The 250380-nt window shown below is 35.9% G+C and overlaps 9 protein-coding genes across 19 annotated transcripts; 5 read left to right on the forward strand and 4 right to left on the reverse strand.

Annotated features, from left to right (window-relative positions):
- The first annotated feature begins 970 nt into the window (after nt 1-970).
- pkp1b (plakophilin 1b) lies at nt 971-15120 on the forward strand. Its single transcript, XM_051897834.1, has 13 exons — nt 971-1281; nt 2503-2600; nt 4747-5183; nt 5256-5397; nt 6280-6484; nt 6572-6740; nt 8466-8583; nt 9744-9920; nt 10060-10230; nt 10853-11006; nt 11681-11876; nt 12159-12243; nt 14533-15120. Exons 1-13 carry the CDS (start codon nt 1098-1100, stop codon nt 14605-14607), a joined length of 2211 nt encoding a protein of 736 aa, XP_051753794.1. The 5' UTR covers nt 971-1097; the 3' UTR covers nt 14608-15120.
- Nucleotides 14782-32031, reverse strand: tnnt2b (troponin T type 2b (cardiac)). The gene is made up of 14 exons (XM_051898139.1): nt 32003-32031; nt 31838-31848; nt 27297-27347; nt 26598-26645; nt 26208-26234; nt 26032-26050; nt 24765-24825; nt 24234-24350; nt 22672-22749; nt 21652-21759; nt 21463-21575; nt 21237-21327; nt 20944-20984; nt 14782-15931 (listed from the first exon to the last, which is right to left on the reverse strand). The coding sequence occupies exons 1-14, from the start codon at nt 32029-32031 to the stop codon at nt 15892-15894; spliced, it is 834 nt and encodes a 277-aa protein (XP_051754099.1). The 3' UTR covers nt 14782-15891.
- A 4823-nt stretch (nt 32032-36854) lies between these two features.
- tnni1b (troponin I type 1b (skeletal, slow)) lies at nt 36855-41798 on the reverse strand. Of its 2 annotated transcripts, none has more exons than XM_051898185.1 (6): nt 41631-41798; nt 41219-41350; nt 40874-40963; nt 37446-37622; nt 37217-37336; nt 36855-37090 (listed from the first exon to the last, which is right to left on the reverse strand). In XM_051898185.1, exons 1-5 carry the CDS (start codon nt 41637-41639, stop codon nt 37244-37246), a joined length of 501 nt encoding a protein of 166 aa, XP_051754145.1. In that variant the 5' UTR covers nt 41640-41798; the 3' UTR covers nt 36855-37090; nt 37217-37243. The 2 variants fall into 2 exon arrangements, with proteins under 2 accessions (XP_051754145.1, XP_051754144.1); XM_051898184.1 differs by having other exon boundaries at nt 37209-37336.
- Nucleotides 41799-47949: 6151 nt separating this feature from the next.
- Nucleotides 47950-54837, reverse strand: csrp1b (cysteine and glycine-rich protein 1b). Its single transcript, XM_051898202.1, has 6 exons — nt 54685-54837; nt 53985-54094; nt 50441-50609; nt 50230-50359; nt 49725-49818; nt 47950-48255 (listed from the first exon to the last, which is right to left on the reverse strand). The coding sequence occupies exons 2-6, from the start codon at nt 54091-54093 to the stop codon at nt 48179-48181; spliced, it is 579 nt and encodes a 192-aa protein (XP_051754162.1). The 5' UTR covers nt 54094; nt 54685-54837; the 3' UTR covers nt 47950-48178.
- A 2432-nt stretch (nt 54838-57269) lies between these two features.
- On the forward strand, nt 57270-152406 carry nav1b (neuron navigator 1b). Of its 6 annotated transcripts, none has more exons than XM_051897420.1 (31): nt 57270-57391; nt 73848-74551; nt 76352-76440; nt 88464-88566; nt 92457-92819; nt 117665-117803; nt 120890-121193; nt 126145-126892; nt 127867-128271; nt 129475-129516; nt 129599-129753; nt 129846-130022; nt 130451-130500; nt 131462-131485; nt 132633-132710; nt 137010-137093; nt 138117-138231; nt 138332-138453; nt 140026-140186; nt 140291-140453; nt 140663-140837; nt 140921-141012; nt 141615-141710; nt 141814-141982; nt 144236-144471; nt 144586-144740; nt 144818-144889; nt 145359-145555; nt 145684-145802; nt 145905-146102; nt 147445-152406. In XM_051897420.1, the coding sequence occupies exons 2-31, from the start codon at nt 73875-73877 to the stop codon at nt 147529-147531; spliced, it is 5595 nt and encodes a 1864-aa protein (XP_051753380.1). In that variant the 5' UTR covers nt 57270-57391; nt 73848-73874; the 3' UTR covers nt 147532-152406. The 6 variants fall into 6 exon arrangements, with proteins under 6 accessions (XP_051753380.1, XP_051753379.1, XP_051753381.1 ...); XM_051897419.1 differs by lacking the exon at nt 57270-57391 and adding an exon at nt 71047-71227; XM_051897421.1 differs by lacking the exons at nt 57270-57391; nt 131462-131485 and adding an exon at nt 71047-71227.
- Nucleotides 152407-154506: 2100 nt separating this feature from the next.
- mybphb (myosin binding protein Hb) lies at nt 154507-172666 on the forward strand. Its single transcript, XM_051898208.1, is given in 13 exon segments — nt 154507-154741; nt 154743-154846; nt 158137-158271; nt 159331-159498; nt 162036-162124; nt 163048-163243; nt 163338-163477; nt 163665-163824; nt 166237-166373; nt 168651-168837; nt 169969-170023; nt 171084-171125; nt 172370-172666. Coding segments are annotated over 11 exon segments (1488 nt in total). The 5' UTR covers nt 154507-154601; the 3' UTR covers nt 170001-170023; nt 171084-171125; nt 172370-172666.
- Nucleotides 172667-183226: 10560 nt separating this feature from the next.
- Nucleotides 183227-228359, forward strand: LOC127514676 (synaptotagmin-2). Of its 4 annotated transcripts, none has more exons than XM_051897759.1 (10): nt 183227-183432; nt 183625-183725; nt 214210-214450; nt 215484-215644; nt 219677-219808; nt 223425-223592; nt 224975-225142; nt 225287-225404; nt 225492-225625; nt 226539-228359. In XM_051897759.1, exons 3-10 carry the CDS (start codon nt 214237-214239, stop codon nt 226752-226754), a joined length of 1311 nt encoding a protein of 436 aa, XP_051753719.1. In that variant the 5' UTR covers nt 183227-183432; nt 183625-183725; nt 214210-214236; the 3' UTR covers nt 226755-228359. The 4 variants fall into 4 exon arrangements, with proteins under 4 accessions (XP_051753719.1, XP_051753720.1, XP_051753722.1 ...); XM_051897760.1 differs by having other exon boundaries at nt 183227-183416; XM_051897762.1 differs by having other exon boundaries at nt 183423-183725; nt 219686-219808.
- Nucleotides 228360-232138: 3779 nt separating this feature from the next.
- Nucleotides 232139-234975, forward strand: manbal (mannosidase beta like). 2 transcript variants are annotated; one of them, XM_051897768.1, is made up of 3 exons: nt 232139-232304; nt 232520-232687; nt 234578-234975. In XM_051897768.1, the coding sequence occupies exons 2-3, from the start codon at nt 232538-232540 to the stop codon at nt 234689-234691; spliced, it is 264 nt and encodes an 87-aa protein (XP_051753728.1). In that variant the 5' UTR covers nt 232139-232304; nt 232520-232537; the 3' UTR covers nt 234692-234975. The 2 variants fall into 2 exon arrangements, with proteins under 2 accessions (XP_051753728.1, XP_051753729.1); XM_051897769.1 differs by having other exon boundaries at nt 232149-232304; nt 232523-232687.
- A 303-nt stretch (nt 234976-235278) lies between these two features.
- On the reverse strand, nt 235279-249316 carry LOC127514671 (nuclear factor of activated T-cells, cytoplasmic 2). Its single transcript, XM_051897748.1, has 10 exons — nt 248661-249316; nt 247223-248102; nt 246008-246176; nt 245146-245348; nt 244125-244297; nt 243533-243673; nt 241320-241375; nt 240385-240517; nt 239746-240300; nt 235279-235923 (listed from the first exon to the last, which is right to left on the reverse strand). The coding sequence occupies exons 1-10, from the start codon at nt 248761-248763 to the stop codon at nt 235877-235879; spliced, it is 2460 nt and encodes an 819-aa protein (XP_051753708.1). The 5' UTR covers nt 248764-249316; the 3' UTR covers nt 235279-235876.
- Between the last annotated feature and the right edge of the window lie 1064 nt (nt 249317-250380).

A 250380-nucleotide genomic window follows, 5' to 3' on the forward strand; every position in this document is an offset into this window, starting at 1 on the left:
GAGTGTTACATGATATATAGTACAACTGTTTTTCTAACTGTTTTTTTATTTTAAAAAGTGTGACATAAAATAAAAATAAAATACTTTTTATATATATATATATAAAGGGGCCCCCACACACTGTCTTTGCGTAGGGCCCAGGAATCGGTGCTACACCCCTGGGCTTCAGCACAGAGAAAAATGTGAGAAATTATATCAATTTAATTTGCAGCATAGTATGATAACCTATAGTATAATTGTTGTTGCACATGCTTTTTATGGTATTATTTACTGCACAATACATGCATATAAATAAATGTAATTCCCTTGCTTTGGCTTGTGCAAATATGTGCAGCCTTTAATAAATAAATATCTATATATATATATATATATATATGTGTGTGTGTGTGTGTGTGTGTGGCATCATATATATAGAGAGAGAGAGACGGAGACGATTTTAAAGGGCATCATTTTGGCTTTTTGTCTCTCCTCTAGAGACAGATGAGATATATATATATATATATATATATATATCCTGGATGTTTAACCCTAACCCTACTGTATATCATTTTGCAGCACCCAGTCGTTCTGTTGTTTACATAGGGACTATATTTTCTAGCGGATGGGTGTCACTTAATGAATTTGCGTATAAAAAATGCTTTTAATTGGAAATTGTGTCCTCCGATATTTTTATGTGGTATTTAAATGTAATTATGTAGTGTATAAAAGCAAAAAACAATTTAAAAAAGCAATAAGAAAATGCTGTTTTTGTGAGTAAATAGGCCTACACCCTGCGCGCCGTGCCTTACAACGCCCTTTACACAATATAGCTAACATTAAAAATCAAACACTTTTATAGCATTATCCTTATTAAAAGTGACACTTTGTTCTATCATTAACGAGCTTTCTTCGTGTAATCAAGAGTGAGAGGAGCAGAACAGGTGTTGAATGGGGGTTTCACTCGTTGGGCGTCATATGGGCGTGAACGAGGGCAGGTCCAGGTGAGTCTCTCTGTGAGTCAATCCCTGAATCAAACACACTGCAGCCAGACGGAGCAGATAGTTGGAGCTTTACGAATTGGACCTCACCTGTCTCTAGAGGAGAGACAAAAAGCCAAAATGATGCCTGAACCTTTAAAATCCGCTCTGTCATTAGGAGATGTGGAGGACACGTCTCTCGCGCTCCCGTCCGACCGCGACCTGAGATCCGCGCAGCAGCGAGTTCTGGAGCAGGTTCACACCATCAAGAGGAGCAAGTCCAAATACAGCAGCAAAAGTGTGTCCGGACTCGCTTCCCCCACCAGTGAGTACATTTTGACATTACATTTAATATCAGACGGATTTTACAAGGAGTCAACCTTTTTAAATTTGCTAGAAAGTTCCATGGGCTTGCCATTTTTTTTCCTGTAATATTTTATGCTAGTTTTTACATCAAAACTCACAAAAAACATGGTAGCGCCATTGTATTCTTAGAAGAAAGGTGTTTTTTTGTTTTGTTTTAGACATGGTACCATAGTAATATCGTGGTTTTCCATTTCTAAAACGTCTGAAGTAATATTTTCGAGTGTTTTCAAGACAGTCAGTGAAGTAAAATATGCCCTATTTTTGTGTTTTCTAAACTCTGTTCCCCGCCATAAATACCCTCTAGTTAAACAGAATTTATTTACTGGTAGTAAAGTTGCACACTAGAGTTTAAAATCAGGTCTCTTGAATGATCTTTGTCCCTGGCCTGGAGAACATGACGCAAATTAAATCAAAATAGTCCATTGATTTCTATTATAAGCTCTATTATTAATGGATTAATATGCTAACACTTTAGTTTAGGGTCTAATTCTACTTATTAGCATACATATTACTAGGATATTGTCTGTTTATTAGTACTTATAAAGCACATATTAATGCCTTATTCTGCATGACTATATTTTACATCCCTTAATCATATCCAATACCTTAACTTAACAACTACCTTATTAACTATAAGGTAGTTACTTGCTTTTGGCTTGTGCAAATACGTGCAGCCTTTAATAAATATATATATATATATATATATATGTGTGTGTGTGTGTGTGTGTATCTATATATATGTGTGTGTGTGTGGCATCATATATAGAGAGAGTTACTGCTTATATTAATAAGCAGTAATTAGGAGTTTATTGAGGCAAAAGTCATAGGTAATAGTGAGAATTGGATGCAGTACAATACTGTACAACTGCAATTATCTAAAAAAAAAATCACTTTCATTGTAATCCAATGTTTCATTCAGGCATATTAAATAATTTCTTTAAAAAGAAAAAAAAATATTTAGTAATACTTTTTACAGTAAAACCAGTGAAGACTTTGATCTCTCATGTTGTTATAGAGAATAAAGCTCTGTAAAATATGTAACTTTATATAATACATTAGTTTTGGGTTTCATATGTATATTTTGATACTGCGAATATTCAAAACGCCCCATAATACATATTTTATTTTTGTTAAGAATTATCAGACCTTGTTAACCTAAAAACTGTTTCTTTAATCGCAGGCCCCGAAAGTGACAGTGTGTTTTACGACTTCAAGTTTTCTCCCAGCACGTCTCTCAGCGGACCCTCGTTCAACAGAGGAGGAACCATGACAAATGGGGTAAAATCATCAAATGTTTATTCATTTGTGTTGTATATCTTTGTATTTTATTAATGCAGAACTTCAGGTGTGTATAAATTGTTTTGCATGTAATTTTCCCACAGTTGGGTGGGTAAAACACAAGTTTCTTTAGTCACCTGGTTGAACACTTCTCTTTGAGTCATCTATTCAGGATAACAATAGAAACACTTGAGATGTCAAACGGTCTTTAGCTTGTAACTAATAACCTGGTTACACATATATTTTCCTGAATTTGAAATGCTGTTCTTACAAAAACAACAATAGTTAAAAGGAACGGGGAAAAAATCCATCAATGTGTCTGTAACACATTCACTTCTCTATTATATTTGCATTAAAAATTTAAGTTCATTTTTTCTAGTTAGAGTTATGCAAGAAAAAAAAAAAAAGAAAAAAGGCTAAATGAAACCACTCCTCTCCTTCACTTTCTATGACTCATCCCAGTGTTGTATTCTGCCAAGACTTCCTTACATTTGGGTGTTTCCGCAGGAATAATGCCGTCGGGGTTTTAAAAGGCTTGTTTGGCTTTAATGGAGCATGTAATCTAGCCGTGTTGTGCCACCTAATTTATCATGTTGTTTTTGAAAATCAAGTCACCTTTATTTCTATAGCGCTTAATACAATACAGATTGTTTCAAAGCAACTTTACTGTAATAAGAAGGAAAGTAATGATCAATGATGCAAACAGAGTTTAATTCTGCTGAATATGCAAGACAACAGTGTCATTGTTCGGCTGAAGTCACTTCAGTGTTGGTTCAGTTTGGTTCAGTAACTGTGTAAAGTTCATCAGTTATGAAATGAGTTCAATCCAGCTGTAAAGCAGCTCAGTTCTCATCCAGTAGTGTCAGTACAGTCAAATCAATAATATTGTTGAATATTAAGTGGACTAGGCAAGCTAAGCAAGCCAAAGGCGACAGTGGCAAAAGATGTAAAACAGTGTTGTGTTTTGAATTATGCACGGACATACTCATATACAAATTAATCAGTTATTTTCTCGTAAACTGCACACTGTTGCTTCATAGAAGTAGAAATACTTTGGTTGCATTTTAATCCATAGTAATACTTTCAGCCAACACTCTTGTTCAGACAAAACTGTGGAATGGATTAAATTAAAATGCTGGTTTCAGAGTTGTTTTCAGTGTATAATTATAGGATTAGGACTTTCAAGCATGCAGTCTGATAGCACTAGTTCAAATGCTCTACTTTGCATTTTTTTTTTTCCATGTAATTTCTTTGCATTCTTTTTTATTTACATTAAATTTCTAATTATAAATTATGATATCACCTTAATAATTTGAGTGAAGAATTGTCTTTAGAACGTATAGTAAAGCATACTTTTAAGCATGCACTGTTTGATAGCATGCACTGTTTGATAGCAAATGCTCTATTTTGAGCATAACATTTTTTTTCATGTAATTTCTTTGCATAATTTTTTTTTTCATTATTTATTTTTGCATTTAATTTTTTGCATTTAAATTTTTAATGAGAAAATATATCACCCTGACAATGTGAGTGAATAACTTACTTTAAACCCATTGTTTCTAAAATGATAAGATTAGGACTTGAGTATACTTTTAAGCAAGCAGTCTGATTGCACTACTTAAAATGCTTTTGCATTTAATTATAAATTAAAATTAGCATTTTTTTTTTGCATGTAATTTCTTTGCATTCAAATTTTTTTTTTTTTTTGCATTTTAATTTTTAATTATAAATTATGATATCACTTTGATAATTTGAGTGAAAAAAAATCACTTTTAATTCACTTTTAAAATGTGCATGTTTTTTTTGCATGTAATGTCTTTGCATGAATATTTTTTTTTCAATATTTATTTTTGCATTTGAATTTTTAATGAGAAATGATATAACCTTGACAATTTGAGTGAAGAATTGGCTTTAAAATGTATAATAAAGTATACTTTTAAGCTTTTCAGTTTGATAGCATTAGTTAAAATGCTCTGCTTTGCATTTAATTAAAAATTACAATTTGCATGTCTTTTTTTTTTGTGTGCATGTAGTTTCTTTGCATTTAATTTGTTTTTGCATTTAAATTTTTAATGTGAAATAATGATATCATCTTGACAATGTGAGTGAAGAACTGACTTTAAACCCATTTTTTTTCTATGTCCAGAATATGCAAAGGCAAAACACTGTTCGCAAGTCCACCAACTCCCGCAGCTCCAGCGGTCAACGGGTGGCCAGTAGCTCCAGCAGGTTAGATCGGTCCTTGTACTCCCCTACCGGCACCTTCCCTGCCCAGCCGCGGACCAGTAACCAACTGTACAGCTATAAAGCCACCCGTAGTGCTCCGGACCTGGGCTTCCAAGCCACCACGAACGGCAGCGCCAGCACTACTCAACGCAGCCAAAGCGGCCGACAGACCTTTCGGATGGAGAAGACCTACATTCAGCCTAACCAGCCTCTCGGTAACGGTACACTCGGCAGAATGACTAACAGCAATCAGGTCGGCACTTTTCGGACCGTCAACAGACGCCCGTCTTCCCTGCAGTCCAATGGAGAGTCCAGGTTGTCTGTGATCAGGACTGGACAAGCCAAGGATATTTCTGGGTGAGTTTTGTAGTGTTTTGATGATGATGTGGTGATTTATGACTGGTCTCACACTCATTGGTGTGTCGGCAGGATGAACACAGAGAAGCTTATGGCCGATATGACGATGCGAGAGGCGGTCGACTATCTGTTCAGCCCGGAAGAAACCTACCAGCAGTATGGCGCTGCTTACATCCAGCACAGCACCTTCACCGATGACAAGGCCAAGCAAGAGGTTTGGATCATAAAGTACCATGGTTTTACCATGTTTTTTAGATGTATACAATAGAAATAATATGATTTCAGGACAATTAACATGGTATTACCATGGTATTCCTTTAAATATATTAGAGTACTATATAATATACTATATAATTATATACCACACTAAATTAATGATCTCATAACATAATTTTTCCATAGAATATTTTTATAATACCATGGTAAAATGTCTATGACAAAAAAGTACCATGGTATTATAAAAACACCAAAAGATATCATAGAAATACAATGTTTTTAGACATGCGCCATAGAAATAATGCTTTTTGGACATTTACCGTGGTATTAATATTGTATTACTTTAAATATATTAGAGTACCATGTCAGTACCATAGTATTTTAATTATATACCATAGTACTGAATGAAAAAAAAAAACAAAGTACCGTCTGATAACATCATGGTAGTTTCCATGTCAATACCATAGTATTGAAATATTTGTTCTGAATGAATGTACAATCATATTACTGTCTAATGGTATTACCATCATGTTACCATCCATAGTATATTTTTATGATAATACCATGGTAAACTTCTTTGTAAGTGTGTTACCATGGTAATATCATGTTATGTTATGTTTAGTAGCTACTTAAACATGTTTCAGGTAATGGCCAAGGCAACATTTCTAATTTAAGTAATTTTTTTAAGTTTAAGTTTTTCATTGAATATTTATATTTTATTTTGTTTCAGCTTTATTTGAAGGGCCGAAAATTAGTTTTTAATAGTTTTAGGCTCAGTTTTATTTACCAATGACAGCACTGCATCGGAAGCCATCACAGTACTATGGTATTTTAGCAGGGGTTTGACCGTCTGTTTATTTGCATCTGTCCTGCATCACAGGTGCTGACCCTGAAGGGCATTCCTCCGCTGCTCAGCCTGTTGAGCAGCCCCAACATTCAGGTCCAGGAGACGGCGGCCGCTGCCCTGCGAAACGTGGTCTTCAAAAACCAGGCCAATAAAGAGGAAGTGCAGCGCTGCGGAGGAATCGTACCGGTTGTGCAGGTGCTCAGCGACACAAACCCTGAGACACAGAAACACCTGACAGGTACACACACACAGAATATGTCACACGCACAGACAGGACTATGTCCGCCCTCTACTTAAAATATTCATGGTTTGTTCTGTGCTGTAGGTCTCCTGTGGAACCTCTCCTCCGCGGACAACCTTAAGCCCGATCTGCTCCGCACCGCTCTGCCCGCGCTCACCGAGAAAGTCATAGAGCCGTTTTCAGCCAGCACAGATGACAACGCCAACACAAGCCTGGCACCAGAGGTCTTCTACAATGCCACGGCATGCCTACGGTAACATCACACGTACTGGGTTCTGTTCTGACTGCTGTATGTGCTGCAAACAAGAGAAACGTCAGTACTGGCTCCACTCATAATAGTGCTATTGTTGTTGGAGCCAGTGTCTGACGCTTCTTATTACTCAGGTTATATTTTCAGCAGTAAGCTGTTCAAATATTTTATCTGGGTTTATATTGACCTTGGCACACCCACAGACCACCTAGTGTTTGATTCCTGTTGGAAACAAAATTGTAAATCACTTTCTGGATTTGGCCAGCTCTAAACTGATCGCCTGACTTTATGTAGCTTTCAGTTGCGTGTTTTTGTTTTTTTGTCAGTCCATTATGAGCGGAAACGTTAAAACTACGAGCACTTTTGAAAATGATAAAGTTTGCCAGGTTACTGATATTAAGGCAAGACACTACAGTTAAAATCATTGTTTTGTCATGCACTACTTGAATAAACCATAACATGTCTACTTTCAGAATGATGGAGAGAAAACATCCAAAAAACACATTAGTTTATTTTAGTACACTTTATCTACACTTTACCATCTGTAGATTTCAATTACAATACATTATTATCCAAAAACCTTTAACTCTATGTCAACAAAATGAAAAAATAATTTTGAATCTGACCTAATCCAGTGTTCAGCTTTCTCTTCTGAAAATGTATGCAAATTAGTGCATAATTGTTTATATAATGCCTCATTAGCATATTTAAGCATATGTAATACCATGCACCTGATTTATATGACATTTTATTCCTAAAAACATGGTAAAAAAATTTTTTTTTCTGGCTGTTGACAGTATTTTCTGATTTATAGTGATAAAAATATATCCAAAAACCTTTAACTGTAATATGTCAACAAAATGAAAAAATAATTTTGAACCTGACTTCATCCAATGTTCAGCTTTCTCTTCTGAAAATGTATGCAAATTAGTGCATATTTAATTAGATAATGTCTCATTTGCATATTTAAGCATATGTAATATCATGCGCCTGATTTATATGACATTTTATTCCTAAAAACATGGTAAAAATATTTTTTTCTGGCTGTTGACAGTATTTTCTGATTTATGGAGTGATAAAAATATATCCAAAACCTTTAACTCTAAAATTAAACAATAATTTTGAATCTGACTTCATCCAATGTTTAGCTTTCTCTTCTGAAAATGTATGCAAATAAGTGCATATTCAATTATATAATGAATCATTTGCATATTTAAGCATATGTAATACAATTCGTTTGTCTTAATGTACTGAGATTAATAAACTGATGAAGTATGGTGATATCCATTAGTTCAAATTTTACTATATTCACCTGTGGTAAATCTTGTCTTTGAACTGTTTTGTTCATGACACTTAATTAAACTAGATATTCACAAGCAAATACTCTTTTTACTCTGTAAAGTTTTGTCTTTTGGTGACTTTTGGACCATCAGAAATTCTGTATAACCACTGTATAACCTTAAACTGCACATAAACCAAAACAGACTGCTATTGGCCACTTCACCTGTCAATCATAAGTCTCATCTTGTGTAAGTGGGCGGTTCTTGGCTAGAATGAGCTGCAGTGTTGATCAGCTGCGCAATATTGACATACTGTGTATTTGCATTGCATGTCTGTGCCATAAAGGTGGCAGTAAAGTAGTTGAAAGTGTAGCCTAAGATTGTTTGTTGCTTTTGTGAAGTCCAATGCTAAAAACACAATGTGACTGTTTCTTCTGTTTGTCAACAGCAACCTAAGCGCCTCCAAACTGGCAAACCGACAAGCCATGCGCAACTGCAAAGGCCTTATCGACTCGCTCATGCGCTACACAGAGAACTGCGTTAATGCAGGGACTCCAGATAACCAGGTAAACGTTTGTTGATTTGTTTGATTTATGTCATGGAAAACCTGGAAATATCAGGAACTTGTGTTTTATAGGCCTTGGAAAGTCACGGACATTACAAGCCCGATCTGTGAGCAAATTGATCAGTTAATTTCTCAAACTTCAGCTTTCTGGTGTGAATTATTCTGTTTAGTGTCAGTCTGAATCTAAATATCTTTTGCAACGTGTGATTAAAATTGGAGAAGTCATTAGTCAAAAAGTGTGGGAACTGTTTTCTCTGTAAAGAGTTTTAAGATGGCATGAGTTGGTTTGTCTAACTAAACATCTTCATGGCCTGGGTGGAGAATGTTGGTGTGGCATTGATGATTTAATGGTGTTTTTATTACGTTATTATGCAGTAGTGCCGAATCGTTAAAACTCCCCAAAGGAAAGCATGTACGAACACAAGGAGTTTTCAACAGATAAAATCATGCAGTCCAACTCCATTGTTGTGGCGAGAAAAAACTCACTCATAATTGACAGCCAGATTTGATCAGAACCTCGCAAGCATGTTTCAACATCTACTTTCTCTTTAAGTGCATGTCAATTTTCTAAACACACATTGTCACAGTCACTTCATTGTCTTTCATGTGAACAAGTTTGCATATACATAAAAATCTGACTGTTCATAAAACGTTTATGTAATAGCATGCCAGCTATGTAAAACTATGTTTTAGGTCAAAATGTAAATATAAATTTATATATTTATATAAATATTTATTTATTTATGAACACATTTGGCATAAATGTAAACTATATTATTAGCATAACGATAAGATTAATTCAGTTAAACTGTATTTGGCAGGTTCTCTTTTGCTTTAATATATATTTATTTTAGGTGCTGTGACTGGTCGATATTTCTTTTAAATATTTGCACAATTTTAATAACCTTTTATCTTTTGTGTTGTTTACTTAAATAGTCCTAAAAATAGTTACTTAATATGAGCCCACAAAAATTGCATGCATAACAATTATACAATAAAATTATTAAAATTGTATATGGATTATAAGCGTCACATGGATTAAGTATATATTATATGGATTATAGCGTGTCACAGCTATGTCATAGTGAGCTATCCCTTTATGTGTTATTTAATTATGAAAATGATGCTATAATATTCTTCATTGTGTTCTTGTTTTTGCAGTCTTTGGAGAACTGCGTGTGTATTTTGCACAACCTCACCTACCAGCTGGAGACCGAGATGCCGTCTCTCTTCACTAAAATAAACACACTGGCCAGTTACGCTCGCAACCGCTCCAGTTCATCAGACGCTGGTCCGATCGGCTGCTTCAGCTCCCAGAGCCAAAAACTGCAGCAGGAGGTTTGTAACTTCACACCTCATTACAGCTTAATATACCATGTTATTTCAGTGTTACGGTAAATGTGCAAAAAACATGGCATTGTGGATGTTTGTTTTTATTAAGTGGCGTCTTTAATGGGCTTGTGTTGTTGTGTTGCAGAGCGGCTTTGACTATCCTGTGATGGAGGACAACAATCCTAAAGGTGCCGGCTGGCTCTTCCACTCTAAAGCCCTGCAGATGTACCTCAGTCTGCTGAGCTCCAGCGAAAGAGACGCCACACTTGAGGCCAGCTGTGGAGCGCTGCAGAACCTCACGGCCAATGACGGCATTGTAAGACTATGACTAATCTCTCTGTTTTAGTGTGCACCTGTTCATGGGTTGGATTCAGATAAAAAGGGATTTTATTATATTTTATATATTTTATTTTATATTAAGCCTTTATTATTATTTTTTTTTTATTTTTATTGCACCTGTTAATGGGTTGGACCCAAAGTAAATCAGGGAATGTATTATATTTTATTATGACAATTATTGTGATTAAATAATGTTTTTATATTAAGCATAATTAAATTTAATTTATTTTTTGCATGCTGCTGTTCATGGGTTGGACTCAAAGAAAATCAATTATCTTATTTTATTGTGATATATTTAAAAGATTTTAATTAAGCATTAATTTAATTTAATTTGCACCTGTTAATGGGTTGGACCCAAAGTAAATCAGGGATTTTATTTTATTATGACAATTATTATGATTAAATAATGTTTTTATATTAAGCATAATTAAATTACATTTAATGTATTTATTTATTTATTTTGCATGCTGCTGTCCATGGGTTGGACTCAAGGATTTTATTTTATTGTATTATGATAACTGTTATGATTAAATAATATTTCAAATGTTTTTTGTCTTTAATTTCAAATAAATTAATTTGCCCCATGTATTATTTTTTAGGTATCAAATGTGTTGAGTCACACAATCGTTCAGAAGCTTAACGGTCTTAAGTACATCAGTCCATTGTTGCAGTCATCCAATACTGCGCTACAGAACAGCGCAGTCGCTCTCCTCGGGAATCTGTCCAGATCTACACGTACAAACAAAGTCATGGGTAAGCTAATATGTGCCGTCATTCTACTACAAGGCAGCTTATCATTGTGATGGTATTGTTTTTATGAGTTGCATCATGGTTGTAGGTCTGTGATATTCTCTGTTTTGGTTAGTTGTTATTGCATCACTTCTGATTGCATTGGATTAATGCTGCAGTTTTGTGTTTTGCAAAATGAACTGTTTTTGTGCCATGCCTGTGTGTTTCTAGTATTAACTATAGTAGCAAATACTGAGGTTAGATGTTATTATAACTTAAAGTACTGATGTCAATATCTTACGTAAGGGTTTCCTTGAGATTGTGATAGAAATGCCAATGGCAAATTAAATAAAAATATATAATGTTAAAAAATGTTTTTTTTTACATGAACAAAAACTTGAACCAGAACACTTACTTTATCTTATAAAAATGATTAAATTAGTTCTTTGAATTATTTGTGATACCAAAATATTAAAATGTAGCATGTATTATATTTCTTGAAAGCATTGCTAAAAATCTCATGCATTGATTTAAACCATTTTGATCATAAGATGTTTTTGTCTCATTTTATATTGTGTAAGCCGGTCGTATTGTTCTGTGTGGTAAATGTATGATGTTCTTGGCATTGTTTTTGACAGTTTAAGATCAACATGTTTCTGTTTTGTGGTTGTTCTGATGAATGTTTTTTGTTTGTGAAGCCCGCCAGACTCTACCGCAGCTAGTCGGTTTCCTGAACTCAGGGCTCACGAAGGGCGATTCCTCGCCCGAATACGACAGCACCATGGCAACAGCTCTTCACAGCGCACACGCCCTGCTGAAGGCCGATCCTGAGATCGGCAAGAGTCTGCTGAACAACAGCTTGATCAACTCCCTCAACAACATGAGTCTCAATCTGTGAGTGCACACTTTTTAGTTAGCAAACTCTTGATATATGAATTAGAATTAAGCAAAAAAAAGGGAAAAAAAGTAAATCACATTTTTTGTTATTATTATTTAGCACTCTTTTACAATTTACATTGTTCCACAGTAGCTGCAGAAAATAAAGAAAGAAAAAAGAAAAGAAAAAAATTATTTAAAATAAATTTTAATAATTTATAATGACATTAATATGAGCAATATTTTTATCTATTTTTCTATGTATTTTTCAAATATTTATCATTTATTGTAATACAACAGGAATCTGCCAAAGTCCAGCACTGCGGCAGGAGTTCTTCTTCACAGCCTGTGGTCGGAAAAGAATATTCAGAGTTTTCTTAAAAAGGTAAGACTGCAAACATAAGCCATATTTGCCAAATATCTGCTTGAAAATATTTGTTAATACAAATAAAAGTACTTACAATGGTTCTTTGCAGCTGAGAATCAAGGTTTCTTGAGCTGCTTTATGGTTCTTTGGAGATGTAAACAGCTCTTGATGCTTCATTATAGGCTCTTCAGATTAGTATTTTAGTTTATTAAATCACCTGCACATAGATGTTTTTAAAGAATTATAGAGCTTAAAATGGTTCTCCATTGGCATCAGGCTGTAAACACCTCTCATGTGCCTTTATTTTTTTTAGGTGTGGTTATATAAGAAAAGTAATGTTACATGTTGTAGTTGGTGATTTAACATGAACGAAGTCAGTGTAATTATCTGAGCGCATGGAATCAGATGCAGTGTTGCCAACTTAGCAATTTTGTTGCTAGCAACTTTTCAGACTACCCTAGCAACTTTTTTCTTTTAGCAACTTTTCAAAAGTGCCTTAAACAATAAAAAGGCACATATTTTCATCTACATTACACAAAAAGAGGAAACCATTGAACAGCTATCCAGCCAAACAGCACATCATCCTGCAGAGAGCTGAAGAAAGATCCCTAACAGTACAGCATATGGGAATTAAGTTGCTAGTTGCAATTGTTCAATAATAATTTATGATACATCATGTTATTAGCTTGTTCCTATAATTGTTGTTCAGTTAGGTACACTGTAAGAAAAAATATGTAGAAAAATGGTACTGGTTATTTTCTGCCAGGACATTATAAGTTGTAGTTAATAAGAAAATACATAAAATGTAATTGTTTAAAAATGTTCAACTCTTCAATAATTCAATGTTGTATTTAAAGGTAAAAATATCTGATCATAAAGAATGTTGTTTATATTACTTTTACAAATAAAATGTTAATATTTTTTAAGAACAAATCTAAATTAACATTTCAAATCATATTTTTCACTAATCTCATTGTGTATTTACACAATATACACTTTTTGCGGCATGGTTACGCAATGACATCACAATGTCACTTAGCAACTTTTAGCAACAAATCAACCTGCCTTTAGCAACTTCCCCTCAAAATTAGTTGGCAACACTAATCAGATATGTCATTCCTGAGGCTGGTTGTGGGATATTATCCATCTGTGTGTGTTTAGTGTGTAGTTAAGTATCTGTGTCGGGGCGGTTGAGGATTTGAGGATGGGTGTGGTACAGAGAACTAGACCTGAGGTGTGTGAGAGAATGCTTACGGGTGAAAGCCAACCACACCTCACCACACCAGCCATGCAGTCTCAGCGGATAACATCGGCTTTGTTTGTGTGTACAGTTCGAGTGTTTGTGTGTGTCTAGATGACCTGAAGAATCTAGCCTTGCTGGTTTCAAAATACTCAGATAATGTCGTGTTAGCCGTAAAGTCTGTCTTCATACAAATATATATATAGGTAAATACTGGCGTTAGGTCATGTTTGCTTATATTTAAAGGGGCTATATGTAAGGATTTTCATGTATTAATCGCTTTTTTTATTGCCAATGTGTGAAAAGCTTGTAACAAAACTTAAAAAACGAGACCTTCCCTGACTTCCTAGGTTGTCTATGAACGCCTGTAGACTGTTTTTTATGTGAAGGAATCGGGACGTTTTTGCCGGGAAAATCAATAGCATGTGATTGTGACGTTTACTCGCGCTCCTCTCTTTGGAAGTTTATACAGTGTTTAGGATGTCAAAATAGCCATTATATACTGTAATGTCGATGTATCACGAAAAGAAAAGGGATTATAGTCTACTATAGTCTCACATAGCCAGATCTATATAGACTATAGTCTCAAATATACTTTATAATCAAACTATCATGACAGTGTAATTTGACTTACCTCATCTGTCGACATACCGGTGAATTGTAGAGCTGCTGCAAACATATCCACATCGCTATGATCACCGCTGTTATTTTTTTTTGTTTTGTTATTGAGAGGAAAGCGCAGCACATATGTACATATTCATTTGAATATCACTGCATATTGCTGCAAAGGTATTTCCAACTTCTATTAATTCTAAGCGAAGAACGGAAAAAAAACTTCACCTGATATCGGGGCATTGAATCACGTTCAGTCACTTGGACGTTACGTGTGCACGAGTGCAAAACACAAGCAATAATTTGCTGGCTGCAGTTCACTTAACGGCCGCCAGCGTCACTAAAAACAAGGGTTTCTGAATTCTACGTATAGCTCCTTTGATATTGATTTGTGTTAATGTTTAATAATATTCACAGTAATATAGCTAACCATCTCTTGTGTGTTTATCTTGCAGCAAGGCATGAATAAGAAGTCTTTTGTGAATGACATAACGTCGGCAGCTTTCAAATCTCTTCAGGTGGTTGACTGAGAGGCACTTTACAAACAAACTGCATTTTAATTGCATTGCATTTTAATTTTGGTTAAGTATTGCAGAAGAAGTGGTAAGAATGAGCTTTTATTTCTTTTGGGGCAGTAGATGCTTTTTGTTAAGAACAATGCATGACAAATGCAATGACAAAAACATGATTTGTATGTCTCAGACTAGTATTTTTTTTTTTTTTTTGTTCATTTAAGCAGATTTTAAATATTCCATTGTTTGTCTTTAAAATGTTCTAAAATGATTTTGAAAGACATTTTATTAGTGTTACAGGTTGTGCAAGTTCAAGATATTATATGTTATATATTATATTATATTTTATACATCAAGTTATATATATATATATCTGACAATATAAATATATCTCGGGACGTTTCTTAGGCTCATTTTAACGTCTGTTCATCATTTAAAAATATTGTGGTTGTTACGTTATGGGTGTGGATAAATTTGTCATGTTTCAGCTCAGTGACTTCATGCAAAGTTTCAATAAAGTTTTCAACAGTACTATGTCTCTGTGTCACGCTTGACTTTTAAATATTTATCTTTTACAAAATCACACTTTTATCCAAGCACAAAGAAAGACAAACACTGGGACATCCTAAAGCATACGCTGTTTTATTCTAACATATTTACGTCCCGATAATGTTTTATTAACCATTTATGGTTAATGCTCTGAAATAAAGCTGAAAGGGTTGCATGCATTTTCAACTATATCTTTACGTTCACATTATGTATATGATTCATTAACATTAAATCAACAAAAAGATAATAACATCATAAATGATAGCACATCATGGCACTTTGCATATAATTATCATTTAAAAGAGTCATTAATAGCAAATTACCATATTAATATGACAAATGTGGAGCGTTATTTATTAGTCACTTAATTAGCTTCACTTGGTTCATCATTCTTTTCAGATAGTTGATTTTATTCTTTGTAACTCTCACAAAAAAAAAAAAAAAAAAAAGATTAAAGGTGCAGTAAGCAATTTCTGAGAAAAACTGTTGAAAGTGGATCGCCCAAAGCACCAAAACACACTTGTAGCCAATCAGCAGTAAGGGGCGTATACACCAATTAGGGGGGGAGGTGCCTGCATAGCGTGTTTGTGAATTTGGGAGTGGAGCTATCAAGACAGGGGTGTGATCCTTTTGGTGATTTTAAATATCAACAGTGTTTCTCAGAAATCGCTTACTGCACCTTTAAGAGAATTTTATATAATTATATTTAAACATATGCAAATGATATTGTTGGTGAGTCTCTGCGAAGCTGCATCATTTTCTTAGTCCCCTCTTAGTCCTGGATCCTTTGGTACTAAGGGAAAAAAAAACAACAAATGCATTATTTTACTATTATTATTATTATTTAAATGCATTTGTAATTATGCAAATTATCAATGCCGAATTATATGGTTGCATTTTATTATTTGCATCTAGCATTGTCTTTTAGATACAAAACTGTGACCTATTTTTGGGTCGTGACATACGAAGAATAAAACATAAAAAGGTTCTTCAAATGCTTCAGCCTTTTAGATCCGCGTATATCTTTATTTTTAAGAATGTAGCATGACCTAAAATATACGCCAGTACATTAGGTGTTAACAAAATCCATGTTTCTTTATTTATACCGGCATTAGATTAGTCTTATTTGGCAGCAGCTGTATATCTCTGGCAGTAGCAGGGTCAGACCGGAGCAAATCTCCCATTCTTCTAGCGCTTACAACAGGATCTCCCAGGAGCCCTGGGTCTGTCTGACCCCCTACAACTTCCCCTTTAACTCTTGAACAGCTGCCGGATTTAACTTGTGCTGCTCCCTGTGTGCCCTTGCTCATGCCAGTTGGGTAATTAAACGTGCTGGCAATGACTATGCGGAACCCCTCAGGAAAGCACTTAGATAAAATATCTTGGAACAGAATTTACAGTATCATTAGTGGAGACTAGAGAGACATAAACTTGCTGTTGTCTACAAAAATCCTTTGTTAGACACCTCATATTCCCACAGTTGAGCCTGGTAGAACATCCCAGCAGTATTAAAGCTGAGCTCAGTTCAGTACCGGTCAGATTAGCCATAACAGCTCGGCAAGTCTGTACAGATTTTGTATGAGTCAGGCAGGAGTCATGGGTTTGGCGTGAGATATATCACCTATCCGACACACACGAGAACTCTGGGTTTGACTAGGGCTTAGTTAAGTCCGCTAAATAACGGGATGGACTGCTGGTTTCAGACACTGTGTTTGGAACAGCAGCTTTGTTGTTTGTTATTTTATGCTGATAGTCGTCTATATTTAAACTACCTGACTCGCACACGGTTTAGTGTTGAGCAGCTGTCCACATGCTTGCAAAAAGTGACATATTTATACATATATTTTAGTTTCAAAGCAGTTTGATATACTACAGTACAATGAGTAAAATTGTGTATTAAATTCACATTTTTTTGCATGTCATCAGATTGATTAAATAATATTAAATTATAGCCTATATTAGTTACCCAACAAAACTTTTTGTGTATTTTTGTTATATTTTGCACAATAATATATTATATAAAAACATGGTAATAACATGTTTTGGACACTAGCATGATGGTAAAACCACAGTATTCTTTAAAGTACCTTACAATGCCATTTAAATACCATATGATATATAAATATGATCATTCAGTGCAATTGTTTGTACCTGATTATGTTCCTGAGTATGTTATTACATTTTTTTTTTTTTTTTGCATTAAGATTGATTCAGTAATATTAAATTATATTTTTTTTACTTGAATTAAACAAGTTGTTTTAGATGAATATATTTTTTAAGTTGCCTGACAAAACATTTTTACAATGGATATTTTTATATTTTGCATAAAAATATATAAAAATATGGTAATACCATGTTTTAGACACTACCATGATGGCAATGCCATGGTATTCTGTAAAGTACCTTTTGTGCAATTTAAATACCATATGGTATAAAAATATGATCATTCAGTGTATTTTTTTGTATCTCATTATTTTCCTAACTTATTTTTGCATTAATTTAATTTCAACGGATTGATTCAGTAATATTAAATTATATTTTATATATATATATATATATATATATATACAGTGCACAGCATAAATGAGTACACCCCCTCTTAATCTTCTGAAAGTCAGCAATTACACAGTTCTTTAGAGATATAATGTTCCAACAAGTCTGCTTAATCAATTACCAAAGAAGCATGTCAAAATTATTCAGTAAAATAAGATTTTCTTATCAAGGTGATAAAATGTTGTGTAGCAAAAATGAGTACACCCTCCTAAAAGTTACTAAATAAAACAAAAAAAAAATTTCTGGTGTAAGTTTAAGGCAATGTTTGATCAACAGGTAAGTATGTTGAACCAAAACATTTAAAGAGAAGTAAATTCTTGACAAGTGTTATATAGCCCACTGAATCATTCTCAGACTTAATGCTGACAACAATGGAAGCACTTGGGAGAGAACTGTCAGGAGACTTAGTTCTTATCACAAAAGAGGACAGTGGTACAAGAGGATTACCAAATCATTGTTTTAAGTGTGAAAATATAGCAAAAGTACTGGGACTTATGACAAGCCCCCTGAAATAACCAGGCCTTCATTTTAAGCTTTTATTTAGTGATGAGGGATTTTTTTTGCTAGACAAAGAGCAGGAGAAATACCAAGCGAGTGTCTCAGAGCCAGCAAAAGCTATGAAAAGAGTGACTGTTTATCTCACAGAGTAAGACGCAGCCTGCAGAAATGACATGCATGGTTGTTGTTCTCACTGGAACTACCTACTGTAGTCAAAGCACAGTTAGTCAGTTAGCCATTTCCAAAGCCCATATTTACAAAATATAGATTCTGGGAATCAATACTCTGGTCTCATGAGACCAAATCAATCATTTTTGATCTAACAGCATCCAAAATGTTCTGGTGTTGCTAGAGGAGGAGTACAGTGAGAAGTGCCTTGTTCCCACAGTAAAGTTCAGTGGTAGTAAAGCTCTTATATAGGGATGTATGAGTGCTGAAGGTGTGAGGGAGTTGTGCTTTATCAATGCTTTCATGAATTCCCACACCACTGTGTAATTTAATACACAAACTTGAAACAGAAGATGTGACCCTTTCCTCATTCCCTGCATTGTTGGGCATGTTTTCAACATGACAGTGAGGATATGCATTCTCCCAAGGTGAAAACCCTTCTGTGGACATGTATTGCACTTAGTCTTAACACTCTTGAGCGCCTGTGGGGGATTCTGTAGAGACGAGTTGAGCAACACTCCCCATTAAAGATCAGGGCATTTCAGGGCTCATCATCCAGGAGTTAAACAGGACAGATGTGACAATTTGTCATGAACTTGTACACTCCGTGCCAAGAAGGGTCAGAGCAGTATATTCAAAATTATGGAGGGCATACTAAGTACTGGAATATTATACATTTGTTGAATTAAATCTAGGGTGTACTCATTCCTGCAATCCTTAATTTAAACAAAATTGGCTAATTTACTTATTTTATGGCTATTAATGACATATATTTCTCAGTTTTTATTATGTATATGTTTAATACATTTTAGTTTTGCCATCTTTCCATGAATTGTATTAGTGATCATAAAGAAAATACACCTTTTGTATTTGTTCAGAGGGGGTGTACTCATTTATGCTGTGCACTGTATATATATATATATATATATATTTAAGTTGACAAAAATGGTGTATATTTTGCATAAAAATATATATAGAAACATGGTAATACTATATAAGCTTGTTTCCTCCATGAAATGAAAAAAATTAAAAGGTAATTGTTACTTTTATCTCACAATTCAGATTTTTGACACACTTCTCAATGAAAAAGACAGAATTGTGAGTTATAAACTTGAAATTGTGAAATAAAAAGTTGCGATTACCTTTTTTTTATTTTTCTAAGCTCCCATATAACACTATGATTTTAGACAATAGCATGATGGTAATACCCAGGTAATAACATGGTATTCTTACAATGCCATATGGTATATAAGTATGATCATTCAGCAAAAAGGCATATCAAAATACCAGGGTATTAACATCTGATCCTGTCACACATGGTACTTTTGTGTACGTCGCATGCACTCAATGCAGCATCTGTCTGTTTTTTGCATTTCCTTTTGCATTGCTTTAGGATGACAGTCTGGTTGATGGTCGTGCTACAACAAAACAGCAACTGTTATTTCACACAGAAAGTTCTAGAAACATGATGCTATGTTAGATCAGCCTAGCGGCATTACGCATCTTAGCTGGGTCTTTACCGAGGCATTTATTTGAAGACACTGAGGTCAATATGTTATTTTAGGACTATTGCTCATCACTATTAATATCTGAGCTGAAGGTAACATGTTTTCTTGTTCGACAGTTGCTTGATATTTAATAGGGCTTGACAGGTTTTTGGATAAGTTTGTGCAGCTGAATGTGATATACTGACAAAAATCAGTTGAGTTCAATTTGAGCCACCTTCATACATGTCAGGTTTTGTTTTTTGTTTTGCAACAATCTAACTGAACATTCATCATAATGGAATGCTTGATTTACTTCTGGGGTGAATCATAAAATAATGCATGAATTGCACCATATGAGGTACTGCACACAAACAGTATTTTTAAAAATACAAGTGTAAACTACTATTCAAAAAATTGGGGTCAGTAAGAGTTTTGTAAAAGAAATGAATAGTTTTATTCATCAAGGATGCATTAAATTGATCAAAAGTGACAGTAATGTATATAATGTTACAAAAGATTTCTATTTCAAATAAAAGCTGTACTTTTGATATTTCTGGTCATCAAAGAATCCTGGAAAAAAATGCATGATGGTTTCAACAAAAATATGAAGCAGCACAACTGTTTTCAACATTGACAATAACCATCATCAAGCAAATCATCATATTAGAATGATTTCTGAAGGATCATGTGACACTGAAGACTGGAGTAATGATGCTGAAAATTCAGCTTTGCATCGCATTAATAAATTACATTTTAAAATATATTAAAATGGAAAACAGTTATTTAAAATTGTAATAATATTTCACAATTTTTAGTGCATTTTTGATCAAATAAATGCAGCCTTGGTGAGCATACGAAACTCTTTAAAAAACATTTAAAAAAAATCGTACTGACCCCAAACTTTCAAACTAGTCTACTAACTTTAGGCCTAATTACAAAAATATGATTATTATTGTCTGATACGGGCCGTATTTAATAGGTCATGTGAACAACCTCACCAAAATAAAGTAGAAAATCTAAACTGGCCATTTTGGTTTGTGGTGTGAATGTAGCTTTTGATAATGCATGGATAAATCAGCTCCATTTCACAGCCACTTACTTTTTCTGATGATCGCTGACTCGATTCCTGAGGACAGTGATCTATAAGAAAATCACACGTATGAATCAATCTCGGTGAATCATTGCCGTACTGTTTTGCCTCCTTCTCATGTCAATCAAACTGTATCTCTGGGAACCTGCCCGCATGAATTCTGCCAAGTCTGTGCTGGGTGTGACTGAATGTAATTGATAGCTGTATGACACGTCATAAACGTCCTGTCCCAATGTTATTGTTTTCCCCTCTAACATCCTCATCTGGTGAAGCTATAAAACAGCACTTTGTGGAAGCCTCACCTCATATTTCTGGCACATGTATCTGTATTGCAGCTCAAACTTCTCGGCTTCAAGCTGGCGCATCCACTTCCAGAGTTCGTTTGCGGTTTCTCTGCATGAAAACCCACATGAGAACATGATGAACCAGTCCATGAATGTGAAGCAACAGCCTGTGGCTTCATGTCACAGTGCATGTAAACATACTTCACTATATTTTCATGTTGAGGTTTTTGACGTGTTTTTTTACCTCAGCTTGTCTGCGCCGAGGTTTTCGATGTTCAGTTCCTTACGGCGTTCACTCAGGATCGTTTTTTTCTTCTCTCTCTCGGTTTGCTTCTTAGGCCCGCCCCTTTTGTCTGTCTGTCAATCAAAAACAAACTAGTAGTGAGCATTTGTGACGTGTGCTATGTGACCTTTGACCTCTGAGTGGCTTTACCCTTTGCATGTATCCGGTGTACTGAAAGCTTGCGAGAACCTTTTTCTTCTTAGCGTCATCGTCAGCCTTCCTCTTGGCCTCTTCCTCCTCTTTTCGTGCTTTTTCTTCCTGAAAGAAATAGAAATGAATTACTATAAGCGAATGTTTCTTCCTATCCACCTTATTCCTGACTAGCCAACTGCGTTTCGAATTATGGGTTCCACTTCCGGTTTGGGGAACTTCCATTTAAAAAGACTGAAAGAATCGTTTCAAATCATAAGGTTGCTCTACAAATAAAGCTTATCCATCAGTTTGACTGAATGAGCTGTCAATTTTTCTCTCATGTTTTATTTTCAGACATCACGAGAATAACGTAACGCTTGGTATTTTAACGTAACATGTTATAACAAGAACATCTATGGAAAGAGCTCTTTTCAGTCGCTGCTTTCTATCCCCGTGATTATTTTCTTTTGTCCCTTTGCATACCGCTGTAATAGTATGAAAAGGACAACATATACTGCACATTTCTGTTCTCCCAAGATAATTTACCCCATTTATAATTCACTCGAATGCACAAAGAGTCTCTCGTTTTTCTCCTCAAAGCCTCACGTCTCTTTCCAGGTTTGTTTTCACAGGTAAATACAATTTATTATCTGTAAAAATGATGGAAATCACTTTGAAATAGTATCACGCAATGCTGAAGTTCATGAACATTTTTTATTAAGGCAATGTATATTACATAATACAGATATATATATTTAACCCGTCTGTTATTGCTGTGGAAAGAATCACGCTTTTGAAAGTACCTTGTTGATGCTTTTACATATTTAAATGTCCTTTTAATGTTCGTTGGTTGAAGGGTGAGTATAATGTCATCTCATTGTACCCAGTTTTAAAAACGTATTATTGCGTTCATAGAGCGAGCCTTTCACTGACTGTTCACAACTTAATGGAAGTTACACCCATAATTCGCGCAAAGTGTCATGGGGCGTAGGAATAAGGTGGATAGGATCTCCATGATGTCCACTTGAAGAGACTTACGGCTAGTTTGTTTTGCCGCTCTCTCTCTCGCTCTGTGCGGATCCGGAGCTGCTCCGCTCGCTCTGACCTGCGGTTCTCCTGATGGTCACAACACACACAACACTTAATATTCAACAATATTATTTGTACTGACTGTACTGATGCTGTTGTGTGAGAACTGAACAGAGCTGGACGATGACATCACTGTTTTCTGCTTATATGAAATGAACTAATTTAATAATTGATGATGTTCACAACTGAATTGAATCAACACTGAACTGACAACAGCTGAAATGCATTATTTTCCTTTTATTACAGCAGAGCTGCTTTGAACCAGTCTCTATTGTATAAAGCGCCATATAAATAAAGGTGAATTGACTTGAATAAAGGTGACAACAGGTACATTTATCCCACTTTTGATGATGAACTAATTATTAGTATGACTTCAAAAACAGAGAGAGAGAGATAGAGAGTATGTCTAAAATATCTGAAAGATACCCAGAGTTTAGTTTGAGACTATATTAATATTTTTTAAATTTAATTTAAAGTCTCTTCTGCTCACCAAGGCTGTATTTATTTTATCAAAATACAGTAAAAAAACAGTAAAATTGTGAAATATTATTGCAATTTAAAATAACTGTTTTCTATTTGAATATATTGTAAAATGTAATTTATTCCTGTGATTCAAAGCTGAATTTTCAGCATCATTACTCCAGTCTTCAGTGTCACATGATCCTTCAGAAATCATTCTAATATGCTGATTTTTCTGATTATTATCAATCTTGAAAACAGTTGTGCTGCTTCATATTTTTGTATATTATTCTTTGATGAATATAAGGTTCAAAAGAACAGACTTTATTTGAATTAGAAATACTTTGTAATGTTATATCTTTATTGTCACTTTTGACTAATTTCATAGGTCTGTGCTAAATAAAAATATTAATATTATTTACCCCATGCCAGTAAGTTTGGTAAAATTGAATGGTAGTGTGATTCTTTTTTTTTTTGCACATACACTCACATGAATGAAAAAATCTTTCTTACTAGCAAAATAATGTTATTTACATATTTACTCACGTGTAATTTGATGTAGTTTTCTCACGCTGTGTTAAGACACTCATTCATAATTGACATAATTACAAATTGTAGTATATTTGGCTTTGTTTTTTTGAGCTTGGTAAAATAGTTATTACTTTTGGACGTACAAGAATTCTGATCAATAAACACATTTTCTATTTTTGATTGTTTTCTATAATGAAGTTCATGGAATCGTGCCTTTATTTGAATGTATTTATTTATTTTGAAGTTTTCTTTTTAGGTTGTAGTCAACAGTCTGGCTCTGTGGGACTAGTCACAGTCCGACCGGAAAGAGCACGGAAATTTCCATGCTGGTTAAGAGCTGGTTTGTTGCTAGTCCAGCTAGTGGACCAGTGTAGCATGACTGTTTACCAACAAACCTAGCTGGTCAACTAGCATGTTTGTCCTTTCAGCAGGGTCATTTCAACATCAAGTTCACTTGTCTTATTATGGTTGCAGTGTTAGGGTATATATATATATATATATTCATTTATAAAATGTCTTACAATCCGCTGGGTGAGGCTGATTAGCTCTTCTTCTTCTTTCTTTCTGCCCTCGAAGTGCGCTTCAATGAGAGTCTGTAGCTCTGTCAGGTCTTTCTCCATACGTTTACGGTGAATATCCTGAGGATATATTTTTAAAGGTAATTAAGTTATAGTGGAAATGTACAGTACAGTAAAAAATACATATGTCACATGTTTATTGGCAGTGCAATAAAAATCTACAGGTCACATAACATTGTTTAGTTTATTAACTGAAAGTTCAGAGTGATTTATTGGTATGACAGTAAACGAATATTTGTATTGCGAAAGAATTTGCTGCTTATGGCTGCTAACGAAGACAACCGTGCAAACAAAAGAACGCAATGTAAATGAAGTAGACATATACTTAAATTAATGGTGTAATATAATGCACAAAACATTAAAAAAAAATTAAAATAAAATAAATTAAAATAAAAAATAAATAAAATAAAAAATAAGAGAATACAACAAAAATTAAAAAAATTAAATAAAATAAAATAAAAGCAATGTACTCACATCAAAATCAACTTTCTCTCCATCGGGAATTTTGGGAGGCACCAAAGCTGGCAAAAAGGGTCTTAAAAATCAACAACAATGCATTAGATTTTTCTTGTAAAATGGTCATATATTTGGGAATTTTTGGTCATGTATTACAGTTATGTATCACACTGAGTGGTAAGCAACATGCACAAACAGGAAAATACTAGTCTATCACTCAGGAACACAGGAAATCACTAAAGATGCAAAACTAAGGAACGTGTGCAGAAGAATTAATACACCACACATAAAGCCACGAACTAACAAGGGACAAATTAAACTCAGGGCTTAGGGCTGTCAAACCATTAATCGCATACAAAATAAAAGTTTGAGTTTGCCTAATATATGTGGGTGTAATTGTGTAATATATATGGGTGTAATATATGCTGTGTGTAATTATTATGTATATATAAATACAAACACATTCATGTATATATTTGAGAAATATTTACAAGTATATGTATTTATTTACATTTTTATATAATTTATATTATATATAAATAAAAATATTTTGTACATAAATAACATATTTCTCTTAAATATATACATGAATTTGTGTGTATTTATATATACATATTAATTACACACAGTATTCACACATATATTATAGCAAACTCAAACTTTTATTTTGTATGCGATTAATCGCGATCGTTCAACAGCCCTAATTATATATATATATATATATATATATATATGGGACAAACAAAGGCAACTAAACTACACACAGGTGCAAATCATAGGTAACCATGGACACAATCAGTAACCTAGGAGACAGATAAGCGGGAACAAAGGAAACAGGAACAGAACACAGGGAAACTGTGTTACAAACTAAGGGGCCGTTTACACAACATTGTTTTCAACTAAAAACCGAAAACTTTTTATGTGTTTTGGTCGTTCATTTACACGACAATGCATTTTGGGGGCCTGAAAATGCAAACTTTTGAAAATGCGATTCAAAGTGCACATTTTTGTCTCCTTGTAAACTACAAAAACACAAATTTCTGAAAAGGTGACGTCATGCGCACATGTATTACGTGTCCAGTCTACAGGCGCGTAGTGTTTCTTTACAAGTGACATCGCCAACTACTGGCCTGGCAGCAGAATACAGCGTTTTTAGTCGTTTTCGCAGATCTGTGTGAACGGATAGTACCTTGTTGTCGTGTAAACATACCCTAAAAGTCCATGAAAACCTGACATTATATATCCTTCTATTTTATATTATTTATATTTGAAAAATTCCACTCACTTATGCTTTGGTTTTGTTTCTTGTGTACCATTCATTTGGCAGGAGGGGAAGGGAAAAATACAGATGTATGAAAACACTTGCATACTAGCAATGCTGATGATTTAGTTCAAAGATTATCTGGGCTCAGTTTCAAGTTTAAAACCAGTTTTGAATGAGTCTGATGTTATCATGTTCACCTTCTTCACCAGCTTCCTCAGCAACATCTAAATAAGAAAAGACAGCCATGTCATATGACAGCAATGTTAAAATCCACACAGAAAGCCCCGAAGACATGTCCCTTATCACAAAAGGGAATCTTCACTAAAAGGTATTTTGTGTAAGCCTTTTCAAGAAAATCCGGGTGGTCACCTTTGTATACAGAGTATTTCAGGTTAAGACAGTCTGGAAGTGCTTGAAACTTCTTACATATGATGGATGTAGTCCATTAAGCTGACAATAGCTGGCATTGTTCGAAACTTCATCCCAAATGTGTCACACTTCGTTTAATCAGAGACTTTGTGAAAGTAATTATTGGGTGTTGTTTATTGTATTAGAAGCACTTGCTGAATAATCCGGTATTTTTTTACCTGCATGATGTGGATTGGGTGTTCGCTTCTCACCGGCCTCTACAAGCCCTAAAAATGAACACACAAACAGAAGGATTTATCTTGAAGTCTTTTGTGTCTTTCTTTTGAATCATTATATGTGATTTGTGTACATTAACTTTAAGTAATTATAATTCTAGTACTTACATACTGAAAAAAAATTGTGTAGGTTTTACTTTGAAACAATTTTCACTCAGAAATTGCTCATAAATTTCACAAATAATTACAAAGAAATGGCAAGTAACACATTGAATAAAAACAGTGTTTTCTTGTAAAATGTATTCCAATAATCTTTCTTTTATTTATGACTTTGAAAAACAGTGAGTCTATAAGTAACAGTTGTTTATAATGATATTTATATTAACATGCATTATCCATTTTTTTAAAGCACACAAATAAAGCTAACACTGATTTTCACTTCATGCTCAAAAGAAATAACTAAATTATATTTTGCATGAAAAAATGGCCTATGGTGTAAAAATTAAGCATTATTTTCACTATTTTACATAATTGTTTATGCAAAACATAATTTATCGATTTTTAATTCAGGATATGTTCTTGACACAATTCATGAGATTCACCCGACAACATCATCTGTTGATTTATTCCGAGTCCATTATGGCAAAACTCATTCATTATTAGGTGTAGCTTTAGCAGCAGCATTAGCACAAGCTGCACTACCTTCCTCCTGCTCCTCTACCTCCTCAAGCACCTCCTCATCCTGCACCTCCTCTGTGCAAAGCAGATGCAGACAGCATTATGAGAAAATAATCATGCATATGGTTACAATTGAGCAATGCATGCATGCAAAATACACACACTCACTCTGAACAAGGATATATAGACTTTTCTTTAAAAATCTTGCTATTTTTTTAAAGATCTATTATGCTTTCTTTAGTGTGTAATGTTGCATGAAAAAGCTCTGCAAAGTTTTAAAGTCCCTCCAGCGGGAGTTATTCTCTATATCAGTGCGCACTGTTTCTGAATTCCCTGAAACGCCTCCATTGTAGTCTTGAATTCTGGCAACGTACACGACACAATATTACTCATTCCTCATCCCGCCCAAGGCATACGCAAAAAAAATGGGGTGAGGCCTGGTTGAGTTAGTAGTGTGTTGTCGCTATGTCCAAGAGATGCAGTTTTTTCCACCCCGGTTTTAACGCGGTTATGGTAAGGAGTGTGACATTTACAAAACATGCTTGAATGACCAATCACAACACACTAATCCAGCCGACCAATCAGAGCTCATTGTGCTTTTCGGAAGGAGGGTCTTCATAGAGACTGGAACTAACATTGCAAGTTCCGTCATTACTAACATTGTTCAACAATTTGGTGTTTTCCAAAACCATAGTTCAAAAGACCAAACATTCACAAACTGCATCGCAAACTTGTGTAGTTAGAACGACAACTCTCGAGCTGTGGTTAGAAGCATGGTTTCTTCTTTTTATGACATGTGGACTTAATAAATCTTTATCTTGAGCAAAATAAGCAAACTGACATGAAGTACAATGTATATAATGTAATTTACATATTTTAGTTTGTCAAAGAGATTTTAAGCACCAAAGAGAGCGCTTGTGCGTACGCGCTCTGTTATGTAAGAACGAGCCTATGATTGAATCTGGAAATAAAGCAAAATAACTGAGAAAAATGAGAATTAGTCCTCAGATGCCATGTCCATAATTTATAGCAAAATATCTAGCAATAATTCAATCTCAAACGGATTCATTTAAAGAAGTTATTACTCCACCACCTGCGTGACATCATTCACCAACGTGGCTGAAGGACAGGTTTGCGACAATACGGTTTCCGGAAACAGTCGTGACTAGCTAGTCGATTTGTTCAACGATGCATCATACTATGGTAGTGAAGCAGCAAGTTATGTCGTTGTACGGGAAACGCACCCAAGAGCGTTACCAAAGTCCCTTTAAGACAAGTCATTTCACTCGGCGGCCATCTTTGATACACCTCTCGGGCATGTAAGAGCAGCTCCTATCTCTTTGAACGGGGAAACATCAAATTCTCCAAAGCTGCTTGCCAAGCTTTCGAATAAATTTCATATTTGAAATCACCAATGAAATCTGGCAACAACTGTCTCATAAATTTAGTTTCTAAAAGCTCGAATCATGACAAAAAATGGCATTTTTCAGGCTGGATCAAGCTACTGCGCATGCGCCTGCGTCTGAGTGTTTCTATAGGAACAATATAAATCACAACGGAATTTTCAGGCGCTAAAAATACTACCAATTTTAAGTCTGTTGAACCAATGGGATCATAAAAAAGGCGTACAGGAGACCCGATTTCTGGGGGGACTCGATTTCTCACCACAGCGGAGCTTCTAACGGCCGCTGCAGTGACGCAATGACTTTAGCAATCGGCGATTGGCTCTTATTTAGAAGGCGTGACTTATTCCGCCATGTTGCGCGTTGCACTTCCTCCCATTCATAATAATACGAGTGCACCGTCTTTCTATATATTAAAGTCTTTGGCTTTGGCACAGACTGGGAACTGAGGAGCTTCAACAACAGAGAATATGTGGAAAATAATCAAGATTTTGTAAAAGGGCATAAAAGTTCCTATCAAAATCACTTTGTCGGCTGTCTCCAAAATGAGATTTTGTCATATTTGCTACTATGGACAGTTTTGTCACCAAAGTATAGCAATAATCTCATTTAACTAGGCTATTCAAATGGATACAAGCCATTTCAGGGCAGAGGAAGGAAATTGTGCTCCATTTAAACAATGAAGGATTAGACTCGTGAATGATGTCACTCAATGTCATTACATAATGTACTTTGGGAAAACTGCTAGTCCTGATTCTCCACCCTCCAACTGATCCGGCCACACATGAACACTCCTTTCACCAGCTTCTCTCATATCAACTTCAGCTGCCAAAGAACATGATATCCATCCACCCTTATTTTCCTGTTCTTTACTGGACGTAGGGCAGGTTTAAACAAAAAACAGCCAAATGTCCTCCCAGAACAAAATATAGCTGGCACTTTTCATGAATACGGTTCGAAACAGGACCTAAAACTCTTAAAATGTTGTTGTTTTTCATTTTCAACAATTGAAAATTGCTTAACAATCTGATTTATTTTTAAATTAAGAGGTTGAGTTAAATATATGTTAGCTGTTTTATTTATTTATCTATTTATTTAACACATTTAATATGAGGTTTGACATTTGCACTATTTTAGGATGGGTTCTGATTTTTTTAAAAACTCATTTTATATGAGCAATTATTGCAATTATTACTATGTCAGAAAGGATAATATGTTTCCAAGTAAGTTGGATATTTGTATTAAACATAACGGCCAATCAGTAGGTAGTTTGGGACCAAATGTTCCTTTAATTAATGATAAACTTATGCATTTTTACAAATTAAAAGAATTTAAATAGAAATACATATGATGAAAATGTTAATATGAAACTATTCCTAAAATTACATATGTATTTTTTAAAAACTTTGGTTATTGAGATTATTTGTCTATTCAGAATCACTGTTTTATGGTGGAGATATTTGTAATAAATGTATTTCAAACTAGTTACTTTGCAATACTATATGTAACATCTATTTGTCTTGCTTCAAAAAAAGCCATATATACACCAAAAAGTGTCCTGTTGGAAATTGCCAGATAAATTCTTCTCCCTGAGCCCTTATTTGTTTCCTCAGGTCTATTTTCAGTGGGCTAAACATAAATTCCTGTCAAAAGAAGGGAAGGTTTGTTTTGTTTGCTAATCTCTTTGTTCCATGCAACCTCGTTCACGGTGAATCTCACCTAACTCTCTCCGCCGCTGGTAAATAAAGGTAACATTTAACTCAGGTATCAGGGTAAAAGCCCAGGAGCCGATGTACAAACCGGATCATCTACGGAGAGGAAACCTGACTCTCATTTGGGCTGCCAAGAGAGGGACAGACTGAGATTGCCATTGTGCTTCAAACAACAGTCCCTCTCAACAGCCTCGAACACATAAACCTTTCTCTGCTTGAGAACTCCAACTGGAATGTTTTAACTGAAGTAACTTTAAGACAATGCGGAAAACACATTCTCTTCATACTTTTTAGTCATTATGAATGATCAGAACTGTAATTTATTAAGTGCATCTAAAAAAGTTTGTTTATATCAACCTGTATTTTTAGTCTGGGTCATGCAAGAACAGATCATGTTTCATAAAAGATCACTACAATGCATTTATTTTATCCCACAATAACATAGATTTAATTTTTCAACCATAATTATTGGCATCCAGGAAAGTAATCAGTAAATTTGCCCTAATCAGTGTGAAAAGATATGAAATAAAAATGCTTTGGTAAATCATACTGACATACTAAATTCACAAAAAGTCAAAAGAATGAGAAAAGTCAGAATTATGAGGAAAAAAGTTGAAATTATTACATAAAAAGTCAATAATTACATAAAAATGACTTTTTTGTCCAAATGACTTTATAATGTCAAAATTATGATTCATTTTTCCTATCTGGTGGAAATGGGTTTGCATAAAAGGTGAAATATTCTACACGAAATATCTTTTTTTTTTTTTTAAATCTTATAATTTTATAATTATGACATAATAGTCACATCTTTTTACCCCCGTGAAACTAGCTATTTCAATGTGTTAGGAAAATGCAAACATCTAAATTTACATTACTTAAGTCAATTATATTACTTATTAATAGGGTTGGGAATTAAAAATCGATTCCAATTCTGGAATTGGATACTTGTTATGAAATAAAACTTTAGAATCCGCTTATTCTCTTTCGCATCTTTTTGCACTTAAACGGACAAATACACACAAAATTATGTCAAAATATCTTTGTAAACACAGTCGGTTATGTCTTAAATGAACTTAAACAGATGAGCAAGAAAACGCATGTGTACCAGCATATTGAATCCGTGCATTCGGTCTTAAAGTCACAGCAGCCTAAAAAGAAAATCACTCACTGATTTTGACTGAATAACTTTTGTAACTTTAATAAGGATTAATCTATATTTTATTTATAAAAGGTAAACTATGCAGTTATTTTAAATTTGATTTCAATTCTTTTTACTTTGTTCAGCTGTATTTATTTTGCTATTGCGAATTTTATATGTATTTGGGGGAATTTCATATAAAGTGAATGTTAAGCTTTATGCACACTACTGTGAGTTTAAGACAGTTTAACAGTCTTGGCTCGATGTAGATTTATTATTCACAGAAGAGGAAAACAAATTCAAACTTACCCGCTTGCTCCCTGGACGGAAACAAACCACAATGTTATTTTAACTTTTGCAATCACTATAAATGTGTCAGTGACTGAACGTGAGTCTATGCAATAATTCTCAGCTTACATCATACTCAATGTATATCTATCAAAATCCTCTTTAATGAAACACAAAGACACTTACTCATTCTCAACGTCCTCTCTGTATGACATGCTTAGATTTAGATCTGTTTTATGTACAGATTACAGAAGAATTTGTCAGTTTTTACAGTCATTATAGTAGCCTGACAACATGAAAACATTCAATATATCATGCAGATATTCATCTTACCTGTCTTTAGGTTGTTGTTCGGGATGATGTTACTCACAAGTTTGTTACCGAAGGCTGTTTGCTCTTGAAGCTGAACCCCAATGATATATAAATTGCCCAAAGATCACATGACTTCATATGTGATGATTTGTCTTCATAGAGGGTGGGCTGGATTTACATGCACATACATATGCACCTATGAACACATATAGTACATGCACAAAACATTGGACACATTCTCTGCGGATGTGCATTGTGTCTATTAATAGATCGGCTGACAACTGTGTTCTCATATGATGATCATTGAGTTCTGTTTTGGAGTGATACGTTTATACATAATAAAAAACATTGACTTAAAGTACATGATATTTGCATAAATTAATTGTTTATACTTGCAAATGCATACTGTGGCAGTACTATGATACTTACTGTTACACTGAAATTCATGCACCACCATGGTTTTTCACATCTGTCAAGAGTCGCATTTGTCTAAGTCATTGTAAAAATTTAATTTTAGCTGAATTCTGCTGTAGGCAGAGCTCGCACACTTTCAGTCTGAAGTCTGAAGTTGAGTTGACCTGTGGTTCATTTCCTGTGACGTTTGAAGGGTCATGGGATGTCAACCCCGCAGGTGAGAAAATTAACACAATGACAGTCTTTTCATTCATTGAGTAACTATGTGACACGTGTGACCTGCTGTCTTCACCCGCTGCTGGAGAATCTCTGCTCTTTATCACTATGCCGGATCTTTTATTAGTTTTTGAACAGTCAGAAGCTGTTTAGTCCCATTACTTGACATGTACTGTATGTCGCCAGACTTCTGAAAATGTATTATTTTTCTTTTTTTACTAATAAGATATGGTTGTCAGTCAGTTCAATAAAACCATGTCAGCTTGATACAAAATACCCCACAGATAATTTATTATAGCTTGTCAAATTCGCCCCTATTTGGGTGTGAGCAAAAACACGCCGTTTTTGTGTGTGTCTCTTTCCAGAAGAGGGTGGAGCTTTAACAGCTCATGCTTCGGTTGCTCAACAACAACAAAGCTGGAGAATCTCACGCAGCCAAAATGAGGATTGTCAGTAACGGTGTTCAGCCTTACATTGTTCAAACCGGAGTCGACACTGATGGAGAGACTCAGGAAGAAGTTACAACTTTTAGAATGAAATTGGACATTTCTGAATGGTTAGTGGTTAGATTTCTGTAATTTCTGTGGAGTTGATTCAACTCATCGACTAGCAAGTGCTGTCATGTTAATCTTTTGTGCAAATCCAGTGTTGAACTGACCCTCGTTTGTGAAGCAGTCCGTTGTAGTCCCTACCAGCCATTTGTTGTAGTCCTTAAAAAGCGATTTCTGTAAAAGAAAATATCTCCCTTTGCATTGAACTTTGAGCATCGTAACTTTGCAGATGTTGTTTATGCTCAAACAGCAACATTACACACTAACTAAAGTTAAAAAAGTGAAATCATAATAAACCACCCCTTTAAAATTTTGAGTTAAACATTTCAGTTAATACAATGAAAATTATTAATTTATCAACAGAAACTCAAAATATTATGTCATCTGAACCACATTAATTATCTAAGTTGATTTGACAAAAGAAAAAATGTTGTGATGAGACAGGAGATGGAGAACAACAATGGAGCAGATGATGGAAAGCAGACGTTAGAGAATTGCAGGTACATGTAGCCAACAGGTGAGATCAACACAAGAGTCTGATCAATCTTAACCAACGAGGACAGACAAAGAATGTGTAGCTGCGTTCCGATTGACAGGGTCCTTATGTAGTGTTCACTGCTGCTCCCTATTCCCTGAACACCAGATATCCATTTAAGTTCACTTCACTTGACAAAATGCATTCATTTGGAAAATCCTGCAATGTCATCAAATGTAGAAGAAACAACAGTAATGCAAGTTTGAGGTATGATGACATAATATACTTTACATGTTATATACTACATCCAAGTGCAATTCTATAAATATTAAATAACCATTATTAATTTAATTCATATAAATTGTCATATTTAAAAATACTAAACTGAGTGCTAAATGTCTGTTGCAATGTTTACTATGAAAATAAATATAATTTGGTTATATTTTATGTGCATTGTAAACCCTAACACTCAAAATAATTAATTGGTTTGAGTAGGAAAAACTTAAATTAAACAAATTAGTACTGTCAAATGAACTTTTATGAGTATTTAGCACTTTCTTTTTCTTTTGAGTTCACAGAACTGACATATTTTAAGTAAACTGAACTGTTTCATTGCTTTAAGTTTTATGAACTTATTTCTTTTAATTTAGATTAACTTAAGTTTAACTGAAACTGGGCTGGGATTTGTTTCCCAGCATGCTTTGTCCATGGCACTCGAAAGGGAGAGTAAATGCTAAAATTAAGTGTTATATAATGTTTTTTTGTGCAAGATTAATGTTATGTGGGAGATTTAATATTTTTGTTACGCTAATTTAGAAGAGTTTCTTTTAACGTGGGTTTTTGGAGAGTTATATTCATGCTGACAAGTGGCGCGTGTGGCTTGGTTTGAAAGCAAGTACGTTATATGCTTTATATTTCTGCACTCATTCAGCAAGTGCTATACCATACTATTGCTAACATGTTAGCAAGTTAGTATTTTCTGTATTAGCTAGTTATAAGTTTACATTAATAAAAATGTTTATGTTGAGATTACATGATAATTTTAAATTAAATGTATGAATTAATTTACTCAAATATTTCAATTTAAGAACAATTAAATGTTTGAGTACAAAATAAAAGTTCTGCTTACTTAAACTTTGAATTTCTTAACTTAAATTTTGATGTAACCGATTGCCTCAATTTGTTTTTTAGTTTTGCCAACTTAATAATTACTTATCTTATTTAACCATAATCATGAGATTAGCATACTATGTCACGGCTCGAGCACTTTATACCTGCAAACAACTGTGTACCACACCTGGGACTAATTAACCTCAATAAAACACTGGAGCCTCAATGTTTTTTGCCATTACATTTTTATTTTTTTTTCAAAGTGCCGCTTCCTCTGAAGCAATTGTAATGATGTTCCCTTTCATTCCCTATGCCATTTGCAGTGCTCTTAAAACTGAACATGTACGCGCCCTTCGGATTGGAATCTCCCTTAAGATGGCGGAATAGGCCTAACCTGTGGAGTACACTTCCCAGGGCTCTAAATGATGGATATGGTATAGGTATAAAAGTTATGCATTTTATAAACTATCTGCAATATTAAATGTTTATTATTCAGTGTTTTTTTTATAAAAAATATTGGTATAACAAAAATAAATCAATGCAATTTCATCCTTATAAAAAGGCTATATAAATGATATACAACATAAAAATTAGATAGCATTGCTACTCTTAAGAATGAATGGTAAAGAAACTATCTTCCTGTCCTCACTTGCTCTTTCAAAAAGAAACATTCAGGTTATTTATAACAAACCAGGTTATTTGCTAAGTCGCTTGATAAAAGAAAGATGAATGAAGAGACTCAGTGCAATGAATGCAGAACTTAACTGGGATGGAAACACTATTCAGACGGTCAATCCTGCACTAGAGTAAAACTGCATTATGTTACAGTCAATACAGGGGTAATGTGAGGGACAGAAAGGCAGATCTTTCATAGTTTGGAGGTGAGTCATGTGACCAGGGATGGGCGAATATCACAAAAATGCATTTTAACTTTCTCTTGTGAAAGTGAGAGTCGGTCATTTAGGAGTGAAATGTTTCACCTTTTTACACTGTGGCCTTGTGCACGTCATATTTTAGTGAACAGTGTTTGGCCTTTAAACTGCTTTTGTTTTCTCACCATCTTGACCTTTTAGAGAACTGGCTGGTTATTAGTTTGGACATGCTTTGGATAAATGGCTTTAGCCTTCCTTTTCATGCACTTCTTTAATCTTTTAAAATTTAAAGTATGATGACATTATTTAGAACCCGTATAAAGAACACAGCCAGATATTTATTTTTCAATACTATATTAAAAATAAAGTTCTTAATGTTTCAACAGTTTTACTGTTCTATATGTAGCTGGTAAGCAGCGCCCTCTAGCTGCTGGTAAGGATATGACCATCAGTTTCTTGGTGGCATGTTGGTCAGACTGCAGCCTTTATATTTTCCATAGACTGATATTTCCTCGTACCCATTATATGATCACCTAGAAAAGACAATTTATGAAAGAAGAAATACGGGACAAAACATGATTTTGTCATAATACGTCGGTACACTAAAAATAGAGCTGAAATACAGAACTGTCCCGATTCAAACTGGACGTCTGGTCACCCTATAAACATACAAGATCAAATGAGTTTCTAAAATATGTCGCCGCCATTTTGCCTCGACGAACTTGAACGCACCTGACGTCGTGAACACAACTTCCCAACTTGTAAATACGAACTTCCCAGGAGGACTTGAACGCACCAAAATGACCAACTCTCGACTGGTAAACTGAGAAATGTGCAGGTCGCTTTGGCCTTATCATTCACATACTTTTTACCATTACAGACATTCCATACATATATAGTCATGATTACTCATAGAGACAAAGAGGTTTGTTTCATCAGGGTACTGAATTTCCAGGTTTCTTATCATTTCATTTTATTAGTCAATTTCCCCAAAACACTATCTTTAGTCCTGACTAAACATTTGACTGTAATGGAGGATATACAGTACAAATATTCACATGAAATGACGACAAATCATGATAAGTATCTGGAGATTACACAATTTATTTACAGTACAATGCTTATGACACGTTTCACATCGCAGGGCTTTTAGTTTGACACTTATTGAACACACTGACAAATGATTTTGTATTTGACAAGCATGAATGCATTCCTATATCTTAGTTTATTTCATGTGGATTTGAAGCTTTTGAAGCACGTCAAAACGAGGGATGTATTTTTAATCAGCGTTGTCACTTCCTCTACTTCATCCCACCCTGATTTCCTGTAAAAAGATAAATAAAAAAAAGTCTTTCTTGTAAGTTCTGCAACAATGGCCAATGTCACTTGTAAAAGTTAAACAGAATGTGTTTTAGGAATCTCCATATGGTTCATTTTCATACTTGCATGTTTGCAGATGTTGATTGTGATTTCTTGTTTACTGCGCTGCATCAAACATTTTCTTCCTTCCTTCCATTCCAGACATGGCCTCCACATTTTTCCTCCAGTCACTGACCTCCACTGTCTTTTCCTACAGAGAGACACACAAATGTATCACAGAATTGTGTTAAAATAAAGGTCTGAGTGACGCTAAACTCTTTCATTTCAGCCCAGATGGACGGCATGGACCCACAGCTCACCTTCTCTGTGTCTTCCTTCTTGACGGATTTGAGGTTTGCTCTCAGATCCATGGACACCTTGTGTTTGGAGCCCAGCAGAGAGCGCAGGATGGCGTCAGCTGAGACTCGGACTCTTCTCAAGGGGGGTCGCTTAAATTTGCCCCTCAGGTCCAGGACTTTGATGTTCAGATCTTTGATCTGCAAAAGGTTTGATTACAAGTTTCAGCATTCACCCGTTTCTATTGAGCAAGTTTCTGTATAAGTCTGATTGCTACATTCTTAAGCCGTGAACACACTACACAAAAATTCAAATACTAATTAGACACAGAACAAAAAAGGTTTAAAATTGTATTTTTAAGGGTACAACAGCTTGTCGCTGGGACAGTACCTTTAAAGGGACATTTTTATACCTTTTTATACTCCAAAAAAGTACTAATATCAGAGGTGTAAAGTCCAGGTTCAGAAAGTAAAAGTCCTCCTCAGTATTTTGTTCCAGTCACCTGGATTTGATAATTAGCACAGTTTTTCAACCAGGGGGTACACAGCAAAAACTCCTGGAAGTATATGTGAGACCATACTCAAGAGTAGGGCTGGGTATCGTTCAAAAATTTTTGATATCGATACTGATACCGATACCTTGACTTCGATACTGATTCCTGAACGATACCTTTTTCAATACCAATTTTATAAAATCTGTTTTTACAAGATTACATTACCTCAAAAAATCTTTGGTTTTATATTTTAAGTTTGTTGACTTTTTTTTTTTTTACAGACTCGAAGACTCATCTCCTGAGCCACTGCACAAAAAGGCTGCTTATAAATTAACATTTATTTAAAATTATAGTTCTTATTTGGCTAAATTACATTTCCTTAACAGCCTTTAAACACAGGCTTTACTCCCTTCAAACTTATATTTTGCCACTGTTTCCCTACATCATTGTTGGATATATAATTATATATAATATATAATTATATCATTTCTGTTAGTTAAGCGTGTGTATATTTTTAGTTAAAGCTGTTAAGTTATAAAGCAATATCTCATGTAGGGTTTTCCTTTGTGTTTTATATAATGACCACTAGGAGGTGATCTAGGCACATGTTTTCCTTGATTGATTTTCTCTCAAGAAAATACGTTCAGTTGAAAACGGAAGTAAAATAGTGACGCACGTTTGTTGTGTCTTGCCATGAAATGAGAGTTCCATGTCTTTATTAAAATCAACACATTAATGATTTATCACTTATCCACCCGCAATTAATTGGAATGACATTTTTTATTACTTGACCTGACCCGCAGATTATCTATCTATCTATGTATCTATATATATATATATATATATATATATATATATATATAAATATGATTTTTCAGGAGACAACCGTTTGAAGATGTCCGCTCTGAGGGTGTGGTTGATGCTTGCACACAGTGGCAGTATCAGGAGGACGCTGATACCCCTTTTCCACCAGAATTGTGCCAGAGCATGTGCTCGTGCAGGCGAACTAGAGGCCGTCATGAACCGGTCACGTGTTTCCGAGCGCTGATATAACGCTGCTGTGTGTTGTACCTGCCCATAACTAAAAAAACATTGCGCGTCCCGCTGTTTGTGCAGGCAGTGCGGCACTTCTGTTTTGCTGTTCACAGTATCTGGAGTGACTGCTCTCACCTGTCCTTTTCGGAGATAAACTGAAAGTGAAACCATTGATTCACTCGCTCCCTCGCACTCAGGGTCTCTCTCGCGCGCATAGTTTTATATATTTAGATATAAATAACAATGTAGTGCAACGTTATAACATTGCTCAACGAGACAGCGACAGCATTTCTCTACCCACTCTCCCCGGCTCCGTTCGGAGGTATCGAAATTTGGTACCGAATGACAAGACACTTTTCGATACTCGATAGTATCGAGGCAATTCGATCGGTACCTAAAAAGTATCGAATTCGATACCCAACCCTACTCAAGAGTGTTAAGGCTGGTGCACACTGTGCAATTTTGTCCACGATTAGGTCGTCTGAGACAAATTTTGCAAATCCTAAAAGCCTAAAATCTGTAGTCTTTGATCGCTAGTTTGACATGTTCACCGACAGCCGATTAATGACTGTTGCGATCAAATTTAACCTCCGACGAAATTCTGGCAGTGTCAGAAGATTTTGCGCACAGTCCTGCAGTGTGACTTCTCCTACGACAAACGTCAAATTGTCTTAGTTTTTCAAGACAAGCCATTATCAAAATTAACGGTAGAGATTTCTTTGTTAGCCACCATTTCAGCTCACTGTCACCGAATGTGTATAGGTTGATGATGTAAAACTCAAGCGCGTCTTTTTTTACGCGTCTTGACTGTCGTACAGTCTGACATAAATGACGTCTGAGACAGAGTATGGTCTCACATATACTCCCAGGAGTTTTTGCTGTGTACCTCCTGGTTGAAAAAACTGCTAATTATCAAATCCAGGTGACTGGAACAAAAAACAGAGGAGGACTTTTACTTTCTGAACCTGGACTTTACACTTCTGATATTAGTACCTTTTTGGAGTAAAAAAGGTACAAAAAAGGTCCCTTTAAAGGTACTGCCCCGCAGCGACAAGCTGTTGTACCCCTAAAGGTACAATTTTAAACCCTTTTTTTCTGTGTGTAGGAACATATCTGTTTTCTCTATAAATCAATATTTTCAAACAATGTAAGTTTATAAGAGAGTATGTAAAACTATGTGAAATATTTAAATATACTTTTAAGTATATCTTGATCAAAAGATAGAGTACAAGTATAGGTATAAGTACACCGTACTAAGTATACTTAAACTTTCTGTCAGAATAAGTCAAGTATACTTAAGTGCAATTTTAAGTATATTTCTGAGAAGTTCATAAAAAGTAGACTGAAAGTATACTTTCTTATTTTTAGATTAAAAGAAGTATACTTACAGCACACTTGAAACAACTTCTTTTTCGTAAGGCTGTGTATGAATGTATTTTGGTCCTGACGACTGATCATGCCCATATGGACCGGGTCTGATCTAGTTGGGCTCAGTCGGTTTACAGTTGGTGTTAAAAGTCGTTTATATCAATTAGTTATTGCCAGCATTTTTTTTTTTTTTTCACCAATAAAGTCATTTGCAAGGCATAGTTTATTAGCAGTTTCTGTTTTTCATATAATTTTTTTTTTATTTAATTAAATTGTGCATTGCTGTGATTCGTCTTGGAACTGTTTGGTTTGGTTCTTAGTTTGGATTTAAAAAAATAAGTAAAACATTTCTATACACTCTTGTGCTCTATTAAATCACCAAATTTTAATTTGGTGAATATGTATGCATTTTTTCACTTTTAACATGAACTGACAAATTAATGCTGGAAACTTGTTGTGTCATGTCTGGTTAGGGGACTTTTAATTTTCCTAGCATTGATTGTTGACTGAGTTACTGTTGCTTATACACAGTAAAAGGCTAAACGGTTACTTTACTTCTCTTGTGTTGTGAAGCACTTTAGCCTCGATGTCATAGCGCTCCTCGTCAACCACATCAATTTTAGCGTGTAGTTCCCGACACAGCTCCTGATAGAGAGAACAAATAGTTTTTACAGGACTGCCACTGATTTTGCTGGTTTTGAAAGTAAATCTTATAGAAGTACTATGGCATCTCAATGGCAAAAAGTATCCCAATCACCTTGAATTCACATACATACCATATTTATATACTGTATCATGATGCTTAAATAGCACTTTTGGGAATTCTATAGTATTCAAGAACATATTTTTTGGTATTTTTCTATATTAATACCAATAGAGTTTTGTGAGCTGTGGACATACCTGAAGCTCAGCGAAAGACATCCCACTGGTCTGTATCTGAGGAGCTTTCTCAGCCAGATATCTCTCCTTCTCTGCCTCTTTATCGACCAGCTCTTGCTCTAAGTCATCCTTTGCTTTAGCTACCATAAGACTCTGACAAACACATAGACATGCACTTTGAAATGTAATATATGCTAGGAGAAAATCAATAATAATAAAAGTTTGAATGCACTTTATTAATTTGTGGTGTTTGCTAAGTATTGCTCTTTTGTTTTGTTTTTTTAGCAACCACACATAAACACCTAAAAATATGGCATTTTGCACAAGCAAACTCTAGTTACATTTTTCCTCAGAAAATACAAAAATATTGCATGGAACTACAATTTATGAAGCTACAACAATTGCAGAAAATTATTTTGCAATGCAAATGTACCTTTAGCATCAGCTTGCGAGATGCAGAGATCTTGGACTTTTTCTGTCAAATTTGAAATGAGCATTGGTTATATATAGCACTCATTATATATGTTGCATATATGTTATATACTGCATATTAAATACTATCATTCATTATATCATGTGTTATTGTTACAGTAGATTAGTTTGCAGGTACATTAGTTAGATAATGTATTGAAAAAGTGGCATTCAATGATGGCTTTTCACTCTTACCTCTTGTCTGCAAAGGAATAAAAACACACAATTAGATAATAAATATCATAATTATTATTAATAAGAAAGCTTTTTTTTATAAAACATCATATAGTGATGTCCAAAAGCCTAAGACCCCAAAGAAAATGCATTATTTCATTGCAAATTATATAATAACCATAATAATTTGAGTGAAAAGTATTTGATATGTCCCTCTTATGCTTTATTGACAGCTGAAATGAACAAAACCTGCTTATTCAGTGTGAGAATGAAGAAGCTAGAAAAATTGCATCAGTGTTACTAATGTACTTCTTTAATAGTGTGACCTAGAATCTTTAAATATGCCTTCTTGATTTTATATCATAAGATTTTCAGTCTGGTCTCAGACTTTTGGACTGTATTGTATTCACACACTACTATAATCAGCCTTCATTAACATTGAGGCCTTGAGTTAAGACAACACAGCCGGTAAATCCAAGAATAGAGCACATTTGTCGAGGGTGCCGTAAGATGTCTAAGATGACGAACAACAAAAAGCAGAGACACAATATACTCACTCGGGCATCTTTACAATGGTGATTCAACCTAGGAGATAAAAATAAAGGCATTTGTTTTCAAAGGGCAGGACCATTGGGAGGCTCTTCAAGGGGCTTGAGTATCAGATTCAGACGTGATAATCAGATCATCGGCATTCATGCCATTATACCTCTATTCACTCCAGCAACAGGAATCTCATGTATTTGACTCTTATAATCATTGCCGTTATAATCATTGCACGTCATTTGTTGAGCATCTAAGTCCTGCTTTTTAAAATGAATGAAGTGACACTAATTGATTGATGTGAAATTGTACATTGGCGTCTGCTCTGCATCTGTTAACCACTTCAAAGTCCTGACAGTGGCCGCACACACAGATGAAGTGGACCCCTAGGAAAAAAGGTGTTGGCAGACGCCTATCATGGTGTGGTTATATTGGCATGGTAACTATGCCACACGGATAACAATCCCAGCTTTCTCCAGCTCATATCCACTTGCAATGCACCATAAATAGACTCGCATCAGTGCTTCAGAGGCTTTAACCCGGCCCAAGTTTCCGCTCATTGATGTTCTCATTGTTGTCAAACTGGTCTAGTGCACTTCAAAAACAAAGACATTAAATGTTGCAATAAAATGAAAGAGCATGTCTGGATTTGGAATTGGATTTATTTTGCCAAACACCAAAGGTGGTTTCCAAAGTAATGTTTTAATGATCTTTTGATTTGACTTTTGAAATTATGCATCTCAATATTGGAAAGTCAAAAGTAACCACATTTCTCGAAGCAACACGTTTAAGTCAGATTGATAAAGTGATACATTTTTAATTAAATTATCTGAGAGATAAAATGAAAGCGATTGGGTAGACATGGAAAGATTATAAATCATTGTCCATTATAAACACATTTGTAAGTAAATTATGAAAGGAAAGTTTCCCATGCAAGAGTTTGTAACCATCACCACAGACATTGACGATGGTCAATATGGGTTTTTCAATTACCAGTTCTTAAACCTTTACAATTGGTGATAGCAATCTTGATTATTTGGCTACATGTTTAAGGGCCTAAGACATTAAGGATGACACAAAAGTTGATTTTACAAGGTTTCTTTTGGTTTATTCGTCTTAGAAAGACATATATTAAAGCTAACATTCCTTAACCTGGAAGCAAAACGGAAGGAACTTACCTTGCAGTTCAGATGGGCAGAGAAATGTTCTTCAAAGTGATGCTCTAGAACAATGCCTCTCTTTTTTAAGACACCCTCTTATTGTTCATCCTCGGCCTGTTACTGGATGATATTATTAGCACACACACGCACATAAAGCTTTTATCCAGCACTTGTGGTGCGCTGTTGTTGATAGGCCGTACGCGGCGCTTATCAGCCCGTCAGACAGCTGTGGTTCCTCACGATGCTTCGGGCCTGTCTTACAACCTAATTTAGCTTGCTAAAAAGCAGTCTCATTAAAAGAAATTTCCGTCTTTTTAATGTGTCCACACTAAAATCTCAACTGTTTCTCCTGGACTGTGTTGTGAGAGCAAATGGAATGGAGACTTTTGCTTCTCAGATGTTTCTCCTGAGAAAAAGTCTGTTTATCAGTAAACTTTACTTCATGGGTGTCAGTTTTTGCCTTTCATTTATATGCACTGCAAAAAAAGACTTTCTGCCTCAGCATTTTAGTCTTGTTTCCAGTACAAATATCTACACATTTTCCAATTAAAATACATTTACTTGAGGAGCAAAATTACTGAAGACTTTAAGTCTTGCTTTCTGAACAAATGATGTTGTGCTTAAAAAATCTGCCAATAGGGTTTTTGAGTCTTCATTTTGATAATTGATTCAGAAAACAAGACTTAATAAAATTACCCCAAGATTTACTCACCCTCAAGCCATCCTAGGTGTATGACTTTCTTCTTTCAGATGAACACAATCAGAGATATATTAATAAATATCCTGACACATCCGAGCTTTATAATGGCAGTGAACGGCCATAAAGCTTGGATGCGTCAGGATATTTATTAATATAACTCTGATTGTGTTCATCAGAAAAGTAGATCTTGGGTTAATTTTCATTTTAAAGTGAACTAATCCTTTATGAATGACAAGTAATCATGCAGTGTAATCATTTTAAGCACATTAAGTCTTCTGCTTCTCAGATGTTTCTCCTGAAAAAAAGAAGCCTTTAGTAAAGTAATTGTATGGGTTTTTGGAAGAGATCTCAACAATATCCCAAACTGGCCAAAAAAAACAAACAAACAAAGTCTGCAGTCAAAAGCCAGAGATCTCAAAAATTTCTCATCAAATTCTTCTAATATTAAATGATCTGCTATCAATTATAGCTTCAAACTTACTGTATGATAACTATTGACTCATTTGTTCGTGTTTATCTGGAGGAGTTTTAGGACAAACATCTGAAAGTAAGTCAATACTTCAATTAAACAATTAAAATAAGCTTTAAAAGAGCAACTGCTGAGCATTGAAGTCTTTCTTTAGGTTTCTCAGAAGATGTACATTATCTATAATAAGTCAACAATTTGTATTAGAGATAAACTTTACTTCATGAGTATCAGTTTTTGCCTTTCGTATAATAATTTTCGCATTTATATAGACATAGGAAAGGGATGATATGTTTGTGAGATGTTAGTTTGTTCTGACAGATTGATTTGCTGTATGTTTCCTCCGTGGAACAATGCTCTGTGTTTGACCCCTACGTCTGATTAAAATATTAACTGTAGACAACATTAATCTCTGTAAGAAAATGACAGGAATGTAAAGTTGCCCATACGTTGGCTTAGCTAAACATAGAGCGGTTTAGACAGCTGATACTGCCACTCTGACCTTTGTGAGATAGCCTACTAAAAGCTATTTTCATGTCAAGAGATAAAAAAATGCGTTCAGACATTTGACAACAATGCTTTTATCTGAGCTTTTGCTAGCTTACACCAGGTGTACTATGCAGATAGTTATGTAATAGAGTTTATCGGCTTTACATGGTCATATCAGGTCTTGTTGAAGTCTTACAGCTGTACTTTCAAAATGTTATGCCACATATACTTCCATTTTAAAGTGATTAAAAGTCCATTATAATCACTGAATTTGTGTTCTTGCTTGTTTTTGTCTCTGTAACCATGTTACCAAACTCTCTCTGGTTGCAGAAATCATGCTGAAATTGTTTGTGTGGTTGTAGATGTGTATTTTGGCATTGCTTTTTCTAATCTGCATGTCAATCATCATTTCCAGAACCCGTTTTCTAAGAGAAAAATAATAGTGTAATATGACGCAGATGGTGTTGTTGCCTCTAAACGGCGTCCTATTATACGACCTGCATCATCACTCGCTGAAGAGAGCTCTAGAAGGGTCAGTCAGCGGTTAACACCTGTCCTGTTTACCGGCACAATAGTCTCTGTTGGATTTGTGTTTTGGCTGATGTGGAAACCCCGGATTATAGATGCTGCATGTCAGTCGTGTTTAGAGCCGCTGTTGATATTGAATGCTGGAAATAAATATGTGCTTGTCTCCTTTGTATCTTTGCTGGTTCTTATTTTTGCACTAGTAGGGCTAGTTTTCACTCTTTTTTTCAGAGAGGGTTTCTCCAAGTCAGTTTTTGTATAGGCACAAATATTGAAGTATTGATCATTTCACTTTAAATACCTTTTTTGAAACATGAAATACTATTTAAAGTAATACATATACAGTGTTGGGTATGTTACTCTAAAAAAGCAATTAATTGCTATCTACTAATTACATCTTCAACAGTGTAATTAGATTACTGTACTAATTACTCTCTCTAAAAAGTATTGCATTACTTATTACTAACTTCTTTCCCATTTCAACCTCGACCGGTTGAACAATACAAGAGTAGACATGAAACTGCTATTTTAATACTTTCAAATTAAAAATATAAAATTGCATAGATTATTCTTGAAATGACCAAAGTATTTAAAGGCAGAAAGTTACATACATTTTAACATTAGATGTTAAATTTTGATGTTAAATCCACTATTTGTTCTATAGTTTATATAGTATTTAATGCAATTACATTAGAAGTAACGATTAAATTTCTAAACTGTAATCCCTTACTTTATTTTTTCAAGGGAAAAGTAATTAAATTACATTAATTACATGTTTTGAAAATGATCCAATTATGCAATTATTTTTTATAAAAACATCAAAAATATTAAATATTTTTAATATATAGTATGTATAAAAAAGAAAATATATCAGTAACTGCACAAAATGATATCATATAAAACACATTTTGACAACTTGATATGAATGTGTTCCCTTATGTACTGTAACCCAACCAGCTACACAAATATATTAGTTTAAAGGATGTAATTGACAAAATATATACATTTTGAATTAAGTGTTTGGAAGCAACATGCAAAACTACTGCTGGAGAAAATAAACCTCATTTTTACTGCCATATAGATCTTCCCCATGTGACAACTAGCCCCGGTCCCCCTTCTGTAGTTTAATGTGGGTCTGTTAAAAATTCAGACCTCCAGACAGCCAATTATCACCTGCTTTTTATAAACTGTTAAGCACTTGTAAAACCACAAGCCAGACTCATGCTAGTCTTACTGTGTGTATAGAGAGTGGAAAAACTTTAATTTCTGCCCAGCTGTACTGTATCAAACAAAAAAATACATTCAATTTATCATGCCACAGAAATTGAAATTTGTTTTCACAGTATATTAGAATAAGATGTGGCGCCCTCTGGTGATAGTTTTATACTTCTTCAGTGAGCAATAGTGCTCATGTCTAATATAGTCCTTCACTCCAGTATGGGATTTACACAAGTGATGCACATTCAAAACAGTTTTGTTTAATATATCTTTCTGATGCATTATTAAACTGAACTGCCAAAAGTTGACACTTTTACAAAAAATAATATGTAAATGATAAAAAAAATTAAAACTCAACAACATAGTGAGGTTGTGTGACAAGAATGTAGCATATACTACTATTTATTATACTGCATAATGTATATTGCTTCACATACTATTTAAAAAAGTAAAAATAAATAGGCACTATACTTGTGGCAGTAAGTGTTGCACTAGTCTACCATTCCTAGCATAGCTCGTGTTTTTGCCTCTGGCAAGTATTTAATTGATGATGGTGGGAATGTCGTTTGTTTCCCCCGGCAGCTGCTTTGAGACCAGTTTTGTTTATTCGTTTCCATTGTTTAATTCTGAATTAGTCTCTAGATGAAAGCATTACAATCTCTCTGATGGTCTTATCCAGTCAGTCTGTGGTCTGTCTTTGTGGTAGCGTCTCGTTAGATCAGGCCCGCGACAGGCTCAAAGACATAAACACGCTTTGTTCCTCATCACACTTGTGTTTTTGATGTGTGTATGATGTCATGGAGAAAACAAGCGAATCATCTTAGTGCGTACTCAATGCTTTCTGTGTCCCGTGTCTGTTTACAAACTTCATGTTTGTTCAAATTATAATTGCATTCATGCATTCTTAGTTATTATATTTTTCAAATGCAAAATGCATGGCATAGCCCAGTCAGGGAATTGCATTAACTATTTATTTTGTGCAAAATAAATAAAACAAAATAAATCCCAGTAAATGGAAAAATGACCCAGTTTTATTATTGCAAAAATGTCAGTTGATAATACTGTCTTGGATTTCACATGAAACCCCGTTTATTGGATTTAGTACATACTCTGAGCACCAAAATGGGCACTTATGTGTGTGTATAACATTTATTAGACATGTTTCTCATACAGCGTGAGGTTTGAAGGTGGTTAAGTGTCTAGTTGTCCTCCTGGGTTCACCGATGTCAGCTGTATTTCTATTGAGCGTGAGCGAGAGCTCCAGCTCCCTGACCAAACCCAAAGCCCTTCGGTCCAAAGTTCTTAGCATAGCACCCTATATAAATATAAATAATATTAATAATGCTATAATAAATAATAGATCATGTTATTATAAATATCAACTATGTAAATATTTATTCACATTAAAGGCATAATATGTAATTTTAACCACTAGAGGTCGCTTATCCAAAACAAAGGCGTAGCTTGATGAGGCCTTGATTTCGCGGAATCATGGGAGATGTTGTCTTCATGTCTACAGTCATGGTAAAACATGGTACTTGTGGTAAATCAAGAAAATGAGATTTAAACAATAAAGTCCCGTTCACACCAAGAAAGATGACTATAAAGATAACTATATTTGCGTCCACACCAACAAATGATAACGGTCTGTTTATTCTAAGCTCACGCGCTGCAGTTTCAAAGTGTGTACGACATGTTTTTGCTGTTCTTGTTGCATTTACAGGCTTTAACCAGCAGATGTCCTCAGCATGCTATGTTTTGAGTGAATAGCTAGTGTAATCGATCTAATCTAAGTGAATTTAGCTGACGAAAGTCAATATAGTGGAATAAAAACAACACCTAGTCTTTTTCACAGCAACTTTAAAGGAAGCAAGACAATGTTAGCGCTGGATACCTGAGGTATTTTTATGTTACACTGTTTGCTAGCCTGGCATAACGATCTCATCGTTAATACTTCTCACCATTTATTCTGAGGGTATGACCAATTGTTTTGCATATATATCTATTTTCTTTAAAGTATCCTTGAAAAGGGGGTTTGACTTGTCAAACAGTGGTGGATTTTTCTGAACCTCGGCGATTAACTTCTCCACAATGTCGTCCGCCATTTTAAATGCGCAAGCCCTTAAATTAGAATGGAATCTGATTGGCTGTCATTGTTTTATTGTTCAACAGCTGGAAAAAAATTGTTCTGAAAGTGATCCCAACGATATCGTTTCTCTATAGTTGTGGTGTGGACAGCGCTATTGTTTTATATTTAGAATGATTTTAAGAACTATATCTTTATCGTAATCTTTATAGTTATGGTGTGACTATACCATATGGTGTGAACGGGCCTTAAGACTTACTGTGTTGAGCTATATAACATGATTAGTTTTCTGTCGATGAATGTATCCAAACAGTTGCTCACCTGTCTAATAAAACATGTAATATATTAGAGCGTCTTTGATGCTTCATTTCTACAAAATAAAAAAATCGAGGGGTAACACGGTTATGACGTCATTGATAGGCGACACACGGACACAGTTCGTGTCCTGGTTAAAATTGCTTATTTCTCTGGATTTAAACATTTTTGGAAACATTTGGGATAATGTAAGTACGCAAGCCAACAAATTTACAACATTGTGCTAGTGGGTTTTTTTTGTGGATATTTTAATCCAAAAATCTTACATTTTGTGCCTTTAATTAATAAAATGAATATGAATATACATTTAAATATTCATTGTTAAATATTCCTATTTCTGTCTATTTCTATAAACATACATATGCATGATGTTTGATACTGACCTTTACAGTAAATCTCTCCATCTTTATCTGCTACAGTGGTGGATTCCAGACTCTTCCCACACTTTGCGCATCTGAAGCAGCTCTTATGCCAAGACTAAAAGAGGACACACATAAATACATGTTCGGCCTTGCCTGCATCATGCCAGCAGCAACTGTGACAAGTGACGCCCAAAAGGTCATTTGTCAATAGTTTGGTATCTCTTTTGTTGTTTCGTGTTGGGTGGCTGTATATAAAACATCAGACATGTTCGGATTGGCAGTGATTTTGTCAGTTTGCAGCATTATTTGAGGGCAGGTTAGGACATGGTGTTGTGTTTGCATTGGATTTTTTATGGTTGTTGGTAATAAGACAACCAACCCAAAACAATCAAGACTTTTCTCCAAATTATTACAGCAATCAAAGAAATCTGACAGATGAGGTTTATGTTAACCAGTTTGATAATGCGTTAGGCCCAGGGCAAAATGACTGTCTCTCCGCAAGTCTAGTCAAGAAAAACCGACTCACATTTCCTCCTCCAACCACTTTCTCTGCCGCATACACAGCGTTTCCACAGCGAGGGCAGACATCCGAACCGCCAAGCTTCTGCGCAAACTTTGACGGGTTGGGGTTGTTGGTCGGACGATGGGATGTTTGTCTGTGTGACAGATCGGGCTACTTTAATTTCACATTGGTAAAGACACTGTTAGTATGCTTTCAATGAAACATTCTTACTAACCCATCCGGTTTGATTCCCAGAGCTTCGCCCGTGTCCATGCTGAGCGTTCCCGCTCCTCCACCAAAGCCATACCCTTTTGGGCCGTATTTCTTACCGTAGCAGGACTTACAGTAGATCTCATCCTGATGCACAGCCACTGTTGTACTGTCCAGATTCTTTTTGCACACCACTGCAGTAAACATAGAAGATACATGCATGTTCAAGACTGTTTGCTGTGTGGATAATGTTGCACTTCATAGCAAAATAGTACACAGCTCTTTCATATTTCACAGACTTGATCTTTAGACATATAAGAGGTCAGTGTACTATAAAGACATAATAAACTGTAAGTTTCAGAACTTAAAACATCCTTGTTAGTCCAAATACAGCTTTTATTTAAACCAAGCTCCCAAAACGACTAATTCGGCTGTTTATTTTCAACTATGCCGCGCAAGTCGAGTCAAGTTTATTTATATAGCTCTTTTCATAACACACATTGTTCCAAAGCAGCTTTACAGAAAATCATGTTGTTGATGTTTATAACATCTTAAGATCTTCATGCCGTATGATTGCATTTAGCAAATTGGAGCTGGGTGATAACATAGAGTAGATTTTGCGACAAGCGGTTGAGATTTCCTAAATAATATATATCAACCTATGCAAGTATACTGTATGTATGCGGATAAAGTTGGTCATAATTACATATCCAACTTCATATAAAGAGCTGGGCGATAATATAGTTACATTTTGCGACGATACAAGCAATCAAGCAGTTAAGATTTGCTCAGTAGTTTATATGTTGCCCAATACAAATATACTGTATGTATGTGGATAAAGTTGAACATACATGTATAGTCAATTTTAAATAAAGAGTTGGGTGATAATATAGTTACATTATGTGATGAAATAAAAAAAAAAATCAGGCCATTGAGATTTGCTATTATATCGCGTTACTCAGAATTAGTAACAAATCCTTCCAAAATGACCTGAAGCCTTAAAATTACACTTCTTTGTTTTTTTGTCCAGAAAGCTTATATAATTTTGTTTTGATAATATTTTTTTTATGGAATTTTTTTTTTTTTTTTGTTATTTATTATTTTATTTACCTCTAAATTACTCGATTTTTTGCCAATAATTTTAATATAAATGAGCAGATTCTTTAAAAACCATTATTTCCCATTTATACCTTATGGGGGTCAAATTGACCGACAATGAGGGATTTGTTGCTATTTTTATTACAAAAACGAAAACTCCTTGAGTTCAGTCATTTTTTTGTGTATTCCCATTTAAAATGTGAAAGTTTGAAGCAAGCTCTTAGACCACTCAGATGAACACCTGATTTTTAAAAATTTTAAATAAAATGACCCAAGGAAAGGAGTAGGGTTAAAGTCAATGTGAAATCAAAACTGACTCACAGTTAGCATATAACGACAAACAAATTCCTCGTGTGTTTGCGCACACTTGGCGAATAAAAGCTCATTCTCATTCTCTCTCATATAGTATATAAGAGCTATAAAATCGATGTGTATTGCATAGCTCAGTTTGAACATTAGATATGTAACAGAATTTGAATTTGATAAGAAATTACTAAGATATCTGACTTTTGATGCAAACATTGGCATCTTGACAAGTCTGAGCACAGTTTGAGACACAGTTGAGATCTCTTCTGATACTCTAGACAGAGCAGAGGTGTCCAGTCCTGCTCCTGGAGGGCCACTGTCCTTCAGAGTTCAGCTCCAACCCCAATCAAACACACCTGACCCAGCTAATCATACTAGAAACTTCCAGACAGGTGTGTTGAGGCTGAACTCTGCAGTGGCTCTCCAGGAACAGGTTTGGACACTCCTGCTCTAGAGGATGCAACTGAGCTCTTTTTCTCAGGAGAAACATCTGAGAAACAGGAGATGTTCATTTGCTCTCCAAAAAATCAAGCCTAAACATTTACACTCTCCCTGCGATTTGGTGACATAATACTTTCGATGCATCATCGATGTTGATGTCTCTGCGAGTGTCATCTGCACATAAACATCCATTTGTTCCACAGATCCGCAGGCGTTGTGCAACCTTAAAAGGCAGACGAATCCACCAGGATGTTCATTTGTACAACACCTAATATGGACACGCTATTTAACAGAAAAGATTTACTCGCTGCTCAGTCCCGTATCCAAAATCATGCCAGCTTTCCACTCCAAGGACTTTTGTCTTTAGTTCAGAAGCTCAAACTAATTTGAACTCTTTCCCTGCCAGTGTTTTTCAAAAAAGTTTTGAAACTGTGAAACTCTGACCATGCAGTATATCAAAAGAAAGGACATAGCCTCTAAAAAAGGTTTTATGCTAGTTTCATGCATTCTTTTTCATCAACACTTGAATGTGGGTAAGTTTCATAAAGCAATATTTTGAACAAAAAGCTGTGAAAACATAGATGGAGTAGATTGCTTCCATCACCACTCCCAAAGCTTCACAGTCAGCTCATTCTGGGTAACGTTATGCAGTTTTGATTTATAGGCTGTTTAATGTTTGATGATCATGTGCATAAGCAATGCTTTATCATTTGTTTCTGTTTCTTCTTTGCCTGTGTTTTGATTTGGAGATTCTGTAATCTTTAGCGCCCCCTACCTTATAAAGGCCCCGATATACTCACGGCGACATTCTTTTTCGTTCTTCGTTTAGGGGCAGTTTTGCCAAATCCGCGGTTTTCCCAAGGAATTGTGCTACTTTAACACTGTTGCCGTGGGTTGTTTTCCATGTCCGTGGGTTGAAACAACCACAAATAACATGATATTTTGCCCCTGGAATGCAAATTTTACCAGGGGAACCCCACCAAAAATGTGGATTTTACCCCCCGGAACGTGATTTTTAACGGGGGACCCCCCCCCCCACCCTGAAATGCAATTGGCCTAGTTTTGGGCTAGTTTGAGCAGCAATTGGGCAGGACTTTTTTTGGTCTGATTTTGTTTGAAATGACGTCACATCAATTCGTTCTTCGATTTCGTTTGGAGTATATCAGGCCTTAACAGTGAAAACATAGATTGCCGGAAAATTCCGTCAATGGCGGGGAAAGAGTTTTAATGATCTGTGTGTACAATTCAGCAAAATTTTTTACATTTTTTTTTAGGACAATGCCTTTTTGCCTTTCATAAATCAGAGCATTGGTGGAGATTTGTGCCCAAGCAGAACAATCTTTATAACAATTTTCTTTTGAGTTAGTATCACGACAGTCACATTCACAGCTCACAGTTTTGTTCAAGAATATCATATTTTCCATGATATATATGACCATCTGCATGAATAATCTTTCCATTTTCCGGTTAACACCCTCTCTACAGGACTAACCATCACCACCCATTTCCACACGGAGAATCTCACACTAACATGCACATCCTTTATGCTTAAAATACTTTATTATAGAGCACTGGAGGTGTCAGGTGAAAGTTTGTGTCAATGTGTGTCTGTCTCTAATAGATTTTCCTGCTTGAGCTTGAACATCTGCTCCCGTCTCTCACGTGAAATAACATACTGTGATGTGGATACTAAGGGATCAGTAACAGACTGATGTGTGACTTACTGCACAGAAAGCAGGACTTGTGGAAGCTTTGTCCCTCACACTGGACCTCCTCTGCGAAATACACCGTCTTCTTACAGCAGCCACACTTGTTTCCTCCTCCGAGCGGCATCCTGACAGTATCAACACACGCACACGTTAAAAGATACACAAATTAGTTAGTTGCAAAAAGTAAACTTCATCAGGCCTAAACTCATTTGCCTTGTCACAATATTTTTTTGTAATTTCTGCTCTGGAGTTTATGTGTTTTCAGAGTTTAAATTTAATTTTCTTCATAAGAAGGTAAATTGTAGCTGGATAAAGTACAATGAATCAAATTTGGTGAATTCAGATAAAGTGGAATGTTTCATATTCTTTGTCATTGCCAATGTTTTTGAAGTATAATATATACATTTCAAAATTTACTAATACACTCTTAATCAAAAGTTGAATCTGTTAACATTGTGTGTACTAACATAAGCAAACAACGAAGAATTGTATTTTTGTTAACTAACATTAACATAGATAAATAAATGCTGTAAAAATATATTGCTATTTTATAGTTCATTTTAGCTAATGCATTAATTAACATTAACAAATGAGATCTTAGTGTAAAGTGTGACCATATTCTCTGATATCAATTCTGGATAAAGGGTCAAAACACAGGTGTTCTGTCTTTCTCAAACTTTATTTTATGCAATAATAATAATAGTAAAGCTCTTACCTGCAGTAATAGTTGATTCTGCTTCACTAGAAGATCACAGAGCGATCAGCAGAGTCTGAGTCCTCATATGAGTCTAGAGAGGATGAGACTGATGAAGAGATGAGGAGCAGGAGGGAAAACAGAAAGAGAGAGAGAGAGAGAGAGAGAGAGAGAGAGATTTCTAACCTCTCTGGCTCTTCTCAAATCACTATTTGACAGTTTTCATTTTGTGTATTACTATTATATTATATATTCTCAGTTGACCATAGCAAGCCAATGCTTTACTAAAAGAGTACATGTACTGAACAACCAAATACAAATGTAGAATTATTTATAATGTACTGTATTTAGACCAGAACAATATTATATATATATTATTAGTCATTGTTAGTGCAGTCTCTTACTAATTCTATAATAGTTGAACTATCAAACAAACTTTAAGATTTAAGACTAATTTTGTATATACCATACAGTTTGTTCATAAAGATATGTCTTAATGTGTTAGTAGTTTTGTATTCAGAACAGTAATCGGGAAGACATGCAGTGCTGTAGTGACCCATGAAATGTTTGCACATGGTTTTTTACCTTAAACGGTGTTTGTTAGGAGGACTGGAATCCCTTGCCCTCCTCATACCAAACACAATGAAACAGCTGAACCTGCTGGAATGCAAAACTCACCATGAAATAAGAAGCAGAATTTAGTTAGTTAGTAGCTAGTTAGTTGGTTAACAAATAAGTCAGGTTAGTTAGCTAGTTAAGAAATAAATCAAGTTAGTTAAAGAGATAAAGCAAGTTAGATGGTGTTAGTTAACTCGCTAGTTAGTTAAGAAAAAGCAGGCAAGTTAGTTGTTAGTTAAGAAATAAAGCATATTAGTCAGTTGGTTAAGAAATAAATCAGGTTAGTTAGTTAGCTAGTTAAGAAATAAAGCATATTAGTTGGCATATTGGCTAATTTTTATTTTTTTTTAGTTGGCTATTTGTTATAAGGTTAGTTGGTTGGTCAGTTAGTTAAAGAAATAAAGCAGGTTAGTTAGTTGATGTTAGTCAGTTAGTTGTTGGTTAGTTAGCTAACTTGCTAGTTGGTTAAGAAAAAGCAGGTTAGTAAATTGTTAGTTAAGAACTAAAGCATATTAGTTGGTTAAGAAATAAATCAGGTTAGTTAGCTAGTTAAGAAATAAAGCATATTAGTTGGTTAAGAAATAAATCAGGTTAGTTATCTAGTTAAGAAATAAAGCATATTAGTTGGTTAAGAAATAAATCAGGTTAGTTAGCTAGTTAAGAAATAAAGCATATTAGTTGGTTAAGAAATAAATCAGGTTAGTTAGCTAGTTAGTTACTAAATAAATCAAGTTAGTTAAATAAAGCAAGTTAGATAGTTGATGTTAGTTAGGTGTTCTTAACCAACTTGCTAGTTGGTTAAGAAAAAGCAGGTTAGTTGTTAAGAAATAAAGCATATTAGTTGGTTAAGAAATAAATCAGGTTAGTTAGCTAGTTAGTTGCTAAATAAATCAAGTTAGTTAAAGAAATAAAGCAAGTTAGATGATGTTAGGCGTTAGTTAACTCGCTAGTTATTTGGTTGGAAAAAGCATGCAGGTTAGTTAGTTGTTAGTTAAGAAACAAAGCATATTAGTTGGTTAACAATAAATCAGGTTAGTTAGTTAAGAAATAAAGCATATTAGTTGGTTAACAAATAAATAAGGTTAGTTGGTTGGTCAGTTAGTTAAATAATACAGATTAGTTAGATAGTTGATGTTAGACAGTTAGTTAGTTAGTTAGTTAGTTAGTTAGTTGTTAGTTAGTTAAAGAAATAAAGCAGGTTAGTTAGATAGTTGATGTTAGTTAGTTAGTTAGTTAGTTAGTTAGTTAGTTAGTTAGCTAAATAAAAAAATCCAATGGCCTCTTCCAACAGTGGCTGTTTCCCTGGTTTCACAGACAAAGCTTAAGTCTAGTCCCAGACTAAAATGCATGTTTAAGCTGTTTTAACAGGAAACAACCTGTACCGACATATCTTAAAATATGTCAGTGACATTGTTTTGTCTCAAGATGCACATCAGTAATGTTTTTTCTAAGTTACTTAAATGTCCTAATTGAACTAAGGCCTAATCCTGGTTTAATCTAAGCCCTGTCTGTGAAACCAGACCTGTAAGTTTTACTCTAATTTAACTGGGGTTTCTTAACTAGGCATGTGTTGCATGTTCACAGCTGCATATGAATATTACAGCATGCATCTTCAGTCGGTGCCAAGAGCCTGTGAGCCTGCTGATGGTGCTGTTCTTCCGGCACAGATTCATCTGATCCAATGACTTCCTTCGATTGATGATGCATAGAGAGAGGGTGTTGGAAACTGATCCATAGCCTCGAGACTGGGCAAGGAATATCCTAAAGCTCTTTTTTAACTGTGTGTGTTACAGAAGCCTTTTCCACACTACCTTTTAGTCACACACACAGGGGTCTACCTCCTCTAGACATCCGCTATGACCAGCCTCTGCATCTGTGTGTGAGCATGAGTGTGTGACCAATGCATTAATCCACCACTGGAGAAACAGGAGCCGAGGACAGGAAGGTTTTCATGTAAATCTGAGCATGTGTTCGGGCCTGTGAGACAGAGGGTGACTCGTGTGCTGTGAAGTATAAGTGATGAATTAAAGAGCTGCTGCTTCGTTTCTTCAGCATTTCGGCCTGAATAATATTATCAGTGGCTCTGCAATGTGCAAGTTTGTCAGCAAATGTGAGTAAATGATTATTTTATATTCAGTGCATTAATTTCCATTTTGTTTTATTATGTTGTTGCCTTAACCTGTGAAATCATGGAATCAGTCATATAGATTCTATTAATCACAAAAAATAATTAAGTCAGATGTTAAATTTAATGTGAATTGATTTTACATAATGGTTAGATGAACTGGTAGTAATTAAACCCAAGCTGGGTTGAAAATGGGCAAACCCAGCAATTGGGTTGTTTTAACATAGCGGTTGGGTTAAATGTTTGCCCAACCTGCTGGGTAGTTTTATTTAACTCAACTATTGTTTAAAAATGACTGTATTGCTTGCTTAAAATGAATACAAAGTATGTTGGAAACTAACATTTGTTAATATGTTTAATAAATGAACATTTATTAATAAGTTTAATGAATAATAATTAAACAATAAACATTTATTAAATTTCTTATTAATAAATGTTCACCTTTTGATCAGTATTGTTTCCTCTAATAATTATTTGTCTGATTTTCAATTTCCAACATATTTTGGGTTCATTTTAAGCCATATAGTAATTTTTAAACAATAGTTGGGTTAAATAAAACTGCCCAGTACATTGGGCAAACATTTAACCCAGTAACTTGGTTAAAACAACTGGGTTTGTCCATTTTCAACCCAGCATTTTTTAGAGTGTATATATATATATATATATATATATATATATATAGTTTTGTATAGTCTCTAAGTATGATGGCCATATTGGAGCGACTTCACCCAAAAATGAAAATTCTCACCATTTACCTGCCCGTATGTTGCTTATAATTCCACATTATTAGGAATTATACTTGCACAAAATAAAATGTATTATGCATCTTCTGTCCTTGCCAAGTAACAAATGTGTATGCGCATTTTCAGGTAATGACCAGAAGAGGGCGCGCTCACTCTTCTGTACTGACTTGTAGTTCGACACACCCTTTCTTTTGCGCGCGCTCTTGTTCTTTTTTTCTCTTTCACAATCAATTGCTTTTGGCTCATAGGGTTTTGTCTAAGGATTGAATGTTCATCAACACTATCATTTTTGCTTCAAACATCTGACTGTGCTTGACTTTCTGTTTTTCTCCTTGTATATGTGCTTTAACGATTTACTTTCCCGCTACAAAATAAACAAAGCACGTGCCGAGACCCTGGATTTTGTTTGGCGCTGTTGATTTCGTGAGAGAGACTATAATTATGACTGTGGTCTTAATGGAATAAGCAGAGCATTAGTAGTAAATGCAGCCCGGTTGATGTGAAACAGAGACGTGCTGGTGTTTTAGATGGATCACTCCATCATTCTCAGATTAGATTCAGTCCAGTAAAGCCTGATAAACGAGGGGCTGCAGCTGCAGTTCTGCCTCTAATGCGGCTGAAACTTGAGCCTGTCTGCAGAGAGACCGGTCGCTGCCTCATCCTCCATATCACACTGATGGATAGACAGGACTAGAGACACACCACTTTTATCATCACCTTCATCATCATCACCACCATTATCAGCATCACATCAAGTATCATAATCATCACCTTGATGTGATGTTGATACTGATGATGGTTTTATAATGAAGGTGATGATGTTGACTATGATGTTGAGGATGAGGAAGATTATGCCTTAAATTTTGTACAAACTTCATCATCACCACTATGAACATAATCATAATAATAATAAAATTCAACATAATCACTATCATTATTTTCAACTTCATCATATATAGGCTAGTGATGCATCAGTATAACTTAGTCCATTACAAGAAAAAAACATGCTTTGATAAATCAATTATGACAAAAAGTCATAATTATGAGATAAAAAGTTGAAATTATGACTTGCTAAGATAAATGGAAATTATGATATAAAGAGTAAAAATGATGAGATACTAAGGGTATGTTTACACGACAACAATATGCTTAAAACAGAGAAGAAGTTTTCCGCGTACAGACGACGCCATTGTCAAAACGATCCCCATTCATACGAATCCATGAAATCGACTAAAAACGCTGTATTCTGCTGGCAGGCCATTAGATGGCGATGAAACACTATAGACTGAACATGTTATACGCATGTGCATGACGTCATCATTTTCACAGATTCGCGTTTTTGTTGTTTACACGGAAACCGTTTTCAAAAACGTGCACTTTGAAATCAGTTTTCAGTAGTTTGCTTTTTCAGGCCACCAAAACTCCGTTGTCGTGCAAATGAACGGCCAAAACGCATAAAAAGTTTTCCGTTTTTAGTTGAAAACGGTGTCGTGTAAACATACCCTTAGGAGTACAATGTTCATAAAACAGGTTTTTCTTTGTACAGATCCGCTAAACGACGGATCTGCGAAAACGACTAATTATTTTTGCATACCAGGTCAGTAGTTGGCGATGTTACTTTGTAAAGAAACACTATACACGCCTGCGCACACGTATTCTTTTACAGAGCACTCGCGCCAAACACGCATACCTATAGAATAAACCAACGCTATCTCACGACCAATTCGTACGTATTTTTCGAGGTGGCTAATTCGTACAACCTCACTCGTACGAATTTGTCTAAACCCCAGTGCCGGGTAGGTTTAGGGGCGGGGTTAGGGGTAGGTCATTTGTGCGAATTCATATGAATTTGGCGTCTCGTAAAATACGTACGATTTAGCAAAAAACGTCCAAATTCGTACGAGTGAGGTTGTACGAATTAGCCACCTCATACAATACATGCGAATAGCCGTGAGATCGGGTTGACGTAATATGCATGTGCATGCCATAACCGTTTTTTACAGATTTACGTTTTTGTAGTTTACACTGAGACAGATAATGGTATCGTTTTCAAAAACATGCACTTTGAAAGTTTGCGTTTTCAGGCCCCCCAAAATAACGCAGTTTTCGTGTAAATTAATACACGTTTTCCGTTTTTGGTTAAAAACAGTGTTGTGTACACGGCCCCTGAGTCAATTATGACAAAAAAGTAGGAATTGTGACAAACTAATTCATAATTATGACAAAAAGCCGAAATTATGACAAATATCAGTTATAGTTATGTCATAATTTTATTTTTTTACATTCTGATTTAACAAAGCAATTTTTTTCCTATAGCAGAGAAGAAAGTGCTTCATAGTTATTCCCTGATAGATTTCCTGCTGAAAGGAACAGCTTAGACCAGTTTGGACCAGCTTTAGTTCCAAGATGGTTTAAACTGGTTTTAGATGGATAGTGCTGGTCTGTTGCTGTCCCAAATTGGTTAAGATGGTTAATGTTTCAGGTATACTGTACCAACTTCACTAGTGTAGTAGTCATAATAGACAACCAGCCAAAAACAACATGCCAACACGTACCTTGACTACCAGTCAGTGATGGTTAAACAGGTCATCTGGCTGGTCTAAGCTGTTGGTTTTCAGCAGATTGGTGGTGTATGACAATTAACAGTGATAAAAAGGAATTGATTGATTATGGTGTAATGTTGAGGATGAGGAAGATGATGATAAAGTGGCGTGTCTTTATTAATTTAAACATTAAAAATTCAAATGCATCCTCAGTCAGAAGTGTAAGTTTGTGGTGTGATTTGACAGGATCATGCTGTACGCTTCACTTTAACACTGAGAAACTGTGTATGTGTGAGTGTGAGGAACATTTCAGACCGCATAACAGTTATGTCATTTATAACATACTTTAAAGACTTCAACATTCTGCCTGTGCATAATAATCTGAAATATGCACCATGATCCATTTAAATCCGAACCTCTGTAAGAGCTCTAGACATGGCAGGTAGGATCCATATGCACTGCTAATGGCCCTCAGTGTAGGTCTACCTCCGTTCAAGGCTTAGGGAAAAATATATCCATCCAACCTGGACATATGCCAGCTCGTCCATTTAGTTAAGAGAATATATATATATGCTTCAATGAAGACGCTGGGTAAATATATAAGAAGAGAGACCAGTTCCTTTAGAGTCAGAGTCAGGAGAAGGAGCCTCTCCTCTGGATCACTGCAAGGTTGTAATTATGACAAATGAAGGTTGAACACTTTAATTTGAATCTTGAAGTCTGTGCTGGACCTGTGAAGCTTCTCTGCATGTAAGTCAAGATTTTCCTGCATTTTATGTCATCCGTGTCTCCAGCAGTGAGTAAGTTAGTTAACAATTTAACTATTGTAGTTATAGTACTGTATGTATGTTATCTACCTATTGTTTTGGGGGGTTTTCTTGACTGAAATCTAATATGCAAGAATCATCAAGCTAAACTAACAAGCATTAGACGGATCATGTTTATGGCTGGCTGCACTTTGGGTTTTGACTGCGAGTTGAAAATGCTCAGGGCAAAAATCTCATGATCTTAACATGTGGCAGACTTTTGTGCGGCTTGTAATTTGGTGTCTTAAAAGCCAGAGGCACAGTGTTAGATGACATCACTACACTGGTATGTGATGATGTCGTGGTGTCATGATGTCACTAGGGTGCATCATACAGATATAGATACAGATGGTGCTAATAATGCAACCCTCTGGTAAGCATAAAAATACAGTATTGAATAAAATATTTCATTTTTAATTAGAATTAATTATTCTTAAAGGTACTTTACTGTTTCTGTAAATATATTTTTCTGTTAATGTATACATTTTACTTAATTTCTTTTACTCTCTGTGATATTATTTATTAATATTTTGAATAAGCTTTTAGTTCTATAGTTTCCGTTTTGATTTTAATTTTACTTTAAAATCAAAGATTTTGTAATTTTGTTATGTGCTTTTGTCATTTTTTGGTGAGTTTTGGTTTTCATTGAAATACTTCTATATTTTTTAAATTCTTTTTTATTTCAGTTTTGGTTTTAGTCATTTTATTACTTCAACTTCAATTTTATTTTTTATTTTAGTTTTAGTTTAATTTAGTTTTTTTAAGTTTTACCTCCAATATTTATATTTTATAATATTTTATTTCAGCTTTATTTCAATTACTGAAATCACTGAGTTTAGTTGCAATTAACAAAAGCAACGTTGCATCTTAGGTTTTTTTTTTTTTTGTCTGAACATGACAGTGCATTCTGGGATTGCCAGGAAAGGATGCACGCAATCCTGCCTTAACATTTGGTCAAAGCAAGGTATCTTAAAAGTCAGCATAATGTTGCTGTCTTTCACATCAGGAATGTGCCTATGATACTTTAAAATCCTGTCCATGAAGGCAGTTTACTAGGTTTTGGAATGGAACTAAATAGTCTTCCATTGTGCATGACCTCATGAACCGGTGTAATGTTATACTAGTCTATATTCTATATATTCCATCAAACAAGACAGCTGTTTAAATGTTCAGTAAGGTCACGCGTATGGGCTTTATTATCCTTGAAGTGAAGTTGGAATTGTATTTCGATTTGCAAAGCCCCTCAGGAAATGTCCTTTACAAACGAGCGCATGGCATGTTTAATGACATTTTGATATTTTAAGGCCTATTAATTACATTCCCTCTTACATTCCCTGCAACTCGCACACAAATACTGAGTTACACGCTATCTTGACACACATTTTCCACTAAAAGAATGGCAAAATATGAAATATTCACTGGTCTGCTTTCTCTCATGTGTGTGTGTGTGTGTGTGTGTGTTTATATATAAGCCATGCTTGTACATTTCACTACAGTATTCGGTAGCTGAAGGAATTTGGTGTTGATGCCCAGTTTATGATGTTTTTCTCTAGTAAAATCAGGCCATTAAAGTCTCTGGACTCTATGGGTTTCAGGACACTGGTAAAGCTACTCAAGTCTTCCAGAATATTGCCTTTTAAACCCAGAGCCCGTCCCTAGTCGTCAGATGACTCATTGAGGGGAGAAATTGAGTCATGTTGGATTATAGTATGACCTGATCACTCTAAATAAGGCTTGCATTCAAAAACTTTTAGGTTCATTTTAACTCCAACATCATGTAATTTCTAGGCTTTAAACTGCCCCATTATGCTTTTTTCGAATGTTACCTTTCATGCAGTGTGTAATAAAGTTGTTTGTGAATGCAAAAGGACTGTAAAGTTTTAAATATCAAAGTGCACGACAAATAAAGTTATTGTCTCCTTAAAGAAAAAAATCGATTTTGAACTGCCGAAACAAGTTTCAGTCTTACGTAACAATGTAACAAATTTGCATAATGCCAGGCTATGGTCTTCATTGGCTGCCCGCGAACAACGTCAACTTTAACCCACCCTCAAACAATGTAGTTGTAGCTGAGACTGGAAGAGTTTGGTTTGTGTTGTTCATATCAAGAAGTTTGCATTGCACTTTGGATACACTTCCAAAGGATCAGGACTCGCGCTGGAATTGATACGGAAAAACCGACACCATTGTTACTGTTTGTATCAGTGTTTATCAAGCGCTTAAGAAATCTCCAGAGCTGAAATTCAGATATGGTAATGGCCGTTTTGTTCCCGACATGCTTTAAGTGGTCAACCAATCACAACAGACTGGGCCATCTGACCAATCAGAGCAGAGCAGGCTCTCGGAAAGGAGGGGTTTAGAGAGATTGGATATTCAAACAAACAATTTTTTTAGATTCTTTGAGAAATTATGTGATGCTGCAATGTATATTATGAGAAAATTTAAGTGGTTTTATTTTTATTTTTTTACTCTGGATGCGTGTAAACCTAGGAGACTCCAAAACAACATTAGGAACCTTTAAAGGAGACCTATAATGCCCCTTTTACAATATGTAATATAAGTCTCTGGGGTCCCCAGAATGTGTCTGAAGTTTCAGCTCAAAATACCCCACAGATCATTTATTATATCTTGTCAAATTTACCCCTATTTGGGTGTAAGCAAAAACATGCCGTTTTTGTGTGTGTCCCTTTAAATGCAAATGAGCTGCTGCTCCCGGCCCCCTTTCCAGAAGAGGGCGGAGCTTTAACAGCTCACGCTTCGGTCGCTCAACAACAACAAAGCTGGAGAATCTCACGCAGCCAAAATGAGGATTGTCAGTAACGGTGTTCAGCCTCACATTGTTCAAACCGGAGTCGACACTAATGGAGAGACTCAGGAAGAAGTTACAACTTTTAGAATGAAACTGGACGTTTCTGAATGGTTAGTGGATAAATTTATGTAGTTGCTGTGGAGTTGATTCAACTCATCGACTAGCATGTGCCGTCATGTTAATCTTTTGTGCAAATCCAGTGTTGAATTGACCCTCGTTTGTGAAGCAGTCCGGCGTAAAATGACGGCATGGCAACAACACTCCACTACAACAACTCTTCCTCTTCTCTAAAGCAGCCCGACATGGCCTCACCCCCTTTGTTGTGTGTTCTCGGGGGCGGGGTTTATGTAAATTTTAGGGTTAGTGATGTCACTAACCCGGGAAGAAGCTTGTTGTAGTCCAGCTGTTTGGTGTAGTCCTTAAACAGAAAATTCTGTAAAAGAAAATATCTCTCTTTGCATTGAACTTTGAGCGTTGTAACTTTGCAGATGTTGTTTATGCTCAAACAGCAACATTACACACTAACTAAAGTTAAAAAAAGTGATTCCATAATCAACCACCCCTTTAAATTGGCCATCAAGGCTAGTTATTGAAATAAAAAAAGCCCTGACAAACGCTCTCAGAGAAACCGGCTCTGTTAAACTGGGTCAGTTGTGCCAGGCTATGCAGGATTTTAACATATTGTAGCTGGATCCAAAGGAGCATGTCCCTCAGGCTCAAACATCAAGCCCACTAGATTTATATGATTACTACAACGGATTTACACTAATGTTAATGCCTGCCAGTCTGCACTGCATTTGCCAGTTACTGTATATCAGCATGCAGGCTTTCACTGCTGTTCACTTGTCAGATATGAAGCCTTTCTATTATTTCCATTCCTTATAATACATTTTTCTTCTTACGGGTGTGTAAAACTATGAGTCTTGATCTTGTGGTTTTGGTCTTGTGTTTTGAGACCACATAAATTTGGACTGAAGTTTCATTACTTAATGTTATTGGTCCGAGTCTCAGTACTTCAAGTCTGGATCTGGGTCTCATATAGTCTGAGAGCCAGACCACAGTCTATTTCCTAGTAGTGTACTAAAGGTGATTATTACCTCAACCACTAGTTGGCGCAATATCTTCACCATTATGCATATAAAGTGGCTGTGTTTGAAATTTCAGTTCATTAAAATGGACAATGTGGTTCTTGGCTTGGATATGGTCTTATGCAGTTTTGCTTCTCAAGTAAATCGATCTTGTTTATTTTTTTAAATTATTACTGGAAAATGAGACAAAAATACTGATAGATGAATGTTATTTTTATGCAGCCTGGGCTGTAGGTTCAGATGGTTCATTTGAACCAGGAGAAAACTTGAGAACATGAGTTTCTAATGAAGTCATCAGGGTGGAGTGGATTAGTTTATAGGTTTTTTAATGCAGTTTAATCAATATTTGTGTCTCTGAATGTCTGCCGACAGTAGCTCAATTTATACTCTAATGTCTCCAGAACAATTAGACTATTCAACTGCATCAATAAAATTTTGATCTTTGTTATACAATTGGCTTTTATTATTGCCTTTAAATTATTAAACTAAAAGACTTTCCCTGACAAGTTTCCTTCATTATCATTCAAGTCAGCTTGTTCTATTGCTGAAATCAGTAATATCCAGCTATAATGGAGAATGTACGTAATGTCTTGTCCAGAGAAGGCCTGACCAATTAAACATCTGCTTCAGCTTGTAGTCCAGTTAAAGAGAACATTAAGCAGATGTTTAGGCTGCAAACCAGATTAGTTTAGGGCTGGACAAAGGCTAAAGATGCATTATAAGACAAAGACAGCACAAAATGGGAGGACTGATTATCCATCCATTATTTTTAAGGTTTTTGCATTTGATGAGAAAGTGTTTTAATGTTAAACATTTAAATATAGTTATTATTTGATATAAAAACCAGGTGCAGCAAGAGTTTAAATGAAATATGCCTCAAATAAAAGTACACAATGTAATATGCAAACAAAAGCTTTGTTCCAAACTAGCACTCATGTTCATTTTTGCATGCATTTGCTGATATGGTATTACAATATATCACGATAATGAACATACATGGTATTGTTATTGTGGGCACTTCAAAATACAGTGAATAATTCCTCTTTATGAATTATTTAGATTTTTAGAATGCATTTTTAGAATACTTCTCAGAATTTAAATGTTCCAAACAGCCATTTAGAATTTCACTGTTTATCACAGTTCCAAATACTTAATAGGCTTTTTATTTTTAAACATTTGTTTACACTTAAACATGCCCTAGATATTGATAGAAAATGTTCTGATTCTTTATTTTTGTTCTTTATAGTTGCACTTTAACCTGTTTGAAACATTTGTACATACTTATGTTATTAAACCTGTTAGGATGACAAAATTTAAGTTTTGTAACTTAAAGGGTTAATTCATTCCACACCCGTAAGACCTTCGTTCATCTTCGGAACACAAATTAAGATATTTTTGATAAAATCCGATGGCTCAGTGAGGCCTGCATTGCCAGCAAGACAATTAACACTTTCAAACACCCAGAAAGCTACTAAAGTTATATTTAAAACAGTTAATGTGACTACAGTGGTTCAACCTTAATGTTATGAAGTGACGAGAATACTTTTTGTGCACCAAAAACACAAAATAGCGACTTTATTCAACAATATCTAGTGATGGGCGATTTCAAACACTGCTTCATGAAGCTTCGAAGCTTTACGAATCTCTTGTTTCTAATCGGAGCTGCCAAAGTCACGCCCCCCAGTGTGAACCATTGAAATTTCGAAACACTTATGATGTAACGAAACCTCGTTACGCTCCGAACCACTGATTCGAAACAAAAGATTCGTAAAGCTTCGAAGCTTCATGAAGCAGTGTTTTGAAATCGACCATCACTAGATATTGTTGAATAAAGTCGTTATTTTGTTTTTTGGCGCATAAAAAGTATTCTTGTTGCTTCATAACATTAAGGTTGAACCACTGTAGTCACATGAACTGTTTTAAATATGTCTTTAGTAGCTTTCTGGGCATTTGAAAGTGTTAATTATCTTGGTGTCACTACAGGCCTCACTGAGCCAAAATCTTAATTTGTGTTCTGAAGATAAACGAAGGTCTTACGGGTGTGGAACGACATGATGGTGAGTAATTAATGACAAAATTTTCATTTTTGGGTGAACTAACCGTTTAATTCAATACTATTATAAAGGCTTCAGCAACAAGTATAAGAATCATCCAAGATGGTACATTAAATGGAGACCATTGCAAATTAGTCACTTATGAGATTTCATTTTGGTTAAGATGTTGCCTTAGAAGGCAGCTGCCTATGTAGACAGTAGACAGCAAGCTCAGGGTTTGGAACAGTGCTGCAGTATAAGGCTTTATTTTGTCTTTATTCAGATGGGTCAGTGTGCAGTGGAATGGACCATTAAGATTCCTGTGGGAACAGCATCAAGTGTTTAAATCGTGTTAGTTGTATGACAGACAAGGGTGTGGGCCGGAGTCAATTGGATTAGGAGTGACTGGCTCTAGGAAATGCCTGTAGATCGTCACAGCCTGGTCTCGCATGTTGGATCCTTTTTGCCCACCAGCCCCGAGTATTATCACTGTTAATGATGTCATGCTATCGTGCTGTGTTCCTGATGACATGTTCAGTTGGAAACATTTTTTATTTCCTTGCATGCGGTTGTTTTCCTTTTAAAAAGAACATGATAATTATACACACCACCTCTAGTGATTCACATTTCAAAAACATAATTATATAATTATAGTTTTCCTGTTGTATTGCTGGCAGGTTGTAAGTAATAGTGTCTGGGCTAAAGGCAAACGATGACAGGTTTAGTTTGATTTCTTACTAGCTTGGTGAATATGGATTTGAGCCCATAAAAATCACAAATGAAATCACTTCAATATCAGATGTCTCTCCTGCACAGCTTTATGAGTCTAAACTGCAGCATCATCTCAGCTGTTTCTCATTGGTAAAACATTACAGTAAACTCACAGTGTCTCAACGAGTTATACTGTATAGAGAGAGTTTGAGGTCAGTAAGATTTTTTGAAAGAAGATTATTTTGTTCATCAAGGTTACATTTACTTGATCAAATATGCAGTCAACAAGAGTAATATTATGAAATATTACAATTTAAAGTAACTGTTTTCCATTTGAATATATAGTAAAATGTAATTTATTCCTGTGATCAAAGCTCAGCACCATTACTCCAGTCTTCAGTGTCACATGATCCTTCAGAAATTATTCTAATATGCTGATTTGATGCTCAAGAAACATTTCTGATTATTATCAATGTTGAAACAGTTGTGCTGCATAATATGATTTTTTTGTGGAAACTGTGATGCAGTGTCTTTTTTCAGGATTCTCTGAATAGAAAGTACAAAAAACAAAAAAGTATACATTTTTCAAAAAATTATATTGTATATTATATAACTTTTATAAACTAAGTTTTTGCCATACCTGCCAATGGCTGGTGACTTAAAAAAAATTGCAAGTTTTTGCAAAAACAGCCAGTAATGACCAAAATTTTAGATACCAGTGAAAATTCACAATTCTCTATTCCAATTTTGAGACCACAGCTAAACTACTAGCCTAACTAATATAAATTAAAAAAATGATTAAAGACAACAGCAGTTTTCAGATAGAGACACTGAATAAAGTAATCAAATGTAAATAGTCTTTATAAATTAAACAGATTAATCCTTATTAAATTTTAAAATGTTATTAGTTCATTTTTGGGTTAGTTCACCTAAAAATGAAAATTCTGTCATTTATTACTCACCCTCATGTCGTTCGACATCCATAAGACTTTCGTTCATCTTCGGAACACAAATTAAGATATTTTTGATGAAATCAAAGAGGTTTTTTTATCCCTCATAGACAGCAAATTAACCACCACTTTCAAGGTCCAGAAAGGTACTAAAGACATTGTTAAAACAGTCGATGTGACTGCAGTGGTTCAACCTTAAAGGGGGGGTTTAATGCTATTTCATGCATTCTGACTTATTTACACTGTTAAAGAGTTGCATTCTCATGCTAAACATGGCTAAAGTTTCAAAACACGAGTTGGACGTATGACGGAGTATTTCTGTGCCAAATATACTACTTCCAGTTGTGGACATGTTTCGCTGAATTTTTTTCAAGTATGGCCCTTTATCACCTTATAAAGGGCGGAATTCCTTGTATAGGCACTTCTCCCTGATAAACGTGCATACACACACCACCCAGAGGAAGAGCACGCCCATCAACGGGCTTCGTTCGGGATACGGAAGCCGAGAGATTTTTCAACAATAGATGTGTCCCAATTCAGGAGCTGCACCCTTCGAAGGCTGCATACATCATCGAGGAAGTCTCATTTAGGAAAAATAATCATTAGATTGCAAAGTAAGAAAGAAATTACAGTATTTTACACCTCACAATGAATATAAGTCAATTTTATTACGGTTACTTTTCTTAAATATGACATCCTTGATGACATATGCAGCCTTCAAATGCGACCTCCGGAGGACGCAGCCTCTGAAATGAGACGCAGCTCCTGTCACCGAAGGAGTGTGTTTTTGGTTGTGAGGGAAAGATTACCTTTTTCAGCTTCCCAAAGAACCCAGTGTTAAGGGAACAGTGGATGAAGTTTGTTTTTCTGGGGCAGCAATGGAGTTGTGCACGTATGTTTGTTTGTTCCTGGGATTTCAGTGATGAATGCTTTGTAAACAAGAATATTTTTTGTGCGACATGAGGGTGGGTAATTAATGACAGAATTTCCATTTTTGGGTGAACTAACCCTTTAACATTAAAAAACACAGCAGCAGAAATATTAGGCTGCTGTCACTTTAAGACCAAATGTATGGATCCAGTATACTGATACTGTACACATGTGTTTTCTTTCTCGACTGTTTACTAGGATACTCGCCGAGATGGGCATTTTATCTTATTTTCTTAAATAATTTACTAATATTATTTTCTAAACAAATAGAATAAATCTGTCTCCACCACAATGTGTTTCTGTTTTCTTCTACAGGCGGTTGGATAAATCTGATCTGAAGCATCTTCTAGCTGGCTTGACCCAGCCTCTCTCTGTCCTGACGAGACTCAATCTGACATACTGAAATGGTCCTGTAGAAGTGGCAAAAAATAAATAAATTATTGAATCTGGGTCTCGGGTCTAAATTTAACAAACAAAACCAGGTCTGTTATATAAAGCCTGTCACATAAGACAGTGACTGCAAGAGGAATATTCATTCTTTTCTTTTTTTTTTTTTTTAAAGATCCAAAATCCACAGTCCACACTGATAATATAAAATATATTTTTACAACTACATATTTATATTTTATGAACAAAATGTGAGTGGTGTTTGCACATGCAAAATTGGGTGGTTGCCAAGGTGTTGCTATGCTTATTTATTTTGGGTAGTTACTAAGTGTGTTCTGGCTGGTTGCCAAGGGGTTCAGGGTGGTTGTATGGGGGTTGCTAGGGTGTTGTAAGTTTTCTTGGTGATTACCAGCAGATTTGCAGAATTGGTTGCATTATGCCAATTCAAATGAATGGTCGTCTGGTGAAAGTTTAACCTTGCATGCATGCCTTCAGAGGATACATCCTCAAGAAATTTCTTTTGGCCTGATGTCATGACAAATATAAATACGAGCCAGTGGCGTGTGCATGTTTACAAGTGAGCGTGTGTCTGGGTTTGAGGAGAGACTGTGTCAGTGTGTCTCTTGGTGAGGGGAGGGAGAGCAAAAGTCTCCTGCTCTCTGTTTGTCTTCCTCATTGGCTTGTAACGTGTCCTCGCTGCCTGTCCTGTATGTCCAGATGTCTTTAGTCTCCGCCTTCCCTTGAGATTCTAACAGACAGCATTAAAGGTTATCGCACGGATAGGGATGCTGTAGGAATTCACTGCCGCTCTACAACTTAAGGTGAGATTTAATGGCCTGTATTCAAATATTGTATACAGTCTGTATGGTTTGGGTTTTTATATGTTGTATATGTTGTAAGTATTTTAGGAGAGCTCACAGATGTTTATCTCTCTATCTCTGTGTGTGTGCAGCAGAGAGAGAATTCAATAACAGCAGCTGCTCAGTGGTTATTTTCTGGGCCACTTATCTGAAATCCACTTCCTCTGAGCTCTGGACTGCTGTGTCATGATTACTGCAGCCTCCTGCTACTGTCTACAGAGACTCTTGGCTCTGCGTTGGTATTGATTTATACTGAGACTGAAGCATATGCATGAGATAATTGAGGTTTTTTTCACTTTATTTTGCAAAGTTATGTTTGTTTTTGCAATGATGCAGTAGGTTTATCTACTGTAGGTTGCTTATAAGGGAGAATGGGGCAGGGTGTCAGAGTTTTTACGTATTTATTTTTGAAAGTTTATCTATATAGATATTTAACTTGATGGATTTGCTACACAAAAATCATTGATTTAATATAGCGGGGCATGTTGTCTCACTATACGGGTTCATCGCAGTGGGAATCTGCTGTTTAATGATACTGATTAATCTTTTTTGAAATATAAAATACTGTCTAAAGTAAAATATCTGTATTTAAAATAAATATAGAAATTGTTGTGAATTTATTTTAATGTTTAGCTTATAAAAGGTTATAATATTTTCTCATTACAAAGATGCCAGTGGCAGTGTGCCAGTTGTGTTTGATTGTTTAATAATTACAAAAATATATGGAATTTTAAAATATGATACATAAATTATGTACAAATATGATTTTGTTTTTGTATTTATAAAATTATAAATATGAAAAAGATGATATTTAATTTTAATTTGAAGGACAAAATTCACAGAAATTTAATAATTTAATTTAATTTGATTTGTATTTTATATAAAGTCAGTTGTTTATCCAATAATCATTACCAAAATATGATTAAATATGAAAATATGATGACAGATATAATAAAAATATGATTTTTGTTTGCATATAAAAATATGAAAATGAAAAAAAAAAGTATAATTTTAGATTGAAGGACAGAATTCACAACAAAATATTCAAATTTAAGATGTATTTAATATAAAGTCAATCACTATGTCATCTCCACTGATGATTATTCCATTTAAATTAATTTAATAATTTTTTTTATTTTAGTTCATTTTATTTTATTTTATTCTACTTTTTATTTTATTATTTTATTTTATTTTATTTTATAACCGCCATACAAAAGCACTGCAAAAGAAAGCATTTATAAATAATTGGACATTTGACTAGTTTCTGAGATATAGCCATGTGACAACTAGCCCCAGTAATCCCTTTTACATGTCAGCAACATTTTTTTAGTTGTTGTCTATTGTTGTAGAACTTACAACCGAGTGGTATTTATGTATGTATATACAAACACACACACACACACACACACACGTCACATGTGGCGCCGTGGTGTCTTGTTCATATTTTCAAATTTGGCACTTGTCACTGCAGATCATGAGCACTAATAGGAAGTGACATCTCTGTCAGGCCACCAGAGGCCTGGGGGTCTCATTATCAATATCTCTTTCATCAGTCCTTACAGAACTGCTGCTGATCTGGAATCAGGGCTTGTGACCTCCAAGATATTTGGCACACAAATCTGCAGAATCAGAATCAGATGTTAATATATGACCATTATTATAGATTTATGTGGCCACGAGCGATCGCTACAGTGACTTGGTGCTTCTTATGGCACAGGATGAATCAAAACACTTAATTTGAGCAGACGTGGACACCAGAAAGACTCTACAGGCACAATAGAGGTCCTATTATTGGGAAGAAGGGGACAATTTTGGTGCCAGTCACTGGAAGAGCTTGAGAGATGGCAGACAGAGCTGGCAGTGCATGCTGGGAGTGCCAAGTGGTGCCAGTCTGTCAGCAGACCTCTGATCCAACCCCTCCAGAGAAGAGCAGCCGCTCCGGCCAAGCCAACTGCAGTGTGTCACTGAGTCCTAATTATTATCAGCTATGCAAATGAGTTTGTAGGAGGGTAAAAATAAATGTTTATAAAAATTCACTGCTATATTTAAACCACATTTACTGACTTTTTTATGTAGCTAATCTTGCTGTGATCACGGCGATGTGGAACATAGAGAGTCAGTTAAATGTCAAACATACACTCTAAAAAATGCTGGGTTAAAAACAACCCAAACTGGGTTGAAAATGGACAAACCCAGCGGTTGGGTTGTTTTAACCCTGGGCAGTTTTATTTAACCCAACTATTGTTTAAAAATGACTATATAGCTGGCTAAAAATGAACCCAGAATAAATTACTTCCATTTATTATATAAATATTCTTTTATGTATTATTTATTACACAACATCCAATGATGATTTTTTATTTTATTTTATTATATTTTATTGAAAGCAAACAATCTTTGAAATGCAAATCATTATATTATTTTTTTATATGTATAATATTTATATTTCCACAGCCTCGACTGATGATTTTTGTTTTATTTTTATTGATTTGTTACTCTCCAGCCCTCTCCAGTATTTCTCTAATACGTACTCTTAGATAGAAGACAAATAATTTTATTGATCTGATCTGTGTCCTCGCAGAGCTTCATGTGGTGATTTTCCTCGACGATGAGCGCCAGCGTGAACATGAAGACGATGTCTCAGAGCAGCTCTGGTATCCCTCTGCCCCGGAGCCTGACCACCCTCTCCAAACAGGACACCAAGAGCTTGAGCGGCGGTTTACTAGGTCCAGCCGCCCACAACCATCAGGGTGGACGAACATCCGTGTTGTCTTCCTCAACCTCATCCGTATCTTCTCTTTCAGTCTCAAAGGAGTTACTCAAAGGGACAGGGTTGAGAAATCAGTCTTCACTGAGAGCTCAAGGGACATCCGGTGGCACAAGCAGGCCGCCGTTTGCTCCCCGTTCAGCCCAAAGCAGCCCACGTGTGCTTAAAAAAGAGACGATCCAATTCAAAAACACACGGGACCTCCGGAGGGGCTCGTTGCCCCAGGATGGATTCAGAGACAAGGAGAGACACTCCAACAAGAACTGGAGATCTGGGCATCATCAGTTTAGGAGTCTAGACAATGAGGTGGAATCGGGTCAAGCCCTTCGGAAGCCGACTAATGGGAACGTCATCTGGGAAACGTCAGCTGGCATTCAAAAGCAGCGGATGAAAATTCAGGCTCGTGGTGATGGCGACAGAGGGATGATTGCAGCGAAATCCCAGGTCAGTGTCACAAACACATGTCCTGCAGGCAGAGAGTCTCCACGGATGGCAGCAGTGGCACCTTTCAGATTCAGGTGAGATTTTTTACATTTATTGCTGTTTATATTGGACATATGTTGCTATTTAATTGTGCATGCTCAATTTCTCATTTGTTTTCTCATTTAAATGACTTTGCCATCATTTGATGCTCACTTGAAGTTAATCTGTGCTAATAATTTAATAACACTTTAGCATATCTCAAAATATATATTAGCGATGCATGATATATCGGTCACCACATCGGTATCAGCCGATATATGTTCATTTTTAATGTTATCGTTATCGGCCCGATAAGAAAATTTGGCCGATATATTAAAGCTGATAAATAATGGATTATTTCCTTCAGCTGAGACACTTTAGATGTGAACTGTTCACCATGATGGTTTTGAATTGCTTCAATTATAATTGAAATCACTTCAAAAAGGAAAGTACAGTTAAGTGCAACATGTGCAGCGCAAGTCTGTCATACAGTCTATATAGTATTATAATGAGAACATTATAATTGTGTGTTTGGGACATGGCTTTTTTTGGGACAGTGTCCCAAAAAAACATGGGACACTGTTTTTTTTAAATGTGAGACTTTTGGTTTTGTAATCAGGCTTTAAAAACTAACATAAAAATTTGGAGTTAGATTTATAGGCCAATATGTCGGTTATCGGCTTTCAAATATAAAGAATTATCAGTTATTGGTATCGGCCAAAATCAGTGCATCCCTAATATACAGTCAAACCAAAATTTACACCTTAAACATTTCATTCAATATTACAGTTTATTCACTAGTTTAAAAAAAATGGTAATAAAATATGACAAGATCTCAGAGTTAAACTGTGTCAGAAAAAAATTAATCTTAATTATGTCAGATAACACTTAAGCAAAACATGGTCAGGTCAAAGTGTCTGAATAATTTTTGGTTCCCAATTTTTATTAATTTTACTGGTAGTTCACTGTATAAAGAATTTTTGGCTATAATATGTCACAGTTTACTTTTTGTATTGTTATTATTATTATTATTATTATTATTTAGGGAAAAAAGTAAAGATATTTTATATGAGTAGTATTAAGCTTACTTCATAGGTTTATACTTATAATTTAATCATTTAAATAATTTGTTGGCATATTGTAGTGGTCATAATTTTAATATTGGTGCATCAAAGTAAAAAAAAAATGTCAATGTGATTTTTTTTTAACTTAAACATGATTTTCTTAAAATCAAATTCTCCTATGATCAAATGATTTTACTATTAAAATTGCAATATATATGCATGTTTGTATAGATGTGTGTGTGTGTGTGTGTGTGTGTGTGTGTCAGTCCACCTATAAATTTATAGCTGTACACTCTAACTATTATTGTTTCATTTGTATTTTGTACCTATATTTTATATATTTTTTAACTCTTTTCCCACTAGCGTTTTTTAAAGTTGCCAGCTACCGCCAGCATTTTTGATAATTTTCAAAAAATGTTCATGGCCCCCAGAATATTTAGTTGTATGAATACTGAACATGCAATAAATACAAAACAAAAATATGAGAAAATTGTGTTTTTTTTTAAAAGATTATAACGCGCATAAGCAATGCTTTTATCGCTTGTTTCTGCTCTTTTTTTGCTTGTGTTTCGATCCGGAGATTCTGTCCTCTTTCGGAAGTTGCATAATACCGTATAAAAGTGGAAACACAGAAAGCTGGGAAATTCCGTCAATGGCGGGGAAGGAGTTAAAAGAAACATCTGAGACACAATTGATGCTAAAACTAAGTCTTATCCTTTAAGTTAATATGCTATAAAAACTCCCATTTTCTTTCTTGTTCACTTTTTGTACATCCCTCTGTGTCCGCCTCAGGCTGCAGGTTCAAGACGACACTGAAGCTTCTCTTGAGGATCTGAGTGATTGTTCCTCAGACTCTATGGAAGTGTGCTGTGAGGATTTGAGTGAGTCTTTGCTAAAATACTCAAGATTCATGAACGCAATGTCTTTTTTCTGTGTCTACCTTTTTATATCGGACAGTTAACTGTAGTGAGAATGCTGTCGCTCTGAGATTATTAGTGTCTGATATCATCACGGTACTTTGTGTGTGAGGGACGCTACTGTTCAGATTGATAAGAACTATAAGCAGATGCTGGTGTTGTAAATTATCATTGGTACTCCATGTGAGGAGATTTATGGCTTTGCTGATGTATGTTTCCAATGTCTGAAGCTCTTTTCAAATGGATTTTTACCTCATATCTCAGTGAAGTACTGTATAATGCTGTAAATTCTGTAATGTTGGCCATATATATAACTTAATTTACAATTTACACCTAGCAAAATGCATGTCTGTCAGCTTGCAAGCAATGCATTATCGAACAAATACTTATTGGTTAGCCAATCATAAGCGAGCTAGTTAAGCAATAAGCTTGATAATCTAAATTGAAGCTGTGCATTATAGTGATTTTTACCATGGTTAAAGGATTTTAGGCCCTCCACTTGCTTCATTAGTGTCAGTAACCTTCTGTGACTTACTTTACACAATATATTCTCCAGCCAGAATGTGAGAAGATATGAGAATAATGTGAGTCTTTACAGACAGTGTTCACATGTTTCACATTAATATACAGCATATGTGCAATGGAGACATACTTTTATGACTTTTGAGTGCAAGATTTATTTTCTGTAATTCTTCAGTGGGGTGTAATTTTTAATGTGAGAATGATGGCACGTGAACAAACAAACAAACAGACAAGCACAGCCATATGTAGCCACATCCGCACACAAACACTGAATGAAACTCAAGCACGTCTCTTTGCAGATTTTCCCAGTCTGAGTAATATATCAGTGTGGTGTAATGGCAGCAGCTGACCAGCTACAGATGCCAGCAACCCATGGGATGTTCTCATGTCTGCAAACATCTGCACTGCTGGCCAACCACAGTCTCCGGATGGGATCCAGATGTTTGGAGAACCTTTGGCTTTCTCTAGAGAGAGGGTGGTAGTCAAAGAACCGTGTGTTACATATTTTATGAAGAGAAAACGGCAAGGTCTCTCACCTAATATGTGTCAGAATCTGGCAGTGTTTTGAGATGGATCAAAGTGATATATAATGTACAAAAGAAAGGAAGGAAAGAACAGGTCTTTTAAATAATATTTTCCTTTAGACAGCAGTGAAATTAGGTGAAATTTGGAGACTTTTGAGCTCTTTATAATATATCAGATGTTTCTCTTAGACCTGACTGAGATCAAATGGATATTTTTCAGATCTTTTTTGAAAGATGAGGTAATTAGAGATAATTAAGATTAATTAGATACTTTTCAGATCTATATATATATAGATATAGATATATCTATAAATGGGTCCTTGATTATGATTTCACTTTTTTAACTTTAGTTAGTGTGTAATGTTGCTGTTTGAGCATAAACAACATCTGCAAAGTTACGACGCTCAAAGTTCAATGCAAAGAGAGATATTTTCTTTTAAAGAAATCACTTTTTAAGGACTACAACAAACAGCTGGACTACAATCAGCTTCTTCCCGGGTTGGTGACATCACAAACCCCAAAATTTACATAAACCCCGCCCCCGAGAACACACAACAAAGGGTGTGAGGCCATGTTGGGCTGCTTTAGAGAAGAGGAAGAGTTGTTGTAGTAGAGTGTTGTTATCATGCCGTCATTTTACGCTGGACTGCTTCACAAACAGAGGGTCAATTCAATAAATCTAACTCCAATTCAGATTCTCCAGCTTTGTTAATGTTGAGCGACTGAAGCGCGAGCTGTTAAAGCTCCACCCTCTTCTGGAAAGGGGGCCGGGAGCAGCAGCTCATTTGCATTTAAAGGGACACACACAAAAACGGCGTGTTTTTGCTCACAGCCCAAATAGGGGCAAATTTGACAAGCTATAATAAATGATCTGTGGGGTATTTTGAGCTGAAACTTCATAGACACATTCTGGGGACACCAGAGACTTATATTACATCTTGTGAAAAGGGGCATAACAGGTCCCCTTTAATATCTCATTTGTTTCTTTTAGACTTGATTACATTACATAAATACTTTTCAGATCTTTGATAGTTGTAATTGTAATTGATCTTAAATTCGTAGCTAATTGATTTTAAATTGAGAGAAAATAGAGACTTTTGCTGGGATTCCAAAAACTCAAGGTCGCTTAGATTTGCCAAGAAACAGTCAGCAGGTCAGCAAATTAAATACTTCAGAAATCTTGGTATGAATTCAAACACGCCTCATTTCTCTTCTACATTTTACAGTTGCTGTATGACAACAATTGACAACAGTTTGACTATATAAGAGAAACATCTGAGGCAAAGTTTATATTAAAACAGTAAATGAAAGCTCCATTAAGTCGATGCTTTATATTGATTTAACTAAAATGACAAACTTTTCAGTCTTTTTGTGACAACTGTGCAGTCCACAGGAAGTATGTTCTTCTTTTAATGATGTCAATGGAAAAAGCCCCCGTAGAATGACACGGCCACTCGTGACCAGCTCAAACAAAAGACCTCATTCTTCTCAGCCTCAGTAACATCAGAATTACCCCAGATGCCCCAGGACTAGCATGTGTTTGGCCAAGTGTGCCGACCCCCTGCAGGAGAGCACTGAGGTTTTGATTAAGTCATTGTACCGAACTGGTCAGTTGCATCAGGCTGGTTATGGGCGATTTGTTAAAGTCAGTGCCAGGCTCCTGTCTGGCTAACAGGGCTCATTTGTGAGCCGATAAAGACAAGCAGAAAGTGGATTTGTTGCATGCTGTTAGCTTATTCACGTTGGAGATGTGCTGCTTTGTGCAGTGCAGTGTGGAGCGACACGGCCGTCTTAATGCGTGTTGTGATGTAGGTAGCAGCGTTGCTATGGTGACGGCTTCTCCAGCGAAGCATTGCGGAGAACTCCATAGAGAGATGTGTATGGAATATCATGAACGATGATGCTAGGGATCATCTAAAAACAACACGGTGGTTTTATGAAGTGTATGAGGAGGTTGAGGGAGGTGTGATGGCAAACATCTGGACTAGAAAAAGATTTATTCCTGCGCTGAAAAAAAAAAAATCATATTCTTAATTTATTGGTTTGTTTGTTCTGTTTTCCAGTACCAATATCTCTGAAGCGAGATAAATTTATTTGACAAGCAAAATTGACTTTTTAGAGAATATATCATTAATATTTGTTTATTTTGTCTTGTTCCATTGGCAGATTTTTGTTTTCACTTGAATGATAACCTCACTAAATGTATTGAATTTATTTTCTGACGGTCTTTTTTAAAGGTTTGCAGATTTAAGCAAAATTGTGACCTTGAGATTTGGTTTGAACAGTTGCACAGGTTAAGTTTGCTGATAAATATACACCCTTAAAACAAATTTATTATTGTTATATACTAGTGCTGTCAAATCGATTAATCGCATCTAACATAAAAGTTTTACATAATATGTGTGTATGTGTGTGTGTGTATATATATATATATGTGTGTGTGTGTGTGTGTGTTTGTACACATACATAATACATATAAATGTAATAATATATATACGCACATATATTATATAAACACAAATGTTTGTTTATTCACGATTAATCAATTTGACAGGACTATTATAAACATAATATTATATAAAATACCATTTAAAATGATTTAGAGAATGTATCTTGAATAAATTTTTCATCTTTTTCTATTTTTCAGTGGTTTTGTATGTTGTGTTGAATTATTTGTAGAGCTGATTAACTAATGTATTCTCAATGTTTGGGGGAAAGTATGATTATTATTGTATTATAGTACTTAATACTGTACTACCATATCTTTGCAATAAAAGAGCAAATAGATACATGGATATAAATAGAAGATATACATATTAGGACTTTTTTTTTCTTGCTTTGTGTTTGATTATTTGTAGAATTATGGAACTAATTTATTTTAGATAATATTGCTTTATTATATTATACCACTAAAGGAAATCTATTACAATAGATGGATGGAGGGATGGATGAATAGATGAATAGATGGATGGATGAATAGATAGATAGATAGATAGATAGATAGATAGATAGATAGATAGATAGATAGATAGATAGAGGGATGGGTGGATGGATAGATGGATGCATGTATTACATTTCTCCTAAAGGCACATAGTGAATATCTGTGATTTTATTCAGCACTGGATACTGGAAGGGGGAGGGGAGAAACAATGTGTGTGAAAATACTCTCTACGATGTACTGGATTCAGTTTACATTCTAGTGTTGCAATTTGTCATCTCCCCTAACACTTTCTGCTGAGGCAGAGAGACACACCGGAAAATGCAATTGAAAGAGAGAGAGAGAGAGAGAGAGAGAGAGAGAGAGAGAGAGAGAGAGAGAAAGGGGGGAGGGACTGTTGTTGCGTGCAGCACTGCTGTCATTTGGCTGCTGCACGGCTCAGCGGCAAGACGGTCTGGTGAAGGGAGGAGAGAAAACGAGTGAGTGAGAGAAAGAGGAGAGAGACAAGGAGAACCAGGGCGGCAGCTGCTGCAGCCTGACAGGAAGGCTGAGGGAGGGACGGGCATTTTCTTCCTGTGCTAGAGAGAAAGAGCTGCACATTCGATCTCTCCTCCATGGTCTTGCTCTTCTCTCATTTGGCCCTAAATGCTCTCCAGTAGCTTGGGGGTCAAATAAAAGGCAGGCAGAGCAAGGGGACGTGAAGTAAAGGTGCGGGCATGGCTGCCAAGAGGGGCAAGTCTGGCGTGCCACAAAGCGTGGCACGGAGCGAGCTGAAGGTGTACCGTGTGGGCAGCACGGAGGGACGCATCCCGGTGCCGTCCAACCTCCGCAAGCAGAGGTCCCTGACCAACTTGGCCGTGCTGACAGATGCCGAGAAGAAGATGCAACTCTATGAGCCCAAGTGGTGTGACGACATGAGCAAAGCTGCCTCGGGACACCTGAAGATGGGCAAGCCCAAACCCGCGGCCGGTGGAGGGGCGGTTGGTGCCCAACTCTCCCGCAACCTGTCCAAATCGGACCACTCCCTCTTCCAGGGCAAACCCAAGACGTTCACTCCACTTGCGGCACCTGGTGCCTTGGGTAAAGGCCAAAGTCGGATCCCTCGAGGCCCTTACGCGGAAGTAAAACCCTTGAGTAAGACATCCGATGACTGCAAGTCCGACGACGATATCCTTTCCAGCAAAGCCAAAGCGAATGGAAAGAAACCTGCAGCTGGGAGCTCTGGAGACCCGGAGGCTAAAGGTCAGAGTGAGGAAGGTGGCGATAAACCCTTCCTCAAGGTGGACCCGGAACTGGTGGTCACCGTTCTTGGTGACCTGGAGCAGTTGCTCTTCAGTCAAATGCTCGGTGAGTAAAACCTCTGCGACCAGTTTTCACGCCCACTTACTACCAGCAAGGCTAATGAATGGTGTGGATTGATTGGAAAAACTCCAACCATGCCGCTGTTTTGATGCATATTTGCCCTTGGAGATCTCTCCAATGCATGTTGCCGTGATTATTAAGGTGGTCTTGGACAGCTGGACAATGCAGGGCTTTGTTCTGGCTAGCATGTGCATTGTGCATCCGCCCTCTCTCGCACTTGTGGGATAGAAATTGTGCTCATAGATTATTCCCCTTGGCATATATCCAATTTCGTTCAATGACTGAATGACAAAATGCTCGGGGGTGACGCTCGGCACACTGATCTGCTTTTCGACGCCTGTCTGGTGCTTGTGTGTCTCTCCGTCTGTGTGTGCTGGTGTTGCCGCTCTTCTCTCATCTGTAATGAGGTAATGGCTGCTATCAGGGACACGGGTAGTACGAGGCAAGGAAAAGGCTGTGGAATACAAAAGAATTCGGTTTGTAGTTTGTCATCAACCCTTTTGACTGCGGCTTGATCTGTAGACACTGATAAATGTTGTTGTCGAACACATGAACAGAAGCATGCATGGTCACCTGTCACACTGGAGATCTATTCATAGGGATGTGGGATGAAATACAACTAGGGATAATTTGCAGTCTTTACACATAGTGTAGAATTTGATTATAACCACCTTAATCTGGCTACATGAAGTTTGCATGATATTCTATGAGATATACTGCTTGTTATGGTTAGTGAATGTCCATTAGACAATGTCAGTGGCATTATTTAGGAAGTATGTTTGTTGCGTTTAAAACAAATAAATGTGCCATCCTCTAAACACAGCATGCCCTGCATTTGTGCATCAGTCCTCGAATGGATGACCTCTATTTCAACCACTTCCAGCGCTCATCTGTTTGAACGACCAATTTGGGCCTGAATTCTTGCAATTGTTAGTTTGGAATCTCATTTTAGATCCTTGCATTGCATTGTTGAAGACTATACAATTCAGTGGTGAGTTTAAAGGCTAATACGAGTAAACGAATGACCTGGATTAAACTCCTTATTAAAATGTATCGGTCATGTCTCTGTAGCTCTTGTACAGGAATCCATACTCTAAAAAATGCTGGGTTAAAAACAACCCAAACCCAGCGGTTGGGTTAAATGTTTGCTTAACATGCTGTGCAGTTTTATTTAACTCAACTATTGATTAAAAATTACTGTATTGCTTGCTTAAAATGAACACAGATTTGTTGGAAATTAACAAATTGCTTATTAATAAATGTTCACCTTTTGATTATTATTGTTGCCTCTAGTAATTATATGTCTGATTTTTAATTTCCAACCTATTTTGGGTTAATTTTAAGCCAGACATATAGTCATTTTTAGACAATAGTTGGGTTAAATAAAACTGCACAGCACGTTAGGCAAACATTTAACCCAACCGCTGGGTTAAAACAACCCAATCGCTGGGTTTGTCCATTTTCAACTCAACTTGGGTTGTTTTTAACCCAGCATTTTTTCGAGTACATACAGGATTCTGATCGGAATTATAATTTGAAAACATTCCCAAAAGATCCAAATGGGAATTTTCTTAGAACCCAGAAACAAAAAGTAAGAACTAAAAAAAGATATCCCACTGTATTCCCATTAGTATTCTTTTTGGGAATATTCCAAATTATAGTAGAAAATCCCTGCATGCATTCTTTATAGGATTTTTAGCATGCTTTCATAGAGTATAATTACAACCAACACTAGTGTGGTTGCAGAGCTTTTCTCCTCTAAATTTAGAGAGAAAACAATGTGCTTGAGGGCAACTTTTTTATGCAGGAACATTTAATCACAAGGTCTCTAAGAATAATCTATCGGATCTCAAAATCTTGAATATCAAAGTGCTTTCTTTTTTATAATCATAATTACACATACAGTTTATGCTCATTTGTTATGCATAATAAACTGCTGCATAATAGACTTCCTTATGAGTCGTTCTGTTGGACCGTATGCGGCACACTACATCTGCATACCACTTTTGGTCACAAGACTGAAAGAGAGCTCAGAACGGAGTATTTCTATCCTCTGTGCATTCACAATTGCTATTGTACCACATAGCTGGACGAAGGTCCAAACCTCTGGGGGGGAAAGGCTTAAAATATCAATAAAAGACAATAGTTCAACTCAACAATTTGAGATGCGGAACAGTTATATGGAAACTTAAGTAATAAAGGGCTGAGGCCAAATTTGGCTTCTCTGTGATAGTCTATATGTAGAGCAAGTTATGACGGATATATGACCGTTTATGAGGTACTGTCATCATGTTTGTTTCCTTGACTGTGCTATTTGTTTTGAAATAACTCTTATTGATAGAGTAGGGTGACTGATAGCTGATGTTATACCAATATGAATATACATTTACTGTAAAGTCTTTTTTTGACTTGTTTTCGAGTGATATCTTAAAATCCTTACAAAAAGATAAGCATATCTGAGAGTGTTTTTTGTCTTTTTACTCGTTTTCAGTATAAACTGGTTAAAACAAGTGAAAAATACACAATGAATCAATTATCAAATAAAGCAAAATGACATCGAACAAAAACAGTGAAGTAGTCATTAGGTGCCATTTTCGTTACATCAGCATCTCAGAGATCTCAAAAAGATTAATTAGACGTCATTAACAACAGTCTTATATTGTTGAACCAATGTGGTGCGACCATGTAACTACGGTTTCAGGAAACAGTCGTGACTAGTTGGTTAGTTTGCATCGTAACGATGCATCGTACTATGGTAGTTAGGGGTGTAACGGTACATGTACAGTATTTGTCCCGAACTGTCAAGGTACGGACGTCATGGTTCGGTGCATACAGTCAGATGATGAATATAGTCAGTCACAGGCGATCCGCACTCCAATCCAGAAGGGGGCGCACTCAGTAATGCAATGCTGTTTGTTGACCGCCACAAGAACAGAACAGACGATCTAGCTATGTAATCTCTCAACCGTTGTTTCAATCGTGGAAGGACATCACTAAAACAGCTTGAGAATAATATCTCACGTAGCATTACATTTACCTCAGGCAAGTCATTTAGTGTCCACAGCATGTTAGTTCACTAGAGAAATGAACTCTAGAGGGAGCATTTCACTAAATAAATGCACTATATTAGCTTACATATTCATTATGTTTACTTTACCTGTTAGTAATGTCTTGATTATTTCATAAATTTGTCATGAAAACAAGTAATGACAGTAACTGTTTAAATGATTATATTTTAAAAATGAATTGGAGTAGAAAAATAAATGAAAAATAATTTTATAATTAGATTTAGAAGTTAATGCAAAACCTGCCTTATGTGCGATTTACATGTTTGTTTTTTTATTTGAGTGTTGATTATTATTATTGATTATTATATCTAAAAATAAATAGCAACTGAATTTAATAGTTTGGGCTCTGTTGTTAATTGTAACCTTTATTATTATAGTAATGTGCAAGAAAGGGCGTCCTGCATGTATATAGTTTACAGCATTAGCTGAGATATCCTTAAGAAAATGTTAATTGTAAATTAATTTATTTAAAGAGAGAGACACACAATTTATTCAATAAATCACTGTTTAATAAAAAAATAAGAAAAAATAAGCAATTTTATGTTTAGTTTTCTCCCTCCTTCAATACCGAGGTACGTACCGAACCGTCATGTTTGTGTACTGTTACACCCCTAATGGTAGTTAATCAGCGAGTTACATCATTGTACAGGAAACGCAGCCCTGGTTGTTCTGTCTATCATTAAACTGCACCAGCGCTCACATCTGCAGCAGTGATGCACCTTATAACCCACAAAATCTACACATGAAGCTGTGGTCCAGTATGCCCTTGCAGATCAAAGCATATGGGGAAAAAAGAGCATATATTAAAATTTAATCTCCCATGCAGTCGACAGCAGAGCTGGAGATTGCATTAGAGCGTTGCACAGTACTATTTGAGGTAGAAATGTAGAGTATGAGGGTGTTTGAATACATAATATGAGTAAATGTATATGCTTGATTTATATTTGACAGTAGAAAGTGATGTTAGGAGGTTTTCAAGAGATTGTGTTTACAACCGCTTGAACAGAAAACATTAGTTTCTTGACACAGAAGAAGACTTTCATCCTTTGTTCTCATGTAGGCGATGGAGTGATATGAGGCTGTCTGGTTCTCATGATCTCATTGTTGGCATTTGCCTCATTTTATGCAGCCTTAAATGTCAACTTCCTGTTTCAACAGGAAGTACACCTCAATGGGTGTCAGGACAAATCACAGGTGAAGCTCAATCTATGTGAGCACCACTGCTATACTGTTTGTGACTAGTTGGTCTATTTGCAGTGGTCACATACATACTTTGCGGTGAAAACGAGTGAAATGTGGTCATCTTGTTGCCTCATTTACTATTTCCGCCATGCAAGTCTCTCTAGTGATGTAATTAGCTAGAGTTAATTCTCTCATGGGAATAGACTTGATTGACATGAGTTATCTGCTGTACAGTAATGCTTGTAAACCAGCTCTCGTCGTCTGTGAAGCAGTCCAGTCGTTAATAATGTCAGAGCAGGCGTCGTGCCTAACTGCACCATGGGATTGATTGGACATGCTGTTGACACGCTGACTGTCCGCACATGCAGGTTTTCAAGAAATTATGTGGCAGTTTACAACTGTTTGAACAGAAGGGACAGAAGAAGACTTTCATGCCTAGTTTTAATTTTCTTAATGTAGGCGAATGAGAGATGAGGCTGTCTGGTTGTTGGTTTTTGGCTCATTTTATGCTGCCTTTGGCATTGATGTCGAAGACTGTTAGCCACCTTTAGTGGGTTTGACGTAAACTAAAGGCTGTTGGCTTTTTAAAAACAAAGGCAAGCTCTTTGAAAGGTCAACTTCCTGTTTCAATCTCAACGGGAAGCTTGTCTTTATCAAACTCTTTCATGGGTTTTAAAATTATCATTGTAATCGGGTACTTTTGCCATGAGCATCTTTGTAAAATAGAGGACGTATTGGTGTAGAAACCTAACGTTTTGAACAATACAAATTTTGTACTGATTTTAGACTATTTTATGTAAGATTTTTGGGTAACACTTTATTTCGATGGTCCACTTTAGACATTCTGCTAACTATAAGTAACTTTGCAACAACATTAGAGTATTAATATAGACTGTAGTGTTCTGTAGGTTAAGGTTAGTTATTAGACTGTCTGCTTAATATCTGCTAACACTTTATCTTGATGCTTCCCGACAGACATTATACTGACTATAAGTAACTTTGCAACTACATGTCAACTTATTCTACTAATACTCTAATGAAAGTTATTTGACGTGTAGCTGCAAAGTTACCTATAGTTAGTAGAATGTCTAAAGTGGACCATTGACCATTTTTTTATTACATTAATACACCACCGTTCAAACATTTGAGGTAGGTAAGATGTTATAAATGTTTATGCAAGAAGTCTCTTATTCTCACCAAGGCTCAAAAATATAGCAAACACAGTAACATTGTGAAATATTATTACAATTTGAAGTTAACTTTTCTATTGTAATATATTTTGTAAGACTGTCAAGCCATTAACGTTTTTAATCTAACTAATTACATGATGTGGCAATTAATCTAATTTATCGCAAACCAAATTTGGCTGAGAAATTACCCCCAAAAGATCATTTAAAGTCATTATTGTGTTCATCAAATCATCAAATAAACATTACAAAAAAGTAGCTTTAGAAAAAAAAAAAAAAATTTGATTTGATTCAACATAGAATTTATTACACATAAACCTCCAGGCTACAATGACCAAATAAATATATAAATATATAAAAATAATACTCTAAATAAGAAACTAAAACTGCCAGTAGGTGGCGGTAAATATCATTCATTCGATTTGTTCAAACGGCCGATTCATTCGGGAATGAAGTAAATGACTCTTTATGAATGAACCATTGAATCATTGGTTCACCCGATTGATTCGCTCAAAACCATGATTCATTTAGAGACGAAGCACTGCTGTGTGTTGCTCGGAGATGCACAACAGTTCTGCTCTGGCTTTACAGGTAATATTTTCGTTGGCCAAATTGAGCAAAAGCAGACAATACTGTGTCTAAAATATAACACAATATTAACTTCTTATTGAACTGTTGAATAAAATCAATATCACCTTTGCACTCGTGTTATTCAGAACAAAAACAACACTCGTGTGATATTGCTTAACTATATCATGATATAACCTTTATTTTTTATCAAATTAACGTGTTAAATTGACAACCCTGGTATGTTAAAATGTAATTTATTCCTGTGATCAAATCTGAATTTTCAGCATCATTACTCCAGTCTTCAGTGTCACATGATCCTTCAGAAATCACTCTAATATGCTGATTTGCTCCTCAAGAAACATTTCTGATTATTATCAATATTGAAAACAGTTGTGCTGCATGTATAAACCTTGCTGAATAAAAGTATTAATTTCCCTTTTTAAAAAAAAAAAAAATACTTATACTTACTCCAAACTTTTGAACTGTGTGTACAGTATATGCATGCACTTATTTGACATAAAATGACTTGATGCTTGATTTAATACTGCTCCTCCAACAACATAGAATAATTAATGCAAACATTGTTTTACATACTTACTGAACATTGTATTTTAATTGCTAATTATGTGTGCAGATCCCGAGTCTCAAAGGAAACGGACGGTTCAGAATGTTCTGGATCTCAGACAGAACCTGGAGGAAACCATGTCCAGCCTGCGAGGGGCTCAGCTCAGCCAGAGGTGAGTGAGAACCAACACATGTTTATGGCATGAAAAATCACAGCCAAACTAATTCACAAGGATGCAAACTGCTGCTTTTCAATGAATCGTAAATCTGGGAGAAAGCACCACAATGTTCTTTGGAAACACATTTGTGCCACAAAGAGCATGAATATAAACAAGGCTTCATATTATACACAAACGATTACTTTTTCCACAACCATGCAGCCTCCCACGTCTTTTGGGAGAGTTTCCACTTCAGTCATTCAAACACCTGGCTGCCACATTCACAAATACACAATGAAACAATTTCCATCAATGACCAGCAACAAACACACAGAGAAATCAGATGGTCTCCAGGCTTTGCAGACTCAGATGTATATGCAAACTGTAATACACAAATAAATTTTTATATTTTCTGAAGAAATGAATGGTGGTTCTCCATGCAAAACTTGTTGCCACATTGCTAGGGTGTTCTTATATACGGTATATATACCTGAGTATATATATGTAGATGTGGTCAAGACGATCTGCTGAAGTTCAAACTGAGCATCAGAATGGAGAACAAATGTGATTTAAGTGACTTTGAACGTGGCATGGTTGTTGGTTCCAGAAGGGCTGGTCTGAGTATTTCAGAAAATGCTGATCTACTGTGATTTTCACACACAACCATCTCTAGGGTTTACAGAGAATGGTCAGAAAAAGAGAAAATATACAGTGAGCAACAGTTCTGTGGGTGAAAACGCTCTGTTGATGCCAGAGGTCAGAGGAGAATGGCCAGACTGGTTCAGCTGATAGAAAGCAACAATAACTCAAATAAGCACTCGTTACAGCCGAGGTCTGCAGAAGCGCATCTCTGAACACACAACACGACGTCCAACCTTGAAGCAGATGATCTGCAGCAGCAGAAGACACACTGGTGACACTCCTGTCAGATAAGAACAGAAAACTGAGGCTACAATTCACACGGGTCACCAAAACTGATTGCAAAAAAACGTTGCCTGGTCTGATGAGTCTTGATTTCTGCTGTGAGATTCAGATGGTGGGGCAGAATTTGGCGTAAACAACATGAAAGCATGGATCCATCCTGTCTTGTACCAACGGTTCAGGCTGCTGCTGGTGTAATGGGTATTTTCTTGGCACACTTTGGTCCTCTTAGTACCAATTGAGGCTTGTTTAAACACCACAGCCTACCTGAGTATTGTTGCTGACCATGTCCATCCTTTTATGACCACAGTGAACCATCTTCTGATGGCTACTTCTATCAGGATAACACACATGTCACAAAGCTCAAATCATCTCAAACTGGTTTCTTGAGCATGACAATTACTTCACTATAATCAAATGGCCTCCACAGTATATATATATATATATATATATATATATATATATATATTTCATTTTCAAGTGACAGAGTAAGCTAGAGAGAAGCTACGGACAGTTCTATACTTCATCCTGATGAACATATTCTCCTTCCCTAAAGGTGTGCTATAGATGTGCTTAGCATAGCAATTGTGCTAACTTTTTTCTCAGTACCTTCCTCAGTTTTGCCCCTAGAGATCTCAGCCTGTCCTTCCTCCTTACATCAAACCTTTCCCTGCAGGCTAACCGTTCTCTATACCCTACTAAGTTTCTGAGTAGAACATTTTTTGTAGTAGATCAGCATGCTTTCTAGACCTGCAGCTAATGTACCCTCCATTTTAACAGCAGCACTTGTGTAAGACTGATGAGCTTCCAAAGACTTGATGGCGCAGGCGTAAAAATGATTCATACTAGATCAGCCACACTCAACCCACAGATTCACAGCCACGCTCATGTATGTGTGTATACAGCTCTGGCCTAATGAGCTTTTCTGTAACGTGATACTTCAGTTATCCTTCAAGTCATGGAGATTCATGGCCTAATGTGGCTCACGATGACTCAAAATAGAGGTTCGGTGTTTGATTTTTCATGTCGATTCACATTATACACCTGCTGCACTAGAGTAGCCTATATCTGGAGTCTGTTATTGTCAAGATGTGCACTTGAATGGGAAAATGTGATTAATTACTGAACCACATGGACACTTTTATGTTCTCATATGCTGTTTTTGTTTAGGAAAACAGCTTGTCATGTGTTACGCTTTTGCAAACAAGCCTTTTATCAATTCAGAATGTTTTGGTAATGACGTGCGATGAGTATTTGATCAAAACCGGCACATTTTTAGTGGTATTTTGTTTGATTATTACTCATATTTATGGTTAGTGATTTGATTGGGAGGTACTGTAGGTTATTGCTTATCTAAGTGATCAAGCTAACAGTTTTCGATAAAATTGTACAAAGACAGACCTAGTGTCCAGCACATCATAAAGACTTGTACATTCCTAGCATAGCAACATCCTAACAATTACAACCACTCACAATGCTATGGCCACTTTTACATGGACAAACACACTTTCTTCAGACAATGTAAAAGTCTAGTTTAAGCCTGCTCTTGCCCTTACAGTGCTTGTTGATTTTAGTAATGAGAAAAACTCTATAAATGTTCTTGCCACACAGTGCATGACGTGGAGAGAGCAGGAACTTTGCTTTGGCTTCAAGTAGGATGTGATGTGGCACTGAAAGAGAATGGAAAAGCAGGTCATGAGGTTTGGGAGTGGCTGGCCCGTCAGTTTGAAATGTCAAATGTAGTGAAATAAGGCTGTATGTATGTTATTTTCGTTGTTTTTGAAAGTACAGAGAAATAAAACATTTATTCTGACTAGAAACTCCCATGCAGTCCTTTATCTCCAGTCCATGTCCTCCGCTATAATGCCAGATTAAAGGTTTGAATATGGTGTAATTTAGACACAAGCATAAGTATTTTAATTTTACAAGTATATTATTATTATTTTTATTAAATTCTAATTTTTTATTTTACAGTACAATAGCATTATTACAATAATAGTATATTTATTATTTTATTTAATAATTATAATCATAATAATATTATAATATAATAATAATTATTATTTTATAGCCATATATAATTTTATTGTTTGTGCAGGCCTACAAACAAGCACAGCAAACCTGAAACTCTTTTAAAAAATGCATTTTAAATCGCAAAATCAGAAAAAAAACGCAATTCAATTTTTCCCCCCAAATTGTTCAACCCTAAAATAGTCCATCACAACAAAAACATATTATTAAAGTTGCCATGAAATAGATGTTGTCATCGTCTTTTCTTCCTTATTGTGACATATATGTGAGTGAAATGGCTTCTGGAACAAGAAAAAAATGTAGGGTGGGGCTTGATTTTGTCCATTGATTGGACAGTTGTGGTTTGCTATTGGTTGTTCTCACGTGAGTGACAGGTTGCCCCGCCCTCGTGCCGGTAAACACATCATCAGAGAAGAGATGTCACTGCAAGAAGATATTTTGATTAAAGATTATGATGTGCACAAATAAATCATTATAATAAATCTTGCAATATTCCATAAAAAACAAGAATTGTCAGTTGTGATTTCATGGTAACCTTTACAGACCTGCTGGCAATGTGACCCGCTTGCAAGAATAACAGGCCAAATTAACAACTCTAGGTAACACTATAACCGAATAACCCAAAGCCAACATGTTTGTGTGCATTTTATGCCTTGAGAGTATCAAATATTTCAAAGCACAAGTGCATTTTCTGGTATTTCGCAGCTGTCTGATGAATTATCCTGAGACAAGTGTGTAAAAATAGCTACTCAATGTTTATATGGTGGAGGAAGCTGTTATATTATTCATTTGAGCCGGTGCATCTAGTTATGCAATCTGCATCCTCAACAGATGAAGATGATCATGCATCCGTTTTTTTAGTAGGTCACGAGTTCCTGTGGCCTTCCTCAAATCCAACAACCCTATTATGTTATGTTTTGGATGTATCAGTAACCCTCTCTCTCCATCTACAGTTGTTTGGACAGCAGCGTCTGCTATGACAGCGACGAAACCAACGCTCGCAGCATCTCCAGCCTCTCCAACCGCTCTTCACCTCTCTCCTGGCGCCACGGCCAGTCCAGTCCTCGTCTGCAAGCCGGCGATGCGCCTTCCTCAACTGGCTGCAGCTATTTGTCGGGCATCAAGGCCTCGTCCCAATACACCTCTCAAACGATGCCCGCTCGCTGCTCCAGCCGTCTCAACCACACGTCACGCAGCGAGTTCATCGAAGGCCTGGACGCTGGAGATGGCGACCTCAAGTCTGGTTACCTGAGTGATTCTGATGTACTTTGCAAGAGCCTTAATGACGACGACGATGACGACAATCTGGCCAATGGGTGAGTGTTTGTTTGCTAAATATTTTCATCTGTCAACTTGAAAAAGATGACTCCACTGGGAGACTTTATGAAGATGTTCATAATGTGAAGTATTCATGATACTATAATGTCAAGAATGAGACCAGGAGACACAGTACGATTGTTAACCTGCCATGTAAGTACATTAGATTAAAAAGGCAACAGTGAGCAGTGCATCAAAGAGAGGTCATGCTAATTAGCCACATTACCAGAGAGGCCTGCAGAGATGCTGTGTATGATGAAATGCCTCCTGGTTCTGGCGTAGCTTCTATCAGTAGCTTCATAACATTAATTCAGACTTTTGTACAGGAAACTCTAAAATGCATAAAAGTTACGTAGAGCTCAGTGAGTCATATTTGCATGTTTGTCTAGGTATAAATGATTTTTTTTACACTACTGTTCAAACGTTTGGGGTTGGTATGATTTTTTAAATGTTTTTGAAAGAAGTCTCTTCTGCTCACCAAGGCTGCATTTATTTGATCAAAAATACAATAAAAACAGTAATATTGTGAAATATTATTACAATTTAAAATAACAGCTTTCTATTTTAATATAATTTATTCCTGTGGTGCAAAGCTGAATTTTCAGCATCATTACTCCAGTTGAAAGCAGTTGTGCTGCTTCATAGTTTTTGTGGAAACCGTGATACATTTTTTTTTTTATTTATTTTTTTAGGATTATTTGATGAATAGAAAGTTCAAAAGAACAATAATAGAAATCTTTTGTAACATTATAAATGTCTTTACGGTCAACTTAATGCGTCCTTGCTGAATAAAAGTATTAATTTCTTCACAAAAAAGAAAAAAATGTTACTGACCCGAAACTTTTCGCATTGAGGTGAATGTAGTTTCTAGTTATGAGCGTTTCAAAATCTGCCAATAGTGCTGGAGTTTCTGGTGAATTTAGTGTTTAAATCACATTCCTTTATATTGCTATATTTAAATTAGATTTCAAATTACGTTTAGTTGTGGCTAGATCAACAAAAATATTAAACAGACACCATATATACTCAGGACCTTGGACATGTGCTGTCACTCTAAATGAAGTGGTTGCATATTTCAGTGCTTGGCATTTAATGACATCTTATGCAACATATGCAAATGTAACAATCGATGTTTTATGTAATTTGGGATCCCATCTGCATGCTTCACAAGGGTCAATGCGAGTTAATTGTAGCCTGTAGTAACAGTGTTCATTTTGCAGGTGTAACAATAATAAACACACAGTTTGGTCAAGGTCAATATTTTGTTGTTCAGTAGTAGTTTCATAGCTAGCAGCTTTGCAGACAACAAAAAATTGCACATGCCAAAATAATAGCAAGTAATCAAGTAGGCATTTAGCAGACGCTTTTATCCAGTGATTTGCAGCTCAGTGACAATCCCTCTGGAGCTCAAGCGCACAATGATCGCTTGAACTGGCAACCTTCCACTTTCTGGCCCTTTGAATTTTATCTCCTTTGTCACACCCAGCATTATTTATTTTAGTTTTTATGATAGTTTTATTAATATTTTTAATTAGCTTTATATATATATATATATATATATAATAGATCAAAATACCATTTTGACTTTGACACCTTCGTTTCCCTCTTTTGAAGCACCTAAAATGTCGGCAAAACCAAACTTAACTTGCAGCATTTCAGTGCACCCGGTCACCATTTGTGTCTTTTTGCAAAGTCTGTGAGGTCTCAGATTATTCAGAAAACTCAACGATTTCATTATAATGTGCATGCCATCGGAGTGACCTTGTGTTCCTCTTGGACTCGGACAGCACACAGCCGCAGGGAGTTTGACAGCAGGTGTCTGATCTCAGTAGCTTCCAGATTTGAGGACTCCTTTACTGGCCTCGATTGTCTTTGTAATTCCTCTATCTGCTCTTTTTCTACAGAGAGTTTGAAATTATCAGCACAGCTCATTGCTCGGTCACACACCCCCAAATACACACATTGCACGTGTATTCAGATGATGAAATCCAGGCCAGTTCTCCTGGGCGTGAATCTGGGCTTTATCTAGGAAGCTCATGCAGAGGGATTTAGAGAGTGCCGCATGACGGTGGGGTGATCAAACCTAGCCCTCGTTCTCACTTTCTACTGACACTCCAATGCAGTGAGAAGAGAGAGAGAAACTTACATAAGGACGAACAGGCCTTAACATTATGGATGCTCAGAGTTTTCAGTTGAAGGAACTGTCACATTATTGGGCCAGTTAATCTCTTGCAAGTTTTTCTCCAATTATTTGAATTTTTCTAATTTTTGCGGCTTGTTCAGTTTACTTAATTAAAATGAGCTAACATAACACAATTGTCAAACATTTTATCACAACTTAATTTCATTTTTGTTGCATGGGTGCATTTTTCTGTTAGTGTTTTGAGGTGCAATATGTAAGAATTTTGCAGTAAAATATCCAAAAACCATTAGGCCAGTGTTATATATTTTGTTCACTTGAGTGCTTACAATATCCCAAAAAAAATATCCCATATTGCCTCATACTCATGACCGGAAAAGCGGAAGCAGTGCTGTGGCATAATAACAGTTCCACTGCTCGTGAGGCGTTTGTTGCATTCGTCTCTCATTAACAATCGCTCCAGCGGCCTCGTTCAGCTCCCACAACACTCAGTCCTGCTCTGCTTCATACTACAGTACCGTCAATAATCGCATCCATGAACATGATTTCTTCCTGAGTCCTATCCTGATTTTTTTTTTTTTTTTTTTTTCACACCGGCTGTGAGGTGAAGACCACATGTCTCAAGATTCCACGCTCAAATTTGGCATCATCAAGCTACGCCTTTGTTTTGAATAGGCCTTAGCGATCTCTAGCGGACAGAAAATCCTACATATTGTACCTTTAATGTTCGGTTATGTTGGACATTTAAAAGAGTATCTGTTGTTGAAGTGTTTGTGGTCACCATTGTGCTGAAGAGTGGGACTTGTGGTTAGGTTGTGGGATGGTTATTTGTTGACTATGGTAATTGTTGCTTCATTTAATGTACATAACTGTGTGAATGTCAGTGCTGTGGCAAACTAAACATGTATGTTAAAAATTAAGATAAATTAATTGAATGTAAATACTAGTGATAGGAAGTCTGATTATTTTCCACGAACTGGTTCTTCTGGACAGTTTGTTTCAATGAACCGGTTCAATAAAACGATTCACCAGTTCGTTAATCACGCAGTGATGTCACGTGAACGTGATTCTATTGTTAAAGCAGCCAATAATGATGTGAAACATAGATGTTTTATTTGTCTAAAGCATATAAAGTGAATAAACTCATCTCCAAACTGTCTGACTCGAGAACAATTGTAACCACTAACCGACTCTTGAACTGCTATAAGTGTGCTGCTGTTGACTCGAGAACAACTGCCATCGGTTCACTGTTATATTTCCAATATGTTTAATTTGTTATACTTTATGCTTTTCAGAAAAGACATCAGAAACATACATTTCGCCCCCTTTATGAAACCCTCAGCAGATATCTGTTCTCAGTTCAGTGTTCTGTTGGAGTAACAGAGCGCTGAATGAGTTGCAAAAACCAGCATAATAGGATCATATACTCCTAGATATTGGCTCATTGGCTCAAGTGACTGTTAGGCACGTCCGAAAGTGAGTTTTGTGAGTAACTTGTAGATCTGTGTTGAGACGGTCCACTCGATTTGATGAACTGGTTCATCCAGTTCACTAAAAAGAACCGGTTCAAAAGAATGATTTGTTCGCGAACTGGACATCGCTTGTGAATACATGCCTCACAAAAACTGAGTAAAATCAAAATTAAGTATATATTCACTTTGTTAAATTTACTTTTAACATAGTTAAGTTGATTGTACTTAATTCCATGTGTGAAATTTACTTAAAGTCTGAGTGCAAAAACTTGCAAAAGAAAAATTGAGTACATTTTCTTTATTTTTTCAGTGTGGAAGTATTAGTTGCATTATAGTTTATTTAAAAGTAAAAGAAACGTATATAATATATGTTTGGAAAAAAATAAACAACTAAAAATTGTTATTTATAATATTTTTAATTTATTTCATATTTATCGTATTAAAATATAATGTTAGCAGGGCAACTATAGGCACAATTAAGGCAACAAAAAAGAAAATCCTCATTGAGCTTGGGAAAATGGGAAAACTCTATACTCTGTATAAACTGCATAGAGTTTTTATATTTATGAAGTAAGTGTATAATTTTTACTGTACATATTGGAATTATACCTATACATGTAATCATAAACAGTATGTAGACATCCATCAAAAATGTCTCTGAAAAAGCATTGAAAAGCTTACTAATGTGTCTAATATCTCTAAAACAGCGAATCTCACTCAGTCCTCACATTCTAGTAGGTGTAAATAAATGAATTTAAGTTCAAATGACAAGACTATAGGACAAAATAATCCGCTCAAACTAATTGTTTTGTTAAAAAGGCTTAATTTAATTGCATGGAAAAGTTTTCCTGCATTTAATTAAGCATTTAGAGGGTTTTTTTATCTTTTAAGTTTGTAATACAGGCCGTTAATTGTTTTGTTTTGTTCCTTTTGACAGCTAGTGGCATAACGGTGATTTGTGCAGAAGAATTGCTCGAGTTAATTCAGGGAAGATGAGTCTGAATGTGGTAACCATGGAGATGAGCTGGTGAGGAGAGCTTAGGTTTTCCCTCGCAGATGCTTTAGTCTTCCTCCATCGATTCCATGTTCTTGAGTGATAGTGTTGCAAGTCTGCGTAGTGTACTTTTGATATATAATATGTATTAAATGATTACCATATTGATATGATGTACAAGACAATAGAAGGGCTGTGATTAGTTTTGAGATTTGTCAATAAAAGTGGGCAGAATAGCACAGCTTAGCACATATCATAAGCTGGAAGATGACAATATTAGCTTTTACAAGATAAAGTAGTTGTAACTAAGTAATGGTTTTTGATGCCAACTGCTGATGTTTGCGATTCCTGATGTTTGGGCTCAATTTACAAATATAGGCAAAAAGCTAAGTCTGAAGTTAGACAAATAATGTGTATTGACCGTGTCTGGCCTGAGGCTGTAGCACAGGCGTCTGTTTCCATGTGCTCCGCGGTGTATTACTGCGTCTCCTGAGACTCACCCGTTCTGTTCCCACTCATGGTCAAACCCATCCTGAATCTTTTATGCTAATGCAAAGTGATTTACAAATGCTGTGTTTTGATATAAGTTGTCTTTAGGACCTGCGGCATATTTTTAGCACCATTAAGATTGTGACATTACTTTCTTGACAATTAAACATGTTTTCCCCGAAAATTCTCATTACAGGTATGAAAAATAATATTATATTATAATAAATAATATTATATTACATAATGAAATATATTATAAATATTATATTATATTATGTTATATTTTATTTGTGTGTGTATATATATATATATATATATATATATATAAAATAAATAATATTTTATTATATTTTTTATTTGTGAATGTATATGTGTATATATATAAAATATAATATATAATATAAATAATAAAATATAAAATAATATAATAAATAATATTATATAATGTTATATCATATATATTATTTCTCTCTCTCTCTCTCTCTCTATATATATATATATATATATATATATTATTTTTAATGTATAATTAATTAATAAAGTAAATAATTAATGAAGTAAATAAATATAGACAGTAATATTTCTTTAATTTATGTTGAATCAGTTTAAATGGAAAATAAATAATTACATTATAAATATTTTTTTTTCTTACACTTAATGAGGTACATTTTCTTACACTTGGTGCTTAATTGCTGTAAAATTTTAATTTAATAAATCTTAATTTGCCAAAAAATAGGCTTTATTTTGTGTGCCATTTTTTTTAAAATTTTATCTCTTTTCTTTTTAATTTTAGGGTGATTTTGTTTTTTCTGACCTTCATTCTTGCACATTAGGACACTGAAAATAAAGATGATCAAGGTTACTTTAACCTTTATTTGTATGATCTCATCTTCAAGGGTCTAAGTGCCGTTCCATGTTCTGGTCTCCATATGTCCCTGTGGTACTGATGATATTACGCTCTCATATTTCACCCTAAAGCTTGACCGTTTGTATGAAAGGGTTTTCACAATGACTCAGAAATGTCTGAGATTGTGAAGTACTGAGATTCTAGTCTCCTAAAGAAACACATGGTTCGGTTACACTGTCAATTATGGTCAGTGCTCTGGGATGCTGAGAGATCACAGGGTGAGCGGTTTGGGCTTGACCTGAACACATCTGTGCTCCGCCTCCCTCCAACATTTCAAGAGACAGAGAGAACAGTCTGTTTGGCAATTTTGCTGTTTAGCTGATTGATTGACATAATAATAATTATAACACTCAAAACAACAACAGCCCATCCAGAATCCTCTATTTGTCACATTTGACACATGGAAAAGTAATGGGATAAATAGATTTTCACATTTCCTGAATAGAATGAGCAGTGTTTGCCTGAGCAGGTGGTTGCTAGGGTGTTGCTATGTGGCTGCTATGGGTGTTGCTAGGGTATTGCTCTGTGATTGCTATTGTATTCTAGGTGGCTGTAAGAGTTTTGCTAAGTGGTTGCTAGGGTGTTGCTATGGGTGTTGTATTCTAGGTGGTTGTAAGGGTGTTGCTAAGTGGTTGCTAGGGTGTTGCTCTGTGATTGCTATGGTATTCTAGGTGGTTGTAAGGGTGTTGCTATTGTGTTCTAGTAGGCTGTAAGAGTGTTGCTAAGTGGTTTCTAGGGTTTTGCTATGTTGTTGCTATGGGTGTTGTATTCTAGGTGGTTGTAAGGGTGTTGCTGAGTGGTTGCTAGGGTGTTGCTCTGTGATCGCTATGGTATTCTAGGTGGTTGTAAGGGTGTTGTTGTGTTGTTGCTAGGGTGTTGCTATGTGGTTGCTAGGGTGTTGCTATTGTATTCTAGGTGGTTGTAAGGGTGTTGCTAAGTGGTTGCTAGGGTGTTGCTGTAGGTGTTGCTCTGTGATTGCTATGGTATTCTAGGTGGTTCCAAGGGTGTTGCTATGTTGTTGCTATGGGTGTTATGTTGTTGCTATGGGTGTTGCTAGGGTGTTGCTCTGTGATTGCTATGGTATTCTAGGTGGTTGTAAGGGTGTTGCTGTGTTGTTGATAGAGTGTTGCTATGTGCTTGCTAGAGTGCTGCTATTGTATTCTAGGTTGTTGTAAGGGTGTTACTAAGTGGTTGCTAGGGTGTTGCTGTAGGTGTTGCTCTGTGATTGCTATGGTATTCTAGGTGGTTGTAAGGGTGTTGCTGTGTTGTTGATAGAGTGTTGATATGTGCTTGCTAGAGTGTTGCTATTGTATTCTAGGTTGATGTAAGGGTGTTGCTAAGTGGTTGCTAGGGTGTTGCAAGGGTGTTGCTCTGTGATTGCTATGGTATTCTAGGTTGTTGTAAGGGTGTTGCTGTGTTGTTGATAGAGTGTTGCTATGTGCCTGCTAGAGTGTTGCTATTGTATTCTAGGTTGTTGTAAGGGTGTTGCTAAGTGGTTGCTAGGGTGTTGCAAGGGTGTTGCTCTGTGATTGCTATTGTATTCTAAGTGGTTGCTAAGGTGTTCTAGGTGGTTGCTAGGTGGTTCCTCCAATGGGAGTTTTTTTTTTTTTTATCCACCGGGTAAAAATTGTAATACACTGTTTATATATATATATATATATATATATATATATATAACATATATGTTTCAAAGAAAATCATACACCAAATTTTTTTCAGTGTGGGTTTAAGTTTTTTTTTAAGATGATTACTGCACTTTATGGGGTTAAAATTATCTTTAAGCGTTAAGAAATATCTGGTGATGCACAGTAAGGTTGCAATGGTGGGTTTCATCCCAGTAATCCCACCTCCCGTCCCTCTTGTTCTTTCTCCGTGTTGCAGCGCATGGGTTGGGATGTGTTGCCATAGTAACCCCCATCAGCCTGACTCTGTGTGACCCAGTGAAACATGGTGTGTCAGTGTATTAGCGTGTGTGTGTGACTGCAGATGGAAAATGGCTGCATATTACAATGCAGGGCTGGAGTGAGAGGCTAATGAATGGCTGTGTGCCATTGATTCTGTATGTGTTAGTAATCATTTCAGCATTCGTTTTCTTCCTGTTTCTCTTCAGGCAGGGTTTTCACATATAGGATTGGGAGCACGGTGCATATTACACCAGAGTACAGTTATTTTGCACATCTGGAAAATGCATTGAGGTTGTAGTAGCATAAATGGTTATTATTAGAATGAGGACTATATAAGAAATGTGGATTTGCTAATGGTTTATTATACAACAATGCAAAAAATAAACACTGAAAATAATGTTAAAATGATAAAGTGAAACTGTGTTATCTCATCACAATTTTGTATTTCAAAAGACAGTACATGTAGGTTTAGTACAAAATATTGTAAAAATCTTTTTTTGTTGTTTTTAATTTTAGAAGTATGAATTACCACATAGGCCTACTTTATAGACATTTGTTTTATTTATATTATTAAAAAATTATATTTAACAAGTTAATGCATGTCATAAAATATTTATATTAATTATATCAACAATAGAACAATATTTCTCTTAAAGTAAAAAGTATGGATCACTTTATAATATATGAAAAATATATTTGGTTAATTGTATTATTTAAATTTATATTTAACAAGACTATTCACGTCACAGTAAAATATTAAAATATTTATAATAAATTATGAAAAAATATATTTGTTTAATTGTATTATTTAAATTTATATATTACAATACAAAACAATTCATGCAATTTTATGGTAAAATCATTGATCATGATATTATCTGAGGAAATATATATTTGAGCATTTTTGTTGTTTAGTTTAGTGTGTATTACCCTGACAGTGTTTTATCTGTGTATGTGTGTAACATTTTAGAGTATCAAACAGATTTTTGTAATTCAAACTTGGTTTATTGACAAATACCTTTTTGAGCTTAAATTATAATCAACAATATTACAAGCCATACTGCCTGAAATGTATTTTTAAAGGGATAGTTCACCCTAAAATGAAAATGAAGTCATCATTTACTAACCCCGGTGTTGTTCTAATGACCTTCTTTCTTTTATAAACCACAAAATGAAATTTTTTTTTTTTTAAAAAGTCCAGCTCATGCCCGTCCATATAATGGCAATGAATAGTGACCAGCATCAAGCTTTTTAAAAAAGACTCAGAAGTATCACAGAATGATCCCATGCGACACGTGTCGTATATATTCCCAGTGTTCTGGGGGTATATGATAGGGTTTGGTTCACTATACGTTTTCACAGGATGCAATCCATTAACCACAAGAGGAAGGCTGACCAGCCTAGACCTCTGACCATGTGGACATCAGCTGTCTTACAGACAAATAAACACACGCACATGCCATAGGAACATCTGGAGAGGTGTCTGGGGTCTTGAGGGATATTATTCTAGGACTCCCATTACATACACAAACTCTATGTGTGGTCAGGCTGAATGCTGGACACGTCAGGCACGTCATCTCTTCTGCATCGGTTTGTGCATGACAGACTTCACTGTGCTCTTCACTGAGGGTGTGACGGGGGTCCTGCTTCACATGCTATGACCCCTGCTGGAAAGATACTGTAACTGCAGAAGTCTTTAGTTTAGCATTTGTGCCATTTTCTCACTGCTGTGGGTGTTTCATGTGGGTGTCAGTGAATTATCTCTATTATTAGGTTCCTTTTGTGGCAATGCAACCATTGTTGGTTCCCCAAAGAACCTCTCAGAACCGTTTTTGTGTGTGAAGAACATTTTAATAATCTGAAGAACCTTTTTTTAACTATAAATAAGCTTTTGTGCAATAGAAATGTTCCATGAATGTTAAGGGTTCTGCCAATGAAGAACCTTTGTTTTTAAGAGTGTAAATAAATGTTTTATCTGCATGCAAAGCTCTCAAAATGCTCTCATACCCATTGGAAAGGAAAACAAAAATTAGACTTTTATGATTAATATCGCAATATTTTTATCTTTAATATGTCAAATGTTTTTCTTGACAGCAGTGAGATGAAAATGAGAGCAAATTGAGACCTTTTTGCTTAATTCTCCTGTTTTTCAAATCAAGAGTTTCAGAAGAGATGTGCTGCTCAGATTTGTTAAAATATCAAAATCAGAGACCTCAATGAAAACACAAAAGTTTCCCATCACGTTTTTCCCAGAGCAAATGATCCGATTGGCTATCTACATTCATTTTATAGCTCTATACACTTATTTTATGAAACTATTGACTTTTTTGGGGGGTATTTTCATTTCTAAAAGCACCTTAAAGTAGCATCTGAGATGAAGTTGACACCTAAATGATTCACAACCGAGAAATCTCCTGAACTATAAAAGTGCAACCTCTGAGCAATGAAGTTTTCTTCTGGGCATTTGCATGGAAAGTGTGTATAGCTTTTATTAATGTTTCAGGTTTGAGCTGCCGTATTGTGGTTTGAGAGATTCACATAATTTATTTTTAGTTCTGTGAACATAACTCATCTTACATCTTGATCTAACAGATGTAAAAGACTCTCTAAAGCACTTTGTTGTGTGAAAGTCAGTCATTTTCAAACACGTGCATGTGGAGCATTTGTTCATGCAAAAGCAGTTTGATGGGAATGAAGTCATTTGATATATAGTTTTTGACTGAAATCTTCATTTAATAATTGTGGCAGAAATGTATTCATGACACAAGGGTATAAAAGTGAATGATGTGTTGTTATTCATGCACTGCATTGGTCCAAATCCCAGAGTCCCATTATCGTGTCTTTAGGAGCTTGTTGCACTGAGTTGAGTTAATGCTTTTAGTCTGGTTGAGCAGATGTGATGTCTATGAAAAGTGGCAGATATTCATGTGTTTATCGTAATGCCAAACAACAGAGGTGTGCATGCACAATACAGTAGATTTCACCTTATTTTATACTTGTTCTGACTGCTGGTTAGCTTAAAGGGGACCTATAATGCCCCTTTTACAAGATGTGATATAAGTCTCTGGTGTCCCCAGAATGTGTCTGTGAAGTTTCAGCTCAAAATACCCCACAGATCATTTATTATAGCTTGTCAAATTCGCCCCTATTTGGGTGTGAGCCAAAACACGCCGTTTTTGTGTGTGTCCCCTTAAATGCAAATGAGCTGCTGCTCCCGCCCCCTTTCCAGAAGAGGGCGGAGCTTTAACAGCTCACGCTTCGGTTGCTTAACAACAACAAAGCTGGAGAATCTCACGCAGCCAAAATGAGGATTGTCAGTAACGGTGTTCAGCCTTACATTGTTCAAACCGGAGTCGACACTGATGGAGAGACTCAGGAAGAAGTTACAACTTTTAGAATGAAACTGGACGTTTCTGAATGGTTAGTGGATAAATTTATGTAGTTGCTGTGGAGTTGATTCAACTCATCGACTCGCATGTGTCGTAATGTTAATCTTTTGTGCAAATCCAGCGTTGAATTGACCCTCGTTTGTGAAACACAATTCTTCCTTTTCTCTAAAGCAGCCCAGCATGGCCTTACCCCCTTTGTTGCATGTTCTCGGGGGCGGGGTTTATGTAAATTTTAGGCTTAGTGATGTCACCAACCGAGGAAGAAGCTCGTTGTAGTCCCTGCCAGCTGTTTGTTGTAGTCCTTAAAAAGCGATTTCTGTAAAAGAAAATATCTCCCTTTGCATTGAACTTTCAGCGTCGTAACTTTGCAGATGTTGTTTATGCTCAAACAGCAACATTACACACTAACTAAAGTTAAAAAAGTGAAATCATAATCAGCCACCCCTTTAAATCTTGGAATGCATAAAGATGAGTTAGTCAAGTGCTTTCAGATGTTACTGCTATACTTTGAGTTATTGCATTTTGATGAAAAATTATGAACATGCATGTTTTTATAAGGTGCAAATACAGTGTGGACTTGCAATTTTTTGTATTTAAATGTCTAGTTACACTTTATTTTGATGGTCCTCTTTAGACATTCTACTAATTATAAGTAACTTTGCAACTAAATGTCAACTAACTCTCATTAGAGTATTAGTAGACTGGTTAGGGTTAGGTGTTATTGTTCAGGTTAGTAGAATAAGTAGTAAATATGTAGTTGCAAAGATACTTATAGTTAGTAGAATGTCTAAAGTGGAAAATAAAGTGTTACCAAATGTCTTATTCTGAGGTTTTATGAAACTTTGATGAAAATGTTGTACATTTATAGGCAGCCCCTTTAGGGCTGGAAAGATGTATCTATTTGCGGATACACACTGTGTACATGTTATGATTATCCATGTTTCCAGATGATGTGCGTACATAACCTCGTGGCTGAAGAAGCGCAGGCCACACACAGTGTGTTTGGGATATATATCTGTGTGTGGTTATGTGTGTGTTTGTGTATATGTATAGACATGGATCGGCACCACTGGAGCCGCATAAAAGAAATGAGATGAACACAAAGAGATTCAAGCTTCATTTCACTCAGTAACTCGCTCACAGATAATATTCCTGCATTTCTCTGTCCTTCTCATGCTCATATGGTGCTCATCGAGTCTTTCCCCCACTGGACTCTGGCGTGAAGCTCTCGACATCAAAGGTGAACAGAGACAAATGTGTGCAAATCCTCAGTGTGTATTTGTAGTGAGTTTGCTGGTGTGGAAAAGACATCAGGGGGTCTGTCATGGGAAGCTTGTGTGTTTCTGGCTTTAACTGGTTCAGACACATAGCCAGAAGTTTAACTCAGTAGATGAATGTTGTAAATCTCAGCAAAAAACATGAACACTTTCCATGAAGTTGTATACTGTATGTGTAATGCATTATTTAAAGCACTCTAGTGATGCCATGGTACAGTAATCCTATTTTTTTTTTTTTAAATCAGTGTTTTTGAATACATTTTAAAATGTAATATATTTTATAATTTCTGTGATCAGAGCTGAATTTTCAGCATCATTACTCCAGTCTTCAGTGTCACATGATCCTTCAGAAATCATTCTAATATGCTGATTTGCTGCTCAAGAGACATTTATGATTATTATGGAGTGTCTATTTACACCTCGTTGGCAGAGGCTATTTACACTAAATCCGCCCACCAATGTCTGGATGGGTCAGACAAAAGTACAAAAAACGCCAGTGACCTGTCAGCAGCAGTATAAGGCACGTTGCAGATACTTTTGAGGCGATTGGCCCGAGTTCGAATCTGCCTTTTGCTGAACTTGTTCTTTTCCCTTTTCCCATCACATATCTGATTGGAAAGGCATTTATTTTTAATAAATATAAAGAAAATATTGGAATTAAGGTGCCTAATGGTTATTTAATAATAAAGTGTTTATTGGGTAGGGTTAAGGGTAGGTGTTGGGAGTCCCAATAAGGAGGCATTTATTTAATAATTATATTAATTTACACTCAATATGTTATTATTGCATACTGTTTTATAATGTACTAAAATACTGAGGTGCAAATTGCTTCTAACTACTATTTACACTTAAAACCATTTTTTCTTTTATTGCAAAGAAAATAGGGTACTGCTTTTTTTACATAGTGTAAATAGAATCTAAAAAATGCAAGTTGGGTTGAAAATAGACAAACCCAGTGGTTGGGTTGTTTTAACTCAGCGGTTGGGTTAAATGTTTGCCTAACCTGCTGGGTAGTTTTATTTAACTCAACTATTGTTTAAAAATTACTGTATTGCTTGCTTAAAATGAACCCAAATCCCAAATTTAATTAATCAATAAACATTTAATAAATTGCATATTCATAAATGTTCACCTTTTGATTATTATTGTTGCCTCTAGTAATTATGTGTCTGATTTTTAATTTTCAACCTATTTTGGGTTCATTTTAAGCCAGACATATAGTCATTTTTAAACAATAGTTGGGTTAAATAAAATTGCACAGCACGTTGGGCAAACATTTAACCCAATCGCTGGGTTTTTCCATTTTCAACCCAACATTTTTTTTAGTGCAGAATCTATTACTATTTGCACTTAGTGCAAATAGCCGCTGCTTCATATTTATGTGGAAACTGTGATAGATTTTTGAATAGAAAGTTGAGAAGAACAGCATTTGTTTGAAATAGAAAACTTTTGTAACATTATAAATGTCTTTACTTATTTCACTCTAAAAAATGCTGGGTTAAAAATAACCCAAGTTGAGTTGAAAATGGATAAACCCAATGATTGGGTTGTTTTAACTCAGCGGTTGGGTTAAATGTTTGCCCAACCTGCTGGGTAGTTTCATTTAACTCAACTATTGTTTAAAAATTATTATATGGCTCTTTTAAAATGAACCCAAAATATGTTGGAAATTAAAAATCAGACACGTAATTACTAGAGGCAACAATAATAATCAAAAGGTGAACATTTATTAATAAACAATTTAATACATGTTCATTGTTTAATTATTATTCATTAAACTTATTAATAAATGTTCATTTCCAACATATTTTGGGTTCATTTTAAGTGAGCAATACAGTCATTTTTAAACAATAGTTGAGTTAAATAAAGCTACCCAGCACGTTGGGCAAACATTTAACCCAACCGCTGGGTTTGTCCATTTTCAACCCAACTTGGGTTGTTTTTAACCCAGTATTTTTTAGAGCGTACTGGATCCTTGCTGAATAAAAGTATTAATTTCTTTAAAACAAACCCAAATCTGACCCCAAATTTCACTGGCGAGTAACTGTACTAAACATGATCAGGTCCAGTAATGCGGCTGCATTTGTACACGCTGGACTCTGCTGTACATCTGGATACAATTACCGGCTCTCCGGGAGGTGGGGGTGTTTTACGGGGGTGTTGCCTGTGAAAGAGGGACTCCTGATCTCACTCGGATAGTTTCAATGGATGAGAGTTGGATTAAGCACGAACAAAGACAGGATGACTGTGCGTGATTTCGCGTGACTCACCACCGGCAGAGATCAGCGATGAATGAAGGATTCGCGCGCAGGGAGTTTCGCCCTCTGACGACATCTGCGTGTCTGAACACAACAATGTTCTTTTCAAAGTGAGTAAAGGGGTTTTTTTAGCGAATATGAAAGGAAAAGTCGTTTGACAGCAATATGTTTTATTTACTAATCCCTGATTTTTTTTAAGGATTATGAAAATGGACGCTGTTCTGTATTATTTATTATAGAACGGATGGATTCGGTTCCAAATTCTGATTGAATAAATTGAATTCGAAGTGAAATAGCCAAAGTAAACACACCTGTGACCACACATTAGTTGAGCTAAGCTGCACCCATAATAGCATACAGTTGCAAATGAACTATAGTAATGGTGAAAGAATTTATTATTGTTGTTATATTAAATACAGCCTTATTATAATACTGATAATAATTAATAAATCTAATAATTAACCGAACATCAGTTTCTTAATGATGTACTTTCAGTTTGAATTTTAATTTTAGTTTAAATTTCAGTCATCTTTTTAGTTTTTGTTTTTTATATTCCTTTTTTACTTTAGTTTTAGTATTTTCACTTCTTTGTAAATTACATCAACTCAAAGTTATTTCAGTTAGTTGTCAAAGCGACATTTCTCATTTTCATTTATGTTCCAAATCGAATATTTTTATTTTATTTAAGCTTTATTTCAATTACCGAAAATAGGTTTAGACAACAATAACAACACTGCTGATGTAACTGTGTACTGTGTATTACTTTATAAATCCTATAGTGCAAGCAGATGCTGTGTAATATGAGAAAAGGCTCTTTAACTTTCTCTTTAAAGAAGAAATGCGGCGGCTCCTGATAGTTAGAGACTAACCAGAAACTGCAACACCTACATGCAAAGTGCATGTTCATGTTTACAGAGGTCAAGGTTGAGTCTAATTAGGATTTTTAAAGGTCTGCAAAGGGTTTCCGTCCTTTTGAAGTAGGAGGATATTTTATTAGTCAGTTTACTGTTGGAGTAACTGTGCTTGTTTGAATCGGTCACCTGGTAAATAGCTCAAGACTCTACTACACGCTCTTGTTTTTTTTCTCCCTGTGTATTGTGATTGATTTTTTCAGCAGTAGGGGTGTAACTCAAAATATAGTCACAACTGATATGAGCGCTGAACGCTGGGAGTTGTCACAAAGCCCCAGATGCTTTTCATATAAAATAAAGTTGGGAGGAGAACATAATTGCTCAATGTTTCAAGTCCAGCAAAACCTTCCCACCCAAAGTCATTTCTCATTTTTTTTAATCACACAGAATACAAATCAACCAGCCAATTTGAACTACAGCCAAAATAAACAATGGTTTAACACTGGTACTGGTATTTTAGTGAAATTTGGTAAACTGATCTGAGTTTTCTTAAGCACAATCCTTTCTTCATAAAGACCCCAAAGGACCTGTTAAAGTTATCGGCCCCACTGCAGCCTCTATTCCTGTCAACACTTGAGATTTTTTTTTTTGTGAGAGTAAAACCTAGTTGAGAGGTAGTAGACCAAGTTATTATGACCTCAGAATTAAAATTTCCTGATAATTTACTCACCCCCATGTCATTCAAGATGTCTTTCTTTCTTCAGTCGGAAAGAAATTAAGGTTTTTGAGGAAAACATTCCAGGATTTTTCTCCATATAGTGGACTTCACTGGGGTTCAACGGGTTGAAGGTCCAAATGTCAGTTTCAGTGCAGCTTCAAAGAGCTCTACACGATCCCAGACGAGGAATAAGGGTCTTATTTAGCAAAACGATCGCCATTTTCTAAAAAAATAAAAATTATATACTTTTTAACCACAAATGCTCATCTTGCACTGCTCTGCAATGATCCACGCATTACGTAATCACTAGTGGTTCAACGGATCACAAAACTCACGGTTCGGATCATATCACGGTTATTAAGTCACGGAACGGATCATTTTTTGGATCGGCACAAAAAAAAATAAATAAATAAATTGGGGGGTGGGGGTAACTTTGCATTTATTACTTAGCCCACTAACTACTACAATACCACAGCAGAATCTACTAGCCTAACTAATACATTATTAAAGGCAAGTGAACAGACTGTAAAAAGAACAAATACTGTACACCAATTACAAGCATAGATAAATACAACATAAAGTTACAAATAAAGTATAAAGTCTAGCGGTAGTATTAATTTTCGTGAACAGAAATGTAATAATTAAATGTAAAATGACACTGTTCACTGTAGGCTATACATTTAATATAGATTAATCTTTGTTAAAGCTGTGTTTTGTTGCTTGATTTACATGACAGACAACAGCAGGTATTTATAGGTTGCTGTCACTTTAAGAGTAAGACCCCATGCACTCACACATCCGATATATACACATCCGCATTCTCACCTCGTTCAATTAAGACATAACCAAATGTGTTTACGAGAATACTTGCCGAGAGGGGTATTTTGACTGAAATAATGCTTGTATGTATCCATCCAAGTGCATTGAGGACACGAAAGAGAAATCAATTTGGAGTTTGCGAGCGATCTGAAACGCCTCTCTCTCTCTCTCTGTGCGCGCGAGCCTTGTATGTATGTGCATCTGTGCGCACTGATAACAGCGTGGCGTGCGATACCGAATTAAATCCTCTTTTGCCTCTTCTAGCGCTGGAATGGTTTTATATCTATTTAATGTGTAAACTAGCAAGACAAAACACGTGCAAATGATAACCTTTTGCTCTATTGCAGTTAAACCTGCAATTGATCTGCGAATCACATGCGTCCCGAACCGTGGGGCTTGGTCCGTACGGATCACGGATCAACAACGATCCGTTTAACCACTAATAATCACATTGGAAAGGTCACATGTGACATAGGTGTAAAGTCAAACACCCTTTACCAAAAAAAGGATAAAACAATGATGTCCGATTTTGAAGTTGGAGGAGAAAATGAGATGGAGATTTTCGCCCTACTGTGGTACTTCTGAATACGTCACACATGACCTTTCCAACATGATTACGTAATGCGTGGCGCATCGCAGAACAGTGCAAGATGAGCATTTGTGGTTAAAAAGTATATAATTTTTTTTTTTTTAGGAAATGGCTGATCGTTTCACTAGATAAGACCCTTATTCCTCGTCTGGGATCATGTAGAGCTCTTTGAAGCTGCACTGAAACTGACATTTAGACCTGCAACCCGTTGAACCCCAGTGAAGTCCACTATATGGAGAAAAATCCGGGAATGTTTTCCTCAAAAACCTTAATTTCTTTTCGATTTAAGAAAGAAAGACATAAACATCTTGGATGACATGGGGGTGAGTAAATTATCAGGAAATTTTAATTCTAAAGTGAACTAATTCTTTAATTCCACTCAAACTCCCTTTGTTCAATAGCCACAGTTCAGAGAAAAACTTTATCTTATTACATTATTTTAGTGTCATATGTGTTTACCTGATGGTGTTTTGTCTTTCCGAGTGTGCACCGTCTATATATATATATATGAGTATTGGTCTAGTATTACTAATACTTCTCTACTATATAGTATGCGAAAAACAGTACGCCAAAAGAGTAGTATGTCTGAATACATAGTATTTCAAAAAACAGTAGGTGAAAAGTACCCGGACGACCTACATCTTCTGCCGAGATTCTGTGTGCATTCGATGGACATCATGTGACATTAACAACATGGCGGATGTAGTACGTACAGATTTCATTCATACTATATAGAATGTACTTTTTTAACGGTCATGGTGGTTATGGTTATATTAGCTGTAAAATATAAAAGCACCAAAATGCCATGTCGTCATACCTGAAACATTGTCACAGTCACGTTGAATTTCTGGCAACCACAGCTGCCGTTTATTTACTGTAAATCTAACAGGATATTTTTTTACAGTGTGCACTTTAAAACTACTAAAACTAGCTGTATTTCTTACACTGTCGTCTTTTTCCCATTTTAAACTTGTACCTTTTGGGCTGCATTTTCACGGCAGCTGTGATGAATGATTTCCTGAGTTATTTGGCGGTTTCCACTGAATGTTCAAATGAGATTGATGGTACCGTTGCCCATTCCGGAGACCACAGTGGTTCTTCATGAATCGTCCCTCAGCCCAATATAGAGACTGCAAGCGTTTGCTGAGAGACTGAACAGAACAGGACTTTTATTACAGAGGGTGAAACTCTGATGAACCAAAGCTTGCCTCGGCCTCTTTTCTGTTCAGAGACGTTAATCAGAGCGTTTATGTGAACAATGTCAGCTTGTGTCTGTATGTTTGAGGTTGATCTGCAGTGTTATTTTAGTTTTATTTGTATACTATTATAGTATTTATTAATATTTTGAATTAGGTTTTATTTTTATCTTATTGGTTTAAAATTCACAGTTTTTCTTTGTTTTTTGTTCTTTAAGTTTAAGCTTTTCTTAAACTTATGTAATATTTATAATTAATTTCAGCTTTTTTCAATTAACGAAAACCATTTTTAATAGTTTTATGACTCAGAAACCACCCAGAATGCTTTATGGCAGTGAGTTTTGCACATGACAACCACACAAAATGTAGTCCTAGACTATTTTTTTAGTCTTTTCATTATGTAATATCTCAGTATGGTAATCACAATTCCCGTTCAAACGAGACTAAAACTAGCTGACACAGACTTTGGCCAACTTTTGGCTCCAGTGTGCCACCATTACATTTCAAACGGGTGGAAATGGAAAGTGAAGTGGAAAAGAAAAGCATTAAGAAATGTCCTTGCGGGAGTCGTCTCTAACCGTTGAGACATGTAGGCAAGTCCATTCTCTCCCCTCGGTGCCCGCACAACCTGTAATTAGCACAAATTGCTGGCTCCTTAAGTTGTTCTTCCGAACATCAACAAGCCATTTTTGTCCTCTGATTCTTTGGCACCCATAATTCCCTTTTCCATCTCTGTTAGACTCTGCTGAGTCTGAAACCACGAAGTACTTTAGACCCAACACGATAGCAGATAGAGACAGACCGACACCGGGTATTAAGATGCGTTTTGGTTGATCGGATCACAAGTAGACGAGGAAAGACACATTCCCGTTTACACCTGGTGTTTTAATCTGTCTCTTTTGTCCACTTTTAAACACTTCTGTCCTGATTTCTTCGAGGGGAGGGTCTATGGATGGGTAAATGTAAGGGTTTTTCAGTTCATTCGATCTAATGGATGAAATAAGCTCGTGCAATTTACATATGAACACGACCGGAGATGACGGAGCGCTTTTGTTTCTGCTCTGACAGCCACAAGACCAGCCGAACGCTGTGAGTGTGTGTTAGAAATCAGGAATGGTGAGAGAACATTGTGCTTGGTACATTTTTCATCTTCAACTTGAAACTTCAGCCGACAAAGTTTAAATCCCATCTGGTAAGCGCGCTTCCCATAATGTTTACGCATTAGGTCAGTAGGCGAAGAGTAGGTGGTCTTTTGTGGCTGTTTGACCACATGAGCGTCTACACTACGAAAGCAATCCGGTCGAATGCATTTTCAACTACCTCTGGAAGTGGTTGAAAGTGGACAAGCTCAAAACGTTTTACACCCCGTTTACCCCTGTATTTAGTGCCGTCTACTTGTGATCCGATCAATCCGAACGCATCTTAATACCAGGAAACAGGGCCTCAGGTTCATTTTCAACATCTCACTTGTGTCATTTGCTTAAAGATTCTTCAATGGCTCTTTGAAGAACTTTCGTTTCAGAAAAGAACCTCTTCTGGTCCAAAAACGTTTTCACTGTATTCTTGAGTTTTAATTTTCTTTGACAGTATTTTTTTCTTGTTTTAATTTAAAAATATCACAATACTATCCTTAACCCTTTGATGCGTGGATTATTGAATTACTAAATAATAAAAAAACTTAAAGGGGGGGGTATCACACACAGTTTCTCCCAATCTCATGTTAATCTTGAGTACCTATAGAGTAGTAATGCATCCTTCATATCTCCAAAAAATCTTTAGTTTTATCATATTTATAAAAGATACATACGCTGTACTGAGCATTTCCGAAAACAGCCGAGCGCCTGGAGGCGTGACGTGTGAGCGGAGATAGAGTGACGAGCACGGGCAGCTTTTGTGTAGTGTTCGTCTGCAAGCTATCAATGGTCAGCTAAACAGATGTATTTAAACACACACAATACACCATCACATTATCCCTGGATAACTTTTGAATCACTATAATGAATATAGCGTATAGTGAATGATGAATGATGAATTTATGAAATTCACTACGTTCGTGTTGTTTACATTATATGCACTTATGCCAACAAAACAGACATTTGAAGCAGTTTTACTCACCACCTGCGGTTCCGACTCATGACCAGGATCATTACCGCTGTGACCGCTCCATCTTTCAGTTTCAAACAATCTGTAAATCCAGCGTAGAACTGGGCCTTGTTTATGAAACCATAAGCACCGATCCTGAGGGCTCGAGCAACCACTGAAAAACACGAGATATTCTCCATTCATTTTAACCAATAAAAAAGTGATTGCAACTATCAGTTTCTATGGTTATTTTAATAACAAATATCGAGAGCGCATCAATGTAATGTGTGAGCACAAATCTCTCAGCTCCACTTAACGCTGGGTTCTTTGGGAAGCAAGGTTATCTTTCCCTCACAACCAAAAACACACTTCTTTGGGGACATTGTTGATTTTGTGAAGTCCTGTCACCTGTGCAGCGCTGGCGACGACTTACGTAAAGCAGAACGCATGTTGAAGGGCGTGCTCTTGCTCTCTCGCCCTGGTCGACATGTGCGCACGCGCCCTTCCGGAAGAAGTTCCCGTACAAGGAATTCTGACCTTTCTGATGTCACACAGGCCCATACTCGAAAAAAAGACCCCGAATCCTGTAAGGATTTGGAAAAGAATTTTTGGCACAGAATGTCATACGTCCAACTCGTGTTTTGAACCTTTGGTCATGTTTAGCATGAGAATCAAACTCTTTAAAAGTGTAAATAAGACAGAATACATGAAATAGCATTATACCCCCCTTTAATGTAGTTAATAATAGAAATACTTTTTATTTTTTTATTATTTATCTGTTCACTTTCTTTTCATCTTTTTACTTTTAATTAAGGATATAATAATTCAACTTTTTTCCCAAATTTTTATTTTGAGAGATTTATAAATCTATTTACTGCATCTTTTTATTAGGAATTATCCCATCCTTTTTATTTTATTTTATTTTATTTTATTTTATTTTATTTTATTTTATTTTATTTTTTTAAGTAAGTTAAATATCTATTTACGTCACAATTTTACTTAAGAATATGATTATTATTATTTTTATTAAATATAAAAGGTATAGCAGAGTCCACGTCACAACTATAACGATAACGACACAGAGAAACAATATCTTTGAAATCACTTTCAGAATGATTTTTTTCCAGCTGATGAACAATTAAAAACACTGACAGCCAATCAGAATCCATCCTGCTTTAAAGAGTTTGAGCATTTAAAATGGCAGACGACAAAACTGCAGAGCTTAGAATGTCCGCCGGTGTGACGCTGATAGTTATCCTTATAGTTATCATTCTTGGTGTGAACAGGGATTTACACCTCTCTTTGCTACAATAGCAGCTAGAACAGATATTGTAGAGCTACTTAATGCATCATAACTTGTTAAATTATTTTGTCATGAATAGAAAACACAATGACATAAAATGTAGAGTTAAGCATAGAGCTAATAAAATCTGCTGAGTTTTAAAACGTGCAGAGCGTGCAAAGCATTTGTGTCGCATACATATGTATGTTTCGGGCTTAAATCATGCAAGACTGAAGATGAATCATTATGATCCTAGTGTGGCTTTCCTTCTTTCAGAACAGATGGACAAAACCCCAAGCTGTAGCATTTGCCAGAACAGCCCGTCCGTAGTTACGGGACTGAGGTTTTGCCAATCATAAACTCGCTGACCTTAATCTTTACTGTTCCAATTGCTACCCATCATTCTGTTTTGCATCTACTTCCTCTAGAATGTTTTTTGGGAAGTAAATGCAAGTCTGTTCCGAAGCCAGAATTGAGCTTGTGTGGTAGATTGAGTCTCTGGTCATATGGTGAAGACATCTGTCCCATTATGATACTCCCATTGAGATCCTGCTGTCTGTTCCCGGGTCAGGTAATGGAGCAGAAAAGTTTCCTATGATGGATATTACAATGTTATGATGAACTATATGTCTTTCTCCACTGACTTTCTATGATTTTTAAAGCGTTACTAAGGATGCTGATTTTTAGAAGGCAGACTGAGATGGCGAACGGGAACACGTAACATTAGCAACACATTATTAGCTGTTTGATAATGTAGTCAAGCCAAAGGCTAATCATATCAATTACTGTTATGTGTCAGACGTTGTAGAGAGCGATACATAAAACGCATTACCATTCTGATACATAGACTTGTAGACGAGCTCTTCCTCTTTTTCTGAATCAGTTTCTGGTTGCAACATATATGGCTGAATTAAACCAGTATTTCCACTTGCCGTTGTGTAGCATTTACTACAGTTGAGCGAGTGGATCAGGCAATCCGAGCTGCTGTGAATGAGTAGAGGTGGAGACTAATTAGCATATTTATGAATCCGTGTATCATAAATGAAGCAAGGGTGTAGAGTTACATTCAAGCTATTTTAAGGCACAAAGAAATTACTTTCAAAGTAAAAAAAAACATTTAAATATGTCATTTTGATTATCAAAGCTGAGTATTAAGGGATAAAAGTATTTTTTTGCAGGGGGACTTCAAAAATAAAGGTTTCAAAAGGGGTTCGCAGCAAAGGGGGATATTTTCTTTTACAGAAATCGCTTTTTAAGGACTACAACAAACGGCTGGTGGGGACTACAACGTCCTTCTTCCCGGGTTAGTGACATCATTAACCCTAAAATTTACATAAACCCTGCCCCCGAGAACACGCAACAAAGGGGGTGAGGCCATGTTGGGCTGCTTTAGAGAAGAGGAAGAGTTGTTGTAGTAGAGTGTTGTTGCCATACCGTCATTTTACACCAGACTGCTTCACGAACTAGGGTCAATTCAACGCTGGATTTGCACAAAAGACGTCCAGTTTCATTCTAAAAGTTGAAACTTCTTCCTGAGTCTCTCCATCTGTGTCTCACTCCGGTTTGAACAATGTAAGGCTGAACACCGTTACTGACAATCCTCATTTTGTCTGCGTGAGATTCTCCACCTTTGTTGTTGTTGAGCAACCAAAGCGCGAGCTGTTAAAGCTCCGCCCTCTTCTGGAAAGGGGGCCGGGAGCAGCAGCTCATTTGCATTTAAAGGGACACACACAAAAACGGCGTGTTTTTGCTCACACCCAAATAGGGGCGAATTTGACAAGCTATAATAAATGATCTGTGGGGTATTTTGAGCTGAAACTTCACAGACACGTTCTGGGGACACCAGAGACTTATATTACATCTTGTAAAAGGGGCATAACAGGTCCAATTTAAAAGAACCATTTTTTTTTTTTTTTATCTTAATGTGAAGAACATTCTAATAATCTAAAGAACTGTTTTCCACTATAAAGAACCTTTTGTGCAAATTGAAAGGTTCTATGGATCTTAAAGGTTCTTCATGGAACCATCAATGACAATAAAGGACCTTTATTTTTAAGTTATACTCTCTCTAGACAATACTGAGATGAAATGGAGATCAAATGAATGCTACTCAGATCTTCCTCCTGAGAAAAAAAGCTCTAATCTCACAGGAAAGTTTCAGAAAGAGATCTCAAAATAAATGTCAGTTTCTTCAGTTCAAAACTAATCTTACTGTATTTCAACTATTGACTCAGTTGTGTCTCATTTCTAAGAGAATTTTAGGAGAAACACCATCTGACACAAACTTTATACTAAAAGTGACTCATGACTAAGAACTCCATTATGTCTTCTGAGCCCTGAAAGGGCAAACTCAGAGCAATAACATATGCCCAGGGTGTGGTACTGTGGAATTTACTTCTTTCTTGCATCATTCATCATTTCTTTGTTTCATCTAAACATCTTTATCTCTCTCTCTGTCTGTCTGTGTGTTTGGGCAGTTGGGACGAGAGCAGCTCCATCAGCAGTGGTTTGAGTGATGGTTCTGATAACCTGAGCTCAGAGGAACTCAACGCCAGCTCGTCTCTCAACTCTCTCCCCACCACACCTGTTGGCTCCCGACGCAACTCTTCCGTCATGGTAAGCACTTCCGCAGAGACGGTTCTTGAATGTTGCTTGTTTAACTTGACATAAACTTGTGATATCTACTGAAATATAGTAGTTAGCATGTCAACAAGCAGGTTTAAGACATCATATATGATGCACTAAAAAGTTCTGAATGGGCTTAGATTCAACTGAAGCACCTACTGACAACATGCTACAGATTTCAGCTGGTCTCACGGTTTGTAAAACGTGCTGACAGTGGAAGTCTATGGAGAAACACACATCACTGCATCCATTAAACATGAGTGGATTTCTGTCAACACGCTTTTTCTGTTTGCTTTTGGAAAGTGAGGTATAAGAAATGATTTTTTGTGGTAAGAAAATATCCAGAAACTGATCCAACTAGCCAAGTCAGACTCTTGTCTGTGGTTTAGGTAAGAATACAGGGATCCAAATCAGATCTAGATCAATCTACAACTGTAAATAACACAACAATTTCAGTATGAGGTTGGCCATATTCGGACCATGAGTTAACCTACCATTCAAAATTTTGGGGTTAGTAAGATTTTCTTTTTTTAAAAGAAATTAATGCTTTTTTTTCCAGCAAGGATGCATTAAAGTGATCAAAAGTGACATTAAAAAAAAAAAATATATATATATATATATATTTCAAATAAATGCTGTTTTTTTAACGTTCAGAGATTCCTAAAAAAAAAATATGAAGCAGCAAATATGAATGTTTTCAACATTGATAATAACCAGAAATGTTTCTTGAGCAGCAAATCATCATATTAGAATGATTTCTGAAGGATCATGTGACACTGAAGACACTGAAGACATTGGAGTAATGATGCTGAAAATTTAGCTTTGATCACTGGAATAAATTACAGTTCACATAGAAAACATCTATTTTAAACTGTAATAATATTTCACAACATTTACTGTATTTTTGATCAAATAAATGCAGCCTTGGTAAGCAGAAGAGACTTCTTTGAGAAACAATTAACGTTTTACCGACCCTGAATTTGTTCTAAACTGAAATATGATCATGCAACCACTGCTTGAAAACCAAAAACGGATGAAGACACCAAGGCACGTATTAAAATGACTTCCGTATCTGTTTTTGACATTGTTTTTCAGTTCCTGCTGTGGTAAACATTGACATAAAATAACCTCTGAGGATTTGTTTTGTGTCAAGACAAGAGAACGCAAGACGTCTTGACAGTTTCAGGCTCTTGTTTCAGGCTGTGGTTTGGTGTTTGCTGCCATCTTCAATTTAACGTGTCTCTGGTTTGGTAGTCTGGTGTTTTTCTCTAGAACTGAACGTGTCTACTGTTGATAAGAAGCTGTATTGCAGTGACCTAAATTAAACAATTCTCACTTTGTGGGTTTGTTTTTGTCTCACTAAGTTGAGTAATGTTATAGAAGTCACAAATAATGATTACAAATAATGCAACATAACCAAAGTATGAGCCACACATGTATCATATTCACCCCCTGCAGTTAAAGTCAGGCCGGGCGAGCTTGTACTTACTTTAAACCAGCTCAAAAGCCTGGCTTTGATTTTCTTGGATGAATTAAGAGCAGCTGTTTCCTATTGGGCACGTCATTTGCTTGTTTGAAGCACTTGCTATCAGTTCTCGATGAAATCACACCTTTGTGTTCCTCCTCATTAAAGCCGCAAACGTCAATAATCAAGCTCAAACAGACAAAAAGGGGAACAGTATGACGTGATAGACTTTCTGTGTTGCTTTAGTAATCATGATTACATGAAATTTTGAAGAAGCCATCTGGTCTTTACTCTAAAATGGTGTGAAAATAGAAATGTCATGTTCTTGACATTTTTATCCACAAGTCAAAGATGCCATGTTATATATAATGCAAAGTTATTTCCTTTAGAGAAATGTGCTTGATTTGTTTATTATTGCGGTAAAACGGTGCCCAAGGAAAAGCTTCACAGAATGTAGGTGTAAATGTGGGAAAATCTTTTAGGCTTATAGTCTTTTAGATGAGCTCGGTTTAATCTTTAAGCCTTCGGTTGCGGTTACTACCTCCCAGATAACAGAAACACGTGTGTTTTTGAATGGGAGTGTTGTATGAGGCCTTTATGCATTTAATTTAACTTGGAAAAATGTTCAGTCATAAATGAGGGGGAAAATATGTCATGAATAGGCCTGCATGGAATATGAGCTTGCATAATTCTGCATAAAACTTTGCAGTTGAAGTATAAAGATTCCATGTGGGCCATAAATTATAGTATAAAATAAATATAGTAAGCAACGTAAATAAATTATAATAAAATATACATTAATTATATGTCAAATATTTTATGGCGTGAAATTAATAAATATGTTTTATTTCATAAAATGTAGTGCAAGTATACTACCGTTTTGGGTCAGTAAGATTTTTAAAATGTTTTTGAAAGTCTCATATTCTCACAAAGACTGTATTTATTTGATCAAAAATACAGTAAAAACAGTAATATTGTGAAAAATTATTTTTAAATAACTGTTTTCTATGGAAGCCCGTTTCTGCCACTAAATAAAAAAAATAAAAACAGTAATTGCGACTTTTTATCTCAGAATTCTGACTTTTTTTCTCGCAATTGCGAGTTATAAAGTCTCAATTCTGAGATATAAACTTGCAATTGCTGTTTTTATTTTTCATTTAGTGGCGGAAACGGGCTTTCATAGTTTTCTGTGTGAATATTTTGTAAAATGTAATTTATTCCTGTGATCAAAGCTGAATTTTCAGCATCATTACTCCATTCTTCAGTGTCACATGATCCTTCAGAAATCATTCTAATATGCTGATTTGCTGCTCAAGAAACATTTATGATTATTATCAATGTTGAAAATTCATATTTTTGTGGAAAACGTGATACTTTTTTCAGGATTCTTTAATGAATATAAAGTTCAAAAGAACAGCATTTATTTGAAATAGAAATCTTTTGTAATTTCTGTCACTTTTAATCAATTTAATGCATCCTTGCTGAATAAAAGTATTAATTTCTATAAATAAAAGAATAGTTGTGTATTTATATAAAATGTAGTATAGTATGATTTCTCATACTGAATATACTCTTCTAACAGATATGCTCTTCTGTGTTTGTGTTTGTGAAGTTGCGAACGGATGCAGAGAAGCGTTCTCTGGTGGAGAGTGGACTGGCGTGGTACAGCGAGGACTGTAAGTCCTTAAGGAAGGCTGACGGAGTTTATGACACAGGGAGCCTTAAAGCGGAGCCGTCCAGCAAGTGGAGGAAAACTCGGCTGCCGGATGGAACCGCACAGGACAAGATGGGGAAAGGAGAACTGAAGAAACCTCAGAGTCTCGGACAACCTGGGAGCTTCAAAAAGGGCCGCAATCCTCCTGTGGGCGTCACCTCACCCATCACACACAATTCACAAAGTGTGCTAAAAATCGCAGGTATGTTTTTATTTTTATTTATTTTATTTTTTATTTTATTTAATTTTATTATTATTTTATTATTGTTTTTTTATTTTATTTATGTATTTATTTATTTTTATTATTTTTTATTATATATATATATATATATATATATATATATATATATATATATAATTTTTTGTGTGTGTGTGTACTAACATTTAGGATTTAGCTTTGACATAAACAGACTGTATTTTCTGATTTGGATATATTTCAGACTTTAGATATACAAGGCATAAATTCATTAAGAGGTCCTGTTCTGGGCAGCAAAACAAAACGTTTTTGTGTTCCAGTCCAAACATGCATCTCTAGAAGGATTATATATTAACAGCACTATTTCATGATTTGGAAATGAATCAGTTGGACAAACTTAGGTTGTTTATGTTACTACTACTGTCATCCATAATCTCTTGTAAATGAAAACCATGTGTGACACAGAGATTGGTGAAGTGTCTCTTCAGCAGATATCAAACTGATGACACATTTGTGTGGAAACTTTAAAGGAACCACATGAATAGTATCAAAACTCAGTCTTAACTTAAACAAATGGTTCAAAGTTCTGTCATCATTTTTTACTCACCATCATATCGTTCCACATTACGCTTTTGTATACAGTAAATGCATACAGAGACCAGAGGCTGTCAGGCTCAAAAAAGGACAATAAAACACCATAAATGGATCATAAAAGTAGTCCTTATGACTTGCGCTAGTCTTCTGAAGTCATATGATATGCTTTCTATGAGATTCTGAGTAGTCGTCCACTGAAAATCCTCGTTTTTGCTGTAACTCTCAAACCTTATTCATGCATCAATGAACATGCAAATGATGACTGAACTTTCATTTTTGGCTGAATCATTCCTTTAACTCTTCTTTACTATGCTTTCAGAGTAGATTTCATGAGTGAGAAGCCTGTCAGGTTTATCTTTTTTCCATCTTCTCTTGATGCAGTCTTCCTGTAGGCAGTGTAACCTTTCTATGCTGGATCCATAGTTAAGAATGACATTTAAATGTCAGCGATCCAGTGCACTTAGAAGAAAACCAGCAGCCATGGTGCCATATGGAATTTTTCTTCGTCATACTTATGTTCTGATCAGTGGCGTAGCAAGTCAGCCCCGGGCCCATATGCAAAACTTTTTTACGGGCCCCTCTCGGTTTCGCGGAGGGGGTGGGGGGTAGGAGGTAGGATGTGTCTTATGCGAATGAGTCCCAGGATTTTAATATGAATAAGATATTATCACTTTAAAACTTGCAGATAAAAATGGTAAAAACATTTCTAGAAATGACAACAGCTCTACAGTACCTCTGCGCTCCTCTATCATTATGACTTTGCATTGCAGATCTATTTAAAAATAACAAAAACCGGCTTTTTCAACACCGTTGAACGATTCCACTCTGGCTTTGGAATTTCAGAATGATCATAGCATCATTTCAGATGCGTCCGAGTCCGAATATTATTCCAGTTATGAATTATTCTGTTTTAATGCACATGTTTTATTCCTAATAAATTTACTAAAAGTTTCTTCTCTAAATATGTTTCCATCACATTTTATGTGCATTTTATTTCGTTGAATAAAAAGATTCCACCCCAGCGAGTGAATGAGTTACATGTATTCACATATTGTGCAATATCCTAAAATGTGCAGACGTAGCCGTTTTTTCAGAAAACCAATATGACTCGTTTAAAATACTGTATTAGGGGCCTACTTACATTACTGTATGCATAAGTTGACAAAATGACAGAAGTAAAAAAAACAAAAAAAAAACAAGTAAAAATAACAGAAAAGCGAATAAATACAATATATATATCCTATATGGCTAAGATGTGGCATTTTATTGTCCATTTATTCAGGTTCTTAATGATTTTAGTACATTTAATATAGATAGGCTATAGCAAGTTTTTGACAACATTATTTCTATTATACTTCATTTTTCCGAACATATGTACACGGGTTCTGTCTCGTGCTCAGACGCGCTGCGAGCCTTTGAAAGTATTTGGCTGCGGAAAGACACGTTCGGCGTGTGCACTGCACACTAACTAGTGGCCTTTTGTTTTCAAGCACTCAATTCACTCTCGCATGGGCTGTTGTACAGTACACACACTGTCTGTGCCGTCACAAAAATTGGGCTGCACGCAGACAGGGTGTGCGGACGTCCGCGAACCCTCCTGATGAAGGAAATCACGCAATGCGGACGGTGTGCGGACGCCCGAAGTATAGGCTACTTTGGGGTTAAGCCCGTAATAGCGGGCCCCCAATCCGCCCGGGCCCATATGCACGTGCATACCCTGCATGCCCAGACGCTACGCCACTGGTTCTGATATTAAATTACCCTCACAAATTGCAAAAACATAATCACCAATTTAAGGAATAAAAAGCATAGAGGTCATAGCACTGAATAAAACGGTTGGTTTCTGTTGATTTTGGGTGTGTGTAGCCACTTCGAAGTAAAATTATACACACACACACACACACACACACATATATATATATATATATATATATATATACATATATATACTGTAAATATGAAGCAGCACAACATTTTCAACATTGAATATTTTTTGAGCAGCAAATCAGAATATTAAAATGATTACTGGAGGAAAATTCAGCTTTGCATCACATAAATAAATTACATTTTAAAATGTATTCAAATAGAAAACAGTTATTTTAGATTGTAATAATATTTCACAATATTACTATATTTTTTGTTTAACCCTTGTGCTGTGTTGAAAACCCAATAACGCTCGTGGTGTTCCCGGTCAAAAATAACCGGCCTGCAAAAAATTGCTTATAAATCTCTCGTTATGCTAGCTTATCACCAAAGATTGGATTCAATCTTTTTTGTCAGCTTGTTTTCTTTCAGTTAGGACAGGTTTTGTATTTTTTTTGATCGATCGTAGGCCTTATTTATCTGAGCTTATGTACCTCAGTTTTTGAGTGAAAAAAAAAAAAAGCATTATTTGTGGATAATTTTGTTAGAAAATATGAAACAATTTGCACTGTTTATCACACTAGTGTTCTTTAATGTCTAACCAGGAAATTTGTTTTGAAATGGTTTTTTAGTTTCTTTTTATTTATTACAAAATGGCACAGAGTCACACTTGTGGAGTTCCTGTTCAGAAATGACCGGCCTACAGAAAAATAACTTATAAATCACTTGTTACGCTATTTTATCACCAAATATTAGATTCAATCTTTTTGTCAGCTTGTTTTCTTTCAGTTAGGACAGGTTTTGTATTTATTTTTGAAACTGTTTGATCGTAGGCCTCATTGATCTGAGCCTCACTGATTTGAGGATAAAGTTCATCTCTGTGCAAAAGAGAGCCTGTAATACTCAAAATAGTTTATGTACATGAACGTGTGTGTATGTTAGCATGTAGCTTCTCCACTAAAGTTTGGGAGCCAGAAAGTGTTCATTTTGAAAAGTAAATCAATTGTTTTATCATTTCAAACCCAACCAATGTTTTAAAAATGTTGCATAAAAAGTGTGCTTGAGCGATCTTACTTAAAAAACTTAATGGAATGGCAAGTGTGAGATTGTAATTATCTCCATAAAGAAGTCATAATCGTGATGATAGTTTAGCTGTAGGCACTCTCTGAGCGTCTGTCATTAGTATTCGTACAGTCACAGAATTTCCTCTATCAGTAATAATTAGTCCCTCAAACGTCATTTAAAACTCATTAGCAAGTTCTTGGTAACTATTTTTCATTGTAATATTCATATGTGAATCCTGTTTGTCTCATCAGTAGGAATCACGTGTGCAGTGGAGTTTATATCTTGTGTGGGCTGAGACGCTCTTTATCTTTGCAGTGTCTTTAATTAAATGCAGATGGGTGCTTGCCCTCGTCTCCATCCACGATGACTCACGTACTGTAGATTTAAGCCACAGAAACTTAATCATGGCTTCAATCGGGTTCTCTCCATGACTTCATCTGATGTCATACCCCCAAGGCTTTCCTACTCACCTTTCAAATGATACGTCTCTGACCACACGGAGGACGTGTGTCATCCTGGTTTGGTCATTAACACTGATTCAGCTTCGTGTGTGTGAAAGGAAATGAAACTTTATTGATGATGAGGTTGATGTGGTAATTTCCCACAGAAAAGTGCTGTGGTGGTACCATGGTACAGTTACGGTATCATATGGTAATAGCATGGTATTTCGATGTATTCCGCGGAGCTGAATGATTATCAATTCATTTGTGTGGTTTTAACATGACATTTCAGGGTACTTCAAGAACGCAATGGTTTATTTCCATCCTAGAGGAATATTTTTTGCACTCTTTCATAGTTTATGATCATTAATGTAGTATGAATATTTTGGGTTTCTAGTTTTGGCTTTCGTTGGGATTTTATTGTTAACTATGTTAAAGGGGACCTATTATGCCCTTTTCACAAGTCTCTGGTGTCTCCAGAATGTGTCTGTGAAGTTTCAGCTCAAAATACCCCACAGATCATTTATTATAGCTTGTCAAATTTGCCCCTATTTTGGTGTGAGCAAAAACACACCATTTTTGTGTGTGTCCCTTTAAATGTAAATGAGCTGCTGCTCCCGGCACCCTTTCCAGAAGAGGGCGGAGCTTTAACAGCTCACGCTTCGGTTGATCAACAACAACAAAGCTGGAGAATCTCACGCAGCCAAAATGAGGATTGTGAAAATTATGTAATGATTTTAAAGAAATTTTTTCTGAACAATACCTTGAAAACTTTTCCCTGAAATGACACAAAACAAAAGCACATAAAAGCACCTGAAAATATTCTATAAAATGAAATTTAGTCATTCACCAGTAATATTCCCCCCATATCTTCAAACTTCACACGTCCAGATGTGTGACACCAAACGGTGCTCAAGTTTAAATATGCTCATGTACAAATGAGATATGATGAAGTGTTGTCAGTTTTAGTGACTGTTTTCTTTCTTTCTTTAAAGTCCCCAAAGGAGACTCAAAGGCAGTTGACAAGGTGAAAATGTCCGTGAAGGCAACGGGTCTCCAGCGTTCCCGCTCCGATGCCGGTCGGGACAACGTTGAGCACCGTAAGCCTCCTTCAGGTCTGGTGAAACCCTCCGCTGGCAGCTCCTTCGGTTATAAGAAACCACCAACCACCGGTACCGCCACCGTCCTGACTGCAGGAGGCGCCACTATCACGAGTGGCTCGGCCACTGTGGGCAAAACCCCAAAGTCCTCGGGCATCCCCATCAAACCCGTCCCGGGTGGAGGTGGACGCAAAAACAGCTTGGACGCCAGCGGCTCCGAACAGGGTTTCCTTGCGCCCAACGCTCGCGGTAGCATTCAATATCGTAGTCTGCCGCGGCCTGCAAAATCCAGTGCTATGAGTTTGACCGGGCGACCTTCCTCTCGCCCTGTTAGTGGCAGCATCGATGCCAGTCTCCTCACTCTTAAACCCGTGCCAGCTTTGCCCAACACCATGCCCACCAGAGGTAAAGAAGGAGGCAGCTTGAAAGCAGCTAGTCGCTCGAGCACCACAGGACCCGTCAACCAAACGGATCGTGAGAAGGAGAAGGAAAGGGCCAAGGCCAAAGCGGACCTGGAGATCAGCTGTCTGAAGGCAGAGAACCAGGGCGAGAGCTGTGGAGAGACTGTAGAGAAGATCCATCGAGTGCGGAGGACGAGCACAAGTAAATACCCTGAACTGAGCTCTCCGACCGGCACGCCAAGGTACGACATCTGCAGAAATACCTTGTGTCAAATAAAATTGATTGCAATCATTTCATAAATAAATTTAATAAATAATATAAATGCTTCAAATGTATGCTTGTTGAATTATAAACTATATTATTATTATATTATTATATATATATTATATGTATAGTAAATTGATTCTAGTCAATTAATAATTGTTTTGTTTTCATTTTTTTAAAATGATGATTTGGTTTGTCTTAAATTAATGGCTGTTGATTATTAAAGAAAAAAGACAGACACAGGAGTTTATATACTAATAATTTTTAATTAAATCAATGGGTATAAAAATAAATATTTATATTTTAAAACATATATTTTTGATGTGCTACACAGCTACTTGGGTTACTTAATTTTCCCCATTAGTTTGAAATACATTTATTTCATTTGAAAATATCATGAATTGATTATTATGATTTGTTAAATATTTTAATACATTCAAATTGTTACAGCTGATGATTCTGATCTGTGGCATTGAAATTTAAATATCAAATCATAACAATCAATTCATGATATAACAAATGGCAAAAATCGAGTGACTCAAGTAGCTGTGCAGCACAACAAAAATGGAGGAAAATATATGTATACAGTGTGTATATATATGTATATATATATATATATATATATATATATATATATATATAATATGTGTGTGTGTGTGTGTTTGTTCTATTTTATAAATTAAGCAACTTCAATATGCAACTTTTTTGCAGAAAATACTCTGCAGATGATCTATGTGTTTATATTATGCAAGTTATGCTACTCAATTATTTAAAACCCTTTCTGGAACCGGACATAAAGAGCCTTTGAGGTCGATTTTATGGTTGGCGGCGTGTTCTTTATTTAGTTCCTCTGGATGCTCTGAAATCCCCTGGTTTCATGCAGCGCTTGACTACAGAAGGTCTTTGAGTTCATTACGTCATTGATGCTGATTTGCTCTTTCACTCTAACAGGTTGCTGAGCAGCAAGTCTCTTGTTCACCCTCCCAGCCTGGCTCACCTAGACAAGGTCAACTCCAACAGTCTAGACTCTTGTATCACCATCCATGACCTTCCTCCAAAGATCCCTCCCTACTCCAAGCTTCAGGACCTGGCTGGCTCCCGCGTGCCGCCTCGACTCACCCCGAGCCCGGCGCCGGTTCTCCACATCGATTCTCCCAGCTGTTTCTCAGGCCAGGCTCTGTCTGTGAGCAGCTCCCCCATCCTCTACCCGAAGATGTCCGGCCTGCACCGCAGCATGGAGTCACTGCCTCTTCATATGAGCGTGCCCACCAAAACTGACCTGGGACACCGGGAAGAAGCCAGGAGTACCGGGACGTGGGGCGCAGGCAGTCGGACGTCCATCACTTTAGGCGACAGGTGAGTTTGGGTTTGTATAATGGCTGTATATGGTTTAACTGAGCAAAGTAGATCAATGAATGATAAAACATGATAAAAAGAGCAGCATAACTGTCACCAGCACTGTTTTTTAGGATGATGGTGTGCTGGCCTCAATGGTTTTTTGTTTTGTTTTTTAGAAATTAATATTATTATTTTATTATTTTATTTTATTTTATCTATTTTGTAATAGATAATATTATAATGTTAATTAAACGTGTATATATATATATATATATATATATATATATATATATTATAAGTTTAACTTTTTAGTATAAGTTTAATAGACTTGTTTACGAAACTTGTTTGCATTTTCAGGTTTGACATTTATTATTTTTATTTATTAGAGACTATATATATATATATATATATATATAATATAATAATAGTAATAATAATAATAATATTAAAAAGTTTATTTTTTTCAACTTGTTACAAAATGTGTGTGTATATGTGTGTGTGTGTGTGTGTGTGTGTGTATATATATATATATATATAAATGTTAATATTATTAACATAATATATAAATTAATATTATTATTTAACATTAACATATTTTGTAATAGATAATATTATACTGTTAATTAAAATTACACACACACACACACAAACACACATATATATATAAAATTTATTTTAAGTTTGCAAGACTTGTTTACAAAACTTGTTTAACAAGGTTTGACATTATTATTATTTTTATTAAATAGAGTATATATATATATATATATATATATATATATATATTAGAAGAGTGGTCTTAATAGTAATAATAATGTTAAAAAGTATTTTTTCAACTTGTTACAAAATGTGTGTGTGTGTGTGTATGTATATATATATATATATATGTGTATGCATATATATACACACACACACCATATCATAAAATAAATATACATTATATAATAATAATAAAAAAAAAATATATATATATGATCTTTTGTGTTATGTAATACACTTGTGTTCCTGTATGCACTTAATGTTGCACAGTAAAATATTAAAAGGATGCTCATATCATCTGCTGTGAGCCTGTCGCCCCCTGCTGGCAAATGAGCAACACAACTGAGAGATTAAACTAGATGAGTTACACTATCAGATGAACATTGTGGACTGGATATCAGTGTAATGCTAACAGTGCTGGTTTGGGGTGAGGTACTTATATGTGCTGCTCTCTACCCCTCCCAGTTTACAAACTGATAGGAACACCTTACCCAAGAAAGGATTAAGGTACAATTATTTAATCTAAAATGAACTAGTACATCAGTGCGATGTAAGATGATTCTGAATTATGTTACACTGTCTTCCGTAGTCGCTATGGCAGCGACCAGTCAGATGGCGAAGGGAGGGAACGTCGCCATTCCCACACGATCACTTGCATGACGGATTCGGAGAGCCCGCCTCAGCTTCCTTCCCCCACACACGTGACACAACCCTTCCTAGGAAAAACACCGCCAACCAACGTGGGTAAGTGAAGTGAAACCCCTTCTCATTTTACAGGTAAAACCTTGAATGACTGAGATAAATCACCTTGAATAATAAAATGATGTTCTCCACAGTGGCGCCAATCCCGAGTTCAGGCTCTGGTTCCCAGATCACACGATCCAACAGCATCCCAGCGAATGACATGGGCTACGAGCTGTACGGCACCTCTCCTCTGGGCAGCTCTCTCTCTCTGGCCGACCGACCGAAGAGCATGATGAGATCCGGATCCTTCAGAGAGCCTAGTGAAGACGGTGAGCCACAGGAAGTGTTCAGTACCCTATCCTGTTCCTCAATTTGATTGGGAATGCATAAACGCTTAACGTTGCTAATAAACTGTGTTCAAATGTATGCAAACAAAAATATTTTGATTTTATTTCAGCTTTATTTTCAGTTACCAAAAAACATCTTAGTTAATAACAACATTACTCAATGGCCAAACAAGATATCTAATGAACACTTACAGTCATCATAAAATCAAAACTGCATGAGCCTATTTTCTTTAATACATGTTCCTGGTCTTGATTCATCTGTGCATGTTATTATAAACATCAGTGAAGTCTGTTTTCCTTATTAAATACCTTGTTTCATTTGAAAATAGACCATATTATAACAAGTAAAATTGGTTGCAAACAGTGTTTCATGTTGACTTCAATTATAAAGCAAAATCTCTTTCTCTCAGTTCATGGATCTGTGCTGTCTCTGGCCTCAAATGCCTCATCCAACTATTCGGTGAGTAGAAACTGATGAGGATGTTGGGTTGATTTCTGTATTTGTTCAAATGATGATGTTGAATGATCCTCTATTGGTCAGAGGTTTTTTTTTAATGCTAGAATAGAAAAATAAAAATTCACAACTCAAAGTTTATCAATATTGAACTTTATTATGTAGATAAAGCTGACAATTCTGCACGTTCATATATTCTTATTAATGAAAGTGAATGGAACACAAAATCTGATCTTAATGGCCCTTTAATTCTTGCAGTTTCTCTTAAAGGGACAGTTCACCCAAAAATGTCATTACTTCCCCTCATGTTGTTCTAAACCTGTAAGACTTTCGTCTATCTTCAGAACACAAATGAAGATATTTTTAATCAAAATCTCGAGATTTCTGTCCCTCTATAGACAGTTGACGCTTCAAAAAGTTCATAAAGAGATCGTAAAACTAATCCATATGAATTGAGCGGTTTAGTCAAAATTTTCTGAAGAGACTCAATCACTTTATATGATGAACAGATTGAATTTAGGCTTTTATTCACATATGAACATTCATCAACACACACACAGCTTCAATCAAGCTTCTGTTTATGTTTGCTTATGAATGTTTATATGTGAATAAAAGGCTAAATTAAATCTGTTCATCATATAAAGCGATTTATTCTCTTCAGACTAAACTGCTCGATTCATATGAATTAGTTTTACGATCTCTTTATGAACTTTTTGAAGGGTGAAAGTGGTAGTTGCATCGACTGTCTATGGAGGGACAGAAAGCTCTCAGATTTCATTCAAAATATCTTCATTTGCATTCTGAAGATGAACGAAAGTCTTACAGGTTTGAAACGACATGAGGCTGAATAAATGATGACAGAATTTTTTGGGATGAACACCCTTTAAACCCTTTTTTTCCTCTCTATTTCTTGTCCTTGCTCACTTTTCTTGGTCTTTATCCCTATTTCTGTATCATGCACTCTCAGACTGAAGAGAGAATGCAAGGAGAGGTAAGACTTTTCTTATCAGCTTGTCCTTATCCTGTGCTTTCTCTTGTTTTCTGCTCAAGAAATAAATAATTCATATTCAATTTTGATCCACACTGCAACTCTTTCTGGCCAAGAACCGCAGTCTAAACAACATGTAAAACAACCAACCATAGTTCTCTTTTTATGTGACATCTTTCTTATACTAATTTCATTACATTTTAAAGGATTAGTCCACTTCAGAATTAAAATGTCCTGATGATTTACTCACCCCCATGTCATCCATTCTTCAGTCGAAAAGAAATTAAGGTTTTTGAGGAACATCCCAGGATTTTTCTTCATATAGTGGACTTCAACAGTTATCAATGGGTTGAAGGTCCAAATTGCAGCTTCAAAGGGCTCTACATGATCCCAGACGAGGAATAAGGGTCTTACCTAGTGAAACAATTGGCCGTTTTCTAAAAAAAATAAAATTTATATACTTTTTAACCAGAAATGCTCATCTTGCACTGCTCTGCAATGCGTCACACGTTACATAAATCACGTTGGAATAAATCACGCGTGACGTAGGCGGAAGTACCGCGGTAGGGCGAAAAACTCAATCTCATTTTCTCCTCCAACTTCAAGATATCGTTGTTTTACCTTTTTTGTAAAGGGCGTTTGACTTAGTCTTTGCACGTTCCCTTTGAGACACTTGCTCGATACTTCCGCCTTTGTCACGTGTGACCTTTCCAACGTGATTACGTAATGCATGGTGCATCGCAGAGCAGTGCAAGACGAGCATTTGTGATTAAAAAGCATATAATTTTTATTTTTTTAGAAACTGACCGATGGTTTCTCTAGATAAGACCCTTATTCCTCGTCTGGGATCGTGTAGAGCTCTTTGAAGCTGCACTGAAACTGACATTTGGACCTTCAACCCGTTGAACCCCAGTGAAGTCCACTATATGGAGAAAAATCCTGGAATGTTTTCCTCAAAAACCTTAATTTCTTTTCAACTGAAGAAAGAAAGACATGAACATCTTGGATGACATGGGGGTGAGTAAATTGTGAGAATTTTAATTCTGAAGTGAACTAATCCTTTAAGCTTAAACCATCCCATAAATATCTGTGTTTTGAATATAGTGTTGTACATGGATTTTTAATGTTTGTAACTCGTTTTCCATCTTAGCAAATCCGGATACTGAGGCGTGAGCTCGAGTCATCTCAGGATAAAGTGGCCAGCCTGACCACCCAACTCTCAGCAAATGTACGTGCAAAAACACATAAATTACTATATACACAATTTCAGATTTTTTTTTTTTAAAAATCAGCATTTTTTTATATTATTTAATACATTTTTAATATTTTTAATTAGTTGTTTTATTTCATATTCATATAATTAGATTTTATATCATACAAGTCACATGTATTGTGTCATAATAGCTATAGCAATTTGAGTCTTTATACTTTAATGTCCATAATATGTTGTCATAGATGTTTGTTTATCAGACACTCTGTCATGTCAATGACATCACCAGCATTTCTACATTCTACCACTTTTCTAAACTTCTCAATAATCATTGCTTGTTTCCCCAGTCAAACCAGGATTGTTAGTTAATTAATGAGTGTTGCCATGCAGTGTTGATCATTATAATCACAATATTTCTAGTGTTTTAAATCCAGCGGTCTCTGAGGTCAATAATTGATCACTTCTCACTGCAAGTTCCCACTAACCCACCTGCTTTCAACTCACCCTGCACTGATCTGCTGTTTCAGTACAACTGGCTTCAGCAATACAGTCACACACTGTGGTGACGTTCATATGCAGACAGGATTAGTTTTCCCAGTGTGGATTAAAATCATAAAGTACATCCCCTTACGCAAAGAAAATATATTTCCTTATATATGAATGATCAATGATTTAACAATATATTGAAAATATATTCTTTAATATAAAGAATAATATATTGTGTTAATACATTACAATATATTGAATACATAAGGAATTGCAGCTTTTCATATATTGAAAAACATGACAATATATTTACTTATATATCATAATGTATGTAATTTTATATTCAGTAATACACTTCATAACATAATATATGGTGCATTCAGGTTGATTGGGACACTTTTTCCCAGTCATCTCAATGGCAAAAAGTGTCCCAATCACCCTGAATTCACCCTAGATGTACATGTGATGAGATATGGTACTGTATGTGTATAAATATGCTGAACATATGTACTCATGCAGTATACACACACACATATATAGAAAAATATTATGTAATATATTTATTTATATTATATATGTTTCATATTTTCATATACAGCTAGTTAACAATAGTACAAGCACACCTGCATAACCCCAAAAACTACCAGAAACCCTTTTAAATTCCAAAATAATAGAACATTAAACACTAACAGATCTCCCGCTATATTAATATTGTGTAAAACAATTGAAATAACACTTAATTTTAACATTTATTCTCCTTTAACAGTCAGAAGCAAAGCATGCTGGGAACTAGAAATCTTCTGTAACTCATTCCGTGAATGTGTAGCCTATGTGTGTATATATTCACATTTATATGGGAACATGTATGTGCAATATATGTACACAATAAAGGATAAAACTTTATGAATATGATGGCGCCAGTAGCCTTGTGGGCAGCACAGACTTGTAGCGCAGTTTCACTTCGGGCGTCCCGAATTCGAGTCCCGGCTCATGGACCTTTCCCAATCCCGCTCCCCTCCCTCTCTCTCCAGCTTCCTATCAACTTACTGTCCTATCATAATGAAGGCAAAAACACCAAAAATAAATCTTAAAAAAAAAAAAACTTTATGAATATTACATGTAATGTTATTTTTGTCTTCATTTCTAAATATTTGTATGTATCAGTATATAGCCATACATGGTCAATGCATTTATTGCAGTATATTGAAAAATATATAAGCACTAGTTACCCATATATGGAAATGTATTATGTAATATATCATATTATATTTTGCAGTATATTCCCATATATTTTTGTTACGTAAGGGTCTATAAAGCAAGAATTTACCTAATCACCTGAGGGAAAAGTAGTCCTGTCTAAGTATGGCTCTACAGTGTGCTTTGAAACAAATGAGCCCTCATGAAGGTGAGAATGCACCTGAAGGCCCTGATGCTGATCCCAGTGCATATATGAATGTGTGTGTGGGGTGGAGCGTTGTGGCCCTATAGTCCTAACAGCACTCTCCCTCTCTCCTTGGCTGATGTCCTCTCCCGGCCTCTGATGACTGACTGATTCCTGGGGTTGCTGGCTGTTGCAGGCAGGCCAGGTTTGTTGGACTGTCACTCGCAGCCCCGTCCGTCACTGTTGCATGTGTCTGTGCCCCTCGCAGGCCTCCCCATAGATATATATACATAGATGCCTCATTAGCGGCTGTTTCTATGGGCCACTGTACGTAAGCCGTCCGCCATATTGAAACAGTCAAAGTCGAGAGCAAGTTTACTGGGCATCTGTAGTTAGATGCATATATGAATATCTGTATCTGCAATAGACTTCAGCAGATGATTTTGCTAAACGAACACAATACAAGACGAAGGCGTCAGCTAACACCACATTAAAAAGTTACCATAATAAAAGTAAAAACATTGAAAAATACCATGGTAAAAACCTGTAATATTCAGGGATAGTTCACCCAAAAATGAAAATTCTGTTGTTCCAAAACCTGTACGAGTTTGTTTCTTCTGCTGAACACAGAAGAAGATATTTTGAAGAATGTTGGTAATCAAACAGTTGACGGCAGCCATTGACTTCCATAGAATTTTTTTCCTACTATGGAAGTCAATGGCTACCGTCAACTATCTGGTTACTAACAATCTTTAAAATATCTTTTGTGTTCTTCAAACTTAAACAAGTTTGGAACAACATAAGGGTGAGTAAGTGATGACAGAATTTTCGTTTTTGTGTGAACTATCCCTTTAATACATAAAAAAACACAAAGCAACACATTCTTACCTGTGAAAGGTTATCCCATTTCTTCAGGAATTTAAATCTCGGCAGTTTCACAGCAATGTTGTGGCATCAGATTCTTATTATGAGTGACAACACACTGACTGTTCCAAGATGGCGGACGTGTCTGGCCGAATGTGGCATCATCTACATATACATATCTATGGGCCGTCCTGCCCTTAGTGTGGCGCTGACTGATGATGTGTGAAGTGGAAGTTATTTATGTTTGCTCTGTGGCTTTTTATGCATCATCTGGCCTAATGCTGATGATGTCATAGTGTTGACCCTGGGTGCTGAACGAGGGAACCGCAACCGCAAACACTTACATAGTCATAAATGCACTAATTGAGGATTAAAAGTTGCATTTGCTTATTTGAACAAACCCTTAACCCAGACTATTCAATTTTGTGTGTGACCTGTATTGCATCATTTGTGCTTTGTATGTCCACCCAGAACACCCTTAGCAATGTCTTAGCAACCACGACAACACCCTGAAAACCGCCTAGAACATCTTAGCAACCACCCAAAACACCTTTGAAACCATAGCAATACCCTAGCAACTGCTTAACAACCACATAGAACACTATAACAACCTCATACCAATATGCTAAAACCATTCAGAACACCTTAACGTCCACACAGCAACACCCTGGAAACCATTCACAACATCCTAACAACCATTTAGCAATGCTCTTGCAACCACTGAGCAACACCCTAGTAACCACATAACAATGCCCTGACAACTATTCGTAACACTCCAGCAACCGCATAGCAAATCCATCGCACCAATAACCACTCGGAACTCACCGCATAGCAACGCCCTAGTAACCACAACGAACACCCTTGCAACTGCATAGCAACATGGTAAAAAAAACACTCAGCACAAACAAAAATCATAGAAATGCAGCCATCCATAACATCCTAACAACCACTTGGCAACACTCTGGCAACCATTGAGAACACCTAAGCAACTGCAGAGCAACACCCTGGTAACAGCATAGCAATTCCTTAGTAACTATACATTACACCCTAGCAACCAATGAGAACACCCTAACGATCGCATAGCAATTCCAACGCACTAATAAACATTTAGAACACCTTAACAGCCACATAGCAACACTCTGGCAACCATCCATCACACCCTAGCAACCACCTATAAAACACCCTGGCAACCAGCCACAACAGCCTAGCATCACGCCGGAGAGTTTTTCCACTCACGTTTTCTTCAGGAAATGTAAAACTAGTTTAGTATGTGATACAGTAGCATGCTCAGTCGGAGTGAGAAGCATGATGGATATTGTATTTTTTATCAGGATGATTCCATCGTCTCTTTCACACACTCTCTTCTGTAGTGTGTGTGTCGTCACATGGCAACCTCATGTTTTGTCCTTTCCAGCCTGCAGGTCATCCTCTGTTCACCCTCCATCCATCCATCCGTTCAACAGCTGTTCTTGATTCCCGTCCTTTCCCGTCGCTGTTTCCCAGTCCAGATGGAGACACACACGTCTGAGTGTGTGTGTGTAGTGATGCATAGTGTATGTCAGACACTAACCTGTTCCTGTCTGCAGGCCAACCTGGTGGCGGCGTTTGAACAGAGTCTGGCCCTCATGACAGCAAGACTACAGAGTCTGTCGGTCACTTCTGAGCAGAAGGTCAGTTTACACCAATTGTTTTTGTTGCATTGGTGGGGGACCAAATTTTTTTGTTGCATTGGAGGAGGGTCCAAATTTTTTGTTATGTTGGAGGGGGGAACAAATTTTTTGTTGCATTGAACCAAATTTTTTTGTTGCGTTGGAGAGGGGGCCAAATTTTTAGTTACGTTGGAAGGGGGACCAAATTTTTTGTTGCGTTGGAGGAGGGAACAAATTTTTTGTTGCATTGGACCAAATTTTTTTGTTGCGTTGGAGGGGGGACCAAATTTTTTGTTGCATTGGAGGGGGGACCAAATTAATATTGGATTAATCAAATTAATCAAAGGAATTAAATAATTAAAGGATTAAAAGGGTTTTAAAGGAATAAAAAAATAAATAATAAGAGCGTAGTTAAGTAGCCTAATTAATTAAAATTATTTGCAAATAATATTTTATTTTAAAATATGCATATATTCACTCTTATTCATGTCTAATATGTAAAAAAATGCAAAAAACATTTCTTTTAATTTTTTATTTTTTATTAAAAAATTAAAAAAGAATTATAAAAATTATTTTAAAAAAAAGAATAATTTTTTTATATAAATATAATAGAATAAAACATGTATTCTACCGTTCAAAAGTTGACAATTATAATGTTACAAAAGATTTCTATTTCAAATAAATGCTGTTCTTTTGAACTTTCTGTTCATCAAAGAATCCTGAAAAACGAATCACTGATTCCACCAAGATATTATGCAGCACAACTGTTTTCAATATTGATAATAATCAGAAATGTTTCTTGAGCATCAAATCATCATATCAGAATGATTTCTGAAGGATCATGTGACACTGAAGACTGGAGTAATGATGCTGAAAATTCAGCTTTGATCACAGGAATAAATTACATTTTACAATAAATTACATAGAAATGAGTTTTTAAATTGTAATATTTCATAATATTACTGTTTCTTGGTATTTTTGATCAAATAAATGTAGCCTTGGTGGGTAAAGTTAAGTAAGTTTATCTTTGCCTTCTAATTTCAGGATTCTGAGCTACAGGACCTGAGGGAAACCATAGAGGTCTTGAAGACCAAGAACACAGAAGCCCAGTCTTTCATTCATGGGGCCCTCGAAACCTCTGACACCACACCCCCCAAAGGTTTAGATTTTCAGAGCTAATAAAAAGATTGAGATGTTATTTTGTATTTACATTTAATCATTTCATGAATTAAGCAATTATTCTTATTATTTTCTCCCAGAGCTGCAGATGGACCGGCAGAACTCGTCAGAGAGCATCTCCAGTCTGAACAGCATCACCAGTCACTCTAGCGCCGGCAGCCTGAAGGAACAGGAGGCCAAGAAGAAGAAGAAGAAGAGCTGGGTGAGGATGTGTAGAAATACCAGTTTCAGTAACTTGAATGTGTGAGGCTTCTGATGTAATTCGCTTCCAGTTATTTTAGCTGTACAAAAACAATCTGTTGTGCTGCTTGATATTGCAAACTAGTATTTGTTGTCATATTATTCTAATACATTATCATAACTATAAACACACTGGTTTGTTATTGTTACGCAAATAGTTTTACCATTTGCTGCACTTTGTAATTCTTCTAGTTATTTACCGGTTAGCGACTAATGAATCGGAAGTGTCGCACATTCAAAGAAAACTGTGTGCGCGTTGCAAAATAAGGTGGATAGTTGGTCCAGCAACAAACTAAAAAACAGCCTGGCTTAAACTAGTAGGATCTGTTTGTTCCAGCAGGCATCAGATGTTTTTGTTTATTGTTAATGGGGTTTTTCTTTAACATGCATTAAATCTCCTGTCAATAAGACCCGGTTAATGGCGTTGGGATAGCATGTGTGCTATATATAGTATGTTATTGTTTGCTATCATCATGGGAACAGCACTGTTCCAACGTTGAAATTAAGTATGACTGTGATCTCTTCCCTATGCTTCCCTGATCCCTGTTTTACAGGTCTATGAGGTGAGTCATTTACCCAGCCAACCCCATCCCATCCTCATCCATCACAAACACATCAGCATCTAAAGAAACAATCAATATCTACATCTCGTTGATGTATTATATGGACAAAAACTCAGTCAATATGTCTGATGCTTTCAGGTTTAGAATCTGCCATGAAGCAATATTAAAAGGATGGATTTGTGTTTCAGTAGTATGCAATACAATATACAGTTATTAGACATATTGACTGAAAAATTAATTTAGCACAAGATGTTTCAAGTGTCCTACTCAATAACTCTTCATCATTTCATGCATTTTTTAAGTGTTTGATATGTGCTTTGTGATTAACACTGTCATAACTAATGCCTGAGACAAGCTTCACTTCTACTGTTATTGTATTGATTATTATTGTATGAATTAACAATTAATATTTTATATTTCAGTTCATTTTATTTAATTCATAATTCATTTTAGTTTTAGTTTAAGTTAGTAATTTTGTTATGTGCTTTTGTCATTTCATTGTTTTTTAAATATTTTATATATATATATATATATATATATATAGCTTTAATTTATTTATATTAAAGTTTTAGTATTTTTAGTAGCTTTTAATTATTAAACTTATTTATTTCAGTTAGTTGACAATTCTAATTTTCCAATTTTAAGTTTATTTTTTAATAGTTGCAGTTTTAGTTTTAGTTTAGTTAACAATAACAACACTGCTGAGAAACAGACATACATTCAGTTCAATATGTTGTACTAGTAATGCTAGTTCAATGCTTTGCTTGAAAACAGAGCAAAAAATAATTCTTAATGCAGACGCGATCACACTTCAAATCTTACATGCCTCCACTGTTATTTTTGTTTTGCTATTTGCTACCGTCATGAATCCAAACCATCTACACTAACACTTTGTTTGTTTTTAAAGAGAGACTCAATATAAATGAGCTGCTGTTGTTGCTGTTGAACTCTGATTTCTCCTCTAAATGTAGCTGAGGAGCTCCTTTAACAAGGCCTTCAGTAAAAAGGGTTCCAAAGCGCCATACGCAGATATAGAGGAGATCGCAACCCCGGTCACATCCGCCCCATCTTCACCCAAAATCATCCATAATGTGGATAATGTCCCTGCAAAGGCCTCAACTTCAACATCAGGGTACGACATACGGTTGTTGCCGCATTATAGACAGCATGTCTTAAGAGATGATTTGAATTATACATTATATTACAGTATGTAAGCTTTGCTGGTATTTATGGCAGATCGTGTGAAGGGCATGAGGAGACTGAGCATGATGAGAAAGTGGTGTCAGAGTTACGCACGGAACTATGGGAGAAAGAGCGCAAGCTGACGGACATCCGTTTGGAGGCACTTAGCTCCGCCCATCAGCTGGAGCAGCTGCAGGAGGCCATGACCAACATGCAGGTGTGTGTGAACTAGGGATGTCCTAAAGAAGCTTTTTGTGCCCCTGATCCGTGTCGTTAAATACTGAGTATCTGCTGATACTGAGTCCCGATCCGTTTTTTTTTTTTTTTTTTTTGAAGTTAAAAAAAATGCTTGATCACCCCCGATATGACTGCAACTTCCATTTCATGCCGACTTTAAGTTAAATCCCTCAATAAATGCATTGACAGCTTACAGTAGAAAACCTGAAGGCAGAGAATGACCAGCTGAAGACGGGTGGCCCCTCCTCCAGACCACCAAGCTCCACCTCCCAGTCCTCTGGGCTCGGCTCATTGGGCGTCTCATCACCACGACAATCTGTTTCGTCTTTCAGCAAAACCATCGGACAAAATGAGCCTTACCCAGGTGACACATTTTTACACAAATTTTCACATCCAATCGGCCTTAATTTCTATACTCTCACACTTTAATTTCTGTTCATCTCTTAGATGTCTTTCAAAGCCCCACCGCAACTTTACAGAAGGACGAAAGTCTCGCCAGAGTGTTGGTTCGCATACCCAGTCAGCACCTATTCAAAGACGTGAGTTCTTTACATAAGCATCTTCATGCTGATAAATCAGCAGCTGATATAGTGTACGTTAAAAAGTGGGTAGTTCAGATACTGTACTGAAAACCATTGTTGTTTACCATTCTCATTGTATTATTTTTATACTATTATAGGATTTATTAATATATTTCGAATTATCTTTTATTTTTATATTTTATTTTAATTTTAGTTTTAGTAATTATATGAGCTTTTTTAGTTTTTATTAGTTTTTTATAATATTTTTATTTTTAATTTATTTTTATTTCAGTTTTAGTACTTCAAATTCAACTTATTTTATTTCAGTTAGTTGCTAAAGCAACATTTCTAAATTTAGTTTGTTTTAGTCTAATATTTATATTTTATTTTATTTCAGCTTAATTTCAATTTATTTCAGTTTTTTTTTAGTTAGTAGCACTGCTGAATACTGTGCTATTGTTTGTTATATTTTGTATTGTTTTAAAATAATGTTTAATAAAATAAAATAATATTTAAAAATGTAAAATAAATATTTAATGTAATTATTTATATAAATGTGTTGTTTCACAACAATAAACAACCTTCTGACCTGCTCTAACTTTTTAAAACCTCATTCATAGGAGGTGAAACAGCTGGAGTTTTTCATTGGCACGGTTCATATCAGCGGGCGGACTGACTGGTTTGCTCTGGACTCTGCAGTCATCCAGGCTTTTAAAGTGAGTGCCATCTGCAGTCTTCTGAGGGACAAAAAACATCCACGCATTTAGACCTGATATAAAACATGCACACAGAACATGAAAAGCGCTTGTGTCTCTGTAGGAGTATTTAGCGGTGGTGGACCCCAGCTCCAGTCTCGGCCTCTCTCAGGACTCCATCTTCAGCTACAGCCTAAGCCATCTCAAGAGGGTTCTGGGTGCACAGCCGCCTGAAACCCCACCAGTGCGCCTCTACACCAAAGGCTCTTCCTGCATCAGTGTCGCCCTAAAAGGTCAGTGAGTTGAGGTTTGTGAGTAACATTGAAATGTACGTGTAAAATCTAACACTGGTCTTGTACTGTAGGTATGAAGGAAAATGATGAACACATCTGAAATGTCATTATATATTATTATATAGACATATTTGTATACATTTAATTTTTTTATATACTTTTAAGTATAAAACAGTTTGTCCCTAATTAAGTATTATATATATTATATAATAATAATAATAATACGGTCCATCTTTAATTTGGGGAACACATATTGTATTTGTATTTGTATTTTATTTATATAGCACCAGTTTAATACGACGTTAGTTGTCCAAAGTGCTTCACAGTCTCAAGAGAAAACAAAAGTATAAATAAAAACAAATAAAACAGTATAAAACAAACACATAACACACAATAAATATCACTCTCCATCATTTGAGCTTGCAGTCAGAGTTAAGCAAATGTGATTTTAACATAGCTTTAAAAACAGGTAAAGATTTGACGGATCTAATAGCGACTGGGAGATCGTTCCACAATTTAGGACCGGCTCAAGAGAAGGCTCGATCACCTTTGCGTTTGTATTTTGTCTTAGTAACGGCAAGCAGATATTTGTTTTCGGATCTCAAGGATCTGGGGGGAGTGTACACTGTCACAAATAAATAGGAGCTAAATTGTGAATGGCCTTAAAAACAAGTACGAGAATCTTAAAAACAATTCGATAACGTACTGGCAACCACTTCAGTGAAATTAATAGCGGAGTAACGGAGTCATGTTTTTTTGCAGACATGATCATTCTCGCTGCTGCATTTCACTGTTAACTACTCACTATTAATGACTTTTGCCTCAAACTTTTAATTTACTGCTTATTAATAGTAAGGTAGTTGTTGTAGTTGTTAAGTTTAGGTATTGAGTAGGATTAAGGGATGTGGAATATGGTCATGCAGAATAAGGCATTAATATGTCATTTATAAGTACTAATAAACAGCCAATATGCTTGTAATATGCAAGCTAATAAGCAACTAGTTAATATTGAGAATTGGACCCTAAACTAAGGTGTTACCAATAATACTATATATTTCAACATTATTTTACTGTCCATGTTCTGACACTGTCTTTCAGTATTTTTCCATATGAGCTTTAAGCCATTATTTTCAGATTTCCATCTTCAATAACCGTCAACAAACAATGCAAATACCCACAGGCAGCACTGCGGTGTAAATGATGCTTATATCTGTCTCAGCTGTGGGTGATGAGGTTTTTCCATAGCTCACATCACCAGAGAAGAGCAATATTCTGCTAATGTTTCTCAGTCTAACAGCCGCCAGCAGGACGTGTGATTGGTCCACGGCCCACCCAGAACACTACCGCCCTCCCCCAATTCCTCAGCTCTCAGGTCTGATATACGACCCAGGGAATTGGGGTCGTTACCCAGACTCCTCAGGGCTTGGTCTAGGTGTTATTTTAAGCGCAGGCTGCAACTCTGCGTTGTTTATTGAGGCCGTGTGATGCTATAGCCCACCCAGACAAATGAAAATAAAGTCATTTGACTGTTCTCTCTCGTAGAAAACGTGTATTCCCTCATTTCTGGGTATGATTTCACCCTGTACTACATTAAAAATACTTCAAGATTTAAAAACTAGCCTATATTTCTAATAAGAAGCATTAGAGCATGTATAAAATAAACGAATGGTCAAGATTAAGTGTTTTTTACATTCATCAGTATCATTCTGAATCGGCTGATATTATAAGCAGATAATATAATGGTGTATTTTTTTCCCATTGATAGTAGGCTATATATAACTATTATTGCAAATTATATTGTTTTGATTCTTGATGTCACTTGAATTATGCAAAATTCTAGATTGGAGCTTTTGCTGTTTTTAAAAAAAATAGCAGAAAAATATCATAATATTGATCAACATATCACAACAAAAATAATTATTGTTGTAAAATATGTTTTCTAGTATTTTATGGCAGTTTATATTTTTAGGAGGATAATATTTTATATAATGTTATATAATATATTTTATATATATCTTATAAAGATATGTTTAGGTTTAAAATGTATATGTTTTGTAATTTTACATATGGAATAAAACACTTTTAAAACTTGGCATTGCGGATAGTTCTTGTATGACAGATTGCTTGTAAATCTTCCTCATTTGTCGCTTTGTATAAAAGCATTTACTATAAGACTAATTGTAAATGTAATGTAATGTTTATATTGTACTATCACTGATATTTGATTTCACACACTGTTGTCCCTGATTGCAGGACTGAAGGAGAAGTGTGTGGACGTTCTAGTGTTCGAGACGCTCATCCCCAAGCCCATGATGCAGCATTACATCAGTCTGTTGCTCAAGCACCGGCGGTTGATCTTATCGGGCCCCAGCGGCACAGGGAAGACCTACCTCACCTACCGCCTCGCCGAGTACCTGGTGGAGCGCAGCGCTCGAGAGGTCACGCCCGCCATCGCTGCCACCTTCAACATGCACCGCCAGTCCTGCAAGGTACGCTGGGTACATCAGAGGCAAAGCAAGCAAAATATATACATTATATTCATATTATAAATATGACTTGACTTGACATAATCTCTTATTGCATTTTGTCTTTTATCCCAAAAGGACCTTCAGCTCTATCTGTCCAATCTGGCCAATCAGATTGATCGGGAGAGCAGCACAGCTGAGATCCCATTGGTTGTCATCTTGGATGATGTGCATGATGCAACATCCCTCAGTGAACTTGTTAATGGTGCTTTAACCTGTAAATATCACAAATGGTGAGCGTAAACTCTACACCCACATGACTAGTGAGGTCATTTTAAAGGTGTTAAGAGCTGTTTTGTCTCTTTTTCAGTCCATATATAATAGGGACAACCAATCAGCCAGTGAAGATGACCCCTAACCATGGTCTACACCTCAGCTTTAGGTTAGTACCAACATACACTTGACTAGCGAAGGTACTTTTTGCTTGTTGAGCGTCAGTGAGGAACAGCTGTGATGTGTTGCTCCGTCCTGCTTGAAGATCATGTGCTTTTGTTTTGATTGTCACTTTGGGTGACACTAACATGTGCTTGCCTTCACACTAACTAAATACTGCACATGGATGCCTAGTATTTATATTTTTATAGTGTTAACAATATGTGTGTTTTATTATGCTTTTCTCTTATCACTCCTTTACATAAAATATATCAAATAATTTCACTTCAAATAAATATTTCATGTCCATTTAAAAGAAAGTTCAAAAGAACAGCATTTATTTAAAATAGAAATCTTTTGTAACATTATTAATGTCTTTAATGTCACTTTGATCAATTTAATGCATTCTTTCTAAATAAAAGTATTAATTTCTTTTAAAAAAAAATATCTTACTGACCTTATATATTTCCTCTACGCAGGATGGTGATGTTTTCCAATAACGTCGAGCCAGCAAACGGGTTCCTGGTGCGTTATTTGCACAGAAAACTAATGGAGGCCGAGGATCCCAGAAGCGTAAAAAATGAAGATCTTCTGCGGGTTCTGGACTGGGTGCCCAGACTCTGGTACCACCTTCACACCTTCCTGGAAAAACACAGCACCTCTGATTTCCTCATTGGTAATTTTTATTATTATATCAGCATCATAACGGATGATAATAAAGAGCCATTTGTTTCAATAACAAGCTTGATGTGCCTAATGAAGTGAGTATTTCCACCTATTTGTGTCCAATCTGTGTTGCCGTAGGCCCCTGCTTCTTCCTGTCCTGTCCAGTTACAGTAGAGGAATTCCGCACGTGGTTTATTGATCTTTGGAATCACTCAATCATCCCATACCTGCAGGAAGGAGCCAAAGATGGCATTAAGGTGGGTCAAAGTATCCTAAACCTGAACTTGTATCCTAAACACTTCCTAACTGTCAAAGTGGCTGTTTTTATCAAGAATAAGTGTGAATGTGTGCGTCTGCAGGTTCACGGACAGAAGTCAGTGTGGGAGGATCCGGTGGAGTGGGTCAGAGGATCTCTGCCCTGGCCGTCTGCTCAGCAAGACCAGGCCAAACTCTTTCACCTGCCTCCCCCGAGCACAGGCCCCGGCAGCCCCAGTCAGCCAGGAGAAGATCGGCCACACAAGGAGACGCCGCCCAGCTCCGTGGAGTCAGATCCACTGGTCAGTGCTGTGCTGGATTGGGAGTGTGTGGATTAGGGCTGTTAGCATAATAAAACAATAATTTAAGTATATAAATAAAGAGCAAATTTTAAAAAATGAGTTATTGTAATTCTCATTCTCTAGTAAAAAAAACCTTCAAAATGATGTATGATTTGTTGGAATCCAAAAAAAATGACTGAGCTACACCTGTTTGAAGTTAATTAAAGTGAAAGTTTTCTAGCCATCAAACCTTAAAATCCCTGGTTATACCACCAAATTTGGCACAAACCAAGTCAAAACCCATATCTATAGGAAAAATATAAATATATTCAACTTTTTTTTCTGTGATTCCACAATTGTTTGATTAACATTAATGAAACAGACAGCCCATAGGTTATATTAAGACCTACTGTACCACACGTATCTACTATAATCATAATGTTACACATCAGATGTTTTTCCCGAACATTTTACCAAATGTTCAACTAAGACATAGCAGATAATATCTGCATGAATACTCGCCAAGACAGATTTTTTGAAATACTGTACGTCTGTGTAAATGTGTATATCGGGACCACGCACTGTCTGAGGCGTCTTTGTGCGCACGCTTCAGATCTGTCAGTCGGCGCAAGTACAGTAAGATCGTTTCGTTTACATCAGCATGAGTTTGAAAATTTCATTAGTTCAGACTCATGCCATTGAGAATTCGCTATGAATATTCACAAAGTTGGAATGCTGCGCTTTACAACGATACCAAACTTGTGCTGAGGGAAGCACCAGTTGTCCAGAAGCGAGCAGAGAAAAACGGCATTTTTCATGGTCAAAGGAAAGGTACTCCTCTCAGAAACATACAAATAAAGATACTTTTAGATGTTAAATTGCTATTTGGAGCATTGGGATAGCTAGATGAGGGCTTAATGAACTTATTTTTGTGAAAACCTCAATTTCGACCAAAATTGACATTTTCATTAGCCTTTGCGTATTCCGACTCATTTTGCCAGCACAGGTCACATGTGTTTATATATATATATATATATATATATATTGTATATGAACGCTTACTAACTAAATGCTTGCTAAGTGAAAACAGATCTGAATGTCAGTTTGCAATCAGTCCCACTCACCGCCGAGACACATGAAGAGAACTGACATTGTTAACATTTTTGATTAAAGATTACAAGGGCATGTGAATTTTTTAAAAACATAATGATGATAAATCATTTATAATAAGCACTGCAACATTAATAATAATTGTCCATTTTTTGATTTCAAGGTTAAATGTATTCCCCAGTGTCAGTATTTATTGCATGAGAAATATCTCAGAATTTTCTTGTTCCTGTAATAATCTCTGCTCTTTTCCCAGATGGCTATGCTGTTAAAACTTCAAGAGGCTGCCAATTACATCGAGTCACCGGAAAAAGAAACGGATCCAAAACTCCCTCCTCTCTGAACATCCGATTGACGTTCCCATCATCCCCTCCATCTCTCCCGCCGCCCATGTTGAGGTCCAAACTCCAACAGCTGCCCCACACCTGCAGATGACACTGTACTGTTACTATAAATGCTATTAGTGCATTTCACCCACTAAGTTATTATATTATCCATCCCTTATTTTTTCATTTCAATCAAATGTCCCTTACAAAAAAGTACTGTGGCGGTACCATGGTTCACATGGTAATACCATGGTACTTTCTTATATGGGTAGTTGACATGTTCTGCAGTATGACATGCTATTTATTCTCCATCTAAAACTATTTTAACTGCATTTTGCTCTTTTAAAGTTAGTATGCATGTGGATTTAATGAGCTCCTATGAATCGAAAGAGTACATGTTAAAATGGATTTGGTCACACCTCAGGACCTTTTAAAATGGACTAGAGAAGGAAAAAAGGGTGATTCAAAATGAAAAGCTTCAGAAAGAAACAGCAACTAAATCTATACTTTTCCTTATACATACATATATTTAAATTTTTTCAAAAAAAAAAAAGTTTAAATATTGATTGTGATACAAAAAAAAAAAAAACTATCCATATACCATGGTATTATCATGTTAGTGACCAAACCACGTTTTTTTTTTTTTTTTTATGCTTTTACCATGGTACTTTTATGTAAGGGCTTGCAAAACAATGTTTTGTCATAATAAGTTACTCTTTCTCCTAAAAGAATGACAATGTGACAGATGAAAATAACGATCAATTTATAGCACTTTTGTCTGCATATTTCTGTTTACGGATGTAAATGTACATACGGATGTAATTTCTCTTTGCGGGGACCTTTACTGTTCCACTGCTGCCCGTATTAACAACTCAACGATACAGGTGCTAAAATCACTAGTGTGCACGCGCTAATTCATCTCGCAGTCAAGCGCTCGTGAACAACAGCAAACATGGGAGATACTGGGAAATATTAGACGTCTCCTCTCCGATGTAACACTTAAGGCCACTTTAGCCTATGCTGCTTTTTGTACTTTTTTTTCTTTCACGTTTGAATATGGCCACAGCATAAGCTACAGTTCAACCCCAATCCTTTAGTGTCTCAGAAACACTTATGCAGACTTTTTAAAGGGATAAGTTCACCTAAAAATGAAAATTCTTTTATCGTTTACTCATCCTCAAGTTGTTCCAAACCTGTATTAAGTTCTTACTTCAGATGACTTCACTACGTTCATGTTGTTTACATTATATGCACTTATGCGCCTATTGCCAACAAAACAGACATTTGAAGCAGTTTTACTCACCACCTGCGTTTCCGACTCATGACCAGGATCATTACCGCTGTGACCGCTCCATCTTTCAGTTTTAAACAATCTGTAAATCCAGCGTAGAACTGGGCCTTGTTTATGAAACCATAAGCGCCAATCCTGAGGACTCGAGCAGCCACGGAAAAACACGAGATATTCTCCATTCATTTTAACCAATAAAAAAGTGATTGCAACTATCAGTTTCTATGGTTATTTTAATAACAAATATCGAGAGCACATCAATGTAATGCGTGAGCACAAAACTCTCAGCTCCACTTAACGCTGGGTTCTTTGAGAAGCAAGGTTATCTTTTCCTCACAACCAAAAACACACTTCTTTGGGGACATTGTTGATTTCGTGAAGTCCTGTCACCTGTGCAGCGCTGGCGACGACTTACGTAAAGCAGAACGCATGTTGATGGGCGTACTCTTGCTCTCTCGCTCTGGTCGACATGTGCATGCACGCTCTTCCGGAAGAAGTGCCCCTACAAGGAATTCCGACCTTTCTGATGTCACACAGGCCCATACTCGAAAAAAAAGACTCCGAAGTTTATGAGGATTTGGAAGAGTATTTTTGGCACAAAAATACTCCATCATACGTCCAACTCGTGTTTTGAAATTTTGGCCATGTTTAGCATGAGAATCCAACTCTTTAACAGTGTAAATAAGTCAGAATACATGAAATAGCATTATACCCCCCCTTTAATGGTCCCCATTGACTTCCATAGTATTTTTTTTCTATGGAAGTCGGGGACCATCAACTGTTTGATTACCAACATTCTTCAAAATATCTTCCTTTATGTTCAACAGAAGAAAGAACTTCATGCAGGTTTAGAAGAACTTGAGTGTGAATAAATAATGGCAGAATTTTTATTTTTGGGTGAACTATCCCTTTAAACCCTTTTCTTTCTCTTTCTAACACAGTGAATGCCTTATAACAGATTTTAAGTGTGCTATAGTGTTCCCATGAGCAAATTTTAGAACTTTAAATCTGAAATGAACTGGCCACAACACACATTAAATTGGAATTTGAATTCAAATGAAAGTTGCAATTTTGAAACAAAGACATCATTCATTTTAATGAATTATGGTGATTTATTCAGTGGATGATTCGACATTTGATACTGTCATTTGACTGGATAATTCATTCTCAAAACTGAAATGCATTATTAAACACGCAGTCTTTGAATTTCATTCCATTTTAATTAAAAAAAATTCTAATTCTGCATCCTGTTTTAAAACATGGTAGGGGGCAGCATTCTCAAAACTGAAGCTCGTGTTCCCTATGAAGTTGCCACAGTCTGCAAAGCACCTCAGTAACACATTGTAAAATTAATTTGTTTTCAGAGATTCGTCCCAGTCACAAACAGACTATTTTTGTGCACTTTGATTTACTGTAATGATACTGTAGAGACGTTTTACTTGGCTTTGGCACTGATCTCAGCTCAGGAGTTTGGTTATCTCAGGCCTCTAATTAGATTCAATACAGCTACTTTCTCAGTTAACCGCTCTCTTTGTAGCAAATGGTGCAAATGTAGAAAACCAAATACTCAGTGCTTTATTCAGTACAAGCCTTTCATTTGGAGTGCAAGAGACGATTGCCCCAACAAAGTGCACACGGATGTGATGCCGTAGGTTATCTTTGATTATTTGGTGCTATCTGATATCACTATAGGAAAAAGTTTCCAACATAAATGTCTTGGTTTAGTAAAAATCGCACTTGACATCCAATAGCCTTAGTCTTGTGGCGTTTAAGGGCATCTTTAGGTACAACCAAGTTTTAATTTTATTTATATGATCCTTTTTAGTGGTAGTTTTAGAGCTGTAAGCATTAAGTTTCCTTAGATCACATTTTGCCTCACCAAAAATCCATCATGAAATTATGTCAAAAGAAATCAACTTCCTTTTTAACTATGGTAGTCAAACATATCAAACCATACAGTGTTTCTCTGAAGCTTACAGTTAACAGTAGTGTACACTACATCCATATGTCCTCACTAGAAGAGGATTCGCTCACAGAAAGCAGTGGTGGACCAGTAATTTCCCATCTCTGTACCTGAAACTAGTATCCAAACATGCATGTAGGTGAGATCTGGGCTATGAAAGTTAAAATATAACTCAAATCATTCCATTCCTTTCTACTCATCTTATATATTGCATTATCATTACTCTACTGTGTAAATATGATTTCCGTAGTTCCTTCTCCAAGAAGTGAGGGTTTGTGGAGTTTATTAGCCAAATAGAGAGACTCGTAATGCTCAAGATGGCAAAATGATTCAGTTTTCTTTAGCCTTCTTCAGTTGCGCTGCTGCTTCAAGTCTAATATGTGACATTTATATTTGATTACAGTCCAGACATAAGACAGTGTGCCAATGGCTTTTGTTGCTTATCTGCTGGAGATTGTAGTTGTATTTGGCCCAATTGCAGTTTCATTTTACGTCAATGAATGCTATTTAATAACTTGTTTGTAAGTTACCTGATATTGAATCTGGATCAGTGAATAAAGCTAATTAGTGAGGGAATAAATCTCATTTACGTGAGCAGGTAGAGACTGTTCTCATCCTCAGCAGTTTTTAAAAAGACGTTTATTAGTGTGACTAAAGCCGCTGTACACTGTCTGCATCATGTTCCTGGTTATTGTGCCTGTAACCGTGTGATAGCTGTGCTGTGTTGTGCAAAGTCCCATTTAACGCGACAATTCAGCAACTTTTTACTGTCTACTTTGTCTGTCCAGGAATTGTAACGACAGCACAGGGATGGTGACTGTTAAAACTGGATTTTTTGCTTTTTTTGTCATGAGCTTTGGTTTTGTTATGTCCGTCTGTTGCTGTTTTTCACTTTATAGCTCTTAAATGCACCTTTTTATATTGTTGCAATAATTTGTCTTGTGCGTTAAACAGAGTCAGGAGCTCCATAGACTCGTTTCATCCCTGGCTTTGGGTGATTGTATGCCTTGATGGTGCTGTCTTGAGGTCAGGGTCAAGCTTGGGCAACTCGTGAATGAAGATGGATCTTTCATATCAGGTGGCTTATGTAAAATGTTCAAAGAGGACCAATGAAAAATGTAAAGAGATTACAGATAAAAAGTGGTGAGAAGTTGCTGAATAGTCCTTTCACTTCATGCAATGCTTGATATTGATTCAAAAAATCCAATACTATTGCATAAAAGGTAATATGACGGTAGAAGATGTAAGTTACAATGTGCAATGGGTTTCTAAATGTCGTAAACGCATGTCACCTTAGTGTGAAGCAGAATTACGGATGTGTTCTACCTAATTTGGGGTCGTATAAAAGGAATGATATTTCTTTCTTTCTTTGTAAGTTTCCCCAAATGATTGTTTGTACAACTTAAGTTCCATTTTTGTACAGAACATTATAAATGTAAACATTGTACATAGCGTGGCCCTGCATTTGCAACAACAATCATTTAAGAAAATACAATGTCATTAACAAATGTGGTTTGTAAGGAAGATGTTTGTTACCGATGGAGTGGCCCAGTACACAAGAACTGGCATGCTTCTTCGGATGTTCGTAATGACCACCAAGACATTGTCCATCTGTCATAATAAAACCACAACGTTCGTTAAGTGTGTTCTTTGTCTGTCTTATGTTTTCACTGCTGGGGTTAAAGTACACAGAGTATGTTTCAAATGTTTATTGTGTAATGCATTTCTAATTGCTCAGAGTTAAACCCATCAAATAAGTTTAGTATCCTGTAGAAAGTCATGGAGACACAAATGCCAAACCTTCATGAGGATGACAGACAGACAGACAGACAGGTGGGTAGACATACAAGATAGACAGAAACAGACTGTTATCTGTAAATTTATAATTTATTAAAGCTGCCGTCTGTAACTTTTTTTGTTCAAAATATACAGAACTGATATAATGAGCATGTACATCATGAATCCATGTTTTTATCTTATCCTGAATCACTACAGTACACCTATTATAAGTGTTTATATTCTATTTTAGACTGGGTCGGGTTGGGTCGGCACCGCTGCGGAGTAACGTTAGCCCAGTATCTGCGTGACTCGTCGTAGACATTAAAGGGATAGTTCACCCAAAAATGAAAATTATCCCATGATTTATTAACCCTCAAGCCATCCTATGTATATGACTATCTTCTTTCAGACGAACACAATCAGAGATATATTTAAAAATATCCTTAGTTTCCAAGGTTTATAATGGTAGTGAATGGGGGGCCGTGTTTTCAAGTCAAAAGTAATGCATCCATCCATAATCAAAGTAATCCATACAACTCCAGGGGGTTAATAAAGGCCTTCTGAAGCGAAGTGATGTGTTTTTGTAAGAAAAATATCCATGTTTAAAACTTTATAAATTCAAATAACTAGCTTCCGGCGGACGAACGTACGCATACTGCACAAGTCGACTTGCGCCAAATGAGTAATCCTCTGACACGATGTATGACGCGGGATGTAGGAGTATCGTAAGCTTAGACGCCTCTCGCGGTTCAAACGGCTGTGCAACAAATTTAAGCTCCTCTTCTCTTATATCGAAATCCTCTGACATTTCTCTTTAAAAAATGATCAAATCCGTGACCAGTGATTTGTTTTGCTCTATCTCTGTCATTACGTTGTGCGTCAGGTCAAAGGATAGCTACTCTTCCGCCGCAAATCAACTTGCGCATTCTGCGTACGGTCGTCGGCCGGAAGCTAGTTATTTGAATTATAAAGTTTTAAAAATGGATATTTTTCTTCCAAAAACGCTTCGCTTCAGAAGACCTTTATTAACCCACTGGAGTCGTATGGATTACTTTTTTTAATGGTTAACTATCCCTTTATCAGAGAGAAGTAGCTCCGGCTACAATGTTCTTCCGCAAGATGCATCGTGAACCGATCATCTCTTCCTCTTTACTACTAGTTATAGCTAGTTAGCAGAAAATAAACATAATAATCATGCTATTGACACTGTTCTTAAGCTCTTGTAAGTTACAACACTGAAAACATGCTGACAGACAAGAAAGAGCAGGAAACAAATGGTCAACTTTCAAATTATGTCGGTTCTATTCAAACAATACCGTTTTGGCGCCCTTTAATGTGCACGTGAACCGATCATCTCTTCCTCTTTACTACTAGTTATAGAATGAAATAAACATGAATGAACATCAGAGAGGGTATGTTGAAAGATACAGTACAACTTACTGATATACCATGTCTTAACCACGGAAAGATGTCAAAACAGCTTGTAAACAATGTCACGTGACATATTTACCTCAGGATTGGAAAGCCATTCAATAAGCTAGACTACAGAGGAGCATTTTGCAAAATATATGCGCTATATTACATATTCATTCTGTTTTTACTCGACTATCATTTAAAAAATATATAACATTATTTTATATCTTATGTATTTTTTTGCTGAAATATGACCCTGCTTTTGTAATTATAAATACAAACTTCTGCATTCTGTCGCAACGGTTACCTAACCGTCGAACGATGTTACTAAACATTTAAATGCTGTTGTTGTCTTCATTATGTAATTTGTGTAATTAAATCAGTTTAGTATGCAGGCCTACTTTTCAAGACGCCCCTCCCCCCCAACCCACACGCTTCTTATCTGAAGTGACACTCCTGTGACTGTATCAGCTGAAGTGACCGGGATGTTGAGAGGTCCGTTCACTCCCTCACTAGTCACTTGAAACTCTTGAGGGGAGGAGTTGACCAGCGCCACATGGCCTAGGCTATAAATCTGGGGTGCCCCATCTTCAGATTGAGCCGAAGGACTTACTAAATCAGAGGGATCCCTGAAGCGGACAAGCATGCCGGCAAAACCAGCCCCGATAAAGAAGTCGGCTAAGGCCGCCAAGAAGGAGGAACCCGCACCGGCACCCGCACCAGCGCCCGCGCCCGAACCAGCGCCAGAACCCGCCCCCGCCGAACCAGCACCCGCTGAAGCTGCTCCAGCGGAAGGCCGCCCCAGCTGAAGCTGCTCCAGCGGAGGCACCTCCTGCTGAAGCCCCACCTGCTGAAGCTCCACCAGCGGAACCCGCACCTCCTGCTGCAGGTACTGAGTGCGTATGTGGACCCCAAACTTTCCCATGGTTCTTGAGATCAAATTGCAAAAGTGCAATTCTGTGGGTGGATCTCTCCAAGATAGTACTGTACATAGTTTTCCTTGTTCTAATGGAAAATTTCAGTCCAGAATTATAAGAAATTATAATTTGCATATCTAAAATCACCATGAATGAAATTAAGAACAACAAATACTGCCATTAAGTACAATTTAAATAATAAATATTTAGCATTGCAGTGGGAATGGAATATTTTATTCACATAAAAATTGTTACAGTACATGCAAAGAAAAAGTCTTAATGGTGTCCTTTTCTTTATGCAAAGTATAATTTCTTATCTTCAATCTTGTGGAGATTTGTTGGTGAAATGTGACCCTGCATTCTATGAGATCCACGCTATCATTTGCAATAATAAATGCAAACAAACAAGCAATATTAACACAGATGCATGTCATGTAACAATTAACTCTTAATGCACGAGAACTCAATGCACATTACCGCTGGAGCCAAGAACTCTTGGTAGCTACTTGGAAAACGTCTGACTACAGCTGATGGTTTAAAAAAAACACCCGAGAGCGTTTACACCTGTTAACCTCTCCTCACTTGAACACTATACTGATCAGACCAGCTGTTCGCCCTGACCTACTCGACGCCCATTCTGCTACTTTTACTGTACTTTAGAGTACACCTTAAAATTTAAACCTAAAAAATACAATAAAAACTTAAAATACGTTCTTCAAAAATTCATTGGTAACCAGTTTCTTCTAAAATAACATATTCTGTTATTTTCCCATAGAGAAAAGTACTGTAGCAGTACCATGGTATCAGATAGTATTCAGTGATTATTACCATATTAATGATGTACCATTTAATTTACATGCAATTTCAAAGTATATAGGCAATATATTATTTCAGAAACCAAGCATAAAACTTCACACAAGCTTCTATAGAAGCTCATTACTTTGTTCATAAACTCAATCTTTCACTATAATCTGCAATAATTTACATGATAATCTGTGTGCTTTACTCTCTAACAAGAACAAAGCATGCTTTTCATCACCTGTGCAATTATTATTGTAACCTCAGCTATATCCGCTGAGGCCTTATAAGCCAGGGGTATTTAGAGCTTGTGGCTAACACAGACATCTCTATTTACAGTCCCACAGAGAGCTAATATAATAATAGTAATAATAAATATTTAACCATGATTTTGATTAGTGAGCCCAGTCTTTTCCAGTTACAAGGTAAGGTAATGATTATGGGGAATTCTTCAGTGATTGCTGGTTTCAGAAATATTCTTTTGTATTAATATAATGATAGCATAAAAGATATTAGACGTACACAAAATGAATGAATATAAATTATATTCATTATTTATTTGTGTACAGCTATTATTAAATGATTTAATTTCTTATTATTTTATACTCTAGAATAAATATACTAAAATGTATTTGGAAACAGATAATGTGCACTATCCATTATCTGTGGATGCCTGTAATCTCAAAACAACCAAATATTGTTTGATGCATCGCTCTACGACTACTTGTTTCTGTTTTCTAAACTATATTATGTGCATGCAAAACAAGCCTTAAATATTTGGTCCATTCTAACATTTTACTAACATTTAAAATTATTTGCTGGCCACATCGCTGAAGGAGCCACTGCAACCAGCGCTGCACACGCTGCTGAGGCCCCGCTGATGCTAATAGCAGTGGTAAAACAATGGTAAACAGCTACTGTAAATTATTTGATGCACTGCAATTGCAGTCAAAACACCTGATGCTTCACAGTACTGAAAAAGCAAAGTCAACATGAAAGACAAAGTGTTTTCAACCAGTTATATTCAATGTGAAATCAACTTGAACTTGAACTTGATTTCATCATGTCAGTATTATGGAAGCTTGTTTCCGCCACAAAATAAAAAAGCCAATTACGACTTTTTTCTCTCACAATTCTGACTTTTCTTCTCACAATTGCATGTTATTAAGTCAGAATTGCGAGATATAAACACAATTCTGAGTAAAAAAGTCGCAATTCTAACTTTATAAGACGCAGTTGCGAGTTTATATCATGCATTTCTGACTTTATAACTCACAATTCTGACTTTATAACAAACAATTCTGACTTTATAACAAACAATTCTGACTTTATAACTCACAATTCTGACTTTATATCTCGCAATTCTGACTTTATAACTCACAATTCTGACTTTATATCTCGCAATTCTGACTTTATAACTCACAATTCTGACTTTATATCTCGCAATTCTGACTTTATAACTCACAATTCTGACTTTATATCTCGCAATTCTGACTTTATAACTCACAATTCTGACTTTATATCTCGCAATTCTGACTTTATATCTCACAATTCTGACTTTATAACTCACAATTCTGACTTTATATCTCGCAATTCTGACTTTATAACTCACAATTCTGACTTTATAACAAACAATTCTGACTTTATATCTCGCAATTCTGACTTTATATCTCACAATTCTGAGTTTTTTATCACGCAGTTCTGACTTCATAACTCACAATTCTATCTTTATATCTTGCAATTCTGACTTTATAACTCACAATTCTGACTTTATAACTCAGAATTCTGACTTTATTTCACGCAATTCTGACTTTATATCTCGCAATTCTGACTTCATAACTCACAATTCTGACTTCATAACTCACAATTCTGACTTTATACCTCACAATTCTGACTTTATATCTCGCAATTCTGACTTCATAACTCACAATTCTGACTTTATATCTCGCAATTCTCACTTTATAACTCGCAATTGTGAGTTTATATCGCAATTCTGAGAAAAAAAAGTCAGAATTGTGAGATAAAAAGTCGCACTTTTTTTATTTTTTATTTCATGGTGGAAACAAGCTTCCATACAGTATTGATTTCATGTTGACTTTAAAATGCATTTTTCTAAGAAAGACTGGCACCAAATTTGGAAAATGAGAACTTTTGGATTATGTTAAAACCTGACCTGAGCTATGATTCCATAATGTTTGACTAAACTAGTGCCTGAAGCTCTGTTAAATGCTGCTTTTATTAATGTGCCCTGCCTATTTAACACCAGCTGATGCTGAAGCTGAAGCTCCACCTGTTGAGGAAGTCAAAGCACCCACACCCCCTCCACCGGCAGGTAAACCTACGGAGAATCTAAACCGCTTCAGATCACCGCAGTTTTACCCATACATTGTGCCATTTCCAATTGAAACATTAGATGGAGAGTCTGATTTTTTTCAAATATTTAATGTCAATGTTTGCTCCCCAGAGCCCACCAGCGAGCCCCTCGAGCTCGGTGTTGAGGATGTCAATGACACTTCAGTCACGATCACATGGAGACCACCAGCCACCATTGGAAACTCTGGTCTGGATGGATACACTGTGGAAATCTGCAAGGAAGGAAGTAAGTCTGTTAATCAAAACAAATTCAGCCTTCTATTGAGGTAGGAAGGGATCAAGACACGTCTAAATCCAATGTTGCGTAACACCCTTCCTACTAAAAAGTTGTTCTAGATCTTCAGATCAAAAACGCTGCCTGTTTAGGTATCAACTTACTTGGGCAGCAAGGCAGCTGCTTTCAGTTTCAGACAGCCAGTTTCTTCACTGGGGTAATAAAACCCTCAATGAGGATTAAATGTAAAATCTTAAACGCTTTTCAGTTGATTACAGTGGCCCGCCAAGCACTTCCATCATGAAATGCCACCTCACAATACCTTACCTTAAATTAAACACAGTCCAATGTTCAAATGTTCATTAGCATTTTATTGGCTGGTCAGACCTCTCAGTTGCACCTGTCCTCAATATGTCAACTGCAGCATGTACACCCCACCTAAGTTGTGTCCCTATATGGAGTGAGGCATTTCTGGAAGTGCCACACAGAAGTCTGTCTGCAAAACAGCATGGCTGTTGCAGTCATGTCAGTTGCACAAGTAAATAAAGTTAAACTTGCTTATACAGCAGTGCAAATAAATTCTGATAAAAGGATGCATCAACTTGCATATTGATTTGTTCAGGCACATTGTGGGAAGCATAAATTGACACACTGCAAAATTTGTTATATATATTTTTTTTATTTATACTTTTTTAAAAAATAATATTTTATACTTTATACTCTTATACTTACATTTTATTTAAATATCACTTTTACTATCAGTGTGCAATTATTCAACAATCTTAGATTTTTTTTAAATTTCATTTTATTAAAATATGGCATTTCTAAAAGCAATGCACCGTTAATAAACAATCAGTTTTTATGATTGTAAATGGGATGCAAATCTTAGATCAACACTTCCGATTTTTAAATAATTTTTTTAGAAGTATTGTTATTTAAATATGGCTTTAAAATCAATGTGCAGTTAATCAACAATCAATTTTCATGATGGTTAATGGGATGCAAATCTCAGATTAACACTTCCGATTGGATGTTCTCACTCTTAATTTTTCATTTTCATCTCTATCCTAGCTGGTGACTGGAAAGCCGCTAACGAGGAGCTCACTGTGTCCTGCCGTTATGTCATTAAGAACCAGACCACTGGTGACCGCCTGAACATCAGGGTGGTGGCCGTGAACCCTGGCGGCCGCAGCCCTCCTGCCACTCTGCCCGACGCTGTCCTGGTCAGAGAGGTTGTGGGTAAGTCAAGATTTTACTGGCCAGAATCAAGCTCTGAAAACAAAACACATACACTACTGTTCAAAAGTGTAGGGGTCTCTTATGCTTACCAAGGCTGCATATATTTGATTAAAAGTACAGTAAAAACAGTAATATTGTGAAATATTATTACAATTTAAAATAACTGTTTTCCTTTTGAATATATTTAAAATGTAATTTATTCCTGTGATCAAAGCTGAATTTTCAGCATCATTACTCCAGTCTTCAGTGTCACATGTTCCTTCAGAAATAATTCTAATATGCTGATTTGCTGCTCAAGAAACATTTCTGATAAAATATTATAAATAAGTCTTTAGAAAAAAAAGTCTCACTGACCCCAAACTTTTGAATGATGGTGTATCTGAGGACGGGCATAACAGCCATTGTAACAATTTATGAGTTTCATCTTGGGTTGATTGGGTTGACGCTTCCGGTCTCATCCACTTTCATTTATTTTAGCTGTACAAAATCTGCTTGATATTGCATATCAGTGTATTTTAATGTATTATCATAATCAGAAAAATGCTGGTTTGTAGCACAAATTATTTTACCATCGATAACATTTTGTTTTTCTTCCCGTTATTTACCTATAGCGGCAAATGAATTGGAAGTCTCGGCTCATTCACAGAAAATAGCTTACTTACGTTTTGAAAAATTAGGTCAATTGCATTACTAAGATGACTTGAATTAATATTCAAGTGCCAAGCTGAAAAAACCTCTCACTTTTCAGATCGTTTTCACCCTTGCATCCAAGCCAGTTTTCTTTGGACATAATTACTGTCAATGTTGGAACATAGAGCTACCCTGCTTTTGCCTGCACATGTATCTGCTCTAAAGATCGGGGGCCACCTCTCCGGTCTCAAGTATCCTAGACCTCAGAGCTATCTAGAGAGGTGAAATTAGTACCACGTCAAGCAAACCTCTCATGCTGTTTTTCAGGGACCCCTAATTGGCTCTGAGTGGTTGCCAGTTGTGAAAAAATAAATCTACCTGACAAGCGTCTGGCTTTAGCGCGAAGAGGTGTTGCCTTACAAACTTCAGGCAAAGATCAGGCAGTTGTGTCAAAAACGGCATGTTCAATCTACAATGTTATCTGTTGCTGTGACATATCATAAACGGCAAAAAAATCTTTGTTGTTGCATAGCTTTAGTAGTACTTTAGTAGAACTTTCAACATCCAAAATATCAAACATTGTGAAGCAACATGAGGCAGTTAAATCTGAAGTACTCTACATTTGACCGCATTATCGCAGCCGTTACGTAAACCAGTTTTGTGTACGAATGCTTGTGGTCATTTTACATACTACAAGAGTGTCCAGGGTCTAAAGAAAGAAATCATAAATGTAGAATGGAAAGTCAAGCAGGATTGGAATGTAACTTGAATCCGGTCTACGTAAAAGAGGGGGAGGGAAATTTTGACAGATCTCCGGTTAAAGGTCTTCTTGCACCGAAGCATGTCATGAAATGTCTTTTCCAATGAAAAATATCATTAGAAAATAGTTGGTTGGTAAGTGCTGTGCATTAACAAGGATTATGTGGAGAAGGTTTTACATGGCTTCAAAGCCATTGACAGCTAGCCGCTTGGACCAGTGTCAAGCTACTTCCTTTAAGAGCGATGGCGACAAGTGTGAATGGTTCAAGTCGGAGGGTGGGATACATTCCCAAATGTTCTCGCGCCACATAAGGAGTCAAGTGGCATCTAAGGTTACTCCATGACACTTTTTAACTTGCTAGAGATGCTATGTTTATTTAGAGGCATGCTGTAGCTTGAAAGAGTTAGCATCCGGCTAACACTTCAAGGAGTTTTCCAGAAACAAATGCACCACTTTATATGCTGACGAAAAGGCAGACATGCATTACATGCATGCAAAAAAAATTCTCCTTTTTTGTAGCATTGAAGGTGCTTCGTTAGAAATGAATGTTAAACTGCGATTCTGAGATGTAGCCTTTGGTATTATTTTTAATTCAGCAATTTTAATGTAACTAAAGCTCTCCAGGGGTGTAATAGGACTGATCTATTTAAAGCCATGATGAGTCCAACAGAACCACCGTTAGCTCAAAGTGTATCATTGTAATTGACACCTCATAATGTTTTTAGCGTTTGATTTCCTTCTGTGTTTTGAATCTGTGCTACTGCATATGGTTTTGCAAATGATTTTGGTAGTTTTTGCTGCAGACTGTTTAACAAACACCAGATGAAACAGGCTGACCACAGCTAAGGATGAAATTACAGTTAGCTTGCACTCCAGGTCATGTTAAGGTTAGCTTAGTCAGTTTTCTGGTCCACTAAATAGTGAAATAAGCAAGTTTTCCTTACCTAAAACCTAGGATTTCTCCTCTGTTTTGTTGACTGAGATTAAAAATAAAAAAGTGAGTTTGTTTTTATAAACCAATAAAGTAAGAGCATGTATTTCTTTATAAAAAATTGTTCTGTCATTGCACAATTAGGCACAAGTTAGATGTAGTTATAAAATCTCAAGTAATCATATTAATATGTACCGTTTTTTTTTCTCCCTTCAGATCGCCCCAAAATCCGTCTGCCACGTTTCCTGAGGCAGCGCTACGTGAAAAATGTTGGAGAGAAGATCAACCTTGTTATTCCCTTCAGTGTATGTAATCTCTTGAAACAAAAGTGTTAGGTTCACTGAAAATGCATGGTAGCTAAATTTAACATTAGCTAAAGCTTGTTTATTTGTAGAACAGAAAAAAATAAGTGTACTTCTTTAAAGCATGACAAAAGATTATTAAAACATAATGACTTTACTTAAAGCCTTTCAGTATTTTAATGCATTAATAATGCACCTTATAATGCATTGCATGGCTCATGAATTGTTATTACCACAGTTATAATCCAGTATAAAACTCATATTACGTTTTTAGAAAGTATAATGCATTAAAACACATGACAAACAACCAATTTCAGATGTAATAATGCATTTTAACTTTGGTTACAATTATTTATGAAAAAAATATAATGCATTATAACATACATCATGAACAGTTTTATAATGCATTGTACATGAAGGCTTTAAATAAATTGTTACCAAAAGAGCAGAAACTCACTGTCAGAGCAGAAACGAAAGCCGATGCTCTCCGTATGTTCATATGTAAATTGCGCGAGCTTATTTAGTCCATTAGATCGAAAGATCTGAAAAAGTCCATATATTTACCCGCCCATAGACCCTCTTCTCGAAGAAATCAGGACAGAAGTGGTTTAAAGTGGACAAAAGAGACGGATTAAAACACCAGGTGTTAACGGGGTGTGTCTACCTCGTCTACTTGTGATCCGATCGACCAAAACGGATGGAAACAGGGCTTTAAAGTACACTAAATTGGCTTTTTATTTCATTGATGATATATTATTCACATGCAGAAGCACACAATATTCTTCATCTGATTTTCAGAGAGGAAGAAGACCAACCAGTCAATTCGGAGTCAGATTTGAATGAATATATTTTGTCAATTTTAGGCATACATTAGCAATTTAAGTTGTTAATTCAGAGCTATTCTTGTCTTATTTTCTAACCTGCAGGGCAAACCACAACCTGTTGTGTCATGGACAAAGGATGGCCAGCCTATTGATACTAAAAAGGTGAATATCCGCAACAGCGACAAGGACAGCATCTTCTTCATCCGTGCCGCAGAGAGAGCCGACTCCGGCGTGTATGAGATGTGTGTGAAAGTGGACAGCTTTGAGGACAAATCCCAGTTAACTCTGCAGATTGTTGGTAAGTGTTATAAAAGATTATACACGTCATGGACCATGTTGTACCCTAGTTGCTGGATTTTTTTCAACAATTATCTTGTCGACCTGTTCACCAGAGTTGCCTGGACCTCCAGCCAGCATCAAGATCGTGGACACCTGGGGTTTCAATGTTGCTCTGGAGTGGACCGAACCCAAGGATAGTGGAAACACAACAATCACCGGATACACCATCCAGAAGGCTGACAAAAAGACAGGGGTACAAGCTTTTTCAACAATTACTACATGGTATTACTGTGAATTTTCGGACATGGTGCCATTGCAATAGCATTATTTTTGGACCATGTTTGTTTGGACATGGTACCATGGTAGAATGAGAAATTCACTTGTACACTGTATGTAGTCATGTCTGAAGTTTACTGACCTAAGCTGCTGTGTCTCCACAGGACTGGTTCACAGTACTGGAGCATTATCACAGAATGAATGCCACTATTTCAGACCTGATCATGGGTAACACCTACATCTTCAGGGTCTTTTCTGAGAACAAGTGTGGAATTAGCCAAGAGGCCACCGTTACAAAGACCTCAGCCACAATCCAGAAGACAGGTGAATCGGCTTTCCTCAATTTTTCTGTATTTTACATTTGCTCAGCATCACGATTTGTCTTAAATTTTCCTGGTATGATCGTGATTTTAGACTGTAAAAATGCTACTTAATTGGTTAACAGAAAGTATCCATAGCATCCACCCTTAGTAAATATGAGCAAAGGTGGCTGTGAAAATAAATCTGCATTGTTTATCCTTTTGATCTTTCATTCAAAAAATTCACAAAATTCTAACCTTTCATTTAAGTAAAACAATTGAAAATGGGGGGAAAAGCTCATTATGAAATAAATGTTTTTCTCTAGTTCACGTTGACCACAATTATTGGCACCCAATTATTGCAACGTCCTTTTCCCAAGATAACAGCTCTGAGTCTTCTCCTATAATGCCTGATGAGTTTGGAGAACACCTGAGGAGAGATCAGAGACCATTCCTCCATACAGAATCTCTCCAGATCCTTCAGATTCCAGCTCCATGTTGGTGCTTCTTCTCTTCAGTTCACTCCACTCATTTTCTTTAGGGTTCAGGTCAGGTGACTGAGATGGCCATGGCAGAAGCTTCATTTTGTGCTCAGTGACACATTTTTGTGTTGGTTTTGATGTTTGTTTTGGATCATTGTCCTGATGGAAGATCCAACCACGGCCCATTATTGGATTTCTAGCAGAAGTGGTCAGGTTTTGATTTTTATCTGTGAGTATTTGATATAATCCATGAAGCCATGTATCTGAACAAGATGTCCAGGACCTCCAGCAGAAAAATAGGCCCACAACATTAAAGATCCAGCAGTATATTTAACAGTGGGCATGGGGTACTTTATATCCATGTGTGCACCAAACCCATCTGGTGGGTTTGCTGCCAAAAAGCTCTTTTTTAGTTTCATCTGACCATAAAACCAGGTCCCTTTTGAAGTTCCAGTCATGTCTGACAACTGGATATGCTGGAGATTGTTTCTGGATGAGAGCAGAGGATTTTTCTTGAAACCCTCCCGAACAACTTGTGGGGATGTAGGTGCTGTTTGATCATTTTTTTAGGCTTTCTGAGACTCAAGACTCAACTAATCTCTGTAATTCTCCAGCTGTGATCCTTGGAGAGTCTTTGTCCACTCAAACTCTCTCTCTTTTTTTACAGCTACTTTCTGTTTTGTGAAGCTCAACAATCTTTTGCTGCACATCAAGAACTATATTCTTTGGTTTTTCTCAATGTGATTAAGGGAATTTGGCCTTTGTGTTTACACATATTTGTACTCCTGTGGAACAGGAAGTCATGGCTGGACAATTTCATGCTAGTCAACCTGGTGTGCTAAAAAAAATGTAAATATGAATTGGAATATACTTATTTTACTCATAAAAATTTCTAGGGGTGCCAATAATTGTGGCCAACCTGCATTGGGGAAAAACATTTATTTCATAATGAACTTTTCCCCCCATTTTCAATTGTTTTACTTTGATGAAAGGTTAAAATTTTGTGAATTTTTGGAATGAAAGAGCAGAAGGATAAACAATGCAGATTTATTTTCACAGCCACCTTTGCTCATATTTACTAAGGATGCGAATATTTGTGGAGGGCACTGTATATATATATATATATATATATATACTGTAAAAAAAAAAATTGTATATCATCATATTTTTGTCTCAAAATATAACCTAAATACTTTAGATCCATGTATTTTTGTATTTTATTTATTTTCCTACAGTTAGATTAATGCAAAAGTGGGTCAAATAAATAACCCAACAACCTCAAAACAAGACTGGTCTTGTGCATATCTATATCTTTGTATGTACAACAAAACGTCACAGACACAAAACTGGCTGGAGTGTCATATTTGCTATTTGCAGCATGATATTTGTGTTTAGATGTGCGTCATGAAAGTGGCGTGGCATCCAGTCTCATGCAGTCTTATTTTAGTGGGATTTATATACTATTACAGTCTTAAATTAGCTTTTATTTTTTTGAGTTTTCATTTAAATTTCTTTGAATATTTCTATTTAGGTTTAATTTATTTTTATTTCAGTTTTGTGTTTAAGTAGTAAAATAGTAATTTTAGTGTTTCAACTTCAACTTATTTCAATTAGTTGCCAAGTCAACATTTAAGTTTTTCATCTAATATTTATATTTTATTTCAGCTTTATTTAAATTAATAATGTTTTTAATAGTTTTAGTTATCAATAATAACCTTTGTCTTGTCATTTGACATTTATGCATTTGGTAGATGCTTTTATTCAAAGTAACTTTCATTGCATTCCATTTACATAAATATTTATCAGTTCTTGCATTCCCTGGGAATTGAACCCATGACCTCGGCATTGTTGGCGCCATGCTCTACTGTTAAAGCTGCAGGAATGCATTTTCCATGTAGTTAACCAATGGCTATTCTTGTTATTTGTACTTCACTGATCTTCATGATGTGTTTTAGGCATTGACTACAAGCCTCCAGAGTACCAGGAACACGACTTCAGCGAGGCACCCAAATTCACCACCGCCTTGGCAGACCGCAGCACTACTGTCGGCTATAACACCAAGCTGCTTTGCTCCGTTAGGGGATTCCCTAAGGTACATGGTTTTTCAAGCATCCATAAGCAGGACCAATTTTCGGGTAATAGTTTGTGAACCATCATTATTTCTGCTATAGCGACTGATGGCTAGTTGCACAGAAATGACACACTTTACCTTTCACCTAAAAGTTTGATGTAAATATCGTGTGAAAAGACATATCAGCAACCAAAAAGTGGTTTGGTACTGGTTAAACTAAAATCTAAAGTCTTGAAATGTTTCAGGTAGAGTATTTTTAATCTAAATTAATTGAACTTTAATGCACATGCTTCACATGCCGAAGATGTCCTGTTCTGTGCATGTATTGTATACTGTGTATATATATGTATTTTTCTGAATTTTCCAATTGGGTGGTTATTTTTTTAAGCTGCATGCAACTGGCAAAGTTTAAAACTCTTTCTAGTGCAGTAGTTGATTGACAGGTGAGTGGGAGGTCATCCAGGATAAATTAATTAATGTTTACTCTACAAATGTCCGCTGGGATCAGATCACACGAATCACTCCAATAGGTTTATCGGTTTAATCATTATGAGCAGAGCAGCCTCATGCAATTCACTAATGTGTTAAATTATTCTAAAGATTGTGTGATGTGTGTTTTGTAATGAAGTCTATTCCATAATCAACACTTAATCCATCAAGAGCTGTCCAAAGGTTCAGGTTTGAGTGAGTGACCACTGAAGTGTAGGAATCCGCCTCTAACATACCACCGGAGATAGTGCAACTCCTGGTGGGAAAGATAACTAGACGAGGGACAGCATGAGTTGGATAAGTGGGATTCCTAGTGGGATCACTATGACGGGATGAGCTTCCAAACACTGATATGTGGAGGCCATGAAAGTGAAAGTGTGCATAGCATCAATCAGCATCCAAAATTAACACTCACCAAGCGCCAAATGCAAGTAAAAATGGCTTTGGTGAGTAAATTAAACACCCAAGTCTTATTGTTGTGTAACTTACAGCTCAGTGGAAAATGTACCATTTGAAATTTATCTGGGATGCCTAGTTTTTATTATCAATACATTTATGGAATATTTTTAAGGTACCAAGACCCAAAAATGCTCTCAATTCACTTCCACTCTTAAAAATAATGGTTTCAAAAAGGGGGTTTTCACAGCAATGCAATAGAAGAACCATTTAGTTCCCAAAAGAACATTTCAGTGAACAGATCTTAATAGATTAGTTCACTTCAGAATTAACATTTCCTGATAATTTACTCACCCCCATGTCATCCAAGATGTTTATGTCTTTCTTTCTTCAGTCGAAAAGAAATTAAGATTTTTGAGGAAAACATTCCAGGATTTTTCTCCATATAGTGGGCTTCACTGGGGTTCAACGGGTTGAAGGTCCAAATGTCAGTTTCAGTGCAGCTTCAAAGAGCTCTACATGATCCCAGACGAGGAATAAGGGTCTTATCTAGAGAAACCATCTGCCATTTTCTAAAAATTATATACTTTTTAACCACAAATGCTCATCTTGCATTGCGATGCACCACGCATTTCACGTTGGAAAGGTCACGCGTGACGTAAGCGGAAGTACCGAGCAAGTGTTTACAAAGCGGACGTGCAAAGACTAAGTCAAACACCCTTTACAAAATAAGGTAAAACAACGATGTTGGACAATTTTGAAGTTGGAGGAGAAAATGAGATGAATTTTTCGTACTTCCACCTACGTCACGCGTGACCTTTCCAACATGATCACGTAATGTGTGGCACATCACAGAGGTAGTGCAAGATGAGCATTTGTGGTTAAAAAGTATATACATTTTTATTTTTTTTAGAAAATGACTGATTGTTTCGCAAGATAAGACCCTTATTCCTCATCTGGGATCGTGTAGAGCCCTTTGAAGATGCAATTTGGACCTTCAACCCGTTGAACCCCAGTGAAGTCCACTATATGGAGAAAAATCCTGAAATGTTTTCCTCAAAAACCCTAATTTCTTTTCGACTGAAGAAAGAAAGACAAACATCTTGGATGACATGAGGGTGAGTGAATTATCAGGAAATTTTAATTCTGAAGTGAACTAACCCTTTAAATGAACCATTTTTGCCTTAGTGTGAAGATTTTAATAATCTAAAGAACCTTTTTCCACTGTAAAGAACCTTTTGTGGAATGGAAAGGTTCTTTGGATATTAAAGGTTCTTCACAGAACCATCAATGCCAATAAAAAACCTTCGTTTTTAAGAGCCAGCATTGCTACAAGTTCATTTTTGCACCCTAGTGGCAGCATGTGAGAAATGGCTCATTGCAGTATCTCATGTTTTTCCAACTTCTTTGCAGCCCAAGATCGAGTGGATGAAGAATCAGATGATTATTGGTGACGACCCCAAGTACAGGCAACTCAACAACCAGGGCATCTGCTCCCTAGAGATCCGCAAGCCCGGCAACTTTGACGGTGGCGTCTACACCTGCAGGGCCAAGAACCAGCTCGGGGAGGCCTTGGTTAGCTGCAAACTGGAGGTTAAACGTAAGTTACTGTGGTAGACTTAACTCAAGTGTGTTTTTAGGAGTTTGCAACACGCCTTTAGTCTTTTTGATCATGGAAAAAAATATTTCGGGTCATTATGAGTTTGTGATAGATTCAGCCTTGATTGACAACACTTTTATTTATTTGCCAAATAGAGGAGGATTTGCTGACCGCACTGAGACTTCCAGAGTTTTTAGGAATTTTAAGACTGATTTCAAAGTCTAGAAAAGGCATGACAATTCTATAGAGACTAAAGGCTTTATATAATTATGCTCAGCTCCATAATATTTCATGGGCTTGACTTATTCTTTATGAGTGCAGTGTCTGTGAAATCACTTTCTATACATTAATCATGAATGACTGGAAAAGTTGTGGCATTTCATTGGTCTAAAAAGGCTGAATTAAATTGTTATCCATTAGCTGAGATGAATCCAAGGACTTAAATATTAAAAAGGATTGCAATATATTGCACAGATGGTCAAGAAAAGGAGAATGTATATCACATGCTTCTTGTAAGAGTACATTTAGACAAGGCCACATTTAAAGTGATTTAACATCACGATTAACTGTTTGACTGATGCATTTATGATGCATATCATGTGGATTGATGGAATGATATGAAACAATGTGATGATAAAAACACAGTTCAAATCTAAATAGTTTATATTTAGCATGGAAATGCAAGTAGTGTAAGATGAACATGTAAAATGCATGTTGCTGTTAATCGGATGATTCAGTAATGATAGTCAGATGATCTTCAGGGTGTTATAAACAGGCTTGTATGATTGGGATCAAATGAAGCATCACTTTATGGACGTCTAATATCAGTGCAATCCAACCTAAGATATGTTTATACAAATGCTTAACCTGATCTGGAAACTGTTTTTATGTTTGTCAAGTTATCACTCCACACGCGTCTTTACTGGGCTGGACAGGTTTATTGTTATTGTAAAATGATTTACAGCCTTTTGAAAGGAGAGAAAATGAAGATGTCAAACAGAACAAGAATCTCTACATGTCTGAGCTAAAGCTCTAGTGTCACTGGTGGTTAACATGAATGTTTATTTGAGTGATAAATGCTGTTTTGAAAGCCAGCAGACTGAACAGCTTTCTGGTTTTCTTTCCCAACAGAGCCTGTGATTGCTGATGCCGATAAGAAATAAGTTCAACACCCACATTCATACAGGTCAGTGTCTATTTTTAGATGTGTTCAGGGGTGTAAAGTACCAGAGGAATTTTACTTCACAAGTATTACACTGCAAAACACTGCGTTCAAACGTCTGGGGTCAGTAAGGGTTTTTTGAATGAAAAAAAATACGACTTTTATTCAGAAAGGATGCATTCAATTTTTCAGAAGTGACAGTAAAGACATTTATAATGTTACATAACTGATGTTATTTTTTTAACAGTATTTTTCCAACATTGCTAATAATCAGAAATGTTTCTTGAGCAGCAAATCAGCATATTAGAATAATTTCTGAAGGATCATGTGACACTGAAGACTGGAGTAATGATGCTGAAAATCCAGCTTTGATTTAAATTACATTTGAAAATATATTCAAATTTATATTGTAATAATATTTTACAGTATTACTGTTTTTCCATATTTCACAGCCCATCATATATGCAAACTTTTTTCCCCACTCAAGTATGTTTTGGGACTTAAATTTTCTGATTTTGGGTACATTTTTAATATGATACCCTCATTTATATTTTTATCAAATATCAAAATGAAAGATTTTATGTAGGTGATTTTGAAATTTTGTCAGAAGTTTAACTCTATATTGTATTATTATTATTATATTTTTTGTTTGTTTTTGAACAATCTACCACAGCTTTGAGAATGTGCACCAATTTCAAGTTTTTGCTATGGCGAGGGAGATTTGCAGTGCCAAAAAGCTATTTGGTTCTCCATCTATTTGGGTCTTGACAAGACATCTGTCTTCCCCCGCATGCCCTGACCTTACATGGGGGACACTAAACTTGGAGATTGCGTCCCCTGCTGCTGGAGGTGTCCGAGTGGCAATTCCCCATAAATTAAACTCGTAATGACTCTATACGTGTACTGCAGGACAGACTAAATTACATCCCCCTGACTCGGCACCAGTTAGTCCTCAGACATCTACTGCTAGATCTCATCCCAGAAACACACTGTAAAATAGAGTTTGTGTGGCTTGGAGTGTTAGAGCTATTTTCAGGCCGTTCTGACACCTGTTCCTTGTTCTTCCTCTCTGCATGCACTCTAGTCCCAAATAAGGAGCAGAAAAATGTGGGATCCCTCTCAAAAGGTGAGAACTAGTGCTAGAATGTTCCAGCTCTAACATCACTTCTGATAAGACACGTTCAAAGCTGTTATACAAAGTATATGCAGCAACTGCAGATCAGTTGAAGTCTGTATTAATGCAGCAAGTTTGTTGGTTGGAGAATTCTTTATTCTACTTATTATTTATTTATTATATAAATAGTAATAAAAAAGATACCAATGTTCTACAAATTTGACTCATTTGACTGTTCATTCATTTCTTCATTTATAATTATTATTTTATTTTTGTCCCATTTTAAGGCTCATTCACACCAACAACGATAGCTATATTTGCATTCACACCAACAAACGATAACAGTCTGTGTATTCTAAGCTCACGCGCTGCGGTTTTAAAGTGCGTACAACATGTTTTTGCTGTTCTTGTTGCATTTACACGGCTTTAACCAGCAGATGTCCTCAGCATGCTATGTTTGGAGTGAATAGCTAGTGTAATCGATCTGATCTAACAGTGAATTTAGCTGACGAAGTCAATATAGTGGAATAAAAGCAACGTCTAGTCTTTTTCACTGCAACTTCAAAGGAAGCAAGACAATGTTGTCGAAACTAGCGCTGGATACCTGAGGTCATTTTATTTTACACTGTTTGCTAACCTGGCATAATGATCTCATGGTTAATACTTCTCAGCATTTATTCCGAGGGTCTGACCGATTGTTTTCCATATATCCATTTTCTTTAAAGTATCCTTAAAAAGGGGGTTTGACTTGTCAAACAGTGGTGGCTTTTTCTGGACTTCGGCGATTAACTTCTCCACAATGTCGTCCACCATTTTAAATGCGTGAGCACTTAAATTAGAATGGATTCTGATTGGCTGTCAGTGTTTTATCATCCAATAGCTGGAAAAAATCATTCTGAAAGAAAGTGATCCCAATGATATAGTTTCTCTATATTGTTATCATTATAGTTGTGGTGTGGACAGTGCTATTCTTTTATATTTAGAATGATTTTTAGAACTATATCTTTATCGTTATCTTTATAGTTATGGTTCTTGGTGTGAACGGGCCTTAAGAGTGCAAATAGTTAATTTTATTATTGATCAAAATAAACACTCATTCTAATAAATAATATAGTTCATTCACAATTTTAATGTTTTAAAATTACTTGGTGCATTAATATAGAGTTCAGCTGAAATAATTTTAAAACAGTGATCAAAAGTGCTATCATTCTCGCCATATATAATTACTAATTTTACTCTTTCTTTCACATTTGCAGGATTGTGAAGACGTCTTTTGCTGATAAGAAAAAAATCATGTACATATGAAATAAAAAAATATAAAAATAGACATTTTCCTTTTTTCATAATTTAGTGCTTTGCCTCACAATTATGAAAAAGTACATATATTTATTATTTAGACATTTACATCAGCAGCTGCCTGTGACATGTAATGATTCTTGTCTGTGTATCGCCACACATACTCGTCCCTGACTGTGTCCGGTGATGTAACTCGGATTAAGTCCCATCCGGACCAACAGGAGTGTTTGTTCAATTAAACCATAGTCTTTCACCCACATGATGTCTTTTGTCGTTTGTCAGCGCACACAATATGTAACATATACAGGAATGTTCCGGGTTCAATACAAGATTCAGCAGGCTGAGTGACCCTGAACACATCTACAGCAGAGCCTTGATACACATTCATTTGTATGGAAATTATTTCTTACTGTGACGCAAACTTTGTGAACAGACACCTTCCCACCAATGAGAAACTCAACTGAGAGCAGACGGGTTACTGAAGGTCACACACACACACAAAGATAAATGTGTCTGTGAGAATGCAAAGACTTTCAATGGACTATGTGCTATGCTTGATGTTCATTATCGACTTCTCAGAGTTCCTGTCAGAGAAACCTAAAGCCTAGTGCTTATTTAGCTTGGCCAACATCATGAAACCCTGTGCCAACACAGAACTAAAGGCAGTGATGCAAATGACTGCTGGAAAATGGAAAATAAAACAAATTTGGTGAAGTTTAGGCTTGATAATGTAGCATACAGTAGTTAATTTTGAGAAGTTTGGATGTACGGCTTATGACGTAATGATTCTTGAGCAATATGATAATTTTACAATCCCACTGGATCTCATAGATTAGTCTTGATTCACTGAAACTACTGTACTTATTTTTAAATCCAATTACATGCATTTCAAGTGCGCTCAAGGTAGATGTTATATCATCATGGTGAAATAACAGCAGGACTGGATTTAAGGTTAAAGACAAGCACTGCTTGAGATTAGACTTCTTTTATAATGCTGGACATTTCCAAAATGTTTTTAACTTGAAACATATTCACATAGAACATATGCATTAGAATGTACATTAGTTCGAATGTAACTAAACTGTACTTACTGCAAATTTTCAAATTGTGATCGTCTCTAGTGACGTCAGTCTAGTTTTAAAGTCAAGATTGTTATATTTCAGTATAGATATTATTTATATTTGGTAACACTTTAGTTTAGGGTCCAATTCTCACTATTAACTAGTTGTTTATTGGCATGCATATTATATTACTAGAATATTGGCTGTTTATTAGTACTTATAAAGCACATATTAATGCCTTATTCTGCATGACCATATTCTACATCCCTTAATCCTACCCAATACCTAAGCTTAATAACTATTAATAAGCAGTAATTATGAGTTTATTGAGGCAAAAGTCATATTCAATAGTGAGAATTGGACCCTAATCTAAAGTGTGACCTTATATTTTAATTTGTAAATAATTTTACATAGACAAAGATGCTGATTAACAGTAGAATGTGTTTGCCATGTACAGTATGCAGTGTTTATATTGTGTGTGTATTTCTAAACAGTAGGTGGCAGCAGCTTTACTGTTTTTAACACTGATTTAACAGAAGTCGCTTTAATCACAGACATGCTCTCAGCATATTCGGAGCAAAGAAACAAACCCAGCTCAGATCTGTCATAAAACACTGGCTCTGTCCCAAACCCTTGCTGTCTACATAGGCAGAAGCACAACTGATTCCAAAAGAGTTCAACATTAGCATGTTGATAAACCAACTCTAATAAGTATTAAAATATACAGCATACCAAATATTGGGGAAGTATTCAACATTTCTCTATGGCTGTGCATCAGGGTTTAGGTCAGAGCCCTGCGGTCAGTCGACATTACAGCGGTTCCCTCTGCTGACCATCTCCAGAACAACAAGAAATTGCACATGGACACAACTGTCCTGCGGAACATGTAATTATCTAACATATTAACACTAAAATATGATTGTGAACAAGACCACACTCTAAAAAATGCTGGGTAGTTTCAACTCATGTTTGGGGCAAATATGGACAACTGTTGGTTAAATTTTTAGATTAAATTTTGTTGGGTTTGTCCATATTTGTCCATATTTGAAGCAATCCAACATTTTTTAGAGTGTATATGAAAATTTCGTCCAAAGTACAGGTTTGTTAAGTGCGTGTAAAAGTACTATGTTTTTTAAACATGGGTTTTGGCCATGTATCATGGTACACGGTAAAAAATCAAAAGTTGAGAAAACTTAAAAGTTTAAGGCAACCAGCTGCAGGAGATTTTTTTTTTTTTCCTCAACTTGTTGTAAATTGAACTTGTTTTACAACAAGAAGTTGAGAAAACTCAAAAATCTCCTCCAGCTGGTTGCCTTAAACTTTTAAGTTTTCTCAATTTCTTACAGCGTAGTGCCATATATAGCATTATTCTTTAAGCTACCTTGAAGTACCGTATAATTACCATGATATTACCACCACTACCTCTATCTTTATAGGAACATACTGTTCAAAAGGAAGACTTTTTAATGTTTCTGAAAGAAGTCTCTTCTGCTCACGGCTGCATTTATTTGTTCAAAAATACAGTAGTAAAACAGTAATATTTTGAAATAATTTTACAATTTAAAATAACTGTTTTCTATGTGAAAATATAGTAAACTGTAATTTATTCCTGTGATCAAAGCTGAATTTTCAGCATCATTACTCCAGTCTTCAGTGTCACATGATCCTTCAGAAATCATTCTAATATGATGATTTGCTGCTCAAGAAACATTTCTGATTATTATCAATGTTGAAAACAGTTGTTATTTTTGTTGAAACCATGATACATTCTTTTTTCAGGATTATTCGATGAATAGGCAGTTCAAAAGAACAGCATTTATTTGTAATAAAAATCTTTTGTAAACATGTCTTAACTGTCACTTTTGAAAAAAAATAAATATTCTTCTTAAATAAACAGTAGTGTATATATATATTTTTTCCTACTGAAAGCTACATTTTTATTTAATATTCTTAAGCAACCTTTAACATGTCTCAGCCATAACAGTTTGAATAACATAAAGAGTGTTAGATTCAAAACAGCATCACACTGCTTTACCTCTAAACCCACACAAACACTTGACTTATTCAGTGCGGACTGAACTTGGAACTTTCTTTTGAGTCCAAAATATACTCAAAACTTTGATTGAATCTGAAGCTCACTTCATCTGTGGATTTTCACAGCTGCCTGTACCATACGATCGACTGGGTGGAAGGTCACAGTGCACAGTCTGTTGAAATGTTATTTTCCACACCGGAGTGCAGAAACTTGAAGAAATGCCAATTTGAGCCCAGAGACTGGGCCCTGAATCTGAAACAGGAAGGGATCTTGTCAACAAATCCTAAAGGAATTGCTGGAGATCATTTGGAATTATCTAATGCAATCAAAATATGATGTATCACAATCCGAAAGGAATCAAATAAAATTAAAACAAGATCCTATTGCATAAAAATCTGAATACAAAAAAGATGTGATTTTCAGGTCATCCACATTGACATTTATTCAGATCAAGTTTAATACAATATCAAATTCTCAAAGGATTCTTATTTGATCCATACAGGACTGATTCCAAAGTATTAAGAAATTCCATTGCTATTCTTTAGGGAAAACAAGTTATTATCGAGTGTTTCAGAAAAATATTAGGTTGTCTGGGTTGATAAACTGCTGTGCGTGAATATGACGTTAAAAACAAAGTTTTTATTCAATTATTTATGAATAAAGTCATCTTAAATTCTCCTATCTTCAACTTGCACAGCCTTGCAAATGCAAAACCCACGGATGCAGAGCTAGTTTTCAAAGCACTCCATCTGTGATGTACGGTAATCTGATAACATACGCAGCATTCCTCACAGAGATGAATGATGGAGCCGGCTGTATTGTATCAGGTTTATGGTGCTTGTCATTCTGCCGGCATCACTATTGTGACATCGCAGCTGGACAAACAAATGATGCTCAATGGATGTTCTGTCTACTGCAATAAGATTTGATAATATAGAGAGAAGCACAGACAGCGCTCAACTGAATTTGAGAGCACGAAACTCGATAAACTTTCACTGAGGCTTGCTCACAACAGATTGACATGCATTCCTGGAATGTTTTCTGCATAAACAGCCTCATTAATGGTGTTTCGTAATGTGAGAATGTCTTAGTCTTGAGAACTAGAAAAGAAAAGTGCTCTGGGTGGTTGTTAGGCTGTTGCTAGGGTGCTCTGGAAGGTCACTAGGCATTTGTAAAGTTGATTTGGGTGGTTTATATTGTAGGTGGTTGCTAAAGTGTTCTATGTGGTTTCTAGTGTTTTGGATAATTGATAGGCAGTTTAGGCAGTCGATGGCTGCGTCCTAATTTGCGTATATATACACTATTCTATGAGGTTTTGTAGTATAAATAGTGTATTCACACTAAAAATTCTAAATAGAAAAAACTTTAAAGGGTTAGTTCACCCAAAAATGAAAATTCTGTCATTAATTACTCACTCTCATGTCGTTCCACACCCGTAAGACCTTCGTCCATCTTCAGAACACAAATTGAGATATTTTTGATAAAATCCGATGGCTCAGTGAGGCCTCCATTGACAGCAAGATAATTAACACTTTCAATGCCCAGAAAGGTACTAAAGTTATATTTAAAACAGTTCATGTGACTACAGTGGTTCAACCTTAATGTTATGAAGCGACAATTTTTTGTGCACCAAAAAAACTAAATAACGACTTTATTCAACAATATCTTGTGATGGGTGATTTCAAAACACTGCTTCATTAAGCTTCGAAGCTTTACGAATCTTTACGAAGTCACATGATTTCAGTAAACGAGGCTTCATTACGTCATAAGTTTTTCAAAATTTCAATGGTTCATTGGCAGTTTGATACATGCTCTGAACCACTGATTCGAAACAAAAGATTTGTAAAACTTCGAAGCTTCAATGTTTTGAAATCGCCCATCACTAGATATTGTTGAATAAAGTCATTATTTTGGGGGTTTTTTGGCGCACAAAAAGTATTCTCATCGCTTCATAACATTAAGGTTGAACCACTGCAGTCACATGATCTGTTTTAAATATGTCTTTAGTAGCTTTCTAGGGCACTGAAAGTGTTAATTATCTTGCTGTCAATGGAGGCCTCACTGAGCCATCGGATTTTATCAAAAATATCTTAATTTGTGTTCCGAGGGGGAGGGGCTTCAGACTTCGATATTGAATGGTGAAATAACCTTATAAAATTCATACACTAAACAGTTAAGTACATGGTGCTTAAGTACAGTGCATAGCAGGGATGTAGCGATACCCTCATGTCACGATTCGATACATATCACGATACTGAACTCACAATACAATATTTTTGTGATACTCCAAGACATATGGTAAAAGGTTAAAAAAATTAACTGTTGATTAAAATGATAATTTGGTATTACATTGGGAGTGGAAATGAATAGGCTTGGACTTAGTGCTGGTAACCCAATGCACAGGACAATGGTGACACCAGAATAAAAATATTCTGTAACACTTTAGTATAGGGAACATGTATTCACTATTAACTACGACTTTTCCCTCAATAAACTCCAAATTTATTGCTTATTAATAGTTAGTAAGGTAGTTGTTAAGTTTAGATATTGGGTAGGATTAAGAATGTAGAATAAGGTCAAGCAGAATAAGGCATTAATATGTGCTTTATAATTACTAATAAACAGCCAATATTCTAATAATATGCATTCTAATAAGCAACTAGTTAAAAGACCCTAAAATAAAGTGTTACCAAATATTCATGATTCTGAAGCTGAAAATACAGAAAAAAGCCAATATGCTTGCACTCTGTGATTGACTAGATATATTTAAAATAATGTAGGCCACTTTTTACTGGTAACACAAGACATTTGGCATGATCAGGACCCACAAATATTCCCTCATTGCATTGTTATACATTATATTCAACATTAGTTCAATGTAGAACTGACACTAAAACTCTGTAAACTTGAATTTTTTCTCACACAGTAACTTTCATTTTGGGTGAACTATACACAATACATACTGTCTGTCACTATCCATGATACATATTGTTGCATTTTTGTATTGCAGTATATTGTGACATGATATATTGTTAGGCTACTCCCCTAGTACATAGTGTATAGTGCGTCATTTGGGACGCAGGCCATGTTCTGGGTGGGTGCTGTGTGGTTGCTAAAGTGTTATTTTATTATTGTTTATATACCATTATAGTATTTATTAATATTTTGAATTGACTCTGCATGCTGACTAATTACATTATATTATAATATAGTACATTATAGTAAACATAACATTTTAGTATATTATATTAAACCACTGACGTTAAATGTAGAAGCGATTGTGCATCAGCTTTTATATTTTCAATTTTGTTATGTTTTCATTTTTAAATATAATATTTTTGTGAAACTTTAGATTAGGGTCCAATTTTCACTATTAAAGGGTTAGTTCACCCAAAAATGAAAATAATGTCATTAATTACTCACCCTCATGCCGTTCCACACTTGTAAAACCTTCGTTAATCTTCAGAACACAAATTAAGATATTTTTGTTTAAATCCGATGGCTCAGTGAGGCCTGCGTCGCCAGCAATGACATTTCCTCTCTCAAGATCCATTAATGTACTAAAAACATATTTAAATCAGTTCACGTGAGTACAGTGGTTCAATATTAATATTATAAAGCGACGAGAATATTTTTGGTGCGCCGAAAAAACAAAATAACGACTTATTTAGTGATGGCCGATTTCAAAACACTGCTTCATGAAGCTTCGGAGTGTTATGAATCAGCGTGTCGAATCAGCGGTTCAGAGCGCCAGAGTCACGTGATTTCAGCAGTTTGACACGCGATCCGAATCATGATTCGACACGCTGATTCATAACGCTCCGAAGCTTCATGAAGCAGTGTTTTGGCCATCACTATATAAGTCGTTATTTTGTTTTTTTGGCGCACCAAAAATATTCTCGTCGCTTTATAATATTAATATTGAACCACTGTACTCACATGAACTGATTTAAATATGTTTTTAGTACATTAATGGATCTTGAGAGAGGAAATGTCATTGCTGGCTATGGAGGCCTCACTGAGCCATCGGATTTCAACAAAAATATCTTAATTTGTGTTCCGAAGATGAATGAAGGTCTTACGGGTGTGGACTGCCATGAGGGTGAGTAATAAATGACATTATTTTCATTTTGGGGTGAACTAACCCTTTAACTAACTTTTAACTATGACTTTTGCCTCAATAAACTCCTAATTACTGCTTATTAATAGTTAGTAAGGTAGTTGTTAAGTTTAGGATTAAGGGATGTAGAATATGTTTCATGAATGAAACATTAATATGTGCTTTATAAGTACTAATAAACAGCGAATATTTTAGTAATATCCAAGCTAATAAGCAACTAGTTAATAGTGAGAATTGGACCCTAAACTAAAGTGTTAAACTAAAGTGTCAATATTTCTATAATTAATTAAAAAGTATTTTTTTTAGTTTTAGTTTCAGTCAGTTGCCAATGCAACATTTGTAAGTATTTTTAAGTATTTCATTTAATATAGCTTCATTTTAGGTTTTAGTGACAGAACTGTTTAGGGTGTGTTCTTGCTAGGCAGATATAGACTTCAGGTCCCTTAGAAAAACACAGCGAACTAAGGGGCTGTTTACATGACACCGTTTTCAACTAAAAACTGGAAACTCTTATGTGTTATGGCCGTTCATTTACATGACAACAGCTTTTTTGGGGCCTGAAAATGCAAACTTTTAAAAATGGATTACAAAGATTTTGAAAGCGTCTCTGTGTATAAACTACAAAAACGAGAATTCGTATTAAAAAAAAGGTGATATCATGCACATGCATATTACATGTTCAGTCTATAGGCGCGTAGTTTTTCTTTACAAAGTGACGTCGCCAACTACTGGACTGGCAGCAGAATTTTTAGCTGTTTTTTGCGGATCTGTGTGAACGGGGATCGTTTTGACAACTTTGTCATCTGTATGCAAGAAACGTAAAGGAAAAACCTTTCCATTTTTAATACGTCGTTGTCGTGTAAATGTACCCCACATGAAATGAAAAGCAATGTTGGCCTCAGGTTAGGCATTCTGACAGTATATTCATCTTGTCAAGCCATCATAATTAAGTACACAACACTGTGACAGCTTGCATCTTTCATCTAGCCTATATTTTAATGTTTAAATCAAGAACTGGGGCTGCTGTAAAATTTCTTAATGCATCCGAGGAATTCTTGCTCTGTCATGCAGCCTGAGTTTTCTCCAGTCAAATATATAATGCTGCTGGCCAAAAGCTGCATCCCACTTTGCCAAAGGACTCTGCAGGCACAAAAACAGGATGACTTGGACATCTGCCACAGCCCGGAAGACTCGACTGCTGCCTCAATAATAATAAATCTAATCATAGAGCCAGTCCGCTACACCCGTTTGACATTCATAAAACCCATGTGACACTCTACAGGACTCTACGTAGGTTATTATTTTGGCAATTTTCTGAAACATCACGTGTTTACCAACAAAAACACAAATATGTAAAGGAATGAATATGATGCAGTAAATGAAATGGACTTCTAGAGCATTGGTTTGGTTTCTTTTTGGTTTTACTGAGCTGATTCTGGACAATAACATTGCACTACATTCAAAGCACATGAAATTAAATCTCTGAAATGGCAGAAAGTTAAATGTGCTGTGTAACTTGAGGTTTGCAGTCTGTTTTGAGGAAGCAGACTGGATTTTGCAATCATGTAGAAAGAATCCCAGGCCCCGCTGCCCAGAGGCCGGGCTTTTTTTTCATTGATTTTAGATGTTGACGGATTGGACTCCATCAAACCCATTTAATTAGTATTGAGGCACCAGGCTGCAAATGGAGACTAAAGGGGGGTGGGGGCTGACATCATTCGGCTGATCTGTTTAAATATCATACAGCACGGCTAACCGGCAACTTCTAGAACTGCATGGAGAAACTACACGAGTTAGAAGAATCCTATAGGGAGGAAACACAGCACAGTTCATTAGACAGTGACCGTGAGAGACGGTCTGACAGTGTAAGATACGGTTGCTGTGAACTACTGCTATTATTATGAGCTTCTGGAGTGTGTGGACGGATTGCTCTGTTGGAGAGTGAGTTCTACAGTGCCTCCCATCAGTCTTTAATAATTTACATAGACCACATTAAGTTACATGCTGCTGGAGCGCAGCAGGCTGGAGTCAGAGCAGGGCCAAAGAATTATTGTATTTACTGCAGCTTTAAAATATGTGATTCATTTGAATGGTAGGCTACGCTATCTTCCAGGAAGTAAGCAAAATGGAGGCTGCCATCTTTGCTCGTGAGGCACTCAGTTCCAGAATGGGCTGTTATGTAGCTTGAAAATTATATACATCATACTGTAATCAACAAATTAATCAGATGCCATTTAAAAAAACTGAAAACAATGTAAAAAAAAAATTATAATAATTTGGTGACTGGTTATGAATATGGTTATGTAGGCAAAATTTGCTAGTTAAAGTTATGTAAATGCCTTTATAGTGACATTTTTACAAAAAATAATCGTACGTTTTAGGCTACCAGATAGTTGTAATTATCCAGAATTTGTAGCACTTATTTTTTTTTGTAGACCAGCAATTATTTAATGAAAATTCTTATTCTTAAGAAATTTTTTATCAATTTAAATAATAAACCTGACTGGTTAATGGTCAAACCAATTCAAAACGTTTCTGTAACGTAACTGTGTGACGTAACGACGAAGCCTCCTTTGCTTAAATTTCATGGTATTTCATGGCAAGGTTATGAATCGATTTGAACCGGTACCTTAAAAATGAATCGATTCTCTAAAACGAACAAACTAAGGAACTAGCCCATCGTTGTGTTGTGTGAAGGTTGTCAAAACGCTGTCACGATGTTTCTATGTGGGTTTACCACGTACAAGCGCGAATTTCAGTCATTTAAATGTTAACGGTTATTTTGGCGGCTGGTCTACCTGACGAGAATCTGCTGTAGAGCTGTGCTTTTTGCTTTGTTTTTTTATCTCCATTTCAGAACATCAAATTGACGGTAAATGACGCAAAACTTATGATTTGTACTTTTATAATACGATATTTCGGTTCTGTTTACAACCTGAATGTTTTACGTCATCCAAGACCTGCGATCTTGTTTGGTGAAATTTACTGATATATTATCTTAAATTAGTGTTTTCTACGGAACATCGTTTTTATAACGTTACCTTTAGCCATATTTATTACAAAAAACTCCAGACGTTGGACTTTGATTCAGGTCAGTGAAGTATTCATCAGAATGACCGTAACTCGTATTTTTGAACTACCGTTTAATTAAATGAATCGGCTCGTTCGTTTCAGGATTCAGGCTACACTGGTCGCGTTTTCAATTCACTAAAAACAACCGGCTCATAAGAGTCATTTGTTTTTGAATCGGTCCACACTGGTCGCCCTGTATATTGTAACCAGCAAGGACAGCTCAATCGATTTCTTGCCATTATTTCGGGGTACATTGTCTCTTTATTTATTCATATTCAATACAGCAAACTCATATCCACAACTTGGCTAATAATATATCATTTCTATTGGCCGCTACGCTGAAGATTCATCATCAGCGGAGGAGCGAGAACGCGATCCCTAGAGTCTACAGCGTCTTTCGCGCTTCTCTCATCCGCTCGTTGATTGGTTACTGCGCCTCTTTCCCGCCCCGCCCTCTCGCGTTCTCCTCCCTGTTTCTCCTCTCGCTCCATCCTTCCTGATTTTCACAGCTCAGCATTCTCCTTACATGTACTGTAGGTTTTTAAAAGCAGGAGGGGTGGGATGGGTTTCAGAGTGTGTGCCATGAAAAAAAATCCCTCCTCACCCAATTGGAAAAGGGATGAGTTTTTATTGAGCCGTGATTGAACCAATGACAGCTCAGTGCCGGGAAATACAGCAGCGAAACACCAGGGGCTGTGGTGCTGAGCAACGATTGCAGGGTGTGAGACTGGAAATGTGTGTGTGTACATGAGAGCACCTCTGCATCTGTCCCGATCCGAGCTATTGTGTGTGTGTGTGTATGTGTGCATGTAGAGGAAGACATCAGGGGTGTGTGTGTGTGTCTGCACAGGTCTGATATTTCCAACTAAACCAGAAGAGGATAAACCAAAAGTCTTGATTGTTGTCACTTTTCTTTTTTTTTCTAAGCTCTCCAAGTGCCCTGCGCGCTCTGCGAAGTTTCTTTCTTCAGCCCCCCTTCTGCATCACCACCCTCCTCTTGGTGCAGTGAGGATACACACGGTACAGAGGTAAGTACAGTATCCCCCTTTTATGATAAAGCATGCCTTTTATACATTTAAATGCTTTCTTACAAGGATGGGAGTCTAAATGGAGTCTTTCTGTCATTATAACAAAACAAAAAAATCAGTGAATGAAGGCGTACGGCAGAGAGGAAGATCTCTGTCAGCGAGTGGAACTTTCTCAGCGCACAGGAGAGAGTGAGTGCGTAGTGTCCTAGTGCTGCAGTATCACATTACATAATAGTGGCCGATGTGCGTAGAATAGAACTTGAGAGTCTCATCATTTTTACACACGGCTTGATAACTCAGAGATGCAGTCTGACACATCACTGCCGGCTCTGTAGATATGCAGCTGTTTGTGCACTTTTAAATGTTTTTTGTGCATTCCCCCTGAAGGGTTTGTCTGCATTGAAATACTACAACATTCTCCAATGAATTATTTAAGTTCAGAGTACTAGCTGATTTGCAGACTATTTAGGGCTGACGTCCAGCAGTGAGCTCGTTACTGGCCGTGCAGCTGCTGATCGTGGCATCTTTTTGCTGATCAAGCTGTTCTGCTGACAATAGCCGCAGATTTACACGTCCTGTCTGCTGGCGGAGGATCTTATAAACTTGATTACCTTTTTCGGGAAGTGCATTTCTCACTTAGCGTGCTATATTATGAAGGGTGCTTCCTGTGAAACGGTCAGTTGCAAAAGTCAACCACTGTGTGTTTTGTTCATCCTTGCGTGTACTTTCACATATAGGCGCATTCCCAGGGCTCAAAGACATCCCGGCGGGGCCGATAACAGGAAAAGGCAATTTAAGAGGTAATCTCATTGATTGCGGTTGCGACCAGGTGAATAGCGCGTTGAAGAAAGAGAAATGCAGAGAGATAGATGACCTGGGCCGAGACGCTTCAGCTAAGTGCTTCGGGTCAGTCCTTGAGAGCTCCACATAGTAAAGGCGCTCGTTTAGATTCAGAGTAGACCTTGCTCTACTCAAAGCAGAGGTGAGACAGAGGAGGCATCGCCGCATTGGACACATTCACACACACACACATGCTTGTGTGAGGAGTCTGTTCAGTGGAGTGAAACCGTTTCCCCTTCCTGTAATAAATCACGCTCCCGTACTGCTGTATAGGGGCCGGTAATGTTTGAAGTAGAACACTGTCTCCTTTTTTTGTGTTTTACAGTAATAGATGAGACTTGGGTAATAATGACGCAGTATCAGGACTCATAACTCAACATACTCATAATGCGCCGTTGGTTGGGGACGTTGCATTTGTTTTATGTTGTAGTATATTTGAACCCTGCTGATTTTGTTTATCAGTAACATAACTGAACCCACTATTCATCTATCTATATCTCTCGCTCTCTGGAGTGCCGTTCGTTTTTAACAGAGGATATCTGCTTGATGGCTCATGAAATTGAATGGTCTTTGCCTGCTGTAATCGTGTCTTGCGGAAATTGGGATGCGTTCACATAAAGCGTAAGGGTCTCCCTGTGGTTCTTCTAATCAGATTGGTTGAAATGACCATCAGAACGCATTAAATGCTTTCTTTTTTTTCTTTATAAACTAATATCTTCACTTAAAAGCCACAATAGGATATAGTTGTTGCAGCATGGGTCAGCAGGTCGCATAGTCAAAAAATAAACAGTACAGTTATCTATATGCATGTAAGCATAAGCATACATGTCTGAGAATATATAAGCAAAGAGAGAGGCCCATATATTGATCGTCAGATGATATATTTAAGATTTTTGCCATCTCCGTTTTTAGTTTCTCCTTGTGTCAGACATCATTGTTAAACAATGAATAACTGAACTTTTTGTGTTTTCATTTTGAGAATTTGAGTAAATATTGTGTAAAATAGGTATTAATAATTTTTATTTGCTTTTTTATTTTACTATATTTTTTATTTAATTTATTATTTATTTACTATTTTTTATTTATCTTTTTTATTTTTTTATTTTTCATTGCTCACCCTGCTCTCTTTGTGAATTATGAGTAAATATGTTGTTGTAAATATGTTTTATTTTATTTTATTTTATTTTATTTTTTATTTTCCCACTCTGTGTTCCAGATATCGGGACCGGCCTTTAAAAAGCCTGTATCGGTGGAACACTATAATATGTTTGTCATTATAGAACTTTACAAGATTTAAAAAAAAAAAAATTATTTAATATGTTTTTATTTCATTGTTTTATTTTACTGTTTTTTTAAAATATTTTTTTCATTGCTCACCCTGAGTAAATATTTTGTAAAATAAGTGTTGATCATTTTTATTTTATTTCATTTCATTTCATTTCATTTCATGTTATTTTATTTTATTTTATTTTATTTTATTTATTTTATTTATTTATTTTATTTATTTATTTATTATTTATTTTTTATCCACCCTGGGACCAGCCTTTTAAAAGCCTGTATCGGTGGAACACTATACACATAATAATGTGTATTATAAGGCATTGATTCTCAGACTGTACAATAACTCAGGTTCAATATTAATCAAAGAATTGATCTGTCCTCAATGAAGCTGTATTGAAGGAATGATGAATGTTTTTCCATGAGCAAGCTGTTTAGATGGATCAAATTTGACAGAGACTTAGAATCCGTCCTTAACATGCTTTCTTTTTTTATCACTTCCGGTTTTGTGCAGCTGCATTTTAAACTGCGTAGTACAGGTGCTGTAGTATCATGTTCTATCTATCTCTCTCTCTCTCTTTTTACCTATCCATCCGTACCTTCTCTTTTCGCTCCGACGCAGCTTTGATTTAACAGCATCTTCGCTGTCACATCAATCACTCCTCATGTAATGGCTTCATAAAGTCTGAGAGCTCAATGTGGGCACAATGCAGAAATACAATTCCTTGCTTCACAATTCAAGAGTGCAGTCATGCCAGTTGTTTGGCCACTACATATGTTCATTCACAATAACAAAGGGAAGCATTGATGTTTGGCTTGTTTGATATACTAATGGATGTGATTGTCACTGCAGTGTTTAGTGAAAGCCAGAATACACACTAATGGTGAGGATTTAATTCATCCCAGTGAGTCGACTCTTTTGAGATTTGTTCAGTGACACTTTCTGCAGATTACATGATTATGTCAATAGGTGGAAACCAGTGAGCTCTTTTTGTCAATTAATTTACTATTTACTTTAATCTAGCTTGTAAAACCCAATACGGTAGCTAAAATGATTTCGGTGTTTTAATAATGCCTGTTATTGTCATCAATTATGTTTACACTAGGGCTGAACAATAAATCGGAATTTTTCAAAATATCGCAAATGTACATATCACAATATGCATATCGTAATTGCTTTCGATAACTGAATGATTTTAATACTCAAAAGATTACGAAAAGTCTACTTTTTAGGTCAACGCAGACAACAGAGAGTAGATGGACACATTACTGTTACGTATGTGTGACATGCTTACAGAAAGCACAGAAAGCCGCCTCTCAGACAGCGCATGATCCCGAATTCAGTTCTCTTCCGCAGCTTATATGACCAAATACACACAAAATTGAGAAAGTGAGAAAGTGTAACAGTATTTTGGATCCGTGCAGCTCTTAAAGTGACAGAAGCCTAATAAACCTGCTTCCGTCTGTGTGCTTAATGTTAATCAAACAACAAAAGACAAAGAGAAAATTACTCACTGCTCTTGACTGAATATCTTTTGTAGCTTTAATAAGAATCAATATATATTTAATTCATACAGTGAATACTAAGCAGTGTTTCATTTTTCATTTGATTATTCAGTTTCTGTTGTTAAATAAACCTAATGTAGTTACTGTAGGTTTACACTGACGTTAAAATGACACTTAGTTTTAAAGCATTATCGTATCGAATAGCGCATTATTTAACGTGTTATCGCATATCGCATTTTTCTTCAATATCGTGCAGCCCTAGTTTACAGATTTATAAATTGGGATAGTTAATAAATTGTGATACATCTTTAATATTGTGTCACTGCACGGATTAAACAAGAGTGATTTGTTCGCAAGATTTAGAAACACTGAGTCGTTGACAACTGAAATGCCACTACTGCACACGAAAGGTCGCATTTAAGCAGCATTGTTCCCCTGTCCATCAGGTTACTCAGAGTCTGATGACAGAGCAGCAATAGAGTTTGACGTGTTCGTGACAGCTCCATAACATAATATTTAGAAAGGACAGCCAAGGTGCTGGGCTGGTAGATTTAGTGCCCTCAGGCTACGAGATGTTACAGCATGCTGACTAAATCAGATGTGGAAGGTGTGTGTGTTAGAGGAAGGTGGGAGTGTTGGAGAACAAGAAAGTCGTTTTGCCGTTCTATGATATTGACCCTTCGCTAAGCTCTGCCCCCCTTGGTTGCTGTTGCTCGCTTAGAAAAGCTTTATAGAACTGGAATTAGAGAACTGTGAACAGTGTGATGGTCAGTAAAATGTGGTCATAAAATGGTCAAAATTTAATATATTTTAATTTTGCATGGGCTGTGATGAGGTGTGACTCTCTTTACAGAACTTGTTAAATTACACAGTAAAATAGTAAAAAAAAAAAAAAAAAAGCTGTGTAGACTGAATCAGAATGGAAAAGAGAAAAGCTATATATATTAAAAAAAAAATCAATTTAGAGCTATCCAAACAAACAAAACATCCATAGACTTGCATTAGAAAAGAGCAAAATTTTATCTAGAAATCTGGCGGACGACAGGACTGGTCATTTACATTTTGAAGGCGAGACTTCTCTTCTTGATGAAAGTCATCTCTTTTGATAATGTCATTGTGGTTTTGTCAGTCAAACTGGTGGATAGGCATTGACCTTTCTGTATTTGCTGTTTTTGTTAGTATAGTCAAAAGTAAAATCTATTGTCATGGAAATAACTCCAGGCATTTATCTTTATGCTAATTTGTGCATGATTTAAATTATGTATGCATTCTGTATGCATTTGTTTGCAATAACATAATTCTACAGCAAAAACCTGTCAGGTGAAGCAGCGGTGCTGTAAAATGAGGCGTGAGCGTTAGCAAATGGTTTGGTGGATGACTGTGGGCCACAGCGCCTCAGGCTAACACATGCAGACTGCTGCACGGCGCACAGCTACTGGTGCAGTGTGTGTCCATCCCCCCGAGACACACAAACACACACACACACACACACACACACACACACGATTATTGCTCAGAAAGCTCTTCTACACTCCACTGCCAATTCTGACAAAGACAAACGAAGCTGAAGTGTATGTTGCTGAATTACACAGTTTGTGTGTGTGTGTGTGTGTGTGTGTTAGTAAGAGAGAGAGAGAGAGAGAGAGAGTGTTTATCCCTTACAAACAAGTACTGTTGCTGTACTATGGTATAATGACCGTATCTGAGAGTAATAACATGGTACTTTGATATACGAAGGTACTGAATGATTGCCATATTCATGCTATTTATGGCTAAATGTCCAGGTTGTCACTGTATTGGTATGTTAGATGATTTGCATGCATGTCAGAAAGCTGATGTATGTTATTTTAGTATCATTTATAGACTATTATAGACTACTATTAGTATTTATTAGGGACGCACCGATATGAAAATTTGGGCCGATACCGATAACCGATAATTCTTTATATTTGAAAGCCGATAACCGATATATTAGCCGATAAATCGAAATAAAAATTTGTATATAATTTTTGAGAGCCTGAATATAAAAACAAAAGTCTCACCATTAAAAGCCATGTCCCAAGCACACAATTATAATGTTCTCATTATAATTTTATGTAGCCTATATGACAGATTTGCACTGCACATGTTGCACTTAAGTGTATTTTCCTTTTTGAAGTGATTTCAATCATATTTCAAGCAATTCAAAACCAAATGTGGACATCTGAAGTGTCTCAGCTGAAGGAAATAATCCATTATTTATCGGTTTTAATATATCAGGCAAATTTTCTTATCTGGCCGATAACGATAACATTACAAATGAACATATATCGGCAGATACCGATATTGTGACCGATATATCGTGCATTATTAATATTTTGAATTAGTGTTTATTTTTATATTTTCACTTTTCATTTTAATTTTAGTTTACGTTTTAGTAATTTTGTTATGTGCTTTCGTCATTTTTATTTGTTTTTGTTTTTTAAATATTATTTGAATATTTAAATATTTCTATTTAGCTTTAATTTATTTTAGTTTTAGTAATTTTAGTACATAAATTTATTGTATTTCAAGTTTTTTATGTTCAAGTTTTTCATTTAATATTTATATTTTATTTCAGCTTTATTTCAACAGTATTAATTGTTTTAATTTCAGTTAACAATAACAACATTTTTGGGACATGTAAACACGCATCAACTCAATCACTTTATGTAGAGTTTGTGCAAATTTTACATTCAGAATTATTAATATTCATGGTTTTATTGTGAATGTAGCCGGTGTGAACGTGACTAAAGCACATCCAACCAAACAGTTCAGATCGTAGCACAAGCTGATCAATGCAAGCGCAGCTATTCAATGCAGTTCCCAGAGAGCCGTGAACGTCTCTGATAGATGAGTTATATTGTGCATGCATGTCACACCGAACTCCTCAACATGCTAGTTCAACCACTAATGGAAAAACTTCAGTAACGTAATTAATCTCACATCAGATGTGAAGCCAGAACTCTTTGCATGATAAGTGAGGGTCTTATCCTGGGATGAACAGTATGTTGCACTTAATTAAAAACACTTTGTTATTCTCATTTCCTACTGCAGCTTTATGCATTATTCAGTGCTTAAATGATTATAATATAAAATAGTACCGTATAATTGCATAAGCATACATTTGTTAAAGTATGTGTGTGTTTCTTGTAGTTCCTCCGTTTCATTTTCATGATATGCAAGTTGGATTCACAATCAAAAATATTTAAATGTTACAACCTACATGCACCGTGAAAAGTGGCTCTGGTTTAGCACTGCATGTCGATTCGGCGTCCTCTTTTATGTCGGCTCATTAATGAATGATCGATGATCCGTACTACGGCATGATCAAATTACCAGCCAGAACCACAGGCTGATAAAACAACGTGCTGGAGAGAAGGAGTTCATATATTCTGATGCTGTAATAGACCAATTATACTGCTCTACTGCCCCCTCCTGGTGCTCTGTCATTAGGGAGCTATAATAGCAGTGTGGCCTTGACATGATAGAAGTTGTCATTTTCTTCAACATCATCATGCTTAAGGCTTTTGTGAAAGGAAAAGCTGGTTTAAGATGAGGATTTTGCATTGCACTTGAAAAACTGTACTTGATGACCACAAGAAGTTCCACAAGGGTGAAATAATCCCACATACTTACATTGAAGGAGGGAAAATCTAGAAACCAGAATATCATTGAGACTTGAGGGTTAAGGACTCTTTGATTTTGACCTGTAAGCAACCACTCAGCAACAGTATAGCAATGCATTTTTATCAGAAAACTACCATCAAAGCAGCATCCTATCCAGTTTGCTGTTCACAAATGCAGTAGATTTGTATTATGAAGCACTGCAGGTTTATTTGGCGCTAAAGATAGAGAGCACAAATGCCAGGTGATTAGTCAATGTGCTTGTTTTTCAGTGGGTCGGACATTTTCTGGGGTACTCGCTCACACTGACCTAGATTTGGATCTCTGTATCCGGTTTGGGCAAGCGAAAATGTAGCTCTTTCTGTCGCCCACCTTACTGAACTCCGCCAGCCTATTAAACTATATTAGGTGTGGACTTGTGTGTCTGTGTGTATGGCTGCGTCCGAAATAGCATACTCTCTTGAGTAGGTACTTATTTTGAATAAGTAATTACTTTGTGCCGCTAAAACAGTATGTTCTATATAGTATGAATGTAATCTGGGCATACTACGTCTCCATGTTGCCCTTTTCACATGACCTACCAGCGTCAGTTACGTCGCGTCACCCCCATTCACAAATCCGCCCCCTCATGGGATAGTAAAGTGTCCATCATATGCACACTTCAGAATCTTACTGGAAGAAGTAGGTCAGCTGGGTACTTTTTACTTACTCTTTTATGAGTACTGTGAATTCGGACATACTTTTTTTGTCACATACTGTTTTTTGCTTACTATATAGTAGGGAAGTATGCGATTTTGGATGCAGCCCAACCCTGCATCCCAATGTGCATACTATCCACCCTATCCGCCCTAAATAGTATTGAATATTACTAATGTCTCATGGATGGATGCACATTGAGACGCAGGCCAAGTGTCACTCATAACGTCACGTCTGGACCCCAAGGGGTCACTGTTTGTAACGCTCAATCAGAAGTATCTGTTATGTCTTCATGTTGTAGTTAATCACATAAATACAGTCATAATTAATACATGTATTATAATAATAATAGTAATGAATGTTTACCGCTGGTTTACCGCAGTTTTGAATACAAAATATTTGATCTTATAAGATGAAGTATTATTTATTATAGTATTTATACTATTATAGTATTTATTATTATTTTAATTTAGTTTTTATTTTTATGTTTTCAGGTTTCACTTTGATTTTAGTTTAGTTGAATTTTAGTAATTTTTATATGTGCTTATGTAATTTATTATTTTATTAAACATCTCTATGTAGCTTTAATTTATTTTATTTCATAGTTTTATATAGTTTTAATAATTTTAGTATTTCTACTTAAACTTCAGTTTATTTTCATGGAAACATTTATAATTTTCGTTTGTTTATTATTAGGTTTATATTTCCTAGGTTTACCGTACATATCTAATATTTGTATTTTATTTATGCTTTATTTCAATTACCAAAAACATTTTTTGAAAGTATTATCATATTATACACATTACATATTCTGTGTGAATTAATAAATAGTAAAATCGTCCTTCTGTCACTGAATCTCTAACACTTTTCATGCGCAGGTCAAAGCGGCACACGGCACTTGTGTTGAAGCCCTGACGCGAGTCATGTGAAAGGCCTTTAGAGAGTGTAGATGTGGGCCAGAGTTTCTGACTGCCCTAATTTGTTCGACCTTCGCGGGGGAGAGAAAGGCACTGCGGAGGAGAGAACTTGTTAAAGAGACCCGCTCCCTCACTGCGAGGCCGTGACTCCCTCCGCAGGCGCTCATCGTCTCTCAGTTCGCTCTAATCTGAATGTAGCTGCCAAAGCAGCTGAAATGAGTGTAGTTTTTGTGTAGCACTGCAGCTAATTTGCTCTTATGGCTTTACTAAAGGACTGCTGACTCACTTGTTCATAGTATGTGCTGGAAAGCTTGACGCGTGCCTGTTATCCTTAAGGGGTTTCCTGTTCATAAACAGATACACTTGCTGCTGTCAACTGCATCAGCTGTATTTTTTTCAGTATTTAAATTCTTCTGTCCCAGTTGAAAGTGCAGAGATATCTATACATAATCCGATGTTTTTGGAATCAAGTCTTACAAATATGACATTGAATTGAACCAAATAAGTTTCAAATGTGTCTTTCACCTCTGATAGTGATCGCCATTCAAAAGTAGCCATGTATTACGCAACTTATAAATCTATAAAATTAACATAAATAATGTGAAGTAATTCATTTGAATTACCTTAATTTGGAAGATTTTCTCAGCAAACATTGATATATGAAATCAGTTGATTAATTATTTGGCGTATCATGCAATTAAATCTACTGATTTCATTTATTAATTGATTATGAATCCTAATATGTATCTTATCTTAAAAACTAACTGCTTCAAGCTTGCACGTCCAGCCCTGAGATTGTGTTCAAGTTTTCTGCTTGCTATCTGCTCAGATCTATCAGGTTGAACCTTGCCTTTTGTACTTTTCCACCAGCATGCCAAATTTTGACAAGGGCATCAGTGATATCAGGTTTACTCTGCCACTGCAATGTGTTGGAAATGCAGCAGCGAGTTCAAATTGCCTGTGCTGCAGTCGTCAGTTCGGTTTGAATTGGATCGGAGCTGACAGGAGACAATGGCGGTGAAACGCCCTGAAAATGACAAGTCAGATAAGAGGGAAAATTGCTGGAAATGACCCCATAAGTTTTGATGGCCGCATCAATAATTTTCATCCTCTGAAAGAAGACCATTGTCTTTACGTCTCCAATGAGAAATTAAGACACAATAACTTGTGATTTTACTGTGGAACCCTTGTGAACGTGATATATGTATTTGATTAGAGGGATAGTTAAAGGGATAGTTCACCCAAAAATTACGATTCTATCATTCCATCACACCATTTCAGACCTTTCATTCTTCTGTAGAACACAAAAGTAGATATTCTGAAAACAATCACAAGTGTTATTTTAGTATTATTTATGTACTATTATAATATTTATTAATATTTTGAGTTAGCTTTAAGTTTTATAATTTATATAGTTATATATATATATATACGTAGTTTTCATTTAGTTTAACAGATGCTTTCTTAACTGCTGTTTTCTCACTGCTGCCATTTTTGTTGTGTTTCTTTGTTATTGAGAGGAAAGCGTGCAACACATTTTTATATATTCATCTAAACGTCGCTCTGAGCAGCGTTCGTTAACAGTATGTCGCTGCAAAGATATTGGCAACTTCTTTATACTTCTAAGTGAAGAGCAAAAAAGAACTTTGCAGTGAGTATATCTGAATCACATTCAGTCTCTTGGACGTTACGTGTGCACGAGTGCAAACATGAGCAATAAGTTGCTGGTTGCAGTTCACTTAATGGCCACCGGTGACACTAAAAACAAGGGTTTCAGAATTCTACATATAGTCTAATTTGGAGCAGACATCAGTTACGTCACTTGCAGCAGCGCGCACATAGTGGTGGCAGAAAAACAGCAGTAACAAGTGGAGGTGGAGGAAAATGGGCAAAATCCACAGAATAAGAGAAAAAAAATGTTTTGTTGTGCCTTTGGATGTCATAATTGTAATGAAAAAAAATATAGTCTTCATTTTTATTGAATATTGTTGTTGAAGACGCCCTTTGAAGCGAAACACAGACGTTTATGTTGAAAGTCACAGACTGGACTGATGAAACCTGCGATGATTAGTCTACTATTAAAGCAAGAATTTGATGTAAACAGTAAGTCTACATAATATTCACATATGCGCTTCATAGGAGATCATGAAGTGAAGTTAAACCAAAATTTATTCAGACACCTTGAACATTTTATTCATTATTACAGTTTATTCACTATAGTTTAAAAAAACGGTGATAAAATATGACAAGATCTCAGAGTTAAACTGTGTCAGAAAAAATAATCTTAATTATGTCAGATAAAACATGGTTAGGTCAAAGTGTCTGAAAAATTTGGAACCAAATTTTTTTTTGATCAATTTTACTGGTAGTCCACTGTATGAAGAATTTTTGGGTATAATATGTCACAGTTTACTTTATTTTGCTATCCTCACTTACATAAATGAACTATAGTGTCCTGCACACACTAGTAAAAAAAAATGTTTGAATAATTTTTGGTTTGACTGTACATACATAGCAGTTACAGCATGAAATAATATTTGAACCTATAACATTTTACATAGATAACTTTTAAACATATAAAAAGTTTTTTATCTCACAATTCTGACTTTTTTCTTACATTTGCGTGTTTATATCTCCCAGTTCGGACTTTATAACTCGCAATTGTGAGTTTATATCACAATTCTGAGGGGGAAAAATGTCAGAATTGCGGGATATAAACTCGCAATTCTGAGGAAAAAAGACAAAATAATGAGTATATCTCACAATTCTGTTTTTACTTCTAAGAATTATAAGATATAAACTCAAAAATAACTTTTTTTAATTCTTTTATTCCGTGGCTTCCACAGTCTGCTATTGCAGAACTGTCATTTTCTGCCACCAGGTAGGCTCCGCCCACAAAAAACATCATCGCTGTTTGCAAACACAAAATAGGACTATAGCCTCTTTAAATATGATGCTACCATGACTTAGGACTATTCCACAGAAGAAGGAAAGTCAAAAGAGGTGGAGCAAATACTGACAGAATTTTCATTATTGTCTGTACTGTCTCTTTAAATTTCAGCCTCACTGTGATGCTATCAAATGCAAATTTAATGCTGGCCCAAAAGTTGTTTTTCAGACAGAATGACGCACAAGTTACCTTTTCCCAAAGGCGTATCTGTTTCCTTCAGCGGGTCTGCAGTCTTCTTGGAAATGGATTTCGTTATCAATCAAAATAACTGCACAGTGGGTCTGCAACAACAACTGGCCAGACGTGTTTTGAGTGTTCATGAACAGATTCAATCAGAGATGCTTTCATTTATGCAATCATTTATGGCTAAGATTATTGTTTACTATCATTTTTTTTTTCTTTTTTGACTTTGGCCAGTAAGTAACCACCTAGCAATCATCTAACAATGCCCTGCCTCACATAAAATGACAGCCCTTGTAAAAATCAGAAAAGACTGCTGACCTGTTTACACCTTCTTGTTCATGGACCTTGGCAAAATGAACTTCACATATTGTAATTTGTAAGTATTATTTGATTAGAGCCTCAGTGTGTTACGTTTTACAGCATTACATCAGAATTACCTGAAAGTAGCAGAGTTCCTCAGCTAGGCTTAACTGATTTCTCATTTGTATACAGATTTGCATGACACACTCTGTTGGATGTTGAAATTACAGTTCAACATTTGCATATGCCATTTCTCTGAGTTTTGACTGTTTGTAATGCTCAAATTCTACAATAGCTTGTCTTTGTACAGCTCTTTGTTTAACAAAACGTAATAATATAATAAGGGGAAAAGCTCTAAAATCTTCTGTATTAATGTATAGAATTGGGCAAAGGAATACTGTTCTGCAAGTTGAATATTTTCATATTGTTCCATTTTGAATTTAAAAGGCTCTTTTCATAATACAAGTCATTTGAAAGCAGCTTCACAGATAAGTGTGCTTTAATGTCACTGTGAACAGGTGAAAAGTGCCAAAGATGGAGGAAGAAACCAGACTCTTTATATGATGTTCGAAGTGGGACATTCTCATTTAATTAAGAGCATGCTTGCATCGGACAAAGTATTTATAAAAAGGATGCTTATCAGTGACATGCGCCATAGTTTGATATTTCCTAATTTGCTTTGTAATGCATCTTTAGGCTGGAGAATAATTGAAACAGAAAGCCCCATTATTGATCATGTGGTTAATTAGACCAAATGGGCTCAGGCCAATCTGTCTGGTCGCATTTTGATGAAGAGTGTGTAATGATTACACAGCGAGGTGACAGCGTTTGAGCTCTGACATAACATCCACCCTATAATCAAAAGAGAATAATAAATTATATTTTGCTTAAAGATGTTACATACATAATGTTATATATAAAGTATTACTGACCAAAAGTGATGTCTGGAAAATTGACATCTTCACCCTTTATTCAAATATTATTCAAAATTTGTTTAAGATTTTGTAAGCGTATTGCATAGTTGTGGGCATCATTTTTGGCCAGGCTGTCATACAACGAAATTATGAACACACAAAAACAAGAGAGAAAGAACGAAATATTAATAATTGATTATTATCAATGTATGCTTTTTCCTGTAAGCTTTTTGTTTTTCTATACATTTTTTTTAGCAACGTAATATAAAACATACAGCTGTAGTTTGCCTTTTTTGGTAAATAATTTTGTGAGATAAATACCTTAAAACAAGTTTTGTGTTTTGTTTTTCCCTCATATTTAAAATATTAAAATAATATATAATATATAAAATATTTTCCTCATATTTTGATGGTTTAGCCAAACTTTTAGGGTCATTAAAAACAAATGTCCCCTCCAGACATCACTTTTGGCAACTGTATATAATTTAAATTTAGATTTATTTATAATTCATTTAATAACAAATATATTAAGTTTAAGTGTTCACCCGAAATGAAGTTTCTGTCATTAATTACCTACTCTCATGTCGTTCCAAACCTGTAAGACCTTCATTCATCAACACAAATTAAGAATATGCTGTGTCATGCTGACGCAGGAGCCGTCCAAGTATGAGTCGGCGTTCTGACGTAGAACCTAGAAGCGCTGAGCGTAAACAACGAAGGAGAATGACACAAGAAGATATTGTTAAATAAAGTCATTATTTTTGTTTTGTTTTTGCACACAAAAAGTATTCTCGTCGCTTCATAACATTAAGGTTGAACCACTGCAGACACGTCGACTGTTTTAACGCTATCTTTAGTACCTTTCTGGACTTTGAATGTGGTAATTTCGTTGCTTTCTATGGGAGATTAAAAAACCTCTCGTATTTCATCAAAAATATCTTAATTTGTGTTCCGAAGATGAACGAAGGTCTTACTGGTGTGGAACGACATGAGGGTGAGTAATTAATGACAGAAATTTAATTGTTGGGTGAACTAACCCTTTAACCTTGCCATGAAACAGGACAATCCTGTGGCTAATATCAAATTGAATGAAAGCTTATTGATGAAAGCTAATTGCTTTGATTAAGAAACAATGCCTGGGTCCTGGTGCATCGTGATAGATGCTAAAGCAGGGTATTCTCTCGATAAAAGCAGCACTCCAGTGGCCGAGAATAAATGAAGCTCTTCAGCCTTTCATACGAATTCAATTACCATTTAGAGTAATATAAATGTCATCCAAACCTTCTCATGCTGACTCATAATGGAAATTTGTACTTGCACTGCATTTGACATGGTTTTTGACATCCATTTCCCCCTTATTTTAGAGGGCATGTGATGCTACTTTGGTACAAGCACTCCATATTGAACTTGAGGAGTGAAATTGAATGTGAATATTTGAAATTTTTGAAAATTGAAATTAGTGTTAATTAGGACATGACCTTAGAGAGTGTGGCAGATCTGTGCTTGATTTTGAAGTAATGGTTGTTAAATTCAATAGGACAGCACTTTGAAGGCTTTCGATTTTGAAAAAAAATACCCGAATGACCATTTTGTTTCTTTATATGTCATATTCCATCTATATGCTAGATAGATGATGTTTCAATAGGAAATATATGTAATCTGATATCATAAAGGGTTGTTTAGATATTGGAAAAACAAGTCAAAAAGTACTGATTAGTAAAATTGCAGCGTATATTGACAGAAGTCAGCGATATTAAGTAGGAACATCCAACATTTAATGCAATGCAGTGTGACGCGACACCTGACAGACTAATGCTTACCTAGCTGACTGTGTTAATGAACCGTGTGTGCGTGTGTGTGCGTGTGTGTGTGTATGTGTGAGAAAACCTGGTGGGTGAATCACTCCGCTCAATGCGCCCTCTAGCTTTATGTTTCCGGATAAACCTCTGCATTGCAGCATTACTTGCAGAAGCTGAGTGATGCACACACGCACACACACACACACACACACACACAGAGAGAGAGAGAGAGAGAGAGAGAGAGAGTAAAACCTGGTCCAAGTCACATCAGAGAGAAGCCCCTTCTCTACTAAAGTTGTTTGGCTTTCAGAGTTAAGAATGACATTTTTATTTTTAATTTAGGTTTTAAACAGGATGCAGAAGTTAGGAAGGAAGTTGAATTAAATTGCTGTAGGTTTCTCTTTTAATAATACATTTTATTTTTGCACATTTGTGTACACTTCACTGTAAATAATAGATTTTTATATTTAATAACTGTTTATTTATATTTATAATATTTATATGTAATAAATTAACTTTCATTTTATGGTGGAAGAACACTTAATTTGTATTTTTATTATTTTAATTTATCTATTTTAATAATTTATTTATATAATATTTATTTTATTTTTATTATTATTTATTTAATATTTATTCATATTTATTTTACTCGAAAACAGTGTTGTGGACATTATGTGGAAATAGTTTGATAGCTGTGTTCATTTTTCATTTTTTTTTTTTTTAGGGATGCACAATATATCGGTCACAATATCGGTATCGGCCGATATATGTTCATTTTTAATGTAATCGTTATCGGCCCAATAAGAAAATTTGGCCAATATATATACGCTGATAAAAAATGGATTTTTTCCTTCAGCTGAGACACTTCAGATGCACACTGTGATGGTTTCACCATGATGGTTTTGAATTGCTTGAAATATGATTGAAATCACTTCAAAAAGGAAAATACAGTTAAGTGCAACATGTGCAGTGCAAGTCTGTCACTTAGCCTACATAAAATTATAATGAGAACATTATAATTGTGTGCTTGGGACATGGCTTTTAATGTTTTTTGTAATCAGGCTTTCAAAAATTAATTTGGAATTAGAGTTATCTGCCATTATATCGGTTATTGGCTTTCAAATATAAAGAATTATCGGTTATCGTATCGGCCAAAATTGTCATATTGGTGCATCCCTATTTTTGTTGTTGTTGTTTTACAGTATTGATCTTGGTTTAGTAGAAGTGTGCAGTGTGTAAATCAATGTAATCTACATACCAGGGAATAAATAGGCTTAATTAATCAAAATAAATGATTAATTATTTACTTTTGTTTTTCTTGTGTTGGACAATTGAAGTTCCTCTTGTCTGACTGTGTACTGAATTTCACTGAATTGTAATTCAGTAAAAAATTCCTCTTCTTGTCATCATTTCACATTCTAATTCAACATCCTCTGGCTTTAGGCAAGTAAACCTCCTTAACCTTCATGTCAGGCTGTTTGTTTTAGACTCCTGCACAGTCACTGTCTTACAACAGTAGCAGTTTAAGGCCCTTGTTCGAGTCGGAATGAAATACTCAAATCATTTTCTAGGCTGAGTGAACTTGTGTTTTTTTTATATAATTATCTATGGGCATCTGCTTGCATGCTTGTTTGTGAGTGTGTGAATAGTCTTCAGGAAGATCAATAATTCAGTGGCCGTCCCATCTACTTTCACTGTGACTTCTTCTCCCCATGCGTCTTTATATATGTGCCACACTGCACACTACCAAACATTTGATCCAACTCGTACTCTTACAAACAATTCTAGCCACACATTGTTGACTTCTGAAATGTGAATGAGAAAATGAGAATTCTAACAGATAGCTTCCTCTAGGTATATTAGTTTTCTCTACTGATTCTCTTACCGTCACTGTCGACAATCAGAGAATCTATGCAAGTTAGTTAAAGTCAGCATTTTTATAGCTTGCTACCCAGATAACAACACGTCAGGTTTAATGACACAGGTATTTAAAGGAAACTCTGTAGCCCTCCTGAGTATTGAGGTTTGTTGTCACTATATTAACACAAAAACACACATTACATATGTAAAACAGGATTGTGCCCTTGTAAAGTATTGCTGTCTGCACACTTAGCAGGAGATACTACATATGCAGTCTGTCTAAACACCAAAATATAGTACATAACTAACTATATACAATATATTCCTGGAAGCTTTGCTGCATTATACTATCATATATATATATATATATATATATATATATATATCCTGTGGGCCTGAAGTAATATTAAATGTTTTATTAGTAGTGCTGGTATGCAAGCATCACTTTTATTAACGGTTATGGATTTGAACAAACCCCTAACATGAACTATTACAGTTTTGTTTGTTGGTATCATTTGTGCTACAGTATAAAAGTCATTAGATTCACCTTTGCTTCTTTTTTGTGTGTATTTTATGAAATGCTGGTAGAAATTGTTCAGTACTGTTCAAATTGGGTTTTCATGGTAGGATTTGATGCCTGAACCAGAAAATTCACCGCCTAAAGGCTTCTGAACTAAACAAATTATATCAATTAATCCAGCTGAACTGAATGTAATTGCCTTTGTGAGCATGATGGATGAAAAGCATATTGTTTCTGCTTTCTCTATGAGGAAGTTGAATGTTTTTGTGCTAAAATATTTTTAAATTTTGTGCACACTCACACTCAAAAACAGATTAATTTTGACCTTTACTTAACATGAGTTTGTTATTTGTACTAATATAATATAATGCAATAGTTAACATTAATTTAATGTGTAAGTATTAACATATAATTAATGAATATGCATGCCCGCAAAATTTCAACACTCGTTATTCAGCTCTTATAACGAGTGTTCTCAGTTCTGTTGAATGCATTTCACCATATTTAAATCTATTCCACAGAATTCTGCAGATTTTCCCTCCAAAACAATGCATAAAATTAGAAAAATATTATATCTGAGATTGGTAATGTGTAATATTTAAATGGGGAAAAAGAAGTGGAGTGAGAAAATAAGATTTGCTGCAGTTTCGCCTCATTCAGACTGTCAGTCCAAATCCAATTTTTGTGCATATCCGATTGGATTTGGAATCCGATCATATTTAGCAAATGTGCATGGCAAAAAATCACATTAAATCCATTTTGAGCTACATTCATATTGTCACACTTTCATTGTGTTTGGTTTTCACTCTTAGTTCACTTATGGTTTCCTGTTTCCTTTGTTCTCATTTTCCCGCCACTAGTTTGTCACCATTGTATTTGATTTAACGATCACACCTGTTTGTATTCTGTTCATTATCACTGTGTATTTAAGTCCCTCATTTTGGTTCATTCAGTTGTCTGGTATTGTTGTGTGCTACACGCCCTGTTTTGTAGACTCTCGCTTTTGTTTGTACCTGAGTGTGTTTAGTTTAATAAATTTAACTTTGATTTTCATTCTGAATCTCCTTCGTCTTCATTGAAACCGAAAACGTTACACATATGTGGCTTGAAATCCTATTCAAAGGATATATTGCAAGTGCCGAACAAGCAGACAATTACAATAGCCTATAATCGCACATACCAGCCTCCTATATTTCTGCCATTGCCTCAGAAGATGTAGTAGTCCAGCATTGTGGCTACATATTGTAATGTTGTAAATAAGACAACTTCTCTATTGCAAACCCCTCCACATTGCTGTTGTTGTTTGTTGGTTTTGGTGCAATGCAACGTCATTGCCATAGAAATTAATGCAGATATTCCAGAAAACTAAATAGCGGCACACAAATCGGATCTGAACAGTTGCGATACATAGTGTGGTTAGTTAGTAATTTAAATCAGATTCCAGTCGGATACACAAAAAATCAGATTTGGACTGACAATGTGAACATAGCCTTTGTTTGTCTCCTAAGTAGTCTTGCCATAATTAGGAAATGTCCCATTCAACATGACAGACTGTATTTCAGTCATTCTTTCCCAGCTTGTGCCTGATTGGACCAGTAATGCACACATCACACAAACGCTCCAGCGCAGCCATAAATCTACCTGGCTCAGGATAGCCATTCTGTTTCAGCGTATAAATCATGTAACAATCAGTGAAAGAGGTTTTGGCGCACTGACAAAGGTTTTTCGTCTCCGTCATAACTGGAAATGTGGTTGTGTTGAGTGACTCATGAGAGCAGAAAAATTAACCTGCACAGATTATTTCCTATAGATTTATGCAGTTTTCCCCCACAACGTTTGCAAAAATGTGAAGAAAAAAAAGAAAAAAAAAGTGTACTAAATGTACTCTATCAGCAAAATGTGCGAAGTCATTTCATGACTAAATAACTGGACGATGGTCAATAGAGATGATATAACCGCACCTCATTATTTTGAATGGAAACAATTAAAGATTACACATGAATCTGTGACACTTACTGTTAATGAAATCACATGCTTCTCTAGAGCTAAAATTGGGACATTTTGCAAAATTTTGGGTTAATTAGATGGACTTTAGCTGCTACAATCATGTATTGTCGTCTATATAGGTCATTTTATGGGCTGGATGTAGGTTAGATTATTGTCAGGAAATTCATATCTTCCATCAGGGACTTGAAAACCTGACATGATGATCTTTATAATGTCTACAGTGATAATTGAGGGTTACTGTACTTCCTGACAATTTAATAACCGTTGCTGTCTGAGTAAATCTTTATGAATTTAATATTGGCTACATCAAATTGGTGATTCAGCTTCAGCGCATGTACATCAGGTTTTGTAGAAAGAGCAATGCCAGGAAGTGCTGCTCAGTTTGCATGGGTTCAGACCGCTGGATCAGGGATGTCAGACCCCATCTGGCAGGGGCCGTGTTGTTGATGCATGGCGCCGTGCCACACCTCAGCACTTAATATACACACATAAGGAGGATTTCCCAAGAAACAACAGACTGAGGTTTTATTACATGTGGGAATAATGTTAATTTTGTGATATGTTGGCTGATATATCGATATTTGGCATTGAAATATGTTTGGTTTAGCACTTAAATGTGACATCAAGAACTATTTGCTGCATATTTTGCAGATAAATACTGTGAGTATGATCAGCCTGATTGATTAATCTGCCAACATTTGGCCATTTTTTAGATTGTCATCTTGTTGATAAATGTTGTTTTATTTTTATTTTTTTTTACTCAAGGTAAAACAAGTGATTGTTTAATTTCCATGTAATTTAATGGGGCATGAGACAAACTAAACAATTAAATTACAAAGATGGTTTCTGTCATTTTATGTAGTTTTTATCACGCTGATGTAAGTTCAAGTGTTTTTTTTTTTTTTTAATAATTTTGGTTTTAGTTAGTTATTTGATGCTATAAAAAGCATGCGGTGTTATGATTGACAGCTGTGATTGACAGCTTCTCTGAGCGAACTAGTCAATGAGGTACCAACAGACTTTTTTCTGGATTTTTGGGAGGAGATTTGAGCTTTAACTTTAATTTCTACATTTCCATAACTGTTTAATTCATTTCGACATAATGAGTTGTTCTGCAGTAAACTGTACTAAACGATTCTGCGGGAGTGTGGGGGGGGCCTTGATAGCGCGTGGCTACACTTCATGCTCACTACTGCGCAGACTCAGGTCCCGAATCAGCAAGATGTCAGGGCCATATACTGGGACATTGCTGGCTTCACTTTTCTACAATGGAAGAGAGTGGAGGTGCATCGTCCATATTTTTTTTTACAGTCTGTGGTAAAAACTGATAGCACAGGCTCATCTGGGCATCTGAGGTCGGCGCTTTACTAGGAACGGTTTTTCCTCATGGAAGTTTTGCGTTTGGTGAGCTAATAAAATATTATTACTAAATTAATAATTAGTCATTATTGTACTTTAACCAATTTATTTTAGAAAGTTGTCAAGGCAGTATTTCTAACACCGTGACGCGACAACAGACGCGAGTGGCGCGACGCGTCTAAAGACAATAGAACCCATTATAATCAGAGATACTGTCTACACTGGATGTGACAACAAATTCCCGACAGTAAACGGATTCCCCGTTCTATTTCTGACGTAGTCCAAGTGCTTTGCAAAGGTCGGTTTGTCACGTTCAGTGTAGACAGCTTTTAGCACAATGGTTGCGTCTGGTGTAGACACGGTGTAATTGTAATTTTTAATGCTTAAGTTTTCCATCTAATATTTATAAAAAACAAAAATCCAGGACATTTGAATTACCAAAATTTTTTAAAAGGTAATAACAACAACAACACTGCTCTTCAATTATTGTCATCGGCTATAGAAAACGAATCGGTTGACCGCTGATGTTAGCATTTGCTGGTTTTAAGGTTGGTATTTTGTGAACTTGCCATTCTCAAATCTTGATCAGTGCTGTTAGTACTCTATTCCCTGAGCGCTCTAGCCAGGGTTATTTTTCCCATCATTCTCTCTCTGTCTGTCTCTCTCTCTCTCTCTCTCTCTCTCTCTCTCTCTCTCTCTTGCTCGCCCCTGCTGTTGTTAATTTCTCTGAATAATCAGTATTGACATCAGCTCTACTGCTGTGCTGTCAGCTCTCTATTGTGGGAGATCACAGGGCACTGCAGCCCACTGGGCAATGAATCTTTCATTCATATCCATCTATATTCATGCATATTTTCATCCCTTTTCCCATTGTCTGGTCTCAAATGAGCTGAGGAAACACTTCTGCCACAGGATCTGATTAGTAGTGGTCTTTGCTATTGCTATCTGAGTATTAAACATCGGCATGTAACTCATCCTGCACCATTTGTTTTACAGGCATGAATGACACGTCAAATTGTGTTTTTTTGAGGAGATGTGTGCTGTTATCTTTTGAAGTGATTAGATGTACAATTTTCATTAGCAGATGATAAAATCCCCTAGATTTACAATGAAGGAGGGAACCTAGCCGTGTCTACAGCTTGTGTCTCTTTTCATGCAAGACCGTAAGAAACCACCTGGCAACCACTCAGAACACCCTAGCAACTACCCACAACTACCTAGCAACCACCTAGCAACCACTCACAACATCCTACACTCTAAAAAATGCTGGGTTAAAAACAACCCAAGTTGGGTTGAAAATGGACAAACCCAGCGGTTGGGTTAAATGTTTGACCAACATGCTGGGCAGTTCTATTTAACTCAACTATTGTTTAAAAATTACAATATTGCTTGCTTAAAATGAATCCAAAATATGTTGGAAATTAAAAATTAGACACATAATTACTAGAGGCAACAATAATAATGGTGAATAAAAGGTGAATAATTATTAATAAGCAATTTTCAACCTATTTTGGGTTCATTTTAAGCCTGCCATATAGTCATTTTTAAACAATAGTTGAGTTAAATAAAACTACCCAGCAGGTTGGGCAAATATTTAACCCAACCGCTGGGTTAAAGCAACCCAGTCACTGGGTTTGTCCATTTTCAACCCAACTTGGGTTGTTTTTAACCCAGCATTTTTTTAGAGTGTTATATTTCAATTATTATTTATTAAACGTATTAATAAATGTTAATTTCCAACCTATTTTGGGTTCTTTTAAGCACGCAATATAGTAATTTTTAAACAATAGTTGAGTTAAACAAAATACCCAGCAGGTTGGGTCAAACATTTAACCCAACCCGCTGGGTCAAAACAATCCAATTGCTGGGTTTGTCAATTTTTAACCCAACAAGTGTAGCATCATGGCGGTGAGTTTGCGAAGGAAAGCACCACTCAGAAAATGTAAACTAATATATAAATAAATTTTTACAGCTGTAATAATAATAGTTTTGTCCACTATGCAATAAAGATCATGCCTGCCATTCGGCCGTCAAAAACACCCAGGAACAGTTTGTGCACGACGAGCCAGTTTGTGCTTTAAAATGCGACAGAACACAGCGTTCCTGGCTCACAGCGGTGTTTAAAGATAAATCTTTTTTGTTTTTTAAATTGAAAAAGACCATTTATAGCTGATTATGCTGCCAGCTCTACTGCCCTTTCCCAACATTTCTGGATTAGCTGGCTATTTTTATGAATATTTCCATAATAATGTGATGCATAATGCCAAGCTGTCTTGCAAAATGTCACATAGTTGGCATTAACTGCGCCACACTTTAGTTTAGATTTCTTCATTTTGTTTTTTCCTCTCAGGGTTGTGTACCGTACACCTCCTGGTTTATTACGGACCGGCCCCGTGAGACTTGCATGAGAAATTGCAATGTTCTGTTGTTCGGCGTTGTCTTTGTTATTCTCTCCGTTTCTCTCTTTCCTTCCCACACACAGCAGAAGTTTCACTGCACACCTGGACAGTTTCCCCCTGGCATTTCAGAGGATAAACCTGCACAATGTCCCCGAGGGGGGGACGGTTTTACATATTGATCAGTGGAGATTGTCCTCCACTAGCGGTTCAGGGCGTAGCACACTGCATTCAGCCGAGTGTGAGCAGAATCCATAATGAGAGAGAGAGAGTGGAGAAGAGGGAATGAGAAGAGAGATAGTAACGTTAAACAGGACGGAAGAAAAGAAGAGAGTTCAAAGGTAGCGATATGCGAATATGAAACAGTGAGGTAAAGTCGAGGAAGTTGACAGAGGGAGGTTTGTGTCTAATGAAGGAGCGGGGAGTGTGTGAGCGAGACAGAGCGCTCTGTACTGCAGTGGGGGACTGCAGTTTGTGCGGATGCGAGTGAGATCGTGGGATGTGCCTGTGAAGCGTTCTGCTGCTCTCCCGTTTTGGATGGGTGGCTCCATTAGGGAGGACAGAACTATTGCCTGGTAAGGGCTTTCCCATTTCTGCAAGACCCCACCTCCCGATCGACACCATCCGAAAAGCATGCTAACATTTTTCATGCTGTTCAATGTTTGTTTTCGAGGGGAATTGCCGGTTAAGCTTGTTTTCGTTTTTCCTGCTGCATTGTACAGAGTTTGCATGATTTCAGAAGTGAGTTGGAAGTGGGGCATGGATGCATAAAGCCCTAAAGATCAAGTTACTTGATGTAGAAACTTACGTACAAATCTACAAAAAACATGAACAAATCGAGTCAATTACTAGTTTTAACACACTGAATTGGGGCTTGTTTTTACCCTGCTGAATTTGCTAGATTTGCCAAAGTTTGTCAGGTTAGGCCTAATTAAATCTTTGAAAGATACTTGTTTAAGCTGTATTTTCTGCTTTGTTTTCCAAGTTTTGTCTGTGAAATAATTAATACTTATAAGTTTAGAATTGGCAGAAATTGTTTATTTCCTCTCATTTTTTTTATTCACAGACTGACTGCTGTAAAATTCTTTTATTTTATTTTATTATACATTATATTATAATTATATATTATTTATTTTATTTTTTTAACCCAAAGTTTACAAATATTTTCTCTCATATTTTATGTTTTTTGTACAGCTGGTCATGGACTGACTGTTATAAATATATAATTTTGATCACAAAGTTTACATACGTATATTTCCTCTCTTTTCTGACATTTTCTGCAGTAAAATTATTTTATAATATTTTTTATTTTATTTTATTTTATTTTATTTTATTTTATTTCATTTCTTATGTCTTTTAGATAAATCTGTCCCTAAACATCACATCTTAAAACTCTGCTTGGTCACTTTACACATCCGTCGCACAATCTTTTCTTTGTCTAAGTGGCCGAACACAACATACTATATTATTTATTTTATTTTATTTTTGCACACAATGTTTACAAACATTTTCTCTCATTTTTTATGTTTTTTGTACAGCTGGTCATGGACTGACACTGTTATAATTATATATTTGATCACAAAGTTTACATACATATATTTCCTCTCTTTTCTGCTGTAAAATTATTTTAAATAAAATAATTAAAATAAAGTAAAATATTTATTTTATTTTTATTTTTTAGATAAATCTGTCCCTAAACGTCACATATTAAAAACAAAGCAAACTCTGCTTGGTCACTTTACACATCAGTCGAACGATCTTTTCTTTGTCTAAGTGGCCGAACACAACATACTATATGGTAGTGACCAGCTGTGCCATTATTTTCAGATGGTTAGTGTTACTTTGCTGGGTTATTTGACTGGTTTTTGATTTTTCCATAATCTGGCTCTTTTCAGGATTTCCAGGACTGTCCACCACAGATCTCCTCTCAGGAGAAAACCCTTTGCAGATATTCCAGAAACAGTGTTTCGTTGAGATGCATTGAGTCTGAAGGTGTTGAGATCTCTGAGATAACTAGGCCCTTCAGTAAAGATGGCATTGCCAAGGGTGCAGATACTACTGTAAATGGATGTTATCAGGGTTGCGTGAGGATAGGCGTCATGCTAGCGGCTGTGCCATTGCAGCAGATGTGACTATCTGTCTCCATTCATAAGAAGTGACGTTTATGAAGCTCTCTGGTTGTGTAAGGATGTTTCTCAGGAGAATGTGAATGCTAACAGGGTCTTTAAGGCATTTAAGAAGTACACAAAATAAAAGCATATCAGTGACAGAGCACATCGCAAGATCGCTGCTTGTAGTTTGAGCTTTATCTATAATTTGATTTGCCTTATGGCAGATATGGTTTCTAAGGTTATTAATTTCCTCAGAGATTTGTTACTCTGGTTTTCTTACACAAACAGAAGCAAACTCTCACTCTGCAGTTTCTAATGTCTTCTGTTTCCAGGTCGGATGTGATCTAGATGAATGTATGTCCAAATCCAGCTTGTGTCCCAGCCACAGACACACATAATCAGGGTGAAACCCCATGCGCCGACTGACCGCATATCCCAGTTCTGTCCGACTGTCTTGGTTGCTGTGTTAGATGGAGCTGTAAAGTGATTTGTGTCTGCAATTCAGGCAGATCACATCCACATGTGCAGCCTCTGCAGCTCCAAATGAGAATGAGACCCAACAAATCAGTATTGATTTACTTTTACATTTCATGCATTTGGCAGTGCGTTTTACAGTGCATTCATACTAGTATATTTTATCAGTGTGTTTTTCCTGAGTATGTATGTATATTAAGATATTATACTATTTGAATATATAATTTAATATTTTAATATTTAAAAAAATAAAAAATGTAGAATAAAATGCAGAATATGCTTTGATTTGGATAGTAACAAACTTAAAATCTATCTATCTATCTATTATGATGGATGGACGGACAGACATACAGAGATAGATAGATAGATAGATAGATAGATAGATAGATAGATAGATAGATAGATAGATAGATGAGTGAATGGATGGATGGATGGATGGATGGATGGACAAATAGATAGATACATAGATAGATAGATAGATAGATAGATAGATGGATGGCTAGATGATAGATACATAGATGGATGAATGGATAGATAGATAGATAGATAGATAGATAGATAGATAGATAGATAGATAGATAGATAGATTTAAAGTTTGTTACTATCCAAATCAAAGCATATTCTGCGTTTTATTCTACATTTTTTATTTTTTTTAAATATTAAAAATATTACATTATATATTCAAATAGAATAATATCTTAAAATATATTAAAAGTTTGTAAAGCATATAAACATTTTCCCAAAGTTTTTAAATATTAAAATATAAAATTATTATATCTAATTCAATAGTACAGTGCACAGCATAAATGAGTACACCCCCTCTGAACAAATACAAAAGGTGTATTTTCTTTATGATCACTAATACAATTCATGGAAAGATGGCAAAACTAAAATGTATTAAACATATACATAATAAAAACTGAGAAATATATGTCTTTAATAGCCATAAAATAAGTAAATTAGCCAATTTTGATTAAATTAAGGATTGCAGAAATGAGTACACCCTAGATTTAATTCAACAAATGTATAATATTCCAGTACTTAGTATGTCCTCCATAATTTTGAATATACTGCTCTGACCCTTCTTGGCACGGAGTGTACAAGTTCATGACAAATTGTCACATCTGTCCTGTTTAACTCCTGGATGATGAGCTCCTTAAATGCCCTGATCTTTAATGGGGAGTGTTGCTCAACTCATCTCAACTCGACAGAATCCCCCACAGGCGCTCAAGAGTGTTAAGATTGAGTGCAATACATGTCCACAGAAGGGTTTTCACCTTGGGAGAATGCATATCCTCACTGTCATGTTGAAAACATGCCCAACAATGCAGGGAATGAGGAAAGGGTCACATCTTCTGTTTCAAGTTCGTGTATTAAATTACACAGTGGTGTGGGAATTCATGACAGCATTGATAAAGCACAACTCCCTTACACCTTCAGCACTCATACATCCCTATATAAGAGCTTTACTACCACTGAACTTTACTGTGGGAACCAGGCACTTCTCACTGTACTCCTCCTCTAGCAACACCATAACATTTTGGATGCTGTTAGATCCAAAATGATTGATTTGGTCTCATGAGACCAGAGTATTGATTCCCAGAATCTATATTTTGTAAATATGGGCTTTGGAAATGGCTAACTGACTTTATTGTGCTTTGGCTACAGTAGGTAGTTCCAGTGAGAACAACAACCATGCATGTCATTTCTGCAGGCTGCATCTTACTCTGTGAGATAAACAGTCACTCTTTTCATAGCTTTTGCTGGCTCTGAGACACTCGCTTGGTATTTCTCCTGCTCTTTGTCTAGCAAAAAAATCCCTCATCACTAAATGAAAGCTTAAAATGAAGGCCTGGTTATTTCAGGGGGCTTGTCACAAGTCCATTGTTTTTGAATTTCTGTGTTACTTTTGCTATATCTTCACACTTAAAACAATGATTTGGTAATCCTCTTGTACCACTGTCCTCTTTTGTGCTATACATCTCCTGACAGTTCTCTCCCAAGTGCTTCCATTGTTGTCAGCATTAAGTCTGAGAATGATTCAGTGGGCTATATAACACTTTTAATTGTGAAGAATTTACTTCTCTTTAAATGTTTTGGTTCAACATACTTACCTGTTGATCAAACACTTATACCAGAAAATTTTTATTTTGTTTTATTTAGTAACTTTTAGGAGGGTGTACTCATTTTTGCTACACAACATTTTATCACCTTGATAAGAAAATCTTATTTTCCTGAATAATTTTGACATGCTTCTTTGGTAATTGATGAAGCAGACTTGCTGGAACATTATATCTCTAAAGAACTGTGTAATTGCTGACTTTCAGAAGTTTCAGAGGGGGTGTACTCATTTATGCTGTGCACTGTATATCTTAAAATATATTAAATGTTTGTAAGTGTGAATAGCAGCCTATAAATTAATGTATTTTTTAGAGTAAAAAAAAAACTTTTATTTTGACAAACTCCTATTGAAGAACTCAAAATCCTGAAGTGACATGCATCAAGTTTCTGGGAAGTAGCATTGCCATGGAAATGTTCAGAGTTTTTTTTTTTTCTCTCCAGTTTTTTTAAATTCCTGTTGGGAAAATGACCAAGCCTTCCAGACCGATCAAAAGCCCCTTATACACGTCAGCCCTCATCCAGCCATGGCAGAGCGTCCTCATGACTATCAGGGTGTGAGCGTGTAAAGGGCGCTTTCATCACATTCTCTACTCTTGGGGAACAGAGATGGTGACACAGTGTTGTCAGTCAATAGAGCAGGCCGAACACAAATGTCAGTGGCGTGCAGCAGGTGAGCTCTGCAGCGCCGGAGAATAGCGGATAGATGTCGAGCTACTTGAGAAAATCAATGCAGCCCCTCAAACGCTGGTATCATCAGTGATTGCCACCTAAATAGTGCAGATTGGTTTTGCATGTATTGAGGGGTAGAGGCTGTGGATCTTTTCATTTTGACGATTTACCCAGCATGGATAGGAAGGAGATGTGCATTTGGTAAATCAAACCCATTTGGTTCTTTCAGAGAAGAACATAGTATAAATGACAGTCAATAGCTGGCTTTGTTTAGATTAGTATTGATTAGTATTTATGGTTGTCTCTTGGTGGGTGGCGGTGAAGGAGGCAATCCTAGATTGTTTTTCTCAATCATAGCTCAGATACAAGAGCAGAAACCTGAAAATGCTGGAAAGCAGAAGCCAAGGCTGCGACAGTGACCATATGTAATGCATAAAATAATCAATATAAACACACAATGCTTTGCTTCTTTTTTGCATTTACGATTAACTTAAGTGTAAGTTAGTTAAATGTGTGAAATTAATTTTTAATTTTGGGCAATTTTGTTGAAGTCTCATTTGCTAATACTAAAAAAATCTCTGCGTCAATCATAGAAAAATCCTTATCAGTCAATTACTAATAATAATGCATTTATTCCCATTCAAAACTTACAGAATACATTAGTGTAAATGAAGTGTATTCAGATCTTTTTATTAGCACTTTGATAATATAAACCTACTCAGTAGTGGGATTTTTATTAACAACGCTGTTCATTTGCATTAAAACTCTTCTTTCTGGTCTTATTGGCTTTTTTGTTTATCTCTGACAGTGAGGGCAGTAAAATTCCCATTTGATTAGGTGAAGATATTTCAGCAGGGAATAAGGCAAAAAGTCTTTTATCCATTGCAATTTTTAAAAATCAATATTAAACAATATATAATTTAAATTAATTTTATATTTCAATTTTGTAATAATAATAATTTATTTTACTATTTTATTTTAAATTAATTATTTTATCAGTATTTTTAATTTAAAATGATATTTTAATATTTTAGTAATAATTATTTAATTAATTTAATAATTGTTATAAATATTTCTCTGTAGACATGCTGCAGTTTTTTGCTGGTTGCCATCTAGTCTCAAACCTTTATTTTTCATTTCATCCACGTATTTATCTCCATACATATTAGATCTCCTTATTAAGACAACATCGTCTTGCTGTTTCATTTCATTTAAATATTATCTAGCAAAATGTACAACCTGCCAGCAGAGCTGCCCTGATTTAAAGTCATCATTTTTACAGGTTGTGAGAAGCTGTCAGCAGTGACAGCAGACATTATCTGACATTTTAAAAGTGGATGCTGCAGGGAAAGTCAAATCAGAGGCAGAATTTTCTCTCATTTCTGTTGCATAAAAGTATACGTGAGTAATAACGCTGGTTTTGATGCTGTTTTATAACATAAACAAAACTAGTGCAAAAAGCACTGAGGCGTCCCAGGACAAAATGTCTTGTGTTTTGTCCTGCAGTGCAGTGTTCTGTCATTTATCTTGCACTGTATACTTCAACGGCCTGAAGCTCTGGCGCTTTATTTCATTATTTAAATGCAAGGCCATCCATTATCATTATTAAAAAGAGCCGTCCATTGTCGGTTCCAAGAGGTCTTAGCCTTGTTTTCTTTTCACTTGTGCTTTTTTGTCATTTATTCAAGAAGAAGCTTCTGGTTTGAAGTTTCTCATAATAATAATAAATATGCTGTGAAAATTGCATTTAAGTTTATATACTGTATATATATATATATATTTTTTTTTTTTTAAAAAGCTGCACCCTTCCTACATTCAATATGACAGACAGTAGGCACTGATGTTTTTGAAGGCCACAATTGTCTTTAAGATCAAAAAACATTCCAGACGTCAATTTATTTTGTGTTTTTAATGTGTGTGGTCTCTTCAACTCCTCCAGGGTTCCTGAGCGGTCAAGCCAGATATTATGAAGTGGAACCTCTTCAAAAAGAAACCAGAAGCCATGGTGGGCCCAGAGCCCACGGGACTCGGCGTCACCCACCCGTCGCACACAATGACGATGGCCCCCGCTGTCTCCACATCTGCGGACAACTCCACCGAATCTGAGGCACCCGTCAACAAGAATGATGTCTTTGAGGAAATCAAAAGCAAGTTCCTCAATGAGATCGATAAAATCCCACGTAAGTCCTGCAGAGATGTTTTACAGTCTCACTAGATCAAGAGAATCAATAGTGCATCATTATGCTGAAGATGTTTTATGGATTTAAATGCTGGACAAATTGTCTGACCCTCAGAGTTGTGACCAACCGACCTTCTTTCTAATCTAGAAGTGCAATGCAATAAAGAGCAACTTAACATGATCTGCTTTTTTCTACTTTCAAATCATGCAATCCCAAATCATTGAAGAGTTCAGATGCAAAAACCTTTAAGTCTGTCTGACATCTTTTCTTTTAAATGAGCGTTTTTTATCAAGCTCCTATGTTTAGGTTTAGTAATTTCACTTTAATGGCAATGAAAAGTTAATTAGTCAGTTATTGAAATGCCTTATTTTCAGAAATGTCACTTTAGTCAATTCATTTGTATTTAACAAATTTGAGTCCATGTGTGCTTTTTTTGCAAAAAACCTCTAAGTCCACCTCTTTGGACAACAAGACAGTAAAACGTCCGTTTCTGTCAGTTTTACAGCAGCAAAAGGAAACACTGTTGTTGCTACTCGCGAAATCATGTCATTACCACTGTAACGATGGACAAAACGTGATAAAAACTTGCAGCTCGGCATTTGAAAGTGATTCAAATGCACACTGTCAATCATCTTGAAACCATATGATTGCACTTTCCGATTTATTTTTCTGTGGACTTTAGAGGCTTTTGCTGACAAAGGGAAGTGGCGTTTAGTGGTTTCTGCCAACGAACAGGTATTTCTGAATGGGCTGACGCTGGGATTTAGTGGATTTGAAGCTAAAGTATTTGATGAACGTATACTATATGTGGAGAGCATTCGCTCAATATCATTATCTCATTTTTGACGGAGGTGGCGTTTAGCGGCTTTTGCATCTGAACTCTTCAATTGAAAACACATTTATATTTGTAGTATTTCATCAAAATGTCATAACTTGCTCTATGTCAAATATCACCTTCCAGAAATAACCCTTCACATGCTGCTCGGTGACTGGTTAATGACTCTCTTTGTTTTTTCCCCACGATGCTCTGCAGTGCCTCCATGGGCGCTCATCGCCATCGCTGTAGTGGCCGCCCTCCTCATCCTCACCTGCTGCTTCTGTATCATTAAGAAATGCTGCTGTAAGAAGAAGAAGAACAAGAAAGGCAAAAAGGGAAAGGATGGCTTCAACATGAAGAACATGCAGGGTGGAGATGTATGTAACGGTGTTCAGTAGCACCCACCATGATGGCATTAAATAATGTAGTTAAAAGTCCGGATGTACACTCCAATTAGTTTAGCTTTAGAATTAAAACTAGATTATATTAACGTCTGTATTAACTGGGAATATCAACAGAAATTAGTGTTGCATCATTAAGAAAACAAGCCTCAGACCACTTTAGTGTGGGTTGCACTGATTATGAGGAGAGTCTGTTATGTGATTAGCTTTATGGTTTGCTTTATTGTGTTTGTGAGTAATGAGTGTTTTGTTTTCTTTGAAGAGAAATGGTACACTGGATGTTTCTTATGTGATTTTAATCATAAAAAGATAAGAGCTTTAAGGGTCATTCTACAAAATGAGTGCCGTTAATTATAAAATAGTTATATAATGAAATAACATTACAGAATTCAGATCAACTGTATGTTAATATTGAGTAACTTACATTTTATATACAATATTATCAGTTGCTTTGTGCAAAAATAGTTGCAACTTGTAATTCAAACCAGTTCCAAGGTTGCCTTTCAAATGATTCAACGAGTCATTCATAAAGACAGTCACTTAGAGGTCCAGTGTGTAATATTTAGGAGGATCTACTGACAGAAATGCAATATAATATACAGAACTATGTTTTCAGTGGTGTATAAAGACCTTAAATACTGAACCATTATGTTTTTTTTACCTTAGATGGAGATTTTTTTTTTCTACATACACTGTGGGTCCCCTTACATGCAAGTCGCCATTTTGCGCCACCATGTTTCTACAGTAGCCCTAAACGGACAAACTGCTCTACAGAGCGTGTTTGCTTGACTGGCTGCTCTCTGCTGTCTCAGACATCTTTGTCCTGTGTCGGCCACCGTAGCTTCTCTATGTGCTCCGAAAGGGAGGGGTGAGCAGTGGACTGAGCCATCGGTTGCAATTCGCAACCTCAACCTACACACTGAACCTTTAAATTGTTGCTGAATGGATCAGTGCTTTTAAACGAATCGGTTGAGCGAATGATTCAGTGACTCAACATAGACATTGGCTGCATCCGAAATAGCATACTCTTCTTTTGAATAAGTAATTACTTTTTGACCGTTAAAAAAGTATGATTTATGTAGTATAAATGTAATCTGGGACGTTTTACATTCGCCATGTTGTAATTATCATGTGACCTACCTGCGTGAGTTGCGTCGCTTCACTGCCATTCACAAATCCTCTCTCGTGGCCTCATGGGATAGTAAAGTGTCCATTGTATGCACACTTCGCTGAATGTATCAAGTATTTATTGCTGAATGAATCAGTGAAGTGAATCAATCAATGACTCATTTTATCAACTCATCAAATCAATTTTCGCCACCTACTGGCACAACAGTGTAATTGACAAAAGTGTCACTGCAAAATCCTCACCATTAATGCACTAATTTCTTTTCTCATAAGGATGTTTCCACCTTCTCTGTATTCTGTTAGCACAAATACACATATATATGTATATAAAATGAGAAAAAATAAAATAAGATGGCAATTTATTGACATTTTTGGTCTGATAAAATATACATCTTGAATCTTGCAGAAATCATTTGATATGGAAAAGACACTCATTTCATGGTATGATCCTTAAAACATTTCTTTAAGTCAAACTTTATGACCTTTATTCATACAGATGTCTTAAACATCACAGTGTCATTTCTCAAAATGGTTCTCATGGTGTTGTTTACTGTCTTGACTGTCTTTCGTTCTGTTTTTTGGTGTGTCGTGAGTTCAACCTCTCCCTCTCTCTCTGCTCTCCTTCCTCCCGCTATGTGTCTAATGCGCCGCATTTCTTGACGCTCATGGGCGTCGGCGCTACGGTAGGTGGACGGATGAACGGCACAGCTGTTTGGCCGCTGAGTGCTAGCACCGCGTGGGTGGGATTGGATGGAATGGCTGTTGTAACTTCCTTGTTTTAAGCCTTTTGTACCTGCTGCTTGTAAAGATTATAGTTAAAAACAAAGGAAAGTTACAATTCAAATGAAACCCCCACTTAAGTGGAAGAATGATAATATAATAACAAAGAGACAAATGTGTAGGAGGTGTGAATGAAATAACTAATTATTAACCCACTAATACTGGCAAGATGTTTTGAGTTAGCAAGAGATGACCCACAAGACTCACAATGAATGCATGTGTTTAAAGGGCATGGCTGTTTTAGCTGCACTAAAAGTCCTGATGTCTCAGGGATTAGAACTAGCAGAAAATATCTAGAGCTATAAAATATCATTTATTTTGCTTGTCATATAAGCTCTTGTTATATGATCATATAATCAGTTCAATTTAAAGTAACAAAAATATATAAATATATATATTTTTCAAAACATATGATCAATTTGTTTTTAAAATTAGCACATATTCTGCTGTGCCCTTTAATTTGTTGCTATATGGATATGGTTAGGAACCGACTTGAGAGTGACAATTTTTTTTTGGTGGCACATTAAAACATCTTTAAATCAGTTTACAGTCCTTATGGAAGATAAAAACAGAGATAAATTAGGTTAAACTTTTGAGCCCCAAATTCTAAAGACCTCACAACGTGACATATTATGCATATAACATAATAATTCTGTTATGCAGCATCTTCACATAAAGTGACCCCAAAAAATATTTAGACACTTTAACCATGCTTAAAAATGTCATAATGTCATTGCATTAGATATCAAACAAAATATCAAACCAAGTGGCATTTGAGACAGACAAATGATGCTTTATTTGATATGTTGATTTAAAAAAAAATATTCAATGTATTTCTACACTCTAAAAAATGCTGGGTTAAAACAACCCAAGTTGGGTTGAAAATGGATAAAGTGATTGGGTTGTTTTAACCCAGCGGTTGGGTTAAATGTTTGCTGGGTAGTTTTATTTAACTCAACTATTGTTTAAAAATGACTATATGGTTGGCTTAAAATGAATCCAAAATATGTTGGAAATTAAAAATCAGACACATAATTACTAGAGGCAACAATAATAATCAAAAGGTGAGCAATTATTAATAAGCAATTTAATAAATGTTCATTGTTTAATTATTATTCATTAAACTTATTAATAAATGTTCATTTATTAAACATTAATAAAAGTTAATTTCCAACATACTTTGGGTTCATTTTAAGCAAGCAATACAGTAATTTTTAAACAATAGTTGAGTTAAATAAAACTACCCAGCAGGTTGGGCAAACATTTAACCCAACTGCTGGGTTAAAACAACCCATTTGCTGGGTTTGTCCATTTTCAACCCAACTAGGGTTGTTTTTCACCCAGCTACTATTTTTAAATGTGGTATGATATAAGTAATGATTGTAATAATGTATTTAATGTTGAAAACCCTTGATCTAATGAAGTGTGGCTTAGTGTCCAAATACATTTTTGGGGCCACTGCATAATGCTGGAATGGCCTATTTGTGGAAACAAAAAATTAGTTCTGCACATTATAGATTTTTTTTTCTCTCCCTGCAGTTTGGATGATGTTCAAAAATACACAAGAACGACATGTCAGCATTTCACACGCCCAGAATAGCACAAAGGAGTCTGTTCTTCTTTAAACGTTTGCTGTCATCGCTTGTTCCCTGGAGTATCACTGATGAACAGTTAAATTTATCATGCTGATGATGATGATGAGAAAATGCTTGCACACTGAATTATGCATATCAATAAAAGCTCCTCTCATGTTTTTCTAAGAACTACTAAACACCTAATTTGAATATAGAGTCAAAATGTAATTTCATTACGGAAGAAGTTAAACTCTTTTGAATTGCTTCTCAAGATAAGCAAACAGAAAAAAAGTGTCACCAATAAAAATTGTGAACTCGAGTCGTTTGCAACATCCAGCCCTGAATGACAACATTACTCCTAGTCCGCTATGGCAGATGACTAGCAGGTCAGGCCAGATAGAAGCATCTCTCCAACTTTACTGCAACTGACCGGGCCCTGAGCTTGTGGCATGCTTATAGACAGGAGCCAGACATACTTTCATCCTGGATAGTGACTTGCCATAACAATTTGCCATTTGCCCCACAGAAACAACAGGATGATGACGATGAAGAAGGAGAAACTGGTTTGACAGAGGAGGAGAAAGAGGAAGAGGAAAAAGAAGTGGAGAAACTTGGAAAGCTTCAGTACTCTTTGGATTATGACTTCAACGATAACAAGGTTAGGATGTCAGATTAATGACATTATCCCCCGGTTTCACAGACAATGCTTAAGCTAGTCCCAGACTAAAAGGCATGTTTGAGCTGTTTTACCTGAAACCAACTTGTACTGACATATCTTAAAACATGTCAGTGTCATTGTTTACAGATCAGCAATGTTTTTTTTCTAACACACGTTTATAACAGCTACTTAAATGCCTTAATTGAACTAAGGCCGAATCTAGCTTAATCTAAGCCCTGTCTGTAAAACCAGGCCTATATGCTGGAATATAAATAAACTTATTTTATCTTATTTTATCATTTTTGTTAATGAAACGTATTGCCAGTTATTCCTCTTGTCTCATATTAAAATATATTATGATGCATTTGAACACAATTATATGATTCATTAAGAAAGTGCTGCAGTAATTAAAGCTGCAGTCCGTAACTTTTTTTGGTTAAAAATGATCCAAAATCAGTTTTTGAGTAAGTACATAACCAGCCAGTGTTCAAAACTATCTCCTTACCTTAGCCTGTTTAACAACAGTATGCTTGTAATAATGTTTTATAATAAAATCGGTACTGGTGGGTTTTCGTGGGAAGTTCGAGCATGTCTGTTTACATAAAGAAGGAGTCCCAGCTAGTAGGCTATATGGCATGTGGAGGATGCTGCAGGTGGCGGATCAGTTATAGCCTTTTCTCACAACAGCTGCAATAAACTTATCATTCTGATGGCGGATTGTATGGTATGACAGATTAACATCAGAGATTAGACTGTACAGAAATTGAAATCTACAGGTAACGCTAATACACACTAAATACACGTAGTCATGCAATGCTGATGTTGGTAACATTAATAATTTGAGAACAAAGTATAACAATAATAATTTGCACGGTTTGACATGATCCAAGCGATCGTTAGATTTAATCACCATTGGCAGCGTGATTTATTGTAATGATTTTTTTTTATCAGTTGGTCAGAACAAAAGTGGCAGACATTTTCTGGAGAAAATTCTTATTTCGGTCATATTTCCAAGACAGAGATCTGTGATTCCGAAGTACAGTATCCACACCGATGTGGTGATTGACAGCAAACATTAGATTCATCCGCGCTGAGGAGCCGTGCCGATGCACAACCCACTTAAAGATGATCATTCCGCAAATAACTACAATTGCAGGTTTCAAACAGAGATGGCGACAAAGAGGCAAAACTTATGGACTGCAGCTTTAAAAGTAATTAAAGGAATAGTCCACTTTCAAATAAAAATTTCCTGATAATTTACTCACCCCCATGTCATCCAAGATGTCCATGTCCTTCTTTCTTCAGAATAAATTAAGGTTTTTGAGGAAAACATTCCAGGATTATTCTCCTTATAGTGGACTTCAATGGTCTCCAAACGGTTGAAGGTCAAAATTGCAGTTTCAGTGCAGCTTCAAAAGGCTTTAAACGATACCAGCGAAGAAATAAGGGCCTTATCTAGTGAAACGATCGGTAATTTTCTTTAAAAAAATGTAAATGTATCAACTTACAGAACGAATGCGGCGCCAGTTCCGTTTTTTCCGTAAGTTTAATAGGGTGGTGTAGGACATTCAGCGTAAGCTTTTTGAAGAATACGGAATCGCGTTCTGGTGGAAGCACTTGTGATGCGATCATTTGTGCCTATAAAGCATATACATTTTCATTTTTTTAAAGAAAATGACTGATCGTTTCGCTAGATAAGACCTTTATTCCTTTGCTGGTATCGTTTAAAGACCTTTGAAGCAGCACTGAAACTAATTTTGACCTTCAACCGTTTGGAGACCATTGAAGTCCACTAAGGAGAATAATCCTGAAATGTTTTCCTCAAAAACCTTAATTTCTTTTCGACTGAAGAAAGAAGGACATGGACATCTTGGATGACATGGGGGTGAGTAAATTATCAGGAAATTTTTTATTTGAAAGTGGACTAATCCTTTAACGGAATAGTTCACCCTATATAATTAAAATTTAGTCATTATTTATGAAAAGAGCTGTGTGAAGATTTCTCGTTTTGTGTGGCTCAGAAAAATAACAGCGTGCTTGTGTTTGGAACAGCATGAGACTGAGTAAATAAAGACAGAATTTTTATTTTTTGGGGGTGAACTATTCCTCTGACTAATACATCTTTTAAAAGTTCCGTGTGATGATCTTGGAGAAAGTTTGTGCTCATGCAGTGCTGTATCTTTTACTAATGACGGTGTTTAACAGTATCTGCTGAGTCACAGCTGTAGGTCGAGTTCCTAAATGAGTTTAACAAACATTAATGACAGTGAACTGCTATTGTTTCTTAATGCAGTCAGATTGAATTTTAATATGTGTGAAGTCCCGAGAGTGGAGTTCATTAAGATGACATGTACAGTTACACTTGTAACGATGGCGATCGAGACGAAATGGTGGTAGATCCAAAAGCAAGCTTTATTAAAAGAGAGCGAAGTCAAACAGGCAGGATGTCAAACACCAGCAAACAGAATCAGAAGAGGCAAGGCAAGGAGTAGTCAAAAATACAGGCAATGGTCAGGGCAGGCAGCAAACAAGGAGTGAGTCCAGGGTCAAAAACACAGATAGGCAAGGCAGAACACGGAAAGACATCTACTAGGAAATAAGCCAACAACAAGGAAAAGCACAGAGCCAACAACGAAGAAAAATACGGGATACAAACGAAAGCCAAAACAAAACTCAGCAATGTGTGTCTGAGGGAGTGCAGCTTATAAAGGTTTCCTGATGGGAAACAGGTGTGAGTGTGGTCAGTGTCTAGCTGGGGGATTGTGGGAAATGTAGTCCAGAGTGAAGTGACTGCTGTGTGTGCAATGAAAAAGTCTTAATGGTGAAACAGAGACCTCTGGTGGGGAGTGGAAGGAAGCAGCAGTGGGCGTAAACGTGACAACACTACTGTTCAAAATGAGTCTTTTCTGCTCACCAAGTCTGCATTTATTTGATTAAAAATACAGTATAAGATTTGTGATTTAAAATAACTGTTTTCTATGTAAATATACTTTAAAATGTAATTTATTCCTGTGATCAAAGCTGAATTTTCATTACTCCAGTCTTCAGTGTCACATGATCCTTCAGAAATCATTCTAAAATGCTGATTTGCTGCTCAAGAAACATTTCTGATTATTATCAATGTTGAAAACAGTTGTGCTGCTTCATATTTTTGTGGAAACTATATATTCTTTAATGAATATAAAGTTTTAATTATTTAAAATAGAACTATTTTGTAACATTATAAATGTCTTTAATGTCACTTTTGATCAATTTAATGCATCCTTACTGAATAGAAGTATACATTTCTTTTTTTTTTCTTCTTTTTTTTTTTTAAAAAACAACAACTTTTGAACAGTAGTGTATTTATGAATAAGACTTTCAGTTTATAATTCATTTTAAATTTATGCATAAGCCTGACAGACATTTCACAGCCCTTTCCGAGTGAGCACATCCCAAAGGAAAATTATATTGTAAACTCCTTAAGAAAAATCTGAGAAGCTCTATTTGCTCTTCATTTAATCTCATTGATATATTAAAGAAATCTCATTTGGAATTTTATAATATTCCTACAAGAAATTATTTTCATTTATTAAACCACTTGCTTCTATTTTTCCACTACGTTTTTTATCCACAGCTGACAGTCGGAATCTTGCAATGTGCCGACCTGATTTCCATGGACTCTGGCGGAACGTCCGATCCTTACGTTAAAGTGTTCATCCTACCAGATAAGAAGAAAAAGTTTGACACCAAGGTGCACAAAAAGACCCTCAACCCAGTGTTCAATGAAACCTTTGTCTTCAAGGTAAGCTGTTCACCACTTTTAAATGACTCACTGTAATTTTGTTGGTCAAATATTAATATTAATTTAGGATAATATTATAATAGGCCATAGAGTGGCCTATTATAATATTATCCTAAAAGACGGCATATATTCTAAATTAATCAAGTAATATATAATAAAACTTGCATGATCAGAAAACCCCTGGCTCTAACAAATATCGAATAAAACAAATTACTGGTATGCCTCCAGTGATGTTGGTTTGTCATTAGTGTTCATTGGCTGTTTTCTGCAACACCAGCGTTTTGGTTCTAATGCTTCCAGCAGCTCCTGAATGAGCTTTAGTTTCCCAGAGTCGGTAATGAGCTCCGGAGGGGCCGCGCATCCTCTGGCGGTCACTGCTAGAGCTCTAATAGTCTCACTCTGAGAAAAGTGATCTAGGACAAGAACAATTGGCCGTTTTCAAAGCTCCTGCCTTACAGTTAGAACAGCTGACTGTGTTTCTAAATATGGACTGCACACTGTATGAGCGAATGAATGAGAAAACAAAGCCAAGTGAGGAGGAGGTTTTCTCATGTAATTATTTTTCACATCGTTTGCAAGAACAGATGATTAGGAAAATTACCTGTCAATGTGAATATATAAATATATTTTAATATATATTAATATTTTTTATTAATATTAATTAATATTTTTAATGTTTAAAAAATAAAAATGTTATTAAGCTTTGTTTAAATGTTAAAATATTTTACATTTATTTTATAATATATTTATATAATATATTTTAATATAATGTATATTTTAATATTTAAAAATGTTTAAAAAAATAAAAACGTTAATAGGTTTTTTATTTTAAAATATTTTATAATGTATTTTAATATATTATACTATTTGATTATGTATTATAAATGTACATTTTAATATTTAAAAAATGTTTACAAAAATTAAAACGTTATTAGGCTTTGTTTAAATTTTAATATTGTGATTATATATTATAATTTTATATTTTATATTAAAACATGTATATGGGTTTGAATTCACAAAGTCACAAGTTTTTATTAATAATAATAATAGGTTATATATGATGAATGGATATTTTAATATTTTAAAAATGAAAAAACATGCTTTAATTCACAGTCACAAACTTTTATATAGATTTTTAAGATATTGTGCTATTTAATTAAACATTATAATTTTATATTTTAATTTTTTTTTTTTTTTTAAATTACAGGCTTAGACTTTTAATATATTTTAAGAATATATTTGATTTTCTTTAAAAATCCTACATATATTTTAAGATTTATTATTTAATTCTCTCTCTCTCTCTCTCTCTTTCTATCTGCAAAAACTTTTTGAAACTGTTTAAAATCTATTATGTCAATTCTTCTCAATGGTTTCCATGTTAGATGCCGTACCAGGAGCTGGGTGGGAAGACACTGGTCATGTGTGTGTACGACTATGACCGCTTCTCCAAACACGACATCATCGGCGAGGTAAAACTACCCATGAACACTCTGGATCTGGGTCAGCCGATTGAAGAGTGGAGAGACCTGGAAAGCGCTGAGAAAGAGGAGGTGATTAATTAAATGATCATCGATTTTTAACTGGTCCAAGCCAGATTTGAAAAGAAAGTAAGCAGTCGTGTTGGAGATGCATTAGATCGGTCTTCTCAAATGCATTTGTAGATGATCACACATATTGAAATCTTTTCCGTACAGCCTGAGAAGCTTGGTGACATCTGCATCTCCCTGCGTTACGTTCCTACTGCGGGCAAACTGACCGTTTGTATCCTTGAGGCCAAGAACCTGAAGAAGATGGATGTGGGCGGCCTGTCTGGTGAGAGCTGAGCTGAGATATATGAGTCTACAGCAAGAAATGTTTCATATATTTGATGCAATTAACTCAACATTTGACCTCTGGCAGACCCGTATGTGAAGATCCAGCTATTGCAGAATGGAAAGCGTCTAAAGAAGAAGAAGACTACAGTGAAGAAGAACACACTGAACCCGTACTACAATGAATCCTTCAGCTTTGAGATCCCTCTGGAGCAAATGCAGGTAGATTATGCAGTTAGACCAGAGTTTGTTTTATATATTAAAGTAAAAACATATTATATTATATTATAATTTTAATATTTAAAAAAAAAAAATCTATAGGTTTTGATTCACATTGTAACAAATATTTCATATATTTTAATATATTACACTATTTTATGATATACTAAAATTTACTAATTTAATATTGTTTATAGGTTTGATTTGCATAGTCACAAAATTTTAATATATTTAAAATATTATACTATTTATATTATACTTGCATTTATTATACTAGATTATTATATTATAATTTTATATTTTAATATTTAAAAAATAAAAATTGTTTAGAAAATGAATTTATTTACATTTTTTCTTTTTCTTTCAAAGTTTTGCCAATTGTATATAGTTTAAATGTTTGATGTTATTTATTTATTTATTTTTATTATTATATGCCTGAATGTGCATATATGTTATTTAGCATATAGTAAACTTGAAGTTTACATTTTATGCTAAAATTAAATAAAAAGTAGATCACAAAAAATGTTTATGGGCTTGGCTTCACAAATTTTTAATATATTTTAAGATATAATATCTAATTGTATATTATGATTTTATGTTTTAATATTTTAAATATGAAAAAGTAGGCTTTAATTCACAGTCACAAAATTTGAATATACTGTATTTTAAAATATTATACTATTTAATTATACATTATAACTTTAGATTTTAGATGTAAAAATAAAAAAAAATGTTTATAGTCTTTGATTCAGAATAAAGGTTGAATTTGATGATTCACAATTTTGGGGAAAAAATGCACTGAAACATCCCGAGTTCCACAAGTTCTTCAACGTTCATTAGTTTTTAGTATCAGATTTTTACAATACATTAAAATTAGCTTGGGTAAATGATTTTCTTTTTTGTTTTTCTACTTTAGAAAATCATTGTGGTGGTGACGGTCTTCGACTACGACAAGATCGGCAAGAACGATGCCATTGGAAAGATCTTCATTGGCAGCAAAGCCTCAGGCACAGCGCTGAAGCACTGGTCCGACATGTTGGCCAACCCGCGCCGCCCAATCGCCCAGTGGCATCCCCTCCAACCGGAGGAAGATATCGACGGCGCTCTGGCTGCCCTTAATGCCAAGAAGTAACTTCTCACATCTCAACCTGACTAACCAACTAACTAACCAACCCACCACTGCATGACACCCCACACTCATCCATACGTGCTCTGCCAGTTTGTTTCGCATAATCACCAACAAAAACACTGAATACTCTAAAGAATATACTTGAAAAGATGAACAATATCACATGTTCGCCACATAGTGTAAACCGAGGCAGGAGAAACAGACAAATGTGACACATTTGGTCCGAAAGAACATTTGCAAATATCAAGCAAAATGGCAGTAGAAGTAGCCAGCAAGAAATACATTTTTTAACACTGATTGTTAAAACCCAACAATGAAAGTGTCCAAATTTAAAAGTGTACAAAAAAAATCAGTAAACACACCTGGAGAATTTTTTTTTTTTTTTGCAATTTCCCTATAATTTTCCCTACATCATGTCACATTATTCTACATTTTCAACTAGTTAACTGGATTGTATATTATAAGAGGTTTTTATTTCATCTCATGAACAGGAAGGAATTTATTTCGGATATACTGGTTTTGTAAACTTGAATTTTGTGCCTAATCAAAAAGTGCAAATAGAGTTTATGTTACAAATATTTACACGTTTGCACAATTAACAAAGCAATGATCACGTTCAGTTAAACATCCCAGGAGAAGTAACTGGTGTAGAACAGAGTTGTTTACATTGTCAGTGGGTAAATCAGGCCTTTGGGTCAGAGTTGAATCATAAGACACGTGCATTTATGTGCCCAAAAGAAAGAAGATTCAGGTCTATGGTTTTGTAATAGTGCAGTTGATAGGACTGTATTAATAAATGGGAATACATGGGCTAATAATTAATGAGATGTTGCAATATACATTAATGTTAAATTCCACACTAGTCAAGCATGGTTTACACATAGTCAGTGTAAAGATATAGACACACAAATAGAGACACGTTTCCTAACCAGACGCGATGCGACTATAGCTGTTTCCATCCAAAGTAGTGAATTTAACTTGTGCGCAAATTTGGAATATCACATGAAAAGTGCGAATAAAGCATTCAGTGAGACCAAGAGAACACTTCCTGATAAACTGGCGCTAAATATCACTGTATATAATAACTTTCGTGTATAATATTTACTTGCCCCTCAGAGCGCGCAGACGAACCGCATGTTTTCTCGCGTTCAGATGCCTAGTGTTTGTGAACGCGATCGTGTCAAGCGCTTCATAGAGGGAATTAAACCAAACCACTTTAATGACAGACTTTGCTCAGGCATTACAGAATGACTAAAACAGCATTTCAGATTCTGTGCTACGAGATCGGTCCGCTGGTTGGTCCAGTTATGCCATCCCATCGCAAAGTCATGTCTTTTTTGATGCTCATCGAGCATTTTATTCTGTAAAAGTGTTTCATCGTAGATTTTTACGTATCGCATAAGTTTTTTATGCGCATTTTTAGAATATATGCGCATATTTGCATTTCCATCCAGTGTTTTTTTTATTTTTTATGTGATATTCCAAATTGCGCATATATATAGGTGGATGGAAATATGAGACGCAAAAAAGTCTGTCAAAGGACAAAGATTGTTTCAGTTACTCGGTATGTATTTTTAATAATGTTAAAATGGTGTAATATTAATGAATTTGATTATGTACGTTATCAATTTCGTTGCGAGTGCCGGGAGCTTGCAGACAGAGCCCGCCCACGCGCTCTTCTGATTGGCTGTGATTTTTGATCGACTTCTATGGAAGGCCAAAAGGTTCAAAAACAAGTGAATTTTAACACATGTAACACGTAAAATATGTGTATTTCACGCGCAAACAACGCGTATTTAACGCATTTTACGTGTTGCTGACGTGTTAAAATTCACGTGTTTTTGAACCTTTTGGCCTTCCATAGAAGTCGATCAAAAATCACAGCCAATCAGAAGAGCGCGTGGGCGGGCTCTGTCTGCAAGCTCCCGGCACTCGCAACGAAATTGATAACGTACATAATCAAATTCATGAAAATTACATCATTTTAACATTATTAAAAATACATACTGAGTTACTGAAATAATCTTTGTCATAGAATACACTTGTTTGTTCACAATGAGTTGACAGTTTGAACTTTATTGTTTCATTTTATTTATTTTGAACATCTGAGGTAAATTCTTCACCGTTGCTTTCAGTACGGTTATAAAAGACATAAAATGATATTCAAACTTAAATTAGACGCTTTTAACATTAAATAAAGCACATAAACAGTACCTGACATTATTATTATCATACTTTGTGTTGTTCCAGCCGCGTCGCGGCTAGTTAGGACAAAAACTCTGATTAACATGGAAAATATACCTTTTATCGCGTGTCGCGTCTGGTTAGGACACGGTGTAAAGCTGTGATTACAGTGCCAAATCCAGATGTTCATATCTCTCACATATAAACCTGGCAGGCGTCGTGTTCACTAAAGCTGGCTGTGTTTCGTGGGATCATACAAATGAAATTTGCACATTTAGTCGGTGTGTCCTTGAGAGATTTTCATGAGTATTTAAAATACATTTTGAAAACCTGGTTGACGTCACTGCCTTCTTTGTTCGGAGCTCAAACTCACCCGAGTTCATTTAGGAAACTCCCACTCTCCGAGATGCCAAAGTATTTAAGTGGAATTGAACGGTAAGTGGCGGTAAACTTCACCCACATATAAAATAAAGCAATCCGAAGCGTTCAGATCCACTCGACTCCAGCTCCATCCCCAACGATGCTTGTGTATATATGCATTGATCAAATTGGTTTCTACAGCATGTACCTATAAATTGATGTACATAGAAGCATGTTTTAAAGATAGAGCATAATTATATTGTGTATGTGTGGCATTTGTCATTTTGATAATAAAATGTAGAGGAAGGATATAATGCACTGAATGCACATTTTATGAAATTTCCCTGAAAGGGTGTAAGACATTTAAGAATATATTAATATAGAGTTTTTCAAAATACTTTTGAATTAAGAGTTGTGTGTAATGTGAGTGATAGACTCATGCTTGTGGTGTCAGTTTGACTTGATTTACATTTATTTACTTTTTATTGTCCAGTCAACATGTATTTGTCACGTTCCTGTGTTTATTCTGTCCTGTTGATGTGAAAATAAGAAATAAAAATGTTCAGTTGTGAATTTACAGGAATGTCTTGTTAGGGTGAATCTCGCAAAAACATATCCAGGTCACATTTCACCACAAAATCAGAAGAAACAAATCAAATGTTTTGCATAAAGAAAATTAAGCCTTTTTTTTTGCATTAAAATAATGAGAATATAATGGAGAAAAGTGCTTAATTTTTATGATACTAATGCAAAAAAAGTAGTAATGGTCCTATTTTTCTCCCAGGGAAGTATTTCTTATTTCTTTCTTTTGATTTCGGTGTGAAACATGACCTGAATGTTGTTTCATGAGATTCATCTGTTAATGTACAGTGTGTAAAACCGCTTTCTGAAACTAGAAGCCATATGCATGGGCCCTCACAAGAGCTCATCGTTTTTGGACAAAACAAACACCTCAACAGAAATCAATAATGTAATAACCTTCACGCATTTGAGCCAAAATGATGTGAAAGCAACTGTCTGTTCAAAGACGGTTTTTGTTTTGTAATTCTTCACAATAATTGAATTATAAGCAAGGGATATTGGCAGGTATGAAAGTGCTGCCCTTATGTTTTTTCATAATAACATGTATTCACACAGTTGCTTGCAAAAAATTAGTGAGATGTATTGTCATAATTATGGTGATCCACATGTACAATGGCATGAGTTTATAATACAGTGTGTGTACAGTTGACAACCAGCTCAATAGACCTACGCAAACGTGTATTTTTTTAGGTCATTTTTTTGGTAAATTTAGTTTTGGATGTTATTTTTGCATATGATTTTCTGAAGAACTACACTTTTGATCCTTAGTTTTTCTAACATTATTTTATAGAATTCAGAATTATTAAATGCAACGACAGATTTTCATTAGATGGGCGCAGCTGAATGTCTATATCAATGTATATAGAGGCCAAGATGGTATAATTCATGATCAAAGATGGTCTTTTAACGGCCAATGTGTCATAAATTGTTTTTGTTCTCATATTTATTGTATTCACCTTCAATTCCTTCATTGAATGTTTGGTCTGTTATATGTAATCATTTAATTTTTTTATATGACTCTCTGTTTGGTTGAACAGCCTTGGACTGTCTACTGCTACTTAGGAATATTTGTCTGCTTCTGTGTGTTGTACTTTGCAATAGGACCAATGTAGAAAAATGTCTTAATGTTTCTTCTGTGGACGTGAATCAAACTGCAGGGGTCTGGTGTTCCTCTGCAGAGCAAGCAACAAAATCCCAGTCTTCCCTGGGACACTGTGGATGCCAGTCGACTGGCCCCCTTCCCTCTCTGTGTTCAGACAGGTTTCCATTCTAATATCGGACCATATAGTCACAAAGACCTTCCCAATGCAATACTGCCAACATCTCAGCTTACTAACATCTCCTAACAGTCCCGACTCATCGTGTAAAGACTCTTCCAAAGAACTGATGCCTTCCTTTTCTGTTTGTCCTGTGTGGAAGTTCCAGTGTTGTCGATTCCTTTCGTGGATGCTTTGGCATGCTTTGAATTCCCCTTCTACAAATGAACACATCGGCCAGTGAAGAAAAAGAAAGCCTTTCCTCTGGCGATTCGTGTAGCTTCTTGTCATCCTGTACAACCAATGTGAAAACCAACCAATAGAACATCTACATGCAGATTTATCCATGAGTTATCGATTAGTTAATCATAAGAAATAAAGATCTTTTAAATATATTATGTTTGAAGTGTTGTGTCAGTCCTTGAATGAAGACGGTAGGTTTTGACTGAATTAAATATTTTTATTCATATAGGCTACTGTGGGATTTGTGTATAGTACTCCAAGATAATATAACTATTTGTTATATCTAGTCTAGTTTAAACTGGGTAACTTTTTGACAAAGAAAAACTCTCTTGTGTGCTATCAAATTTCTAACGGAAAAATTATTTAAACGATTCATGCCTGACACGCAAATGAAAATCTGTCCCTGAAATCTGTATGATGATTTCCCCAAAAAATATATAATAAAATAAAAATTAATTGATATACAATAATATAAATAAATGTCCAGTGATAAAAACAGACAGGGACATTTGGTGACATTGGCTCACTGTGATTGGTCAATCTTGACCAGTGCTGAGAAAAGTAACAGCTACCACGTGACAAAGCCCGTCTACTTTCAGTAGTGCTCTGATCAATAATTTACACCTGAATAATGGCACCGATTAACGTAAAATGAAAGATATTGAATTTAAATAATACATTGAAGAATTAAAATATAAGGTGTATTATTAAAATCCGCCGTATCTGCTGCTTAATCTGTTTCTAGGATTTGTCCTCCCGTGCAGCAGGAGGCAGTAAAGCTCAACAAAGACAAACTCGAACGCATTCGAGGCAAAGCACCGGATGTGTTTATCCTAAATCTGACAACAAACACAGCCGTTTAAAGTGACTGTTTTATTAATTCTCAATTTTCCATAACATAGCAAAGGCTACAAATTAATATCTACAGGTAAGTGGTTTGTTTTGTGTGTGTTTGATTTATAGATGTAAAGATATTTTAACAGTGCATGTCAGCGACGCGTCAGAGCCGAAACGGTCCGGTTAGAATCAAACATCGTGTTAGTTTTGCACTGCTTAACTTATCTGACGAAGACGTACTATGGTAATACCATGCACTATGTTCTTGTGAGTGTGTGTTGTTGAATAACGTGTGTTTATCCGCAGCAGCAGCAGCTCAGCATCATGTCTGCAGATCTGGATCTGTCTCCTCCAGAGGTTCCCGAACCCACTCTCTTCGAGAGTCTCTTGCGTTATGGATTATTTCTAGGGGCCATTTTTCAACTCATCTGCATTTTAGCTATAATTATACCCACATCCAAGAGCCACGAACAGGTGCGGACAAAATACACTATTACAGATTTGCCGTGATATCTGACAACGGTCAAAGTTTTAAAGGGATAGTTCACCCAAAAATGAAAATTCTGTCAGTTAATTACTCTCCCTCATGTTTCAAACAAGTAAGACTTTCGTTCATCTTCGGAACACAAATAAAGATATTTTTGATGAAATCTGAGAGTTTTCTGTCCCTCCAAAGACAGTCACTTTGACGCTTCAAAAAGTTCATAAAGAGATCGTAAAACTAATCCATATGAATTGAGCGGTTTTAGTCCAGATTTTCTAAAGAGACTCGATCCCTTTATATGATTTACAGATTAAATTTAGGCTTTTATTCACATAAACATTCATTAACACACATCAGTTGTGGTAAACAGAAGCTCAAGCATGTTTGCTTGACGTGCGAGAAGCAATGAGGTTCATTCTCGTGTGTTAAACAGCACGTTTGAGCTTCCCTAGTGATGGGAGAAACGAAGCTTTTCGAAGCTTCGAATCAATTGAGCCAATTGCTTCGTCAAATGATTCATTGTTTAGAAGCGTTTGAAACGCCATACGCTGGTGACGCCTTCCGGTCAAAACAGTGTAAATGCAAGAAAAACTCAGGCCAAACATGTATAAAACAGCTTTTATACATTTCAAGTGTTTTATTGAAAGTATAATCTAGCAAATACAATTAACTAATCATCTAACATCATTAAATATTAAGTGTAATATGTGTTCTTTTATCATTTTATTAGGGCTTGTTTTGTTTGTTCTATGGATGGCTCAGCTAAATAAGAGACTATTAACTACTATTGTTCCTTTTAATTATACAAATGTCTCATTAAAACGTCTACAAACTGATCAGAGATCAGGTAAAAACCATAGACACTTGTTCAAGGGTTCACCGCTGGGGGGCGAAACTCAGTGACTCCGCATGATTCATGGGTTCACAGAGATCATCGCCCCCCAGTGGTGAACCACTGAAATTTCGAAACATTTTGAAACAGTTATGGCGTAACAAAGCCTCGTTTACTGTAATCATGTGACTTTGGCAGTTTGAAACACGCCCCGAACCAAAGATTTGTAAAGGTTTTGAACCAATGAGGTTTGTTCTTGTGCGTCAAACATGTTCAGTTGAGCTTTTGTTTATGTTCGCTGATAAATGTTTTTGAATAAAAGCCTAAATTCAATTTGTTCATCATATAAAGCGACCGTGTCACTTCAGAAAATTTGGATTAAACCGCGCTATTCATATGGGTTATATTTTACGATCTCTTTATGAACTTTTTGAAGTGTTGTGTAGACTATGGAGGGATAGAAATCTCTCAGATTTCATTAAAAAGATCTTCATTTGTGTTTTAAAGATGAACGACGTGAGGGTAAATAGATGATGACAGAATTTTTATATTTGGGTGAACCCTTTAAGTGAGTTAAATATAGATGGTACCATGTTTTTTTTTTTTTTTTTTTTGGCAGATAGAAATGGACAGAAGATAGATATATAGATATGGTTGATGATTGATGGATAGATAGAAAGAAATTGACAGATATGTCAGATAGATATGGCTGGATGATAGATAGATAGATAGATAGACAGACAAATGATAGATATCTATCAGATAGATAGATAGATAGATAACATTTGTCTGTGTCTATCTATCTATCTATCTATCATCCGACCATATCTATCTATCTATCCAGTGTAATACCAGTGTATTCTCTTAGCGCAACAGTTCTTTTATGTCAAAACACTACAGGCAAAACTTATAATGCAAAACATGTCTTAATGTAATAATAATGATCAATCAACTGGGGAAATATGGTGATATATTAGTCAACTTGTGTCTTGCCATAAGGGGGTTTGAAATTCAAATGAATTTATTCTGTTGTATTTCATAATTCTAGGTGGAGCCGTCAGAGCCGGTGGACACTCGCAGCTCTGAGCAGAACCGAAAGCCAAAGGGACCCGTTCAACAAATCCGACAGAAGCTGAAAAAGGAGAGCAAGAAGAAGAGATAGTGTGTGTGTGTGTACTGACTGACAGTGAATGTGAACGAGAAGGAAACACTAAAGGTGCAGCAGGAACCTTGTGTAAAGATTCAGCTGTGGATTTGCTATTGATTTAGAGGATGTGCCTCAAACGAGATATTGTTCAGTTCAGCCATTATAACATCTGATGTTGCCACATGCTTCAAAACAGTGTTATGTTGCACATTATACATGTATCTGTGTTTTTGAATAATCTTTAGTGTTATTTTTATGGCTTTTTTAAGTAGCTTCATCTGAATAAACTGATGGCTGTCTGTTCTGCTCATTTCTTTCTGTGGTGATAATTACAATGTTCAATAATAGTGTAATCCAGGTGTAATGTTCAAATGGCACACAAGATATTTACTTATTTTAAAAATATATTTATATACTGTTTTTAAAAAAATATTGCTTTTAAAATTACAATTCTAAATGGATTGTTTCAAGTAAGCATTACAGCATAATGCAAGCTATAAATGATTTTATTTTCATAATCTGGCTAATAAAATCTCTTAAGAGTGCTAATTATCATGATCAAGAAATGCTTGCTATTTAAAAAAGATTAATAAATGGACATGTTAAGTATTTGAGAATTGTATTTAAAACTATGAACTTGATACATTGATAACACTTTTTTTCTTAAGAACATTTTCATGAATCTGGAACTCTTGAAACAAATATAAAACTGCATGAACAACAATTTTGCATTTTAAATATTACAGAAAAGCTTTCATAATTCTTACGTAAATTAAGGACACAAATATAAACATATTTAAGTATAATTATGATTACATCAGCTGTGTTAGAATATCTAGTAGTAACTACTAACTAATCAGCATCCAGTTTACTAATAATTATCTGCCAGATTGGTTTGCATTTTAGTTTGTTCCAACAAAGTAACAGCCACTTTAAAACATTTTATTTGAAATACACATTGATAAATATGTCTCATAAAGTTGCTCTTTGATTAAAAACATGATTTGAGAAAATAGGCATTATATAAACAATAACAAAACACACTGATATTATGTCTAATGTGATCTTACTGAAATCATCTTTTTGTGTACAAATCATAGATATGATGAAAAACAAGGAACTGAAATAGAGATCAATGCCAAGACGTCTTCATCAGCCTGATGCTGTTTCATGAGAGGGGATGTTGATTTGTCTTCCACATTAGAGCTTATTTTTATGAACAAGGTCCCTTCTTATAACAGCATTCACTGCAGAGAAAAATAAAAACAAAAACATCATTAGTAGTGTTTGCTAAACTGATGTGATCAAACCTCCAACAGTAAGTATTAAATGTCAGTTTGTGTTCCAGACATACTGTATGTGTTGTTGAGGACACTGTGCTGTTCCTTTACTAAGTGATGCACCATTTTCACCTGCCGACTTTTATCAAGACATTTTTATGACGCTCATGCATCACACAGACGTGAATGAACGCAAGGTCGGACACTGCAGTCAGTCTGCGCCCCACCCAGACACAACGATGTACCTAACCTTCCACTAGCTGGCAGCACAGAGTTTAACCTGATAACTTTATTTGGTTGTGCTTCCTGTTTTTCTGCTGAGACAAGTTAGTGGGCTAAAAATGGAAAGTTTTCAGTCTAAAATTAGATTAGGGGACACAAGGGGTTGCGTTTACAGGTATAATCGGCTTGAAATAGAAGCTGAAGCGTTGGCTTGATACTTTGTAACTCCTACACCATCCACCGCAAATACAAACAAATCTACATCTGTGCTCTAATAATAAAACGTGGCTCACAATATCAACTATACCAGGCTTTACGTGAATAAACACAATTCAAGTTTATTTACGAGCGCTTTTGTGATTGAATGCTTTCCTGAAAGATCAATAATGTGTCCTGTTTGTCCCTGTGTGCGTTTTAGGTCTGCTAGGAGCTCAATATTTAACAGGCGTTGGCAGAACCTGAGGCACTGACCCATATAGCGGCGCCTGATAAGAGTGGCATACATTAGAGACTCGTGCACAGGCCTCAGAAAGAAACTACTAAATATCTGCTATATCAACACACAACTTGTGTTTGTTTAGACACAATAGTGTGGCATGCTATACACCATATAAAATCCTGTATTTAAATGAAAGTTAAAAAGCATTTAATATGGAAGAGCCAAGCAATAATAAATAAATAATATAATAAATAAATAAATAATTTAAATAATACATAAATCATTAAATTTTTAGAAAAAAAGTTGTTTCGAGAAAAAAATCATTAAATTTCAAGAAAAAGTCGAAATAAAATGTCAACAATAAACTCACCAAATTTCAAGAATAAAGTCATCGTTTTGAGAAAAAAAGTTACATTTCGAGAAAAAAGTTGAAGTAAAATGTCGACATTACACACCAAATTTTGAGAAAAATGTTGTTGTGTTAGAAAAAACTCGAAAAAAAATGTTGAGAATAAACTCACCAAATTTCAAGAATAAAGTCGTGTTTCAAGAAAAACTTGTTAAATTTTGAGAAAAAAAGTTGAAATAAAATGTGGATAATAAACACACAAAATTTCAAGAATAAAGTTGTTGTGTTTCAAGAAAAAAATAGTTAAATTTTAAGAAAAAAAGTCGAAATAAAGTGTCGACAATAAACTCACCAAATTTCGAGAATGTAGTCATTGTGTTTCGAGAAAAAAACTCATTAAATTTAGAGAAAAAAAGTCTAAATAAAATGTCGGCAATAAACTCCCCAAATTTCAAGAATAAAGTCGTTGTGTTCTGAGAAAAAACTTGTTAAATTTCAAGAAAAAAAGTCGAAATAAAATGTTGAGAATAAACTCATCAAATTTCAAGAATAAAGTTGTGTTTCGAGAAAAAAATATTTACATTTCAAGAAAAATGTCGAAATAAAATGTGGAGAATAAACGCATTTGATCACAGCCGTGTCTGGTGTGCGACATATGGCGCTTCATCCATAGCGCGCACACAGAAAGCGCATGAATAGGCCTACTCTTCTTGAGCTTGAACGAACAAATACACTTAAAAGTATGGCAAAAGTTGGAACTGAGAATTGTTATTCAAAAGAAAGCCTAAATATAGCTTGACTAAATGATTAATCTCTGTCATGTTCTCTATCAGCAATGAACACTGATCGAATGCGTGTTTATTCTCGACATTTTATTTCGACTTTTTTCTCGAAATTTAAAGATTTTTTTCTCGAAACACAATGACTTTATTCTCAAAATTTAATGGGTTTATTCTTGATATTTTATTTAGACTTTTTTTCTCAAATTTTTTTTTATGGAAACACGACTTTATTCTCGAAATTTAATGATTTTATTATCAACATCGTATTTCGACTTATTTCCTCAAAATTTAACGAGTTTAATCTTGCATTATAATGACTTTAATCTCGACATGGTTTTATTTTTTTATTACTTGGCCCTAATCCTCTTCCATAAATTAAAAATGGTGAAAAACTAGGTTTATAAAATAAACAGCTCCAGTCCTAAAAATATAATATATATACACATATAAATGTATAAACTAAAATCTTGATGTCCGAAAACGAACCTGTTCAAAACTTGGATGTTGTAGGTGGTTGTCAGGACGTTGCCTTTGCAGTTGCTAAGGTGTTCTGAGTGTTTTAGCATGTTGCTATTCAAATTTTCAAATCATTTGAAGCAAAAGAAGTATTTGAAAATCATTCAAAAAGACAAAGGTACAAGACTGTGTGACAGCTTTAATGAAAGAACTACAATTCCATGAAGCATTGCAAAAGACAATCAAATTAAAAACAAAAAATTTGAAATAAGAAACTACTAATATATACACTGACTCGGTAACACTTTACAAGTGATTTGATTTTAATAATGTATTAGTAAATGTTGAAGTTAACATTAACTAAGTTTAATAAATGCTGTAGAAGCATTGTTCATTGCTAGTTAATGTTAACTAAAGTAGTTAATTAATGTTAACTAACGAAACCTTCTTGTAAAGTGTTACCACTGACTCTGTCATTCACAGTGCTTCATGGGAGTGGATGAGCACTAAATTGTTTTTTGGCACGATTTCTTTCAGTTCTGTGATTGGAGATTTGTCTGCAGAATCATGGGTAATGTAGTTTTTCACCAGAATTTATGCTGTAAAAAAAGCCTGTTCACACCAGGAACGATAACTATAAAGATAACAATAAAGATATAGTTCAAAATATAGAAGAATAGCACTGTCCACACCACAGATATAACGATAACGATATAGAGAAATGATATTGTTGGGATCATTTTTAGAACTATTTTTTTTTTCAGCTGTTGAATGATAAAACACTGACAGCCAATCAGAATCCATTCTAATTTAAGGGCTCGCGCATTTAAAATGGAGGACGACATTGTGGAGAAGTTAATCGCCAAGAAAAAGCCACCACTGTTTGACAAGTTTTTAAGGATACTTTATAGAAAATGTATATATGGAAAACAATCGGTCATACCCTCAGAATAAATAGTGAGAAGTATTAACGATGAGATCATTATGCCAGGTTAGCAAACAGTGTAAAATAAAATGACCTCAGATATCCAGCGCTAGTTTCAACAACATTGTCTTGCTTCCTTTGAAGTTGCAGTGAAAAAGACTAGACGTTGTTTTTATTCCACTATATTGACTTCGAATTCACTGTTAGATCGATTACACTAGCTATTCACTCCAAACATAGCATGCTGAGGACATCTGCTGGTTAAAGCCGTGTAAATGCAACAAGAACAGCAAAAACATGTTGTACACACTTTGAAAACGCAGTGCATGAGCTTAGAATACACAGACCGTTATCGTTCATTGGTGTGAACGCAAATGTAGTTATCATTAAAGTTATCTTTATAGGTGTGAACGGGTGTTAAGTTGAAAGCAAATACCATCAATTAATAATCTCGTAGCTCACAGTAGATCTGTCTTGATCAGTTTATAAGTTATTGTTAAAAATCAGTTTCCCTTATGAGAGAATGAATATGATCTGTACTTCTGGAACCTGACTGTAAATATAACTGAAGTGTCAGAATTAAGCGCAGCAGATCAGAGAAATGATGCCCACAAACCATCATCCAGATAGGCCTGATCCAGGTTCTCCTGCTTGATGGTGACTCTCACAGGGCTGACGTTTCTCTGCTGCTGCACGGGCAGGTATGTCTGCTGATGGCTGCGGGCCGGTGGGGACCTCCCTGTGGTTGGGGACGCCCTTGAGCCGTACGCCTTCTGATAGGCCCCAGCGGAGCAGAGCTCTGACACGTCAAGGGTGGGAAATAACGAGGCGGCCGTTTGGATGCTGTCACCTGCTATGGTGTGCTGGTAGGTGTTAGACACAAACGTAGACACCGAGGTTGCACTATGTGTGGTTGCCATACACGAAGCATGACCCGGGGAGCCAGCGAGAATTCCTGGCACCTGGTAGCGAATGGATGCGTGCTCGAGGTGGTGTTGTGGGACAGCGGGATACATGCCAGATTGAGGTCGATGGTACGACGGCCCGGAGGGCATCATACAACCGTCCGCAAGATGGGAAGAGGGAGGAGAAATGCCCATGACGGGACGCACAGTACAGCCTAACTGTGCGTACTGGTATTCTTCAAGCGGCTCTGCTTTAATCTGCGGCACTGGAAAGGAAATCCAAATCATTTGGATCAGTTTTACAACAAAAAAGCTAGGTTATTTGTTCATAAAGGGACCGAAGGCTGCACCTGAGAGGGGCGTGTAGGTGAAGTTTTGAGGCTGGCTGCATTTCTTCTTCCCATTCAGCACGTGAAAGCTGACTTTGACCGGGTGATAGATGTTGGGGTCCCGATATGGAGGGATTTCCAAGAACAGCAGGTTCTGATAGGAACACAACTTATATTAAACTTTTGAACACCATTATTGAAGACCATTATGTATTATTTTTAGTGCTGTCAAACCATTAATCACATCCAAAATAAAAGTTTGTGTTTACATAATATATGTGACCCTGGACGAGAAAACCAGTCACAAGTCACACGGGTATATTTGTAATAGTAGCCAACAACACATTGTATGGGTCATAATTATATTATTTTTCTTTTATGCCAAAAATCATTAGGATATTAAGTAAAGATCATGTTCCATGAAGATACTTTGTAAATTTCCTACCGTAAATATCTAAAAAATGTATTTTTGTGAGTGGATATGCATTGATAAGGACTTCATTTGGACAACTTTAAAGGCGATTTTCTCAATATTTTGACTTTTATGCACCCTCAGATTGCAGATTTTCAATTAGTCGTATCTCGGCCAAATATTGTCCTAACAAACCATACATGGAAAGCTTATTTATTCAGCTTTCTAAATCTCAATTTCAAAAAATTGACCGGTCCAGGGTCACATATGTGTGTGTACTGTGTATATTTATGTATATATAAATAAACACACATGCATATATATATATATATATATATATATAACAAAAATATATTTATATATAAAATATTTATATATAATATAAATTACATATAAATATACATGTATAAATGTAAATATTTCTTAAATACATGTACGTGTGTGTACATACATACATTAAGCAAACATGAACTTTTATTTTGGATGCGATTCATTGTATAACAGCACTAATTATTTTACTCCGCAAGTAGTTTGAAGTACTTACAGACGTGCTTTTGTCTCTGTAAACTTTCGCCTCCGCCTCCCATATCTGTAAGTCAACTAAGACAACAAAACAGGCATTTTAATGCAGAAAAAACATGCATGGAAACAATAAATATTTCAAACATCAGATTCCCTTCTTTTATTCTTTATGAATAACATCTAAAATTTTAAACAGATCCATGTTTCCTAAAGAAGGGTGGTTTTACACTAGTTACACTACACCACACTGATTATTTTGAAATAAATTAATACTTTTATTCAGCAAGGATGCATTAAATTGTTTAAAAGTGACAGTAAAGACGTTTATAATGTTACAAAAGATTTCTATTTCAAATAAATGCTGTTCTTTTGAACTTTCTATTCAACAAAGTTTTCTGGGGGAAAAAAAGTATCGGTTTTCACAAAAAACTGAAGCAGCACAACTGTTTTCATCATTGATAATAATCAGAAATGTTTTTTGAGCAGCAAATCAGCATATTAGAATGATTTCTGAAGGATCATGTGACACTGGAGTAATGTTTTATATTTACAATATACTTACATAGAAAACAGTTATTTTAAATTGTAATAATATTTCACAATATTGGTGAGCATAAGAGACTTCTTTCATAAACCTCAAACTTTTGAACAGTAGATTACTTTTTTATATATATCTCAGAACTAATTTACATCCGTTCACATACACACACCCTTGTGTATTCGTGCTATTTATTGTTCGAAGCCACAACAGATAGCTGGTCCGTGACTTCTACATAAGCAACAGAGAGAAAGTTTCATGCATAGTGGATGAAACTCCCACTCTCCTGCTGTGTGACTTGTGCTCTGCAACCATCACTTTGAGTACAGGAAAGAAAAGAGACTCTGTGCTTGTAGATGCTATCTGTGCAGAGCAAACCACATCCTCTCGCACCGCACTGCACACCTAAATGGAAAGTGCTGCTAAAAACTTTGCTTGCGTCAGAAAGTGTAGGCTGTGTCTATAGGATGTCAATGTGAGTCACGGCTAATATATGCTATTGTCCTCATGGTCGTTCTGTGACACTGAGGTTTCACTCAGCCTGTGCTGGATACTGTCACTCAAAATATTCTTGACATTGCGGACCATTTCTGCTGTTTCCACAAATCATTCAATTCATTAATTGCATTGAATTTAAATCTTTATTTGGTTTAGCATCTGCCAGTTTAATTTAATTTAATCTGTTTTATTTTTTAATGCATCTACTTCCATATTATTTAAATGTTAATGTACATAGACTATATACTGTATGTCTTCTGTACTTCGTAAATATTGGTTTTAAAAATCAAAAATATTTTACTTGCCTTTATGTAGACTCTCAAATAATATGAAGTTATTAAAGGTGCGTAGTATTAAAGGTAAGTAGTTTTTGAGACTTAAAAGTTCTTCTTAAAAGTATTTCATACCACCTACCATTACACATAGGTCTAGAATTAACGTTATGTACAGTGCGTAGGCGTTGGTTGAGGTTTCTGACGTCTTTAAACACTGACAGACAAACTGGCGGGAATGTAGATGTGTGTGTGTTTATGCAAGCTTTGCAAGGCTTATCTTTTTTTTTCACTCTTGTGTTATTGCAAACAAGACTGCAGTCTACCATACAACCCAGACCTTCATGGCTCCAGTCTGGACCACCGTTTTTCTCAGCATATGCAAAGCACATCAATACGACTTCAAACAAATCATATGCTAATTTTCTCCACAGATGGCTGATAGTGCCTGGAGAAGTCAAATATTAAAAGAGTTATTTGTTGATGGTTGGAGCTGTTAACATGCTACAGCACAAAATTAATAGTTGAGGATCTACTTTCACCTTTTGTAAACTTTTTTGAAAGTTATTCATCCATGTAAAGTGAGATTAGAATCTCCCTATCTGAATTTCTACCCTCACCGATTCGTTTTCACTGAAAAAGTGAAGTTTTGTGTGTCTAGAAATACAGCGTGGCTCCAAAAAGGATTTGAAGACTGAAAAATGTCCAAATGTTATTGCATTTGATCATAAAATCAATTAGTCTATCATCTAATGCAATTACATTTTTAAGTTTGCCTTAAGTGTCCGAATAATTCTTGGGGCCACTGATGACCTCTCTGCTCTCTAAACAGCCACATCAGCCACTGAAATACCCATTGGTTAACCACTACACTTATAATAATCAGTAAAAGTGTGAACAGCTCTCTCACAGAAGAGTTTTACTTACCATGCGTTTTCTCAAAGAAGATAACTTTGGACTCTGAAGTGAAGTTCTGGCCCCTTAGGATCATCTGCAGTCCACCCAGAACCGAACAGTGGTCCATGTCCTGACGCTCTACCGCTGGCTGCTCATGGGCCGACCTTTGAGCTGTAAAACAATCATTCATTTAATATTGAAAATATGATATTTGACCATTTTGATATGGCCAAATAACAGAAGTGCACATTCTGCATGATGCCACTTCCAATATCTACAGATTTTTGAGTAAATATTAAGTACTATAAAATATTATAATAAAATATGGTTACAATTTATTTTAAGGTGTCCTTGTTACAGTGTAATTATACATTTAAGTACTTACTATAGGGTTAGGGTTTGGTTTAGGGTTAGTTGCATGTAATTCTGCATAATTTACTATTTTTACTATAGCAAATACAAGTAACATGTAACAAATATATATATATATTATATATATATTATAATTATAATCGGTTGACAACTTGTCAATTCTCTACAGAAAAATGGATTTTATACATGCAAAAACATGCATAAAAATGTATGGTTAAATTAATGAGTTTGAGATGAAAAGTTTTCATACAGCACTCAATAGTCTGCGAGGCCACTTGGAGAGAGAGCCACTGGCCTCCGGGTTGAGGAACGTGGACACGGAAGACCAATTTCACTCGTGTGTTTTTCCGTCCGACATCCGTCTCTCCTTTCTTCAGCTCAATGTCGGCATTTCTCAGTTTCAGGATACCAGCACAGTCAACTCTAAAAATGTGAACACAGATTTAGCAGGCAAAACTCAAAAAACACTTGCTCTTTTATCACTTCCTATTCATGTTTTATCAATTCTGGTTTCCTTTTTTGATATTCTAAGAAACAAAAAATATCTACTATACTACACTAGATATAGTGGAGGCTAGTTGTCACATTTCTTGGAGCATATTTCGGCAGGTTTATTACTGAAAGTCTTTTCTGGTGCTAACAAAACAGCTATTGAACATTTCCACCATTGGACAGGATGGGTTTTTACACAATATGGGGCAAGTTGTCACAATGAGAACCTGCCATACTAGGCTATTTAATAGGCTTTCAGCTACATTTAAACTGTTCACGATGCAACAAATGTAAAAGCTGCAGAACCACTGCTTTATAGCTGAACAAAATTTGTTTCATGATTGACAATTTTTGCAATATCAACACTGTTATTGAACTGAATTTGAATAAAGACACTATTGTCTTCTGTAGAGCTGCTTATAGCTGAATTGAATTTGTTTCATAATTGATGAACTTTACATTTACTGAACTGACTTGAGCTTAATAATGACACCATTGTCTTTTTTTTGTGCTGCTTTACAGCAGAATTTGTCTCATATTTGTCAAAGTTTGCATCACTGATTCTCTTATTTTCCTCTTTATTAACTGTAAAAGCTGCTTTGAAACAATCTGTACTGTATAAAGTGCTATATACTGTAGATAAGATAAGGTGACTTGAGCTGGAAAACACAAGCATTTGTACAATAGTATATTTGACTCAAAACCTCATAGCTATTGAGATACTTCTGCATGTGACAACTAGCCCCAGTCTACTTTATGTAATATCATGATCTTCTTACACAACTCTCATGTCCTCCTTGGGCTCCAGTGGCACCTCTAGGATTTTGGTTCCGCTCAATATTCGTTCCTGACTGTTGGTGGTGACGGTCTTGCCGGTGATGCGGTGGACCTGGTAGAATGCGTGAGGTCTGAGGTTCCTGTCGTCAGCCGTGCCGATGAAGACCTGTAGAGCCAGAGGCTCCATCCCGGTGTACCCTCGCAACTGAGACAGTTCATAAACCACAGTTTACTTCTGCACATGCTTCACACTTTGCTAACTATCAAACACTTTGCTATCTAACATTTGATACAAGATAAACTATAAATAATAAAAATGTGTGATTGTGGTTACAAAAATTTCCTGTATCTGCGTGATTAAATGCAAATGTTTCCTCAGTGTCTTTAAATCTGCTAGATTTTGGTGATTTTTAGTGTATGCAATGCATGAAGTCAAAACACTTTTTATCTCATATCTCTGTGTGAGATATGCATACTAGCTGAGTGAAAGGTTTAGTCAGTGTAGATGATATGACATATTGGCTCAGCGATAGCAACGACAAAAACATGGATCCTCATTTCCCTAAAAGTGGACACTGCACTTCACGCCGTAACAGGGAAATAACGTCACCACAATCATTGCACTATCTCTCTCTTTGTCTCCCCCTCGTTTCTCTTATCAAGCTCTTCACTGACAGTTTCGCCAACACATTTTCAGGTCTTTCAGTCGCTCACACAAACGTTTGTGCACATTTTCACACACAGCGATTCTTGAGAATCGTCATATTCGCTCCCCACGCATCCTTAAAAAACCAAACAAAAAATACCTTTCCGCCCTCCCACGGCTTTGCTTCTTCTAAATACACAGCACTGTCCTCAATTTACCTGAACGACAGGATGGCCTCCGGCAGATGCTTTGACGGCTCCTCGGCTTCCTTCCGTCTCGTAGTGGGCCCGGTGATGTTGTCTGGGTTGAACCTCTATTCTGAGCTCATACTGCTCACTGCTGCTGGGGAGAGGCCAGTCCAGCGCTGGCAAGGCTGCCACTGGCATACTAAGAGATGAGAATCTGTTTAGTCAATTGCAATAACCATCACGGATCACTTATTTACTAACTTAATAATAAGAAGGATCTGGGAATAAAAATCCATGTGGGTCATGACACTTTAATCTGATACTGAGCTTTGCACTCTATTCTGGTTTATTTTGAAAATCTGGTATTCCCAAATGAAGCTTTTATTGCTCAGTCTTGTAAGCATCAACTTTGTCTCAGATGTTTCTCCTAAACTATATTAGAAGAAATAAAAATTGACACAATGAGAAACTAGTCGTGCAGTAAGAGTATGAATGAAGAGCTCAGATCCATTAATACTGGGAGAATTCGATTAGAAATGTTTGAGTTTATATTTGAGTTTATTTCTTGGTACAATTTGAGATATTTTTTAAATTCTATAAGAGACACATGTGAAACTGAGGGGAAAATTTTGAGAAGTCTACAAATATGACTCTCCATTTAATCTCATTATTTCTCAGTATTGGAAAATCTCATTTCCTATGGGTTGTGGTGCTGGTTATAACAAAGTCCCTTTAAGACAAGTCATTTCACTCGACGGCCATCTTTGAAACGCTTCTCGGGCATGCAAATGCAGTTCCTATCTCTTTGAATGGAGAAACATCAAATTCTCCAAAGCTGTTCGCCGAGCTTTCGATTAAATTTCATATTTGAAATCACCAATGAAATCTGACAACAATTGTCTCATAAATTTTGTTTCTAAACGTTTGAATCATGACAAAAAAACAGCATTTTTTTAGACTGAATCAATCAATGCGCATGCGCAGTCCTAAGCACGCGTCTGACTGTTTCTATAGGAACTGGAGCTTCTAACGGCAGCTGCAGTGACGTGATGACTTTACCAATCGGCGATTGGCTCTTATTTAGAAGGCGGGACTTATTCCGCCATATTGCGCGTTGCAATTTCTATATATTCTATATAATCAGTTGATTGAGTTTTTACTCATTTGTAAGTAGATAAAGGCATTTGCTAAATGAATAAATGTCAGACTGTTGCACTGACTGGTTATCGATCGGTTATTTCATACCTACAAACCCCTGCGAGAGCCTGACTGGACCAGTTGGCTGGCATGAAATAGCATGATTCCATAGTGAATTCCTTTTTCACTTCCGTCATGGTTGGGAACATGCCCGCCTGGCTTTCCGTGTAGACAGAATACTCTAGATTAGGCCTGACAATCTTAGTAGGGATCGGTTTAGTCAAGCTGGTGAGGTTGTTTATGGAATCCTCCAAGTTTGCCAGTGCATAGAACTCAGTGGGCTCGTCTCGGCCAAAATGGAGATTTTGAGTCTGAACATAGGTGCGTTTGCCCTGCGGAGAAGCCGAGCGAGAACGTGGAGAGGATGAGCGGCGGTCGAGGACGGTGTCTTCTGTGATGCTGGTGCGAGGGGACGTGTTGGGAGAACCTGAGGCTTGGATGGCCTGCATCATCGGGCAAAGGTCGGCTTCAGTCACTCCGACCAGACTTCCTTCACCACCTCCGGGAGAGATGCAGGGTGAGTATGTTCCTGGAGAATAGCCATCTGAATGCCAGCTAGTAGAGGAGGTGCTACTAGCCGGACTGAGGCATTGGCTCTCCCTGTAGGGCATGTCGTACCCTGGAACGGTGAGCATGGGCCGATTGATGTTTACAGGGTTGGTGAGAACATGGTCATGGTGGTGCAGGTCAGGGCAGGTGATTTCAATTCTCGGGCTGTTGCCTTGGAGGGCTCCAGGGTGGGCGGCAAGCAGGGAGGAGTGACCGAGAGACTGTCTGAGATCAGATTGCTCGTAAGTGAGAAGGTCATCGGCAGGGAGATGGTGGGAAATCTGGGAAATGGACTCTTCACCGTAAAGAGAAGGGTCTTGATGAATGCATGGGGAAGTTTGATTGGTGCCATGGTTGGAGGGGACGCCAGACTCATCAGCTACAAAAAACAAATGTGAAAACACATTATTAGCCATTACACCATGTGTAAACATAGCATCATATTCAGAAAATTCTGAATGTTTCCTGTAAACTAAGGAGGCTCTTCTTATACCCGTACTTGATAACAAAACAGTTTAGCTGCATTGAAAGTTTCCACTACATCTTTGGTTTCACATAATGTGTGTAACCCACTTTTGAACCCAATGCATCACCTACTCCAACTTAAAATTGAAATGCAAAATGTTACCATGGTAATACCATGGTTTATCAAAAATATTATGTTGGTAATATTGAATTCTTTGAATTACCTTGGACTATCATAATACATAATAACCATACAGCACCATGGTATGATAAAGTATCATTCCTGTATTATAGTTATCTTTTGGTAAGATAAATGGCTAATACAAAGACAACTATTTAGCCTGCTTTGTATAGGCTACAAGTAAAATAATTAGGCTTTAAGTTATAAGAAGATAGGGGAAAAAAAACTTGTTATGGGCAAAAGGTCTAAATAAAATGATGATTAACAATTAGTGATATCAAAATTACTAACCTTGGTCATCTGGAGGTAAGTCGTTGCCAGGTTGGTTGTACAAGAAAAGTAATGGAAAGTCCAGTTCTTCTTGACCGTCGGGATTTTCGTAAAAATTACTCATTGGACAAGTTTTCAATCCAACTTTCCCTCAAAAAAAAGTTATTTGAGAAGTAAAAAGAAACGAAAAGTTTGCAATTAATCGATCCCACGTTAGTTTTCTGCGAAATAAAAACGGTTAGCGATAGTTACGCTAGTTTCTAAGGCAACGGAACCAACTGTCAGTCAGCTGCGCTCGCGCTCTACTGATGATTCGACTGCGTGTGAGAGCGCGAGAGATGCTGAGCAGCTTCCTGTTTGAAAAGAAACTCCCTCAGAAACCTCTGCGACCGAAACTAAGAATAAATCAAACAGGTATACGACTTTTTTTGTTGTCAGAATGTTATGGAAAATGGTTCTCAGAGCTGCAGAACACGCTAATAAGTGAGATTCGTGTAAAGTCGGTCAGTTTTATCAGTCTATACTCGTGAAAAGAAGCACAAACGCCTCACCTCAGACATCCTCAGATATAAACATAAAGTTCGTATATTTATTCACATCTGAATAACATACATATTTAATGAGTATAGGCTACTCCATCTAAGTATCTTGACTCGTTCATCGTGCTCCTTGTTTACAAGAACGAATTCATGTATTACGATTTAGGTCTTTATGATTTAAGTTGTAACTTAAATACATAGTCTGTTGGAATACATCGATTATAGTCCTCTGTCAGACTCTTAAAGGCACCGCGCGGATATTTTTAGAATGACAGATGCAAATGATGCGAGTCTTTGTTTTTACAGTGATTCCTGCCGTTTACACCTGTCCATCCTCTTGTCACCTTATAAGGGTTCCTTAGCAACAACAATAGCGCCATCTGCTGGACTGACCTTTGAATGCCTTCTTTTTAATCAAAATGAGTACTTGACATGACATTTCAAGCAGTGACAGCAGTATACACCGCATCTAAAACACATCATAAATGCATTTTCTTACCACAGACTGCGAAAAATTAATTGTATCATGTATGTACCATGAATATTAATCATGTGCACCAGACATTTAGGGTAGGTTGGAGTAAGATGCCCCCCCTGGGGCAAGATGACCCCCCAACTTAATCTTTTTCTCCTGACCATAGATGACACAAAATCTCATCTCAGCACTTCTGATGAATGGCTACACTATTTTTAATCTCATTTTGTGCCCCTTGAAAATAGTGATCTATGATATATATTGAATATAATTTTTGTGTCTATTTGTTTATGAGGGATTTGTGGAAAAATGACCTAGTTTTTATTTTGAAGTAAAAAGATAAAATTGGACCTTTGGGGTAAGATGAGCCACCCAGTATAGGCACAGGAGGTCCCACGTGGCATATTGTTGTTACTGGTGGTATAATTTTTAAATTTAATAATTATTGCAGTTAATGTGGTTATTATTCAGTATTTCCATGAATTAGATCTACATCTTTGCTTTACATTATTTACATTAATGACACTTTAACTGTGACATTTTAACTGTTAAATTTGACTAATTTAACTATTTCCTCACATCCCTGCCATTCTCCACAGCTGTATGTTCTTCTAGGCTCATCGTCAGTGTTGTTACCATTATGCATTTTATAATAGGTTGTTAATCTTTGTTGTTTTTGCTGTGTCATCCGCCATGTTAACTGATTCAATAAGTGTTACCGTCAGGG

This window comes from Ctenopharyngodon idella, chromosome 6, assembly GCF_019924925.1.
Source record: "Ctenopharyngodon idella isolate HZGC_01 chromosome 6, HZGC01, whole genome shotgun sequence".
NCBI classification, from domain to species: domain Eukaryota; kingdom Metazoa; phylum Chordata; class Actinopteri; order Cypriniformes; family Xenocyprididae; genus Ctenopharyngodon; species Ctenopharyngodon idella.

Coding starts and splice junctions, on each gene's coding strand:
- LOC127514671 (XM_051897748.1), bottom strand. CDS start 248,763: ATGAGTAATTTTTACGAAAATCCCGACGGTCAAGAAGAACTGGACTTT. Junction 248,103..248,660: donor CTTACCTCCAGATGACCAAG/GTTAGTAATTTT, acceptor TGTTTTTTGTAG/CTGATGAGTCTGGCGTCCCC. Junction 245,349..246,007: donor GAGGCCATCCTGTCGTTCAG/GTAAATTGAGGA, acceptor GAACTGTCTCAG/TTGCGAGGGTACACCGGGAT.
- tnni1b (XM_051898185.1), bottom strand. Junction 40,964..41,218: donor TGTCTTTCGCTGAGCTTCAG/GTATGTCCACAG, acceptor TCTCTCTATCAG/GAGCTGTGTCGGGAACTACA. Junction 37,337..37,445: donor AGAAGGAAGACACAGAGAAG/GTGAGCTGTGGG, acceptor GTCTCTCTGTAG/GAAAAGACAGTGGAGGTCAG.
- manbal (XM_051897768.1), top strand. CDS start 232,538: ATGTCTGCAGATCTGGATCTGTCTCCTCCAGAGGTTCCCGAACCCACT. Junction 232,688..234,577: donor CATCCAAGAGCCACGAACAG/GTGCGGACAAAA, acceptor TCATAATTCTAG/GTGGAGCCGTCAGAGCCGGT.
- LOC127514676 (XM_051897759.1), top strand. CDS start 214,237: ATGAAGTGGAACCTCTTCAAAAAGAAACCAGAAGCCATGGTGGGCCCA. Junction 225,143..225,286: donor AAAGCGCTGAGAAAGAGGAG/GTGATTAATTAA, acceptor TTTTCCGTACAG/CCTGAGAAGCTTGGTGACAT. Junction 225,626..226,538: donor TCCCTCTGGAGCAAATGCAG/GTAGATTATGCA, acceptor TTTCTACTTTAG/AAAATCATTGTGGTGGTGAC.
- csrp1b (XM_051898202.1), bottom strand. CDS start 54,093: ATGCCGCTCGGAGGAGGAAACAAGTGTGGCTGCTGTAAGAAGACGGTG. Junction 50,610..53,984: donor CAAGTCCTGCTTTCTGTGCA/GTAAGTCACACA, acceptor TGTTTACTGCAG/TGGTGTGCAAAAAGAATCTG. Junction 50,360..50,440: donor CTGGGAATCAAACCGGATGG/GTTAGTAAGAAT, acceptor TCTGTCACACAG/ACAAACATCCCATCGTCCGA.
- nav1b (XM_051897420.1), top strand. CDS start 73,875: ATGAGCGCCAGCGTGAACATGAAGACGATGTCTCAGAGCAGCTCTGGT. Junction 144,472..144,585: donor TGCACCGCCAGTCCTGCAAG/GTACGCTGGGTA, acceptor TTATCCCAAAAG/GACCTTCAGCTCTATCTGTC. Junction 145,803..145,904: donor GAGCCAAAGATGGCATTAAG/GTGGGTCAAAGT, acceptor GTGCGTCTGCAG/GTTCACGGACAGAAGTCAGT.
- pkp1b (XM_051897834.1), top strand. CDS start 1,098: ATGATGCCTGAACCTTTAAAATCCGCTCTGTCATTAGGAGATGTGGAG. Junction 2,601..4,746: donor GAGGAACCATGACAAATGGG/GTAAAATCATCA, acceptor TTCTATGTCCAG/AATATGCAAAGGCAAAACAC. Junction 12,244..14,532: donor TTCAGAGTTTTCTTAAAAAG/GTAAGACTGCAA, acceptor TTTATCTTGCAG/CAAGGCATGAATAAGAAGTC.
- tnnt2b (XM_051898139.1), bottom strand. CDS start 32,031: ATGTCATACAGAGAGGACGTTGAGAATGA. Junction 26,646..27,296: donor GGTAGAGGAGCAGGAGGAAG/GTAGTGCAGCTT, acceptor GTTCATTTTTAG/GGCTTGTAGAGGCCGGTGAG. Junction 24,351..24,764: donor GAGAGAAAGTTGATTTTGAT/GTGAGTACATTG, acceptor ATATATCCTCAG/GATATTCACCGTAAACGTAT.